Here is a 288358-nt window from a genome sequence, read left to right as displayed (position 1 = left end):
AACCTGTACAAAAACGAGACAGCAGTTATCCGTGGACGGTCAAAACAAGAAGAGGTGCAGATATGGAAAGGCATCGGACAAGGTTGTGCACTATCCCCTGTTATCTTTATCCTATACATTGAAGAGGCTCTGAAAAAAGTAAGGGAAAATTCACAGACAGGTGTAGTAATTCATGGCCAACGAATAGATATGGTAAGATATGCTTATGATATAGCTGACCTAGCTGAAAGTGAAGAAGATCTTGTAGTCGTACTGAATAGAATGGATAAGGTATGGGGGGAAGAATATAATATGAGAATTAATAAAGTAAAAACAAAAATAATGGCATGCTACCACAAAGATCAAGTGAAAGTCCAAGTTCATGTAGGCAATGAACTGCTCGAACAAGTTGATAAGTTTACTTATCTGGGCAGTAATATTACCAGTGATGGAAGGAGCAAGGCAGAAGTGAGAAGTAGAATTGCTCAAGCAAAGGCTGCTTTTAACAAGAAGAAAAACATCTTAACATCTAAGACCATCAGCCTTGAAATCAGGAAAAGATTTTTGAAATCATATGTGTGGAGTGTGGCATGCTATGGTTGTGAAACATGGACTCTCGGGACAGAGGAAGACCAGAAGCTAAATTCTTCTGAAATGTGGTGCTATAGATGCATGCTCAAAGTAAAATGTATCGACAAGGTCACAAACGAAGTGGTTCTGGAAAGAGCAGGTGAGAAGAGAAGCTTCTGGAGTTTCATTGTTAAAAGAAGAGTGCAGTTTACAGGCCATCTATTAAGACATAAAGGACTCCTGAACACAATCATAGAGGGATATGTCAAGGGAAAAAGACCCAGAGAAAGACCACGGCTGAGGTACATGGATCAAATCGTGAAAGATGTGGGATGTAATACCTATAAAGAAATGAAGAGAAAAGCTGAAAGACACACTGAATGGAGACAAGCTGCTATTGTAGCTGTTGCAAACCAATCCTTGGATTTACCACTACAGAAAAAGAAGTAAATAAGTGAATGAAATTTTTTACTCCACATCTTTATGCCTCCGAGCTATTGCTTGTTAACTCATTAACAGCCAAGCTATTTTTCTTCAGCCTACATATATTTTTGAGTTGTGTGTGACATAGATACCAAATTATTATTCATCAACCTTTTTTTTCATAGAGACTGGGAAAATTAATGTAAAATAAAAAGGAAATAAAATAACAATGAAGTAAATGCTATATTTTAATCAATCCCCAAATGGCATCATGGGAATTAATGTGTTCATGTTGATATGCATTCATGGAATATAACAATCTGAACTATACATTTTTTGTGCCAAATTTTGATTCAAATTACCTGACATAGTTAGCCCACTTTGTAACTTTTTACAAAATATTCAACTTTGCACTTAATTTGTTCAGTGGTACATAAATGAAACCTGATATTTGAGGAACTTGTAATGTTAGTGTATTATATGCCAAGTTTCAGGTTCGTCTTGCATTTAGCCCTTGAGATATAAAAAGCCAATCTTTGACATTTTTCCAGGCAGTTTTGCTTAAAATTTAATGGGTGAATATCGCTCATAAAATTCTAATTTTTATTATTCTTAAGGGAACACACAAAGTTGTACAGGATGGCCAAATACGAGGGTGTTCCCAAAAGTAAGGTCTCCTATTCTTTTTTATAAGTACATAGACCTGTTTGTTTCTACAATGGCTTACATCAGTTTACAGCTTGAACATTTAGCTATTTTTCGACGTAATCACCATTTCTGTCGATGCATTTTTATAGACGCTGTGGCAGTTTTTGTACACCCATGTCATACAAGCTCGCCGCCATGCTGTTCAGAAAGCTATGAACCTCTTCTTTCACCTTGTTGTTGGAGCTGAATCGCTTTCTGGCCAAATGTTCTTTTAACCTAGGGAGCAATTGACAGTCACTGGGTGCCAGGTCAGGACTGTAGGGTGGGTGGGTGATTATGTTCCACTGAAACTGTTGCGGGAGAGCAACGGTTTGCCGAGTGATGTGTGGGCGAGTGTTGTCATGGAGAATGTGTACGCCCTTGCTCAACATTCCTCTTCTCTGCTTCTGAATTGCCCATTTGAGTTTCTTCAGAGTCTCACAGTACCTGTCAGCATTAATTGTGGTCCCAGCGATTCAGCTCCAACGACAAGGTGAAAGAAGAGATTCATAACTTTCTAAACAGCATGGCGGTGAGCTGGTGTGATATGGGCATGCAAAACTGCCACAGCATCTACAAAAATGCATTGACAGAAATGTTGATTATGTCAAAAAATTGCTAAATGTTCAAGCTGTAAACAAATGTAAACCATTGTAGAAATAAACATGTCTATGTACTTATAAAAAAATAGGAGACCTTACTTTAGGGATTACCCTCGTATCATTTCTTTCAAAGAATTATTGCCTGAGGTATGACAGTTCGAAGTGGGCAGAAATTCACCCTCACTTTGCGCAAAGTATCGCATGGAGTCAAACAAATGACTGTATTTCAGTGAGTATTGCTTCAACATATGTTAAACTTGATCAGTGTTCGTTAGGGACATATTCAGATGTTCACATAAAATTTCAACAAAATCTGACGTGGCTGAGCTGGAAAGCCTAGGTGAGTTAACATGGAATATGACCCCCATTTAAATTGAAGTATGCTGCGATCACAATTCTTTCCTTACATTATTTCATAATTTTTTCTAGGAGACATTTAAATTAAGCTAAGAACACTTTAAACACATTCTCTTCATTTAAATAATTAAATACTCTTTTACTTGTGGCATCAACAAGAATACAGGTCCTCTGTGAGATTTATTTCTTCTACAAAAGCTGTTAGTTATCTTAAAATTAGTAGAGCTGTTCAAACCTTTTAATTCAATTTGCTCTGAACAAGTTCACGTAAACAGATAATTTTGATGTTTACACATTATAAAAGCAGTTTTAGAATATTGAATCTGTGGTACTTCTGTTGTTAAGTCATTGACATTCCAGTGCATCAGGAGAGCATTTTTATCGTTGACCTTGTTTTGACATGCATCCCTTTTTTTTTTTTTAAACCATTGCTTTACACCCCTGTCAGAATGTATCAATTTCCCTTATTTTTATGATTCTATGCATGTCTATAAGCTTACTACTGAAGTTCATTGAACCTAAGCTAATGAGGTGTAGATCATCTTTTCTCGGACATTTATACATTATACATACATACATACATACATTAATCCATTGTCCCAAAGATCATGAATACAACATTTCGTAATGATGTGGAATGTGTCACTTTAACATAAGTTGTCTTTACTCAAAATAATTAATTTTTTACTTTTTTTTCTTTTTTTCCCACAGTTACTACTTCATATCTAAAAATTTGTCTATTGAGTATAACTTGAAAACTTGTTTGGGTCAGTGAGTATTGCTGCTAGCCAGTCACACTGTACCGTAATTACATTATTTACACTGTTTAAGTATCACTTGCCGACTTTCCGTGAATGCTGCCACTAATGACAAGGCATTATAGTGTACTTGGTGCATAGCCCACTGAAGGCCGTAATAGTTATGCTGGAATCCTAATTTTCTTTGTTTTATGAAAATGGAAAGTGACTTGGAAATGAGATAAAACTCATCCGAAAATATGACAAAATAAAATATGGCAAAATCTACAGTATGGGAAATTTAGCCTCCTCCAGTATGAATTCAGCATCCTGTAAAGAAGAAACTGCTGTCAGCAGTATGCTAAAATGTGTACTGGTGTTAAGCAATACAATAGAAATTGTGGGTCAGAACACCTTCCCTCCTGTCAAAATTTTCAATTTCCACATCAGTGACCCATTATTATGGAAAATATAACCAAATTTTGAAATAAAATGAAATTATAATACTTCTGACACATTCCATTCTAGTTTCATTTTCATGTAGAAGTTTATGTATAAGATTTGGTATATGAATTGCATAGTATTATAAAAGTTATACTGTAAAAATTACCAGTTGTGTGTAATTTTATGTTGTAGTGGGAAACTCGAGAAAGCAACTTAAAGGGAACTGTTCCTGTTTATTTTTTTATATAGAAACAAATTTCATTTCTTTTTTTAAATTGGTTTTACCATTTTATTAGCCAGATCATCTGTGACTTACCCTCTTTTTATATTTGGAAGATTGAAAAATAATTAGGTAGGAAAGTGTCAGTTTGTGCCGCAGTAGTATCACATCGTTCTGTTATCTTTTTGGCTAATGGGTTATTCTCTACTGTGCCCTTTTTTATGTCAAAGTTGGGGTATTACTCCATATTGCCAGAGTGTGTTAATTTATTTATTGTATTTTCTTTGTAATTGCTATTTATGTGTGGTTGATGTGCCATAGTTCTTAAGAGGTTTTGTGTAGCATTTATCAAACATCCTTCATGTCTGTAAGCCAATTATTAAGTTTCAGTGATCAACCACATTTTCATTGGACTACATAATCACTGACATACTTTACTAACTTGCTTGCGGTTTAATCTTTATCGGAATAATCTAGTCTCTGAGAAATAGTGACACTCAAAGCAAAATATGTTGTTATATTATGAGAAGGAAAGTTACTACTCACCATATAGCGGGGATGCTGATTCGCAGATAGGCACAGCAAAAAGACTCTCAGACTCTCACAATTATAGCTTTCTGCCGTTAAGACCTTCGTCAACAATGCACAAACACACACACACACACACACACACACACACACACACACACATATGTGCAAATGCAAATGCAAGTCACACACATGACTGCAGTCTCAGGCAACTGCATGCGTGCATGTGCATGTGCGTGCGTGCGTGTCCGTGTGCGTGTGTGCGTGTGTGTGTGTGTGTGTGTGTGTGTGTGTGTGTGTGTGTGGTCGGTGGTAAGCGATACGAAAGGTGGTGTAAAGAGCAAACCACTGAATAGTAGATAACTGGAAATGAGTGATTTGGAGTGATGAATTGTGATGTACCCTTTGGAAATCTGATGGAAGGGTTTGGGTTTGCAGAATGAAGTTGCCTGCTATCATATGCAGTACCAATATATTATTACCTTTAAGTTTAATTCTGATGTGTCTGGTGGATTAGATAACTAACTGTTGTTAATTGCTTTACTACTCCTACATTAAAAGGAAATAATCAACTGAAGTGGGTAATTATGAAGTTAACTAATATGCAACTTCCTTGGAATTAAATTATTTGGTAACTGGGAAGATTCTCACTAAAGTTCAGTTGAGTTAAAATCGTTTGTTATTATCTATTCAGAGAAAATACAGATTCCCTTCGAGGTCTTGAATGCTCTCGATCGGAGTCCTTTTGTATGTCGTTGAAAATTCAGTAGTCCCTGCAGAGAATTCTAAGACAGTAATTAGTGGTGCTCGACAATCTCATTGTGGAGGAGCAGATGCATATCGCCGCTGGTCACCTGGCAATATTTAGGACTTTTGTCTGAAGCGGGATTACTGGAGAATGGGATACAACCTGTTGGCTTTGACCGATGACATCAGAAGTTACCAGAGATGATGTATTGCACAGATTTAACAGCAAAGACGAATGTTGAGAAACAAATGAATGCAGGCCAGAGAAAGCATATGGTAGACATATACCACGTACATTCATATTTCGAACAGTGTTAAGTATATCACTTATTTGAGTCGTAGTATCCTATTCTCCATGTTACCTGTATAGCAGTAGTGCAAAAAAGAAAGAAAAAGGAAAGGGACAGAAGTAAAGTTAGCATGGAATACCTATATAGGTCAACGGAAGTACGGAATACAATTTTTACAGGTGTTGCTTCTTTCGCCTTTGCTACTTATAGCATCCTATTCTTCAGCTGATACTATTACTAACAAAGGCGAAAAGACCGACATAAGTAAAATTTGTATCCCATACTTCATTTGGCCTATATAGGTCAACTGAAGAATAGGATACTAATGCTAGCGAAGACGAAAAAATCTATGTACATAACATTGGCATCACGTACCGTAGTTGATCTATGAAAGGATGAAAGGGGGCGAGGAGAACGACATATGTAAAAATATTTACATCTCATACTTCAGTTGACGTATGTAGGTCAACTGAAGTATGGAATACAAATTTTTTATTTGCCTTTGATACCAACAGCTTCGATTGAAAATTATCGTAGCAGTACTAGTGATGGTGAACAAACCTGCAAGAGGAAAATTTGTATCCCGTACTTCAGGTGACCTATGTAGGGCAACTCAAGAATATGATAGTAGTATTAGCAAAGGCGAAAAACTCTAGGTAACTACGAAATACACATGTAGAATTCTTATCCTGTACTTTAGTTGACCTATATAGGTCAACTAAAGAATAGGACACTAGTGCTAGCGAAGGTGAAAAATAGCACTGTGTATAAGATTTATATGCCGTACTTCAGATGACATATATAGGTCAACTCAAGAACAGGATACTACCTCTGTAGTTCAACTGAGGCACAGGATGCCAATGTTAAATATGTCACTTTTTTTGTCTTTGCTAGTACTAGCGTCCTATTCTTTAGTTGACCTATATTTTTGATCATCAGTCTTTTTTCCTTTGATAGTACTACTGTTGACTGAAAAACATCGCGTTAATACTAGTGCTATTGACAACTGTAAAATTTGTATTCTATCAATGAACCCTACTTCAAATCTTCCATAGTCATAGGAATAGATAAATCCATACCCACAAACAAAAGTCACAAAGTAAAAATTGTCCAGAATGAGAAGCAATTCTTCCAAAATATCTCAAACTCACTAACAATGAAAATAAGTACAGAATGAATTGGAACAAACAAATGATTTAAATTAATACAAGTGACATAAATTGTACACAATGTGTAGCCCTGCCTTGTACAAACACATTCATTTGTTTCAATTTACAATGATGACGCGTCACCACAGAGGATAATCGATTTATTATCTGTGGCCTGAATATAAAAACATTAATATGTATGAGTAAACTGTTATATCACTGGTCAATTCCAACCAGTCGTGTTCCATTCTTCAGTTGACCCTCCGAAGCTTCGGAAACTGATCCAGTGCAATCAGCTATCATTTGGTTTGATGATGTGTAGGAGGACTACAGTGGATTACTTCAATCATCAGTAGAAACACCTCCTGATGTATCCTAAGACCATGATGCAGATTCACTAGCCAACATCATGAACCGGATGTCTGAAGGTTCTACAGAAGCCTTGCACATGTGTTCACTCTTGGAAATGCACCGTTTATAAAGTGAAGCTTATTTAAATATATTTTCAACACAGTATTATATATTTAAGGAAAATTACAGCCTCTTCCCTTCAGTACTTTTAGCACAGTCATCACAATAACAAAGTAAAATAAAATTGCCTTTAAAGGCAGATAACAATGAATTACAATTCTGTCCAAGATGTTAAAGTAAATAAATCAGAACTGTGTGTTTCTTGTCCTCTTCCATGGTGGTGCATGGTTTTGTGTTGTGCAAAATTCTTTGCACTTAAGAGTTTCTCTTTCACACTTTTACTCTTTGATGTTTTGTTGCTATGTATCATCTTTTTGGATATGAAAGGGAGATGATCACTTTTCCTAAAAGTGTTGTGTTTTTGCTATAAAAATATGTCCCAAGTTCAACACAACAGTTTATGGGTCCAGGATTGAATGATTCATGTTGTGAAAATTACAGTATTCATCTGCTACCTTATTTTTCATTTTACTAGGATATTCATGAGACTGCAAGATTTCTGGAATGACAGTCACAACACTTCATTTGAATGATGACAGTAGGCATACAAATATTTGCAAGTTGTCAAGTGGAGATCAGTAGGAAACATGAAAATGGCATTTCTTACTTTGTTTAAAGAAACATTCTCTTTATTCAATTACAGATGGTACACATCAGTGTCTGTCAGTAGTGGAAGGAGAGAAATGACCCGACATGTGTTGGCAGTGGCAATGAGGCTGCGTGGGCAACTTGTATCATTGGAACGGCACTTGAAGAGGAACCTGCTACTCATGTACAAAAGGAGACTGATGTAAAAGAACTCTGGGACACCCTTACATCAGTATATGAATGGTCTTCCTCTCAGCAGATGTATATGTTGTTTGATTGTTTCTTTGAATCATGAGATGCTAATTATGAACTGACCTGAACTGAACTGAACAACATTAATCCAAATACAACTTCGCGCCTTTCATATTTTCGAAACATTAGGACCCGAATACCAGTTTTACAGGTTTACCTAGTTTCATGTTCCTGAACCTGAACAGACGACAAAGCTTCGTACTGAGAAATTGTGTTCTATTGAGAATTTGCTAGCTACATAGGCAGCTGGTGCTTTCTACATAAAATCAAAATCCAGTGAACAACAATAAAAACTGAAGAAATTTACAACAGAGTGGAATAATCAAAGAAGAAAGAAAGTTCTACATGTCTGTGTGGCAAGAAAGAGCTTGCAAACTGCCAAAAGCGCATGGCTGCAGAAGAAGTAAAAACAACCACTAGCAACAATAATAATTAGAGTTTTAGTTTAAAAGTGAGCAGCAAACCAAATACATTTCTAGCTACCAGCTTGTTGTTTCATGTTAATTATGATGGTGCAGATTCTTGGATTTTGGACTCTGGCACGATACATCATATTTCACCAAATGATTGACAGTTCTTCATGTTCGAAAAGCTTGCGATTCCACAATGTGTGCAGACAGCTGGCAATGAAGATACTTTTGCACATGGGATTGGCAGTATTCATATTGAAATATTCATAAAGAAAAGGTGGACACCTGCTTTGCTTGAAAATGTCTGGTTATGTACCTGATGTCAGACACCAGTTTTTCTCTGGCCATCAAGCCAAACAATGTGGATATAATGTGACTTGTGACAGCAAAGCAGTTATCATTCAGTGACAAAGTGAAATAGTCACAACAAGAAAACTATTTGGTTCAGTATATATTTTAACATGCGAGTTTGTCCTCCGGATTCACAATTGATGATTAACTTAGCAATTTCAGAATAGGTACTACAGTTTTGGCATGAGAGACTCGATCATCAAAATAAACCTCATGTACAAGACGTGCTTTATCACTTTGGTACATCAGTTAAATGTGCTAATACTACATCGTTTTGTAATGGATGTATTCTTGACAAATCTCACTGCAAACTATTTAGCCATCACAGAGATCGTCCACAACTGTCGATGAATTGCTCAAAGTGATTGTTAGTTTCCTATTTTTCCAGTATTCCCACATTTTCTCCCATGAAATCTCTTCATTTCTTCTGTCCATGTTGTTCCCGATTTTTTATTTCTTCAGCTTTGAAAGCCTTCCAAATTAAAACAGTTTCTTTCTGCTATTTCTGATTCTTTGATGTTGTTTCTTTCTAGAACTTTCCTTACTTCTGTAATCCATACTGTTGTCAATTTCTTCTTCCAGAAATATAGGAGTATTTGTTTTATTTGTCTATTTTGATCCATTCAGTAGAGGTGTCTGAAAAAGGTTAATCTTCGTTTGGCCATTACTTCAGATATTTTCTTTATATTTTTGTGGATCTCCTCATTACTTCTTATTTTCCAACCATCTGCAGTTTTTATTGCACCCATTATTTCTCTAATAATCCTTCTTTCTAGTACCTCTAGTGTGTCCTCCTTATAGTTCATCGTTAGACATTCAGATCCATCTAAACATTCTGTTCATACCACTGTGGTGTAGTGTTTTAGTTTTGTTTTTCTTTATATACATTTCTTGTTGTAAATATTTTTGGTCAAACCATATGCTCTTCTATTTTATTAATTCTTACATCTATTGCAGATGAATGGTTTTTATTACTATGTGATTTTCAAAGATGATTATTTCCATTTCATTCGATTGTATTTCATGCAAAATAAATCTGAAGTGGCTGACAATTTGAAAACATTTTTGAAGGATTGTGGTTCTGCTGGACATAAGGTAAAAGTGTTTCAGTCTGATGGTGGAGTAGAGTTTAATTGTAACATGGTAGCTGCAGTGCTACAGGACCATGGTGTTGAGTTTGACCTTACATGTGCAGATGTTCCTGAGCAAAATGATGTTGCTGGACAAGCAGATCGACATATTGTTGAATTAGCTGACTCAGTGTTAATATCCAAGTTACCTAAATCATATTGGGCTCGTGCATGTGACACTGCCATTTTTCTACTCAGTCATACTGGGAAGTCAGACATTGAAGGTAAAACACTTTTTGGACTGTGGACTGGCAAAATATTTGACAGTTTCATGTATAAAGTTAATCTACTGTTAATCAAATTGAGACTAGTATCCAGGAATATTTGAATGAGCTACCAAAAGTAATGTCCAGTTCGCGAAATATGCCCCCAGCAAAATTTAGTGACTACGAATTAGGATACCAGTCTCAAGAAGCAAATGCATTAGTTTTCCTGGCAAAAACAATGCATGAAGAACTTGCATCAACAAACTTCAATGAAGCTATGGTAAGTAGTAATTCCAATAAATGATTTAACAGATGAAAGAAGAAATGAAGGCATTTGAAGAAAAAGATGCCTTGGACTTTATAGAACTGCCTAAAGATAAAAAAGCGTTATTGCTAATCAGTGGGTACTCCATTTTAAATATATACCTGACAGATCGATTGATCGATACCGTGCTTGCTTGGTTGTGCTGCCTTTGATTATGATGAAACATTTAGTCCACTTGCTCATTCTAATGCTATTCGTGCTGTAATGCGATTGCAGCAGAAGAAAACCTGAAAGTTGCTCAATTCGACATTAGAACTGCATTTTTTATAGTGTCTTTGGTACAGAAATATACATGACTCAACCAGAAGGTCTTGATGACGGGTCAAGTCGTGCACGCCGCCTCAAGAAATGATTGTATGGCCTTAGGCAATCACCTCGTTGCTGTAATAACAAGTTTCATTCATTCATGAAAAAATTGTTTTATTGCCTATACTGCAGATTCTTGCTTATACATTTGACAAAGAGAAACAGAAAAATTGGTGATTGCTATTTATGTCGATGATGAATCGCAGGAACAGTTAAAAGCACAGTCAGTTCACTTGTAGCTATGTTAAAGTAAGAATTAAAAATAACAGTGGGATCTTTAGACTCATTTTTAGGCATGCAACTAGACTGTGGCTTGTCTATTTCACAGCAAGCATAGACAGAGAAGATTCTACATCATTGTAACATGTCTGATGCGAAACCACGGATAACTTCCTGTGATAATAAACAGTTAGACAATGAATATAGCAATATTCTTGACAGCAATGTTCCTATTGTTTGGCTGTGGGATCAGTAATGTACCTGGCATGTTCTACTCATCTAGATCTCACTTATGCTGTTTCAAAAGTTGCATGATCTATGGCTAAACCCACTTCTTTTGATTGGAATGCTGTAAATGAATTTTCAGACATTTTCATGGTACTTCCGAATTGGGTCTCTTCTGTACTTCATCTTGCAGTAAACGATGTGCCTATGCTGTTGCTGAGTTTGCTGGCAACACTAAAACAAGACGATCAACAAATTGTTTGTTTCAGTGACCAGTGATATGGCTGTATCGTGATGACCTCAACTCCAGAAATCATTTACACTATCCACCACTGAAGTGGAGTTCGTTGCTGCAAGTAAGGGAGCCAAGGAATTAGTACGACTTATCAGACTGCTGTTGGAGACAGTGGAAAAACAAACATGCCCATATTTTTCATTGACAATGCGAGTCCCATTAAATTACTGAGAAATCCAGAGTTCCGCAAATGCTCTAAGCACATCAAAGTACGATATTATTTTATGCGGGAACTTTATAAAATTGGGGACATCACTGAGGAATATGTATGATCTGAAAATCAGCTTGATGACATGTTTATAAAGCCTTTAAAATCAAATAAATTTAGAGCAATGTGTATCAAGATAGAACTTCGTAACTATTGTGTTTTGACAGCTTATTTTTTATGTAAAGGTTGTTCTGTGCACCACAATTTGATTTAGGGACAGTGTTAAAGTAAGTGTAAATCAGAACTGTGTGTTTCCTGTCCTCTCATATGGTGGTGCTTGGTGTTGTGTCATGTGAAATTCTTTGCTGCTAAGAGTTTCTTTTTCACGCCTTTACTCTATGAAGTTTTGTTGCTGTGTGTCATCTTTTTAGATATGAAAGAGAGAAGATCTCTTTACCTAAAAGTGCTGTGCTTTTGCTGTAAAAATATATCCTAGGTTCAGCACCAGATTTGCACAAGTGTATTATTGATCACATACTGTAACAGTGTGTGTCCTCTACCTAAGCTTTTTGCTTTAGATTTAGCTCTCCAAGAAGCAACTACAGTCCAAAGGGTGAACGCATTTCTCTCGCAGGTGGAGTGCGGTACATAGCTGTATTTCAGAATTTTATTGGTAATACATTAGAGTGTTCATTGAACCCACTAGTTGAGTGTGTACGTAAACAGATATTAAATAAAACATTGAGTGCTAGTGTAGCCTCGGGAGCCAAAACTAATAGTTAAATACAGAGAAGGTTTTGTTAGAGTATGGTGTGTTTTTTATGGTTAGGTTGTGGCCCCCTTATTGAGCTTAAGAAAATGCTAAATTTGTAAGAATATGAACACATTTTACACCATTGTGTACTACACACTGTAAAGATTATGATTGCTTGTATCAGTGTATTGTTGTTGTTGTGGTCTTCAGTCCTGAGACTGGTTTGATGCAGCTCTCCATGCTATTCTATCCTGTGCAAGCTTCTTCATTTCCCAGTACCTACTGCAACCTACATCCTTCTGAATCTGCTTAGTGTATTCATCTCTTGGTCTCCCCCTACGATTTTTACCCTCCACGCTGCCCTCCAATACTAAATTGGTGATCCCTTGATGCCTCAGAACATGTCCTACCAACCGATCCCTTCTTCTGGTCAAGTTGTGCCACAAACTCCTCTTCTCCCCAATCCTATTCAGTACCTCCTCATTAGTTATGTGATCTACCCATCTAATCTTCAGCATTCTTCTGTAGCACCACATTTCGAAGCTTCTATTCTCTTCTTGTCCAAACTATTTACCGTCCATGTTTCACTTCCATACATGGCTACACTCCATTCAAATACTTTCAGAAATGACTTCCTCACACTTAAATCTATACTCGATGTTAACAAATTTCTCTTCTTCAGAAACGCTTTCCTTGCCATTGCCAGTCTACATTTTATATCCTCTCTACTTCAACCATCATCAGTTATTTTGCTCCCCAAATAGCAAAACTCCTTTACTACTTTAAGTGTCTCATTTCCTAATCTAATACCCTCAACATCACCCGACTTAATTCGACTACATTCCATTATCCTCGTTTTGCCTTTGTTGATGTTCATCTTATATCCTCCCTTGAAGACACTATCCATTCCGTTCAACTGCTCTTCCAAGTCCTTTGCTGTCTCTGACAGAATTACAATGTCATCGGCGAACCTCAAAGTTTTTTATTTCTTCTCCATGGATTTTAATACCTACTCCGAATTTTTCTTTTGTTTCCTTTACTGCTTGCTCAATATACAGATTGAACAACATCGGGGAGAGGCTACAACCCTGTCTTACTCCCTTCCCAACCACTGCTTCCCTTTCATGTCCCTCGACTCTTATAACTGCCATCTGGTTTCTGTACAAATTGTAAATAGCCTTTCGCTCCCTGTATTTTACCCCTGCCACCTGTAGAATTTGAAAGAGAGTATTCCAGTCAACATTGTCAAAAGCTTTCTCTAAGTCTACAAATGCTAGAAACGTAGGTTTGCCTTTCCTTAATCTTTCCTCTAAGATAAGTCGTAAGGTCAGTATTGCCTCACGTGTTCCAGTATTTCTACGGAATCCAAACTGATCTTCCCCGAGGTCGGCTTCTACTAGTTTTTCCATTCGTCTGTAAAGAATTCGTGTTAGTATTTTGCAGCTGTGGCTTATTAAACTGATTGTTCGGTAATTCTCACATCTGTCAACACCTGCTTTCTTTGGGATTGGAATTATTATATTCTTCTTGAAGTCTGAGGGTATTTCGCCTGTTTCATACATTTTGCTCACCAGATGGTAGAGTTTTGTCAGGACTGGCTCTCCCTAGGCTGTCAGTAGTTCTAATGGAATGTTGTCTACTTCGGGGGCCTTGTTTCGACTCAGGTCTTTCAGTGCTCTGTCAAACTCTTCACGCAGTATCGTATCTCTCATTTCATCTACATCCTTTTCCATTTCCATAATATTGTCCTCAAGTACATCGCCCTTGTATAGACCCTCTATATACTCCTTCCACCTTTCTGCTTTCCATTCTTTGCTTAGAACTGGGTTTCCATCAGAGCTCTTGATGTTCATACAAGTGGTTCTCTTATCTCCAAAGGTCTCTTTCATTTTCCTGTAGGCAGTATCTATCTTACCCCTAGTGAGATAAGCCTCTACATCCTTACATTTGTCCTCTAGCCATCCCTGCTTAGCCATTTTGCACTTCCTGTCGATCTCATTTTTGAGACATTTGTATTCCTTTTTGCCTGCTTCATTTACTGCATTTTTATATTTTCTCCTTTCATCAATTAAATTCAATATTTCTTCTGTTACCCAAGGATTTCTACTAGCCCTCGTCTTTTTACCTACTTGATCCTCTGCTGCCTTCACTACTTCATCCCTCAAAGCTACCCATTCTTCTTCTACTGTATTTCTTTCCCCCATTCCTGTCAATTGTTCCCTTATGCTCTCCCTGAAACTCTGTACAACCCCTGGTTTATTCAGTTTATCCAGGTCCCATCTCCTTAAATTCCCACCTTTTTGCAGTTTCTTCAGTTTTAATCTACAGGTCATAACCAATAGATTGTGGTCAGAGTCCGCATCTGCCCCTGGATAGTGTACCCTGGATAGTGTACCCTGTCATAACATCTTTGGTATGAGTTAGGTCGTTGACTTGTCTTCAGACCCCAGCATCCAGCAGATGTCCACAGAATTTCAGTATCCCTATAGCGCAGCCAAATTGGAAAGATATAGACGAGCTGGAAATATTTTCATCAATGTTAGGCATCCCAAATAACAGTTATACGAGTTTGCGATGGTTTCCGGCTTGTGCTAAACTTTTGAGAGCCGAAAAACAACTAAATTTTTTGACTTTTTTCAGTTTGTCACCTATAACTCGAAAGCGATGCAGCCTATAGAAAATTTTTGCGAAGACCAAAGTGAAAGAGCATAAAACTTCATGTACTGTGGCCTACTTAAAGTTAAAATCAGTTTAGCCACAATCGATCATCAAATATCAACATTCCTTACCAACATCATGGAAAAGTGAGTTACGCTCAGATTCCAGTGCCTGTAACTCAAAAACGAGTATTCCAAATGAAAAATACTATGTACCAGAGTTAAAGAGCATTAAATTACGTGTAAAAAAAGTTTGTAAATTTTAAAACTTGCTCACCCCTGTGCATAGATAACAATAAAATCTGGAAAGTATTGGCAGGGCTAAAATCCTGCTAAGACATTTTTGCAAAGTCCAATTACTTTTGAACCCCAAATCATCCACATTCATCTAAATATTCAAATTTATAGGCAATTTATTTAGGTACATACCTACCTAACTAGATAGCTGTATGTATTAATATGAATTAATTATCATGCCAGTTTAAAATGGTAATAAACTGATTTAAAAATGTAACATGTCAAATGACAGGCTTAATTGATCAAAATATATTTAAATTACAATGTAAAACTGATGAGAGATAACTTTTCACTAACAGTCTTTATATGACCCAGTTATTGTTTTGTATTTTCATTTACTCACAGTTTATTCCTTTTTTTATGTTTTTCTGCATTTCAGGGGAGATGGTCCAGGGGAGGAAACATCATCCAATTCTTTGTCTTCTTCTGGCATGAGATGTAGATCAATCTCTTCTTCAAAGATGTCAATCTCATCATCAATTTTCAACGAATCAAGGAAGATATACTTATCTGTTAGACAATTAAGGCTGAAAAGCCCCTTACAATTGTTGCATATAGCCGAGCAATTTATGAACACTTTCGTGCAGGAACAAGTTGCTTGAAATACCTTCTTGCATATACAGGATATTGTGTTCAGCAGTTCCTGGAGTTGGTGGGTGGTTGCAGTAGGGTGCTCCATCCTTATTTCAGTGGATCCAGGTGATTGTTCCTCCAGATCTGAACCTGCAAGTGGACACTGAGGGAGTGCTGGTGAGCAATGGCTGCAGTGGGAGGCAAACATGTTAAATTGAAGATACTATTTTTCGTTATAACTCTCTGGAATGGTTGGAGATGAATTTAATTCAAAAGTTTGTAGCTGTGACCTGTGTACAGACACACAGTGAAATTCACTCTTGCCTCAGCTACCGTATCAGGAGTGGTGTTGGGTTCCATGAAGTCTAATGTGATTTATTGGAGACTCACGTTCATTTTAAAACTGTTTATAAATTTTAGTTTGCCATATCAAAACAATGTAGAGGTCGTGTCACAGTCACTGAAGGTGTGTAGAAATAACATGTTTCTTGCCTTCTTCAGAGAGCTTAGAACAGTTGGGCGTGTAGATGGATGTGCCTTGCTTGCGTTTCAAAGGTTTCATAAAAAAGATATTGGTGACAGTCCTTCCTGTTCTCTACTACCAGCTATGTGGTCAGTTGGTAGGACCAACAAATAGGTATCTTCACCAACAATGAAGACCTTGCCTCCCTTTCTTGACTTTTCTACGGCTATGCCAACAATCAAGGAGTCTGCATCCTCAATGGCCTGCTTGACCTGATCCCTTCACCTCGTAATTTTTCTGTCAACATTGAGATAGACATTTCTTATTAAGTTCATTTAATAATAAACTTTCTTTTGACACAGTTGGTGACATTGTTTCATCAAGTAAAACAGAAGCAGATGACATAAAATGTGCTCTTTGAGCACATTCAGCAGATTTTATGCTTTTCTCAGATCCCTCCTCAGGGTACTAATGGGCATGATGGACTCTCCTTGGGAGAATGGATCACGAGAATCAAACCCTTTACTGAATTTTTTCCACATCAGGGTTGTCCTGTTTCATCGGAGAATTTGTGGTATCACTGTGTTGATCGGATGAGGTAAACAATACACCACAGAAGTCCTCAATTTGGTGTGTAATGTCCACTGCTGTTGGCATTCCAGCAATCCATTTAGCCAGAGTTCCATCTGTAACCCCCTGCCCTCATGACAAGCCCCTAGAGGTGGATATAGCCCTCATGAGAACTTGTTGAGTGTTCATGTCTGACCATATGTTCTGACCAGTGTTTTTGGGTTTGCCTGCTGGTAAAATAACCGTTATTCACAAATTGCTCATATTTGGTCGGAGTGAGTTTTTTATTAAGTTCCTGCATATCCTGCAAGTATATTTTTCTCGCTTTGGCATATTTAAAGTGGTCACTTGCATGAAAATAGGGTATTGTGTTCTTTGCGATTGATGGGTGCAACTCCTAATCCCCACATCTCTCATCCTCAATGAATTGTGTGAGTATTGAAACCAAATGAAAATATTGCACCTAGTCTAGCTGTTGGGCTTCCTCCCTCCAAGTTTTGTAACTGTGCTTGAAATTTCCGCATCACTTCTTCCACATTGTGCTTGAAATTTCCACATCACTTATTCCACAATGGGATCTTTCATTTCAAATTCACCATTCCCAAAGATGTCAAGAAGAGATGATAGTGCTGTTTGCTCCATCTGTGATAGCTCCTGTGTTGATAGAATAATTTCACGCAGAGCAAGTTGAGCCAAAAGTGCTTACAGCTGTTGAATGGTAGTACCAGACATCATGGTTTTTGTCAATACTAGTGTGAAACAAACAATGTATATATCTTGAAAACCACTCCCATCCATTATAAACCCCGTGGCAGCCATGAAGGAAATGGAAGCCATCAATTCACATGGTTACACAGCTCAGCTCACAATGTAGTCCACAGGAAGCAAGAATTTTTCTTGCTTTTATATAGAGTGGATGATTGAAGGTGACAAACAGATTTTTTGATGTTGTTCCTTACATTTTTAACAGCTGTTTTGAGGGCTATATAGATGGTGTCAACATCTGGAGGGGTGGGGGGGGACTTCGATAAATGGAAGCCACAACATGCGTGAGGGCTGGTTACGTGTTATTGTTCAAATGGTTCAAATGGCTCTGAGCGCTATGGGACTTAACTTCTGAGGTCATCAGTCCCCTAGAACTTAGAGCTACTTAAACCTAACTAACCTAAGGACATTACACACACACCCATGCCCAAGGCAGGGTTCGAACCTGCAACCGTAGCGGTCGCGTGGTTCCAGACTGAAGCGCCTAGAACTGCTCGGACACTCCGACCGGCTGTTATTGTCTTCCTAAACCCATTCCATTCAGATAAGTTGATAGCATTCTTACATTTCCTGTAGATCCACAGCAGATCTGTTGACCTCGTCAGTAAACCTTTCTCAGCTTCACTAGTAGTTATAGCTTCAAAGATTATTGTGGTTAAACCTTCTTCACTAGGTTTGTCGAAGCGCTCCAGTGGAATACTGCCGGACTCTCTCAAGGATGTCACTTTCGGTAATGACTTAATCTTGTCAGTAGGCCTAGAGGCTTTTGGGATCAGGTATTTTTTGGGGGTAAAACACTGAATACTCCATGTTGCATGAAAAGTGTCATTGCCATCAATTGTATCCATTTTTATGCCTGCATTGTCAGAATAAATTGTGTTACTGGGTTTTTCATTATGATTTCAAGAGGCTGCTGAAAAGCTGAAATTTCAAATTTCGTCACTTCACCTTATGAACTGCTGAAACCCATGGCTGAAACGACATTCAAAGAATTTGGGATCTTGTCATTCACACTTCTTGAAAACATGTCAGGAGAAGGAAATTTATCCAATGAATTCACTTTCCACGTGAGGACCTCACATTTCAAAGCATATTGTGGATTGCTGGAATTCATTGTTTCTGGGTACCACAAATATATTGCTTTACATATTTCAGCCAACGTAGCAAGGGTATATTTCTTTCTGGGAGCAACTGGTTCATGTGTTTGCAGAATGTCTTCCAGTATAAAGTGACTCAATTCCTCATTTTCTTCCATCCATTTGACGATGAAGTTTATACAGTCAATCATTTCAGCACTTTCCAGCTGGCCACAATGTCTTGAAAAAGATGCAAAGAGAAGGAAATGCATGTGACAGTAACTGTGGTACCTACTTTCTGCGGCTTCTTAAAATCTGTTCCAGTGCCAAGCCTCCATAAAATGCCCTCACCCCATTCATCTGCAATAGCTGAAGCAGCCATTCTTATATTTTTTGTGGTGTCCGAAGTTCATTAGGAGGCGCACACTATATCGCCTGTGTTTATTTAACTTCCATTGTTGGGCCTTTAAGGATACAGAGGCATCTGTCTCACAATAAATACATAGTTAATTGAAATTCAGCTTGTTCACTTTGCCTCTTGATGCACATTCTAGAATCTTTTACTTCTCTTTCAGCCTTGAGAACACTTGACTTCTTGTGTAGACATCTTTTGACAATTGTCATGAACAACAGATGTTTGACACTCTAACCAAGTATGATGGCCATCTTTTCTCCCATAAAGGTCTTCAGTGCCTGAAACCACTGAAAATATAAATGAAGTAAGTATTTGTGTTAGTGATGTTGAGAAACAGCTGAAATTGTTAAAACTGAACAAAGCTCCAGGCCCCAATCGAATCCCTGTCAGATTCTATACTGAATTTATGGCTGAGTTAGCCTGTCTTCTCACTCTAAGCTATTGTAGATCCCTCAAATAAAAAACTATGCCCAGTTGTTGTAAAAAGGCATAGGTCACACGCACCTACAAGAAGGGTAGTAGAAGCAATCCAAAAAACTACCGTCCAATATTCTTGATATCAATCTGTTGTAGAATCTTAGAACACATTCTGAAGTCAAACATAATGAGGAATTTTGAACAGAATGACCTCCTCATTGTGAACCAGCATGGTTTTCGAAAATCTCGATCATGTGAAACTCAACTCTCACTTTTCTCACGTGTCATATTGAAAGCATTGGACCAGGGCAACCAAGTAGGCGCAGTGCTTCTTGATTTCCAAAATGCATTTGGCCCAGTATCACACCTATGCTCATTGCCGAAAGCACGATCATATGGGGTATCAAGTGAAATTTGTGACTGGATTCTGGACTTTTAGGTAGGGAAGACACAGCATGTTATCTTGGATGGAGAGTCATCATCAGATGTAGAAATAACTTCGGATGTGTCCCAGATGAGTGTGCTGAGAACCTTGCTGTTCGTGTTGTATATTAATGACCTTGCAGATAATATTAATACTAAAATCAGGATTTTTGCAAATGATACTTTTATCTATAATGAAGTACTACCTGAGAGAAGCTGCATCAATATTCAGTCAGCTCTTGATAAGTTTTCAACATGGTGCAGAGATCGGCAGCTTGCTCTGAATGTTCAGAAATGTAAAATTTTGCTCTTCAAAAAATGAAAAAAATGTAGTATCCTATGACTATAATATCAATGAGTCGCTGTTGGAATTGGCCAACTCATACAAATACCTGGGTGTAACACTTTGTCGGGATGTGAAATGGAATGATCACACAGGTTCAGTCATGGGTAAAGCAGGTAGTAGACTTGGTTTTGTTGGTAGAATACTGGATAAGTGCAATCACTCTACAAAGGAGATTACTTACAAATCACTCGTGCAATCCACCCTAGAATATTGCTCAAGGGTGTGTGACCCATACTACATAGGACTAACGGGATATTGAACATATACAGAGAAGGGCAGAACGAATGATCACAGGTTTGTTTAATCCATGGGAGAATGCACAGAGATACCGAAGAAACTGAACTGGCTGAAGCTAGAGGGAAACTATCCCAAGAAAGTCTACTAACAAATTTTCAAGAATCGGGTTTAAATGATTGCTCTAGGGATATAATACAACCCCCAACAACACAGGGTTCATGAGATGATAATGATCAGTTTGTGGGATGCCCAACTGCGTTGTCATCAGCGCCCATACAAAGTCCCAATTTTTACACAGTCCAATTTTTTCACAGTCCAATCTGGCCACTGTCACAAATGATGATGATGATGATGATGATGATGACAACACAAACACCCAGACCCTGGGCCAGAGATCGTTAGAGTAAAATTAGAATAATTACTGCACTTATAGACGCATTGAAACAGTCATTCTTTCCACGCTCCATATGTAAATCGAACAGGAAGAAACCCTAATAACTGGTACAGTGCACCTCAAGGTGGTTTGCAGTTGTAGAGTATACCCTTATCTTCATTATTTTCAACAGCATCACTGCATATAAAAACAAGTAGTGCCCGCCATATCAAGGCAATTTGCCTACAAATCATGTGTTTCACAACTCATACACATTGTTGTAGAACTCCACAAATGGCAAAAGAGATTAACTTAACAAGAACAACTTCACTAATTGGGATTGGCAGATGGCCAGTCATTTGACTCTCCTGTTCCAGAATGGGATTTCTGAAAGCAACAAAGGGGGACTAAGTAATAAGTATTGGTAGATACTTCTCATATGATTACCATAAACATTCTGTGCAAATCAATTTATGTCAGATGCATGTAGAAAATTTCAGAGTGAACCTGATCAGTATTGCAATTGACATTTAAAGCCAAGGAGAAAATTCCTGATCTTTCAGGAATTGGAGCACCTTATCAGGTGAAGCAGGCAAAAAGGAATACAAACGTCTCAAAAATGAGATCGACAGGAAGTGCAAAATGGCTAAGCAGGGATCGCTAGAGGACAAATGTAAGGATGTAGAGGCTTATTTCACTAGGGGTAAGATAGATATTGCCTACAGAAAAATTAAAGAAACCTATGGAGAAAAGAGAACCACTTGTATTAATATCAAGAGCTCAGATGGAAACCCAATTCTAAGGAGTATATAGAAGGCCTATACAAGGGCGATGTACTTGAGGACAATATTATGGAAATGGAAGAGGATGTAGATGAAGATGAAATGGGAGATATGATACTGCGTGAAGAGTTTGACAGAGCACTGAAAGATCTGAGTCGAAACAAGGCCCCTGGAGTAGACAACATTCCATTAGAACTACTGACAGCCTTGGGAGAGCCAGTCCTGACAAAAGTCTACCATCTGGTGAGCAAAATGTATGAGACAGGCGAAATACCCTCAGACTTCAATAAGAATATAATAATTCCAATCCCAAAGAAAGCAGGTGTTGACAGGTGTGAAAATTACCAAACTACCAGTTTAATAAGTCACAGCTGCAAAATACTAACGTGGATTCTTTACAGACGAATGGAAAAACTAGTAGAAGCCGACCTTGGGGAAGATCAGTTTGGATTCCATAGAAATATTGAAACATGTGAGGCAATACTGACCCTATGACTTATCTTAGAAGCTAGATTAAGGAAAGGCAAACCTACGTTTCTAGCATTTGTAGACTTAGAGAAAGCTTGTGCCAATGTTGACTGGAATACTCTGTTTCAAATTCTGAAGGTGGCAGGGATAAAATACAGGGAGCGAAAGGCTATTTACAATTTGTACAGAAACCAGATGGCAGTTGTAAGAGTCGAGGGACATGTAAGGGAAGCAGTGGTTGGGAAGGGATTGAGACAGGGTTGTAGCCTCTCCCCGATGTTATTCAATCTGTATTTTGAGCAAGCAGTGAAGGAAACAAAAGAAAAATTCAGAGTAGGTATTAAAATCCATGGAGAAGAAATAAAAAACTTTGAGGTTCGCTGATGACATTGTAATTCTGTCAGAGACAGCAAAGGACATGGAAGAGCAGTTGAACAGAATGGACAGTGTCTTGAAAGGAGGATATAAGATGAACATCAACAGAAGCAAAACGATGATAATGGAATGTAGTCGAATTAAGTCGGTTGATGCTGAGGGAATTAGATTAGGAAATGAGACACTTAAATTAGTAAAGGGGTTTTGCTATTTGGGGAGCAAAATAACTGATGATGGTCGAAGTAGACAGGATATAAAATGTAGACTGGCAATGGCAAGGAAAGCGTCTCTGAAGAAGAGAAATTTGTTAACATCGAGTACAGATTTAAGTGTCAGGAAGTCGTTTCTGAAAGTATTTGTTTGGAGTGTAGCCATGTATGGAAGTGAAACATGGACGATAAATAGTTTGGACAAGAAGAGAATAGAAGCTTTCGAAATGTGCTACAGAAGAATGCTGAAGATTAGATGGATAGATCAGGTAACTAATGAGGAGGTATTGAATACGACTGGGGAGAAGAGGAGTTTGTGGTACAACGTGACGAGGAGAAGGGATCGGTTGGTAGGACATGTTCTGAGACATCGAGGGATCACCAATTCAGTATTGGAGGGCAGTGTGGGGGGGGTAAAAATCGTAGAGGGAGACCAAGAGATGAATACACTAAGCAGATTCAGAAGGATGTAGGCTGCAGTAGGTACTGGGAGAAGCTTGCACAGGATAGAGTAGCATGGAGAGCTGCATCAAACCAGTCTCTGGACTGAAGACCACAACAACAACAACCATTCACATAAATAAAAGAATTGTAGGTCTACATGTCATATAATGATGTGAGGTCACTGTGAAATATTGTTTGTCATTTTTCTAAAATCTATTGGTAGACTTTTTCTCCCCACCAATTTCAGGGATGTGAAATGACAAAAAAAGAATTTTAAATATCTACTTTGTAGTAGAATTAAGCTGGCTGATGGCTCTCGCTGTTTTAATTTCTGGTAATCTTAACTGAAAAGTGTTTTCCCTCTGCATACTACATTTATCGGACTGTATATTAATGTGGTAGCAAACGTATTTGATTCTGCTGTTCTACCCACACCCAGTTCTGATAACTTAGCAAAATAAATTTAATGTAATTGATACACAATTTCAAATGACTGCAAAATGGTGTAAAGTGTCTCACCTTAAAGGAATTTTTGTGCCAGTTCTGAAACTTGCCTTAGATTTTACAAATCTGTTATGTTTCTGAGGTTGTGGAGAATTTAGTATTATGTGTAATATTTTAGTAGTATTAATTCAGCTTTTGTGTTTGGGCTATAGTTGGATGTGTAAAACGTGGCCTTTGATCGTCCATCATCAGTGGAATGAACTTTTGAAAATAATCGTTTAATATTGCTCCACTGCAGAACTTTATCCAGCAACATTGTGCCTCTAACTAGTGTGTGTAAATTAATGAGAAACAACTGCTATGAGATGAACACGGTTCATTTCGTGTTGCTTACTCGTATTTTACATTAGTATACTCTGCCATAGCTACCAAGCTATGTGGTGGAAGCCGTGGTAAAATACGGTGTCAGTTTCAGGGCGAAGTTGGATCAAATTCCCTCCTGGCCATCCAGATTTTGGTTCCCTGTTGTGTCCATGAGACATTTAAGCATATGGTTCCTTCAGAAAGTCCATGGGTGTCTCCTGACACATCCTTGACCTGCTCGATTTTGTACTCTGTCCCTTATGATCTCGTTTTTTATGATCTTTTGTATTGCTCTTTTATTTTCCAGTGTCTCCCCTGTTTTACTATTCATCTTCATTTGTGGTTGCAGTTCCAGTGGAGCCACCATAAATCATGTTGTGAAGAAACAGGAAACTGGAATGATGGGAATCGTATTTAGTTGTGTACCAGACTATAAAACTTGTTCCTCTAATTTGTTCTCAATATTTTGTTTTCATATTCTTTGTGTCAGAATATAGTTTTAAAGCCGACCACTGTTTCACATTAGTGCACCAAAAACACTGTTACACTGTGTCTTATGATGTCAACAGATTCAAGACTGCACGACTTCTGGGAAAGCATGCGACTTTACATACTGGTATCAAGCCTCATCAATGTGACGTGTGTGGAAAACAATTTCGGGAACGTGGAGCACTGAGGGAGCATAACCGGATACATACTGGTGCTATGCCATATACGTGTGAGTTCTGTGGAAAGAACTTCCGTTTCAAGGGTATTCTCACTGTAAGTTTGAGCTAATTTTTATACATACAAACTTTCGAAAAGGAAAATTATTTACTAAAATCTGCCACAATAACTGTAATGTGGACTAACAGGCAGTAAGAGAAACTACATTAAAAAAATCCTGGAAATATTGTGTAATTAAAATTTAAAAAAGAAATGCTAATCTTCTGACATATTTGATTAAATTTTTTATATTCTGGAAGAGAGACAGTGAAGAGCAGGAAACTACAGTATCTCAAAAAGAAGTAAGAAAGGGAAATATGACATTTGTTCAGAGAGTATCTGGGAAAGGAAACCCATTGTTGTTGTGGTCTGCAGACCGAAGACTGGTTTGATGCAGCTCTCCATGCTACTCTATCCTGTGCAAGCTTCGTCATCTCCCAGTACCTACTGCAGCCTACATCCTTCCGAATCTGCTTAGTGTATTCATCTCTTGGTCTCCCTCTAAGATTTTTACCCCCCACACTTCCCTCCAATACTAAATTGGTGATCACTTGATGTTTCAAAATATGTCCTATCAACCAATCCCTTCTTTTTGTCAAGTTGTACTACAGATTTCTTGTATTCCCAATTGAATGTAGTACTTTCTCGTTAGTTATGTGATTGGCCCATCTAATCTTCAGCATTCTTCTGTATCCCTACATTTCAAAAGCTACTGTTCTCTTTTTATGTAAACTGTTTATTGTCCTTGTTTCCCTTCCATACATATGTTTTTGGACAGGGTCCGCTTTTAACCCAACCATGTTTCACTGCAGTTACAGCATCTTCAGTGGGCTCTTTCTTCTTCTTCGCGGATGGATCACTTAGGACCACGCGTAATCAACATTTGTTGGCCTTCCTTTTTGCCCAGTATTCCTTCATGAACAACAAATGGGCTAGCTTTCGTTGCGTAGACCATGTATGTCGGTTAGTTTTTCTCTCTTCTTCCTCAAAACCCCATGTGTTTGTGATTTTTCTGATTTCATTTCTATCGTGTACATTTGGAGACCCTAATTCTCTCAGGTCTTTTTCCATCTGTTTGTACCAGTTTGGTCTTATAGTTTTGTTCTTTAAAAATGTATGGATTTTGTACGTTAACCTGTTTGAGTCCATTCTTTCTAAGTGCCCCATGAACAGGATTCTTCTCATGCGCATTGTGTCTGTTATTTTGGAGATATTTTTATATATTTCTACATTGGGTTTTGGATAATGTACCCCATCTTTAGTTCTTGGTCCTAGGATTTTCCTCATTATCATACGTTCTTTCACTTCTAATTCCTCTTTTAGTGTTCTGTGTTGAAGGTTTAGTGTCTCAGATGCGTAGAGAGCTTCGGGTCTAATTACTGTTGTATAGTGTCGTATTTTGCAGTTCCACGAGAAACTCTTTTTGTTGTAAGTGTTTTTTGTTAACTGAAATGCCATCTCCATTTTCTGGACTCTTGATCTGACAGATTTCTTTTCATTACAATTTTCTGCAATCCATTCACCTAAATATTTAAATTCTTTTACTCGAGAGATGTAGTTATTACCAATTTTGAGATCAGAAGGTGCATCTTTGATGTCAGTCATAAATTTTGTTTTTTCAAATGAAATTTGTAATCCTATTTTAGCTGCCTGTTCTTGTAATAATTCTAGCTGTTTCTGTGCATCGGTAATGTCTTGTGCGATCAGTGCCATGTCATCAGCAAATGCTAAACAGTCTAATTCTATGCCCTTTCCCCCTGCGGGTTCGGGGGTAAGAATAGGCCCGCGGTATTCCTGCCTGTCGTAAGAGGCGACTAAAAGGAGTCTCAAACGTTTCGGCCTTCTGTGATGGTCCCCTCTTGGGTTTGACCTCCCCCCCTTTTTTTTTTTTTTTTTTTTTTTTTTTTTTTTTTTTTTTTTTTTTTTTTCCTTCCAAATTTCCGTCGTCTGTGCGTGCCATTTGGGGAAGGACACCTTACGTGGTGTTTTTGTATTGGTCCATCATGCTCCACCATCTTGCATGTTACCTATTGTCGTGTGGGGGGGGACTACGCCCAACATCTTCTGGGTGGTCTCCTTCTCGCCTTGTGCGCACTCTTCTTCTTAGCGCCTACGACAACTGTGGACCCTTTAAACACCTAAAATCCAGCACGGTAGCCAGTCCGTTGTGGTGGGGTCGTCATGTACCCTCTTGGTGGTAGCCCCCTGACCACGCAGGGATCGCACTACAGATGCCTGAGTTGTTTCCTCCCCATGCATGCCAAGGAGTATGTGCCCATCTTGTCTGGGGCACAGGGACTCCGGGCAACGGGATATCGGCCAGGTACCCGTTGCTTTGGCTGGGTGGCGCCCTTGGGGAGAGCCCTCGTTCGGAGTAGGTGGCATCTGGGCGGATGTGGCGCAATGAAGCGCAATAAATCACATCAAGCTGGTGGTCGCACGGCCACCAGCGTCTCTAAGCAAGGTAGAGTCAACTTCGATGCTGCGCAGTATGACCCTCAGACGTTCCCCTCGTTGGCTGCGCCATGGGAGGGACGCCGATCTAGTGCCAAGCGGGAGCCTTACGTACCGCAATACCTTGTCTGCAGCAGGACTGATGGTGACTCCTTTCTTCCGACGAAGCCTATGTTTTTTGTGGAACACCTGGAGGATAAGTTTGGGGAAGTGGCGGGGTTGTCAAAAATGAGGAATGGGTCCATCCTCCTCAAGACGTCCTCCCCAGCCCAGTCACGAGCGTTGCTCTTGTGTGATAAGCTGGGTGACGTCCCTGTTACCGTCACTCCCCACAGTAGCTTAAATATGGTCCAGGGGATTATTTACCATCGTGACCTCTTGTTGCAATCCGATGACGAGCTGAGAGCCGACTTGGAACGACGTGGTGTGCATTTTGTCCGTCGCGTCCATCGAGGACCCAAGACAAACAGGGTGGCCACCGGTGCCTTTATCTTGGCCTTTGAGGGTGATGTCTTGCCCGAGAAGGTCAAGGTGATGGTTTACCGTTGCGACGTCAAGCCATACGTGCCTCCCCCGATGCGGTGCTTCCAGTGCTGGAAGTTTGGGCATATGTCCTCCCGTTGCCCATCCAGCGCTACATGTCGAGATTGCGGACGCCCCTCTCATCCTGATTCTCCATGTGCACCTCCGCCTGTATGTGTTAACTGTGGGGAGCACCACTCTCCATGCTCGCCGGATTGCCCCGTTCTTCATAAGGAGCGGAAGATCATGGAATTTAAGACCCTGGACCAGCTTACTTATCGCGAGGCTAAACAGAAATATGAAAGGTTGTATCCTGCTTCCCTTCGAACATCTTATGCTGCAGCCACGTTATCGTCGCCCGCACGAGCGACGGTTGTCGCTTCATCTGTGCCGCCTTCAGTGGGCCCTCGGGGCCATGTATCTCTGTCTGCCCCCCTCGTGCCTGGGGGCAAGCCTTCCTCTCTTGCCCCCTTAGCAGTTGGGGGCAAACCCTCTTCTGTCGCTCCCCCCAAGCTTACTTCGGGAGTGACATCTGCTCCACAACCGGGAGGCTCGATTCCTCCCCCTCCTTCTCCGGCGGCGTTGCCTCCGCCAGTTCCTCTCTCGCGGAAGGGGTCCCTCGGGGCTGTCCCTTCCTCCGTTTCTTCTCCTTCCCAGCCAGATGTCAGCCAGTGGCTGAAGGTTCCGCCACCTGCTGGTCGTAGGGCTTCTGCGTCGTCGTCAGCCTCCGACGCTCCTTCAGAGAAGCTCTCCCAGCCCTCTCACCCTAAGGGCAGACGCGAGAAGAAGGAACGGAATGTGTCCAAGAAGAAGGACGTTCCGGCGGTTTCAGCACCGCCTGCTGTACATAGTCCTGGCTCCGGGGATGAGGTGGAGATCCTCGCCTCTGCCGCGGATCTCGCCCTCACGGAACCCTTGGGGGCCTCTCCTATGGACTCAGCTGACTCTCCCCTAGTGGCGGCGGTTGGCTCTGAAGCGCTGTCTGCTTCTTAGTCGCCTTCACGCCCTCCCAGTCCCTTCCTGCTTCCATTTTCCAATGGAACTGCGGCGGTTATTTCCGCCACCTGCCAGAGCTCCGGATGCTTCTGAGTGATTCCCCTGTTCTCTGCATTGCTCTGCAGGAAACTTGGTTTCCTGCACTGCGGACCCCCGCCCTTCGCGGTTATCGGGGATACTATAAGAACCGTGCTGCCTGTCAACGAGCGTCAGGTGGGGTTTGCCTCTTTGTTCACCACTCTGTCTGTAGCTCGCCAGTACCCCTTCAGACGCCTTTAGAGGCAGTTGCTGCCAGGGTTGAGCTCTCGCCGGCTATTACTGTTTGCTCTGTTTACATTCCTCCGGATGGGGAGCTCCCCCGCCATGTCTTGGCTGCGCTGCTGGCTCAACTCCCACCACCATTGCTGCTTCTGGGCGATTTGAATGCCCACAATCCTCTATGGGGTGGGACTGTCTCCGATGATCGCGGTCGGACTGTGGAGCATGTGTTGGCTCAGCTCGACCTTAGCCTCTTGAACACCGGTGCTCCCACGCATTTCAGTGTGGCCCATGGCTCGTTCTCGGCCATCGATCTCTCTATTTGCAGCCCTGGACTTGTCCAATCCCTCCACTGGAGGGTGCATCCTGACCTGTGTGGCAGTGACCATTTTCCGATCTATTTGTCACTGCCACAGTGTCATTCTTCTGGGCGCTTGCCCCGCTGGGCTCTCCACAGGGCTGACTGGCCAGCTTTTACTTCCGCTGTAACCATTGCGTCTCCCCCACAGGGTGACATTGACGAGGTGGTCCGTGTTTTCACCACGTCCATCATTTCGGCGGCCGAGGCTGCCATCCCCCGTTCCTCTGGCCTCCCTCGGCGGAAGGCTGTCCCCTGGTGGTCGCCGGAGATTGCTGAGGCTATTCGCGACCGTAGGCGGGCTCTCCAGCGTCATAGGCGGCACCCGTCTCTGGAGACCCTCATCGCCTTTAAGAGGCTCCGTGCCTTCGCCCGTCGTCTTATTGCACGGCGTAAGCAGGAGTGCTGGGAGAGGTACGTCTCCTCCCTGGGCTCCCGTGTCTCGTCCTCGCACGTGTGGTCCCGGATCCGGCGGATTTATGGCTCCCAGACCCCTATGGGTGTCCCTGGGCTCTCCTTGGACGGCGCTGTCTGCACGGACGCTGCCGCCATTGCTGAACGGCTAGCCGCGCACTTTGCTCAGAGCTCTGCGACTGCATCCTATCCCCCCGCCTTTCGCTCTCTAAAGGAGCGAGCCGAGCGGACGCCGTTCTCATTCCACACGTGTCGTTCTGAAACATACAATGCTCCTTTCAGCGAGAGGGAATTCCTCGCCGCCCTCGCCGATTGCCCTGATACAGCACCAGGCCCAGACAGCATCCACGCGCAGATGCTGAAGCATCTCTCCAGGGACTGCCAGAGACACATTCTCGCGATATTTAATCGCATTTGGAGCGAAGGCGTGTTACCGTCGCAATGGCGGGAGGGCGTTATTGTCCCCATCTTGAAACCCGGTGCGGACCCACTGGCGGTGGACAGCTATCGTCCCATTACCCTCACCAACGTTTTGTGCAAATTGCTCGAACGTATGGTGGGGCGGCGTTTGTGTTGGGTCCTTGAGTCGCGCGGTCTCCTCGCTCGATCCCAGGGTGGCTTCCGTCGGGGCCGGTCTGCAGTGGACAATTTGGTGCGGCTGGAATCTGCTGTCCGTACGGCTTTTGCCCGACGTCAGCATCTTGTTGCTGTATTTTTCGATCTGCGGAAGGCGTATGACACCACATGGAGGCATCACATCCTCGCCACGTTGTATGAGTGGGGTCTTCGTGGTCGGCTCCCGGCTTTTATTCAAACCTTTCTATTGCACCGCTCTTTCCGGGTGCAAGTCGGTGCCGTCTCTAGTTCTTCTTATACACAGGAAAATGGGGTCCCACAGGGCTCGGTGTTGAGTGTGTCCTTATTCCTAGTGGCCATTAATGGTCTGGCTGCAGCAGTGGGGTCGTCGGTGTCTCCTTCTTTGTATGCCGACGACTTCTGCATCTCATTTAGCTCCACGACTACGGGAGTCGCCGAACGCAGGTTGCAAGTCACCGTTCGCAAGGCAGCATCATGGGCTCTGGCTCATGGTTTTCAGTTCTCTGCTGCCAAGACTCGGGTTATGCACTTCTGCAGGCGTCGGACGGTCCACCCTCATCCTGACCTTTACCTTGACGGCCACCTGCTTGAAGTGGTGGACACTTGCCGCTTCTTGGGACTCGTGTTTGATGCCCGGCTCACATGGGTTCCTCATGTTACTCGGCTGAAGCAAAAATGCTGGCGGCACCTCAACGCCCTCCGCTGCCTTAGCCACACGTCTTGGGGTGCGGATCGCTGCACGCTGCTGCGATTGTACAGAGCCCTTGTGCAGTCTCGGCTTGATTATGGGAGCCTGGCTTATGGGTCTGCATCACCCTCAGTGTTGCAGTTGTTAGACCCCATACACCACTGTGGGGTCCGGCTTGCAACTGGCGCTTTTCGAACGAGCCCCGTGGATAGTCTACTGGTGGAGGCCGGGGTTCCACCGCTGCGGATTCGCCGTCATCGTCTGCTCGCCGACTATGCTGTCCACGTACATTGCTCGCCAGGCCATCCCAATCGTCGCTTGCTTTTCCCTGCCATGGTCCTCCATCTGCCCGAACGGCGACCTAGGTCTGGGCTTTCCGTCGCTGTCCGCGTTCAGTCCCTGCTGTCGGAATTGGGTTCATTCCCTCTTCCGCCTCCCTTCCGGGTCCGTGCACCTACGCCTCCCTGGTGTTTGTCCCGGCCGTCCGTCCGTCTGGACTTGGCACAGGGACCCAAGGACTCGGTTCCGCCTGTGGCCCTCCGTCGCCGTTTTCTTGCGCTCCTCGCCTCATTTCCGGGCTGTGAGCCTGTCTACACTGATGGTTCCCTGGTTGATGGTCGCACTGCCTACGCTTTTGCTCACGCTGCCCATGTTGAACAGCGCTCCTTGCCAGCTGGCTGTAGTGTTTTTACTGCAGAGCTGGTGGCCATCTTGCGCGCTCTTGAGCATATGCGTTCCTGCTCAGGTGCGTCCATCGTCATCTGCAGTGACTCCCTGAGCAGCCTCCAGGCCATCGACCGCTGCTATCCCTCTTCTCCTCTGGTGTCCTCTATTCGGGAGTCTGTTTCCACCATTACCCACTCTGGTCGTTTGGTGGTTTTTGTTTGGACGCCAGGTCACGTTGGCATCCCAGGGAACGAACGTGTTGACAGGCTGGCCAAAGGGGCGATAGACGCCCCAGCTTTGGAGATCGGCCTTACGGCTCGCGACCAGCAGCTGGTGTTGCGCCGTAAGGTGCTTGGGATGTGGGCAGCTGAGTGGCGTGGCATGACAGCCCCGAATAAACTGCGGGCTGTCAAGGAGACGACCGCTGTGTGGCGTTCCTCCCTGCGGGCTTCTCGCAGGGACTCAGTGGTCCTGTGTCGGCTGCGCATCGGCCATACATACCTGACGCACGGCCATCTGTTGCGTCAGGAGGATCCCCCCCTGTGTCAGTGTGGGTCCCGGCTGACGGTCGGCCACATTTTGCTGGAGTGTCCTCGACAGCGCACACTCCGGCATTCTTTTAATCTCCCGGGCACTTTGGCTCTGGTTTTATCCGATGATGCCTCCATGGCTGATGACGTTTTAAATTTTATCCGTGGTAGTCCATTTTATGGTTCGATTTAGGGAGGTCCTGCACCTTTCCCTTTCTGTGTCTTTTGTCCTTGTGTCTGTTGCTGTTCTGGTGTGCCGTGAGATGGTTGACTCTTTCCCATTTTTGATCTCGTGGTCAGTCAACCAGTCTCCGGCCATCTTCCTTTCTTCTGTTTCTTTCTGTCTGGTGTTCCTCTGTCCTGTTCTTGTCTGTAGTGTTTGTTGCTGCATTTGTGTTCTTTTAGCGCCTGGGGGGACGTCTCCTCCCCCTTTGGTTTTTACCTGCTCTGTTGCTTTTCGGCTTGCCTGATTTTGGAATGGGGGACTGATGACCTTCGCTGTTTAGTCCCCCTTAAACATCCCAACAACCACCACCTCTATGCCCTTATGTCTTGGTCCCAGTCTGTGTGCTGGTGCACCTGCTTTTTTCCATTCTCTAACAACTTTTTCAAGAGCACAATTGAAGAGCACTGGGGACAGTACATCCCCTTGTCGTACTCCTGTGTCTATTTCAAAGTCTGTGCTCAATTCTCCCATAAATTTTATGGCTGTTAAAGATAATAAATGTTCTTTACTTTTTGTATACATGTAAATATTAGTTTTTAAATCTTAATTATAGATATTTGAAACAATACATAAAATTATGAATTCATACCTTTTTACCACATGGTATGGTTTTCCGTATTATGTTTCTACAGTGACTGTTTTGTTTCACAGTTAGTCATCTGCAGAGGACAAACTGTGTATACAAACATTAAAGAACATTCTCTATCTTTAACAGCCATGAAATAAAAGCCCACTGAAGATGCTGCAACTGCAGTGAAACATGTTTGGGTTAAAAAACAAAATAGTGTTTTGCTAAAGGCACACCCTATCCAAAAACATATGTATTGTGAAAGCAAACATGGGAGAAAAGAGCTTCAACCCCAGGATGATTATTCCCTTCCATACACAGCTACAATCCAGACACCTCTCTACTTTGATCATCATCAGTTATTTTGCTGCCCAAATAGCAAAACTCATATACTACTTCAAGTGTCTTGTTTCTTAATTTAATACCGTTAGCATCACCTAGTTTAATTCGACTACATTCGAATTATTCTTGTTTTGCTTCTGTTGATGTTCATCTTATATCCTTCTTTCAAGACACTTTCCATTCCATTCAACTGCTCTTCCAAGTCCTTTACTGTCTCCAACAGAATTACAGTTTCACTGGCAAACCTCAAAGTTTCTATTTATTCTCCATGAACTTTAATTACTACTCCATTTTTTTTTTCCTTTACTGCTGATCAACATACAGATTGAATAACATCGGGGATAGGCTACCACCCAGTCTCACTCACTTCTCAACCACTGACCCAGAATCTTCGACTCTTATAACTACCATCTGGTTTCTGTACAAGTTGTAAAAAGCGTTTCACTCCTGTATTTTACCCCTGCTACCTACATAATTTCAAAGAGAGTATTCCAGTCAACATTGTCAAAAGCTTTCTCTAAGTCCACAAATGCTATAAATGTAAGCTTGTCTTTCCTTAAACTGCTTTATGATGTAAGTGATAGGGTTAGTATTCCTTTCCATGTTTCTACATTTCTCCAGAATCCAAACTGACCTTCCCCGAGATCTGCTTCTACATGTTTTGCAGTCTCCAGTAAAGAATTCGTGTTAGTATTTTTCAACCATGACCTATTAAACTGATTGCTCAGTAATTTTCACACCTGTGAGCAACTGCTTTCTTTGGATTTGGATGTACTACATTTTTCTTGAAGTCTGAGTGTATTTCACTCTCATACACATTGCACCTGTAGGATAGAAAGACTCAATGTAATGTGACCTTAAGAGAGACTCTCTCCAACTGCACATTAGAGAAATTATTTGCAATATCAGCTTCAAAAATCTCCATCCTTATCAACCTTTAATTTGGGTGTAAAACAATGGAAAGTCCAGGATGGAATAACAACACTATGGAAAGGCAACAATACAAAAGGGATAGATTGCTACTCACCACATAGAGGAGGTTTTGAGTCACAGACAGGCACAATGAAAAAGATTCCTAGAATGTTAAGATTTTGGACAAAATACTATTTATGAAATAGAAAATGTACACACAATCACCGGCCGAAGTGGCCGAGCGGTTCTAGGCGCTACTGTCTGGAATCGCGTGACTGCTACGGTCGTAGGTTCAAATCCTGCCTTGGGCATGGATGTGTGTGATGTCCTTAGGTTAGTTAGGTTTAAGTAGTTCTAAGTTCTAGGGGACTGATGACCGCAGCAGTTAAGTCCCATAGTGCTCAGAGCCATTTGAACCATTCACACAATCATGCCTCACACACACACACACACACACACACACACACACACACACACACTGTCACTGTCTCTGTCTCTGTATGCTGGGACCTGATTGCGGCTGCATCTGATGTGAGCAGCAATCTTCTTGAGTAGGTGATGGGTGAGAGGAAGAGGCGTTGGTCAGGAAGGGGAAGGGATAGTACGGTATGGGTGGTGGATGGTGCTGCATGTGGGAGTGTACAGGGATGTGTTGGGGACATGATAGGGCTGCTAGGTGCAGTGGTGGGAAGCTGTGCTAGAGGAAAGGAGGGTGGGCAGGAGGAGGAGGTGAGAAGTAGAGAAGGATAAAAAATGGTAGTTGTGTCGGTAGGATAGAAGGCATGTGTGTTGCTAGAATGGGAGCAGGGAAGGTGACAGGTTGATGGAGGACAGGGCTAGTGAAGGTGGAAGACCGGGGTAGTGACGGGAACAAAGGGAGAGCTCCCATCTGCGCAGCTCAGAAAAGTTAGTGTTGACAGCACTTGCTACTGTGTTAAGATTATATGTTCCCTTTCTTGTAGTGTCACATGGGTCTACTATTATATATACTCTCTCATTAATTCCACCACGAAGTCTATTATCTTACACACTGTAATTGTTTGGTTTGCTTTTTATGTAAATCTGTTTCTTGGCAAAATATGTGTTACCTTATGTAAATGATGCCTGGTCCAAATCTCAGCTGGTCTTTAATATTGCACCATACTTTCACCTATGACTTGGTACATTCATCTGGGGTTGTTCCAGATGCACAAAATGTGCTGTATCCACCTAACACAATTTAAGCAATACTAAAATGAACAAAGCAAAAAGGAGGTGATCTGTACCAATAATGATGTCCGCTCATTTTTCTGTTTCTCTTTGTTGTGTCCACCACAAAATTCTCTGTGATACCTGGCCAATCAAAGTGCATACCAAGAACTACAGCAAGACATTTTAGATCTGGGGATGATCCTAGATAGAGAGAGCCAAGGTATGGCATTAGACTAAAATAAAAGATCTTGAAAGAAATAGTACATGTCAAAAGCTGCACAGCAGCAGCTAAAATGAAATCAGCTTTCTTTGAAGTAAGTGAACATTTAGAAATACAGTGTAATCCATTAAGGTGCGGTTTTTAGAAAATATTGAAATAAGGGAACTCATATGTTTGGAAATGAATGTGTAGGATTTGGGTAACGAACACAGTGTTGGTGATGTGTAATGACTGTCGGCATTACCGATTCACATACACAATATTTAGTTATATGCATTATACGGACAGGCACAACTTAAAACACTTGGCATCTCAGAACACTCTGTCCGAGGTCCAGAGACACTGTTTTTGCAGTGATATTCTTGGGGATGGAAGGCAGTAGAGCTTGTGTCCCCACAGGACTCCTCCCCCAATGGCCTGGAGTGCTGAAGTTGTATTGCGGTGTAGTCTTTTAAGTTGTGTTGCGGTGTGGTCTGCCTGTTTATGACATCGGTACTGGCCGAGTGGGTGGTAGCGGAGGTGCCATCGTTAGGTTGTCCACTGGTGATTGTACGTGAGCCTGTCGTGGGGATGTAGGTTGATCCTGTGTCCGGTTTTCCACGTTGTGGTCTGGGGCTGACACATGTAGGATGCCGTCCCTGGATAGTGTAGATAAGAGTGCAGCTGTATCGACTGACTGTAGTATCAGTGTGGAGCGGTACAATGATTGCGACACCGTGCTGTTGCTGACCTGTCGATTTTCGTATGTGGCAGATACCACAATCGTCGTGTCATTTAGAGACACTGACATCTTCTGGAAGGTAGTGTTTGACATCGACTTTGACGGAAAAGGGGGTTGCGTTGTGGCGTGAGATCGAAGGGACTTCCCCAACATCTCTGCCCAAGTCCACACTGTCTTCCATCTATCAACAGACACAGTAGTGGGTTTGCCAGCTATCACGATTTTGAATGTGTCAGGTCCTGCTCTTAGTACTTTATATGGTCCACTGTATGCTGGGTACAGCTCTGGCTCGATGACATCTGTGCGTAGCATTACGTGAGTGCAAGTCTGTAGGTTTTTTTTTTTTTCCACGAGTACAGTGGTTGTTGTGTGATTTGAAGGCAGTGGGACTCTGATGCTGCATGTCCATTCTCTGACCTGTCATACAAGGTCTGGGAGGTCCTCATTGCCTTCGTCCATTGTCTGTGTGACAAATTCCACCAGGACACTAATTGGTTCACTGTAGACGATCAACACTAGCAAGGCATCGAGGTCATCTTTGTGGGCCGTTCTGATACCCAGCAGCACCCAGGATAGCATCTCTGACCATTCGTTATTGTGGCACACTAGTGCTGTTTACAGCATACGGTGCCACCACTCCACTAGGCCATTTGACTGTGGATGGTAGGTAGGCTGTGGTACGAAATCGGTGGCAGCCACAGAGGCAGTACAGTTCTGTAAACATTGTCGATTCGAATTGTCTGCCCTGATCGGTTGTTAACGGTCAGGGCCGCCAAATCCCGCTATCCGTTGGCTGATAAATGATCTCACTACTGTCTCTGCTGATATGTCCCTCAGCGGAGCAGCCTCCACCCCCTGAGTCATTCGGTTGATGACCAATAGGATATAACTAAATCTGTTTGATTCAGGTAGTGGCTCTACTAAATCTGTATGAGCGTGCCAAAAATGGCCCTTCGGGACAGGGAAGTTCCCTAACACCCGTGGTTGTGTCATCCTGTCTTCGCGCTCTGGCAAGGAATGCACACTTGTGTCCAAGTGGCACAATCCCTCTTCGTATTCGACCATATGTAACGCTCCGAAAGTAATTTCATTGTGGGGTTCACTCCAGGGTGAGCTAAGTTATGGAGCAAGTTGAATGTTGTTCAGCAATAGTTGCCAGGGACAAAAGTTCATTGCCTCCCAGTTGACACGTCGCATCAAACTAGTTGGTTTCAGGCACTGGGCATTGTCGTAGTTGTAATCTGTGCGTCCACAAGATTATCAAAATCCAGTTAATTGGTCATGGCCACTAGGTGGGACAGGTAGTCCACAACCATATTGTCCACTCCGAGCACGTGGTGAACGTCTGTTGTGAACTGTGAGATGTGGTCCAAGTGCCTAAAACTGGTGGTGTGGCAGTGGCAGACGGGTTAATGCTTGATGGTATAGTAAGTGGTCTCCCTTCGATATCATCGCAGGAGTCGCACACTACTTTGTACGTGGCCAGTAGTTTGTGGTCAAAGGTTGACCACCTCCTTTGACAGTATGTCAGTTTCCTTAAGAGAAAACGGAGAGGTTGTGCCATCCCTGGCACTTTCTGCTGTAATACAGCACCTATCGCTCGGTCGCTTGCATCTGATGTAATGATAAGATGAGCATCCCGTTAAGGCCGTGCAAGTGTGATGGTGTGGGCTAGTTGAGCTTTAGTGTTGTCGAATGCAGTTTGCATCTCAGCTGTCCGTGTTAGCTTCCTCTTCACCGATGTATTTCTCCTCCGTAGAGCTTCTGTGATGGGAAGTAAGAGTTTCAGCTGCCTGGAGTAGGTGTTGTCAGTAGACAATTTACGTAGTTCTTGGTAATTTGTGAGAGGGGAACAGTTAGTAATCTACTCAATTTTGCCCTGTGTGGGCCGTATGCCTGTTGGGTTGACTGGAAGGCTGATGAACATGATGCAAGGCTGTCACAGGTGGTATTTTTCAGTATTAATTTCCACCCCGTGTTGTGACAGCTTGTCGTATACTCCATGCAGGTGTCGTACATGTTCCTCTGTGGATTTTGAGAATATAATTAAATCTTATAAATAGCAGTAACCGCGTGGCACATTGAAAAACGTCAAGGAATCTTTGCCATGTTTGTGCATCGTTTTTCAACCCAAACAGCTTGAATAAGAATTTATGTGAACTGAATGGAGAGATAATGGCTGTTTTGTGAATCTCCTCCATAGGTATGTGGGAGTACGTACTTTTACAGTCCACTACACTAAAGATGGTTGCCCCTGCCAACTCGTGTGTGAAATCTCGGATATTCAAGACAAGGTAGCTATCTATAATTGTTCTGGCGTTGAGGTACCAGTAGTCGCCACAGAGGCACCATGAACCATCTTTCTTTGGCCGCATAGTGATAGCTGATCCCCGTGCACTGTTGGAAGGTCTGATTAAAGCATCCTAGAGAAGTTCTTCAATGGCTGCCATGGCAGCCTTGAGTTTGTGGGGGTTAGGCGGTGGTGGTGTTGGCATACGGGAGGTGGTATTAATTCTGTGGACGGTGCCGTCCATAACTATGCTAACTGTTTTGATTGGTAGGGATGGTCCAGGAGACAGAATCCTGTTGTCTAATCTGTCCACAGAGGTGGTATCCTTGTCGGTGAGTGATCAGCTCGCGAGAGCAGAAACATTGTCACTGTTCATCCTGCTTGTGAGAGCTGCATCACCAAGTATAATAGACACCGTAACAACCTGTGTATCCATGCTAGTGGTTGTGCAGCTATCCTGCGGCTGTCGGGTGCATCAGGCCATCTGTAGTCGCTGCCAGATTCATTGCAGTTGGCTGTCCAGTTCGTGATGGCAGCTGCATAGCTGCTAGTTCTCTGTACGTGTTTTGTTGTTCTCTTTGTAGATGTTCGTGTAGGCCATATTTCTTTTGTCAAGTTCATTGTACAGTGTTGCACATTGTAATGCAAGATCCGCTGCGTTCTCCAAGTCTAGCAGTGGAGGGGAAGGGTCTATGAAGGAAGGCAGACTGTCACTGCAGACGTCCCCTGTAGGGTGTTGTCCATCACCTTGTAATAACAGAGCCCTTCTGAGGTCTGGGATGAGACGTTAATGACAGAGGAAGTCCACTCCGAGCAACAGTTCCACTGTTTCAGCCCCAAAGAAAGTCCGTGGGCACGGTGTGTGGTCGTGTAACTAGAGTGTCGCGGAGGTTGTCCCCATTACCAGTGTTATTGCGTCATTTGCCGTTCGGAGTTGTACGGTTGAGGGCTCTTAATCTCGTGTTTTGGGAAGTGGGGGTAGTGTGCTGATGTCCGCGCCCATATCGACCGGCAGATACTGATGTAGCCGGCAGTTGTAAACAAACAGTTGCATGCCATCTGCTCGTGTGTGTGGCGTGTTATGTGCTTTGATATTGCCAGTAGAAAGGCAACTTGCTGTGGGGAGGCAGGCTGGTGCGCGCCTGTCCACCGGTGTAGTTTGGGTAGCCACACGGCTGTCGGCAGTGGTGTGCATTGGCACTGAACTGCATGTGAAACCAATATAGTCGCTTGTCGTTTTATTTTGGCTGTGCTGTGTTGTGGCTGACCAGCCATCAGCTGTCTCCCTTTTTTGTTGATTTCCTGCAGGAACAGAGTCTGTGCACCGTGATTGTTGCTGCGCTGCAGCGGTCGTGGCCTGAAGTTAGCTGAGGGTCCAGTTACGGGGGGGGTGGGGGGGTGGGGGGGGGGGTGGGGGGGGGGGGGGGTGTTCACCGTGCAGTAGTTCAAAATCACTATGAACTGGCATTATCTCTCCCTGAGACCACCAAATACACTGATCTACTTGTTTGTTTGTTGTCACTGATAGTTCGGCATTTGTTATGCCACTGTGGTTGGTAACCTGTCAATGCCTGACATCTCAATAATGATACTCACTCGGTTCATAGGGAGACGTGTGAGTAGCATTAGTACTACTTGAATGTAAGAGGGTTGGAACTTAAATCGTAGCAATTATTTATTCACAACCGATACATATTTGCACCTGTTACTGTCCTTCAGAGTAGTCACCAGCGTTGTGTAGAACTCATTGCCAGCAATGTGGAAGGCGTAGTATACCGTTAGCAGAGCCTGTTCTGTTGATGGTGAGGATGGAGCGGTCTACTGCCTGTTGAATCTCTGGAACAGTTCTGAAGCGAATGACACGAAGTGGTTCATTCATCTTTGAAATCAAATCCAAGTCAGAACGTTGGTTGGGGTTAAAGGGACCAGACTGCTACGGTCATCGGTCAAAGTCAGAAGGACTTAAGTCCGGGGAGTATGGTGGATGGTTACAGTACTTACCAGTCCCATCGACCGAACAGAGCAGCTACAGCTTGCGCTGTATTCACCCACGCATTGTCGTGCAAAATGATGGGTGGGTTGCACAGAAAGTGTCGCCACTTCTTTTGCAAAGCTGGTCACCGATGATGCTCCAACAACGAACAGTAATACTGTGCATCGATGGTCTGCCATGAAGGAACGTAATGCGTTAGCATAACACTGTCACAGTTGTACACGAGAATCACCGTAACTTTCACCATACTGGGGCTCTGACACCCTTTTGACTTTTGCGGCAACCCACAATTACGCCATTTGTCGGATTGGCGATTCAGTTTTGACTCATACAATGTGGCACGTCTCATCCAGTGTTACGATATGGCATAAGAAAGCCCCTCCTTGGTGCTCATAGTGCTCCAAGTAGCATTGTAACACATCCATTTCTGCATTTCCATCAGTTCATGCGGAACCCATCATGATGCAATTTTTCGCATGCCCAGGGGTTCCTTCAGGTAATGTGACAACAGTGTGCACTTCTTCTTCAGAGATACTAGGACGACCTGCCCGATGCATGTCTGCCACAGTTTGCCGACCTTCGTTGAAGGCTTTTACCCAATGTGCCAAGGTTCTGCATGGCAGTGCTGATTCCCCACACACCTCTTGAGGATCTTGATGACACTGTCATGCAGTACGACCTCTGGCACATTCAATTTTGCTCCAACACCATTGTGTCCGTTTTGAAAACATAGTGTCAGACCACTCGCTCACAAGTGACTGTGTTTCCCTCGTTTGTGCGCATGCTCGTGACATGGGATGGGCGAGTCCATTTGCTCAGAGGTTAGGTAGATATGTCAACAATGTGTGCTATCAGCGACAATATTAGATACCTTTGCATAGTGTCTCCACAGCAGTGTTGCCACTATTTAAGTTCCAACCTACGTATATCAACTGGAACACTGCACTCAAAAATGCTGGGAGTGGAAGGGTAGCGCCATTCTTCACTACCACCGATTGTCATTGTCCCTTCGTTATATAGTCTGACGAGGTTAGTGTCCACATAAGCACTTGTAGCACTATTTTCAGTGTTCGTTAAAGGCACTGTAGTTAATGGAAGTTCAATATTGTAGTCCTTATGTGTGCGATGATGTGACAATGGTTGCATTGTTGTGCGGGTATTAAACACAGAAGTATTGCAATTTCCATCTTGTAACGCTGAAAGTCGTTAGATAAACACCCACAACACTTGCTGTTATTGACTACAGCTGGCTAACTGTCAGTGTATATAGGATCCACGTCAGCAAAGTGTTGGATTCTCATGTTGGGTGGAGGTGGAGCAATGTGTCACATGAAAATGTCGCGGCACAGTCGTCAAAAAACTTGGGGTCGCCAATGTTGGATTTGGGTAATAAACATGATGTTCATGATGTGTAATGACTGTCAACATTACTGATTCACACACACAATATTTATTTATACACCTTGTACAGACAGATTCAACTTAAACACTTGGCATCTCAGAACACACTGTCCAAGGTCCAGAGATACTGTTTTCACAGCTATATTCTTGGGGACAGAGGTCCATAGAGCTTGTGTCCCCACAAATATATTACTGTGAAAATACCATGTTATCTCCAAATCAAGAATTTTGATGTTAATACATTTATAATTGCAAAATATTGTGCTTTGACAGTGAGGAACGAAATGTAATGAAATGCTATTTACCTTCAAAGTTAAAAGGATAGTAATGCTACCACTAAACATCTGCAAGAATAAGAGAAATATTAGTGGCATCACACTCACATTTGCATCTGTGGACATTAAAGTTTTGTGAAACATTTTAACCCAATCAGTATGAGAGACTTGTGTCTGTCTGAATTTTTGTCTCTTGAAAGCTACACTCGAATTCTAAGTTTTTCTGCAAATTACTGACAGAGCATACTTGTTTCTTATATCAAATTTAAACTCATTTATTTCTGCATCTAAGGATGCCTCAGAACATTTTTGCTTCATTTATGTTTAAGGCCTCATGCTGAAAAGAAATTTCATATCCATTTTTTAACATTTTATCAACAAACATTCTATATACGTGTCATAAAATTAGAAAGTATAGGCAAATTGTAACTGCATTGTCATATTACCAGAACATTCCATAAATTGTAATAATATCATAATTACTGAAATGGATTTTTTTGAAAGTTTCTGATTTTTTGAAACTTTCTGTGGAGTATTTTTGCAACATTGGGAAGTCGAATGAATTCCATCATCATATTTTGCATATTGTTAAATGTTAGTCACATAGCTTGTTTATAATATGTATGTTAAAGCATGTCAACATGCTACATTTCTCATTCTAGCAAGCATTGTATTATACTCTTTATTTAAATATACTTAAAAGAAACATTGTGTATTCAGATGGCATCCTGTAGCTGTTCAAGTGTGAAACTAGTGAAGTTTATGCCAGAAATTTCCACACCATATTAACAGAAACATTTATAGATTCCATGATTTTATGCTAAACATTATTTATGTTATATGTAATACTCAGACGGGAGTCAGACTGTGGAGCAAAGATTCCAAAGAATGGCTTGCACTAGAACAGCATGAGTGTCACTTTGTGGCATCTTTTGATAATTGCATAATTTAGTCATTTTATTCCAAAAGAAAAAGTAATTACTCAGATGCAATAGCTGTTAGAACAGAAATAGGAAGCACATTTAATAGTGTGAAAGTCCAGGAAGAAGGACTTGCTGTGGTGGATGCATCTATACTATTATTATTATTATTATTATTTATTATAGATATCTGTAAGTATAACCTGCTTATGTCTATATCCAAATAAGCTTTTATCCACTAGGCAATTACTGTGTGGATATCCATGGACATGTCCATCTGTGCAGAACTCTAGCTCTAGTGCAACTAAAACTGTTATTTGGCACTCGATATTTGGAACTTAATTGCTTTAAACAGAGCATTCAACACCACACACAAACTGTCTACCATTATAAGTGTGCAACACCAAAGTGCCATTTCAAGTGCAGTGTTCAGTAGTGGGTTGTGTACATGTAGTAAACTATCAGGCACTGGTGGCAGTCTGTTTCACTGTCACCGGCCACAACAGGCAAAAGCACGTACTACCTTTGCAGGCAGTCAAAAGAATAGCAGACATGGAAACCAACTAAAATCAGATATAAATTTCCAGTGTGCATCTAAGGAGAAATAATAATTCTAAAAAAGACAGGACACGACAGTGACGATATGACAGCAACAATATTACTGTAAGGTAAAAACACCTAACAATGTATTATAACTTTTCCGGTCGTAGTTACAGGCCATTATATTAAGACCATTGCTTACTTATGTATTTACAGATCACCTGATGATGGCAATATGCCAAAATGGGCTCATTGTGAATGTTTTATAAAAACAATTACAGAGCAGGGTAGGTAGCTGATATTCGTAATGATATGGATTCTGTTTGGGTATCTCGAGATCAGCATAATCTGTGTCAGTTGCCCACAGGCTGAATTGTGAGTGCCAGAACCTTCTGTGATAACAGTATTCTTATTTTGCTCTTAATTCTGCTCCTTATCTTTTCAAAGATTAGTAAAAATGCTGTCAATCCACACTGGTAAATGTATGTATAATGGGAACTGCCATGTGTAATTTTTATTCTCATGATACATTGGTATAAATATTTGCTACCCAGTAGCTTATGATGGACTGAGAAATATATAATAGATTGAGCAGTTCTATTCATTACTATTCCAAAAGAGTACATGCTGACATTTATTTCATTGATGTGCTGGAAAAAAGTATATTGTCACTTAAAGGATTTACATAAATGAAACCACGTTTGGTACACACTTTGTGAATCTTAATTGCATGCAGGTGCACAGGCGGCAGCACACGGGGGAGAGGCCATACAGCTGTCAAGAGTGCAGGCGAGAGTTCACAAATTGGGCAAACTACAATAAGCACATGAAGAGGCGTCACCGGAACAGTGATGACCCTAATGCCATAAATACCAACAGAAGCACTACTCGTACTTACCAGGTGAGTAATATCAATGGGTAATGGAATGTAGTGGAATTAAATTAGGTGATGCTGGGGGAGCAAAATTAGGAAACAAGACACTTAAGAGTAGTAGACGAGTTTTGCTATTTGGGCAGCAAACTAACTGATGATGGCTGAGGTAGAGAGGATATAAAATGTAGACTGACAATTGCTAGAAAAGTATTTCTGAAGAACAGAAATTTGTTAACATTGAATATAGATTTAAGTGTTAGGAAGTCTTTTCTTAAGGTATTTGTGTGGAGTGTAGCCATGTAAGGAAATGAAACATGGATGATAAACAGCTTAGAAGAGAAGACAGTAATAGCTTTGGAATGTAGTGCTACAGAAGAATGCTGAGGATTATATGGGTAGATCACGTAACTAACGAGGAAGAACTGGGAACAACTGGGGAGAACAGAAGTTTGTGGCACAACCTGACTGGAAGTATGGGTCAGTTGACACGACATGTTGTGAGACATCAATGGACCACCAGTTTAGTACTGGAGGGAAGAGAGAGAGAGAGAGAGAGAGAGAGAGAGAGAGTGTGTGTGTGTGTGTGTGTGTGTGTGTGTGTGTTTGGGGGGGGGGAGGTAAAAATTGTAGAGTGAGACAAAGAGATGAATACAATGAGCAGATTCAGAAGGATGTAGGTTGCAGAAGTTATTTGGAGATAAAGAGGCTTTCACAGGATAGAGTAGCCTGGAAAGCTCCATCAAACTAGTCTTTGGACTGAAGACAACTCATTCGAGTGTAGACATATTTTTATTTCCTATACATTTGGAGAACTTCTTATTTGACTGCAAACCACTGTCAAGTGCATGCCATAGTGCCAGCTGTTATGGCTCCTTCACATTACCACCCACGTATGGATCATGGAAAGACTGATAACAGCACACTGTAATTAGCCTAATCATGTCCTGGCAATCCCTATTGGAGTGACACGAAGTGAGTGTAGGAGGCTGTAGTATATTCCTACTCAGCACTTAGAACTGATTCTTAAACTTTCTGAATAGGATTTCTCAAGATAGTTTGCATCTATCTTCAAGCATATTCCATTCCAGTTTCTTCAGTATTTCTGTGACATTCTCCAATGACTCAAATAAACCTGTGACCATTTGTGCTGCCCTTCTCTGTACATGTTCAATATTTCCAGTTAGTCCTAACTGGTACAGATCCCACACACTTGAGCAATATTCTAGAATGGGACACAATAAAGCAATCTTCTTTCTTGACTTATTGCATTTCCATTTTATTCTACCAATGAACTGCAGTGTGCCACCTGCTATGACTGACCAATGTGATTGTTCCATTTCATATCCCTAGAGATTGCTACACTGAGGTACTTGTATGTGTTGACTTATTGCAATTGTAACTTATTGATGTTGTAGCCATAGGACATTACTTTTTTTCATTTTGTAAAGTGTTCATTTTCACATTTCACAAGAATGATACTTTCTAAATCCGTGTTGACTATGTGTCAATAGACCATTCTCTTCAAGGTAATTTGAACACAACATATGTCCTAAAATTAGTGGCATGGGTCTGTAATTTAGTGAATTATTCCTACTACCTTTCTTGAATATTGGTGTGATCTATGCAATTTTCCAGTTTTTGGGTACAGATCTTTCGTTGAGCGAGCATTTGTTAATGATTGTCAAATATGGAGTTATTGCATCAACTTTCTCTGAAAGGAACATAATTGGTATACAGTCCAGACCAGAAGACTTGCTTTTATTATGTGATTTAAGTTGCTTCACTACTCTGAGGATATCGACTTCTAAGTTATTCATGTTGGCAGTTGTTCTTGTTTCAAGATGTGGAATATTTACTTCATCTTCTTTGGTGAAGGAATTTCGAAAGGCTTTGCTTAGTAACTCTGCTTATTAGCATTGTAGCCAATATTATTTCCATTGCTATTGTGCAGAGAAGGCATTGACTGTGTCTTGCCACTAGCAAACTTTACATACGACCAGAATCTCTTCAAATTTTCTGCCAAGTTTCGAGATAAAGTTTCGTTGTAGAAACTATTATAAGCATCTTGCATTGTTGTCTGCACTAAATTTTGAGCTTCTGTAAAAGATCACCAGTCTTGGAGATTTTGTGTTATTTGAATTTGACATGCTTTTTTTTTGTGCTCTCTGCAGCAGTGTTCTGACCCATTTTGTATATCAAGGGGAATCAGCTCCCCCGTTTGTTAATTTATTTGGTATAAATCTCTGAATTGCTATCAACACCATATCTGGTCTACATTTACATTGTTAATTTGGAAGAGTGGAGATTGTGTCGGGAAGGCGTCAAGTGAATTTTGTCTTCTTTTTTAATTAGGTATATGTTTCATTTATTTTTGGAGGAGTTGGGGTGTTACAATATTCAGTCTCACTATGACAGCCCTGTTTTCACTAATCCCTGTATCCATTTTGATGCTCATTATTATCTCAGGATTATTTGTTGCTAAGAGATCAAGTGTGTTTTCACAACCATTTACTTTTCGCATGGGTTCATGAACGAACTGCTTGAAATAACTTTCAGAGAATGGATTGAGCACAAGTTTGGATGATATTTTATGCATAACCCTGGGTTTAAACATGTATTTTTGCAAACATATCAAGTTTAAATTAAGGTCACCACAAACTATATTTGTCTGAGTCGGATATGTGCTTGAAATTGATCTCAAATTTTCATTGAACCTTTCAGCAGGTGTATCATATGAGTTGGGAGATAAGTAAAAGGACCCAATTATTATTATATTGTGGTTGCCAAGGATGACTTCTGCCCATAATAACTCACACGAACAGTCTGCTTCAATTTCATTACAAAATAAACTACTTGTCACAGCGACAAACACTCCACCACCATGTTTAGTGTATCCTTTCCACAAAAATTTTGGCTCAACCCATCTCCGGCTTTAGCCAGCTTTCAGTGCCTATAACAATTCAAGCATCAGTGTTTTCTATTAGCACTTGGAGCTCTGGTACTTTCCCAACACAGCAATTTACAACTATTTTACCAATGGTTCCTGTATCTAAATTGTTCCTATGTTTGACCTGCACCCTTTGTGACTGAAGCCCTTTTTGTGTTTCCCCAAGTCCTCTAACCTATAAAACCATCCAGTCCACACCTCACAGCCTCTGCTACACTTGTAGCTGCCTGCAGCATGTAGTGGACTCCTGACATACTCAGCGGAACCCCTAACCCAGGCACCCTATGGCCATAAGCCCATAATGAATACCTCAGGCAAATAAATAGATCAACAACATGAGAATGTGCTCCATAATAAACGTTCTTATGTAATAAAGATAGTTCTAACCCTCAAAATTACCTTTCCACTCAACATTACCAAAACACACAATTCATACACTTTTTCATTTATACATCAAGGTAACACAGGATTTTCCAATTAATCAGATTGTTGTTTGCTTTTTTGAAATTCTGACCAATAAAATGGCAGACAATTTTATATCCTCTCAAAATGGAGAATCCAGGATGGAATGTAACAATATTAGAGAAAGAAAGTTTCTACTCACCATATAGTGGAGATGCTGAGTCACGATAGGCAAAACAAAATGATTCACACACTTATAGCTTCATGCCCTTAAGGCTTTTGTCAGTGATAAACACACATACACACAAGCACACAGACACTCATGCAAATGCACACACATCTGCAATCTCAGGCAACTGTGATTTCAGTGGTGAGTAGCAACTTTCCTTCTCTAGTATTGTTACATATCCACAAGTATATTGGACAGTACCCTTGTGTATCACTTCTGTTATCTTGCTTGTAGGTGGGTGTGACATCTGCTTTCTTCCAGCTACTGGGCACTGTTCTGTGTTCAAGGAACCTATGGTAGAGTATGGTTTAAATGGAGACTAACTCATCAGCAAATTTGGTATCGATTCTGTTAGGGGCTCCATTTGGCCCTGGAGCTTTGTTCAATTTTAGTGATTTCAGCTGTTTCTCAGCACCACAGTCGCTACTGTCTATATCACTCATCTTTGCACTGGTGTGAGAATTAAATTTGGGGCAGTATCCCTGGATTTTCCTTTGTCGAAGGACATTGAAAATGGAGTTAAGCATATCTGCTTTCACTTCGCTACCATCTGTTTCAGTTTCTGTCTTGTGCATGAGTGTTGGACACTAACTTTGGTAACACAGTCTTTACATATGACCAGAATTTCATTGTGTTTGTTGAGAGATCTTTTGATAATACTCTGCTACATTTGTCATTGAAAGCTTCACACATTGCTCTCTTGACAGTCAAATATGTTTTGTTCAGCATCTCTCTGGCTATAGCCATGTGCTTTGTTCTACTCCTATTGCATATTATGCAATACTCTACACTACTTTTAGAAGTTCCTTTACAGTGACTGTTTACTTTGTAGGGCCCTTCCCATCATGAACTGTTCTGCTAGGTACATATCAGTCAAGTCTGTAGTCAATTATTCTTTTAAACCTGATTCATATTTCTTCTACGTGCTCCTTTCTAGAGCTAAAAGTTTTTATTTCTTTATTGAGATACCACACTATTGCTTCTTTATCTAATTTCCTGAACATGTAAATCTTTCTATTTATTATAGTAGCCCATTGTACTTTGGTAACCAGAGTTCATGTTAACTGATAGCAGTCCCAAATATCCTTTAAAAGGGTAAGGTCAATTTGTTGCTGTTAGAACCAATATATTTCTGTCATGAGTAGGTTTCCGAACTATCAGTCTTATTTTTGATAAGGATAGAAGCCAAGGAATATGCTGACATCATAAGTAACTTTTCTGATGGTGATTTTCCAGAACCATTTTCTTTACTTATTCCACACTGTTGCCAGTAATTGATGTAGTAGGGCATCTAGCACAATCATCGTCATCAGTTAAAGTAAACATTCTTGAGCTCTCAAAAACATATATAACCTTATTTATTTATTTATTTATTTATTTTTTTTTTACTGTCAACAGTAAACTACATACTCTAAATGGCTGAAAATGCAAAGATACTTGAGGAACATGTGTACCAGCAAGATAAAAAAAATTGAAAATCATTTCTATGAAGCCCTCAAAATTTAAATAAAATCCCATTATTTGGTTATCACACGTCATATGTAAATGTAGATGTGCTTACACCAACTCAACTACATGTAGTTCTCAGGGAAGGCATTTAGTAATATTTCATAGAACATCTTGTCACACCCACCATGTACTAAATAGTAATTTTCCCAATTGTAGGATGATTAGTCTCATCTAATGATGACAGTCAGTTTCACTTGGAGTAAATGACTTTCTTTTGCCTCAGAAAACAATATTCACTTTACTTCTCATTATAATAGACAGCAAAACTTCGGTGCAACACTGTTGTAAGGAGAGTAGCCTTTGAAAAGTTTCCCTAATTTTTCCAGGTAGCATCTCTCTGACATTACACATAAATTGTATGTCCATGTTCCTTCACTCCACTGGAGACTTCAATAGTCACCACGAACTTTGAAAACACACTCTGAATGATGAAAATGGGAGCATGCTTGCAGAATGCGTCAAAGAGAATAATCTCCATCTAGTGTTTGATGCCAAAGATCAAGGCACTTTCAGGTCAGCTGCTTGGGACAAGGATTCAAATCCTGACTTATGCTTTATTAGCTACAACGAAACTGGCTTTCCCATCAACGCCACAAGGAGAGTGATAGATGTCTTTCCTCACAGCCAACACAGACCTGTAATAATACAAATTGGCTGCACGGTTCCTGTCATATGATCAACTCCACATGCTTGATGGAATTTCCAGAAAGCTGACTGGATGAAGTTTTCAACGGAACTGGATAAGACCATTCGATGGATACCTCCATCACATAATAACTGTCAACGCTTCATTGGTGCAATAACAGCAACAGCTAAAAATGTGTGCCAAGAGGATACTGAAAAGGATATGTTCCAGGATGGAACGATGAAAGTGGAACACTGTATCAATACTTCCAGCGAAGTGGGGACCCAGAGGTAGCTACGGAACTATTGTCCAGCTTGGACATGTCTCGGAGGCAGAAATGGGCAGAAATAGTCGAAAATATGGACTTTACCCACTCGAGCAGGAAAGCATGGAGTCTTCTGAGAAAACTGGGAGGAAGTGCACCAGCACGCAGAAAAAATTCCGAAGTAACACTAGACCAAATTGCTTCCCACATCATTACTACCTCAAGAGTACTTCCTGACAAGAAACATACAAGACATATTAGACGACAGCTCTGTGACCTGGAAAAGAAGGCATCTCCCTCATCTGAGTATACCCATCCCTTCACAGTTTCAGACATTGACTCTGGACTGAAAGACCTCAAACCTCTTAAGGCGCTGAATTTGATGGTATCCATCCAGAATTCCTGATCCATATTGGAGGAAAAGCTAAGAAATGGCTGGCAGAATTCTTCACTGACATCCTGCTAACTGGTCAACTTCCATTGGAGTTTAAAAAGGCGAATATAATATCTGTTCTGAAACCTGGCAAATCCAGCAACAAGGTAGAAAGCTATCGCCCCATTGCGCTACTTAGCTGCTGCTACAAGCTTTTTGAAAGATTAGTATATAACAGAATAAGTAGCGCTATCCTAGAGAACGTTCCAGTTGATCAGGCAGGCTTAAGACCAGGGCGTAGCTGCTGCGACCAAGTATTGTGTCTCACATCCTTCATAGAATCAGGATACCAAATGAAGCAGAAAACATCTTTGGCATTTGTTAATCTAACTGCAGCCTTCGACACTGTGTGGAGGGAAGGCCTTATCTACAAATTTCTCCGCATCATACCCTGCGGAACAATGGCTCGAATGATTAACAGCAAGCTAAGTGATCAGAAGTTCCAGGTAATCACTGGAAGCAACATAAGTAAAGAGAGGAAGCTGAACAACGGATTGCCTCAGGATAAGTTCTCTCACCCTCACTGTTCAACCTATATCTATCTGGTCTACCTGACACTTCGTCCAGAAAATACTGCTATGCCGATGACCTGGCTCTAGCCGTAAAACACCAGGAAATGAAGACAACAGAAGAGATTCTAGCTAATGACCTGTCTGCATTAGATAATTACTTCAAAATCTGGAGACTCCAACCCAGTGTGAGTAAAACAGAAGTGTGTTGCTTCCATCTAAATAACCGGTTGGCGAATGTAAAACTGGAAGTAAGTTGCAGAGGCAGAATTCTTCGTCATAATTGGAACCCAAAATATCTTGGTGTCATCCTGGATTGTACACTATGCTACAAACACCACACTCTTAACTCAGCTCAAAAATTGAGAACTCAAAACAACATCCTCCATAGGCTATGCAGAACTACCTGGGGATCTTCAGCAACCACCCTGCAATCTTCATCTCTGGGCTTGGTGTACTCAAGTGCTGAGTATTGTGCGCCTGTTTGGACGAACAGTCCTCATACAAGGCTTGTTGATACCCAGCTGAATACGACAATATGCATAATATCTGGCGCAATCAGTACTACTCCAGTTTATTGGCTTCCACTGTTAACTGGTATAATGCCTCCTGATCTACGCAGATGTACTGCCCTTATGAGAGAATTCCACAAGATCTCCAGGAATTCTAACCTACCTGTGCATAGCGACCTGCCACTTTTAAATCGTAAGAGACTGAAATCATGCCATCCAACTCTGTGCGATGCTGCTGACATGGTTGCTAAGGATTTCAAACCTCTTGAAGAATGGAAAGGTCGGTGGGAAGCAATGGCAGATGTGCACCTGCATAACATCTTCTCAGATGCTAAACTTCAAAGTGGATTTGACCTACCACGCAAGACCTAGAATACTCTCAACAGAATCCATACCGGCCATGGCCAATGCAAGGATGCTCTCTTTAAGTGGAAGAAGCTGCCTGATCCAGCCTGTGACTGCGGGGCTCCACACCAGACTGTTCACCACATTGTCAGTGAATGCAGGATTCGAGCCTATCACGGTGCCAAAGAGGACTTCCTGCTAGAAACTCCAGATGGAGTGCGCTGGATTGAAGGACTGGGTATTCAGTTGTAAAGACAAACTTAAGTTTCTTGTGTGTCAATATGTACATAATAGAGGGAAACATTCCACATGGGAAAAATATATCTAAAAACAAAGATGATGTAACTTACCAAACGAAAGCGTTGGTATGTTGATAGAGACACAAACAAACACAAACACACACACAAAATTCAAGCTTTTGCAACCCACGGTTGCTTCATCAGGAAAGAGGGAAGGAGAGGGAAAAACGAGTGGATGTGGGTTTTAAGGGAAAGGGTGAGGAGTCATTCCAATCCCGGGAGCGGAAAGACTTACCTTAGGGGGAAAAAAGGACAGGTATACACTCGCGAGCGCGCGCGCGCGCGCGCACACACACACACACACACACACACACACACACACACACACACACACACACATATCCATCCGCACATATACAGACACAGACATGGGATGACACCGTGTATTTGGATAACATATTTTTCTACCAAGCAATGGTATGAGAACAACGAGGAGAAGTTAACAAGTTGGGAAATACTGCAGGCGGATCTGCGCAAGTTTTTTGGCGACACGAAACGACAGAAGTGCAAGGCTGAAGATAAATTAAAGTGCAGGGCACAGCGTCCAGGAGATACTACAGCATCCTACATTCAAGACAACTTGGAGCTGTGTAAAATAGTGAATCCTAGAATGGAGGAGGAAGATACGGTTGCACATCTCATGAAGGGTGTTGCTGACAAGGGAACCTCCCCATCGCACCCCCCTCAGATTTAGTTATAAGTTGGCACAGTGGATAGGCCTTGAAAAACTGAACACAGATCAATCGAGAAAACAGGAAGAAGTTGTGTGGAACTATGAAAAAAAAAAAGCAAAATATACAAACTGAGTAGTCTATGTGTAAGATAGGCGTTATCAAGGACAGTTTGAGTACAGGAGCGCCGTGGTCTCGTGGTTAGCGTGAGCAGCTGAGGAACAGGAGGTCCTTGGTTCAAGCCTTCCCTCGGGTGAAGATTTTTATTATTTATTTTAAGACAATTATCAAAGTTCAGGCACTCACACATAATCAACTTCGCTCTCCAAAATTCCAGGACATGTTCAGATTTGCTTGGACATATGCAGGATTTGACGGTCTACACACGGAAAAATTTGAAAACATATGTTTTCACAGAGCACGGGGAAAACTGCGCGGCTGTGAAACTGTTGCATTCATTTGTTGCAGTTTATGTGACAAACTCTTATGTTTTCATCACTTTTTTGGGAGTGATTATCACATCCACAAGAAAACCTAAATCGAACGAGGTAGAAGAATCTTTTTACCCATTCGCCAAGTGTACAAGTTAGGTGGGTCGACAACATATTCCTGTCATGTGACATACATGCCGTCACCAGTGTCGTATAGAATATATCAGACGTGTTTTCCTGTGGAGGAATCGGTTGACCTATGACCTTGCGATCAAATGTTTTCGGTTCCCATTGCAGAGGCACGTTCTTTCATCTACTAATCGCACGGTTTTGCGGTGCGGTCGCAAAACACAGACACTAAACTTATTACAGTGAACAGAGACGTCAATGAACGAACGGACAGATCATAACTTTGCTAAAATAAAGAAAGTAAACTTTTCACTCGAGGGAAGACTTGAACCAAGGACCTCTCGTTCTGCAGCTACTGACGCTAACCACGGGACTACGGCGCTGCTGAGCTCGTTTTCTCCTTGATGTTGCCTATCTTGTGCATGGACTACTCAGTTTGTATATTTTACTTATTTTTTTCATAGTTCCACAAAACTTCTTCCTGTTTTCTCGATCGATCTGTGTTCAGTTTTTCAAGGCCTATCCACTGTGCCAACTTATAACTAAATCTGAGGGGGGTGCGATGGGGAGGTTCCCTTGTGAGGACGTGTATCAAGCCCTACTCCTGAAGGAGGTTTCGACTGCAGACGACTGCATAAAATGGTGCCAGTATATCGAGACAATGCATAAAAAAACAATTACACGCAAGATGTTTGAACAGCTTCCAAATGTCTTATTGATGTCTGTGATGGAGGAAGCAACTGATTTCACAAGTGTTCTTCGTGAGATAGTGAGAGAGGAAGTTCAGAAGGCACTCGGATTGCACGGAGAGCAAAACACCGAGACGCTTCAAGAGGTCATAAGGGAGGAAGTGGAATAGATATTGACCCCAATCTCACGTCCTTCATTTCCCTTTAAGATGGTGAAAAAGTCGAGATCCAGGCTGAGTTACATTCCTACAATGCTGCATGAGGAACCTGTTTGGGCACCAAAGAAGACTGATGTCTGGAGGACCCAGGATAACCAACCATTATGTTTCCACTGTGGATGGCCAGGACATGTGATGCACTTTAGTCAAGAAAGGTGGCAGATATTTGATGATGCCCATTCCAGAACACAGCAGACCGATCTTAGCCGATGCCAATTCCGGGACGACGAAGATGAACAAGAAGATGTGGGTGCAGGACGACGTAGGTCACCACCGCCGCAAACTAGCCGCTGGAGAGGACGCTCCCCAACATGCCGATCAAGGTCTCCATTGCCGTTTAAACCTTCAGCCGATCACCCACCCGCCACAACCTGGAAAACTAAAGGGTGTGACCTTCCACGGAGGAGAGGCCACCGAAGAGAAAAATCCTCTGCCGTCAATCACTACAAAAATGACAGGGAACTACGTCAATACCTCATGGATGGCCGACCAGCTCTTGTGGACTCTGGAGCATCATATTCAGTCATTTCGGAGAATTACTGTCGCCAGTTGCAGAAAACCGTATTCATCGACAACAAAACATCTCTGCTGAAGGTGGCTTATGGGAAATATGTAAAACCTACAGGAAGATGTACCATTCATGTGGGTATAACTGGCCATACACAGCCCTTAGAATTCATCATCTTACAAGAGTGGAGTCATGACATCATTCTCGGATGTGACTTTTTGAAAGCTTCTCGGGCAATTATAGATTGTGGTCGCTCGAAGATTATGCTAGACAAGATGAGATACTGTGGACAGGAAGATGCGCATCCAAGTGTGTGGAGACTATGTGTGCTGGATGAAGTGATCATTCCTGCACTCAGTGCTAGAAAGGTAGCTGTCATGTGTCATACCATGCATCAATCCACGGATCTTGTAGTGGAATGTAAGAGAAACGTACCACTGAAGAATAACTTGGTCATCCCAGCCTCTGTCGTCTCGTTTAAGAACGGATTCGGTGAATTCTGGATAGTTAACTGTCGCTGAGAACCGCAGATTCTTTCAAGATGCATGTGCGTAACAAATGCTGAGCTGTTAATTGAAGAACATCTGAGTGTCATAGAAACCTCCCATGCCGAGTCTGTGGGTGAAATTAGTGCTACGACTGTGAGACAAGATCTTCTAGCTCGACTATCACCAGATCTCACTAAGGAACAACAGAGGATGCAACTTGCCATTCTTCAAGAGTTCTCTGAATGCTTTAATCCACACGTGAAGAGCAAATTAGACAAATTGATGGTGAAGCACTGGAAACCATCAACCAATAAGCCAGAGAACATACCGTGTGTCAGCAATGGAACGTCAAATAATTTGCGATGGGGTAGAGAAAATGATGCAGAATGACATCATTCAGCCTTCGCAGAGCCCAGGGTCATCACCAGTGGTCCTTGTCAGGAGGAAGGATAGTAGTTGGCACTTTTGTGTCGACTACAGGAAGCTTAATAAGTTAACTAAAAAGGATGATTACCCTCTTCTACGAATTGACGATAGACCATATTGTCTGAAGGGGGATAAGTTTTTCTCAGTCATGGACATGTACTCGGGATACTGGCAAATCGAAGTAGATGAGGCTGATTGTGAGAAAACTGCATTCATCACCCCTGAGGGCCTGTATGCGTTTAAGGTAATGCTGTTTGGTTTTTGTAATGCACCAGTAACTTTTGAACAGATGATGAATACTCTTCTATGTCACCTGAAGTGGACCATGTGTGTTTGTTATGTAGATGACATTATAGTGTTCTCAGACATATTTGATGAACATATAAAAAGACTGAGGGCCGTTCTTAAGTGTCTCCAACAAGGCAGACTGTCTCTTTGGAGCAAAAGAAATCAAAATACTTGGGCACCTTGTGTCAAATGAATGTGTGTGGCCAGACCCAGAAAAGATGAGATCTGTAATGGAATTTCCTGTTCGTAAAAGTATTAGAAATTTGAGAAGTTTCCTCAGATTATGTTCTTATTACCGTCGTTTTATCAAAGACCTGTGTGTCAAAGCCAGGCCACACCAAGAGTTGTTAAAAGCTGATGCTAAATTTATCTGGGGTGCTCAACAAGATTCTTTTGATGTGCTGTGAAATGCTCTGACGACTGACTCTGTACTTGGTCTGTATGATGAGAGAGCACCTACAGAAGTACACACAGATGCCAGTGGGTATGGGATTGGTGCTGTTCTGGTGCAAATTTTGCATGGAAAAGAGAAGGTTATAGCCTGTGCTTCTAGGACACTTACAAAAGCCAAGAGATACTACTCAACTACAGAAAGAGAATGTCTTGCTGTGATCTGGGCCATGTGCAGATTTCGACAGTATCTCTATGGAAGACCATTCACAGTTTTTACAGACCATCATTCACTTTGTTGGCTGACAGATCTTAAGGATCCAACAGGACGACTCGGCAGGTGGGCACTACGTCTTCAAGAGTATGAAATTACCATAGTGTACAATAGTGGAAGAAAACACGAAGATGCCGACTGTCTCTCAAGAAACCCTGTGCAAGACCGTCAAGACTTTGATGAAGATAGTGACTGTCTCGCTGCACTCTAGGCTCTTTCTGCTGAGTAGAAGGAGGATGCCGTATGCTTGCCTTAAATCGGTCAGAGGATGTGAAAGGACAATTCAAGGTAGTTAATGGATTGAAAATCTTTGATCCGTTTGGAAAGAGGTGACTACCAGTGATTCCTAAACACATGCGTTTAGATGTTCTACAGAAATTCCATGACATACCTGAGGCCGGACCTTTAGAATTTATTAAGACCTACAATAGAATCCGCAAAAGATTTTTCTGGCCAGGTTTATTTAGGAGTGTCCGTCACTATGTGTCGCACTCTAGAGAGTGCCAGAGGAGAAAGGCAGTTCCTCAGATACCAAATGGCTGACTCATACCAATTCCACCAGCCAAAACACGTTTCCAGCGTGTTGGGATAGACCTCCTTGGACAATTTCCAACGTCTAATAGTGGCAATAGATGGATTATTGTTTGCACTGATTATCTGACATGCTTCGCCATTACAAAAGCCATGAAAACAGCCAAAGCATCTGAGGTAGCCAAATTCATCGTGGAAGACATTGTATTAAAACACAGTGCCCCAAGGTCATTAATTACGGATCGAGGGAAAGTTTTTCAACTGAAATTTCTTTGGGTTTTGTGGAAGGTCTTTTGACAATATTCTGCTGTATTTGTGACTGAAGGCTTTCCATATTGTTCTCTTGACGGCCAAACAAATTTCTTGCAGCATCTCTCTGTTGCAGCCTTATGCTTTGTTTTATTGTAGCCTTAAGTTTTCTATTATCTATCTAGTTTTATACCTACTCAGCAATAGTTTCTATTTCCGTAGAAGATTCCTGACAGTGACTGTATACCATGGAGAGTCCCACCCATCATTAACTATTATACTGGGTACGTATCTGTTCAGTGCATTGTCAACTACTCTTTTAAACATGAGAAATAGTTCGCTGCATGCTCCTGCCCTGAGCTAAAAGTTTCAAGTTCCTCATTGAGACATGACACTATTGCCTCTTTATCTAGTGAACTGAACCTGTTTCATCCTACATATTTCCATCATGGGTGGCGTTTCAAACTGGCCCATTCTAGGAAGTTTTCACAGAAAGCATTTAGTAATGCTTCATATGCTGCCTTGTCACAAACTCCACTATCCGATCTGAAATTGCACAAATTGATTGTTGGATGATTAAAAGTCCCCTCAGATGATTACAGTACACTCAGTGAACTTACATACAAGCAAACTAAGGTTTTCTACAAAGTTTTCAGTTAGCAGGAGGTGAGTCTGTTTGACAGAAGAAGGACCCAATTATAATTTTATGCCCACCATTGGTACTGAGTATTGCCCAAATAACCTCACATGCATATATAATTTTTATCTTGGTTGATTTGTTCCTTGTTTTACAAATACATCACCTCCATTTTCCATTAGCTTATCCTTTAAGTACGCACTTAACATTTTCCTCCAAACTCTCACTGCTGTCCAATTCAGGTTTTGACCAGCTTTCTGTACCTGTGCCATATTTATGTGAGCTCCACTGTTTTTAGGAGAGCTTCAAACTCTGTTGCATTTGCTTCAGCAACTGGGATCTTGTACTGATACTTACGAGTTTCCCGCAGCTATCGTTACTGGACTGGATGGACAGTCAGCTAATCTAGAAAACTCTTGTGTACACCCCACACATAGTGTAGCTAAGAATCAGGAAAAAAATCCATTCTGGGCCAATGCAGCAGGTCGTGAGCCTCATTGAAACCCCACAAGTGAGGTTGGTTGGGTTGTTTTGGGGGAAGAGACCAAACTCCGAGGACATCGGTCTCATCGGTTTAGGGAAGGATGGGGAAGGACGCCGGCTGTGCCCTTTCAAAGGAACCATCCTGGCATTTGCCTGGAGCAATTTAGGGAAATCATGGAAATCCTAAGTCAGGATGGCCAGGCGCGGGGTTGAGCTGTTGTCCTCTCGGATGTGAGTCCAGTAGAGTGAGGTTGGTATTCTCAACCATCTCGGCTAGTCACTGGAATGATGTGAGTATGACCTCAGAGCATAGATGACTGGCATTGTTTGTTCCAACACATGCCACAATCTGCAGGTGCGGTAACTAGAGCTCCTCCTGTTTTTAAAAAACTGTTATGAGACCACTTACTAAGTGAAACCACCAACAGGAAGTAGTTGCAGAAGTTTCAAGGACTGTGTGCCGAAATGTGCTGAGTTCTTCCTTGCTTCAAACAGTTGTGCTTATGTGTACAGTTATTGTAGAAAACTCTACTGATCCAGATATAAATTTGTTCCTTTATTTTCAGGTATCTTTGATGCCATTTGACATTGTTCCTTGCAAAACACAATATCTTTTTATGGAGTTTTGATAACTGGGAACACAGTTAGCTACAAAGTCTTCTGTGGCAGAGTCCTCAGATAAAAAAGTTATCAGTAAACTTGCTAGGTAAAATTCACATAAAATTCCAAGCTTTTGATGACTACATCTGTCATCATCATCATCATCATCATCATCATCATCATGGGCTCTTTCTATGTGGAACTGGGGATGTTCCAACTTTTATGCCCTAAGGACAGTATGAGATTGTTCGTGATGACGTCACAGAAATGACACATACTGGTGCCGCCTATCCAGCACCATCGTTCACATCAGGCAAGCAGTAAGCCACGAGAAGTCTTCCTCTGTGCTCTTTCTTTATAGAGAGCATGCTCGACCTTTGCTATAATCCTAAGCCTATCTCATGTGGTTCTTCCTGAGGAAAATGCCACACTGCTTTTTACACACTGTTTATAATCTTGGCAGCTGGTAGTGTTTGTGAAGCTGGAACAAAATTCAGTCCCGTACTCAGCACTGAGATGGTGCCTTTGTCAAATTTATTTTTAGAAAAGTTGATTACTGTGTTGTAAATACCATTCACGGATAAGGCTCTCAAGGTTATCAGACTATTTTGCTGTTTTCTTGCTCAAGTTACCCAGTTGATTTTAGTGACATCCAAGTGTCCATTATTAGCAGAGTGGAAAGACAATCTATGAAATCATTTGAGGAAGATGAAGAATTAGTTATCTTACAGGCTGACACCTCCCCATTGAACCATGGACCTTGCCTTTGTTGCCTTTGGTGGGGAGGCTTGCGTGCCTCAGCGATACAGATAGCCGTACCGTAGGTGCAACCACGGCGGAGGGCTATCTGTTGAGAGGGCAGACAAACCTGTAGTTCCTGAAGAGGGGCAGCATCCTTTTCAGTAATTGCAGGGGCAACAGTCTGGATGGTTAATTGATCTGGCCTTGTAACATTAACCAAAACGGTCTTGCTGTGCTGGTATTGCGAACAGCTGAAAGCAAGGGGAAACTACAGCTGTAATTTTTTCAGAGGGCAAGCAGCTTTACTGTATGGTTTAATGATAGTGGTGTCCTCTTGGGTAAAATATTCTGGAGGTTAAGATAGTCCCCCATTCTACTACTCAGGAGGACATCGTTATCAGGAGAAACAAAACTGGCATTCCATGGGTCAGAGCTTGGAATCTCAGATCCCTTAATAGGGTAGTTAGGTTAGAAAATTTAAAAAGCAAAATGGATATGTTAAAGTTAGATATAGTAGTAATTAGCGAAGTTCAATGAGAGGAGGAATAAGACTTCCGGTCAGGTGAATACAGGGTTATAAATACAAAATCAAATAGGGGTAATGCAGGAGTAGGTTTAATAATGAATAAAAGAAATAAGAATGCAGGTACGCTACTACAAACAGTGTAGTGAATGGATTATTGTAGCTAAGATTGACACGAAGCCCACACCTACCACCGAGCAAGGTGGCGCAGTGGTTAGACACTGGACTCGCATTCGGGAGGACGACGGTTCAATCCCGCGTCCGGCCGTCCTGATTTAGGTTTTCCGTGATTTCCCTAAATCGCTCCAGGCAAATGCCGGGATGGTTCCTTTCAAAGGGCACGGCCAGCATCCATCCCTAATCAGATGAGACCGATGACCTCGCTGTCTGGCCTTCTTCCCGAAACGACCCAATCCCACACCTACTACAGTAGTACAAGTTCGTATGCCAACTAGCTCTGTAGATGACAAAGAGATAGAGGAAATGTATGATGAGATTAAAGAAATTATTCAGATAGTGAAGGGAGATGAAAATTTAATAGTCGTGGATGACTGGAATTCGATAGTAGGAAGAGGAAGAGAAGGAAAAGTAGTAGGTGAATATGAATTGGGGGTATGGAATGAAAACGGAAGCCGCCTGGTAGAATTTTGCACAGAGCATAACTTAATCATAGCTTATACTTGGTTTAAGAATCATGAAAGAAGGTGGTATACATGAAAGAGGTCTGGAGACACTGGATGGTTTCAGATAGATTATAAATGGTAAGACAGAGACTTAGTTCAGTGGCCCGGTGTAATGTTAAGCTCTCTCTATACAGCTTAAGCGTTTTCATTGACTTACATGTTGAAGAATGCTGGTTCTGCTTTCTTGCAGCGCTGATGTCTTCTGCTAGCACCTGACACTTCTCAGAAGATTTCACTGCTAGGAACGGGAAATTTTCACTCTCTCGCTCTCTTTCTTCTTATTTAAAAAAATACGCTCCTCTTGGAATATCATTCAATGCACCAAAACATATTTATTTCCACTTTGTACAAAAAAACAACTAAACTATATTACATAAGCCCACACATTACCGACCGGGCACCCAGAATCAGTTAATTACACATTTTTGAACATAATTAATACATAAGCTTTTATCGTGGCTGACTATCCACGTCCAGTCCACGTAGTCTCAACAGCAGTTCAACATCTAATAAACAGTCACTGTTTCGAGTCTCTCCCTTTGTTTTTTATCAATACAATGCTACATTACTATTTGTAGCCAGCCACAGAGCTTCTGGGGTGTATTTGCTTATTCTTGGCAGTTTGCACTGAACACTGGCCAGCACTGACGAATTATCTCCCTTCCAGTTTCGCTTGCACAAACAATAAATGGGTGCAGTATCCCATGATCATCGTTACACCCTGCTTTAAAATAACACGTGTTCGAAACAGCTGGAACACAAGTGTCTCCAGACATTTTTAAAATTCTGGGGGCACTACATATCCCTCACCTTAGCTCAAACACTTGTTATTTTGCACACAACATATATTTTAATAATTTTTTTTCTTAACACTTATCTTGTTACTTTGTACTACATAAAAACATTAGGTACAAAAACTCTCTTCCATCTCCGGTATTTCATTAAGCTGTTGGTAATATCTTTCATAGACATAGTAGTATGATAAACTAATAGTACAACAAGTATTAGCTGTTTCCAATAGCTTTATCTACTCTTGCTTCCAGGATTGAGCTAAAATAAATCCCTCCCCTTAGCCAGTTTCGAAGTTCAGGCGTTATTCTGAGTAGAGTCTTTACTTTTTTTTTTTTTTTTTTTTTTTTTTTTTAAAAAAAAAAAGAAGCTGTTGCAATGATAACCACCGGTTTTTCGGGTCAGAAAAAAATTAGTTGTACTGGGGTTTTCTTCTTCCTCATCCTTGGGTAGGTATGCCCCTCCCATTTATACTAAAGTATGGTACAGGTCAATCCCCTTTTTGGTGCCCCTGCCCGCACAGTATAGGTCAGCCTCCTCTGGGTGTGCCTACCTGCCTCTCTTTCTCTCATTTCATCTATATTGGATGCGCCCTCCCTATCTTCTCTAACAATGATTCCTAGTCTTGCCTCTTTCATACTCCTCTGCACACTGTTTTATTTAAAATTTCCTGGTAAAATTTCTATCCACTTCTCCTTTCCTCCTCCTGAGTCCTTCAGCCTACCTGCTTAAATTCTTCATTTGTTCATTGCTTACAGCTCACTTATATAGCCTTAATAACTAAATATGTTTCGTCCATGGTTGTAACTTTATTTCTTTTCATTGGGCTATTTGGTCTGCACAATCCTATTATTCATCAGAAATTTATTTGACTCGATACCTCTGGCTTAATATCTGTTTCTTTTTATCGTCATTCATATTACTTTGTACTACTATAGCTGTGATCACAGGTGGATATACACTTCGTCCCCCCTTGTTCCTTTAGCTTATAGCTTATTTGACTTGATACTTCTGGCTTAATATCTATTTCTTTTTATGCCCATTCATATTACCTTGTACTACTATAGCTATGAACACAGGTGGATGTACACTTTGTCCCCCCTTGTTCCTTCAGCTTAAGCTTACTATACCATTTCACTTGAGATGTGCAACCATCGTTACTTAGCACATGTGCTTGAGCCCTTCCTGAGCACTACTTCCCCCCTTATCTGTGACAGTTGTTACATCTCCCTGTGTATTACCTGTCTGTGTCTTTGTATTTAATTGTTTGAGTGTGGAAGTGTGATCGTGCGTCCTGATTCTTCGGCCCACTAAGGTTCCTAGTTGAAGATTTATAGAAATCACGGAAAAGGGAAGGACTTCAGCGATAGAAGTATATGAATGTGGACAGAGGGAAAGATAGATTGGTACTCTTTCAGAGAAGTAAGAAAGGAAATAAAAGAATTGGTTGCTAATATGGAAGAAAGAAAGAAGACAGCCCCAAAGACAGGAAACCCTTCCCACCCCCCTTCCCCAAGATCCCCACTTCGCCGGTACTTAAGCGAGAAACCAGAGGAGGTATGATGTTTGGTGTCTCCTGCAGAACAGACATTCTCGCCGTCGCCTTTGAAGTCCCTGAAGAAAAGATCATAGCAACTCCAATGGAACAGCAAATGATGAAGAACCAGTCACACTTGTTTGCGAGGGTTGTATGAAGGGTGTGGTGTGTAGGTCGTGTCTGTGCCTATGCTTGGTGATCAATAGCGTTTTGCTCCTGCCACGTAAAACACTTAATTAGAGGTTTTCCTATAAATGGCTTACCAATGGCTTCTACAGGCGTCATTCCTGTAGACAAATGCAGTAGTTCGTTTAGAATAAGCTCAAAATCTTTAATTCTTTCTGCCCATGAGGTATGAATGTCGTGGCAGTAAGAGCGGCACAACCTACCAATCTCTCTCATTACTCTTTCACAAGGGTTCGAAGATGGATTATAGTTGGATATTAAAATGTGTCGTATATTTTCCCAGGCTAAAAATTCCTTAACTTCATGGCTAGTAAACTGAGGTCCATTATCAGAAAGAAAACACCTCGGTTTACTTGTAGCTATAAAATATTCTTGCAAACACTTGTTTTTCCCCCTAAGGTAAGTCTTTCCGCTCCCGGGATTGGAATGACTCCTTACCCTCTCCCTTAAAACCCACATCCTTTCGTCTTTCCCTCTCCTTCCCTCTTTCCTGATGAGGCAACAGTTTGTTGCGAAAGCTTGAATTTTGTGTGTATGTTTGTGTTTGTTTGTGTGTCTGTCGACCTGCCAGCACTTTCATTTGGTAAGTCACATCATCTTTGTTTTTAGATATATTCTATAAGTACTAATATATAAGCCCCGCCTCCCTTCCCTTTGGGTATGGGTCCAAAATAATTGATAGCTGTGAGGTCATGTAATGCTTTAGGAATAATCGGATACGTCTTATGCTTTACATGGGTATTATTCTCCTTAGCTTTCTGACAGATTTCACACATTTTGATAGTAGCAGTTACCTTACGTCCTAATCGCTTAAAATAATAAAACTTATTCATGTGAGCTATACACTTTTTCACTCCAAAGTGGCCACATCCACTATGAAGGTACTGTCAGGGTGTATACGACCCGGGACAACCGGGAAATCCGGAAAAAACCTGGGAATTTTTTCATCCGGGAGAAAACCGGGAAAAACCCAGGAACTTTTCGGAATTCCGGAACTTTTCGGAATTCCGGAAATTTTTCATTGATTTAGCTTTCAGTTAAATTTTTGTAATTTTGATTGCAGAGTTGATTCTCTAGCAAAGAATGTTGTTGTATCCTGCCACTGGAGAATGATACTGCAGCAATAAAATATAAACGAGAGGGAAAAAAATAAAACTTTAGTGGCAAAGGAAATGTGCAATTTGCAACAACAAAACACTGTGCATGCACAAGCGTCTGCAAATAGCAAAAATATGTCAAACGCCGTAGGGCGCAGACTGTAATTCTTCATAACAATAAACTGCTTGCTATGAGCATGACGTCACAACTGTTCACATTAGGTTCGTTTGGCCAGTTGCCAGCGGTCTGTTGCGCATGCGCATTTAACTCGCGTATAAGCAGTTCCTTCTCCCTTCTTCCCGCTACTTGAAGTTTGGCTGTTAGCTGTATCGGTAGTAGCAGCAAGCAGCCAGATGCAAACGAGAAAAATTTTTCTCGCGCGCCCTAGCTGCCAGATTCGCGCTTGCACAGAGTTGTCTGAGTTGTAGTGGGGAGGGGGTTAGTCTTCACGTGACCCGTGTTTACGTTAAGTGATTTCGCTGCTTCTCTTTGTGTACAGCTCCCACGTCGAATGAAAACAAAACAGATTTCTGTGGCCGGGAGCTATCAATTGAATTAAAACACATTCACATAATTACAGAGAACAAAAATATATTATTAATTTCAGTTTTCCGATTTTATTTTATTTCCAAGTTAGTAGCAGTCAAGCATTAATCCCCTTGCAGAACAGTGAAGTTATTTTTGCAAGTTTGCTAAAGAAATTTGGCTTTATTAATCTTTCTGCTGAGACAGTAATTTTATTTGAAACGAAGTGTTTCATTCTACAGTATTGGCTCGCTGAATTTCAAGTGCACATTATCATTGTCTGCCATGTATGGCATTATGCCATAATAAAGAACCAAAAATGAGATCGTAGAGTACTGGTACTCCATGAAAATTTACATCCCAAAAACCACACTGAAAAGCTTAATATCAGATAGGACCTACTTCATTGTGAATCTGGAAAAAGCCAATTTGCGCTTCAAGCCGAATTATGCATTTCAGTATGGTTTACGAAACTCCGATGCTCTTTGGAGTATCCACTGATGCCCTGTTTCTTTTATGGTGTAATGTAAGCTCTCTTAGTGCTTTATACACACGAACATGCGGGCTTCCTACACCACTGTAGTTGCACACGCACAATAATGCCTGTTTTCTGGCGCTCTCTGGCAACTGGTAAATCGAACCTATTTCTAACAGTCTCGGGATAGTATTGCGAACGGTGTTTAGAAAAGCGTTACTTTCAAAGTAATTTTTTTTTTTTTTACGCAAGATGAATTATGTTACGTGTGCGAAAGTGGGATGGATTTCTAAATTACAGAGCATTCGAAACTGAACTTTTTGAGGACCAGCCACTTACAAGAAATTTTGAGCAGAGACATTTATGTCATAATTTTAAATTTACTGGCACATTTGTGTGATGTGTCTTAAAGTATAACACACGCGAAAAAGACCAATATTATTTGTGAAAGCTTAGCTTTTCATGTAGATATACGGTACTGTGTATAGTAATGTAAACCGTTAACTTTTCCTCTTGTGTGTTCGCATGTAACCAGTGATCTTGCTATTGGCTGACTATAACACGTGTCCTATGCTCTGAATAGCTGCTGTCATCGGCTGGCGAGATCTCATGTAGAGGTGGGCCAAACGGTTATTCTGGAGTAACCGTTATCACAGTTCCAGTTATTCTTTGATAACCGTTATCGTTAACGGTTATTAATAACTGCCAAGTTATTTTTCGCTAGCGAATACCGATAACTCCGACAGTTAAATAACGACATGGAATCCATCAGTTTAGTTATCAGTATAACTGCGAGTAGTGTGAAATAGCAGGAATGTCGTATGAATCGTGTCATAACCTCAGCTTATTAACTCCGGGTACATTTTAGTTGATGTTAGAACGATTATTAGTGTTTCAGATTATATGTTTGTAGGTTATCGGTCGCTATTAGAAATATTATCCTCGCAGCTGCGACAGAAAGTACGCGGAACTTCGCCAAAGCACTGTTTAAGTAAAATGTTAACAACGTGCGTTTTTAAGTATGAAGTAATATGTAAACTGAGTACTGTAGGTTAAATTCGAAGCTTAATTTCTTGTGCTGCTCACATAATAGAATAAAGTGTACAGCCTTGTAATACAACAAAAAATATACGTAATGTGACAGATTCGTTTACTCCTGTGCTGTAAAAGCTAGTCCTATTGGGGAAAGTGTGAGTACGCTAATCCAAGTTTTATGTCAGATTTGCAAACTGCTCGATTTCTCCAGCGATAGCATGTTTATAACATATGAAGACATGCAGATCGAAAAGGTTGACAGTGTTACATTTCTGGGACTACAACTCGATAATAAATTCAGTTGGGAAGGGCATACCACATTTTTTCATTCTATTATTTCATAAGGGAACATATTCTGTGGTAACTCATCAAACGTAGCAAAAGTTTTTCGCATGTAAAAGCGTGTAATAAAAATCGTTTGTGGTATCAATTCAAGAACATCATGTAGGAACCTGTTCAAGGAACTTTGTATTCTAACCACTGCTTCCTAGTATATTTATTCCTTAATGAAATTTGTTACAAGTATTTCCAACCAATAGCTTAATACATAATATCAGTACTAGAAATGGGAACAGCAATCTACATAATGACCTAAAATTACTTACCTTGGTCCAAAAGGGATCCAATATTCAGGAACATGCATTTTCAATAAGCTGCCAGCAAGTCAGCAACCATTAAAAACTTGGTTTCAGATAAGGCACGGTTTACAGTGTGTTTGAATGACTATTTGATACATAAGTGCCTGATTCCACCCATCATCAATATGCCGGAAATGTCTATTTTAAGTGTGTCCATGACGTCACTACATACACATGGCAACAAACACGAAGATACATATAAATAATACAATAACATTTCCCACCAAAATACAATCAAACCAATGGGACAACTGCGGGAAGTTGGGGGTTTTAGGGTGAGGACAAGCTAGTAAAAAAAACACACCATGATCCCAAAACACAAAATGAAGAACAAAAAGAAAAAAAAATACAGCATTCTGCTACACCAACAAAAATATGCAGGAATCGGACACTTCCCTTGAACAATATAGGTCAACTATAGGTGACCATACCAAAACACCAATACCCACAACTAAAAGTACGAAAATTGGAATCAGACATTTCCCTTGACCTACATAGGTCAACCTCAGATGACGATACTAAAACATCAACACACACAATTATGAAAATGGGAATCGGTCATTATCCAGTGACCTATATAGGTCCACCACAGCTACTGATGCCAAAAAACCAACACCTACAACTGCGAAAAATAAAACCACAATCCCAAAAGTCCACAAATCAATCATCCCTACATAAATTAAATCACATTCAATACTTCATAAATACACAAAACATCACAGCTAGAAAAAAAAAAAATTAATTACCACCAGCTAATTCCGGCATTGCAACCTAGATCGACAGCTCCCCCCCCCCCCCCCCCCCCCCCACACACACACACAAACCAACTCATAAACACCGTGCCGTAATGACATTCACACACCACAACACCTTTACGTCGAAGCAGACGGGTGGAATCAGACGCTTCCAGTGACCCCTCCTTCTACTCTGTAGATGAATATCGTAACAGAGACTGATAGGCCAGCTTAGGTAAAAATTCTGCTATATTTCAGTTTTGACAGCACTTGGTTGCAACAGTCAAGATCGGGTATTCTGTGTACGATAAATTTATTAAAAGTACGTAACTGTGTTTTATTCTGTCAGTGTACCAATTCTGTAAATATTAGCAGTTACTGTGATATATTCACGTATTTTGACAATCTCATGACAAATGATGAGGATAATAATTATTATATTCCACTGTATTATGTTATACTTTCTGACATGTTATTTGTCATTCGTGATGGCCAGCGGCTATTTCCGTAGCAGTACGAAAATATTTGTTCGCTCCAGTTACTATCCTCTCTGGAGATATCACCTGGAACTACGACCTGTAACTGGAGTCACCGAGTCAGGAACGTCTAGACACACAGTTATTCCGTTACCAGCTTCCTGGTTATCTGTGGTGGTAGCCCGATAACTACCAGAGAACTAGAACTACGAGCCAATAACGATAACTGCCAGAGGAGAATACCGGCTCTGACAGTTATTTCCATAGTCGCTCGAATTCCTTAGTAACTTTCCTTGTACTACCCGTCCAAGCTAAATTAACACGTAAGGCGGTGGCTTAAGGGAACGACCGTACTTGTTAATGCCTGTACTGCAGCTCCTATCAGCCACGACTCGGACATTAACTTTATTTAATTGTTTATGCTAAAAGTAACGAAGGCCCACGAAATAGTACACAGTTCTTATCAACAGATGGCGCGCAGTCTCACAGTTATTCCCATGGTCTATAGAACGCCTCCAAATGCGCAGTACGATCTTCGGTCAACAGATGGCGCGAGGCACTGTTGACACGAAACAGTTATTGAAATAACTGCCAGAATCAGAGGAACGGTTATCGCAGTAACCGTTACTTCTCAGTAACCGGTTATTTCTATCAGTTACGTTATTTTTTGCCGCCTCTAATCTCATGGCTTGAGATATGACTCGCTTACAAAAGGACATCGCAACATCGGTTTCAACGTTTCGGAAACTAACGCACTGTGTTTGGTGCAATTCGAATTTATACTTTCGTAATACAAAAATATGCGGTGTATATGTTGCTGCAAATCAAAGGTCTTTCCAAAACTTCTGTGCTTTTTTTATTAAAAGTCTCTCCAAAACTTCTCTGCCCCCCCTTTTTTTCCGGGAAGTTCTACGCGATTGTATAAAATGTTAACCATTCCAAGGATTGATAAGTTTTACAGTTCCGAGGGAAAATCTACGGAAAACCTACTGACACTTAGCACAGAAAAAGTGTATTTTCGGGTGGGAAGAAGCATGTTTTTTAAGCGGTATATCCGGGAGAAATCCGGGATTTTTTTTCCTTGTCCCCGTATACACCCTGACTGTATTAATTTAGACTCTGCTGTTTGTGGTATACAGAGCTGCCAATAGCTTGACTCTTTGCTGTTTCTCCAGAACAAGTTGTGATTTGTTACCTCCCACTGTTCCCTTTTGTTTACCGGTAATGACTCTCTTCTATACATGTCATAGGTCTCTGTAAAATAAGGGTCATGTTTAATATTTTCCGTTATCGTTTGGGCTAACTCGTGTACTTCCCTGGTTAGATATTCTGTTGTTATAAAATTGATCACGAAAGCTACCCCAGGTCCTTCTGTACGTTGTCTTTCATGTTTTGATGTAGTTGTGGCAAAGCATCCGGTACTATATTCTCTGATCCTCTTATATATTGTATTTTAATATCATATTCTGTTAAAAACAACATCGACCTCATTAGTCCACTGTGTAATAATCTACTACTCATTAGGAATGAAAAAGCCTGGTGGTCAGTATAAATGTAGATTTCCGAACCCCATATCAAAGTTTGGAACTTTTGTATACTCCACACTATCGCTAGCAATTCTTTCTCGGTAGCAGTATAATTTCGTTCATGCTTTTTTAAGCTTCGACTAATAAATGCTCTAGATCTATGATCATAGGTTTCTATCCCACATTCCTCTTGTAATAATTCTGCTGCAATACCGTAATCTTATGCATCATTTGCTATCTTAAAAGGTTCATTCATTATGGGATGTTGTAAGATAGGCGCATTTACTAAAGATTGTTTTAGTTTGTCAAAGGCTTCTTGGGTCCCTTGGTCCCAGTTTCGTGATATACCTTAAGTAATAATCTTAATAGTCTGGGGTCGTTCATTTCTTGGCTTTGCACATTGTGTCAATAATAACCTGCCATTCCCAGAAACCCTTTTAGTTGTTTAACGTTTCGAGGAGATGGACAGTTTTTAATAGCCTCGATTCTCTCGGGGTCCGGTTTAATGCCTTTTTCTCCCACGATGTGTCCTAAAAACTTTAATTCCTGCCTCGCAAAGTGAAATTTACCGTATTTACTCGAATCTAAGCCGCACTTTTTTTCCGGTAATCCAAAAAACCGCCTGCGGCTTAGAATCGAGTGCAAAGCAAGCGGGAGTTCTGAAAAATGGTGGTGGGTGCCGCAACAATTAACTTCTGCCGTCGAATATATGTAGCACTACACAGGCATGCTTTGTAGGCACAAAGATAAATACTGGCACCAAAACCTCTGCTCAGTTAATAAATTTAAAAAAAAAGGGTAAAAGACGAGTTTTTTTCTCTGCCTCGAGTTTCGACCACTGCATTTTCATCCATTATCCAACGAAGTAAATACAAATTCCGTATTGTTCATCTTCGAATGTAGCAACATTTCAATGTACTACGAAAATCCGACTGGCAAGACCGTTTGGAATGTTTGTCAATATGCCCAACTCTATATACTGAATTTTTTCCTACCTGTGAGAAGAGATGGTTGCTAATAGAAACTTTTATGAATTGTGAATCACATGCAGTATTCTCTTCACCATAAGAATAATACGAGTATAAACATTTTGCCATGTATTGTTTCGTGTTTGCTGCTATCTTATTTAAATATACATATCATGTCATGTTTATATTCGTATTATTCTTATGCCTAATAGTGATGCAGTCAGAAATGAAGCACAGCAATTGACTAGATTTTTAAATCTACGATGACTCTAATTTCTGTGCAGAATGTAATGTACTAAAGAGGCGCCTGCAAAGATTTTCAAACGGAGAAAAATTTTCGCTAAACTCTCGTTCAGAACATCTTCTATCATACGTAGTCTATTATTTGGTTCTTGTCAAAGAAAGCAGCAGTGTAAGTAACATCAAATAGCAGTCTCTTGCCATTGTTTCACTAACGAGACGATTCCTCTCTCCTTTTTTAAAAAAATTGTAAGCGGCGGTAGCGCGCTCAAAAGCAAGCCATGCCATGAGCGGTGACAGGCCGTAAACACGCACTATCAGAATGCGACAAACAATGCATGACACAGTACAGTAATGCATTTTCAGCTTAGAGTGACGTAAACCCCTATAACAAAGAAAACGGCGCTTATCAGATCAAAGAAAAATAAGCAATCAATTCAAACCAGACGAAGCGCGTGAAAAAGGAAGGGTACCCGTATAAATACGGACGGAGCACCTGACGCATAGCAATGGCTACCTGGTAAAGCTTAACTGTTAAGCTTACGACTCGAACCAAACTACTGTAGCTGTAGCATCATTCATTCGACTTAAATTGTGTCTCATATTACAATGGACCAACGTTGTTTCGATTTGGAGATGCGGCCTAAAACTTTTCGCTCAAATTTCAGGTGCGGCTTAGATTCGGGAAAATTTTTTTTCCTTGATTCGAGTCTCATTTTTCAGGTGCGGCTTAGATTCGAGCGCAGCTTAGATTCGAGTAAATACGGTACTTAACTTTAAGGTGATACCCTTTTCCTTAAATCGCTCCAAAGTTTTTTTTCAGTGTCCTACAATGTTCTTCCCAAGTAGGTGAAATAATTAAGATGTCATCCACATAAATAACTAGTTCTTTCAATAACTCTTATCCAATAGCCTTATCAAGTGCTCTTATAAATACTGATACTGATATATTTAGTCCAGAATGTTGTACATTAAAGTGGTAAGATTTTCCGTTGAACAAAAAATCTGTATACTTTTTTGAATCGGGATGTAACCGGATTTCCCAGTACCCAGTCATTGGATCAACGGAGCTAAAATACTGTGCATCCTTAAATTTAGTTAATAATTCATCTATATTAACCAGACGATCTCTTTCGGTTTCAATATGACGGTTGAGAGTGCGTGCATCTAGCACCAATCTCACTCCACCTGTAGCGTTTTTCACTACTACTAAGGGATTATTATAGACACTCATACTCCTTTCTATTATATCTTGGTCAATCATTTAATTAATCTCCTCCCTAACCACTTCTTTAAGACTTTTAAGTGTAGGGTATGGTTTGCAAAAAAACGGAGGTTCGTCCTTAATCTTAAATTTGCAAACATAATCGCTAACGATACCCGGATTCTCTGAAAATACTGAATGGTATTTAGACAAAATTCTCACTAAATCCATTTGCTGTTCAGTATTTAACAATTCAGATTCACTTACCTTTTTGTGAAAATCATCTTGTGGATATACAGTATTAGTTAACTCTACCTCTTGAGACAACTGAGCTGATGCAGTTAATTGTCATCTTTGGCGTTCAGACGTTTGTTTATACACATCGCTGTCCATCACAAACTTAATGCAATGTTTATTCTCGGGTTCCCCCACATAAATACAGTTCTTGTCGAAATTTAGTGTAACATTAAAATGGGTTGACCAGTCTAAACCAAACAATACGTCTCTATTTATGTCTTCCACTACTAGAAGAGGTTGTTGAAACGTCATATCATTTATGCGGCAGTGTGCCAAGGTTTCGTGTTTAACAACCTTACTATTCTTTCCAGTTATACCAACTATGTATACCCCAGTTACTGGTAAAACAGGAAAATTGCTTTCAGTTTTTAATGTATTTAAGTATTCCTTAGAAATAAGTGATACTTCAGTACCAGAATTGATGAATATGTCTACTTTGTGGTTTTATATCTCTCCTGTTATAATAGGTTGTGGTGGCGTAGTTATTTTGTTTGTTTCCTCCAGTAGTAGCCACTCCTTGGTAGGTACTTTATGCATAAAGGAAACCTGTAGCCTCTTATTTAGGCCTTTCAATGTATTTCGACGATCTGGGCCCTGGCCCTGGGTCCAGATCGCTCCACATTTTCTTCATGGGTAGCAACCATGGGACGATTTCGAAACGTTGTAACTGCGTTACCCCTGTTCCACAGCTGTTGCTGGGCACGAATTCCTGTGTAGTTACCGGACCGAGGTTGGACGTTAATGGTCCTCGTGAGCAACCCCCTCTGTTTACATTCCTGCTAGGTTGGTGGACTGATTCATATTATTCCTCCAAAAATTCGGATTTTCTAATGCATGCAAGTTCTCGTTTCTGTCTTTATTGATTGCACCAAGTGCATCTACAAAGGAGAACAGTTCCTCCACTGTTTTCCACCCACTGCATAGAATATCTTTTCTAGCATAAGTAGGTAGACGTCTTATTAAAACTCTAACTAATCCCTCTTCTTCCATTGGTCGATCTAAATATTTCGCCCACGTCAAATCCCAGTCAAAATACTTGCGCATTGTACCCCAGGCATTACTATAGTATTTAGGATCCCACAAATCTGAGATTGACTTCTCTTGTGCACTAGAGACCAATATTTTTCCTTAAACTATCTCTGAAAATCTTCCCAGATGTGAAGTTTTCGATATTTACTGTGCCCCATTCTGAAGCTTCACTCTCCAAATAACCTACCGCAAACTCTGTTTTCTTAGCATCCTCCCAACTTTTAGGTATGGCTTGGTTAAACCGTTTTAAGAAATGGGTTGGGTGTACCTCCCCGTCTGGTTTGAATTTAGGAAACTGCCTCGACAAGCCTGAATTTGATCCCCATTGCGAATCAGTTACCATGTCCTTATTTAATATAATATTTAGGGGAATCTGTGCCTTTCTCTAGTTGCTCCTGCATAAGCTTGAATTATTTCCTCAACATTTCTGTCTTTCTTGGTGTTATCTAAATCGGAAGTTACCATAGGCGAAGAGATATCAACACTTAGTTTCTCTTCAACCTTTCATCGTATTAATTCTTCTACTTGTTCTTCTAAGCCATTCAAATTTTATGAGCTCTGCAGTCATTAACTTTTCTTTGAAGTTCTGTTCTACGGTTTCCACCCGTGATTTGACCCCTGAAATTTGCGCCTGTACTAGGGGGAGCAACTTATCTTGTTTCTGGACATTGGTTTTTTAGCATAGTTAATTCTCGTTCGACCACATCAAATGTAACATTACATACATTTTTCAAACAGTCGTATTTTTCGTTAAATTGTGTTTCCAAATTACTACATTTACAGTCTACATTGTATTCTAATTCTACATTTACAGTCTACATTGTATTCTAATTTTTGAACTAACCCCTTTAGATGAGCTTCATTTCTTTGTTCTAAATCCTTAAATAAAATATTTGTCTGTTCACTCAGGCAGTTGGACAATTCTTTTTTCCATTCTTGCATCTGATTACTTAGGATATTGAATTGAGCATCTAGTTTTGTGTTTTGCAAATCTAATTTAGAGTTTAATTCTGCCTTCAGTTCGTCCTGTTTTGTATTCTCTGATTCAAACTGCACTTTGATAAACCTCATTAATTTGCCTAAATCTGGCCCCTGTTTTTCAATTCCCATAGCCCCAGCAGACTCTATGGATTGATGTTATTTTTCCACTGTGTTTTGTTTTGCCTTTAATCTAGTACACTCGCTTATTCCCACAACACCCCACACTTCACAAACAATCAAAGGTCAGTAGTAGCTCACCCGGCATCGGTGGAAGGCGGCGTAGGCACCAGTGTATGGCGGCGTCAGTGTTGATGGATGGCGGCATCAGTTTTTGTGGATGGCTGCATCGGCGTTGGTGTGATGTGACATCGGCGTTGATGTACGGTGGCGCTGGCGTTGGTGTGATGCGACGTCGGCGTTTGTAGACGGCAGCGGCGGTGATTTGAGACTAACTGCAGCGTTGTGCGATTTTCTTGATTCCCTTAATCATTTACCCTTTATCAACATGATATTTGTGAATAAGTATCATGGAATCGCTCTTCAGCCTCACTGTTATCAGTTGCTGTGGCAACTCCCAACTGTTTTCATGGACTTACTTGTTGAAGAATGCTGGTTCTGCTTTCTTGCAGCGCCGGTGTCTTCTGCTAGCACCAGACGTTTCTCCAAAGATTTCACTGCTAGGAAGGGGAAATTTTCACTCTCTCGCTCTCTTTCTTCTTATTTAAAAAATATGCTCCTCTTGGAATATCATTCAATGCACCAAAACATATTTATTTCCACTTTGTACAAAAAAACAACTAAACTATATGACATAAGCCCACACATTACCGGGCACCCAGAATCAGTTAATTACACATTTTTGAACAAAATTAATACATAAGCTTTTATCGTGGCTGACTATCCACATCCAGTCCACGTACTCTCAACAGCAGTTCAACATCTAATAAACAGTCACTATTTCGAGTCTCTCCATTTGTTTTTTAACAATATAATGCTACATTACTATTTGTAGCCGGCCACAGAGCTTCCGGGCCGTATTTGCTTATTCTTGGCAGTTTGCACTGAACACTGGCCAGCACCGACGAATTATCTCCCTTCCAGTTTCGCCTGCACAAACAATAAATGGGTGCAGTATCCCATGCTCATCCTTACGCCCTGCTTTAAAATCGTGTGTTCGAAACGGCTGGAATACAAGTGTCTCCAGACTTTCGTAAAATTCTAGGGGCACTATATTAGGAACCAGGTTTTGATTTGTAATACATATCCAAGGGCAGATGTGGACTCTGATCACAATCTATTGGCTATGAACTGTAGACTAAAACTGAAGAAACTTGAAAAAGGTGTGAATTTAAGGAGATGGGACCTGGATAAATTGAAAGAACCAGAGGTTATAGAGTTTCAGAGAGAGCATTAAGGAACGATTGACAAGAACAGGGGAAGGAAATACAGTAGAAGAAGAATGGGTAGCTTTGAGAGATGAAATACTGAAGACAGCACAGGATCAAGTAGGTAAAAAGACAAGGGCTAGTATAAATCCTTGGATAACAGAAGAAATATTGAATTTAATTGATGAAAGGAGAAGCAGTAAATGAAGCAGGCAAAAAGGAATACAAATGTCTCAAAAATGCGATCAACAGGAAGTGCAAAATGGCTAAGCAGGAATGGTTAGAGGACAAATGTAAGGATGTAGAGGCATATGTCACTAGGGGTAAGATAGATACTGCCTTCAGGAAAATTAAAGAGACCTTTGGAGAAAAGAGAACCACTTGCACGAATATCAAGACCTCAGATGGAAACCCAGTTCTAAGCAAAGAAGGGAAAGCAGAAAGGTGGAAGGAGTATATAGAGGGTCTATACAAGGGCAATGTACTTGAGGACAATGTTATGGAAATGGAAGAGAATGTAGATGAAGATGAAATGGGAGATAGGATACTGCTTGAAGAGTTTGACAGAGCACTGAAAGACCTAAGTCGAAACAAGGCCCTAGCAGTAGATAACATTCCATTAGAACTACTGATAGCCTTGGGAATGCCATCCCTGACAAAACTCTACCATCTAGTGAGCAAGATTTATCAGACAGGTGAAATACCCTGAGACTTCAAGAAGAATATAGTAGTTCCAATCCCAAAGAAAGCAGGTGTTGACAGATGTGAAAATTATCGAGCTATCAGTTTAATAAGTTACAGCTGCAAAATACTAACACGATTTCTTTACAGACGAATGGAAAAACTGGCAGAAGGCAACCTCGGGGAAGATTAGTTTGGATTCCATAGAAATGTTGAACACGTGAGATAATACTGACCCTATGACTTATCTTAGAAGATAGATTAAGGAAAGACAAACCTACTTTTCTAGCATTTGTAGAATTAGAGAAAACTTTTGACAATATTGATTGAAATACTCTCTTTCAAATTATGAAGGTGGCAGGGGTGAAATATAGGAAATGAAAGGCTATTTACAATTTGTACAGAAACCAGATGGCAGTTATAAGAGTCGAGGGGCATGAAAGGGAAGCAGCGGTTGGGAAGGGAGTGAGACAGGGTTGTAGCCTATCTCTGATGTTATTCAATCTGTATAATGAGCAAGCAGTAAAGGAAACAAAAGAAAAATTTGGAGTAGGAATTAAAATCCATGGAGAAAAAATATAAACTTCAAGGTTTGCCAAAGACATTGTAATTTGTCAGAGACAGCAAAGGACCTGGAAGAGCAGTTGAACGGAATGGACAGTGTCTTGAAAGGAGGATATAAGATGAACATCAAGAAAAGCAAAATGAGGATAATAGAATGTAATCGAATTAAAAGTTGAATTAAATCGTGTGATGCTGACGAATTAGATTGGGAAATGAGATACTTAAAGTAGTAGATGAGTTTCTCTATTTGGAGGGCAAAATAACTGATGATGGTTGTTACAGAGAGCATATAAAATGTAGACTGGCAATGGCAAGGAAAGTGTTTCTGAAGAAGAGAAAAATGTTAACATCGAGTATAGATTTAAATGTCAAGAAGTCGTTTATGAAAGTATTTGTGTGGAGTGTAGCCATGTATGGAAGTGAAACATGGACGATAAATAGTTTGGACAAGAAGAGAATAGAAGCTTTCAAAGTGTGGTGCTACAGAAGAATGCTGAAGATTATATGGGTAGATCACATAACTAATGAGGAGGTACTGAATGGAATTGGGAAGAAGAATGGATTGTTTGGTAGGACATGTTCTGGGGCATCAAGGGATCACCAGTTTAGTATTGGAGGGCAAAAAATTGTAGAGGGGGACCAAGAGGTGAATACACTAAGCAGATTCAGAAGGATGTAGGTTGCAGTAGGTTCTGGGAGATGGAGAAGCTTGCCACAGGATAGAGTAGCATGGAGAGCTGCACCAAACCAGTCTCTGGACTGAAGACCACCACCACCACCACCACCACCAACAACAACAACAACAACAACAACACTGGCTGACAAGGGGAATGATATGGTCATCGTCAGTGTAACTGATTATCCTAGCTAACTGAGTCTATTGCAGGAAACTGCAGACACAAGATTCTTAAATGAGATGCCACATTGTCAGTGAGCTGGAAGACAGGGAAGCTGTTAACGAACTCTCGCCTCTCTGACGAACTTGTGAAGAATTTGAGGCCAAGTGCTCCTAGGGCACCCAGGTTGTGTATGATCTGCCTAAAATACACAAATATGGTGTACCACTCAGTTGTGGGTGGTGTCAGCTTTCGTACATACACTGTGACAAAGTATTTATCTAAGTTAATAGCACCAATTGTCGGCTACTGCAGTACCACATTAAAAATCTATGAGGTCCTGTTTATGAAAGTACCAATAAAAGAAACATTAAGACTTTTGGCTTCTCACCTGAAATCTTAAAATTATCCCAGTGCAACCTGAGGACCACATATTTTTATGTAGTGGAAGTTACAGGTATTATGCAATGACCAATGGAACAACCGTGGGTTGACCACTGTTTCCTCCTCTGTCCATCCTGCTTCTTCAGATGTGGTATCAATGTGTTTTTAATCTGACCACATGGCATTGAGGCGCTGCAGTAGTTCATTGACCATATCCACATCTGCATACATACTCCACAAGCCACTTTGTGGTGCATGGCAGTGGGTACCCTGTTACCAGTACTAGTCATTTTCTTTTGTGTCCCACTTCAAATAGAACAAGAGAAATTACTGTCTCTATGCTTCCATACAAGCCCTGATCCCTCTAATTGTATCTGTGTTCCTCATACAAACTGTATGTTGCCAGCAGTGGAGTTGTTCTGCAGTCAGCCTCGAATGACAGTTCTCTAAATTTTCTCAATATTGCGGCTAGGGGGAAAAAAAATGCCTTCCCTTCAAAGTGTCTCCATAATACTTGCATGCTGTTTGAACCTACCAGTAACAAATATGACAAATATAGCAGCCCACCTCTAAATGGCCTTGATGTCTTCCTTTAATCCCACCTGGTGTGATCCCGAACACTCGAACAATACTCAACAATGACTCACACTTCTGTCCTAATGTGGTCTTAATTGAGGATGAACCACACTTTCCAAAAATTTTCCCAATAAATTGAAGTCAACCATTTGCCTTCCCTGCTGAAATGATCATATGGCATTGATGGCTGGGAGTCCCCACCTGTGGCAGTTCGGCCGCCGAGTTGCAAGTCCTTTCAGTTGATGCCACACTGGGTGACTTGCATGTCGATGATGATGATGATGATGATGATGATGATAATGATAACACACACCCAGTCCATGAGCAGAGAGAATCTCTGACCTGGCAGGGAATTTAACTCTGTCCCACTGCACAGCAATCAGAAGCGCTGACCATTCAGATAGAGAGACGAGCGCATTCCCTACTGCTATCCTTACATGCTCATTCCATTTTATATTGCTCTACAATGTTATGCCTAGATAGTTAATTGATGTGACTGTGTCAAGCAGCACACTACCAATGCTGTATTCAAATGTTATGGGTTTGATTTTCTTACTCATCTCTATTAACTTTCATTGTTCTGCATTTCGAGCTAGCTGCCATTTATCACATCAGCTACAAATTTTATCTAAGTCATTTTGTATCCTCCTATAATCACTCAACGACTACACTTTCCCGTACACCACAGCATCATCAGCACAAATTGCTGCTCACCCTGTTGGCCATATCATTTATGTATATAGGAAGTAACAGCTGTCCTATCACACTTTCCTGGGGCACTCCTGAAAATACCCTTGTCTCTGATGAACACTCACTGTTAAGGACAACATACTGAGTTCTGGTACTTAAGAAGTCTTTGAACCTCTCACATATCTGGGAACCTATTCTGTATTCCCATACCTTTGGTAACAGTCACCAGTGTGGCACCATGTCAGTTACTTTAGGAAAATATAGGAATATGGAATCCATCTGTTCCCTTCATCCATAGAAACCGTGCTGATTTATGGGCAGAAGCTCACCCTTCTAAAAGATATTTATTATATTCGAGCAGAGAATATATTCAAGGATTCAGCAGCAAGATGTTCAGGATATTGGTTTGTGAGTTTGTGGGCCTGTTCTTTTACTCTTCCCATATACAGAAGTCACTTGGGACTTTGTGTTGGGCAAGAGATTCATCATAAATGCAAGCTACATAAGGGGCCAATGCTGTAGAGTACTCTTCGTAAAACTGAGTTGGGATTCCATGCAGACCTGATGACTCTTTCAATAGTTCCTCTATGTCAGGGCTGCTCAGAACTATGTCATCCATAGGGGACGCTGTGCGCCTGTCAAATTACGGTATGTTTGTACAATTCTCCTGCACGAAAGATTTCTTAACTTTATACTGTCATCATTTGCACTTTCTCTTTTGAACCAATAGTGCAACAGCCTTTGTTTCATCATTTTTTGAATTTCGCTGTTAAACCAAATTAGGTCTTTTCCATCCTTAATCCACATACTTATCCAGAGTATGATTTACAGGCCACTTGCCCATAATTCCTTGGCAACCATTGTAGTGGAACTAAATGAGATCAATTCATCATTGTCTGTCTGCACTTTCTAACAGATATACTGCCCTAGCCTTCTTGATAGGTTTATTAACTGTAGTAACCAAAGTCACCATGATGACATGGTCACTAACCCATGTCTCTACACTGATGCCGTCGATTAAGTCGGGCCATTGTGTAGCTACAACCTCTAAAATACTTTCATTGCGTGTGGGCTGTCGAGCTAATTGCTCGAGGCAGTTTGTAGAGAAGATGTGCATTGAAACATAGGTTTTATAAGAGGGTTAAATGTGAAGGAATGACGGCCATGTGACCAAACGTAAGATTTATCACAGAAATAGAGGACAGAAAGTTACCTTCTGAGATGTGTCGGTCGAACAGAAAGTAGATGGATGACTCGGCCTTTCTGTATATTGAGAACCAATGCTTACAGACCTGTATTGCAATGGGTGTAGTTTTCACTATACAGCTCAGAAGAGTGCAATGTTGAACATCCCAACACACAGAGCCAGGACTACATCAGACAAGGTGCACCTTGTCTCCAAGATAAATCATCTGATGACAGTTTTCTGAAGGAGCATCTTCTCAGTTTGCGATATTAGGGCAAGGTCGTCAAGAAAACCGAGGTGCGATGCTGTTCAACAAAGCCGGGAGGACCGACATGTAGCACAGCTTCCGTTCTGCTGTTCGACAACTAGTAAGATGAGGAGAGTCCTAAATAGGCGAGGCATCGGATCGGTATATCGGACACCCAGAAAAATTGAGGAAATGTTGCGACCTATTAAAGACGAGCTCAGGATTTGTAAAAATTAAGTGTTTGTTCTAATGCCTACCTGCTATTAATCTACCTTCCTGTGATATCGTTAGGTAAGGTAACAGTTTCTTCCGAAGAAGGCACCCCTAGTTGGCATTGAAAACTAGTTAAAGAATTTTAAATTCTATTAGCAACATTTTAAATTCTATTAGCAACCGGTTGGCTGGAAATTTGTGACATTGATAAACTCAGCCTTAGAGTACCAGGGATGTTTGGCAGCAGTTACAAGGGGTAGTCTTCCAGACTGTTGCCAATAACTGTGATGAACATCACTGTCACCTGAAGTAAAGGAATTTTGAAAAATCAGTAGTGGGTAAGTACTGTCTGATAAATAAACATAAGAATATGTTCGAACATACGAAAATCCTGCTCAAGCTTGTGATAAAAACTTAAATAAAAACATCAGCTGTGCACTTATCAATGCATTGAAGCTTGCACGTGATAAAAAAAAAAAAAAGAGTACAGAGGAAGAATTTTTGTAGTTTACCACTCTGTGCACTCTGTGTGAATGGTGGCACTGCAAGTAATTGTGTACAGAGAGCACAAACATAATCTGTGGGTGAAGAGGGCACCACGTCAGTTGGCAATATTTCTGTGATGTCATCATGGTATAATGCAGCTGACAAATCAGATGCCATCATTTGGACATGTAGGTGGGAGCCTCTTCAGACACAAACAATACTATAAGAAGAACAGAAATAATGCTAAGGAAAGTACACCAGGAACACTGGGATAGGTTTATTTCTAATATTGAACACGATATCCACGGAAGACGACAAATGGCATATAAGGTTTTAAAAACCTTAAATGCCACATAAAGAGAGAAGAGACAACAGCGAATTGTGGTACGATCGTACAGCACGAGAAAGTGAAATTGAAAACTAGATGAGGAAGGATTAGATGAAATACAGTGTGACGAATTAACGTCTGCACTAACGTCACTTAAGAATAGAAAAGGAACAGGAAAAGATGGCATTAATGCTGAATTATTAAAATATGGAGGAATGACGCTATACCGACAACTGCTACGTCTCTTCAATGGAGAAGAGTATTCCCGAAGACTGGAAAACAGCTAGAGTGATATCAGTTTTTAAAAAAGGAGATAAAAGCCTATGCAGTAATTATAGAAGAATAAGTTTACTGGACTCGGCATATGAGGTGTGTGCTAAGATTTTAAATACGAGACTAAAAACATAGCAGAAGCAGTACTGCATGAGGAACAAATGGGTTTTTAGGAAAGGGCGCTCCACAATAGGTGCAGTTTTTACTATACAGCAAATAATAGAAAAACGGAGACAGTATAATAAAGCGACACACGTTGCTTTTATTGACTTTAAAAAAGCTTTTGACAGTGTCAATAGACAGAAACTTTGGGAAATAGAGACAAATCGTGGATATCCGAAGCATGTAGTAATTGCGATAAAAAGTTTATATCGAGACACAAATATCACTCTAGATCTCAATGGTAAAACAACTAATGAGGTACCGACTAACGAAGGAGTACGACAAGGCTGTTGCATCTCTCCAACTTTGTTCGACGTCTACATTAATGAAATAATACATATATGGAAATCAGAATATCAGAAAGGCATCTACTTAGACCGGAACATTCTTTTAAATAATTTACTATATGCTGATGATGCAGTGGTCCTAGCACATAAGGAAGATGACCTTCATAAAGGAATCTACTTGCTAAAACAAATAAGTGCAAAATTTAACATGGAAATTTCAAAACAAAAAACTAAGACAATGCCCTTCATGGGGAAAGAACCAATTAGAACCAAAATATTAATAGATCAGAAGATTTTAGAGCAAGTAAACCATTTCAGTTTCCTCAGGTGTGAAATGACATGTGGCTACAGCAGAGCTATTGAAATTAAGCTTAGTAAATTCAGTCGAGTATGTGGAACAATCGACAGGAACCTAAAAAACAAACTGGGAAAGACACTCAAATTAAATTTTACGAAACTGTTGCAGTTCCCACACTGCTCTGTGGAAGTGAGACGTGGGTGATTACCAAGAAGCAAAGAAATCGGTTTCAGGCACAAGAAATGAAATTCTTTAGAGCTGTTAAAGGTTGCACAAGTGAAGACAGGCTAAGAAATCAAGGTATTAGAGAAGAACTGCAAATCATTAGCCTCAATGATAAAATTCGAGATTACAGAAGAAAATGGAACGAACATCTACAAAGAATGGAGAGTGAGAGACTTCCCTTAAAGGTAAGAAATTATATGTGCCATGGGAGAAGAGACAGAGGAAGACCGTGACAGAGATGAGTACTGTAACAGGCAGTTCCTGCCTAATACCTGAAGAGATGTTGAGATGATGACACAGCCCCTGACAATGATGGTGGAGGCAGTCATCAGAAGCTTACGATTTTATGTAAATTTGACATTGCCAAGGTTACTGAACACTTTTTGTCCAGGTTCTCTGTTGTACTGAAAATGTTGTGGTTAAGGTAAATTAGTATTCCATCGTTTAAAGGAAACAACTTTAAAAATGAAATTACAGTCAAATAACCACCGAAAAAATTCTGTTAACCTCAGGGTCACATGCGCTGACATAAAGAAAAAGTAAATGAGGCCTCATTTCTGAACTATGGGTTCCTTCATCTGGTGAAGCCAAGGAAATAAAGCTATAGCTTGTTGCTTCCCATCATATGCTGTCTATTATGTTTGCCTTGGTGCAGAGTTTTGTGTGCCTTTTTAAAATATGAAATAGGTTTTAGAAAATTTTATTCTCATCTTCCGACATAAGGTAAAATGTGTGGAATATTTAAGTCAAAGACACTATGAACTTAAAAAGTCGAAGGTACTTACACGAATATCCAATGTTTGATACAAATAAAATAATTTTTTTCCTTAATTTACAGGCTCCCACAAACACAATACATAGCAGTATTATGGCACCAGACAGTATGAAGATGTTACCACAGCAAAGTGGTAGTGTGATGACGTCGACAGCTGTCGTTTCTGCCGTGCCACCACCTGCGTCAGTATCTTCTCTTGGTGGTCCGTACAATTTGAGCAGTAATCACACGAATAGTGGTATTGGTGACAGTAGTAGTAATAGTGGTTTAGGACCAACTGGAATGCCAGTAGTACAGGGAGGTGTACTGTACCAGAACCATCCTAATATTGGCACAGGCGTTGCCAAAATGTCTGTTGGAAGTATGTATGGATCACATACTAATACAAACAAAGTGGCGGTGTCAAACGTGTTTCACAATACTGGCAATAGTGATATGAATCACATTGCTGCGAAGATGCCCACAATTGGTAACATGTATCACCATCAGCAGGACGGTAGCCAGGATGCAGTCGATAGAACTTCTACACAGACAAATCTTATGAATTCGTATCATGTTCACTCATATGTGCCAGCTGCATTACCATTAAGCAACATGGGGTATTATATACCGCCTATACACCACACAGATCCTAGCATGGATATGCTGCACAACAGGATGACAACCAACCAGTAAACTTTGAGGTAAGTGTGAAGTATTGTTAATACTTATTTCTGAATTTCATTTTAAATCAGAATAAAGTTTATGTGTAATACATAGACAAAATACAGGTTGTTACAGAGTGATATTTTTAAAATTTGGGAGACTGTAGAGAATGAAATTTGGAACATCTTGATATAAGAAACATATAGTGGGAAATGTGAAATAAAGTTTCTACAGCCACCACTACCTCCTTAAAAATCCAGGCACATCCTATACGAGAAGTTATCGGGTGAGATTCTCGGTGAACACTTAGGCTGGAAATCGTGGAGCTCATTTTATTGGATCACACATCTCACTGGATCAATTGAATTGTGCATAGTATTTGAACTTTCTGGAGAATGCCTTGCCTGACGGTATTCCAGCGCAGTTTGATCATCGAGCCAGGGCTGGTCTCGGGCAGAGAGTAACCAGAAGAGGATTCTCAGTCCCTTGGTCTGTGCACTCACCTGATCTCATCCCTCTTGACTTTTTTTCTGGGCTTTTGTAAAGCCCTTTGTGTACTCATCACCAGTAGGAACACTACCTGAGGTCGTTGAGTATGTCTTTACAGCATTTGATACCATCAGAGGTGAGCACAGAATCCTGCAAAGAGTCAGACAATACATTGTTCCCTGTAGCACATTACGTAACGTAATGAATCCACGGAATCAGTTTACAGTGTTTGATTGTACTTTACTGTCAGTAAACCTTTTTCAGGCTATAATGTTTGAATGTTTCATTTAGCTTACTGAATGCGTACAAAGTGATGTAGAAAATTTATTTCACATTTCCAGCTATAGGTTCCCTACTGCGAAATGTTATGAATTTCATTATCTACAATCTCCCAAATTTCTAAAATGTCATTTTGTACCAGTCTGTATACCTGAAATGAAATTTGCACAGGAAAATACACATTTACCAAACAGATTTAATTTCATTTTCATTTAATGTCTCGAATGGAAATTAATTGTAACACTATAGTAAAATCAATAAAAATGGAACATTTTTGTATATCACTTCTTGCTGGGCGAAAGATGTTTTTATTGTTATATGTGTTTTTGGGTGTTAAGGTAAGTATAAATTTATTAGCGCTTTGTAGAGCAAAACATATTAAGCAGACATTCAAAACTTAGAGTAATAGACCGGAACTTACGTAACAACACATGTAAGTCACCAAATATAAGAATACAGTCAGGCATAGATTCTTTACTAGTGTGCTTCTGGGTGTTCAGCAAAGTTTTTGTTTCCATTTTATTCACGCTATGTCACCCATTGACACAGTCGTCTTTAGGTGCTGCGAGTTGTGCTACTGTGTGTACTGGCTGCCTGGATTCCAACCAGACTGTGTCGATCTCGCACCACTATTTATAGCTGAAATCGACTCCCGATGCCCACTGACCGAACAGTTCCCTGCAGTGGAAGCATACAGTGTGTGGCCAGGCAGTGGGGGGTCAAAAGTGAGATAGAAGGCAGCATTCCTAGGGGAGTAAACTCTACAAAAATCCACGCCCTTCAGCACGGGGGTTAGGTGGGGGGCCAATAACCCCACACTCTAGAAATGTCATATTATGGAGCGACAACAACAGTCTCAGATAATAGATAGGGACATAACAGAACATGACTTCAGCAAAGTCTTACAGAATGGAGTTTAATTTACCGAGTGACTTTAACATGTCACATACAAGATGTGTGGAATATTTTCTTATTTTATTCACGCTATGTCACCCATACTTATTACTTCTCATTTGTGAGGGAGTTATTTGTGAATTATTTGTCATTAGATTAAGCATTAAATTAAAGCTTTTTCTCCAGTTCTACCTGCTTTCTTATCATCAGAATCCTTTTCACTGTCTCAACAGAACTTACCCTGGCTGGCTGGCTGGTACTCACCTATAAATGAAGATGACCTTGCTAAGTCACTTCAATATTATTATGCACTTGAAAATGTGCCCTGCAGGTTTACATATTTTTTTCTCCTTGATAATATCAAACCTCTGCCCGTATAACATTTATAACTGTAAAGTAATCCTGCTGTAGCACACAGTCATTAATTTTTGCCAACTTGTTTGGAAACTATTTTTTATATATCCTCATCATATTAGTAGTAAAGTTAATTTACTGTTTTTTCACTCGGTCACTGTCTGTTCCAACCATTGTGGAAGACCAAGTATTTTTGTATGAAATTAAAGCTAGGGCATACGTAACATACACAGTATTGTCAACAGAAACTAGTCAGTTATCTTACTGGCTGATGAATGTCACTGATGCTACCCGTGCAGTAGCAGTACACATCCCCCCCCCCCTCCCCCCCCACCCCGCCGGCCTCCCGTTTTCCCCCTGCCATAACTCTTCCTTCCTTCTTCTAATCACATCATAATTCCATTCTGTAGTTTTGTATTCTTCAAGATCAATGCAGTGAGTGCTATTGCGTTTCCACCAAAGACTGTACCATTCTGTTATCTAAGAAATAATGAAAAACTTCTAAGTATAATCTTTAAGTGAGCCTCTGAATATATGGACTTGATTTCATGCTCAGTTTCATTTTATAGGTGGCGATGGAACTGCAGTTACAGATGAGACTGGAATGGATTCCTTCAGCACTGTGAAATGGCTGATGTTACTAGAGCTTTGTGTATATCATGAACCTTTAATGTTTTGTTCAAGCGAACAATAAGGTGGTCTGTCATATTTAGTGTGTCTTTTAACATTAAGACACGTTTATTATATTTCCTAAGTGAAATCTCCTAAAAAGCTTTACTATGGTAATAGGAAAGTAATACTTGTGTATATTACACAGTTTATGGTTGTTGTTGCATAGTGCCATACATTTTTATAGATTTACAATACCTGCCAGTCAGAAAGTTTTTACTTAACATATATAATGCTTTTTCTCACATAATTTTTAATATGAGCTGTTGGTGCATCATTGTGTGTCTTCACTACAATGTATGAAATATTAAGACAGTGAAGTTGTAAATATTTTATTTGACCAGAAATAATTTTATATTTATGAATTTTTTTCTCTTCATCTATTTTTCTCACTAAAGTATTTTTAATGTGGCTGCCACATGACACGTTTTTAAAACCGATACTTTTATTTTAATTGAGATAACTCTGTGAAACTTTGTCTAACAATAGTACAAAAAAAAGATTTGTTGCAGTTGCAACTGAACTACAATGTAAGTTTTTTCACTCACTTTACATTTTTTTGTGCCAGAGAAAATAAGATAGTGCTAAGTATTAGATGTTGCATCAGATATTATGTTCCTATTGTACAAAGAGATTTTTTTTAAGGATAATATTTTATAAAGAGGGAAGTACATGGACTAGGATAAGGACAAATACATGTACACCTTGCATGATGGAAAAGGTAGCTTGTGCTATACCGATTGTACAGAACATTTATCATAGTTTAGAAGAGGCAGTTCACTTCTGTTCCCAACATAAATGCATCAGATTTTATTTTATTTTAGAATTAATTCCAAGAAAGAGATTACTGATATTAGTGTCACAGGAGGTCTACAAGGCAACTGAAATAATTTTAAAAGAGATAGGCTGAGATAATGAACAACAATAATGCATAATCATAACTCCAGCTCAGAAGAGTAGAGAATAATCTATCTGCCCCTTTGCAGTGATAATGTTCTGTTGCCTTGAAGCAGCAAGCACTTATTAATATTCACCACATTCTCAGATTTCGAAACAATCATCATGTTAATGCTGGAATTTTACATATTTTGTTCAGTATGTTATATCAGTTTTTCATCACTTCACCCTTTGTATGAGCAGCGATCTTATTGCAAATTTGATTTCAGGGGTGTCTTTAAAGGAGGTGCTGCCATAATTTAAGCAATGCATAATGTGAAATATATGAAAGACTGTTTTTGTCGTTTAAGTAAGACATTTTTTCTGAAAAATTATATTGTAAATAACACAGCGTGAATTATTAATTGTTTTCTAACTTACCATTATTTGATATAAACTATTATTAAAAACAGATTTTTTATGCCTTAAGTGCTTGATTTTTAAATCACGACAGAATTTTTACTTGATTATAGGCATCTCTGATTGATTATGGTAAAGTGATTGTAGGCACTGTTTCCTTGGTGCATTTTTTATGTATGTCAGAAACATTTAACAACAAAATTGTGAGAGACATCTGGAAGAAGTGACGGTGGGAATTGATTATTGTAATTAGGAGTCATCTAAAATCTGATGATTTTTCTTGCTGCAAGAAATGTTAGATTTTCAACATTTAGAGGCATTAACCATCAAAAAACCAAGGCACTCAAGAAATAACCAGTATAGCCACAGGTGCAGGCACAACACAACATAGTAAATTTATCTCCACTCTATGAATTAATAAGGGGTATTGTCACATTCTTAAGCAATTTCAATGTTCTAGTTTCTACAACATTATAACAAAATATTTTGTAGTTTTTTTGTTTAATTTAAGGTGATTTATAAATACACTTATTTTGGGAAACCAAACCTAGTAAGTCCTGCAAATATTGAATTCCACCACCTGGTTGGGCTTTAATTAAAAAAGTCAGTATAGAATTTTTACAAAATCCAGTTAAGGTACTTTTGAACCTAGTGATTCATAACCTATGCAGGTTTTAATGGCCTAATGATATTTCTCATTATAACTGATGTAAATTTGAAAACACTGGTTTAGAATTGACATAGGTTTCTAAATTTTTGTGATTATCTTGTGCTCTTTCCCCCTTATTGTTATGCTGTAACATTGAACACCATTAGAGTCATGGTGAAAAATTTTCAGACTTTCAGCACAGTACAATATTGAAATGTCACAATGTTTTGCACCTCACCTTCTGGCTTTTAATTACTGGCCACTTTACTTGGATACCAACCAGTTGTTTACTGAACCCTCTCAATTAAAAAGCTTGAAACTGTAGTAACAAAATTTTAGGGTGCTTTTCTTTTTATGGCCCCACATAATTTCAGAGAGTAGTTGTTGTTTCGTATGTGTACAGTGATTTTCTCTCTTCCCCCTCCCCCCCCCCTCTCTCTCTCTCTCTCGCTTCACCCCCCCCCCCCCCCAAATTTGGAAACTCTTGGGTAACACATAGTGGCTATCGCAGTTTTTCATTTTTAAAATGTAGAGGTACATTTGCATCACAACAATTTTACCATTTATCTATCTGTCCCTTCCCCCTGCCTCTTAATGGCCACATTGCAGATGTTGGGCGGTCAGATTCTTCCATTGTAATTTGTTTTTAGTCATTTACAGTTTTGTACCATCTTTCTCTCCTTGCTCATAGCTGTGGTCGATGTAACTTTCCGTTCAATACCATTTTCTGTGTTCTTTCAACGGAAAACACATCCAATCTGAAGGCAGAAAACTGCTGTCATAGAGGCCAAAAGTGTTAAAAAATATCTGTGTCTTCTCACTTACTTATGGCAAATTTTACTTTTTATCTATATGGCAGCGGGTAGATGTTAGACTTTCATAAAATCTTTCGTGACACATTTATTGCAGTTTGTGTTATTGGTGCACTAAGTGTATTAGTTTTCTATCTAAATGTGACTTTTTTTACCATTAGTTGCTTTTACTGATGGAGACAATGTTGTTTATTGTCAAAATCTTGCACTTTTATGGAGATTGGGCGTGACAAAACATATCGAAAATATTTAACTCCAAATTCTTGTAAAAAGTAAATAAAAAAGATAGGTTGTGAAGTAATTGTTACCATGTTGTAGCACATGCAATTTACAGGCATGATTCAGTGTTGTTGATTCTCTTACACATTCTGTTCTGGATGATTGCTTGGTACACTATTTGTGTTCACTGTGACACTTCCTCTTCCACTCTCATACTCAGAAGACTTTTTTGTGTAAAGGAAGCACAAACAATCTCATTTGTTTTATTAGTTTCATGTCAGTTACAGCCGTTTGTGTTAACATTTTATATGATTTACTACATACACCTGTTGCCCCCATCCCCCTTCATTCACATTATTAAGGCACAGATAATTTGCTGCTACGTCAATGCAGAAAAATTTTGCCATACTTTCTGCTGTATACACTTTTCTAATGTTTCAAATAATAGAATGAATGAGCCACTGGTTTGCACTGTTTTAAATTTCTTTCGTAGTGATTGACTGTCTTCAGCGTTATTGATGGTTACAACCCTATTTAGAATATTATGATGGCTTCAGTATTTACCAGCAATAAAGGAACTATGGGACCAATGACATCTGCTTCTTCAAGAAATTTTTAACAGAAACTCAGTTTTTTTTTCACTTTTTTACATTTCCTAAGAGAGACATCTCTTCTATCTTCTTCACAGATTCTTTTTCTTGTTGTCTTTATAGTGTTGAATCTGGTTACATGCTTTACCTTCTGTGTTGTCTGATAACAATACATGTTTGATCAAGAGATTTATTCATGTAGTGTTTAGTTTCCTATGATTGGTTGTGATTGTATATAGTTTCCTTTCTCTTCATTGATACCTTTATATTTTAGGCACTATAGTGTGAGATTTTCTTTTCTAGTTAATGGATTTCACATATATTTGTTGTTATTGATACCTTCATTATAACAAACTTTAATTGTAGCAAAATTGTGTGTTCACTGTTTGCTTCAAGGGCTAATCTAATGTCAAGTAATAATCAATGACAAGCTGTGTGAATGTAGGAGAGAAGCTTTAGGATTGCGAAGATTAACTTATAATTATCCTTTGCATGGTATCTGGAGTAACTGCAGTAATGTATTGACTTAAATAATTAAGGATGTCCTGAGATTCTTTTGTAATAACAAACTGTAGTTACTCAAATGAGCAGTGGAAATTTCACAGACAGTTTACTATTTGCACAGGCGAAAAAATTCATTCTCGCAATCAGGTAACAAATATTTTGCGTGTTCTCATTGTTGGAATATATCACTTTCATTTGCGCATCTCTACTGCTGCCACTAGCACCGAAGCGAAGGAGGTTGCACATTAAATTCTAGGTGTGGCATTGTTGCAATTTTGCTTGTCGGAAACTCCATTCCTTTTAATAGGTCGTATTTCTGGCAATTTCCAGATGATTTGAGTCCTAGATCTTTCCTGTATTCTGTCAGTGCAGGGTTCAGAGATGGAAAGAAACACACGGATCCCTCTCAACATGAATATTTGTTTCCTGCCTCTCTTTTCTAACTTTCCCTGGCCTGTATCACTCTTTCCTTCCCGATAAAGGAACTACCAGTTTCAAAAGCTAGGAGACTTGTTTTTGTGCATCTGTTGAACGAACTGAGACATCAGTGATAACTTCTTATAGTATGACAGCTAGAGCTTTATGTAGTTTAATTATTTCGTGACGACATTATCTTCAGAATAGAAAGTGAAGATGATGGTAAGAATTTTTGTGGATTGGACCACTTGCTGCATAATTAGGCAGGCTGGTTGGCTATGCAAGTTAGTGTTCAGTTCTTTAAAAATATGCTTTGAGTGATGTTTGCTTTTGAATGGCAGTCAAAGATGGAAGTGAAGAGAGAATTTTATGATTTAATTATTTGAAAAACTACAATTTTTTGTCGTCTTTAACATTGCACATGTGGATTACATTCAGTTTTGGTTCATTGTTAAAAGTATTGATGTGGGGCGCAGAATGGAATGTAACTAATACTGATTTACTTACTCATGGGGTCGTTTGCAAGTCTGGTTTTGTGATTTATGTGAGAGAGTCATTTCCATTGACATCCGTCCATGTTTGTTTTCCCTTGAAGACTGCGAGTGATTCAGTGCCCTGCAGCTGTACTGTGGCTGCTGTGCAGGGTTTGCCACCTACTGCCCCCTAGCCAACAGGATCTGTCATGTCTGTAGTGGCTTAGGAATGGACAGATTGGAGAAGAACTGACTGTCGAGAGGATAACCGACACGAGAGAGAAATAAGGAAAGAGATCGTGAGCAAAAGACTGACAAAATAGGTGTCGAGATGCAGTCCGAACAGAAGAAGGAACCTGGGTAGGCCCAATTTGAGAAAGCCTCGACTATAAACTTTGAACATAGAACAGGCAGTTAGCCTAATCCCTGGTGATAATGATGTGAGAGAGTTTTTTTATGCTGTTGTTCCTTTTAATACGTATTCGATTGTGAAGACTGTATTGTTAATTCTAGGAAAAATGGCATAGCATATGATTTCATCTGAGGGATAGAACACAGATGTGAAAAGTTTGACTGATATGGATGGGCTTTCATTATGTGTGTTTTGTAGAATAGTATTCATCCCCTCCCAGGATTTTTGCTTCCTTTGAATGTGTCTGCATAAATCATGGTTTTAGGATTGTAACATAATGAAATTACTTTGTTTTGTAATTAATATGTGATGTACAGAAAGAAAGAAAACGCTTCTACACATATCTGAATGAAAATTCATCCTCATTGGCAGCTTTAGTTTCACATATCAGAGTTCTTAAGTTTTGAGGTACCGGCAAAGAACAGGAATTATATTTTAATTCGTGGATCTTTGCATAGGACATTAATGAAATTAGCTCTCGTGATTGAACTGATTATAAGTATTTTATGTAAGAAAAATAACTGAAATTACATTTTTTCTGTTTCTGAGATCTACAATGCTTACCATGCAGTTTATTAAGAGACAAATATTGCTTTAACAACAATGTAATTGTTATATTTTAGTACCAGGTTAATACAAAAATTAATTATGAGCATACAGTTTTTTAAACATACTCCAATTGTAAACACATTCCCAAATAACCTCACAGTTCTGAGAACACTGTTAGATAGCAGATGTTTTTGTAATCTTGTGACTTTTTGTATTTTATCACTGTTTGCATGAAAAGTTTTAGTGATAATGCTTCCATTAGAATTACATAGTTATAGAATTTACTAACACAGATATCATAAAAACAATAAGAAAATAGGAGTAAAATTCAGTTAAAAATGTAAGATTTCTTATGTATAATGTGCAACATGATCTGCATGTACAATAAACTGCATATTGTTCTTTTGATAAATGCATAAGTGAGAATATAAGTAAACCTGTTTCTTTTGTCTCAAAAATAATTTGGCTTTGACTGTGAAATACTTAAAAGATGAGATACCTTGTTAAAATCCATTGGTACTATGTTTTACACATAGGTGTACCCCTTCTGTATTCTGGTATTTTTTGTTTGTTATGTGATTTATAATGTATCTTATAATATGAGCACAACCAATTACTATAAAGAAAATATTATGTAGAATGGTTATGACAACTGGTTAGTTCTGTTCCTGATTAAGTGCTGTTTCCATGTAATAATAGACGGAAAGTTCTAGTGGATTGTAAATACTATAGGAGTAAAGGAGACAACTCATCAGAAAGCAATGAGTTACGTGTGTGTGTGTGTGTGTGTGTGTGTGTGTGTGTGTGTGTGTGTGTGTGTGCGCGCGCGCGCGCGCTCTAGCTTGAAAAAGGATTCATACCAAAAGCTAGTGAGATTTTGTGTGTGTCTGTCAGTGACCCAACTGTTCTGCTTTTTTCTTCTTTCCGAGTGTATGGTAACAGAAGTCAGTTTAATACAAATGATGCTACTCTATATACTTGTCCACTGCCCTCTCTGTCTGTAAAACAAATTCATTTGGTTAAGCAAATGATTGAAGTTATGAGGCTACTTCTGTCTGTTAAATTTGATTATACAATTCTTTGTAAACAGCTTTAATATCTTGATGAATTACATTTAGTAAAGTGGTTTCTTCTGCATCTAACATCGTCTATGATGTGGGCACCAGTGGTTATTGTGTAGTGAGGGAAACTTCTGAAAATGAATTTTGAACAGTCATACTACCAACATTTAGTGAGAGCAGTTCCTTCACTTTCTAATCACTTTCCATGGCAGAATGATAAAATTTATTTTCAGCTTAGTTGTCATATTTTGTTAGCTCCCATTCAGATACATGACTATCTTTAATCCTGTCACTCACTTTGTGATGTTCCTAGAAGTTTCTTCAGAACACCTGCTTCGCATCTTCAAGTGACCGTTGGGGGAAGTGCACATCAGTACACATTGTTGTTTTCTGTAGCTTCCCTAATAATTTTGAGTCAAATGCTGGGATGCTTCCTTTGAACTGGATGGAGTCAATTTTCTTCATTGTTATCATCCTGTGGCATATTAAAACCTAATCTTAATCTTCTTCCTTCTAGCATCCACATACATTAGCTAAGCCATTTACTCAGTCCCAGAAATACTTAGGTTGTTTCTTTCTTGAAAAATGAGCAATGGTCAGAGAAACACACAACACCAGAATGAGCAATGGTCAGAGAAACACACAACACAACTTTCTGACTTCTCATAACAATTTTTTTCTCTTAATGTCATTTTTGTTTCTCATGTAATGCAAAATTGAGCTGATGTGACAGAAAATGTAGAAACACAGATTAACTGAATTGAGGAGTGGAAAACAATAAAACTTTAAAATCCCATTTTTGAGATAAACTCAAAACCATGTTTTGGGTGAACAGAGAAGTTGTAATGAATGACTTCCTCTAGAAGACTTCGCCAAGCAAGTTTCATTAAGTGTATGCTGAGAAGCTGTACAGCCAAAAACAAAATCTGGAATTGTGCTGTTTTTCCAGTCAATATTCATCAAACATAAAAAAGGTTTTGTAAATAAAACTGACTTTTCCTGCTGCTAGTTACTTTATTCATCCCATACGCGTAACTAGCAGCAGCAGGAAACGGCAGTTTTATTTACAAAACAAGTATTTACATGCTTGCTGTGGAGGATGGCCACACAAACAAACTTGTTATTAAAAAGTTTGCTCTTTTTAATAAGAATGCCATTATTACAGATTTTTTAGCCGTCGGTGTGACTGAGTGGTTCTAGGCGCTTCAGTCTGGAACTGCGCAACTGCTACGGTCACAGGTTCGAATCCTGCCTCGGGCATGGATGCGTGTGATGTCCTTAGATTAGTTAGGTTTAAGTAGTTATAAGTTCTAGGGGACTGATGACCTCAGATATTAAGTCCCATAGTGCTCAGAGCCATTTGAACAGATTTTTTACATACTATGTTGGCCTAGAACTGTAATGATTACATGATTCCTGCTGATCTTAATTGATCATTGGTCTTCTTTACAATGGTTGGTAATGGTTTCTTGTAGGCTGGTTGGTTTTGAAAAGTTGGAGTGACATGAGGCTTGAGTAGTTTAAAAGTGTTTGTATGTAGTCCTCAACAAGATAACTAGCAGAAATATAAACTGGTGCAGAACTGCCATAGAGTAACTGGTTATTGGTTAAAACTGAGAAGGTTTCATTATTTCTTTGTACAATTGAGTTGCAGGTTTTTTTGTAATAGCTTGGCAACCTGCTTTTGAAGTCCGTTACTTCTGTATACTTGATTACTGATACTGTAAATGTCTTTGATTTGTGACTGCTCGCAATCACAAGCTGATAACCTTCTGGTAGATAAATTCGATCATGTCATTTTATGATTCGTTTGACATTTCCAAAGGCTCTGTTGCATGATGAGGAGGATGTCCATGAACAGGGAAATACTGAAAAATTGTACGAAAACACTTTGTAAGAGAAATCTCAAAATTGTATGATTACGATTTTGCCCCAGACATCTGTCCTGTAAAAAAATAATAACAATAAAAAATCCAATAACAATAAAAAATCCCTCTATCTCAGGAGGCATTCTTTTATGTAGTTGTAAATAAAGCTACAAATTTCATTTGGACCTTTCAAAGCTTGGCCTTTGTAGTGTTTTGGGATATTTGTAAAAATTCCAACATACCATTGGAAAGCCATCAACAAGAGATGCTCATGAGTAAATTGAATAAAGATAAATTTAGTGGGAAAGGGAAACTGTGTTTCTTCTTTTCTCATATGCAGTGAATGTGGAGCAGTGGCGGAGCTGGCAAGTAGGGACCAGTAAAAATCGTATTACAACCACTGGTTGTCTGGGAACCATTTGTGCCATGGTGCAGCAAGTGCCTGAATCCAAGGGCCGTGGAGTAAACGATGTACCAACAAGGGTATAATGAACAACTGAAGAGCGCTATTTGATTTTCTGGTTTTTCTCTCAGGTCCTACAGTACACATGTACGGACGTTTGAATGTACTCGAGAGAGTGGTATTACCATAGCAATTGTTAGTTGTGTTGTGAAAACTAATTGTGAAAATGTTGAACAAAATTTTCCCCTGTTTGTGAGAAGTGTGGCTATTTATTTTGTAGCACAATATAGAGAATTTGCTGAAGCATTCCAGGGATCTTCACCGCAGTTGGATTGACAGGGATGTGGCACGGAATGATCTGGACCACCAAAAAACTACTCTGGGAAGAGAGGATAAAGGTTATACTACATTCATCTGCAAGTGTATTTGGGTAGGCAAAATATTGCCCTGTTATATCGGCCAGATATGCAACTTTCTGCTAGCGCTGTATAAGACCCACAAAAAATCCTAAAAAATAAACAACAGCAGAAAAAGATGGAAAAATACACCCCACCTTCATGATATGTGTAGAAATGTCCAGTACCACTTTTCAAGTCATAAATCTCAAATCCATAGAGACAGAAGTGTCAGTGGTAAAACGTTTCATGAATAGGTATCACTGAGACTGCCATATTCTGAATGTAATAAAAAACTGTAACATTGCCAGTTTCTTATTCCTAGCAAAAAGCTTTAATTTAATTTGGCATAAGACTTATCAGCTCTTCATTATTGTACCATCATTTCTGTTCCAGCATTTTGCTTCACATTATAAATGAGACTTTGATCTGTTAGTTTCTTACTGAGGTGTTCATTTAAACCACTAATATCAACTTTTGGCCTCCCAAGCCTCAAAGCAAAATTTTCTTTGAAAGCCAAGTAGAATTCATACATAACTTTCTCTCTTACTTCTGCATATTTCTTCATGGGAGTGTGATACATAATCTTCAAATTTATAGAGGTGTCAATATAGTATACATCTTTGGAACTGCAATGAGAAACCTTTGTGGAGAATGACACCATGTGACATTTTATTTTAGCAATTATCTGAGGTGACAATACATATGACCTTTGCTATGCTAGCTGTGCAGATTCTTTAGGATACTGTCCAGAAATCAGTTTACTGATTTATTCATGAACATGGGAATTTGTTGTTGAATGTATATTGAAAAAAGATGTTTTACAAATGGATAGTCTCTCTTAACCATTTTGTATAAAATATGAAAACATCTTTTTGCTTGGTTTTGCCTTTCAGACGACATCTAGCTACTTCGCAACATTCCATTAGGCCAATCAAATGTGTATCGTGCTGGGCTTTAGAACCTCCTTCATACATATTACTCAAAATGGATTCCTTTTCTGCTTGACTTAAATTGAACATGCATTTCTTTTTGCTACTACACAGAAAGGAAAGATATAGCTATATCATTGTTAATTTTCTTTGTTAACATCTTATGTCAGTGATGCACTGTTCTCCATGAAGATAAGCTTGTTTTCTTCCATGCTTCACAACACCTGTTATGTTTGAATGTATATTCATCTCTTTCTTTATCTGCACTGCCATCGGAACATCACTACTGGACATTCTGTAGGTATTTCATTATTACACAGGTATATGTCTTGAGAGTAACTACTGTTGGTTCTTTCAACTGAACAAACAACATTGATAATCCTTATTGCAGGTTCACAGATAACGTCTGTGCGTGTCAAGCTCTTGCAACAAGAAGGAGAACATATGATACTGGTTGGAAGAATGTTACAACTCCTGGAGTTTTATTGTTCTTCCATCCAATTACATAACAGGTAGCTTCATAAATGCGCACACAGTGTGGTAGTTTTACTTCTCTTCAACTCATCAGAAAGGCACATGTTTAAATATGATTTTGGCTACCTCAATTAAAAACCGACAATATTGGAGTTGTACTGTTTTTCCTCTCACCAATTCAACTGTAGTCTACATAAGTATTCTTTTACATTAGTATTTAGCTCCCACAGAGGGAACAACCAGCTCAAAAAGATAAGAGTGCTTTTTTTCAAAGCTACTCATATTGTGTGACTTTTCTTGCCATGTTTTAAACCTCAATACCGAAATCATTATTAGGAGTGAGTGATTTGAAGACAAGCAAAATAAAGCATTTGTTTATCCCATTACTTATACTGTGGTCTTAATATAAATGGTTGTATTTTAACAATACCAGAGAAGGAAAGTTGCTACTCACCATATAGTGGAGATGCTGAGTCGCGATAGGCACAATAAAAAGATTCACACAGTCATAGCTTTCGGCCATTAAGGCCTTTGTCAGCAGCAGTCACACACACACACACACACACACACACACACACACACACACACACACAGACGAAACTTGCTCACACGTCTGCAGTCTCAGAGAGCTGAAACTGCACTACTGCGAGCAGCAGCACCAGTGCGTGATGGGAGTGGCGACTGGGTGGGGGTAACAAGGAAGCTGGGTTTGGGAGGGGGAGAGAGAGTATCGTGAGAGTGGCGGACAGTGAAGTGTTGCATTTTAGATGGAGGGCAGGAGAGAAGGTGTGGAGGGGGGGGAGTGTGTGTGTGCGCGCGCGTGTGTGTGTGTGTGTGTGTGTGTGTGTGTGTGTGTGTGTGTCTACTGCTGACAAAGGCCTTAATGGCCGAAAGCTATGATTGTGTGAATTTTTTTATTGTGCCTATCGCGACTCGGCATCTCTGTTATATGGTGAGTAGCAACTTTCCTTCTCTGGTATTGTTACATTCCATCCTAGATTTTCCATTGTTTGATTGTTGTATTTTAATGTACTTTGATTTTCAGAGAACAATTAAACTTTTCTGCAATTATTTCAGCTTTTGTTTATGAATACTCTGCTGTTTCTTCTATCGTAATGGTTTTCTTCCATCTATTCACTGTCTCTCAACTAATTTTGTGAATTTTATGCACAGCATCACGTGTCAAATTTTTGATTTCTTGCTCCGCCAATATGCAGTAAATTCTGCTGGTTTGAACACTTGTGGCTGAAGAATTTTTCAGAATCAGAATTTTGACAGTGGTGTGAGGTTCCTCGTGAACAGGATGTAACTAACACCCTATGTCAGAATCCCCCTTATGTCCACAGTGTCTTGTGGAGTGAGGGCACACACAATGCTATTAATGGTAATCCGTCCCAGGAAAGGGGGTAGGAGGAGAGGGTTGGAGATGATGGTAAGCTTGGCTTTCTAATTGGTACTATTTGAGAGGAGTAAACTGTATTGATATCCATTTGCTTCTCTCTTGTCACTGTTAACAAAGGAAACAATGCACGTACACACTTATGCAAATATGCAAAGTAAATGTGGAAAAATAAAACTTTTCAATTTAGGTAGTTTGGCACGAGGCGCAGTACATTCAGCAATGCCATACATCACTTGCGTCTTAGTCATAGATTTCAACCAGCTTGGGCAATCTGAAAACAATATGAAGTACTGTAATAAATGTTATTACCTATATCTTCTGTATGGGAAATGGTTGCACATATTTAAATGTTTGGCAGTACAAAGAAAATATTTATTTAAATAACAGTATTACAAAAAGGATAGATTGCTACTCACCACATAGAGGAGATGTTGAGCTGCAGCAGACAACCACAACGAAAAGACTGCTACCTATTTAAGCTTTTGACCAAAAGGTCTTCTTCTGAAATAGAAAAGACACACTATTCACACAAACACGACGACTGTCTCCGCGGCCAGACTGCGAACAGCAACTGCGCCTATGGGGGAGCTGCAGTCTGGAGTAGGTGGTGGAGGTAAAGAGGAGGTGTGGAACTGTGGCGAGGTGGGGGGGGGGGGGGGGGAGGAGCTAGGGGGATGGGAGAGAAATAAATAAGGTGAAAGCGAGGAGTGAGAGTGTTGTCAGAATAGAAGACTGCTGTATGTAGTCCTGGAGTGGGAGTAGAGATGGTGATGGAGGTGAATGTTGAATATATTGCAGGGAGGCTTCCCAACTGCCCAGTGCAGAAAAGATGGTATCGGTAGGAATGATCCGTACGGCGCTCACTATGAAGCAGTCATTGAAGTGAAGCGTGTTGTGTTGGGCAGCACGTTCTGCAGCTGGATGGTCCAGCTGCCTCTCAGCCTCAGTTTATCAGTGGTCAGTCATGCAGACGGACTGCTTTCTAGTTATTTTTCTTATATTGTGTCTCAGGCACAACACATTGATTTCATTGTACACACTGTGCACGAAAAATCATTTGTCACTTTATTTCGTCAGTTCCTTGTCAGTGTACTTTTCAGTACGAATTGTGTTCATCTACACATTTGCCTCGTAATCAGGGCTGGTTTAAGGCCCTAGCAACAAAATCCACCGCTTATAGTGCCACAACTGTAAGACTTCTATACAGATTAGATTAGATTAATTATTCCTTCCGTAGACCCATAAAAGAGGGAATCCCCCTGGGTGTGGAACATGTCAGATAAACACATTACAAAAATGTAATTAGAAAAACTTGAGTGTCATTAATTTTAATGATCCTCAGTCAATAAACAGTAAATTATGTACATGAATTAAATTTAAACTTCTAATATTTACAGGTTTAATACTTACATCTGCTTTCATTAAATCCATCATTCAGACATTTGCCAGTTTCTTGGCTATTACAACTAAGTATTGTCAAAAATTAAAGTATAATAAATTTTCATTAAAATGGTCTACTGCACTTGTTGAGAAACTCATGGATGGAATAGAAGGAGTTGGCCACCAAAAATTCTTTTAAATTATGTTTAAATTGTGCCTCGTCTGAAACTAAACTCTTAATGGTTGCTGGTAACTTATTGAAAATATGCACTGCTGAATACTGAACTCCTTTCTGGGCAAGGGTAAGTGATTTTAAATTTTTATGTATATTGTTCTTATTCCTAGTATTGATAATGTATACTAAGCAGTTAGTTGGAAAAAGAGATGTATTATTTACAACAAACTTCATTAAGGAATAAATATACTGAATGTGTGTCAGTAATTGCTACTTGAGGCACCAAGCTGAGGGGCGAAGTGGAAGAGGGGAGGAGGTGTTGGATAATAAGTCACTTGTATGAAAAAATATTCTCAAACTGCTCCTGACTCTCACCTTATGATTTTGCCCAAGCCAGTCCTTTGACAGTACTGAACTAAGTTACTAATACACAATGTGGTATGTCCCACAGGCCCTCAAGACTTCTGCACAAAATTTATAGCTCGCTTTCTATAAAAGTGTTTGATCTAAAATTTACTATCCAATGTTCAGTGTATGAAACAAGTGTTGTATTGCTGTATGGTAGGAGATTCTGAATAAATGCAAAAATCTATACATTTTGTGTCTTTACCATATTGTTTGTTTTTTATCATTTTTCTTGCTTTCCAGTAGAAAGACAAATTTAACTGTGTCCTCGCAAACCAAACAATTCAGGCAAACTTTGTTTTATCTTTTTATCTTTCTGTAGTGACTATCTTTAATAATAAATAGTTCAAATGAATCAATTTAAATACATTTGTAACAGATTATTTGATAGCATATCCAAGATTTGAGTCTCTTAATATCACGTAACTTTGAAAATTTTGTCCTTTGTCATGGATTGTTTTATACTTATCATTTGCTTCCAGTATTGATGAAATTTGCCTGCTAACTGATGTTGAATTTCAGTCCAATGTTAATTACAAAATATGATGAAGTACAGGAAATGTTTGTCTCATAGCGAAACAGTGAAGAATGAAAGTGAAATAATTCAGTGATGTCTGTATATATTGGCATTACTGGCAAAAGCGTGTTGACAGAGAAAAGAGAATGTTGGTTTAATTTCACAAGTGTGCAAGGTGGGGGACTGGAGATTATTGGGCTATGCTGAATTCTATTCACATATTAGCGTAGCCCCCTTTGGATCAAGGCTGACTGTTTTTGGTCAGATCTAGTGTGTTGCTGATAGCTTGCTATGTAAGAGATAAACAAATGACAGTATAGCAGAGCACGTACCATAGTTGTCAACTGCTCTCAAATCGTTAACCACTTAAGTGGCAGAACCTTTTTTGTTAAATTATATGAAACTCCAATAGTTTATTTTGTCCACCATAACTTTTGTTCATCTGTCTGATGACAGCAGGTATCTCTAATTTTAAAGGCCTTGAATATGTTCTCCCAACCAATAAAATATCTGCGTCTTCCTGGGAACAGTATGGTAAATGTATGTTAAAAGCTTCTTGTAGCGGGCCATTCTCTTCATATGATTATATCACTGGAACTGCTTCGCTTTTTAAGGGTGTGCAGCAGGCTACCTTCCAATTGTAGCTGTTGTGCGATGTCTGTAATGAAGAATTAAAGGTGACAGCTCACCATATACTTAGTCGAGGTGTTGACGGGCACATAAACCGATTTAAGGACATTGCTGAGCTTTTGGGCAAATCGTTCTTCACAGCTTGCAGGATTTAGATAAATCCATAATATTACAGGAATTCAGCCATAACTTGACTTTGTCTGTTATTATTATTTTGACTGTAAACTGTTCAGCCTCCTTTGGAGTGAGTCGGACAGACTGACAGTAAAGCACATCCTCTCCACTTTATATACCTGCAGAGAAAATCAAACAACAGAAAATTCAGGATGGAATAATAATGGTATTACAAGAAGGACAGATCGCTACTCACCATATAGGGGAGAAGTTGAGTCGCAGACAAGCACAAAAGGCAGACTACTAGGCAGATGAAGACCTTCTGGCAGAAAGCTTACATGTGTAGTAGTCTTATATACCTGTAGAGTGAGATGAGTACGTACAAGTACATTATGAATCGTGGTCGTAGAAATACCACCCAGATGGCAGAGATAAGTGTTGCTCTGAAACTTCTGTGAAGGATATTGTGTCACAAATTGTGGTCAATAGGGGAACAGTACTGTTGTCTGCGAGAGTTAACTGCTGACAGTGCTGGATTCAACATTTTGCCAAGTTGAAACCAGCCTCAGAATTATTAAATTATCAATGAAATGTATTTACATATATTACCTGAAATCTGGTTCCCAGAAGAATGAAACAGACGTTAAAATACAGATGTTCTCGAATTCTGTAGCGCGGCTTGTCTGTATACAGTTTGCTGATTAACTCCAAATTGTTTACAGCCGAAATCTCAGCAACAGGCAAAGTACAGATACAGCTGAATTCCTGTGATTTTATGGGTAAGTTAATAAGCAGTGAGGAAGCAAAAATTCAAAAAATTGGTACACCTGCAGAGCTGCACTGTCCCGGCCGACTGCACCATGCCGGCACTGCAGCTTGTCTGTGGAGGTGGTCTGTCAGGTTGAGTGAGTGATGAGAGAGGGTCTGGGAAGCCGGCAAGTGCACGTTACGGGAATGTGCGACAGGGAGCTCTGTGCTGTGGCGGAGATGGACGCAGAACATAGTGAGAGGGAGACTCTGGAGAGCAGAAAGTGAGTGCAAGTGCCAACTATTTCACCTGACATGATTCCTCATGCTACTAGAGCTGCAGTGCACAGTCTAGTCAATTGGGAAATATCACAGGGCAGAGGATATGTGTGAGAGCCAGAACATTCTCGATACCGCTTACATGCCTGTTGAGGACTCGGCGTCTTGACTGTACGGCGAGTTGTTTATTCTCTCTCCTTTTGTTCCACCAAAGATTTTCTGTTTCATTGTTATTGGATGTCCTTGTTCCATATTTTATCTGTTCTATTCTTTTCATGGCACAGGCAAAGGAATTTAATTTCCATTATCCACACAGAAATAGTGTTTGATTCAGTGATTATTGTTGTTTTCTGTCATTATAGAATCTTGTAGCTCTTGAAAATGTTACATTGCAAGGTATATTATGTACTGTATGGTGAAATCTAGATGTAATTTTAGTGTTCTGCTACACAACTCTTTATGTACGACATTCTCAGAGACAATATTTTTGCAAGAGTATAGGAAACTATTCCAGTTATGTACTTTCATCTTCTATCCTCAGGGGAACTGTTAAGAGTGTTTCTGCCGAACACCAAACTAATCGTTTTACTTGCAGACATATCAAACAGAGTATAGATGACAGTGAATGACATCAAAGTCATTCTATGATAAGCTATTTGCAGAGACTACATAATTAGATATGTCATACAGGAAAGACATTCTGGAATTTGAGTGTCTCCTAAAAGTAATCTCATTTTGCTTGGGTTTTTATCAATTTCTTTGGAAACGGACTTGGACTACAATTGTCTAACATGAGATTGCAGTTTTTACAAAAGATTTCATCACATTCTCCACATTAAGTCATAAGCACAAGTTGTTTTGTGGCTTTTGATCCATCTATAAGCAATTCTTACTCCCTCCTCCAATTTTTTTCTCCTTCCTTATCTCAGCATAGTTCTTAATAGTCAGTCATCATCTCATGGAAGACCACTTCTGCCATGTGCACTCCATGCACATGTACATTTTTCCATCACATTTCCTCTTCCTTCACTTATCACTTCTAGCATGATTTTCTTATCCAAAGTATTCAGGAAGATAAATTAATTTCACTATTAAGTACTTCGTTATCGATCACATTTTTGTTTCAAAGCAAAACTTGCTCTCTGCAGTAAAGGAAGCAGAATGAAACATTACCACAAACCAAAGTTGCATAGATGACTGGAATTCAAACCTTGACAGATTATTGCACAAGACTGTGAGTATAATTCTTGGTGCAGTTTGTAACACCTGTTGGGCTTTTCAAATTCTACAGAAGCTCCTCACCATCGTAACAATGTGTATTCCATCAGGATCAGTACAACAGGAAATGGTATAGATAAGCCCAAGAGTTGTTTCCAGTGAGAAAAGCAGTGGAATTTGTGATGAACTATATATTTTTCATGAAGATGTATGTGTGTTATATAGCATACAGGCAGCGACTAGTCAGGAAGAAACCTTGCCTGACATGCTACGGGATGGGCCGACGTGGCAGTAATGCAGGGATATGTTTGTTACTGTATGAGATCTTCTCGTCAGATCTATTTTGCAACTCTGGTGGTAACAATATTTGAGGTAGAGATGCAACTATCAACAATATCAGCTGTCTCATCAATGAGTCTTCTGTTATAATTTTATAAGCCAATGTGTAATGTAGCTTAATAGTCTTTTGATATTCTTAAGCCCTATAGTGCTCCTTTCATAGTTTCATCAATTTAGTATTTGAGGGACCATGTTTTTTTCTCTGATAAAAAGTAAATAACTGATTAAATTAGGAAAAGTCAAGACCACTGTAATTTTTAGTGTCTCTGACCCTTATGCAAGTGGGTTTGTAATTGGCATAATCAGTTCTGAATCCCCAGTATGAAAGACTGAGACAGTGATACAAAGTGAGTATATTTGATGTCCTTCATCAATCCTGTTTGATTAGGTTCCCAATTGTGCAGCAATTCTTCCTAAGGAAACATACAGGCTTATTGTAGGCAGCCTTTGTAGTACATTTCTTGCATCTCCTAAGTGTTCTGCCAGTAAAATATAGTCTTTGATTTGCCTTCCCCAATTGTTTGTGTGTGACAGTTCCAATATATGTTAAAAGGTCCCGAGTTCGAGTCTCAGCCCGGCACATGGTTTTAATCTGCCAGGGAGTTTCATATCAGTGCACACTCCACTGCAGAGTGAAAATTTCATTCTGGCCAATATATGTTGTTTGTAATTTCAATCCCTAGATATCAAGTTGAATTGTCAACGTTTAAATTTTTGTTATATTTTGTCATGTGAACAAATTTTAACAGAATTCTCTTTGTAGTTAAGTAAAGGATTACACAGTTTTTATTATTATGGTCAATTCCCTCATTTTGCACGATAAAGACATATTTCCTAAACCATTTTGCAGTTTGCTTTGATTTTTATTGACTTTACTAGGCTGTAAATGACATTATTTCCAAACAATCTAAAAGGGCTGCTTACATTGTCTCCTAATTCGTTTATATTGATTAAAAGTAGCATAGGACCTATAATATTCCCTTGGGGAACCTCTGATATCACTAAGGTTTCACTATATGACTTTATATCAGTTCAGATACATTGAGTAATTCTGCAATTAAATGGCTACATTGTTTCTATATTTTGTTATTGAAGATTATTTTGAATGTTTGTGTGAAAAAGAAAAGATAGATCACAAGTTGACTGAAGACAATAATATATTCTTTGTGCAGCTGCAGAACCTTCTTGATCTCAACAGCCAAGTCATATTCCTCGTGATCTTTTCTCGGAAGGACCACCACCAAGTTGAAAACCAAACATGATGATAACAAAAGGAATGAATCCACTACCCCAGGTACCAGTCGCAAGGCTTGCTTTACCTGGTCATCGGATTCCGGAGGAGCAGGAGCATCGTGTTATGCCTAAGGCTGAGAACCAGACGACGTCCAAATTACTACACACAAAACAAAGACACTTCGTCAATACACTTAATACTAATACTCTCTTCAAACTGGGCAAGATCAAACAACTTACAGATGTTCTGCAAAAGTTCCATATCAAAATCCTTGCAATCCAGGAAACACGATTTACGGATGAAAACCATTTTGACACAGACAAGTACAGGATCTACAAAGGAAAACCAGCAGTTAAAACTAATGATGAAGGACTTAAACAGTTTGGTACAGCATTATTAGTCCACAAATCTATCAGCGACTCTGTCATTGACTTCCAGTCTGCCTCGGAATGTATATCAAAGCTCTCCGTCACATCAACCAACAAAGCATATACCTTGATTAGCGCACACGCACCCACAAATAACTGTAACAAGAAGAACCCCCAGAAAGTGGATGACTTCTGGAATGACCTTGAAGAGACGACAAACAAAATTGCCAAACACTGTGTAATAATCTTGTTAGGCAACTTTAACGCACAATTAGGCAAAGAGAAAAAATACAGGAAAATCACCGGAATCTATACAACTCACAAGAGAACTAACAAGAATGGGGAAAGATTGATAAGCTTTTGTGAAAATTTTGGCCTCATAATTATGTCAACACAATTCAAAAAACCCAACAAGAAACTGTATACTTGGAAGTCGCCCAACACAATGTTGAGTGAATTCCAGATAGACCATGTGGCCATCTCCAAGAGTAACACAGCAGAAATTCTGAATGTGAAAACGAGAAGAGGATTTTTGAATCAGACCACCATCTTCTACAGATAAAGACCAGATTACAACCCAATAGAAAAAATCCAAAACTAAAGAAAGTGCTGAGACCAGCCCCCGAATTATAAAACTCAACAAGCGAAACATCTTACAGGAAATTAGTCAGACAAACACCACAAACTGGACAGAACTTGTGGACGTCCTCAAATCTGCGATGAGATTGGATCAACCCCCGAGAAGAAGAAAACGCAGGTGGTGGAATATAATATGTGACCAAGCAATAGGAGAAAGGACCAATGCCTGGAAAAACTTCCAATAGTCACAAAACATCAGAAAAATGGCAACAGTTTCTAGTAATCTGAAAACAAGCATCGAAAACTATTTGGAGGGAAAAAAGAAATTATGACAAACGGCGACTAGATCAGATAGAACAAAACTTTAAGAAGAACAACACCAGGAATTTTTATAATACATTTAAAGAACATATTGCAGGATACCAGCCACCCAATCTTCGCTTCAAGAAACGGGATGGTTCTCTAGAAACTAACACGGAGAATAACTGCCAAATCCTCGCAGACTATTTCAACAAACTTCTCAACTGTGAAAGACCTACAAAGGATATTCACTACCAGATGTCTACACAAAATCCCGACGCTAAACCACCAACCATTAACAAAATAGTAGAAATTATCAAGTCACTGAAAAACAATAGAGCCCCAGGAGAAGATGGAATTATTGCAGAACTATGGAAACTAAATGATGAACGATTAACAGGAAAAATCCACAAAATCATATTAAACATTTGAGAAACAGAACAGATCCCTTCTGAATGACAATGGCCACTCATCCATCCACTCCACAAAAAAGGGGACAAAACTGAACCAAATAATTACAGGGGTATCTCACTCGTGCCGGTCATATATAAAATCCTATCAAAAGTTCTCATGAATAGATTAGAAGAACAAGCTGACCCACAAATAGGAGAATACCAGGCTGGTTTTCGCAAGGGGCGATCATGCATAGAACAGATCTGGAATCCGAAAATGATTCTCCAGATGAGAAATACCCGAAACACAGTGGTCACTTTTGTAGATTTTAAAAAGGCCTACGACTCAATGGACAGAGTAGCGCTCTGCAACACGCTGGAAGAATTCAACATTGACAGAAAGACAAGAGCAACCATTCGGCAAACATTAACTGACACAGTCTCCAAGGTTAAATTTATGGGGGATATCTCTGAACCATTTGAAATCCAAACTGGAGTGTGACAGGGTGACGGACTTTCACCATTACTCTTTAATATCATTCTTGAAAAAATTATCAGGACATGGGAAAACGAAGTCAAAGGAATCGCAATTGGCATTAGAAAAGATAATAGATCCGGTGTGAAGTGTTTAGCTTTTGCAGATGACCTTGCAATCCTCACAAATAATAGAAAAGAAGCTACTAACGCCATAGAGAAGTTACACAAAATTGCACAAAGAACTGGCCTGCAAATCTTGTATGAGAAAACCCAGTACATAGAAAGAGTGCCACAAGACAAACTGCCTATTGTGACAACCCATGGGAAAATCGTACAAGTACCACATTTTAAGTACCTGGGAGAAATTATCCAGCCATCAGGGATCAACCTAAAGGCCAACGAGGAAAGAATAAAAAAAACTACAGACAGCATCTAAACTCACATGGAACTATTATGACAAAAAGTGCATATCCATTAACGCAAAATTGAGGCACTACAACACTGTCGTACTTCCAGAGGCACTGTATGCATCTGAAACAACACGAATAGGTGGGCAAACTAAAATCAAAGAAATAGAGAAACAAGAAAGGAAAATTTTTGGCCCGATACAAGAGCAAGGAATCTGGAACAAGAGACCAACATCAGAATTATATAAATACACAGACAAGATTACAGTTACAATAAGGAAAAGAAAAATGCAGTTCTACAGACATATCCACAGGATGAATGAAAACAGAATTTCAAAGTGAATTCTTAAAGTCATCAACTCAGGCAGGGGAAAAACAAAATGGATAAAAGAAGTTGAATTTGACACCCCAACACAGAAGAGACCAGGATGCAAACGGACAGCGGAGCGAAAGAAACAACACAGTGAACACATGAAGAAAATTTGGGCTCAGAAAAAACATAAACAATCATCATAAAGGAATTCAAGTTCAAACGCTCTCTTTAAATGGGAATAATCGAAAATAATAATAAATAATATATTCTTGGTAGTAATTGTCCACACTATCCTTTTCTTCAAATCTTTTTAGTGGAGTTTTGAGTGGAAACCTTTACCAAAGATGTATGAAGTGATAATGCTCTCACAGAAAGAGACCATTTATTATGAAAAGTACTGAAGGGACTAATGTATAACCTGTAGAACTGTAAAAGCAACATCAGAGTACCTCACTCTTTAAAAGTTACTCAGAAATATGGGTACTGTAGGCCTACTCTATATTTCACTTAACACTGTGAATGCATTAAAGTATATCTTTTGTTCTCTTAATCTATTTGAAACCTAGAGATTCAAGTACTATTCAGTCCAAATAGCTTCTGTCCTGTAAATTATGAAAATTGATTTCTTATAAATGTATCTTTTTATTTGGCAAAACAACTTACTTAGTGATAAGACTACATAAAATATTTTTGAAATCCTCACTTGAAATCCTCAATATCTACAGAGATTGTAAACAGTATTTCACTACAAATGTTTTGGGCAACATGAACCTAGTTAACTGTAAGAAATGTGTTATATGAAATTGAACAGACTGCAATATAGAAGGAACTAATTCAGTTATGTTACGGGTAGTAGCTACAGAGTGTGATTTTAAAAACTGTGGTTGCTAATACTTTGTAGGATCTTGAAGTAATGGTGTAAAAGACAATTTGACCATCATAAGATGTGTAAGTTGCGATTGTTGAATATTTTTGTCAGTTATATGTGCATTACTGTAAATCAAAAAGAGAGATTACACAATTTTAAAAAAAAGAAAGAAAAGCTTTTGCACCAACTTTCCTTACCTGTGTTACTGCTCTTCTTTATACCTAATTACTGTTTTTTGAGTGGAAAATTTTTTTTTACACTGTTATACTGTCATTTGACAACAAAAGTATGTGTAGAGTAACCTTTGGTGAATGAATTATGCCACCACTAAATGGTTGATCTGAGATGACATATGTAAACTTCTTAACACAAAAAGAGGCTGGGGCTACAGTTTAAATTGCTGAACACATTGTGCAGTAGCCGATTGCATTACGCATTGTGCAGTACTGCTCATAAAAGTAAAGGACACTTGTAAGTGTATTTGAGAGAGTTTCACCTTACTGACACTTGCTGTGAAGCATGTACCTCTAAAAATGAACAAGAAATCTCCATGTCATTCGTAGAATTTCGGATGTGGAAAGGTACTTGAATTTGTGAGGTGCAGTCAACAGTCAGAAATACCTGAATATTGCACCACTAAATATGTAAAGTGGCCACTCTACTGGATGGTTAAATTTCCCTGGTTTTTCCAGGACTTTTCAATAGTTTTATTATAGTTTTTCAAATATTCTTTTTAGGACTGGAAACTAAATGTTGAGCTTGCTTTAAATATTCGATATTTTTATTGCACCCCTTCCTTTTTTTAAGAAAAATGCTAGTTTAAATGGTAATGCATAAATGAAAATATCTAACATACTTGGGCACATTAACATTTCCATATACTACCAAATGGCAAAGTGAATTGCAAAACACTAGATACAGCACAACAATATTCCAGATATGAAGCACATGCATTTTATATCGACCCCTAAAATAAAATAAAATTAACTGATTTGAGCATCACAAACTGTGATAAAGATTGAAAATAACACATTTACTTGTTGCATGCAAACTGTCAGGTAATGAACACTACCTTTCCCAATGCCCAATGGATTTCAAATCAACAACCTCCTTCCTAGTTGCCATGACCCACTATATTGTCACCCACAATTACTTCTCCTCTGAAGGCATTACCTAAAAACAAATCTGGGGTATAGTGCCCACATGGCTTCATACTATGTCAACTTATTCATGGGTCATCTAGAGGAATCCTTCCTAAACACCCAAAATCCTAAACCCTTCATCTGGTTCAGATTCATTGACAACATCTTTGCGAACTGGATCAAGGGAGAGGTTCCTTCAGAATCTCAACAAATTCTCACCCATTCACTTCTCCTGGTCCTACTCAAACCTACAAGCCACCTTCCTAGATGTTGACATCCACCTCAAAGATGGCTGCATCAGTACCTCTGTCCATATCAAATCTAATGACCACCAGCAATACCTCCACTTTGAGAGCTGTCATCCATTCCATACCAAGAAGTCCGGTATATACAGCCTAGCCACCCACAGTCATCACATCTGTAGTGATGCGTGACCTCTCTCAAAATATACCGAGGGTCTCACTGAGGCCACTACAGACTGCAATTATCCTTCCAACCTTGTATAAAAACAAATCTCCCATGTCTTATCTTTCCAGTCACCCATTACTTCCCAGAGTCTCACTGTCCGGCCACAGAGGAGCATTCCCCTCATAATTCAGTACCACTCAGGACTGGAGCAACTGAATCACATTGTCCACCAGGGTTTCGATTACCTCTCGTTGTGCCTTGAAATGAGAAATGTCCTACCCACTACCCTGTCCACCCCTCCCACAGTGATATTCCGCCGTCCACCGAACCTACACAATATACTTGTCCGTCCCTACACAACTCCTGCTTCCCACCCCTTACCTCATGGCTCATACCCCTGTAACAGATCTAGCTGCAAGACCTCCCACCACCAACTACTCCCGTCCGGTCACAAACATCACTTATCCCATCAAAGGCAGGGCTACCGGTGAAACCAGTCACGATCTACAAGCTAAGCTGCAACCACCATGCTGCATTCTATGTAGGCATGACAACCGACAAACTGTCTGTCTTGTCTGTCTGCACAAATGGACAACGACAAACTGTGGCCGAGAAACAAGTGGACCACCTTGTTGCTGAGCATGCTGCCCAACAGGACGTTCTTCATTTCAATGACTGCTTCACAGCCTGTGCCATACAGATCCTTCCCATCAACACCAGCTTTTCTGAATTGCACAAGTGGGAACCTCACTGCAATATATCTTATGTTCCCTTTACCCTCGTGTCCTCACCCATCTAGCCTCTTCCCTGTTCCCTTTTCAGCACTACACAGCCCTCTATCCCACCAACACACCCAGTCTTTTATTTCTCTCATTTTCCCCAACCCCTCCCCTCCCCACCCCCCTCATTACCGCACGACTGCACCTGGCTGCCCTACTCTCTCTCCACCTTGCCCTTGCACGCTCTCCAGCAGTACTTCACTGTCCTCCACTCTAGCATCCCTCCCCTCCCCTGCCCCAGACCCTCCTTACACCCACTGAGTTACCTCTCGCATCATGCACTGCTACTACTGCTTGTAATCACTTTCTGTCAGTCTTTTTGAGATGCCTATCTGTAACTCAGCTTCTCCACTGCATTGTGAGTAGCAACCTACCCTTTTCATAGTATTGTTATATTCCATTCCAGATTTTATATTGTTTAATGTGTTAGATACTTTATGTTAAGCATGTAAGTGAAATTTAGAAAAGGTCTGTTCGAAGTTGACACATGCTCTTACCACCAAATATTCGTCGGTATCCTCTGGGTAATTTGTGGTCCATTATAAGTGAAAGCTAGTTTTTCACACATCTTAACATTTATGGTGTCATATTTCCTGAACTTTATGTCCTACAGTGCTTTACTATATATGGACACTGCCTCAAAATGTGCTGCAAAGATAATTCGTACAAAAGAAGTAATAAATTAATATGTCATGCCCAATGCTAAAGTTTTACTGCAAGAACAGCGAAGATGTAGTAAGCAATAAACCTTTTTCCTTTCATCATTTTGTGTGGTGTGTCAGTGAAAAAGTTTTGTGAAGGTCTGAAATTATGTTCAAGTTTGTCGCAAGTCACTAAGTACTCTCGCATTCTCAAATACGGGCCGTATATAATCTGCGTATTTTGGCGGTGAGTTACACTGTCTCGAGACAGATAAACAGTTTCTAACTGTAGTATTTGTCTCGCTGTGTTAAACTCTGACAGAAGGTTATACCTCTTTTGTGAGAAGACCGTGAAAGCATTCCAAATTTTTAAATTTTCTTGATAACTGTATGAAATACTGAAATTCAAATTTGTGTTGCTCCTGAAAGTAGTTAGATAGACAGCCTGCAACTGGAATGGGTGCCACAAACTGGGTTAGCCATTTGTTAATATAGTGTAGACTCCGTCAGGACAGACACAAACATAAAACATTTTCATTTGCACAAAACAGTTTAGTTTATTCAGAACTGGTTTTGACAGAAAACTGTTGTTCACAAGTGATAAGTTCATAATATCTGCAAAATAGAAATGATATCTGAAGTACTGGCTTTGGTGTGTAGCATGTGATGTGGTAATGTCACCTGATAATATATATTGTTGTAAATAAACAGAAGTTGTAAAACCAGTGCTGTTGCATACACATTTTTAAATTGCGCCCAGAAATAATATATATTACCAATAAACATTACTGGTATTATATGACACCAGTCTGTTCTGATGTCAGAGAACTACAGATGAGGCATCAAATTCTATATCTTAGGTATTTATTTATTTTGTGTATTTAGCATTTGATGCTCTTAGGCAAACAGTAGTACTTTAGCAATTATTTAAAAAAATATAAACTACCAGTTACACAGAGATTACTGCAGAGTAGGTGTAAAACAAAGTGTAGGGCAACACACAGAGAGATGCCAAACAAAATGCGTTTGGCTGTCAAGAGAGCAATGTGTGATGCCTTCAGTGACTACCGTAGTAGAATACTGTCAAATGGTGTTTCATAAAATCCAAAAAAATTCTGGTCATATGTAAAGGCTGTTCGTGGCAGCAAAGTTAGTGCCCAGTCCCTAGCAAATGCAAACTTCGGTTTCAAATGTTCCTTTACAAAGAAAAACCCAGGAGAATTGCCCCAATTTACTCGTCGTACCACTGCAAAGATAAATGAAGTAATATTAGTGTCGTTGTTGAGAAACAGCTGAAATTGTTAAAATTGAACAAAGCTCCAGGGCCCAATGAACTCCCTGTCAGATTCTATACTGAATTTCTGGCTGAGTTAGCCCCTTTTCTCACTCTAAGCTATTGTAGATCCCTCAAATAAAAAACTGTGCCCAGTTCTTGGAAAAAGGCACAGATCACATCCACCTACAAGAAGGGTAGTAGAAGTGATCCACATAACTACCGTTCAATATTCTGGACATCGATTTGTTGTAGAATCTTAGAACACATTCTGAGTTCAAACATAATGAGATATCTTGAACAGAATGACCTCCTCAATGCCAACCATCAAGGTTTTCGAAAACATTGATCATGTGAAACTCAACTCGCACTTTTCTCACGTTTCATATTGAAAGCTTTGGACCAAGGCAACCATGTAGATGCAGTGTTTCTTGATTTCCGAAAAGCATTTGACTATGCTTATTGCCGAAAGCACGATCATATGGGGTATCAAGTGAAATTTGTGACTGGATTCAGGACTTTTAGTTAGGGAGGACACAGCATGTTATCTTGATGGAGAGTCATCACCCGATGCAGAAGTAACTTCGGATGTGCCCCAGGGAATTGTGTTGCAGATAATATTAATACTAAATTGCGCTTTTTGCAAATGATGCTGTTATCTGTAATGAAGTACTACCTGAGAGAAGCTGCATAAATATTCAGTCAGATCTTGAAAAGATTTCAGATTGGCAACTTGCTCTAAATGTCCAGAAATGTAAAATTTTGCACTTCACAAAATGAAGAAATGTAATATCCTATGACTGTAATATCAATGAGTCACTGTTGGAATCGGGCAACTCATACAAATACCTGGATGTAACCCTTTTTTAGGGATATGAAATTGAACGATCACACAGGTAGAGTCATGGGTAAAGCATGTAATAGACTTGGTTTTATTGGTAGAATACTGGGGAAGTGCAATCACTCTACAGAAAAGATTGCTTACAAATCACTCGTGCAACCCATTCTAGAATATTGCTCAAGTGTGTGAGAACTGTACCACATAGGACTAACAGGGGATATCGAACGTATACAGAGAAGTGCAGAACGAATGGCTGCAGATTTGTTTAATCCATGGGAGAGTGTCACAGAGATACTGAAAGAACTGAAATGGCAGACTCTTGAAGACAGACGTAAACTATGCTGAGAAAATCTATAAACAAAGTTTCAAGAACCGGGTTTAAATGGCCACTCTAGGGATATACTACAACTTCCTACGTATCACTCTCACAGGGATCATGAAGATAAGATTAGAATAATTACTGTTTGCACAGAGGCATCAGACAGTCAATCTTCTCTGCTCCATACATGAATGGAACAGGAAGAAACCCTAATAACTGGTACAATGGGACATATCCTCTCCCATGCACCTGATGGTGGTTTGCAACTTCCCAAAATGCCTTGAGCTACATGACTGTGTCAAATCCATTCCTATGCCTCTGCCACTATTTAGTAACCTCACTCTACACTAATACCCTCCGTCCACACAATCTCTCAGCTCTAGGGCACTATTTTTCTCAATATGCATGACAGTGTCCCTAAAACCTTATTCAGTGTCTCATCCTAGCAGACTTCATCCTTACCCATAATTATCATTTGAGGTCCAGACCATAAAGAAGTCAGGGAGTCACTAGGAGAACCAGGATGGACCCACCCTATGCCTTTTTTTTTTTTTTTTTTTTTTTTTTTTTTTTTTTTTTTTTTTTTTTTTTTGTGGGCTACATGGTAAGGGCACTCCTTAACATCCAGGGTCAGTACAAATTTGATCAATGATGTGTTTGTCATTCTGTCTCTCAATGAAGAAGAATTTCTCCATTTCCTGAAACTCAAATTAACCTAATCTTTGTCCAGGCCCTAAGCCACTTTATCCTTCTTGAAGTTGACTTACATCTCACTGAAGGTCACATCCAAACCTCAGTACATAAAAACAAACCAATATGTAGCAATACCTCTATTTTAACAGTTGCCACCCTTCCAGACAAACATTCCCTTCTCTACAGCTTAAGCATCCATGGCATGGCAAACAATGTGTTCCATGGTCAATCCCTCAACACCTGTACAAATGTTATCTACAAGGCTTTCTTCTCCCACAACTACCCCACACATCTTGTCCACAAGCTGTCTTTTCCTCTTGCTCTCTAGTGAATACAGTTCCCACTCCCCCCCCCCTCCCCCCCCCCCCCAAAAAAAGGATCTACTTTCCACTCAGCCCCCCCCCCTCCCCCAATCGAGGTTATAATCTTCTCAAGTGAAGCCCTAAAATGAGATCACCCTTCCCTGATATTAACAACATTTTCAGAGAACAGCAATCTTATTGTGAAGCAGTCTTGATCACAGGCTTTGCTAACTTCTGACCAGTTACAGTGACTCGAGCATCCACAGCAGGTCAGGAGCCATTGCTGTCATCCAGATGGTGCAAACTATGATGATGGCCAATAATTAAAAGGCTGAAACGAGTCAGAAGTTAACATCAGCAGCAATCAAGACTACTTTTAAATAATTTCTTCCCTGATATAATTCCCATACCACCCAGTGTGTCCTCCCATTGCTCTCCTAACCCCCATAACATCGTTGTCAGCCATTGTGACAGTCTAGGACCATTATCTTTACCCCAAGGTTCCCTACCCAGCAATTGTTCCCACTGTAAAACCTGCTCTATGAACCACCTCCTATCACTTACTCCTGCTCTGTCACTGATAAATTCTACATTAAAAGCAGAGTATCGTGCGTGTTACCTACAAACTACATATTTACTGCAAGGCATCTTACATAAAATGACCTCCCCTAAATGGCTGAGTGCACAGACACAGAACGACTGTCCACCTAGTAGATACGCAGTACCCAGTTGCCGAGCATGCTCTACTGCATGATTCAAGGGACCCCGACTGCTTGCTTCACTGCACTGACCATTAGTATCCTGCTGCCCAGCACTGGATCACCTGAACTTCAGCTATGGGAATTGATTTTCAACTATTCTTACATCCCAACACTCTCCTGGACTTATTTTAACAAACCTTAACATTATTTTACTTCTTTATATATTTAATACATGTTTCATTGGTAGTGTTTCTTTATTTATTCATTTTTTACCATATTTCTGTCCTTTTTTATTCTTTCCCTTTCTTCTCCTTCCACCTTTTCTTTTCTATTTTTTCCTGTTATTTCTTTTTCGTCATTTTATTACTTTTTTATCTTCATCTGCTCTTCTGTTTCTCTCTTTGGATTTTTTACCATCTCCATCTCTGCCTTCGTTTTAGTTCTTTATTGCAGTATTTGTTCCACATCTCACTTCTCTCTTGTCTTCTCCCTCAGTCCTTCTACCAGCTGTGGACTGTGATTACCATTGTAATCTCCTTCTTTCTCTTATGTCCCCCCCCATTCAGTCTTTTGTCTCTTTTTATTCTCACAACAAGTGGACACTTGTCAAGATTGAGCTTGAGTGACCTGTCTCTCTTTACCCATCTGTGAACCCTCCTTGGTGAACGAACTAATGGTTCCAAAATAGTTTTTTGTCGCCATCAGAACTTTCACTTCTGAAGAGAAGTCCTGGCTCAAACATTCTCTTTTCTTGTAATTCTATAGTCTTGTCAAGGGTATTCTCTTTTCAGTTCGATAAAATACATCCGTTTTCATTTGAAGGTCCTTTATAGAAGTCAAACTGGTAGCAAAAACTGGAATGTTATTTATCCACACAACTGCTCCTTTGGCTCATTCTCCATCAAGCTTTTCCATGTCTTCCTGCATCTTCTACCCTCTTCGCTCTCTTCCCTGTTACAAAGATTGGAATTGTGCTCTGACAGGTTAGGACCCTGGCTAGTCAAGATTTTCATCCAGAATGGAGATGACGATTAACCATTTCGGTAAATTTCTAGTTTCCCCTTAACTGAACTTAGGTGATGCAAAGATACAACTAAGATAATGGAAACAAAATAAAATATTTTTATAGCTTGTGCTATATTCTGATAGTAAATATTAGTGTACTTGCAGAAGAAAACTTGACTTACATAGTCTCAGTCTTATAACAGAAGAGTAAAATAACTCAATACATAATACAAAGTGAATTATTTTATATTTAAATACTACATAAAAATTCATTTGCACAGAGCATCTGATATATTGAAACGTTACACAGGGCAAACATGTGAAATTCAAATGTTTGTGATTTAACATCAACATTTAATAAAATTCATAATTTTAACGCTGTCAGTCTATATGATAAGATCTGAGTTACAGCTATATTAAACGTATTTCGGCATATTGGCATAACAAGTAGTGTGAAATGATATGAGATGTGTCTGGAAAGAAAATACGTTTTGGAATAAACTCATAACAATATTCTTTCAAACCAAAATTTATCTTTACAAGAAATATCATTTCTTAAACTATTTTTCCACATAGTTGCCACCATTGTTCATACATCTTCCATAGTGAGAAACCAACTTTTTCCTGCCCTCTTCATAGAACGATGCCACCAATGAAGACAGCCACTGCTGAACACCATTTTTTGCATCGCAACTGCTGTCAAAGTGCCTTACTCCAAAAACCATGCTTCAACAAGTGGTAATCATAAGGTGTGAAACTGGGGCAATTCAAAACAAAAGGCATGGAATGTTCAGTCAAGGCATTGTATTGCTTCACGACATCATCGCTGTTCTGTTTGCTTACTCATCATGTCAGTGGGGAGCAGTTCAATCACTTGCTATACAGCCCTATTTTTCACCTTCCGAGACAACTACTTGTTCCTTAACCCAAAGCACGATTTTGGAGGAAGGCTCTTTAACAGTGATGATTACACAAAAAACAGTGGCTGTCTTTGCTGGCATCATTTCTCTACAAAGAAGGTGTAAAAAAAAGTTGGCTTCCCACTATGATGAATGTCTGAACAATGGCAGCAAATACATAGAAAAATAGTTTAATTATTTCTCTTTCTCGTAAAAAGAAATTTTGATTTGAAGAAATGTTTTTATGAGTGCTTCTCTAAGTCTCGTACAAACCAAATGTAAGAGTGTAGAAATGACTACAAAGCAAAAACTATTATGTAGGCACAAGCTAGCTGTATTTCTCTGTGAAGAATTCAGAAATCATCATCACTGTGTATATCTGCTTGCTTTGTCCGTGAGTCAACTCCGAGGCCAAGAACTTCATCCTCTTCCTCATCAGTTCCCAGAAGCTCTGATCCATCACCATCAAGTAGGAGATCTGAATCTGAATCTAGGCTATCATCATCATCGTCGTCATCTTCGGCAGGGCCATTCATACTACCAAAGACACGACGTGCAGATGCTTTGCGCATTACTAAAAAGAAAATGCTGATGGTAAGAGTGATTTACAATTACAAATATAAATTTTTTATTGCTGACTATACACAGATATTGGCACACTGTGTCTTTACTAAATACAATTACAAACCAATGCACACATGCTTCCAGGCATATACACACAAAAATGTACCCACCTCTTGAGGCTGTCTGAATTCTGACTCTGCTTGTTTTCCCAAGAGGTTTAGTACTAAGGTCCTGCTCCTCTCTGACTTCCCCAACCAATAAATCACATGGCTCATCTAGCAGTTTTTCTTCTTGTTTCATTTTTTCTATTAGTCTTTTTGTTGCTTCCTGTAAAACAAGAATGGCATACAGTTGAACCTACTGCAAACACTAATCTCCAAATTTTTCAAGACCAGCATTGCAGTAGCGTCTTGTGCTCATTTAGCAAGAGTTGTTATAAAAAATTCAAAACACGATGAGTACCATCAGAAATGTTCCTATTTATAGAAGAGCATGAATACAATTGACTGAATTGTGAAAGAGAGAAAATTCAAGAGAAGGTCTGTGGGTGAACTGGTGGCACAAGAAAATGGAAGAAAATGACTACTATCCTGAACAAGAACATCATATTTTGAAAATAAAGTTCAGACTGACTATAATAAGGACTGTACTAAATAGCTCAGAAAAAGCAAGTCTAGTTGTTACAGAAGAATGGAGAAGGTGGCTGAAGGACAGGAGTGATGAACTGATGGAGGATGTTAAGGGCAATAATAAAATACTAAGTGGGATGATGCAAAAGCGATAAGGAACATTGCAAGTACCTACCTGAAATAATGGATATCTCATCACAGATAACAATAAGATTAAAGAAACTTGGAAGCCTTACTTAGATCATTAGTTAAATGTAAATGACATGCAGCACACATAAGAAGGAAATACTGTATCACATCAGTTTGACTGTGAAAATGGGTCAGACATTGGAATGGTGTAGAACACACTTGGAAATACATCAAAAGTGGAAAATTGGTTGTTACTGATAATACAACTGAAGAAATGGTCAAAGCCTTTGGAACTGACATAAAAGAGTGAATCTTCAGACTCTTTTGTAATCTCATCTTCAGCCAGCTGGAAAGTGAGGCAACAGCCACGAAACGCTACAGGCAACTGATGGAACAGGTTGAAATCGAGGTGAAACGGCTACAAGTGACGCATAATTTCAAATATTTTGGCAATGCTGTTTCTGATACTGGTTCTGTAGATGAGGAAATCACTCTCAGAATTCAAGCAGGTAGTAAATTCTATCAAAAAGATCTAATATGGAACAAGAAAATGCCACTACAATGTAAGAGAGTTTAGTATCTGCAGAGGTGGGACACCACCACTAAAAACACTCTTAGCACACAATAAGAGGAAATAAAAATTCACTGTGTGTGTCACTCCACAGGGAAGCAGAAAGTCCGAAACCACACAGAGATGTGCATGGGGCTAAATACAAAACATGGCAGGCACAAGTGGCTGGCAACTGAGCACCCGGAAATAGCATACAGCAAGAGCCACGAAGTGAGGTTCACATTTGTTGAACTCAAAGAGTCACCTGCAAGTAAACACTTCTGTCAGAGGGTTTGTCCATATGACCACTGTGTGTGCCTTCTGTGACAGTAGTTCGCACTAGTCCACTATCCTACCTGAGCCAGCTGATCCACCTCCATCGCGATGTCCTCTGGTGGGGATAATAAATCCTCTCCCCAGAAAAGACTGTATGAGGAAACTCGAAACTTTTAAATTCCAAGAACAATAACCAGCAGCTCCTTTGCCACCTGTGAGTGATTACAATGAGCCGTGGAAAGCATGTCTGATGCAAAAGTGGTGGGTCGTTCAGTGCCATCTGATTTTCCGATACGACAGAACCACACTAAAGCTATACTGGGACATGTCACAGGCCGGAGTTAAAGGTTTACTCAGCATAAAAGAAGTCGGACAGTGAACAGAGCACAAACACTGCCTGAGGGGCTTAAAAGCCTGTCAACAAACCACAGACCAGACAAAGTTAACACCCTTATGGTAAAGTCAATTAAGACAATGGCAGGTGCTCACAGCCTCAGAAATAAACTTGGCATTATACAAAAACTTGTCAAAAAAGGATGGAGCTCCTTCATATTCTAGGGCACTGGAAAGTCGATGGTGGCTTTGATGTGTTTGTCCCTAGAGAGAAATGACATGTCAATTTTCATAAAAGAATATATCTCATGATCCTTCAGAATCATAAAAGATGCTCATGAGATTTGAAAAAAGTTGCTTTTATTACCAGTTTAAGTCTCGAAAATCACGGTTTGCGACACGTGCAGTTTTGGTGAAAGACACGGATCCATCACATCTATAAAACGGGACAGCAAGTTAACATCTGCACCTGCTGTGATGCCAATTTTTCCTTGACTTTGTGGTTTGGAGGTGTTCTGCAGACACAGAGAAAAGGCTTGTCATGATAACTGTGTAAGCAGTGTGACAAGCAAAAGTCTAATTAACTATCAGTTGAATCTTGTCCAAACTAAGATGATGTAAAGATCAGTCAGTCTTAATAACATATTTTGAGGACTGTAAAAGTAATTGTGAATGAAAGTAATGAATTACTGTATTAAGAAAAGTTAATTCAGGAGTTCAAGTGGTATTCCTCTGAGTTAGTGTAATAGTCTGCAAGAAAACCTGCACTTTGTTTCAGCACCCAAACAACACAAGGGTAGACGAAGTCCATAAACTGTTACTGGAACACAGTTATTTGGCTCTGCCTTGTGGATCCGAATGAGTAAATCATCTAAATAGGTAACTACAAGAAATTTTATTAGTACGTCATCATTGAGGCCAAGATGGTGATAGATCATATTTTCCACAAATCACACTTCCCTGACCATGTTTAACTTTGTTTGGCATACATACTAGGATGTGAATTAGAGGTGCTGAAGGAAGGGAGAGAGAATCTGAACAAGAAGATTTTGAGAAAAATTTTTGGAAAAGAAAATGCAAAAATATGCCATTACTGTGGAGTGGAAACCATTGGAGTATACATGTAGTGTAGTTGTACAAAACAGTTATCAAATAAATTGAGAACAAACAAGTTTAAATTTTAATGAAGGGATCAACAACTGTAAATACACCCATACTAAAGCACAACTGGGCATGGCAAAAGAAGAAAATCTGTTGGATGACACAGAAGATTTCCTGTTTGGGATCAGAGGACTACGGGTGTGATGATACAGCACCCAGAGCTCATCACAAAGGTGGCTCACCCTCCAATGGCATTGGGAGATCCAGCCACGAACACACCATCTTCACTGACTCACTGACATCAACTTTGTTATGCATCCGCATCGCAGCGAGGCGAGCTACTCAGCTGTACTCGTCCCAAAACTGGGTTTCCTTTTATCACTGCATGGTTAGACAAACAAAGTTCACTGGCGTTGTGTAGTGGTGTCAAAGCAAAGTGACACTATTTAAGTTCTATTGAGAGAGAGAGAGGGAGAGGGGGGAGGGGGGGGGAGTGAGATATTAAAGGCAGTTTACCAGAAATTTAAAGAAAACAATTAGAAGCATTACCTAGTAATATTAAAGCCACCAAAGAAGAGCTGACTAACAGTAATCTTGTGTTAAAGACAGAGTTATCTATTGGTATTAAAACCCAAGGGGAAGGTTTGTCTAGTGGTATTAAAACCCAAGGGGAAGAGTTGCCTAATGGTATTAACACCCAAAGGGTGTTTACAAACAACCATAACATCTCTTATTCAAGGAGTTGAAAATGGAGATAATCAAATAATCTGACTTAGTCAGGAATGAGTTCCAAGAGCAGTTTAAAGAGTTAACTGACAAAAAGAATCAAAACATTTCTGCTTTGCTCCAAGAGTTTATGTAGACATTTATTTTATTTTCCCATTGTTAAAACATAGTAATGGATATAAGGGAGCAGTAATAATGGAGCATACATTGACTAGTTTGGAGAAGTAGCTACAAGAACTAGTGGAACAGAGAGCCCAGGACAGGATTGACACTCTTAATGATATACCCAACTCTGTTGGAGTACTATAGAAAATCAAACAAGTTTTAAAAGCTGTGGAATGGATTAGGAAAAACTAACATAACACTTAACAAAATTGTATTTTGGTAGATTTGTTCGAGGAACTACATTTAGGAAATGGGCTGAATTTGCTTAAACAGTTTCCAAAATTTAAGCTACAAGGGTGGTTTGAAAAGTTGTCGGAATCACCACGAGAAGTCAGCGCTAGCGCAAGGAGTCGTTCATGTGCTATTTATTGGACTGTTGCCTGTAAACCCGTGCCACGTCAGTGTTCCTGGAAGAGAGCTGTGGCGGTGACATTTCTGCATAGTAATTTGCGAAGATGGAAAAAAGTGAGATTCTTCGAGCAGTGATCAAGTACTTCATAAAGAAAGGTATGAAAGAAATGGGCATTCATGCCGATTTCCAGAATACACTGGGGGACTGTGCTCCTTCATACTCAACTGTTGCCAAGTGGACAAATGAATTTAAATATGGTCGGGAGAGCTTAGATGATGATCCGTGCAGTGGTCGGCCAAGAGGTGTCACTACTTCAGAAATCATTGCAAAAGTGCACAAAATGGTCACGGAGGATTGTCGATTGAAAGTGTGTGAAACTGCTCATGCTTGCAGGATGTCATCTGAAAGGATATATTACATTTTAACTGAAGAATTAGAAATGAAAAAATTATCCGCAAAATGGGTGATGCGCCTCTTGACGCTGTATCAAAAATGCTTGAGAATGGACATATTGGTACAATGTTGGCCCGTTTTAGGAGAAATGAACAAGATTTCTTGCGCCGGTTTGTGATCACAGATGAAACTTGGGGGCACTACTATACCCCAGACACAAAATGACAGTCAAAGCAGTGAAAACGTGCTGATTCTCCACCCCCCCAAAGAAAGCAAAGACAATTCCTTCAGCTGGAAAGGTCATGGAATCAGTGTTCTGGGATGTGATGGGGATTCTATTTTTAGATTATCTCCAAACTGAGCAAACAATTACTGGGGAATACTACGCTAACCTCCTGGACAAATTGCTACAAAAGATATGAAAAAAAAGGCCAGGTTTAGCAAGGAAGAAAGTCACCTTCCATCAAGACAATGCGCGCCCACACTCATGTGCCACCGCCATGACAAAATTACACAAACTAAGGTATGAACCGTTGCCATGCCTGCCTTATTCACATGATACGGATCCATTAGACTTCCATCTCTTCCCAAAACTGAAAATTTTTCTTGGTACATGAAGATTCGCTTCAAACAAAGAATTGGTAGCCAGAGTCGACAACTATTTTGAGGCCTGGAGGAAACTCATTTGCAAGATGAGATCAAGGCACTGGAACATCATTGGACCAAGTGCATTAGTCTACAAGGAGACTACATTGAAAAATAAAAAAAGTTCCAGTGATAGAAGCACTTTTTTCCTATTGTGTTCCGAGAACTTTTCAAACCACCCTCGCTCCGAGAACTTTTCAAACCACCCTCGTAGGTGGGGAAGTGCATCTGACTTACTTTTTGTGGGTGTTCTCTAAAAATCCCGAAAGATAGATTTGGCACTGTTATCTGGCAGGCGACATGGCAGAATGGGGAACAGCTCATTCTGCAGCTTTCAAACTGTGGGATGATTTCCAAGACAAATTTTTAAAAAAAGTACTGGTCATCAAATACACAAGGGAAATTGTTGTTGGAATTATTAGATCCTAAATAGTAAGCCATGAGGTAGTTACAGGAAATATACTGAGTCGCATTTGACTAGGACACAGTCCTTGGAATGCCCATGAGAGGAAACACATATAGTAAGTATTAGTAGAAGACTTCATTATTAAGCAAGAAAGTTCAGGTATTATCGAGGATGAATGAATATTAACAATATTGTCACTTAGAAGATGGTGTAATTAGATGAATTACGAACACTAACATCACTTAACGAAGGTTTATTCAGCACTTGCACATAGAAGAGCATGGAGTGAACTGCCTTCGGCCAGAACACATACAGTACATATACAGCTACAGAATATTCCAGTACAATGATTCTTGACATTCGTGGATACTGATAAAATGTACTCGAACCGAATATAGAAATTAAAATTGTACAGTCCAGATGAGCTTTGAACTCATGACCCTCCATGCAACACTTTAGTATCATAACCACTACACCACAGTGCTACTTCAGCTGCTTCTGCCACATTGCTCCCTCCTTAAGAGAACAGCGTCTCGGTGTTACGTCCTCCTAGTCTGGGAACGAGTCATCGGTCCAGCATACTCAGACTATCGTTGACTGATGCTCGTCCTGGTGGTGATCTTCTCAGAAATTCTTTTGCCACTACGCTCTTCGTCATCTTTCCATTTGTTGCCTGTCACTGGAGCTTTTTGATCCTTGTAGGGCTTCATTCGTTGGATGTGGACTGTATCTCTGAACTTCCATCATCTTGTGCCAGAGTCAAAATCTTCAGCTTCATAAGTAACATCAGACAGCTGTCTTACAACCTGGTAAGGTCCAAAGTAGCGACTGAGGAGCTTCTCAGAGAGAGACCAACCTTCTGAACAGGAGTGAAGATCCAGATGAGGTCCGCAGGCTGGTAGACAATAGGGCGGTGGCTCGCGTCATACCTTCGGCGATTGTTTTCTTCAGCCTGCAGCATGCCCAGTCGAGCTAAATGCTGAGCTTTCTCAGCTCTGGTTAACACCTGGCCAATGTAGTAGTCGTCGTCCACGTCATCAGGATGAAATGGAAACACAGTGTCCATTGTCGTAGCCACCTCATGCCTATGCACCAGGAAAAATGGCATAAATCCTGTGGTGTCTTTTTTGGCAGTGTTGTAGGCAAATGTCACGAAAGGTAGCACCTCATCCCAGTTGCTATGCTCAACACTGATGAACATTGATAGCATGTCAGCCAAGATCTTATTAAGGCGTTCAGTAAGCCCGTTAGTTTGCAGATGGTAGGCAGTGATCGTGTGATGAGTAATGTTGCACCGACTGTTTATCTTTGTCACAAGATTCGATTACAAAACTTTCCATCAATCCATAATTAACAACCGTGTTTTAATACAATGTCTTCCACGATGAATTTGGCTACCTCAGATGCTTCAGCTGTTTTCGCGGTTTTTGTAAAGGCATAGCGTGTCAGATAAACAGTGCAAACAATAATCCATCTATTGCCATTAGCAGATATTTGAAATCGTATGAGGAGGTCTATCCCAACACGCTGGAAAGATGTTTTGGCTGGTGGAATTGGTATGAGTCAGCCCGGTGGTATCTGAGGAACTGCCTTTCTCCTCTGGCACTCTCTAGAGTGCGACACATAGTGACGGACACTCCTAAATAAACCCGGCCAGAAAAATCTTTTGCAGATTCTATCGTAGGTCTTAATAAATCCTAAAGGTCCAGCCTCAGGTATGTCATGGAATTTCTGTAGAACATCTAAACGCATGTGTTTAGGAATCACTGGTAGTCACCTCTTTCCAAACGGATCAAAGTTTTTCTTGCAAAGTAATCCATTAACTACCTCGAATTGTCCTTTCACATCCTCTGACCGATTTAAGGCAAGCATATGGCATCCTTCTTCTACTCAGCAGAGAGATCCTGGAGTGCAACGAGACAGTCACTATCTTCATCAAAGGTCTTGCACAGGATTTCTTGAGAGACAGTCGGCATCTTCGTGTTTTCTTCCACTTTTGTACACTATGGTAATGTCATACTCTTGAAGACGTAGTGCCCACCTGGCGAGTCGTCCTGTTGGATCCTTAAGATCTGTCAGCCAACAAAGTGAATGATGGTCTGTAAAAACTGTGAATGGTCTTCCATAGAGATACTGTCGAAATCTGCACATGGCCCAGATCACAGCAAGACATTCTCTTTCTGTAGTTGAGTAGTTTCTCTCGGCTTGTGTAAGTGTCCTACTCATTATACAGACCAAGTGCAGGGTCAGTCGTCAGAGCTTTATGCAGCACATTGAAAGGATCTTGTTGAGCACCACCCCAGATAAATTTAGTATCAGATTTTAACAACTCTTGGTGTGGCCTGGCTTTGACACAAAAGTCTTTGATAAAACGACGGTAATAAGAACATAATCCGAGGAAGCTTCTCACATCTCTAATACATTTACAAATAGGAAATTCCATTATAGATCTCACCTTTTCAGGATCTGGCCGCACCCCACCATTTGACACAAGGTGTCCAAGTGTTTTGATATCTTTTGCTCCAAAGAGACACTTTCTTGGATTAAGTTTCAGTCTGCCTTGTTGGAGACACTTAAGAATGGACCACAGTCTTTTTATATGTTCATCAAATGTCTCTGAGAACACTATAATGTCATGTAAATAACAAAGACACATTTCAGGTTCCTTAGAAGATTATCCATCATTCGTTCAAAAGTTACTGGTGCATTACACAAACCAAACAGCATTATCTTAAACTCATACAGGCCCTCAGGGGTTATGAATGCAGTTTTCTCACGATCAGCCTCATCTACTTCAATTTGCCAATATCCCGAGTACATGTCCATGGTTGACAAAAACTTAGCCCCCTTCAGAAAATCTAGTGTATCGTCAATTCGTGGAAGAGGGTAGACGTCCTCTTTAGTTACCTTATTCAGCTTCCTGTAATCAACATAAAAAGTGCCAACTGCCATCCTTCTGATGAGGACCACTGGTGACGGCCATTGGCTCTGCGAAGGCTGAATGATGTCATTCTTCATCATTTTCTCTACCTCATCGCGAATTATTCGGTGTTCCATTGCTGGCACATGATATGCTCTCTGGCTTACTGGTTGATGTTCTCCAGTGCTAATCCAGCGCTTCACCATCGATTTGTCTAATTTGCTCTTCACCTGTGGATTGAAGCATTCAGAGAACTCTTGAAGAATGGCAAGTATCTTCTTCTGTTGTTCCTTCGTAAGATCTGGTGACAGTCGAGCTAGAAGATCTTGTCTTCGCCCACAGACTCAGCATGGGAGGTTTCTATTAATGGCTCAGCGTTTGCTATGCACATGCGTCTTGGAAGAATCTGCGGTTCTCGGTGACAGTTAATTATCCGCTATTGACCGAATCCATTCTTAAACAAGATGACAGAGGCTGGGATGACCAAGTTATTCTTCAGTGGTATGTTTCTCTTACATTCCACTACAAGATCCGTGGATTGATGCATGGTATGACACATGACAGCTACCTTTCTAGCACTGACTGCAGGAATGATCACTTCATCCAGCACACATCGTCTCCACACACTCGGATGCTCATCTTCCTGTCCACAGTATCTCATCTAATCTAGCATAATCTTCGAGCGACCACAATCTATAATTGCCTGAGAACCTTTCTGAAAAGTCCCATCCGAGAATGACGTCATGACTACACTCTTGTAAGACGATGAATTCCAAGGGCTGTGTATGGCCACTTACACCCACACAAATCGTACATCTTCCTGTAGGTTTTACATATTTCCCGTTAGCCACCTTTAGCAGAGATGTTTTGTTGTCGACGAATATGGTTTTCTGCAACTGGCGACAGTAACTCACTGAAATGACTGAATATGATGCTCCAGAGTCCACAAGATCTTGGGCTGGTCGGCCATTCATGAGGATATTGAATTAGTTTCCTATCATTTTTTTTAGTGATTGACGGCAGAGGATTTTTCTCTTCAGCGGCCTCACTTCCAAGGAAAGTCGCACCCTTTAGTTTTCCAGGTTGCAGCAGCAAGTTGATCGGCTGCAGGTTCTAAACGGCGATGGAGAGACTGATCGGCGTGTTAGGGAGCGTCCTCTCCAGCAGCTAGCTTGCAGCGATGGTGACCTACGTCGTCCTGCACCCACATCTTCTTGTTCATCTTCGTCGTCCCGGAGTTGGCGTCGGCTAAGATCGGTCTGCTGTCTTCTGGTGCAGGCGTCATCAAATATCCGCCACCTTTCTCGACAATAGCGCTCCACATGTCCCGGTCGTCCGCAGTGGGAACATACTGGTTGGTTATCAGGGGTCCTCCAGACGTCAGTCTTCCTTGGTGCACAAACAGTTTCCTCATGCGGCATTGTAGCAACGTAACTTTGTCTGGGTTTCAACTTTTTCACCGTTTTAAAGGACGAGAGATAGGGTTCAATGTCTGTTCCACTTCCTCCCTTATGACCTCTTGAAGCGTCTTGGCTTTTTGCTCGCCGTGCAGTCCAAGTGTCTTCTCTCACTATCTGACGAAGAACACGTGAAATCAGTTGCTTCCTCCATCACAGACATCGATACGACGTTTGCAAGCTGTTCAAACTTCTTGCGTGTAGTTCGTTTTTGATGCATTGTCTCGATATACTGGCACCATTTTATGAAGTCGTCTGCTGTCGGAACCTCTTTTATGAGTAGGACTTGATACATGTCCTCAACAACACTCTTCATGAGATGTGCAACCGTATCTTCCTCGTTCATTCGAGGATCCACTATTTTACACAGCTCCAAGACGTACTGAATGTAGGATGCTGTAGTTTCTCCTGGACGCTGTGGCCTGCACTCCAATTTATCTTCAGCCTTGCACTTCTGTCGTTGTGGGGCGCCGAAATACTTGTGCAGTTCCATCTGGAACACTTCCCTGTCTGAGAACTGCTCCTCATTGTTCTCATACCATTGTTTGGCAGTGCCCTCCAAGTAGAAAAAAACGTTAGCCAAACACACGGTGTCATCCTATTTGTTAAATCTGGCCATACGCTCATATACCTTCAGCCACTTGTTTGGATCTTGGCCATCGTCACCACAGAACCCGGAAGGATGTCTCATGTGGTGGCACACAGTTGCTGGCATCGTAACGTCCTCTTCTTCTGTCTCCGATAGATTGCAGTATGTTGAATATGGCTCTAAGTCGGGTTTCTCGCCACGTAATCGGCAGCTCTGTCGTGGCCTGATGGGAGCCACTGTGTCGTCGATTCAGTGCGCTATGACAAGTTCCAATACCCAGCGTCTCCACCACAATAATGGCATGTACAAGAAGGTGTAATTAGATGAATGACGTACACTAACTTCACTTAACGAAGGTTTATTCAGCACTTGCACACAGAAGAGTGCGGAGCGAACTGCCTCCGGCCAGAACACATACAATACATATACAGCTACAGACTATTCCAGTACAATCATTCTGAACATTTGTGGATACTTCTAGAATGTACTAAAACTGAATACAGAAATTAAAATTGTATAGTCCAGGTGAGTTTTGAACTCACGACCCTCCACGCAACAGTTAAGTATCATAACCAGTACACCACAGTGCTACTCAGCTTCTGTGACAATACATAAACTTACAGTCAAGAGTTAGACATACTAAACAAAGAAGAAGGAGACTACACACATGGGGAGGGAGGGGGGGGGGGGGGGGGGAGAAGTCACATGAATGACAGCAACAAAGGATAGTCATTATGCAAATACGTCTACAAAAAAAATGTAACGCTGTTTCTGTCACGTGAATAAAATGAATCAAAATAAAGGTAACCAGGTGGGAAATATGAAGAAAAAATATACAGTCACAAATATTTGTACCTAATACGGTTAGTACTATAGATAAAACTGTATGTTCCAATGTTTCTTTTCAAAATGAAAGACCCTCAAATGAAGCTTATGCAATAATTGTGGTGGGAGACATGGAATGTCCTGGGGAAGAGGCCAGGATCAATGAGATTACAATGCAGCAATAGATCCATATGCAAAAAACCTAATCTCTTTCATGCATGCTCTCCTAACACGAGAGTGGCTTTTAGAAGAAGACAAAACATTAGGGGAAGATCAAACTACACCTATAACAGCAGGAGACGTATGGGAAAATAAAAGTAAATATCTACATAAACTCTTGGAGCGTGGCTAGGGCCTCCTGTCGGGTGGACCATTCGCCTGGTGCAAGTCTTTTGAGTTGATGCCACTTCGGTGACTTGCGCATCCATGGGGATGAAAGGATGATAATAAGGACAACACAACCCCCAGTCCCTGAGCAGAGACCCAGCCGGGAATTGAACCCGGGCTGTTAGGTATGACATTCCATCTTGCTGACCACTCAGCTACCAGGGGCGGACAAGAGGAGGAGTGAGATCACCCTTACACATAAGTCTGTGCAAACTTTATTAGTAGTGACAGTTACCTGAGCAATTAAAGTACTCAGTAGTAAAGTCACTTTATAAAAAGAAAGAAAGGAATAATGTAGATAATTTTAGACCTATTTCTATGCCATCAGTGTTTGCAAAAGTTACTGAAAAGGCTGTGTATGTAAGGATAATTGATCATTTTACATCACACAATTTGCTATCAAATGTACAGTTTCGCTTTAGAAGTCGTTTAACAACTAAAAATGTTATATACTCTTTTCTCTGTGAGGTACTGGATGGGTTAAACAGAAGGTTTCGAACGCTTGGCATATGTTTTGATTTGACTAAGGCATTTGATTGTGTTGATCAGAAAATATTGCTCCAGAAGTTGGACCATTACGGAATACGGGGAGTAGCTCACAGTTGGTTCATGATGTTGATAATGGCTGTGATGTGAGGTCTGAGTGGGGGGTATTGTCAAGTGGGGGGGGGGGGGGGGGCAAGGATCAGTGTTGGGGCCGCTCCTGTTCCTTATTTATATAAATGATATGCCCTCTAGTATTACGAGTAACTCCAAAATATTTCTATTTGCTGATGACACTTGGTAGTAAAGGATGTTGTGTGCACACTGGCTCGGTTTCAAATGGTGCAGTACATGACCTAAGTTCATGGCTTGTAGAAAATTAACTAATCACAGTAGAAAATTAACTAATCACAGTAAGATTCAGTTTTTACAGTTTCTAACACACAGTTTAACAAAACCTGACACTTTAATTTCACAGAACGGGCATATGATTAGTGAAACTGAACAGTTTAAATTTCTAGGTGTTCAGATAGGTAGTAAGCTGTAATGGAAAGCCCACGTTCAGGATCGTGTTCAAAGGCTTAATACTGCCATTTTTACTATTTCGATCGGTATCTGAAGTGAGTGATCGTTTAACACAAAAATTAGTCTACTTTGCTTATTTTCATTCGCATATGTTGTATGTTATTATATTTTGATGTAACTTTTCCCATTCTAATAGGATATTTTTGGCTCAGAAACAGGCAGTTCGGGCAATAAGTGGTGTAAGTTCACGAACCTCTTGTTGACCCCTGTTCACGAGTCTGGGTATTTCGACATTGGCCTCTCAATATATATATTCCTTACTGTCATTTCTTGTTAACAGTATCAGCTTATTCCCATGAATAAGCAGTTTTCACTTGGTTAACACTCAGCAGAAATCAAACCTCCATTTGGATCAGACTTCCTTCTTGTGCAGAAAGGTGTGCAGTACAGTGCTGCATCCATTTTCAATAAGCTACCAACGAGTTCAAAAATGTTAGCAGTAATCCATGTGCTTTCAAATCTAAACTGAAGAGTTTACTCATGGGTCACTCTTTCTATTCTGTCGAGGAGTACCTTGAAAAATTAAGCTGATTCTTGTTGTATTGTTAATTGTGTTTACTTAAACTTATGGACTGACTTTTTTCAGGTTCATAAACATTTACTTTTATCTGTTTTTACTTTTATGTTGTGATTTCATGTACTGACACGTTCCATGACCTTGGAGATTTGCTCCTCAATTTGGTCCTATGGAACTTGATGTGTAAATAAAAAACAGAAATAAATTTAAAAATATTACTGTATACAGATTGGTTATAAACATATAAAGTCGTTTTGAACTTTAACATAAACAGTTGTGTTGGATGAGTGATTTTATTTATGTAGTATGATTTAAGACAAATTACTTAACAGACAAGCAAAATGAACAGTTGGGTCAAAAACATTTATTTGCTACTACACAAGCAGTGACCAGAGACGAATCTTTAGTAGATTTGGGTGAAACTGATGAAAAAATACATCTCTAAGCTTAAGAATCAAGTCTATTAACCTGAGGGGAAAAAAAACTATATTTACACAAGACCTTATTAAAATATGGCCAGGTATTTTCAAATAAACCAGGAGTAGTTGGAGAATATTTTTGCCAGTTTAAGATAAAAGATGAGACACCTTTCTTCTTTAAACCAATCCAGTACCTTCGAGCAAAGGGTAAGCAATAGAACAAGAAATTAGTAAAATAGTTGAAAATAAGATTGTCAAACTGTATATAACAATCCTCGATTAATATTACAAAAATCTAATGGGGGATTGTGCTTGGTATTAGATGCACACACTCAGCAAACACACACACACACACACACACACACACACACACACACACAGAGAGAGAGAGAGAGAGAGAGAGAGAGAGAGAGAGAGAGAGAGAGAGAGAGAGACCAAATTGTGCTGACAAATTGTAGGCTAATTTCGAACAAACAAGGTACTTCAGTTCAATTGACTTAACTGCCGGATATTAGCAGGTAAGACTGCATGAAAATTTGAGGCAGTGCACTGCATTTCTGTCTGAAGGAAAGTCATACAACTTTAGATTTTCACCTTTTGGGTTAAACATTCCTGTAGCAACGTTTACATGTGCACTGGATGCAGTTTTCAGTAATGAACTACTAACGGAATTAATCATATATGTAGATGATATTTTAATAGTTTCTAAGACCTGGGAAGAACATTGTACATCGTTAACCAAAACCTTAGAAAATTTTGCAAAAAGGGTATTGTATCAAAGCATCAAAATTGCAGTTTGGTAGAGAAGAAATAAAATTCTTAATGCATGTAGGAATACATGGAATAAAATCAGATCCAAAATGAATAAGTGCAATGAACCTAGAAATGTGAAGAAATTACATTCTTTTTTAGGACTGGTGGGATTTTATCAACGTTATATTAAAGGGCAGCCTATGAATGATCTCAGACTGAGCTGTCCTCATTACATAAAGGAATGAATGAAATAAAAAGAACAGAAAGACCTAAAGTTATTTTAGCCACACATTTTTTAGCTGTACATTATGCCAATAATGAGGTAAGAAAGTTAGCTTTCAGAATAAAGCAGGATGCCCAGACAGATGAGTATTTTGGCGAGAAGCTTCAGTTATGTGAGTGGGCACTGTGTCTACAAGACAAAAATATCTGTGGACCGTAAGAGAAGATACTTTGTTCTTGAGGTTAAACAAAACGTGATTTCATTCAAAACTATGTAGTCCACAAACCGTAGAAGACTTAATACGGTTAACATATAGAGGGTACATATATTTTGGTATTTGTAAATGTATTAAGCATATGAATAAATTCTATTATTTTAAAAATCTAAGCATAAAGGTAATACACATATTAACAACCTGTGGAGTCGATCAAAAAGTTAAAGAGGACAACAGTAGCTTATCATATAACCTGTGTCCAATAACACGATTTTTTTTTTTTTTTAAATAATGGAATGCAAGGTACACCACAAATATAAATCTTAAACCCTACATCATGTTCGCAATGTCATGTAAACAGTTGGAAGAAAAAGGGAAAGGAAGCCATTCCTTAAATGATCAACTGCATAATGCCATGCTCGCAATCTACACTGTGCATTTGCCAGTAAATTGCGAGACTCAAGCCACCACATCAGCCGGACACGAACCGTACATTCCATCACCGTGCAAATGCAGCTGGTAAGACAGATGGAGCGGTAGTTAGAAGGAAGGTTTTTGTCCTTACTGGGCTTAGGTACGGGTACGATGGTGGTTTCACGCCAGCATCCAGGAAATGTTCCGTCTGCCCAGACGTGGTCGTACGTGTTAAGCAGAAAGTGCTTGCCCGCAAGAGAAAGGTGTTGCAACATCTGAATGTGGATGGTGTCTGGCCCTGGGGTGGAGGATCAGGATGAACCGAAAGCACGATCTAGCTCTCTCATAGTAAAGGCGGCAGTGTAGCACTCACGATTCGGAGAAGAGAAGGGTACTGCACGAGCCTCCTCCACTCATTTCCGACGGATGAACACAGGGTGATAGTGGGAAGATTCGAAATCTCCGCAAAATGGTGGCCCGAGGTGTTGGAGATAGCAATAGGGTCCAGGATGACATCGTCTGCTACTGTCAGGCCAGTAATTGGGGAATTGATCTCGGTCCCAGAGAGCTGTCAGAGATTGGCCCACATGACAGGGGAAGGGATGGAACTGTTCAAAGAACTAGTGAATCAAATCCAGCTAGCTCTTTTGCTATCCCGAAGTAGGTGACGACACTTTGCACGCATCTGTTTATAATAAATGCAGTTGGCCATTGAAGGATGATGGAGAAAAACCCAGAGAGCACATCACCATATGCAAATTGCATCACGGCATTCCTCAGTCCACCAACAGACTGGGACATGACACGGCAAAGATGAAGTGCGGAGAATGGAATGCTCTGCAGCAGTAAGGATAACGTTTGTGAGATATTCCACCTGGTCATCACAACTGGGAAAATCTTGTCCTTCGAAGGTCACCAGAGAGGAGTAAAGCTGCCAGTCAGCCTTAGTAAAGAAAGAACGGACCACTCAAGACAATGGGAAAGCTGGGCAGTGCAGAATGATAGGTCCAAATGAGAATAGGTGTGCGAGGAGTTGGAAACGAAAGTGGGTGCTCCAGTGTTAAGGCAGAAGAGGTTACGTTGGTTAAGGTGGTCAGCCAAGAGGGCACCTCTCTGACAGGTCCTGGGAGAACCCCAAAGGGAATGATGTGCATTAAAGTCACCAAGGAGCAAAAATGGTGGAGGTAACTGCCCAATAAGCTGAAGGCAGTCTGTCCTGGTGACATCGAATGATGGAGCTACGTAAATGTTACAGAAGTCAGGTGGGGAAGAAAAAGGCGAACTCCAACAGCTTGAAGATGGGTAGTTAGGGAGATGGGTTGACTACGAATGTCATCCCGTATGAGCAGCACGATGTCCCCACGAGATGGAATGCCGACCTCAGAGGAAAGGTCAAAACGAATCGGTCGTCAGGACGCAATTTCGTTTCCTGAAGGCAGAGTACAAGAAGATGCTGCAATGCTAAAAGCAGCCATAAATCCTCTTTGTGGGACCGAAGGCCACGAATGTTCCATTGGAGGAGAGTCATGATGAGAAAGAGATGTAGGAGTGTCACTTCAGCCGGTGAAGAGCCACTACTACAGGGCACAGAAGCAGGAGGATCCTGCTCCATGGGCTCCACAGAAGCACTCGCTCGTTCGTGCGGTCGGTCTGTAGAGTCCAGCGCTGAAAAACAGCTGGTGGTGCGCCAGTGCCACGGTGGCCGGCTGGACTAAGGTATCACATAGAGACACCATTGAAGAGGATCTTTGAGTTGGCGAAGGAGAAGACCTTATGCCTTTGGTGGACTTCCTCGAGCCTTTCTCGTTAGAGGAAGACTTGGGTGTTGATTGGCTGGAGGGATGGGGGTTGGCAATGCTACCTTGATACTGTACTATTTCACAACCTCAGAGCTGAGTTGGATGTTGCATGTCTGTGTGGCCACGTCTTTCGTCGAGCGAGGGGTAATAAGAACAGAACTGTAGGTGCCAGGTCCGAGAATGCAGGGTTTGCGACTAGCCAGTAACTTGTGAGCGACTGGGTAAGTCACTTTTTTCTTTACCCAGATCTCTTGGACAGCCCACTTATCAAGATATATGTGGGACAATGTGCTAGTGTGTAGCCAAAAAAGCAACAGTTTGGTGAGTCATCTGAATTGCAGCTGTAATGGTAGTGAAATAATGCTAAGACTATGGTTATCTCTGATGGTAGTGCGCACGAGAATAGGCAGAATTTCCGTCTGTTTTAAAATGTGAATATCGAGAAAATGTTGAGTCTTTAACCAAAAAAGGGAAGTTTTGGGAGATATCACATTTGTGGCCATTATACACAGACATTCCTTACTTAATTGAAGAGTATCAATCTGTACATGTTATGAACATATAAAATGTCTAACACAAAACAACATTATTGGACTAGGTAGCATTCAAGAATTAACAGAGCGGACCTATTCCCATGGAATTTGGTCCATGAGGAAAAAAATATTGGAATGCAATTTAGAATTAAAGACCCACTCAGATGCCACATTCTAAGGCCAATTAAATGATTATCTGTTTGATTTAATTCGTAATGATTTCATAATGCATCTTAACAAAGGCAATCTATTATTAGGAATGATGAACAAACTGTATGAACTAGAAGCATTTCTGCCTTTGATTGTGGTACCATATACAATCATTAAGCCGGCTCCAGGGAGGTAGGGTCCCCTTCCCTATTCCTCCACTGGGGACACTGTTTGGCACATCAACGTCGTGGGGTGGGCATCCTACACTTCAGTAGGTCGGAGTGATAGGATGGCTGAGTTCAGTCAGGGACCCAATCCCATGCGGTATAACACGGAACCCGTGCCCAGGGTTACAGGTGAAGACCTTAATGGCAGTGATGGTGGAGAAGAAAGACCCCAGAACAGCGTAGCTGGCAGATGAGGCAACCCTCCTTTCTGGGGATTAAATGAGAAGGGAACCACTGCATTGTGGTGAAGGAGATACTCCAAAGGCTAAGGGAGACAACCCCAACAGAAAATCCTTTCTTGCATTAGGCCTAACAAGCCAGTAAGAAAGTCTTCATATATTGCTTTCAAAACACAGACGAGGCTCAGAATGAACCACTCAGGATTTGACTTCACTGCTTCTTCAAGTACTGGTGCAAATGATGAAACAAGAAGATGAAACCAAATGGACTAAAAAATAACCTAAATATTGGCACCCTTAATATATTAACCCTCGATGGATTAATGGAAGAAATGACAAATGTACTAACAGAGAGAAAGTTAGATATTTTGGGATTAAGCAAAATGAAGTGGAAGGGAAAAGCTGAGAAGAATTTGAGATGAGGAGGAAAACTGTACTGGAGTGGGAATAACAGGTTTGGAAGAAATGGTGTGGCAGTGATGGTAAATAAGAATGTAAAAAGCTATATTGAAAGTGAGAGATATTTATCAGACAGTATCATAATCTTAAGCCTGAGATTCCAAAAAGAAACACTAAAAGTTATCCAGATTTATGCACCTCAAGTGGGATGTAACGAAGAAGAGAAGGTGGACTTTGAAAATGAGTTAGAGAACCATATAGAGAGTACTAATATAGTGGTGGGAGATTTTAATGCACAGGTAGGCAAAGACAGAAAGGGATTTGAGCAAGTGTTGGGATGTTTTGGGTATGGAGGCAGAAATGAAGAAGGGGGAAGACTCCTGGAGTTGTGCCAGAGGAATGGAATGAAAATAGCAAACAGATGGTTTATGAAGAGAGAAAGTCATGTCATCGCCAGATACAGTTGGGATGGAAGAAACAAGAGTGTAATTGATTATATTCTAGTAGACAGGGAATGGGGAGAGAAAGTAACAAATGTGAAGGTAATTCCAAATGTGAGTGCAAATGGAGACCATAGATTACTGGTGGGACAATGGAAAATGAATCAGTGTGTGAAAAATATAAAACAGAAGAAAGTGATGAGGATATGGGATTGGAAACTGAAGGAGAGTGAAAGTGCTGAGAAGTATAGAGAATTAATCACACAAAAATTTTCAAAAGAAGTTTACTGTGATGTAGAAAAAGGATGGAGTTTATTCAAAGACACTTTAGTCGAAGCAGCACAAAAAGTATACGGTAGAACATCTGGAAAGGAAAAAGTAAGATAGACAAGTTGGTGGGATGATACCACAATCCAAGCAGTTAGAAGAAAAAAAGTGGAGCATGGAGAAAGTGGTGGAAAACTAAAAATGATAAGGACTATAAAAGATATATAGAGGAAAAGAAGAAGTGCAAAGAAATAGTGGAAACAGCAAAGAAAAAGGCATGTTGAGAGTTTACAAAAAAACTTGAAAAAGATGTGAAGAGCAATAAGAAAATGTTCTATAAAATGATGAAAAATAAAAGGCAGGCTTCTGAAGTACCAGTAAAGATGGAAACAGAGTATGGTACCATGATTGAAGATCCAGGAAATATAAAAGATCTCTGGAAAGAACATTTTAAGAAGCTGTTAAACACCGAGGCGCAGGTACATCAGGAAATAACAAATAATGGAGAAATTGAGAGAATTTGGGAAGCAGAATTATGACAAATTACACGAGAAAAAATGGAAAAAGCTGTGAAGAAGATGAATGGGGGGAAAGCCCCAGGACCTGATGAAGTATCAGTGGACATGATAAGAGCGGCAGGTCCAGTGGGAATGCAGTGGCTGCATAGAGTACTACCAAGTGTGTGGAGAAATAGTACAATACCTGACGATCGGAGAACAAGAGACATTGTTCCCATCTTCAAGAAAGGCAATAAAAGACTTTGTAAAAATTACAGAGGAATAACCCTTATGAGCCATACAGCCAAGATTTTTGAAAGAATTTTACTAAATCGAATAAGTGAAAAGACAGAAAAGGAGCATTGGTATAGGAAAGGAAGAAGCACGATCGACCTGATATTTTCTATCTGTCAACTGATGGAAAAAAAGTTGGGAGTATAACAAAAGGGTGATAATGGTTTTTATAGACATAGAAAAGGCATATGACTTAGTTAACAGGGAAAGACTCTGGGAAGAAATGAAGAAGATAGATATAGAAGATGGATACAGTAATGTAATAAAGACAACGTACAGAGGACACAATTGTAGAATTAGAACACCATTGGGGAACTCTGAATTCTTCGAAATAAGACAAGGGCTTAAGCAAGAAAGTATTCTATTTCCTGCACTTTTTAATGTTTTGATAGAGGGTATTAATAGGCTGGTAAAGATACTGTAAAAGAAAAAGACAAGAAGATGATTTTTGCAGATGATATGGTAATATGGGGCGACAAAGAGGTAGATGTACATTTACAACCTGATGTGTGGAAGGAATTAATGAAAAGGTACGGATTAAAAATATATAAAGATAAGAGTGACGTAATGGTATTTGGAAGAGACAAAGGGATTAACGAAAACGCTACTTTGAATGGAGAACCCCTCAAAGTGGTAGACAGTTTCACTTATTTAGGGAATGAACCATCTAGTGAGGGAAGAATAACCAAAGGAAGTTTCAGAAAAAGCAAAACTCCTTATGTGTAAGAGCTATTGCTTCCCTATTGTCACCAATGGAGGAGAAACATGGACAATGACAGAAAGGGACTGGAGCAGACTGCAAGCAGGGGAAATGAAATTTCTCAGAGCAGTTAAGGGAACAACAAGAATGGACAGAGTAAGGAATGTAGATATTAGAAAGGACCTTAAACAAGAAAGTATGAGAGAAGAAATTGAAAAAAAAAAGAGTTTAAGATGGTACGGGTATGTTACACATCCCAAAATTATGGAAGAACTAAAGATGGATGGAAAAAGAGCTGGAGGGCGCCCAAGAACATGGTGGAAGATGGGAGTGGAATATCTGTGGAAAGGAGAGGTGTGACCTGGCTGCAAGTGGAGGAAGAAAAGTGGTGGGAGGATCGATCCAAATGGCACCCAGACCCGGCAGTAGCTGGAGCAGGATCCAGATACAGATAGAAGTATTTCTGAAGAACACAAGTTCTGCAAAAGTTAAATGCTTAAATGAACACTTGCTTAAAAGTGAAAATATTAACGTGATAAACTAACTTTCAAGTTACAATTTAGCAGCAAGGTTTTGTAGAAAAAACAGTTTTGAAGGATCGTACATTCTAGTAGAAGAATCACTAAGCTTTGAAGTCAGGCTGACTTCTTTGAAGTCAGGCAGACTTTTAATTGCTTGAATGAGGAACTATTATTTGAAAGCTGCTGCATTGACCTTTTGGAATACGGCATATTAATTATTAGTATATATCATATCCCTTACTACTCAGCTACATGTTCATTTTTACACAAATTTGAAACCTCTCTATATAGATTGCAAGTAGAAAAGTTATGTAAAATTGTCATAATTTGTGCTGACTTCAACATAAATGTATGGCCGTTTCTCTGAAGGACGTGTTATCTGCCAATGACTTAACATTAAACTTCAGTGAGTACACTAGAATAACAGCATTTTCTGCAACATGTGTAGATAATATAGTGAGTAGCATCAACTATGGTGCTACAGAAAAGTTTATCTTAGAATGAGGTATATCTGACCATTGAGCCCTTTTTACCTCATTGCCAAATTTACATAAAACTGTAACAGTGAAATGACTCAGGAACTGCAGCCAACACAATGTGAATACATTTGTCTCAAGACTAAATGAAACATACTGGTCTTTCAGCAAGCAATACTCAATAAGCACAAACTACAATGCTTTTGCATCAGAATTCATGATTGTTTTCTATGAATGCTTCCCCTTCATAACAGCACATGACAAAAACTGTAAAAAATAACTCTTGGATAACTGAAGGCATCAGGATCTCTAGTATTAGAAAGAGGAAACTGCACATGCAAGGAAAGAACAACTATGATGCAGAGTTTGTCAGCTATGTAAACACATACAAAAGAATATTTGGTAGAGTAGTTAAACAGGCAAAACAAATGGCAAACAGTAAATACATATCAGATTCCACAAATAAATCAAAATCTGTATGGCAAATTGTCTGGAGTGAAATAGGTGTAGAAAAAACAAAAATTTTAAATCATAAATTAGAAGTAGATGGGGAAAGATTACAAACTCCAGACATATTTGCGAAGAATTCAACAGGTATTTCATAAATTCTAACAAAATTGAAAATCTCCCTCCTCCACACATAAATTTAATATGCAGAACAAATCAGTAGAATTCAAATTCACTAATATGTCCTGCTATGAGGTGGCTAACATTATAAAATCCTCCAAAAATCTGAAATCTGTGGGCTGGGATGAAGTCCCAACAAAAATAATAAAGGCAGGATGTGATAATATTGCACCCCAACTCTGTCCCATAATAAATCAATCGTTTGATGAGGGCTGCTTCCCGTATAGATTGACGTATGTCACAAAAAGGGCAGACAAGAGGAGATAGGAAATTTTCATCCAGTATCAATACTACCAATTATTTCTAAAATATTTGAGCGAGTAGTGTGTAACCAACTAGAAAAATATAACAAAACACACAACATTATTCTTAATAATCAGTATGGATTCAGAAAGCGCTGAAGCACTGTGCATGCTGTTAATGAACTAATCACTAAAATAAGCAAATGCCTCGACAACAAGGAGAGCATATCCGGTATCTTACTGTGACCTCAGTGACGCATTTGATGTGGTAAATGATAAGCAGCTGCACCTCAAATTAGCTTCTTATGGCTTCCATAAAAAAATCTTTACATTGGTTCAAGTCGTATCTCAAAAATAGGAAACAGAGGGTAGTTATACAACATAAGGGCAAAAAGCGTGCTCTAGTTGGAAGGATATACAAGCAGGTGTACCTCAGGGGTCCATATTAGGTCCATTACTACTTCTATATTATATAAATGACATGCCAGGTAATGTAACTTCAGATACGATTCTGTATGCATATGACTCAACGGCAGCAGTCTGCTGCAAAAACACTGAAGAATTAGCACAGAAAACACAACAGACTATTCAAGAACTAGAAAATTGGATAAGTAATAATGCTATGAAACTAAACCTAACAAAAACACAAATTTTACACTTCAGGACCAAACAAACTGCTGAATATGTAACACAGTTAAGAAGGCAGAGAACTGATAACTGCAGAATATGTTAAATTTCTGGAAGTGACCATAAACCAAAACTTGTCCAGGACTGATCATGTGGATTGCTTATTGAAGCAGTTAATTAGTTTTGTATACGCAATGAGGGTTCTAAATAAAGTAACTGACTTAGCTGTTAGGAAAATTGTGTATCGTGCATACATCAGTTGTAATATATGGCATAATTTTTGGGGAGTCACTATTATTATTATTATTATTATTATTATTATTATTCTATTGGACACCGCCTCAGAGTGTTCAAGCTACAGCAAAAAAATTATCAGAGCTATGACTGGAGCAAACAATAGACAATCATGCAAACCTTTATTTGCAAGCCTTGACTTACTGACAATTCCTTCCATATTTATATATGAAACACTTCTCTTTGAGTTAAAAAACCCACATATCTTTGAGGGAAATTCATTTACACATGCTTATGAAACGAGGCACAAACAAAATTACTTGTTACCTTGCCACAGACTAACATTATTTGAAAATACTCCATATTACATGGCTTTGAATCCGTTCAAAGGACTGCAAGCTAGAATCCACTGGAGCAAACATTAAAATATTTAAAAAGCAAATGCTACTACTGTGCGGATGATTTTATAAACTAGGAAGACAAGTAGGAGATATTACATTTGTTTTGTTTTCCTGTTTCTTCTACATTATGTTCTATGTGTATGCTTATGTTCTCGTTTAGTGGAGGAATATGTTCTTTTTATATGTGTCTATACTTATAAACTATGTATCATGTGAACTAAGTATCTAAATATCTAGATGTATACATATATACTACTTTTATGAAAGAATGTGATCTCTGAAGTATGTCCATATTTATAAACTAGAGAAACGAACATGAAAAATACTTTAAAAGGATGATTTTAAACCACTGTGGAAATTTTAAGAGAAAGGAAGAAATCTAATACGAATTATCTTTTTATGTTGTAATGTGCTTCTGGGAGCATCCATATGCTTTATTTTAATGTATCTTGTTTTAAGGTATAGAATTATTCACTGACAAGTCACCAATGTTTCAATCAAATGATTGCTGACATGCCAACTTTCAAAAGTGAAAAATCAGGAGAATTTTAGCGGTGTACTATAGTGAATTACAACACATCTCTGACGATTAAAGTTGCAATAATTCAATAACTGTAACAATTCAATTACATTTGCTTTATTATTTACATGTAAATACTAAATAATGGACATACCTGAGCCTTCGGACTGTATAATTTATCATTCAGCATGCTGAACAATATGAATGATGAGCTCTGCAGGTTTCTTTGGATTCACACACATTCAAATGAAGCGCTCTCAAGAGAACTACAGTTTGAAATTACGATCCGGAGAAACAAATTAACATATATTAGATTTCTGTTTTGACATTAGCACAGTTTTTGCATGAATAAATCACTGTTAAATGATCACACATTTTCATTTCATAATGCAACCCATATTTGCATGGCACCTTATATCCGTAAGACATCTTTCCCAAATTGGCATCAATTTTATACAGGATGTACATGTTAGGCTTAGCAAATAATCTGAATAGTTTATCAGTCTGAATTTGTCTGATTACGGTAGTTACTTATTGGGCACACCCGTAACTGACTTAGCATTCTTCAAAAACTCTGAACTAAATTTCTGCTCAAAGCTCTTGCCTTTTTGAACTGATTTTAAAATCAAAAATTTCTCCAAAGACGTTTCTGAAAGCATGGACCTGAACTGAGTTTTGGTCTTTGTAACTGTGCTAAAAATTCTCTCACATTCTGCATTACTGTGTGGAATTGACAAAATAGCCAGCATCACCTTTGAAAGTTTATCATATTGAAGAACCCAATCAGCCGATTTCTTCTGACCTACCAACGCCCACTGAACATCAATTCTCTCTGCTGCCAAGATGGTTTCTTCCAGCTGAAAGTTACAGAACTGAGAGAGAAGAATATCAACATCTGTATCTAAGTGTTCACTTTTGCTAGTCAGAATATCAGGACATTTGTTTATGAAAAATCTAAGGCTGGAAAACGATGCTTTGCCAATTATAGAAATATTTGCAACTTCTGCATGCATTAAAACTTCATCTTTGAATGGAAATTTGTGTATCATGTAACCACATGACGATAAGAAACATTTTCTTACAGACTTAAAGTATAGACTTTTCCTCATGCTTCAAATTAGTCACCAAAGCAAATGTAGAATTCCCTATCATCAGATCACAATCATCCTATTGATTTGCTGGAGTGTGATAATCTACATCAATAAGAGAGCTGGAGGTTTTAATAATGAGTGGTCTCACAAATCTTGCCATAACATTCTTCAATAGTTCCTCCAAAATTGACCTCAATAAGTGGATATGTGGGGCACTTGACTGAAGAGAAACATTCGGGCTCTCAAAGACAGGCATAAAACTTGAAAGGAAAAGGCATAAAGATTTATGTAAATTTGATGACGGAAACATGAACAGTCGTTCCTCACATGATAAAGCATGGTCCACAGTGTCAATGGTTTTCTGTAAAACTGATGATTGCGTTTTTCTTTTAAGTGAGGAGTGTGGTGAAATCTTATCACAGTGCTTGGACTTGTGATATGAAGTAGACACATCTACATTTTGAGTATGTTTTGGAATTTTATAATTCTTCAAAGTTTCCACTTCAGAATCCTTACTTACAATTTCACTCTTGAACAAACTAACCAAAGGGTCCCACTGCTCCCAAATTCTATCCAAACATCTCTTCAACGATAACCATCGTATAGGCACATGTCATGTAAAGTTTGAAACTTTCAAAATTTTTCTTTCCTCTTTGCATTCCTTTCCAAATCATAAAATATGTCAATAATATTTTCTTCAATGTTTAAAGGCAAACATGCTGCCCCCTTCTCAGCAGCAAGATTAATTAGGTGACAAGAACAGCCTACAATGATTAAGTTAGCAATTTCTTGCTTCAAACATCCTGCCACACACTTCTTTAGCCCTACCATTACAGGAGCATTATCGGCGCCAAAAGCCAGACAGTTTTTTAATGGAATACGGAATTCCCGTAAAGTTGAAAGTAGAAGATCAGCAATATTAGCTCTAGTGGCATCCCCTTTTAAATTAGGCACAGAGAGTAGGCAATGTTGAATTTCACGGAGTTCAGGGCTGAAGAACGATACAATAATAGGATATAATTTAAAGTCCGTTTCATGACTACCATCGGTAGCAATAGCAAATGGATTCCACTGCAAGTGCGTAATAACTTTTGCTTTTTCTTCCACGCACATTTCCGTAAGGATAGCGGTTGTTTTTGTTCTGGCGCACCCATATCATTTCGCAATTTCAGAATTGGGAAACATTTTGCGAAACAAAGGCCCAGCGTGGTCGGCACAGTTTCTAGGCAAGTTATGCTCTACAATGAATGTGGTAAATAAAGCCTCGGCATTCGTCACAGAATCCACATTTTGTGGTTTACACGAGAAGTTAAGTTTCTGGTTCCGTTCTACACAATTGACATTCTACTGGTGTTTTTTTAGTTTGCACATGTTTAAGAATGTCACATTTCCCGCCATGAGCTACTGAAAAGTCACATCTACATACACTACAAAATGCGTAAGTTTGCCCCTTCCTTGATTCACCTAAACACGGAAACTCTTCCTTATACACGTTTCTGAACACTGCATCATATTTATTCGCCATTCTGCACGAAAAATAATCAACAGCTCCAAGATACGCAGCCAACAATTATTACCGAGTAATCAAAATATCCATGGGTGTACTGCCGGTCTACAGTGTCCAACGGGCACAATATTTCGGCGATCATACATGTCGCCATCAAGAGTAAATCGAGCAAACATATAGTTGTGACGACCACGGCGGACAGAGCCATCACACTGATGTCGTCTCAGACGCCGTCGCAATCTGTTCCACCACGCAACTGTGGCGTGGGGCGCGGGTGGTGGAGGGAGCGCGCCGCGGGTGGAGGGTATTTAAATTGGCCGCCGCCGCGACCGAATCCAGTTCCCCCTGAGCATCCATAGCGTATGGATCTCTGTGCCGGCACATTCACAGGAGCTCAGTCCTGACGGACTGAGCTCCTGTGAATGTGCCGGCACAGAGATCCATACGCTATGGATGCTCAGGGGGAACTGGATTCGGTCGCGGCGGCGGCCAATTTAAATACCCTCCACCCGCGGCGCGCTCCCTCCACCACCCGCGCCCCACGCCACAGTTGCGTGGTGGAACAGATTGCGACGGCGTCTGAGACGACATCAGTGTGATGGCTCTGTCCGCCGTGGTCGTCACAACTATATGTTTGCTCGATTTACTCTTGATTAACCCAATCGCTGGTTCCCAAGCCTTACTAAGATTATAGCCACAGTCACGGTTTATGAGGTCGTCATTGGTGTGAATTTTGATGGCCTCTCTAACAACGCTGTCCCAGTATCTCGACGTCTGTACCAGAATCCTTGTGCGATCGTACCCCATAGCATGATTTTCTGACAAACAATGTTCAGCGACCGCCGACTTGCTCAGATACATCAGTCGAGTGTGCCTCTGGTGTTCACGGCATCGATCCTCGACGGTACGCATCATCTGGCCAATATACGACTTGCCACATTGACACGGAATCTGGTACACGCCAGCCTTCCTCAAACCGAGGTCATCTTTGGCGCTCCCCACCAGTGCACGAGTTTTATTCGGAGGACAAAACACCGTTCCGACCCGGTGTTTCTTCAAAATGCGGGTGATTTTCCCCGAGAGTGCGCCTGTATGTGGAATAAACGCAGTGCCTACCTCCTCGCTCGTGATTTCATCCATCTCCACAGGTTGTGCTGTAGTGGTTGGGCGGAGAGCACATTGAATCTGCCACTTTGAGTACCCATTTTTTTGAAATACAGTTCTCAGATGTTCCAATTCCTGGGGTAGACTCTCTGCGTCAGAGATAGTGCACGCCCTATGAACTAGAGTTTTAAGTACCCCATTCCTCTGTGAAGGGTGGTGGCAGCTGTCTGCGTGCAAATACAGATCAGTGTGCGTTGTCTTCCGATACAGCCCATGACCTAGGGTGCCGACAGCCCTTCTCTTGACCAAGACGTCAAGGAAAGGTAGTTTACCCTCCATTTCAGTCTCCATAGTGAATTTGATGTTGGGGTGTATGGAGTTTAGATGTGTAAGGAAGTCAAGGAGTTTATCCATACCATGTGGCCAGATGACGAATGTGTCATCCATGTAACGGAAAAAGCAAGTAGGTTTCCATTCGTATGACGAGAGGGCTTCCTCCTCGAAGTTCTCCATGTACAAATTCGCTACCACCGGTTAGAGTGGGCTATCCATGGTGACTCCCTCCGTTTGTTCGTAGTATTCTCCATTAAAAAGAAAATTTGTGGAAGTCAAGACATGCCTAAAAAGTTTAGTGGTCTTCTCGTCAACCTTTTGATTAATCAATTCTAGTGACTCTCGCAGGGGTACCCTCGTAAACAAGGAAACGACATCAAAACTCACCATGATACCTGACTCATCCAACCTGAAGCTATCAAGGCATTTAACAAAATTCACGGAATTATGGATATGATGAGGGCATTTACCCACATAAGGACTTAATATTCCTGTCAGGTATTTGGCCAACAAATATGTAGGTGCCCTGATGTTGCTGACAATGGGGTGTAATGGTACCCCCTCTTTGTGAACCTTCGGGAGTCCATGGTAAATCTGCGACATTGAGAAGCGACCTCGTCTTCTTGTCCATTTCTTTGTAGGGTCAACGCTGATCTTCCGGTAGGAATCGTCATTTAGCAGGCTCTGCATCTTATCAGTGTAGTCCTTATGGGAGACAACAACTGTAGCATTGCCTTTGTCAGCCGGTAAGACAACAATTTCAGAGTGCTCCCTCAGATCACGAATGGCCGCCCTCTCTTTACGGGTGATATTTGACTTCATCGGCTTGGATTTCGTCAATGCACGACAAGTTTCACGACGTATTTCCTCAGCTGATTCACGCGGAAGTCGAGCTGCAACGTGTTCAACAGCACTAACAATTTCTGCGACCGGAGTGAACTTGGGGGTGGGAGTGAAGTTGAGACCTTTCAGCAAAACCGAGACCGCATCATCACTCAACACCATGCCACTCAGATTGATGACAGCCTTGCACGGAACCTGCAGAGATGGTTTGTCAAGGAGACGTGAGAACTTAGCTGTTTGACGTCCCGTTGCCTTCTTATGGGCGGAATCAGCTGCAACCCAGGTGACACCATCAATCCAATCCCAGGAAAAAGAAGTGAAATTACTAGCCAGCTGCAATTTTGTTTGAGTAATTCCTGTGAGATAAACTCAAGGCTCCGGCGGGTGCACTCTCTCACGTACCAATGTGAGGCTGGCTCGTTTCTTGATTCTCTTAGCTGCTGCAGAATCAATGTGATGTGAAACCTTAGCAAAATTTGGAACAACATTACCGAGTACACAAATCGCGTAACAGAACTGACAACACAATGATCCTATGTTCTAGACAATGGTCTTGTAGCAGTGATGCCAACCCTCGCACACCATTTCCCCCTATATAGCACTTCAAATTCCCCTAAATAATTTATCACACCGTCAGGTAAGCAAGCGGGGTAGTGGGGCGGTAAAAGGGAGTCAAGAATGAAATTGTCGAGCAGAGGGTCGGGCAGGGGAGGATAGTAACCCTAAATATTTTTCCCCCTGAAACATTTATCTCTCTAACTTCCCCCTAGGCAGCTTAATTCCCCCTAAACGTAGGGGGAATCCCCTAACTTGGCAACACTGCCTTTTAGAAACAACAATGCTAATCACTTCGCTTGGAACAACTATCGCTACTCCTTGTCCACGATAACTTTACGACTGCACTGGTGCTACCAGAAGCAGAGGAAATTGGCACTTGTTGAAAGATATTCATTTGTCTCCAAACGCTGCGAACGATAAGTTCCTTACTTCCTTGTAGATACAAAGCGCGAGCTACGCCTACTGCTGCTCCCGACAGCCACCCCGTCAATCTACCAATTTAACATAGACAAGTAGCAGCCATACCTTGTCATCCACCAATATATCAAAGGCGCAGGATTTTCAAATAGTAAGGAAAGTATTGAAACTGCTCTGAAAATTGGCAGATCGGTCTTCACTGTCAGGAGATCGGGAGGAAGAAGGAAAAATCGGAAGTCTCCCGCTTAAATCGGGAGAGTTGGCACGTCTGTGATTGTATATAACATGTCACTTGACAATAAAGGTTCTATTCTACTCTATTCTATTCTATAATAAACAGGTTGAAGCAAAATTTGCGCACTCAGGCTTTGCAGCCAGCGATAAAAAAATCTCTCTCACAATATTTCATCCGGCAAGTATATCCGGCAGAAACGATGTTAAAGAGTGGCAATCTGGCAACACTGTCACCATATGTATGGTAACTAGCTCTGTCTGCACACATTAGTAGTGTCGTACAGTTGGTGCTGTAGATAAAGTTTTGGGTTGGCATGCAAGAAGTCAATGGTTCGATCCTGGGTTGAGGCATATGTTTTTTACTTGGTAAATGTAGTCCAGATGGTACAGTATCTGGCATCTTAATTGTCAAAAGTGATTGCAGCAGGTCCTCTAGAAAACATTTACACTTACATACTACAATTGTAGAAATGGAAGATTGGTCAGCTTTGAAAGAAGCCCTTTCCACGTTGTGGGTGTGAATTTATTCACACCACTTCATCTAGTAGACACGAAACCTGTTTTCTTTGTACCCTCCTCTGATGGTCCCACAGATTAGTACCAACTATTATTCTTGCCTCTTCCAGGTCTATTACATTTCATTAGGGCCTTACTTTACCAGTAGGACTAGCAACGCGCTTTGCAAATAATGTCCAAACTCGGTTACTATTTGTTTGTGTTCTCACCATGATCCAACTAATTATGCTTTTCAACATCGAGTCTGGTAACTGCATGCTGTTTTAGTATGTATCTAAGTGCATTTTTATTATTATTATTATTATTATATCAATGGGATTGTGGAAACATCACATCTACTGCTGTTAGGGAAAGAGCGTAATTCAAAACTGAATATTTCACAATTGGCGGTGTGGGAATGAATCGTGCAGAACAATATCTGTCAGAGGGTAATGCACATTAGGTGGAACAGCACACAGACAGGAACTAGTTATGAGCATAGTAGCATGCCCATGATGGACTCCAAGTACATGCGTACATGTATCAAATTTTCTCATTGTAAAGCCAGTGTGGCAGATGTATGCATATGCAAACGATGAATATGTGGATATGCTTCTGGTCCTTGGTGTATCTGATAAATGGGCTGTGTTGCCACTCGTGAATATGCTACTAGGTATCCATGTCAATGTCATCCAGATTAAAATGTGTTTTGTCGTCTGAAGCAGCGCCTTCAGAAGTCAGGTTCTCTCCTTCCACCACCACGTGACAGAGGTCGTCCACGGACTCGCAGTACTCTAGCTACTGAGGAAGTTATTCTGGAGGTCATACACCGAGAACCTCAGTGAAGTACACGTAGCATACAAAGGCAGCTGCGTGTCTCACAATTCACGGTTGTTACGTGTTGCACGAGCATGGGCTGCACCCCTATCATTATGCTTTCACGCAACACCTGCATCCTGCAAATCACCATTAGCAGATGCAATTCTGTGAATGGTTCTAACAACAACAGAAATCCAACAATGACTTCGTGAACACCGTAATATGGTCAGATGAAGCAGCATTCTCTCACGAGGATGTCTTCTTATGCACAATGCATACTTACCATTGGTGTGATGCCAATCAACGCGTCACCTGTGATTGTAGATATCAAGTTCACTTTGGGCCGGAATATTGGGCGACAGATGTTATGGCCCCTACATGTTGTCTGACTGGTTGACTGCATGAAGGTATCATGCATTCCTCTCAAACTATCTGCGTGACGTGCTGGAAGACGTTCAACTACATGTTCAGCAGAGGATACGGTTCCAACATGATGGTGCTCCTCCACACTCTGGAATTAATGTGGGACAGTATTCGGGCAGAAATAGCTCGGACGTGGAGGTCCAGTTTTATAGCCACCACATTCACCTGACCTAAATGCCCTGGATTTCTTCCTGTGGGGACACCTGAAGGAGCACGTATACTCTACTCCACCAACGAATGTGGAAGAATTGGTAGTGCGCGTTCACGCTGCTCTTGTTACTGAGTACGCAGTTTTGCTGCTAAGGGTCCAGAGCTGTACGATCCGGCAGACTGTGCAATGTTTGGACATGCACGGAGGTTGCTTTGAGCATCTATTGTTCTGAGAACAACGTATTCTATTGTGAAGGTCACGTGGTCATTAATATGGACATTATTATTTTCACCGGTTGCTAATGTGTGACATGTGAGCGCTCGTATTACTTGTAGTATAAATGACAAGTAGATGTGTTATTGTTCTGTGCTATCATCCTCAGCTTGTTGAAATTGATATTATTTTTGTAATTATTCTGTCCTATGACAGGTCATTTGTTTCAACTGTCTACTTCTTATTTGTCTAACCACATACTTGTTACGTTCGCCGCACGGAGTGGCCACATGGTTTGAGGCGGCACGTCACCGATTTCGTGGCCCCTCCTGCCAGATCTCGAGTCCTCCCTCGGGCATGGATGTGTGTGTTGTCCTTAGCATAAAGTTAGTTTAAGTCAGTTTAAGTAGTGTGTAAGTCTAGGGACCGATGACCTCAGCAGTTTGGTTCCTTAGGAATTCACACACATTTGAACATTTTTGTTATGTTCAGTGTTACAAAATGTTGTAAATTTAGGATACACGTGACCTAAGAAGTGGTGTATATTACAGTACGAAATGTCAGAATGAAATTAGCAAAAAAAAAAATGCGCCTCAAACAAGGATCGAACCATTGACTTCCTGCATGCTAACCCAAAACTCTATCCACTCCACCAACCGTACAGCATGAATAATATGTGCTGCCAGAGGTAGTTACCAGACATGGAGTTACAGTGTTGCCAGATTGCCATTCTCTAACGTCCTTTTTCTGCCAGATGTACTCGCCGGATGAAATTTTGTGACAGATATTTTTTTTATCGCTGGCATGTGAGGAGTCACACTGTGAAGCCCGAGTGTGCGAATTTCACTTCCCCCTGCATATTAATCTGAAGTTGTAGAAATAATGAGTGAAGTGTAGAGATAGAACAGAAACGAATGGGTTAAGAAATTTACAGCACAGTACCGAGAGAAGGGGACCATAGGTATGTTGGTGGGAGGATTATAAGTTTATAAAAACACCAAAGGAAGTGTAGGTGAAAGTGCGTTCCCAGAGGGGCTTGAGGCCATCAGTTTACAGGAATCAAAGGGAACTTAAAACTCCAAAGAGAAATTTCTTCATATAAATGAACATGAGAAAGGGTAGAATACTTTGATTATTATTGGTTTTTGGGATGCATTGTACCTCATAGAATTAATGTGTTGGAGAGGAAAGAGAAGGTTGGTTTCGTTTGGTTTGGTTTTGTTTTGCTTTGCTTTAGGGTACAAAAAATGACTGGGTTCATACACGTCCGACTCCGAACTATAGAACACGAAGACAGAAAGGAGTTAAAAAACGACTATATGTCAGTCCCAATTGACATAATAGAAGACAGCTAAAAACAGGCACGTGGAAAAAGGGCTAATATAGACACAATACATAAATGGAGGTCCAAAACCAAACATTTAATGGCTTTCATCATATTGCTTTGGCAGATAAAAAGTGAACCGCAGTCGACAGCCCATGTGTCATTTGCTAAAACAACCGATAACTCACATGGCAAACCCAAGCGGGAACATAAATGGTTAAAAAATGGGCATTCCATCAGGATGAGGCAGACAGTTAAAACTTGGGCGAGATGTGTACAAAGTGGTAAGGTAGCGCCACTTATCAAATGACGATGGCTAAAAAGGCAGTACCCAATACGCAGCCTACTTAAAATGACCTCATCCCAGTGGGTGGGCCGAGAGGAGGTTGCCCAAGCCACTGGGAGAGGCTTAATAAGGTGGACCTAATGCCTGTGAAGGGAGGACCATTGGCAGTGCCTACGGGACACCACCTCCTGACAGACGGAAACACAGAGATCGTCGGAGGGATATAGGAACTCACGGGCTGAAGCATAAATATAATTATATCATTTAGAAGAAAGAGACATCACATACACAGTGAATGTAAAGTCAAAAAGTGGAATAACCTTCTTAACTTGTCTTCATATCTGTACTCAGGGTATAGCAACAATAATATAGTTACCTGCAGACTGATAAAAGGGGAAACAGTACTCAATAACTCTTAACAAAAATAAAGTAAGCTAAGCAGAGGGCTCCACAAATTTCATGATTATGTTATGCATTACACATGGTACAAAATGAAACAAATTCAATGAAATGAGAATTTAAAACTAACATAGACTAAACAGATAGGGAGCATATATAATTAAGAACAAGATAACAAAAGATATGTATTATTAAAGAAATTGCACCAAATTTTTTCTTTTGAAAGAGTAGTGGGTATGCACTACAGAATATTCAAACTAAAGGAGGTCATTATCTTTGTGAGGAAATGAAGAATTCCTAGATTTAACTGAAAGGAAGACAGTGTGAGGTACATTGTAAAACAGATTTAAATGAAAAATACTTAAACAGGTGTTCTGCAGAAAATTCACCCAGAAATAAAAAGGGGTGAAAGAATGTTTTAATATATAATAATAAGCAGGAGAGCCACACACTTGCACACATTTGTGGACATGAATGAAAATTATATGCATGGAATTAGAGAGAATTTTATGGATAAACATTAGTTTTAATTAATAATTAATGAATTGCCAGCTGTTTTTGGTAAGTTAAGCTGGAAAACTTTCATGACATCTTTCATCTCAGTTGGATGATACAAGATGTGACATGTCAAATTTGATGAAAAGACGCTCGTGAGATTTGAAGAAAGATTATTTTCCTGGCAGCTGAGTTTTGGACATCACACTGTGAGACGAATGGCTTGTGATATGTGCAGGTTTTACAGGTTGCGATGAAAGACATGAGTGTATCACGTCTACAGGGCAGTATGGCAAGTTAGCGTCTCAATCTGTTGGTGGAGCTGCTTGAAGTCATGGCTTGGAGATGTTTTGCAGCCACAGAGAAAAAGGTTTTCACAACAACAATGAAAAGAATGTGACAACCAAAAATCTGCAGAGGATTGGAAAACAGTATACTGCTTGACATTTTATTTTATTTTAGTATATAAGCTTATTTTGGCTTTATTGCCAATTCTCTGCATAATGTCCTACTGTGACATAATATATGCTGGAGGTCCCATAATGAAGAAGGCAAAAATCTAATGAACTGCTAGCTGAATCTTGTTTGAAGATGTAAACATCAGCAAATTTTAATAACATATTTTGAAGACTGTGAAAAAATTGCACTTTTCCAGCTTGCAACACAGGCCTTTCGCCAGAAGGCACCAGAAAACCAATGGTAGCATTACGTAAATGCTCCTCTCATGTAGAGCCCATAACCCAGATGTCAACAAGGGGATTTCCTGAATCAACTGTTTTGAATATCATTGATAAATTCCTGGCATAGTCAAGTTCCCAAAAGGTAAGCGATTAAACTGGTACAATCCAAAGGGGACATAGAGTGCCGAGAAAGTCTGAGAAGCTGCATCTGATGGGAATTTAAGGTATGTATCGCACAAGTCAATGTGTGAAAAATGCAGGCTCCCCGATGAATTTGCCAAAACTCCTCTGGCCAAGGAATTGGATATGAATCCGTGTCACAAACTGCAAGTTGACTGCCTGTTTGAAATCACCACCAAGGTACAGGACTTCTGAATCACCACTAAAGGGTTGGCCCACAGACTCAACAAAATAGGAGTAATGAGACCCAGATCCTGACATCACTGTAAGTCACTTGACTTGAGTGTGCATAGAGAAGGGAAGGGGTGACAAAATTAGGCACTGAAGGTTTGAGAGAGATGTGTGCCTTGAAATCTTCGGCCTGGCCCAAGGAATTCTCAAAGATCTGGTTGTATGACCACAATAAGGAATCCAGATCTTCTTCAATTATCTGGAAGCCAAAAACAGAAAAAGTGTCTAACACAAAGATATTTTGTGCCAATGTGTTACTGCCCACATTCTTATAACAAGCAGAGAAGAAAAATTTTGCCCCTCCCCCATAGTATCCCCTCTCCCCTCCCCTGAAGGAATAAACTGTTTACTATAAGAAACAACTTGAACTGACAGCTGTTATAAAGCTGGGCAGCCCACAAGTCATACATATCTACATTAATGAAGCTGAACAGCGTTCCCCTGTCTACTTGAAATTCAGCTGGTTGTCCATCCACTAGCAATGTAAGCAAAATACAGAAGGGTGATACATGAAAGAGGGTCACTTCGCAGACTGCCCCAGAGTCCAGTGATGACCAACCTACAACTTGCCAACTGTCACAAATGGTGGCCAAATGTTCACAAGGAGAGCAATGTCGAGAACTCTAAAAATGCCACGGTCAGGAATTATGATGGCACGATCGACTCAAACTTACCGAGTTCGACACAGGTGAAAAGTCAGCTCCGTGATGTCACTGTACCGGAATCGTCAACTGCATCAGCAAACGATGATTCTGTGGGAGGGAAGGCTACCTGGGGAACACAGTGGGGCACCAGGAGCTGTTTACCATGCACAAGTAATAGCGCCACCTGCCAATTATGAAAAAGGGGGCTATTGCCACCACCGTAAGCTTGTGAAGTGCCACAACCAAGGCAATATAGGCTAAAAAAGGTTGGACAAGGTCAATACCACAGTTTGGACTTAAGGATCAGATGTTAATCAGACAACCACATCCAAAATTAGCGAATCTGCATATGAGTTAGCACATTTGGGACACTCAAAACAACACACTACTGCATAAGCTGCTAACAAATTTCGCCACGCCCAGGGAAGGGCTTCAAATCTTGCCCAACTCCATGTAACCCACCATTTCTGGACAATAATAAGACAGTTCTGTCAATTAGACTGACAATACAGTGCAGCAAGAACTGGTGCAGATAATTATCTCATCTTTCTGCAGGCTCAACAAAACCAGCAAACACCCTCAGTTGCGGGGAAGAGAATTTCACAGCGAGTGCACAGCCCATCACCTGCATGCTTGTTTAGCAATGCCTGTACCTGCTCGTGCTGCTTCTGCTGCTGCTCCTTCTCACCCTGGTGTGTGTATGATCTACTTTTCCGTTTTAACCTATCCCTCTTTCCTACACAAGCTAGGAACTAATGGTTGTGAAAGTTAGGGTAGTTTCTTGTATTTTTATTAAGAATTTCACCTCCTAAATGTAATTAGTTTCTGCTAGCAATTCCATCTTCTAATTTTGCAATTTCCCTCTTTTCATTCATTCATGTACATAGCACGGGACAAATGATTGCTTAAACACCTTGTCTGTGCTGTAGTTCATCAAATTTCATCCTCACAATGCCCACAGGAATAAGATATATAAAATATTTCTAGATTCATCATTTAAAGTTGGTTATATAACTTTCAAAGTATGTTTTCATGGGATAGTTTGCATTTGTCTTCAAGCATCTGCCAGTTCAGTTCTTTCAGGACCTTCATGATACTCTCCCATGGGTTGAACAAACCTGTGACCATTGCTGCCCTTCTCTGTATGCATTCAATATTACCTGTTAGTTCTATCTGGTATGCGTTCTACATAATTGAGCAATTTCTACAATATTCTAGGATGGATTGCATAAATGTTTAGTATGCAGACACCTTTGTAGACTGGCTGAGATTCCCTAGTATTCTACCAATGAACCGCAGTCTGACAGAGACTATGTCATGATTCCATTTCAGGTCCCTACAAAGTGTTACACCCAGGTATTTGTGTGAATGGACTAATTCCAACTGTGATTCACTGATATTACAGTCACAGGAAACTACCTATCTTTCTTGCCCCCCCTCCCCTCACCCCATTTCCTGAAGTGCCCAATTTTGCTTTTCTGAATATTTAATTCTTTGCACCACTTTGACACCTTATCAAAATCTGACTGAATATTTGTGCAGCTGCTTTCAGAAGCTCCTTTATTACAGATAACTGCACTGTCTGTGAAAACTCTCAGGTAGCTATTACTATTGTCCACAAGGTCATTAACTTTTACAGCATTAATATCGAGGGCTGCAACTACACTTTCCACGGACGCACCCCTAAAGTTACTTCTACACGTGTCGATAGCTGTCCTTCTGATATATCTTAATGTATCCTCCCTGCCAAGAAATCTTGATCCATTCATAAATTTCACTTGATACCCCATACGATTAGAATTTTGATAATAAGTGTAGATATGGCACTGAGTCAAATGATTTATGGAAATCAAGGAATACTGCAAACACACGACTACCATGACCTGTGTCTTTCACTATGTCATTGAAAAAATTGCAAGTGGGCTTCATGTGATGTATGTTTCGGAATATGTTCTAGCTGGCATCGAGGAAGTCACTAAACAGGGGCATTGCTAAGAGTTTTGCCACCCTAGGAGACAACTGAAAAATGATGCCTCCCCCTTCCCTCAACCACCACCAGCACAACAATGAAAATCTCTAATTATACTTTTCATCATTAAACTAAGATGACAAGATATCCTCATTTTCTGAGGAAAGTCCTCAATTTTCATGCTTTGTGCTCAATTCAGTTAGAACTGAATGAAGACAACAAACATCCCCAGTTTCTTATTTTTTGTGCTCAATTTTTAAACAAGACAGATAATGTGTTTAAGAAAAGACAATGTAGTTCTTTTCACATGCTGAGAGTCTGAGATACTCAGAGACAGACTTACAGACAGACACCAACTCATTTTTATATCTGAATATGATGAACTGGATTTACCTTTTACTCCTTTTACACATGTTGAAAGAGAAGTACAAAACCTAACTTGTGAATATGTGATCGATTATCCACAGGAAACAACAGTAGAATTAAAAACATCGATAGAACCACTCAATACAACTGGCACTTGACAAATGATCTGCAGAGACACAGACAAATTGAGGGACTGAGGGGGGTATGATATCAGGTCGCAACATAATCGCAAGCCAGTGCACATGTCCCACTCCAGCACTTGACAGAGATGACTTGATTCACATTCGTTTTTGTTTCGTACTCAGTAGCAGCTGCTTTAGTTTTGAAGTAGATAGAAACAATATGTTTACTTTTGTCAAAGTAAGTGAAGACTGATTAAGTAACTGTTCCATATGTTTTTGAAAACTATTCAGTGTTGCAATTTTTCCTTTTTTTTTGCTTATTTGCTCAATGGTTTTGCTATCTGATCTGGTTTTTTTTTTTTTTTTTTTTTTTTTTTTTTTTTTTTTTTTTTTTTTTTTTTAAAAAAAGCTCCTAAAATTTTGCCACCTTGTTTTGCCTAATGGTAAAAATGGCCATGCATTCTGTTTGACATACCTCATTATGTTTAACGTCAGAATATACTCTAAGATTCTACAAGAAATGGATGTCAAGGATACTGAACAGTAGTTCTGTGGATAACTTCATCTGCCCTTTCTTCCAACTGCTGGGCACACTTTTTTGTTCAAGGGATCTATGGTAGGATTTAACTAATTCACAAATGCGGTATAGAATCTGATCAGGATTCCATTTGTTCAGTTTTAACAACACCTGTTTCTCAATGCCCCTAATAGTAATAACTATTTCACACATCTTTTCAGTAAGAGAATTAAATTGAGGCAATAATCCTGGGTTTTCCTTTCTAAAGTGGTTAGTTGAGCATTTTAGTTTTTTGCTTTGTTACATCTATAAACTAACTTCACAAGTCACTGTATGATGTATGGTGGAGTGTACCTCATACCACTACTAGTAATTTCCTTTCCTGTTCCACTTGCAAAGAGAGCAAGGGAAGACTGATGGTCAATATGCCTCCATATGAGCCTTAATTTACCTGATGTCATCTTCATGATTCTTCCACAAAGTGTATATTGGCGGCAGTAGAATCATTTTGCAGTCAGCTTCAAATGACAGTTCCCTAAATTTTCTCAACAGTCTTCCACAAAAAGAATGTCATCTTCCCTCCAGTGATTCCCATTTGCATTCATGACGCACATCAGTAACATTCACCTGATGATCGAACTTACCGGTAACAAATTTAGCAGCACACTACTGAGTTCCAGCGATGTCTCCCTTTAATTGACCTGGTGGTGGGGATACCAAACAGTCAAGCAGTAATCAAAAATGGGTCGCACTAGGTTCTAGATGTGGTCTCCTTTACTGATGAACCACACCTTCCAAAAATTCACCCAATAAACCAAAGTCGACCACTCACCTTTGCTGCTACCATCCTTATGTGCTCGTTCCATTTCATATTGTTGTTGTTGTGGTCTTCAGTCCTGAGACTGGTTTGATGCAGCTCTCCATGCTACTCTATCCTGTGCAAGCTTTTTCATCTCCCAGTACCTACTGCAACCTACATCCTTCTGAATCTGCTTAGTGTATTCATCTCTTGGTCTCCCTCTACGATTTTTACCCTCCACGCTGCCCTCCAATACTAAATTGGTGATCCCTTGATGCCTCAGAACATGTCCTACCAACCGATCCCTTCTTCTGGTCAAGTTGTGCCACAAACTTCTCTTCTCCTCAATCCTATTCAATACTTCCTCATTAGTTATGTGATCTACCCATCTAATCTTCAGCATTCTTCTGTAGCACCACATTTCGAAAGCTTCTATTCTCTTCTTGTCCAAACTATTTATCGTCCATGTTTCACTTCCATACATGGCTACACTCCATACGAATACTTTCAGAAATGACTTCCTGACACTTAAATCAATACTGGATGTTAACAAATTTCTCTTCTTCAGAAACGCTTTCCTTGCCATAGCCAGCCTACATTTTATATCCTCTCTACTTCGACCATCATCAGTTATTTTGCTCCCCAAATAGCAAAACTCCTTTACTACTTTAAGTGTCTCATTTCCTAATCTAATTCCCTCAGCATCACCCGACTTAATTAGACTACATTCCATTATCCTTGTTTTGCTTTTGTTGATGTTCATCTTATATCCTCCTTTCAAGACACTGTCCATTCCATTCAACTGCTCTTCCAAGTCCTTTGCTGTCTCTGACAGAATTACAATGTCATCGGCGAACCTCAAAGTTTTTATTTCTTCTCCATGAATTTTAATACCTACTCCGAATTTTTCTTTTGTTTCCTTTACTGCTTGCTCAATATACAGATTGAACAACATCGGGGAGAGGCTACAACCCTGTCTTACTCCCTTCCCAACCACTGCTTCCCTTTCATGTCCCTCGACTCTTATAACTGCCATCTGGTTTCTGTACAAATTGTAAATAGCCTTTCGCTCCCTGTATTTTACCCCTGCCACCTTTAGAATTTGAAAGAGAGTATTCCAGTCAACATTGTCAAAAGCTTTCTCTAAGTCTACAAATGCTAGAAACGTAGGTTTGCCTTTCCTTAATCTTTCTTCTAATATAAGTCGTAAGGTCAGTATTCCAGTGTTTCTACGGAATCCAAACTGATCTTCCCCGAGGTTGGCTTCTACTAGTTTTTCCATTCGTCTGTAAAGAATTCGTGTTAGTATTTTGCAGCTGTGACTTATTAAGCTGATAGTTCGGTAATTTTCACATCTGTCAACACCTGCTTTCTTTGGGATTGGAATTATTATATTCTTCTTGAAGTCTGAGGGTATTTCGCCTGTTTCATACATCTTGCTCACCAGATGGTAGAGTTTTGTCAGGACTGGCTCTCCCACGGCCGTCAGTAGTTCCAATGGAATATTGTCTACTCCGGGGGCCTTGTTTCGACTCAGGTCTTTCAGTGCTCTGTCAAACTCTTCACGCAGTATCATATCTCCCATTTCATCTTCATCTACATCCTCTTCCATTTCCATAATATTGTCCTCAAGTACATCGCCCTTGTATAGACCCTCTATATACTCCTTCCATCTTTCTGCTTTCCCTTCTTTGCTTAGAACTGGGTTTCCATCTGAGCTCTTGATATTCATACAAGTCGTTCTCTTATCTCCAAAGGTCTCTTTAATTTTCCTGTAGGCGGTATCTATCTTACCCCTAGTGAGATAGGCCTCTATATTATGCCTAGATATTCAATTAAAGTGACTGAATTGTATTTGAACATCACGGGATTGTTTGTCCTCCTCATCCACACCAACTTGCATTTTCAACATTCAGGAGCTAGCTGCCTTTCATCACAACAACTAGAAATAGTCACCTTGTACCCTCCTACTGTCTCTCAACAACAACACCTTCCCTTATACCACAGCATCATCACCAAACAGCTACAGATTGTTGCTCACCCTGTCCATCAATTTCAGTTCTTGTCTCATCTGTGAGACACTAACTTCAGTACCACTAACAGCCTTTACATACTATCGGTATTTCTTTAGGTTTTGTGAAATATCTTTTGACAATATTCTGCTATGACAGTCTTTGTAGAATTCGTGAATTGCTCTGTTGACAGCCAAATGCATTTAATTCAGCATCTCTCCATCTGTAGCCCTGTGCTTTGTTTTGCACCTATCTCTTCAGTGCATGGATAACTATTCCTTTCAACTTGTGCCATAGTTTCTCTACATGCTCCAGTCCTGATCTGAAAGTTTCAGGTTCCTCACAGAAATACAATACTACTATTCTTCATATGGTTTACTAATATATCTTTCTCTGTAGTTTGGTAATCATTTCTGCTAGAACTGCCTCATAGGTCACTGATAGCAGTTTTTGATGTGTACATCATAAAAGGAGGTAAGGTCTCTTTGTTGCCATTAGATACAACACATTTCCATCACGAGTGGCATTCCAAACCATCTGTTCTCGGTGGTTTTCAGGGGAGGCATATAGTAATATTTCACAGGATATCTTTTCATGCCTACCACTAACAAAACTGTAATCATCCCAATTGATTATTGGATGGTTAACGTCTCCTTCAATAAATGCACTGTGATTGGCAATTTCTGCACTAGTGAACTGAGGCTTTCAATCACATCAAGAGTTGAGTCTGGTGGTCGATAGAAAAATCTCTCTATAATTTTATGCCCGCTAGTGATACTCAGTCTTGCCCAAACAATCTTGGATGCTGCTTCAATTTCTGTCTCAGTAGATTTGAGTTACTTGTCTTCTATGACGGGTACACTATCTCTTTTTCCCATTTGCCTATTGTTAAATATATACTTAAATTTTCCCCGAAAATCTCAATGCTGTCATCTTTAATTTTAATCAGATTTCTGTTCACTGCTTTTTACAAATGCTTCAAGCTCAAGCACTTTGTTGTGAATACTTGATCAGTTAACTGCTAGGATTTTAATACTTTAACCTGTGTGGGACAGTTCTTTGGATATTACACTGATCCTTCTGGGCCTCATTATGTGGACTGGATGGATAATCACGAAATCGTTTCGTGCACACTACACACAGTCAGCTACCTGAGTAGCAGCCTCTGCTGTGCAGTAAACACCTAACCCACCTAGGGGGACCCTCAAGTTCTCAACCCAATGTTGCAAGTCCAGGAAGTCGCAGCCTAGTTCATCGTGGATCATTATCGGCCTCTGATTCAAGCCTTCCAGTTGACTCGGAATCAAGAGGGTCTCAGTTCTGGGAACAATGCTGCAAATTTTGAGCTTTGTTTGAACTCTGTGAGCAAGGCTTGTATTCTCAACCTCCTCTGGTAGCTGCTGGAATGATCCAAATATGACCTTTGATCCCAGACAACAGGCACAGTTTGCTCCAAAGTGTGCCAAATCTTGCAGTTGGTTGCATCCTGACCTCTCAATGGCTGCCAGAATAGTCTCTTCAACAAGCTGAATGAGGCTGCCAGTCACATGCACTCAGTGCCTGAGTGCACATGGAATTCCTTTCCATCCACTGCTGCCATTTCTCTAAGGGGGGGGGGGGGGGGGGATCTCATTATTCACCATATGTCTGAACTGCTGATGATTAATAGACAACTACCCTTTGGTTTTTGCCTCCCCTTGACATGAGACGCAGCATGTTTCCCAACAGATAAAGTGAGACACAGTGGCTCAGTTTCAGATTCAGTGGAAGAGAGCACATTTAACTTGTTGGTTTGGGGGGGATGGGTGTAACATCCACAGCTGACAGCTACTGCTGTATATGTATGACTATCTGTCAAACTTTCAGTTTAAGGCATGAGAGTCATATGTGCAGAGTGTATTGTATAGCTTCCTAATTTAGTATTATAAATTAAATTAGTTTTATAATATGACTGTATGAATGTTATATGTATTATCATATATTTATTATTTTAGCTTTATCTTCCTGTACCCATTACTTAATACCTAAACTGACTTGTGTTATCTAAGGCACAAAACGCTATTGTAGGTATGTGGACCAATAACACTACAATACAGAACAATATTTGCTGAAGCCTTGGTCATCTGCAGGTCATGTAAGACTGATACATTCAAAACTATGTACCTCAGTACAAAAGGCATCATACAACAAAAATAATATGTACCAGAAACCTCATTAAAAACTTCACCAACATTAAAATGCAGTAAATTATGATGTCTCCATATACACTGTTATGAGAATATAACCATCTTTATATTGTAATTGAACTTATGGACGAAGCTCATTGTATAAGAAAATACTGAACGGCTAATAAAGATTACTATTCTTATTATTCTTAAAACTTTCAATGCCACCAATACTCTCAATAGCTTCTCAGCGAACAATAGCCATGTTAAGCTACCCCACACTATGGCTAAATTTATAATCCTTTATAAGGAAAAATTCAAAATACTAAGACTGCTACGGTCGCAGGTTCGAATCCTGCCTCGGGCATGGATGTGTGTGATGTCCTTAGGTTAGTTAGGTTTAAGTAGTTCTGAGTTCTAGGGGACTGATGACCTAAGATGTTAAGTCCCATGGTGCTCAGAGCCATTTTTTCAAAATACTAAATGGAAAAACACAAGGACCATCCAGGACAGCATGGGAAGCAATGCCTTTCACCTTATTTTATTTTTCTCCTGGGCCCTAGTACTGATTTTAGTATTATCAATCATTGTGTAAACAGTAGCATGTGAACGCCGAACGCGCTCGAAATGACCCATCTCTCTGAGTCGTTCAAAATAGTTGCCTGTGTAGCAACCCAATCAAGACCGGCAGCACAACTGAAGACAGCCATGGTTATATGCTAAGTGATCAAAAGTGTCCAAACATCTGGCTGAAAATGACTTACAAGTTTGTGGCGCCCTTCATCAGTAATGCTGGAATTCAGTATGGTGTTGTTCCACCCTTAGCTTTGATGATAGCTTCCACTCTCGCAGGCATACGTTCAATCAGGTGCTGGAAGGTTTCTTGGGAAATGGCAGCCCGTTCTTCACGGAGTGCTACAATGAGGAGAGGTATCGATGTCGGTCAGTGAGGTCTGGCACAAAGTCGGCGAACCAAAACATCCCAAAGGTTTTCTACAGGACTCTGTGCAGGCCAATCCATTACAGGGATATTATTGTCATGTAACCACTCCACCACAGGCTGCGCATTATGAATAGATGCTCGATCATGTTAAAAGATGCAGTCGCCCTCCCTGAATTGCTCTTCAACAGTGGGATGCAAGAAGGTGCTTAAAACATCAACATAGGCCTGTGCTTTGATAGTGCCACGCAAAACAACAAGGGGTGCAAGCCCCTCCATGAAAAACACAATCACCCCATAACATCACCGCCTCTGAATTTTACTGTTGGCACTACACACACTGGCAGATGACATTCACCGGGCATCCCACACCCTGTCATTGTGTACCACGATTCATCACTCTGTACAATGTTTGTCACCTGTTCAACTGTCCAATGTTTACACTCCTTACACCAAGCGAAGTGCCGTTTGGCATTTACTGGTACGATGTGTGGATTACGAGCAGCCACTTGACCACGAATCCGAGTTTTCTCACCTTCTGCCTAACTGTCATAGTACCTGCAGTGGATCCTGATGCAGTTTGGAATTCCTGTGAGGTGGTCTGGATAGATGTCTGCATATTACACATTGTGACCCTCTTCAACTGTCGGCTATCTCTACGAGTCAACAGAAGAGGTCGGCCTGTACGCTTTTGTGCTGTACGTGTCCCTTCACATTTCTGCTTCACTATCACATCAGAAACAGTGGACCTAGGGATGTTTAGGAGTGTGAAACTCTTACATACAGACATATGTCATAAGTGACATCCAATCACCTGACCACATTCAAAGTCTGTGAGTTCCACAGAGCAGCCCATTCTGCTCTTCCACTATGTCTAATGGCTACTGCGGTCGCTGATAAGGAGTACCTGGCAGCAGGTGGCAGCACACTGCACCTAATATGAAAAAAATATGTTTTTGGGGGTGTCAGGATACTTTTGATCACATAGTGTATATACTCGGTATTATTAAAACTGCAAACTTATCAGCAGCGGAAACTGTATGCCCTGAAATCTGACCACAAGTATGCAAACTACACTACTATATGGCCCAGAGTTGCACATGCACAAATCGTGGGCTGCGACACATAAATGCACAGGGGTGCCTCACACAGAGGGCATCCCAGGGTGCTCCTGAGAGCTACAATGCCAAGAATCACTTCTCTGTCTTGGTCATCTGCAGCTCATGTACGACCTGATAAATTCAAAACTAAAGAATGTCTGGCTGCTGAGGCCAGACTGCCTGGACAGTGGTAATGTGTGAGAAAGTTGTGCTTGTGTCAATAAGTGTCTGTTTTCTACTTCGGAAGAAAGCCCTCTTGGCCAAAAGCCTAAATGTACAGCAGTCTTCTGATTGTGCCTGTCTGCAACCCAATGTCTCCTTTATATGGTGAGTAGCAGTTTACCCTTTTCACAATATTGTTGTTATTCCATCCTGGACTTTACTTAGTTCTCATAGCACACAGACAAACCTGATTCTGGGATAAAATTGGTGTACTCATTTCAACATTAAGGAACCTGCGGCAGATAAACAACAACTAAAGTATTTAGCTCAAGTGCAGAAACAGCAACTCTTCCAAAGCACCATATTTTCTGCTAATTTTATTACTTTAATCTCAATCTTAGAATGCACAAATAGTCTGCCGTAGCTCAATGACACAGAACTGGACATACGAGGTGTGACAATAAAGTAATGAGACTGATTTTCTTTGCAAGATGTGGCAACCCTGCAGGGTTGCATAGGCACAATATCTTTGACCTCGGTCTATAAGCTGCATCTAGTCCAAGCAGCACATCGATGCAACAGCTCAGTCGTGAGTTGTGCAGTAATAAGTTAACACGTGTTTGTGTCTCTCGTCACGGAAATGGAACCGCATAATATTGTACAATGGCATGCCATTTCTTTTTGCATTAAACTAGGTGAAAATGCGATGACAACTTACGGTAAACTTCAGAAGGCTTTTGGAGAGGAGGTTATGTCACGAGCTCAAGTTTTTCGTCGGTATAAAATGTTTAGTGAAGGCACAACAAATGTTGAAGACGAAGACCGCAGTGGACGACCATCAACCTCACGGACGGATGTCAACTTGGCCAGGGCGTGTGAACTCGTACGATCTGATTGAAGATTATCCGTGAAAATGATTGCAGAAGAACTGAACATAAATTGAGAAACGGTTTGTTTAATAATAACTAAAGATATTGGTATGAGAAAGATTTGTGCAAAAATGGTCCCCAAAAATCTCACACCACAACAGCAAGAAACCCGGAAAAATGTGGCAGCCGATCTGTTATTGCAAATGGAAATCAACCCAGAATTGCTGAGCCATGTTATCACTGGTGATGAAAGTTGGTTTTTTCAGTACGATCCAGAGACAAAATACCAAAGTTCGCAATGGTGCCCAAAGGGATCATCCAGACCAAAAAAAGCTCACATGTCAAAGTCAAAAGTGAAATTCATGCTTGTGTGTGTCTTTGATTCGTAGGGAATTGTTCATAAAGAGTGGGTGCCTCCACGACAAACAGTTAACCAATATTACTACAAAGAAATTTCAGAAAGACTTCGTAAAAGAGTTCAGTCAGGAGGGTGAATTCTAGTGACATGAATGGTGACAAGTTCATAAATTCCTTTAACAATTTTTCTTAATATGCTATGAACAGAACATTGGATGTTGCCAGTGTATGTAGCTCTTCAACAGACACATTTTTTATCTACACATTTGTACCTGTTGCTCTTCCATGCGTTCCTGTTCTGCAAGCTCAGCATCTTCTTGTTGCTGTTCCAAATAGGCTAAGCTGCGAAACCGTACCACATAGTCTGTATAGAGGTCGCGCAGCACTGCCTCTAAGTGTTCAAACTCCTCCATGAAAGCAGGTCTGTAGTGAACAGAACAATAATGTTGGTAACAGTCGGATAAGAAAAGAACAAACATGGTAGCAAGCAATGTAAGTAGCTGATCAATGTCACTCCATAGAGGAAATCTTGTCATTCACAAGAGGAATGATCACGCAGGAGACATTAAATCAATCCACAAGATATGAGAGGTACACTTATCAGCCACTGCTGACAATTATCACAGAGAAATAGACTTCTCCCGCATATCCTACTTAGCCACCGGCATTATACGATTCTTTTCAGTATAAAGGTTATTATCCTCCACAAGTCAGTGTCTTGCCAGTATGGTACTCCACAGTTACATAAAATTGTCAGAACAGCGGAGAAACAGTGCACAAAATACAAGCAGCCTACAAGACTGAGACAACCTAATAAATAGGCCACTGTGAATCACAGCCTGTTGCTAAAGACACATCACAGACTATGATGGTGATGACAAAGCCATTGCATTTCTAGGATTCAACAATCAATAAATCATGGTAACCCTTCTCTATCAAAAATCAGGATACAGTTTTTACATCTCTCTAGACCATATTCCCTAAAGAAGAGAAGAGCCAGCCTTCACAAAACAATGATTAATGTGAAATTAACATTGCAGAGTGAAGGTCCAGAAATAAGATGGCCTGGGGAACTTGCAGGGGCTGGACACAACAACATCAAATAAAATGTGATGTAATAAAGCAAATTTGGTCTGTAACATCTGATCATTTGCTGCAACACGTAAAAGGAATAAGGAAATCTAAAACTTTTTGGTAATTGCCTATGGCATAGAGCAGGAAATTGGAGATTTCCATGTACTGAATAATAATTAAAAAATGTATTTTACCAGCCACCTTTTCTATAACTTACCTGAATACATAGTTTCTGGGATTGCTAATCCTCTTTGTCAATCTAACAAACAACTGGCACGGTGAGTAAGCATCAGCATAGAGCACTAAACATACACTCCTGGAAATGGAAAAAAGAACACATTGACACCGGTGTGTCAGACCCACCATACTTGCTCCGGACACTGCGAGAGGGCTGTACAAGCAATGATCACACTCACGGCACAGCGGACACACCAGGAACCGCGGTGTTGGCCGTCGAATGGCACTAGCTGCGCAGCATTTGTGCACCACCGCCGTCAGTGTCAGCCAGTTTGCCGTGGCATACGGAGCTCCATCGCAGTCTTTAACACTGGTAGCATGTCGTGACAGCGTGGACGTGAACCGTATGTGCAGTTGACGGACTTTGAGCGAGGGCGTATAGTGGGCATGCGGGAGGCCGGGTGGACGTACTGCCGAATTGCTCAACACGTGGGGCGTGAGGTCTCCACAGTACATCGATGTTGTCGCCAGTGGTCGGCGGAAGGTGCACGTGCCCGTCGACCTGGGACCGGACCGCAGCGACGCACGGATGCACGCCAAGACCGTAGGATCCTACGCAGTGTCGTAGGGGACCGCACCGCCACTTCCCAGCAAAGTAGGGACACTGTTGCTCCTGGGGTATCGGCGAGGACCATTCGCAACCGTCTCCATGAAGCTGGGCTACGGTCCCGCACACCGTTAGGCCGTCTTCTGCTCACGCCCCAACATCGTGCAGCCCGCCTCCAGTGGTGTCGTGACAGGCGTGAATGGAGGGACGAATGGAGACGTGTCGTCTTCAGCGATGAGAGTCGCTTCTGCCTTGGTGCCAATGATGGTCGTATGCGTGTTTGGCGCCGTGCAGGTGAGCGCCACAATCAGGACTGCATACGACTGAGGCACACAGGGCCAACACCCGGCATCATGGTGTGGGGAGCGATCTCCTACACTGGCCGTACACCACTGGTGATCATCGAGGGGACACTGAATAGTGCACGGTACATCCAAACCGTCATCGAACCCATCGTTCTACCATTCCTAGACCGGCAAGGGAACTTGCTGTTCCAACAGGACAATGCACGTCCGCATGTATCCTGTGCCACCCAACGTGCTCTAGAAGGTGTAAGTCAAATACCCTGGCCAGCAAGATCTCCGGATCTGTCCCCCATTGAGCATGTTTGGGTCTGGATGAAGCGTCGTCTCACGCGGTCTGCACGTCCAGCACGAACGCAGGTCCAACTGAGGCGCCAGGTGGAAATGGCATGGCTAGCCGTTCCACAGGACTACATCCAGCATCTCTACGATCGTCTCCATGGGAGAATAGCAGCCTGCATTGCTGCGAAAGGTGGATATACACTGTACTAGTGCTGACATTGTGCATGCTCTGTTGCCTGTGTCTATGTGCCTGTGGTTCTGTCAGTGTGATCATGTGATGTATCTGACCCCAGGAATGTGTCAATAATGTTTCCCCTTCCTGGGACAATGAATTCACGGTGTTCTTATTTCAATTTCCAGGAGTGTATAATTCATAAGAAGGTATTTTAGTTAATACATAATAATTAGGAACCCTCAAAAAGAGACTAAGCATCAGCATAGAGCACTAACATAAATTCATAAGAAGGTAATTCAGTTAATACATAATAATTAGTAACCCTCAAAAGTTATTATGATCCATAATTGCCTGCAGTTGTCAACTCCTTTGTTTATTTTTAGTGCTGTTGTACAATTTCAGTTTAAGGCAATTTAAATTACACTAAAAGCAAATTATGACATGGTGTATATGTGGAGAAGGAAAAAAAATTCCCAGATTTTTCACAAATTTCCTGATTAAAAATATGTTTTTCCCTGGGTGAAATTACTTATTCTTCCAGGTTAAAGTACACTTTCTCCGCATCAAGTGACAGTATTCTTTCCCTCAGAACTGTGAAACTTATCAGCCCTTCGAATGGTAAAGGTTCACCGGCACAGACCTTCCCGGCACTATAGGAAATCAAAGCCAACAAAAAAATAATACATTTTGGAAAGATATTTGATGTGCAGCAATATATACACTGCATATTTTCGTATTACAAAAGTACAGGGTGTTTATAAATGAATATTGGGGTGTTAATGCTTTATAATATTTATTACATTAAACTTACAGATATAAATGATATGTCAAATGAAAGAGCAGCTCAAACAATTGTGTTTGGCACCAGTGCGCATGTGCAGTGTGCAATGTTTCCGCTGCAATCCACTAAATAGCGGTAGTGGTGAAGATGGCGACTAGTGAACAGAAAGCATTTTGTGTTTTGCAGTTTGCAGAGACCAAATCTGTAGTTACTGTGCAATGTGCATTCCAGCTGAAGTTCAATTGTGAGCCTCCAAGTGATAATAACATTCGTAGATGGTATCATCAATTTCAAGATACCAGCTGTCTTTGTAAAGGGAAGAGCACAGGACAACCAAGAGTTAGTGAAGAGACTGTTGAGCGAGTGAGAGAGTCGTTCACTGATAGCCGAAATAAATTAGTCCGGAAGGCTAGTCATGAATTACAGGTTCCGTGTCGACTGTTTGGAAAGTTTTAAGAAAACGCAGACAATTATGTCTTTACCATTTACAGTTATTACAGGCTCTAAAGCCAGCAGACCTGTATTACATGCCAACTTCGCAAACAAAATGTTATTTAATGATGATGAAGATTTTTCTGGATCATGTAGTCTTCAGTGATGAATCGACTTTTCACATTAGTGGACATGTTAACACTCACAATGTGCACATCTGGGAGTCATAAAATCCTCACGAGGTGGTACAAATGCAGTGAGATTCCCTAAAGTGACTGTTTTTTGTGCCGTATCCCAGTGGAAAGTTTATGGGCCTTTCTTTTTTAGTGAACCTTCTGTAACTGGCACTTCTTACCTTGGTACATTAGGCAATGGCTCTTCCCTCAGTTGGAAGAAGATGAGCCAGAGAACTTCATTTTCCAGCAAGATGGTGCAACACCTCACTGGCATAGCGAAGTACACGATTGGTTGAACTTCACTGTACCCAAGCATTAGATAGGCCGTAAGGGGCCCAATGACAGGGCTTGCTTTGCATGGCCTCCACATTCAATCGACCTTCGTGCAATTTTTTCCTTTGGGGCTTCATTAAGGATTGTGCGTACATGCCTCCACTACCAGCAGACCTGCCTGAATTAAGAAACCAGATTGAAGCAGCTGTTGCTACAATCACTGAAGACACACTGATCAACGTTAGGGAAGAACTCAGCTATAGACTTAATGTATGCCGTGTGACAAATAGTGCTCACATTGAACTTTTATAAGGTTCTTGGGAAAACTGTTTGAGCTGCTCTCTCATTTGACATATTATTTATAACTGTAAGCTTAATAAAATAAATATTATAAAGCATTAAAACTCCGATATTCATTTATAAACACCCTGTATAAATACGAATTCCACCAAACACAGCACGTTAGTTTCCAAAGCACTGAAATCAAGACTGTGATGTGTTTCTGTAACCAATTGTAGCTCATGTTACATTATCTCACCAGCCAATGACAGCAGATGTTCAGAGCATAAGACACTTGATGTAGTCAGCCAATAGTAATATCACAGATATGTAGCGGGACTTTGAATTTTGCCGCGCTACACTCGTTCCCTCAGATAAAAAATATCCCGTCACAGCGGTATGGGTGCTCGACGGCAGAGAAAATACTAAAATTGTAACTCTTTTTTTTGTTTTCTATTCGTGGCACGTAATACAGGTGTGCTGGCTTTAGAGCCTGTAATTGTCTCTTGATAGCCAAAGCTTAAGGCAGACGTGATCTGATGCTGTCGTAAAAAACTTATTAGCCAGTCTTGATCTGATTTTAATGTGTAGACATATTGTGGAAGTTGTTAAGAAATTCGGAGGATGGAAGTAGCAAAGTAAATTAAATTGCATACAGTATCAAGATGATTTTAATTGGTATAAAGTAGTGATTCCTGGACAATTGCAAGATTTCGGAGCAGACTTTTCACGCAGAATTGAAGGAGATTTTTGAAGACCTGGATGCCGCACGAAAGAAGACATGTTAACCTGGTAAAGAATGAACTCTAAGCTACGCCATTTCCCCCTGTCAGTTACATTTTGTTGTTCTCTGTTCTTTTTCAAAAATTTTTGTAGTGGAAATTGGTTTAACTTTTGCTCAAAAACGCCACAAGGACCACCCCAACAATAGCTTTTCCGAATAACGAAGTCCGATAGCTTTTCTGTAATACAAAGTCCAATTTGCTTTTCATTCTTTCCCTTTTTCACGGTCTCTCTTCTCCATTTATTTTTTTATTAACCACTACAGATAAGTAGCACAAACACATAAATAGGAAAAGTTCACAGTTTAAATTAATATACATATAGTATAGCTACAAGAAAAGTTATGGTTTCATGCACAATATTGGTCTTTTTTAGCATATGTCACCCCTTGAAGACCTATCAAACACAAAAGTGCTGGTAAAGTTTGAAATAAGCATCAATGGCTGGTCTTCTGGGCCCAAAATTTTTCTATGTTGCTGGTCCTCAAAGTGTTATGGTTTGAATGAGAGTCAAAGACTCTATGATCTAAGAAATTCATTGCACCGCCTCATGCGTAACATAATTCATCTTGTGCAAAAGGAAATTTACTTTGAAAGCAATGCTTCTTAAACCATTCACAAATTTTCCCGTGACCTGTTAGAAAGAGGTTCATTTGAGCAGTTGCCAGAGAGTGCCAGAAGACAGGCGCATGAGCATGTGCAGCTATGATGATGTAAAAAACGCACACTTGGTGTTTACTCTGCTCGTACACCTTTCATCGCATTTCTGTTTGGAATTTCGTAAGTAGATGGACATCACACGACCATGGGTAGCAGTGTTATGAAGCATTTCCAATCAAGTTTACATCCACATAGCACTGCAAAAAGCTAAAAAAAATTTGTTTGTATACACCTGAAATAAGAACAATAAGGTTCTCATGACTTTATCAAACTGTATAAAAACTAACAAGATTACTAGTGAAACCTAGAAACTGTATAACTGGTAGTTTATATTCTACTCCAGAAGTGTCATTGTATTGTATTTGGCAACTCGATCAAATCATTTCAGCCATTTCATTGGGCTCACCAGCATCAATGGAAAACACTGATTGCTGCCTCTGCTGAGGAAAGGCGTGCGTGGACTTTGGAAGAAATGATGAAGTACAAGAGCAGGTGCGGTTGTCGATCCATCGGCGGCCCACTGAATTCTATGAAACAGGAATTCATCACCTCGTCTCCCAGTGGGATAAATTCTTAGCACGTGTAGTGATTAGTTTTGAATGGAACCATCCTATGGCCCTGTTGTGGCAGGTATTTGGTTTTCATTTGACTGTCCCTCATAGAAGTACTCCTATCCCAAAACAGTTAGCATTGGTGTGAAGTTCTGCCTAGGCATTCTTGTCATACAATACTAGAAGTGGAGAAGATGTTAACACATATTTAAGGACAAGGAAAAATATTTCCTGTGCCTCATTCTGGGAAAATTGACCTGTCCGCAGTTGTTCTTGTAAGGGATGTGCCTGGGTACAGAAGTCCTTTATGTATCGCCATAGTATGAGGAAATTTTTCACGTCATGAATTATCTGAGGAGTCGAAAAATCTGTGACTGCTCTTATTTTGTGTCCTCTTATGCTCTTATTTTCTCTTGATCAGGACTGACTTCATCACTATTTACTAGATGCCTCAAGGTTCTTATTTCTTGGGTGATGAAGAGGCACCTCTTTGGCTTCAGGTGGAGACCTGCAGTCTAAACACACTTCAACTCGGTTATCATGTTGCTTAGATGTTCTTCAAATGTATTTGTGGGGAAAAAACGCTTATATCATCCAGACAGCAAAGTAAAATGTGTCAAAGCAGGTTGTCCATCATATGTTCAAAGATGGATAAAGCTTTACATAGTCTAGATGATGTAATTTTGAGATCATAGTGGCCATCAGGAGTTATGAAACCCATCTTTCTCTGGTCAGCAGATCAACCTCGATTTGGTAGTAGCCTGTTTTCATGTCCATTGTAGAAAAATACTTTGCTCCTTTCAAGCAGTCCGAGGTGTCGTCAGTGCTTGGCAGTGGATGAACATATTTTTTATTTTTTTATTTTATTCATTCATTGGTAGTCAATGCAGAAATGGCATGTATTCTCCTTATTCTGCACAAGGACTACAGACTAGGACCAAAGACTCTCTGAAGGTTCGATGATGTCAACTTGCAGCATCCTCCCAGAGTATCTGTCATTCAGCTGGAGACTCTGTATCAATGCTGGCTAGTTGGTAGATGGTCCCCAGTGTTTGTATTTGTCTTATCATGAGCCACTTGGCTCTGAAAATGGAGAGCAGAATGGCTACTACTTGGTGACATTGTTCCTGGCTCCAGTTATTCTGCATTGACAGTTCAGTAGTAGCTTCCTTCCCTGCATTGTCTGGAGTGGTAGTTGAGCACAATTATTTGTTGATGACACTAAGCTACTGTCAATGCTCATCACAGTGAAGAGGATGTAACATAACAACCAAAATGTGAGGTTCCACCAATGCCGCCATATAGAGGGGCAGTGGCAAGATCTAGTTCCAGAGTTCTGTAAGTTGCCTCGCATGAGGACTTCTGAAACTGTGGGTCAGTTTTCCCAGGAAAGAGAGCAATGTCATGAGTTCTGGTGCCACCAGTGTGGCGTAGTGGCTAGTGTAACTGGCTGGTGTGCTGTAGGTTGCTTGTTCAAACCTGACCACTAGCCATTATATGTTATTTTTCATTTCTGGTAGATTTTTGAAATATCTTATATTTATAATATTTGTATCTCTGGAATATTCTGTGTCTGTATAAATAACTTCATTCTCCGTCTGGGAGACCAGTTATCTTGTGAATGTACCTTGGTTGTCTTAATAATTGTGCCTTCACTGCAAAGTGTGTTACTTCACTGATCCAGCTTTCGGATTTGGACTTGGAGGTTACAACTCAGTGTTGTTTGGTGGAGATGCTGGGTACTTCAAAACTTTTATACCACAGTGGATCCAGTTAGCCAAAGTAAAAGCCCTTGACTACTTGGGCAGGAGCCAGAATTCATACATTCAGGGCACCAATTGATTCCAAGCCAGTAGTAAGTCAGCTGCACATCAAGTTAGAACAGGTCCGAGGTATCCCTGCCTGTCGTACGAGGCGACTTGAACGAGTCTCACACTTTTCGGCCCTGTAAGTTCAGGTCCCATTTTATGGTTTGACCTGCCACTTACCAAATTCTACAGAAATGTGGGCCACATAGGGAAGGACGCCTTATGTGGTGCACGAGTTATCCCAAGTGCCCTTTGATTCGATCTCCTGAACCTCTTGTCACGGATTTGCGTCTCCATCTGCAATTCAACTATTTGGGTGAGGACACTTTCCGGGGTATCGAGACAAATAAATAATAACACCTACGCTGTCCTTCTGATTTTCCTTTATTTTGTCGCTACAGCATTGAAACTGGTAGCGACAAAATAAAATAAAATAAAATCGTAAGGATGGCTGTTGGCGTTTTTATTTATTTGACACGATAATAAATGGCCATTGTCCCAGAGACCTCCTGCTTAAAGGATGGACATACAAAAGCTTTCCGGGGTATGTCATCTTCTTCCATTGTCTCCTGTGCTCTTTTTCCCATGACAGTATTGGATTTCTCTGCACCCATTATCCAGGGTGATTCATTGTGCGCCTCCTCCCACTTGTATCAACTGCAGAGAGCAGCACTCCTCTTGCTCATCAGACTGCACAGTACTCCAAAAGGAGCAGAAAGTAATTAAAGTACAAGACCCTGGACCAGTTGACTTACCAAGAGGCTAAACTTAAATCTGAACAATTACAACCCATTCGGTTGACGTCCACATACGTTGCAGCTACATTACCATCGCCATCTCGAGTAACAGTCATACTACACTCTGTGCCATGAACAGTGGACCATCCGGGCCTCCAGAATACATCCGCCCCTTGGTGGTAGGGAGCAAAATCTCCTTCCTTTGCTCCCAAAGCACCAACTTCGGGAGCGCCCCCCCCGCCCCACCACCACCACATGCAGGGGATATCTGTCCCCTTCCCCCAGCTGGAGAAACAACAGCCTCCTCCAGCTCCTCTCGTGCGGATGGGGTCCCTTGGGGCCCTCTCTCCCAAGGTCTCTACTAATGCCACAGCGGACACTCACCAGTGACTAAAGGAGCCAAAAGTTGCTGGACAAAAAGCTTCACTGTCTTCCTCTGTGCCTGAAGCTACTCCGGTGAAGTCCTCCCAGCAAGCTCCTAAAGAGAAGTGAGAGGGCAAACAAACAGGTTTGCCCCCGGAGAAAGTCAGTACCTTGGTGGTCGCCGGAAGTCACTGAGGCCATTAAAGAGCATCGGCAAGCTCTACAGCAACCTACGCAGCATCCTTCCCTAGCTTTTAAACAGCTCCATGCCCACATTCACCAGCTTATGAAAAGATTGAAACAGAAGGGTTGGGAGAGGTACATCTCGGCCATTGGGTGCCATATGTCACCTTCCCAAGTCTGGACGAAGATCAGATATGTTTCCGAGTACCAGATCCCGACAGGTGCTACTGGCATTAACATCAATGGTGTGTTATCTAAGCGCAATTGCTGAGCACTACACTCGAGCCTCTGCGTCACAGTGGATGGAAAGGAAAGCCTTCTCATTCACTGAACATCACAGTGAATCAGGTAATGCTCCATTTACAGAGTGGGAGCTCCTCAGCATCCTTGCACGTTGCCCCAACACAGTTCCTGGGCCAGATCAGATCCACAGTCAGATGATCAAACATCTCTTGTCCGACTGCAAGTGATATCTCCTCATCATCTTCAACTGGGGCTGGTGCGATGGTGTCTTTTCATTGCAATGGTGGGAGAGCGCCATTATTCCAGTGCTCAAAACCCAGTAAAAACACGCTTTATGTGGATAGCTATCAGCCCATCAGCCTCACCAACATATTGTTGAAAGCTGTTAGAACATATGGTAAGTCAGTGGTCGTGTTGGGTCCTGGAGTCACTTGGCCAACTGGCTCCATTCCAGGGTGGTTTCCGCCATGGTTCCTCTACCACTGATAATCTAGTTTCCCTTGAGTCTGCATCTTAACAGCCTTTACCAGATGCCAACACCTGGTTGCCATCTTTTTTGATTAACAAAACGCTTACGACATGGCGACATCATATCCTTACCACATTACGAGTGTGGTCTCCGGGGCTCGCTCCTGATATTTATACAAAATTTTCTATCGTTCCATACTTCCCATGTCCAAGTTGGTCCTCCCATAGTACCCCCATATGCAGGAGAATGGGGTCCCACAGGACTGCACTGCACCACCGTCATCAGACAGATGCCAAGTGGAGAGGACCTCGTAGCGCAGCTGCCAACCACCAGCAGCCGTAACTCGTATGCTACCCCCTCCAGCCGGCCACGTGCCAGTCGGCCGCTACCAGCGCTCCACCGCCAGTCGCCCGGCGTAGCCGCCCAGCGGCAACCGGGCGAGTGCCAAAGGGCTGAGCCTGCTCCCCTCCGACACAAAGCTGCGCAACCTGTCGCAGACTGCCGCGAAAGAGCTTTGGCTCACAGCTCCCAATAGCCTCCGGTTACCCAACACCCCCAACATGATTAGCACGTTCTTTCAGGGACTCTGAGGCAGTATGAGGGCTCCTTCACAGGATCACACCTGCGTGCTGCAGGCATTTCCTCTTCCGCACCTCCTTTAGGTGTCGCACTTGCACTAGCAGCGCATGTTAGAACATAGGGAACTCCCACTTCCATAGGGAACAGCATACACTTTCCTCACATTTCGAGAAAAGCAGAATTGTCGCCCCCCCTCCATACCTAATAAATCATCCGTGAGAGATGGCGGATGCTGCTAGCACTTCTCCTGTCGTTACCTGCAGCAAGACTGCAACACAAGAGGTGCGAGGATTAACTGCACCCACCGAAACTCGTGCCCTGACCACTACCGAAGCCAAGGGAGCGGCTGGCGACGGTCGGCAGCTTGGTGCGAAAGTGCAAAAGCAGCTCAAGTCACACCAGCTAATCACTGAACTTTTCGGGGTGGACGTCTCACCCACAAAAACAGCAACTCTAAACATCACATTACATTCCCCTGTAACTGGACAGACATGCACCATTGTCCCACCGATGCCACAGCCTCGAGAGATCGAGGCAGCGGCGGCGGAAGTGGACCCAGAAAACCAGTACACAGAGCCCTGTCAGGTGGAGGGCCCTAGACACAAACCAAAGAAAACAAGCCAGACAAGCGAGCAACCAAACTTGCTAGGCAACCGAAAGGTGCTGTTGCCTACACCAACTAGCACATCTCTGGCTAACAACAACAACACAAAATTAAGCACAAACATGGCTGTGGTGAATAACGACAAAGCACACGAAGCCACAGCTGTGCCCACACAACACAAGACTGGTTTCCCTCCAATTGTTATACAAAACTATGGGAACCTTAGTGCCTTTAACACTGCATTTGTGAAAGGCACATTAACAGCACATTACACGCAAAGTACTCTGGGGATAGGGCCTCACTGTACGTTGCCACAGACAATGAATACAAAGATCTTTTGACCTTCCTCAAAGGTAGGAAGATCGAACACTACAGGTACAGAATGCTGGATGAGAGAACCCGGCAATACGTGATCAAGGGAGTGGATCCTAGTACCCCTAACGAGACAGTAGAGGCGGTGCTCTGTTATCTGGGATTCAAGAGTAAAAATGCCTCCCGGATGACGGGGTTCTGCACACGTGCACCACTACCATATTATAAGGTTGAGTTGGCCAACACGGCTGATTCCCATGCCATCTTGCAGATAAAGAGGTTTCTGTGGATGGACGTATGTGTGGAACACTATGAACCACCCATGGTCCCCCAACAATGTAACAACTGCCAGCAATTCGGCCACTCGGCCCTTCGTTGTTGCCTGGCAACTCATTGCCGCGGATGTGCTGGCAATCACAAATCCGACACATGCACACAAACACAGCCAAACCAAAACCGTTGTGCCAACTGCAATGGGCCCCATGTGGCCAATTTCAGGCAGTGCAGTATATACAAACAGGCACTGAAGTGTAAGCAAGACAAGCACAGGGCACAGCACAACATCCCATGTCCAAGGCCAGCACCGAACCCAGTTAGGAACAGCGTAACGTTTGCCACAGTTGTACGCCCTGGCGGAACGGCACAGGCCCCAAAACCTCAGCACCCTTCACATGCACGCAAAACAACCGCTGCAACAGCTACACAACAGACACAGACAACACCAGAAAACCAACAAGCATCGTTGCCAACACTTATGCCCCCAAACAACACAACCCCACTGCTGGAAGTTGCATGCTGCGAAGAAACGCACACTATACAGGAAAACGCACCTACACAAGAACCCCCAGGATACCTCATAGAAGGGAGTTTCAACACTGACGTGCAGGGAAAACAATCAACACAACACGGTATACACGCGGGAGTACCCCAGGGGAGCATCCTAGGGCCCCTACTGTTTAACCTCTACATAAACGATCTCCCAACCACATACAACACAACAATGGCAATCTACGTGGATGACACAGCCATCCTCGTGCAAGATTGGAAACCATCAAACATTACATCACGATTACAGACCGCACTTAGAGTGGCTGAGCCTCAGTTAGAGAAATGGCATGTTAGAGTAAACGTCGACAAATGTGAAGCCATTCTGTTCACTAGAAGACCAAAGCAACTGCGCAAACACCGATACTGCAGACCAATAACTCTACATGCATACCCAATGCGGTTCCGCGAGAAAGTTAAATACCTCGGTGTCTGGCTCGACCGGAAATTACTCTGGGGGTACCACATACAACACATGACCAACAGAGCAAGCGCGAGGCTCAAACAGCTCTACCCTATGTGCAACAGGTGTAGCACACTGAACAGAAGGGTGTCGAGGTCCATGTACATGACACTTATTCGACCCCTGATGACGTACGCAGCCTCTGTCTGGGGATACACTGCGCCCACACGCCTGCACCATCTGCAGATCATACAAAACAAAGTACTCAAAATCATAAGTAATGCTCCACGATACACATGCATTGCGGATCTTCACCAGGAATACCGACATGAGACTCTCACAGAGGTAATCCACAAACTCATGACAAGACTATACAGAAAGTCCAGACATTCACAGAACCCATTCATTCTGAATCTGGAGAACGACGACCACAACCATAGATGGAAACATAAAAGACCAAAACACATACTTGCAAGGACCTAACATCTATGGCCAAGTACACGCAAACACAGCAGTACAGGTGAGCCCCTGTTAATCAGCCACCATTACTGGATATCCAGTCGGAACACACTTGCCGAATAACTGGCACCACGCAGGGAAGCCATACTGTACACTACATGCAGACAACCTACACATACACCCCACACAGTGAGATGATCTATGGCCGATCTCCCACTAATATATAATGATCCCAATTGTTCCAGGAATGCAGCAGCTGCAGCAAACCGGGATACATCGCCATCGCCTGCCACAGTAATGATGCACGATACCCACACTAACAAACCCAACCTTGCATGAACTATCGCAGCTAGTAAGGCACTATTGCTCTTACTACCCATCCGACTGTCGCACAGGTTTTCTTCCCATGGCACGAGCCTTGGCACTTTTTACCCTCTGCTCTTCAAATTGCTACCCTCATTAGCATTTCGTCCACTATCACCTGATGGACCGTGTTAATGCGTAGTCTTACCCAGACGCATGGATAACATCACAGCCCAGCATCATGTGATTCACCTATTAGATAACTAACATGTTGACAGAGGTGACAGTAGAACTTTTGGTTTGGTCACCATGTTGGTGAGGGCGTGGAGGTGGCCCACCTCTATTTTCCCACACGGCTCTGTACTGAGTGCATCTATATTTTTAGTGGCCATTAATTGTCTAGCAGCAGCTGTCAGGCCGTCAGTCTCACCTTCTGTATGCAGACGACTTCTGCATTTCGTACTGCTCCTCCAGTACTGGTGGTGCCGAGTGGCGCCTACAGGGAGCCATCCATAAGGTGCAGTCATTGGCTCTAGCCCATGGTTTTCAGTTTTCAGCCACAAAGTCATGTGTCATGCACTTCTGTCGGCGCTGTACTGTTCATCCGGAACCAGTATTTACCTTCATGACACTCACTCACTGTAATGGAGACATACCGATTCTTAGGACTCTTTTTTGATGCCCTGTTGACGTGGCTTCCTCATCTTTATCAGCTGCAGTGGAAGTGATGTCAGCACCTCAATGCCCTCCACTGGGGTGCAGATCGCTCTACGCTGCTGCAGCTCTACGGAGCCCTTGTTCAATCCCGCCTTGACTATGGGAGTCTGGTTTACGGTTCGGCAGCACCCTCTGCATTGTGTTTACTTGACCCAGAGCACCAGTATGAGATTCGACTGGCAACAGGAGTTTTACAATGAGTCCAGTGACCAGCGTCCTGGTGGAGGCCGGAGTCCCTCCATTGGAGGTTAGGCGCACACAACTGCTCACCGGTTATGTTGCACACATTCGTAGTTCTTCTGAGCATCCGAATTATCGTCTACTTTTCCCGTCCATGGCAGTTCATATCCTGCATCGGAGGCCCAGGTCAGAGCTTACGTCTGCGGTTCGCGTCCGATCTGTTCTGTCTGAAGTGGAGTCCTTGCCTTTACCACCTATACTCGAGGTCCATTCATGTACACCTCCGTGTCCGCCACTCGTGGTCTCGCGGTAGCGTTCTCGCTTCCCGAGCACGGGGTCCCGGGTTCGATTCCCGGCGGGGTCAGGGATTTTCACCTGCCTCGAGATGACTGGGTGTTTGTGTTGTCTTCATCATTTCATCATCATCATCCAGGAAAGTGGCGACATTGGACTGAGCACAGATTGGGTAATTGTACGGGCGCTGATAACCACGCAGTTGAGCGCCCCACAAACCAAACATCATCATCATCATCATCATCATGTACACCTCCGTGTTGTACACCAATGCCGAAGCTTCACCTGGACCTTTCACATGGTTGTAAGGACTCAGTTAACACTGCGGCTCTCCGCTGTCACTTTATCTCAATTCTTGACATGTACCGGGACCAGGAAGTGATTTACACTGCCGGCTCGACGGCTGATGGTCACGTTGGCTTCGCGTTCATGGACGACTTATTGAACAGCACTCCTTGACAAATGGCTGCAGTGTTTTCACTGCAGAGCTGGCAGCCATTTCTTGTGCTTATGGCCTGGCGAGTCGTTTCTTCTCTGTACCGACTCCTTGAGCAGCCTACAAGCTATCGACCAGTGTTATCCCCACCATCCTTTGGTAGTGACCGTCTGGGAGTCCATCTATGCTCTGGAACAGTCCAGTCATTCCATGGTGTTTGTGTGGACCCCTGACCACGTTGGAATCCCAGGAAATGAACTTGCCAACAGGCTGGCCAAACAGGCTACACAGAAACTGCTTCTGGAGATCAGTATCCCTGTAACTGACCTGTGATCATTATTACGCTGTAAGGTTTTTCAGCTTTTGGAGATGGAATGGCATAATTTCAGTACACACAACAAACTGTGTGCCCTTAAGAAGACTACGAATGTGTGGAAGACATCCATGCAGGCCTCTCACATGGACTCTGTGGTTCTCTGCTCACTCCGCATTGGCCATACGTAGCTAACACATGGCTACCTCCTCTAGCACGAGGACCCATCTCAGTGTCACTGTGGTTCACATATGACTGTCGTCCACATCTTGCTGGACTGCCCACTTTTAGCCACTCTGCGGCAGACTTTTAACCTTCCCAGCATCCTACCTTCAGTGTTGGGTGACAGTGCCTCAACAGCAGATTTAGTTTTATGTTTTATTCATGAGATTTTTTTTTTTATCATACCATCTAAGGGTGAGCATTTAGCCTTCTCTCTGAGGTCACCACACTCCCTCCATTTTAATTCTGTCGCACTTTCTTTGTATTTGTTTATCTTGGTGGTTGTCTTTTCCCTGCATGTGTTCATCTCACCTTGTCATTTTGGGGTGAACATTTTAATGTGTTGCAAAGTGGTGGACTCATCCTCTTTTATTATTGTTATCAGCCAGCCAAGACCATATGCTCTATGGTTTTAATACCTTCTTCTACTTTTCCTTGTGGTGTATATTTACCCTGTTTTTTGTTCATTCCATTCATTTTCTTTTTAGGTGTGGTGTTTTTTTTTTTTGTTTTTTTTTTCATCAGGAAAAAGGGACTGATGACCCTGTAATTTGGTCCCCTTATACCCCTAAGCAACCAACCAATCCAATTCTCTGCTACAAAAATGTGAGTCACACGTTTCTGTCATTGTAGCATGGTCCAGAATATTCAAAACTTTTTTCAGAAGAATGCTGAAGATTAGGAAGTATTGAATAGGATTGGGGAGAAGAGAAGTTTGTGGCACAACTTGACTAGAAGAAGGGACCGGTTGGTAGGATATGTTCTGAGGCATCAAGGGATCAACAATTTAGTATTGGAGGGCAGTGTGTAGGGTAAAAATTGTAGAGGGAGACCAAGAGATTAATAATACACTAAGCAGATTCAGAAGGATGTAGGTTGCAGTAAGTACTGGGAGATGAAGAAGCTTGCACAGGATAGAGTAGCATGGAGAGCTGCATCAAACCAGTCTCAGGACTGAAGACCACAACAACAACAACAACAACAACAACAACCTAGTGGGGACTCCCCTTTGATAAGAAGTTTGACTGGTATAAGGAGGATGGCCTATTACGTTTTTAGCCTTCTCAATTTTACTGTTATGAATATCCCAGCTCTACTCTGTAACCGGCCTCATCCTTAATCCGGTTAGCAGTAGGCTGGATGAGGGTGGACTTCCCTCTTTGCAGATGAGCCCTGGGAGGACCTTTGTCTGTTCTCACCTATGTACTGGACCGCTCCATATACTTTGACTTCTCTTTAAATTATCTTTCTGGTTTGGCATCAATATTGCTTACAGGACTTCAATTTTACCACTTCCATATACTAGTTTGGTGCATACATTTGTAGTGTTTTTATTTATTTTTTTTTATTTTGCATGTTGGTATTATGGTTGCTATGGATTTATTTACCAACTGTCATTTTTTATTTGTAGTTCACTGTTGCTACTTGTGTTTACATATTGTCATTTTGTCATTTGGAGACTGAGTGGAGCTCTGGATGCTCTAAATAGGAGAGCCAAGTGGAGAAATCGTAACATTTCCAACATATTCCTCTGTTTGTATTCAACAGCAGAGTGACAGCAGTGGGGGCAGCCAGAAACATTTGTGTCGTATGTGAAGGTAATGCCATCAGACAGAATACAGCAAGAAAATGGTTTTCTGATTTAAAGAGGATACTTTTGACATTAGTGACTCTCCATGTTCAGAAACACCTTTGAGGATTGATAAAGATCATTTAAACGCATTAATCCACAATGATCCACATCAGCCGTACCCGAGAACCGGCACATGTGATGAACTGTGATCATTCCACAATTGTGCAATATTTGCAATCAACAGCGAAGGTTCAAAAATCGGGTGTACGGGTACAGCGTGCTCTAAGCCAAATTCACAAAAACTGGCAGATGGCCACGTGTGCATCTCTGCTCGCTCATCACCAACTGACTCGTGAACAACACTGACTATTCCTATCTCGTATCGTTACTGGTGATGACAGATGGTGTCTTTCTACATCTACATCGTACTCTGCAAGCTACCTAATGGTGTGTGGCAGAGTACTTTTGTACCACTAACTGAGTCCTCCAACCCTGTTCCATTCACGAATAGTGCACGGGAAGAATGACCGTGAGTGTACAGATGGAGGTATGACTGCATGGTTAAAATGGACAGATAATGAAGAGTTTAACTTATCTGCTTACAAAGAAAGGTATGTATATGATGTGGACCACAGTCAAAGGAAACAGGAGGTAAAGAAGCTGTGCTTGGTACAGTGCTGAGTGGATAAGGTGCTAAAATTATAAAACACATCTTTACAGATAGAATTAAAAATTCTAAATAATTTTAGCATATGAAGGCATCTCTGCAGGGGACACAGTAACCACTGTAACTGGTATACAGGCAGAGCTCCCACAGGTCACATATTAGTCAACTTGTCGACTACTGGTGAGGCATGAGCGTCAACAGATAATCATTGGGGTAACACATCAAGGTGTAAGGCACAGATCGGCACCAGTTCAACACAAATTACTGACAACAGTGTCGAGTGATGCTTTAAACATCAAACATGTTACCACTGAGGCGAAGAATGTGTGGGGATGCTCGTACCTGATGGAAACTAGCCAATGTGCCAGTTTTACCTGTACCACTACACCATTTCTTTTTCCCTTTGCTGCAAACACAGGCTTTCTTCTGATCTCATGGAGAACAACTATGTACCATATAATACCAAGCTGTTTGTTTACAGGTCATAAAGTGGAGCATCCTGTGCTGTAACACAGTTCACAAAAGCTTCATGAAGCTGTGGTGAAAGGTGACATCGTAACTGGTATCCTGTTGAATCTAAAAGGCTTTTGATAATGTTGACCACAGAATATTATTACATAAATGAGAGATATTAGGAACTATAGGTGTGGCAAATAAGCGGTTTGAGACTTACATGGGAAAGAGATTGTACTGAGTTGAAATTTCGTGTACTGCAAGATAAACTGTAATTTCATGTCCTGGTACAAGACTCAAAACAGGTTAATATAATTGTACCTCAGGGGAAAGTATCAGGCTCAATCCTTTTTGTAATCTATATTAATGATTTCCCACAGTGTGCTACAAATAGAGAGAAAATACTGCATGCCAAAGACAGCACTGTACTCATTTACAGAAAAAATTACCACATAGTTCACAAAGAAAGTCAATGATGCTCTCAAAGCATAGTTTTAGACCATGAAGTTCTTGTCATTGGACAAAAGAGTAAAACGAAATGTAATGAAGACAAACTGTAAGAACTTCTGACTGAATAAAAACACACCGATCCTACACTAGTAATGCCAAATCAGAGGAAGAAGCTCAATATGTAGGCCACGGACGGATCGGTACCCGAGCACAGAACCGGAGTGCATCACCATCTGTATCACTAAGTGACCAGCCCACGGCACTGTAATCCAGCCAGACTGCAGGTTGGAGGGGCAGCAAAAATTGGTTTTCAATATTTCGCATAATTACTGACCAAATTTAAAATGTTGTCATAATATGCTAAATTAGGAGGTATAATGTAGTGTTAAAGGTTTAACACAGTAAGACAATTATTACTGTTAGAAACTATATATACATCTCGCGGTAGTTTAACTCACGCCACACAAATACCTGGACTATATTTGTCCAGTATGTGAGAATGAGAGCACTAGGTGACTTGCAAAAAATACTTTACATGTAACATTAAACTGTTGCAAAGCTTTTGCTCACTGAGAACCTCCAAAATGATGAAAGGAAAAAAAGTTTTATTGATTATTACATTTCCAGTGTTCATGCAGTGAAACTTCACCAACAGCTCATGACATTTTAATTTATTACTTCTTTTCTACTAACTTTATTTGTAACATATTTTGCAAACAGTATCAACAAATACCACTGAATGAACCAGCACAGTCATATTTTTGTATGACACATAGTCCAGGAGATTTCACGTCATAAAAACTGCGATGCATTGAAACTAGTTTGTGGTTAAAACGGAGTCCAAATTCCCCAGATTATACTCGTCAAGTGTTACATAATAAGAGTGCATAGTGGTGTTCAACAAACTTTAAATATAATTTAAAATCTTTTCTAAAGTTTATTTTGATAACACGCTTATCATCAAATATCTAACACATTATCTCATTTGTACAGTAATTAGAAGTCTGAAGCTGTTTTATACATGGGTGTTCAATTCTTTAAAGCATCATCAGGGATTTACTGGTTTATATCTAAACAGTGGAAACAAGTCTAAAACACACAACAGTGTGTTATATCATGGACTAAAACTAGACAACAGCCTGTCTCAAGAAATTGGAGATGTAAATGATCTCAGCACCTTTAGTAAAAAGCCTAAAAAGCCATTTATTATCACCATCTCCCAGCCTATGCTTTCCCCTCACATTCATCGTGCACTGCACAGCACCAGTGCCGGTACCCAGGCATCACGTGCCTAGCCTGTGCACCTGCCACATTCCCAGCTGCCTCCCTCCGAGTTGCTAGCTACCCGTCCACAAACCCTCCTTCTGCTTCCTACCCCACTGTCCCTCCACCCACCACACCAGACACAACATCCAGCCCCATCCATTAGCAACACTGCAATACCAGCAGTGTGTGTCCTGCTGACACACTGTAGGTCCTCAGTTTTGTGTGTGTGTGTGTGTGTGTGTGTGTGTGTGTTGCAATGACAACAATGGAAATTTGTGCTGTACCAGGACTCGAACCCAGATTTCCCACTTATCAAGAGCAATCACCTTACTGTTAGGCTATCTGTGCACGACTCATGGCCGGACCCAAACTTCCATTATGTTTTCAACCACTTGTCTACAACCTGTACGAATACGTGCACGGCCAACGGAAAATTGCTTCATAATTTGGAATACCACAAGCACTGCAATATCGTACGTATCTCCTGAAACCAGGCCAGCAACTTTCGTGTAAAATGTCTGAAGGAACATTACGTCGTAATTTGGAATATCACAGGCACTACAATATCGTACTTCTACTATCTGGTGACTGGTTTCCTTTATTTATAAATTATTTACTTTATGCCAAAACTTCCTTGCTACGATAGTATAAAATATTATGTGACAGAACTAGTTATGCTATATGACTATTTATGAGATCTACAAAAATTTAAGAAGTTACTGTAACTTGGACACACAACACAACCGAGAATGTTTGTACAACTTTATCAGACTGTGGCACATATGCCAATCACCACAGTGCACACCGAACACAATGCAAATGTGTGCACACAATAATAACATTATAACCGAGTGCGAGTGTAGTGCGGCACGGTTTAAATACGCGCTCGCACGTGGTGGGCTCTTTCAGAGGTTCACAGTATTAACTCTTTCGCGGCACATTCTCGCAGATGACGAAACACTGCTAACGTGTCAGCTTTCGAGTTTGTGCGCATTACCTCATTCCTCTTCCCTCGGGGAACAGCTCGGATTCGTGAGACGTCCACGGTGTCTCCCTTCGCGAGGCTCTGACCGAGACAGGGTGCCGATCCCGGAGCGTACGGTCAGAAGTACTCGGGGTGCAGGCAGCATCGCAGTCCACCTTCTCGTGTCGACCCGTAAAGTAGGGTGGGTGATGCAGGCACGAGCTCCACGTCCACATTAGGTCCCGGGTCTAGTGGTGCCGGTGCCCCTGTAATCGGAGGTGGAGGAGACGGCTCCGGTGCGCACAGCAGCTACATTGGTACCGGTAGCGGTACTGGAGAAGGTGTGACAGGTTCGTATACCGACGGTGGGGGACCCCTCGTACGTCATGGCAGACACACAGCCTTACCAGGTGATCCGTGAGCGACGCCAACTGGCTCGGTGTCCCAGCCAGGTTCGTCCAGTTGTCCACGAGCAGGCGCAACTAGTCATAATGGTGTGCACAGAGACTTTCCTCCGTACGGACATCGTAGGAATGGCAGCCACGAAATCGGGAGATGACGGTGGGTACCCATTTTGTGTGATGATCAAACCTGCTTGCCCAGACAGCCACCCCAGGCCAGAAGTGGGACAATGATGGCATGAGTTGGTGTCCCTGGCTGGACCACCAGAGACGCAGGAGCTTTCAGGGTCAATGCCTGTGAAGCCGTGTGGCAGGGCCGTTGTTACCTGAACAGCAGGAATCGATAGGAAGACAGAAATTGATTCGAGGCAATTTTGTATGGGAACAGAGTCGTGCATTTTGAATGTTCTAGCTAACCTTTTGGCCTCACTGTTGGACTGCAGGTGGACGGGTAGGGCAAAAATGTGGCGAATCACACACATGTTGCAGGAGGCGGCAACACAAATTGAGGGCCGATATCAGAGGCTAATGATACCAAAAGTCCTTCAAAGGAAAAAAATTTGGACAGGGCTGCCACGGTGGCAGAGGCTGACATTGATGGGCAACAAACAACAGATTGAAACCGAGAATACGCATCAATTACTGCTATCCAGTATGCAGGAAGGAAAGGGTCGGCAAAATCTGTGTAGAGACAGTCCCGGGCCTGCAAAGGCTGTGGCCACAGAGACAATGTTGCCTGCGAGGCAGCTTGCTGCAATGTGCACTGAGAACAGGCCGTAGCCAAACGAGTGATGTTGCTGTCCAAACCAGGCCAAAAAACGTGGCAGCCAGCTAACACCTCGGTGTGTGACATGACCCTACCCCCCACCCCAGTCAACAGCATGCAGAAATTGCAGGATCTCCAATTAGAGAGCTGAGAGAACCGTTCAGCGAGCAGTTGAATAGTCCGTATCGAAGTGTAGAACACCGTCGACAACAGAGAAATTATGTCAAAACACGTGATATTTAAGGAGGGCATTGTATGCCCGTGATGGAGGCGCCTCAGGCCAGCCGTGTTGTATGCAATGTGCCACTTTCCATAACATTGGACCAGTAGCGCTACCCAGTGCGACCCCAGTGCTGGAGATTTGAAAACCATTGACAGTTTGTAGAGGGCATTCATCCACGTGGAAACACAATCACTCCTCCTGATCAAAAACTGGGTCAGGACTGGCCGGAAGACAGGAGAGCACTTCAGCATTCACATGTTTAGATATGGAGCAGAAGTGAACCTCATAGCTGCACTGAAAGAGGAACAGTGTCCGACACTGAAGGTGATGCGCTGCTCTGTCTAGCAATGACGCTGAGGGGTTAAACGGTGAAACTAATGGCTTGTGACCCGTGATGAGATTGAATTTTACATTATACAGGAAATCGTGCAACTTCTTTAAGGTATAAACAATGGCAAGGGCTTCTTTTTCTATTTATGAATATTTAGTCTGGGGTGAATTAAGCATCTTCAATGCACACGCAATAGGCTCCTCGAAGCCATCAGAATATTTATGAGCTAACACTGCCCCCTGCGCATGCTGGGATGCATCTGTTGCTAAAACTAAATGTTGACCCAGCTGGTAGGTTACAAGCAAAGGTGCAGATTGTAACGTGGACTTCACTTTGCTAAATACCATTTCACATGCCTGTGACCAGTGAGAAGACGTCCCCTTATGCAGCAAGGCACATAATTGTTGTGCAACCGATAAAGCTTCCAGCAGAAACTGATGATAAGAAGCAATCCTACCTGAAAAGACAGCCAGGCATATACGTTGTGAGTTGCTCGAGAAACAATTGAAAAATCGCTGGAGCACTGGCCGTGTGAAATGGTAACCGCAAGTATTGATACAAGCCAAAAGGCATGTTAATGACCGAGAGCCATTGAGAGCCAGAATCAACAGGAAGCTGCAAATATGCATCAGAGAATACAATCTCGAAAAAATACTGACCACTAGTGAGCTTAGCAAAACGTTTGTCTGGGCATGGCAAGGGATATGTGTCAGTGATACACTGAGCATTGACAGAAACACTGATATCATCACAAAGCCATAACCGTTCCGATGGCTTCTTGACAATGACAAAGGTGTAGCCCATTTGCTGGATGCAATCGGTTGGATGACACCAGAGGCCGTGAGGCGGTCGAGCTCTGCCCTGACTCGGTCAACAAGTGCCGTCGGCACTGGGTGAGCCCAAAAGAAAAGGGACCTGGCCGTAGGTTTCATGGCAATGTTGGCTTTGAAATTATTGGCACAACCCAAGCCTGCAGAAAATAGAGTGGAAAATTCAGTGTATAAAGAGTGAAGTTGTGTATAAGGCACCTGATCAGAGACGAGATAAACGTCATCAGAAATAGCAAATCCAAAAAGGTTAAAGGTGTCAAAATGAAACAGATTTTTGGTACATGAACTGGTCACCACCATGAAAGTCAGCAGGTGAACCACAGATTTATATGTACTGGGACCGAGAAACCACCTAATATCAGAATGCTTCGCTTATTCCAAGTGACTAATGTATGTGACACTGGTGCTAAAGGGGGGAAAACGCAGGTCTATGTACATTTGCAAGCTGACAATGACACAGCTGTATCCATGTCAACTTGCATGTGCAAAACCTTCTGATGAATCAGGACATCAATAAAAATCTTATTGGTTGTAACGGAAATTGCCAATACATAATTAACATCCAAATCAGCATCTGTTGGAATTTTGCATTACAAACAGGAGCTATGTGACCCATCTTATTGTGTGGGGGCTAGTTGGCAAAGGAGTTGATACACGCAGAGCAATAACTGAGACAAAAACAAAGCATGGCATAAGGTAACATCAGTCAATAAAAATGCGTGAAAATGCTACCACAACAGTTTTTGTAGACTTCCCATTCTTCGACTCTCATCACAAGCCAGAAATACGGCAGGCAGCATAGACTGAAACAGAACTGGACTAGTCAGAAAAGAGGCAAGTGTTTGCAATTCCTGGGTTACAGTGTGTTGCACTGGTGACTGAGATGCTGTAATGCCATAGTAAGAACCCCCAACTGATCAACCTACCAGTGTACAAACTCATCAGTAGCATCATCAGACATAGTAGATGCAATGGATACCCAACCAAAGACTAAAAACTGAGCAGAGAACAATCTAACACTCGTTGTCACTTGTGTTGTAAGTTGGACACATAACAAAACCAGGAATGTTAATAAACTTTATTAGACTGTGGCATATATGGCAATTACCATAACATACAATGAACACAATAAGACAACGCAAATGTATGCAAGTAATATTAACATAATAACTGAGTGTGATCGTAGCACGCGAGGATTTAAATAGGCACTCGCCCATGGCAGCCTCTGTCAGAAGTTCACAGTATTGCTCTTCCGCAGTGCACTGTCATGGATGACAACACACTGCTAATGTGCACAGCTTTCAAGTGTGTGCAGATTACTTCAGAAGTCATTTTGTCAATCACTGACAACATTCATAAATAGTACATTGTACCACAGAGGAACAAATCAAGAAATTAATAAATTAATGAATCTGTCTATACATTTGTGCTTCTCATACAAATTTCCCATTTCCCCTAGCATGGAAAAAAAACTATCTGAGAGACATTTATATAGTATCACTCTCACCTCACTTTCCTCAGAGTTTGCAATCGTTTACTGTTTCTGTCCAGTTCAATCCGTTTCTTTTCAATTTTGGAGTCAAGACTTGCCTCACCTGTTGAAACGTTTTCTATGAGCTGTTTTATATTGTTTATGTCTGATTTTAACGTTTCAACAGCTTTCTTCATAGCCTCTTCAAGTTCCCCAATTTCCATCTGCTTTGCTATGCAACTATTGCGCGCTTCCTGTGAAGAACACACAAAATACTATCCAGAGAGAGAGAGAGAGAAATTACTTATCAAATAATTTATCCAGAAAGTTATAGCTTAGTTTGGAAGATATACATAGATGACCGCCACACAGTAATTTTAGTGGTCTATAGATAAAATGAGCACCACAGATAATAAAATTACAAATGTGCAACAGCAGCTAAATAAAAAAATAAATTATTTATTTCTGGATGTGGAAATTGGTTAGTTTCCACAGGCTGGAATTTTATAGTGAAATAATTGGTTTTGTAACAAAGAAACTTTAAATATGAGTGGTATCTTAACAAAGAAATCAGATGCTTACTTACTCTCATCTCAACTTCTTTTCCCAGTAAGTCATAAAGAGCCGCTCCTTTAGCAGTTATCTCTGAAGCTAGTGATCTAACTTTTTTTATTTCATTTGCCTAAAACATCAACAAGATCTTTACTTCGGTATTAAATGAAACATACACATATTTAACTGAAATAATTTCAAATTATTCTTAAAATTTATATTATAGGAGAATTGCAGTTAAATGGTCATACAATGATGGAAACAATAAATGAAAGTAGTTATGTACATTCAGGTTTCCGAGAAAGGAATTTGTTTAACTGTAGGTAAAAGTAATTCAGGACAATGTAAAATACTGATCCTCTGTCAAATTGTAACGTTTGACGCAAAATATCCACATAAAAGTCTATCTGAAGGATGAACGAATCGGAATGAAATTTAATTTGTTTAAGTAAACATCATAACTGTTGTCAGAGTTATATATTCTCTGATGACTTCCCACTTTTCCAGAGTAGGCTGGCAATGCTCGGGGCTTCCATATTTCGTACTTCCTTTCGCTAAGTTACTGAGCTGCTGTCCTATCTTGAAGACATGTATTATCCGTATGCAAATGTAATATCAAACCACACTCTCCTCTATGATAGCTTGTTTTGTTGTTTTCTTTCGTAGGTATGATTCATCAGTAAGAATATATATGGATACATGTCACTTGCCTGGAGTGGTATGTAACACCACAGCATTAACCCTGGCTAACTATTTTACGAATAGTTGTTACCATACATCGTCCGACTAGCCTACAGGAGAGGACTGGGTTACCCACTATAGACATTTTCTCAGTAGATCCATTAGAATGCAAGTATCCTCATTGATAAGAGATGGTGAGATACCTGTATCTAACTGAAATTGCACTTCTGCATTCTGACAGGGAGGTCAATATTAATATATGCACCCCTATGCTTATTGCATACCAGTATGTATTGGTGGCATACATACAAAATAGCTGAAATGGTTTGGTTCTTCTGCTATAGAGGTTCGTAAATGTTTTCAACAAATGGATTCAGAAATGCTAAGTTTCTAACTATGCTATGTTTAGTCATAGTAGTCCCAAAATTTAGGAGAGGAAGGCTACAAGAAACGTTAAGTAACAAGGATGGTGCTTATATAATGTGTTTGTGCGTTGGAAGAGTGAGAGCAAGGAAGGTGGTGTACTGGTTATAGCAGTGAATTTATAAAGTTGGTAGAGCACTTTCCCGTGAAAGGCAGAGGTCCTGAGTTCGAGTCTTGGCCCAGCACACAGTTTTGAGCTGCCAGAAAGTTTCAATTTATATTCAGTTTGAGTTAGGTTCCAATTCCCTTCTGGTCATCCAGATTTAGGTTTGCTGCGGTGATTATAATTGATTGCGGGGGATGTGAGGGGAATGCCTTCCTTCCGTGTTAGTCCAGCCCAAACTTGTGTTCTCACTTCATCATCAATGGGATCTCCTTTCATTTTGCAAGAATGAAATTGTGTGGACTGTACACTATCAAGTTCACCTGAAGGATTTGATGCTCCCATCACCAGAAGCCAGTGAGATGCCTTTCTTGTATAATTTCACTTAAGCTGCTGTGAAAATGCAGCCTGTGTTTGGTATTATGAATTTCAGATCTTCCTAGTGAATTAACACTCCCTATATTAATTAAATTATAAACAGCCAACCAGTTGCAATGGATAAAGAATTCTTTACCTAGGTTTCGACGTATATAAATTTGTCTTCTTCAGAAGGTGGCCTAAGGACAATGAACATCATAGCTTACATTAGAAAAGTATGAAACTTAAGCCAAGAATAAATTTTAACACAAATTAGAGAGCTCTTGCATTACAGAAATATGATAATGACGACTGGTACTTACAATTTTACATTAGTAAGGATTAATGTACCATCGCCGTTTTTACAAATGTCAGCATAGATCCATTTGTCAAAAATGAAATATAGCCCTAGAATTAGGGTTTGTCACGTAAATATAAAATAGTACATGGATCTTGCAGAGCTCACAACCAACTGAGTGTAATCGACGAGTGTAGTTACTCTGAAACCAGGGCAGCTGGCACTCCTGGCAAGAAACATGTGCCAATTGGCGTACAAAGGCAACGTGTAAATTATCATTATTAATAACGTCCTTAGATAAAGTAACAATAAAAAAGGAAGGCAATTAACACTCCCGTTATAACAGTATGGGAGCATTGGTACAAATAATATAGTTATACATCAAAAAAGCAGGTGGCGCTTACGCCGAGAAAATTACGCCCAGTGGCACATACAGCCAAAATATAAAAATTACATAACTATATTAGTGAAGCCCACAAACGGTATATATGTCAGAACTTTAAAATTGACAATAACGGCTCTTGTCAAGAAAGAATTACGAACACTGGTACACAATACTGTTAATACACATTCGCAGGGAAACCAAAATTTTAGAGCTAGACAAAATCACATTAGGGCCGATGTAGTAGGAAACATACATCGTGAGAAAACCACCATTACATAAGGGGTAGTGAGCTTAAAGCATTGAAGGTGCATCATAGCTTCCTAAGGAAATAAACTACTAAGGTTACCAGCATTAATGTTATACCATAAACAGTACAGGTTTAAAGCCTTCGAAAAATTGTCTACAAGCAAGGTTCCACTGGTCGTTCAGTATATTACCGTCCTTGAGCTCAAGATGTTTGAAAATTTGTAACTCTTCCCACAGATCTAATCTACACCCTTTGACTTCTCTGTGTAGGATAACAGTGTCTTCTAAAAGTTTAGGCGTATGACTAGCTATCAGGAAGTGTTCAGCAAAAGTAGAGCTGTGTATATTCGCTCCTTTTTTACCTAAGAGGTGTTCTTTATATATTGTTTTCTTGTTGTTTTATTACGTGGAACCGTTGCTGTTGTGCAGCTATGTTTAAAATATTGAAGTTCCTGCCTGCCGAGGTATCAAAAGCTGCAACCAGGTACATGGACATCAAATTAAAAATTGTGAAAGTAGGTATGGCTATTGACTTTAATCAACAGTGCCTAGATAAAGACATTACCCCTGATTATGTGAAGGCGTACTTAAACTTGAAACAGTGTAACAAAGTGCCTTCTGTTAAAAAGAAATTGGTATGTTTAGTCATTTCTGATAGCACAGTAAATTTGTACAAGAAAAAATATGATCTTAATAGTGAAGCTTACTGTATACACCTATTTTTAACAAAAGCCTTTAAAGATCTTTTTAATTTCCAAATTGACCACCTGTGGAATAGTATTAATGAATGGCTCTTTAATCGTAAAGAAGAAATTAAGGCCAGACATGAAAGAAAGTTGTTGAAGTTTAGTAATAGGGGCAAAAGTAAAAATGTTAATATAGCAGACAATAGTGTCAAACATCAGTTTTACGAAAGAATACTGAATAAAACCAATATTACTTTTACACAGGCTGAAAATGACTTGTTATGTAAAGGCCTTAAATATAATTTGCCTGCTCAACTTGATAAAGATCCAGTTATCTGTTATCTTATTGTAGATCTTAAAATTGGTTTGGAATCCCTGAAATTAGAGAAAACAGAGCAAGTCGAATGTGCCTACGAATGTAATAACGCAATAGAAAAAGAAATTAAACTACTTCCTAATGATCAGTCGGGCGAATATAGTATAGTAAAAAGCATTAATCGTAAACTGAGAGAACACGATGCCTTAGTCACTAAGAGTGACAAAGGGAACACTGCTGTCGTGGCTCATAAAAATGAATATATTTAAAAGACTGTAAAGTTTTTTGAGGAAAATGACATCACTGAGGTTACCGTAGATCAAACCACGGAATTGCAAAAAGAAATCCAGCGTACTTTAGCTAGTTCTGTCAGCTTGTTCAATAATTTCCAAAAGAAAGGGATATGAACCCGAAACCACCTGTGCTCAGAAGTCAGTTTAAACTGCACAAACAAAATCACCCGATTCGCTCTGTAGTGAATGGAATAGGTAGTCCACATCACACACTTGCTAGGCGCCTCCATTTTAAAATTAAAGATGCTTTCATATTTGAAAATAATTTTTCAGTTAAAAACAGCAAGGAATTGATCAAAAATATTCAAACTGTAAGATGTACACCTGACACTAGACTGGTTTCCTTCGACATTGTCAGTCTTTATACAAATGTCCCTGTTGATGTAACCATAGCCCTTGTAAAAAAGAATCTACTAAAACATAAAAAACTAAGTGAAATTCAGATTGCAGAACTGATTAGTTTGCTTAAAGTTGTTTTGAAATACAATTATTTCACGTTCAATGGGAAAATGTATGTGCAACCAGATGGTTTAGCAATGGGTAGTCCCCTCGCTGGTATTTTGGCAGATGTTTTCATCAACGCTCTGGAAATAACGTTCTTCAATTCAAGTTCAGAATTACGCCACAAAATCCATTATTATGCACGTTATGTTGACGACATTATCATTGCTTTTGACGGTACTGATCATGAGTTAGAGCTTCTCTCCAATACTTTCAATGGTCTACATGAAAAGATTTCCTTCACAAAAGAACTTCAGAATGAAAAAGGTGAATTTAACTTTCTTGATTTAACAATTTCTATACAGAATAGTTCCTTCAATTTCAACATCTTCCGTAAGGAAACGTATTCAGATAATGTCATCCCTGCTGACTCAACTCATCCAAAAGCTCATAAACTGGCATTTTTTCATTCTGCCGTTCACCGTATGGTAACTACTCCTTTATCACCTGCCGATCAACAAAAAGAATTGAATGTCATCAAAGCGATTGCTGTTATTAATGGGTACAATCAGAATATGATTGATTACTTGTTCAGTAAGAAAACTTCCCAAAACTGTTCAACTTTGAGCATCAACCTCCCCACTGATAGCAAAGAAGCTAAAAAATTTATTTCTATTCCTGTCTTGGGTAATATACCATATAGGATAAAACGTCTTCTAATGAAAAAATATAACTGTAACGTCTCCTTCTCTACAGATAACAATTTAAAGAGAAATCTTGTACATTCAGTAGAGATTGCCGGCGACTGGTTTTCCAATTCAAGGGTTTACAAACTAACCTGTAATAACTGTCCTTCATATTATATTGGTCAAACAGGCAGAGCTGTGAAAACAAGATATAAAGAACACCTATTAGGTAAAAAAGGAGCGAATATACACAGCTCTACTTTTGCTGAACACCTCCTGATAGCTAGTCATACGCCTAAACCTTTAGAAGACACTGTTATCCTACACAGAGAAGTCAAAGGGTGTAGATTAGATCTGTGGGAAGAGTTACAAATTTTCAAACATCTTGAGCTCAAGGACAGTAATATACTGAACGACCAGTTTAACCTTGCTTGTAGACAATTTTTTGAAGGCTTTAAACCTGTACTGTTTATGGTATAACATTAATGCTGGTAACCTTAGTAGTCTATTTCCTCAGGAAGCTATGATGCACCTTCAATGCTTTAAGCTCAGTGCCCCTTATGTAATGGTGGTTTTCTCACGATGTATGTTTGCTACTACATCGGCCCTAATGTGATTTTGCCTAGCTCTAAAATTTTGGTTTCCCTGCGAATGTGTATTAACAGTATTGTGTACCAGTGTTCGTAATTCTTTCTTGACAAGAGCCATTATTGTCAATTTTAAAGTTCTGACATATATACCGTTTGTGGGCTTCACTAATATAGTTATGTAATTTTTATATTTTGGCTGTATGTCCCACTGGGTGTAATTTTCTCGGCGTAAGCGCCACCTGCTTTTTTGATGTATAACTACATTATTTGTACCAATGCTCCCATACTGTTATAACGGGAGTGTTAATTGCCTTCCTTTTTTATTGTTACTTTATCTAAGGACGTTATTAATAATGATAATTTACACGTTGCCTTTGTACGCCAATTGGCACATGTTTCTCGCCAGGAGTGCCACCTGCCCTGGTTTCAGAGTAACTATGCTCGCCGATTACACTCAGTTGGTTGTGAGCTCCGCAAGATCCATGTACTATTTTATATTTACGTGACAAACCCTAATTCTAGGGCTACTTTTCATTTTTGTCAAATGGATCTATGCTGACATTTGTAAAAACGGCGATGGTACATTAATCATTACTAATGTAAAATTGTAAGTACTAGTTGTTATCATATTTCTGTAATGCAAGGGCTCTCTAATTTGTGTTAAAATTTATTCTTGGCTTAAATTTCACACTTTTCTAATGTAAGCTATGATGTTCATTGTCCTTAGGCCACCTTCTGAAGAAGACAAATTTATATTCATCGAAACCTAGGTAAAGAATTCTTTATCCATTGCAACTGGTCGGCTGTTTATAATTTTATTATGTGGAACCGTTGCTGTTGTGCAGCTATGTTTAAAATATTGAACTCACTATATTATGTTTTGAAACTTCCGGCAAATCCATGGATGATATGTAATAAAGCATGTAGGGATAGATCATTACTCACAAAATATAAGCAGCAAACAGACACGGTAGTAATCACGTAATCATTTTTAACAACTAGATGTAAATGTAAATAACTGTCTGTAATTTGTTCTCACTTGGCTCAGGTTCTTACTTTCTCCCCCAAGCCCTCCATTTTGTTTAAAATCAGTAAATAAAGAAAAATGTCACTGTAAAATTTTCTAGTCACTCAATTTCATCTGTGTCAGCCTCAATTGACACCATGCACGGAATTAACATGTTTGACACTTGTAAAAGTATCAAAGAATTTTTTTCAGTTTGCCAGCAAACATTCTAGCGCACATTATATATGACAGGAACATCATAAAGCTCTAGCTAATTATGAGGGTTAAAAACAGTCAATACTGTTTACAATTGCTAAACAACCTGTGGAAAGTGACATAAAGTGACAAAAGAATTTATTTAATTAATTATTTGGTTATTGTCTCATACCAGGGCAGCTGATCTCCAGTAGTCAGAAGTTATAACACATTATAACGTTTCTGTCTTCATTCCACAGTACTGAGTGGGCTAGCAGTTAAATCGACTGACATACAGGCCTTTTCTGCATCAGTCATCAGGAAGTAAAACACATTCTGGAGCAGGGGCCAGGCTCTAGACATAACAATGGAAGCAGGCCTTCACACAGAAAATGTAGTAGCACTCACATGGCCAATATATACTTATCAGAGGTTACTAGAGAAAGAACAAGAGCAAACTGGAGCAGGAATGGGTAAAACCTAATGTAGTTGGTGATATTTTTTGGGAAAAAGTTGATATTCCTTTAGATTCCGGTAACAAAATATCATTAATATCACAGTAATTGCAATCAGCAGTGAGAAAAAAGTTCTCTTGTTCTAAACGCTGATAACAAGAGCATATGTTGCTTGGATCACTGGTAATAAAGGAAAACAAATTAAAAGAAGAAACGCGACTATCTGCTACAATCAGTACATAATTAGAACCTAATATATCAAAGAAAATAATCATGTATTTAAAAACAAAGATGATGTGACTTACCATACAAAAGCGCTGGCAGGTCGATAGAAACACAAACAGACACATACATACACACAAAGTTCAAGCTTTCGCAACAAACTGTTGCCTCATCAGGAAAGAGGGAAGGAGAGGGAAAGACAAAAGGAAGTGGGTTTTAAGGGAGAGGGTAAGGAGTCATTCCAATCCCGGTAAGGTAAGTCTTTCCGCTCCCGTGGCAGATGGAATATCAGCATTTCTGCAAGATGAGTAAGTGGAATGTGTGCTTTTGTATACGCTCAACTGTTCAGACAATGTACATGAGGAGTACAATGGTGACAATAGATGCTTAACAAGTGAAAGTGATATTGTAACATGTGTATAGCCAAGTAGTTCAATTTGTATGTTGGACAGAGAACTAAAATCATGTCTCCGGCGTCATGTAGTAAAGGACAATCATTGTCCAAGGAACAGGTACTAAGCATAATTATGTACATGGAAGATCATCCGCAGCATAGTAAAAAAATTAAAAAAAAAATAAAAAATAAAAAATAAAACAAAATTATGAACAGATTTCGGATAGGTCCACTGCAATATGACCATGTAATGCATAAAAAAACCTATGGATATTCAATGGAGGACTAGGCACACTTGTCACAAAAACTGGCATTTGTACATTTCAAGAATGCTCGATACAATTTACAGAATGTGCATGATAGTAAACTACTACGTTACGCACATCAAATTGCATTTGATGTAGATTACAGTGATTTCAAGAGAAGCAGAAGATGGTTTCATAGCTTTAATCAGTGAAACAGAATTGGAAGACATATGGTACCGAAATTTCAAACAAAGCATAACTTGACAATGCACAGCAAACTGTGGAATTTGCCGAAAATTTGTATATGAGATAAACAAACTAATCCTACCATTCAGTAAGGAATTTGTTGTCAACTCTGACCAATCAGGATTTGGTGAGGAAATGCATATGAAAGGAACAATGGAAATTAGACGTGCCAAGAGAGTTGTATCATGATCAACTAACAACAATGCCGTAACGCATTCATATACAGTTATGCTGACTGTTAATCTAGATGGCAAATTGACTGGAAGGCTATTTACCATGCTGCAAGAAGTTGGAGGTGCTCTCCCCTCTATGATTCTTTCCCATGTGTGTGATCTTGCAAGGGCAGCAAGGAATATTTATGTCACAGTAAGTAAGAGGGGGTACATAGGTATTAGAGAACTACAACTATGGTATGAGCATTGCTTCTAGCCAATATCTGGTCAAAGTAACTTCTTTTTGTTTCATTCCTAGTCTACATATAAACTCCATACTCATTTAGAATAAACTATTCTTCTTGCAAATGTATGACACTGCAATTCATACCACCTGGAACCACTGGACAAATTCAGCCTCCGGATGCCTGTTTTATCCATTCCTACAAAACATACTTTTGCACTATCTGCAGCTATGCCTTAAAGGATAGTTAGTTTTATGATAACAGCAAAAATAATCAATTACTGATAATTTACCTGGATAGATAAAAAATCTACTCACGCTGAGGCAGCATGAAACACACATAAAAGACAGTCGTAATTGGCAAGCTTTCGGAGCCAGTGGCTCCTCCTTCAGGCAGAAGGGTTGAAGAGGAAGGAAGAGGGGGCTGAAGGAAAAGGACTGGAAAGGCCTAGGAAAAGGGGTAGATTTTGGGAAGTCACGCAAAACTGCGGGCCATGGGAGACATACCGCATGGGGTGAGAAGGAAAGAAAAGGTAGAAGACAGGGTAATGTGCTGACAGATATTACTGTTTAAATGTCATGCATGAGTTCATAAGAGTGAAAAGCTAAGTACATTGTATGTAATAGAGGTGAGAGGGGGCACTGAAAAATAGGCAGGTAAGGCAATGAAAGACATAGAAAATTAAATGGAGTGAACTACTATTTGCTTCACTCCGTGCTAGTTTTCTACATCTTTCATGTCTTACCCATCTATTTTTCCCGTCCTCTCTCACTTCTGTTATGTACAAAGCACTTAGCTTTTCACTATTATTAACTCATGCATGATGTTTAAGCAGTAACCTCCATCTGCATACTACTATGTCCTCCACTTTTCAGCTCAGATTTTCAAATCTCACCCGATGCAGTCTCCAACAATCAGTCTGTCCTTCTCATCGCGTGAAAATGAAAGATGTATGAAAGACGGAGTGAAGAAAGGAGTAGTTATTAGTAGTTATTCTGAATAAATGCTGAGATGGAAGGAATTAATGTAAATTAAGGCCAGGCAGGTGTCGAGAACCAAGAAAAAGTTTCACTGCTAGTTCCCACCTGTGAAGCTCTGAGAAACTGGTGTCTGGAGGAAGAATCCAATGGCGCATGTGGTGAAACAGGCACTGATGTCATGACTGTCATGTTGTACAGCATGCTCTGCAACAGGATATTGTGTGTTGCCTATGCCCATTCATCCTGACGGATGACTGAGTGATAGTCATGCCGATGTAAAAGGCCAAACAGTGCTTACATAAAAGCTGGTATATGACATGTGCCATTTCACATTTGATAGTATATGTTTTGCCAGTTACAGGGCTGGAACAGCAGGTGGTAGGAGGGTTCGTAGGGAATGTCTTGAGCAGGTATGGTCACAGGGGTAGGAGTAGATGGCTGCAGAAGGAGCATACAATCTAACAAGGATATTATGGAGATTGGGAGGATGACAGAAAGCTATTCTAGGCATGGTGGGCAAAATCTCAGAATGAATCTCATTTCAGGGCATGATTTAAGGAAGTCGTGGCCTTGTTGATGTAGCTGATTGATACATTCAAGACCAGGATAATACTGTGTGAAAAGTGATGTGCTCCGAAGTTGTTTTGTGGAGACATCAGCAGTACCAGGATTGGATGTGATGGCCAGGGGAAACCTGCTCTTGAACTAGGCTGTTGGAATAATTACACCCAGTGAAGGCCGAAGTGAGAGTGGTGGTGTATTGCCGTAAAAAGTCTGCACCCAAACAAACATGTTTGCCTTGAATGCCAAGGCTGTATGGGAGGCAACGTTTGACACGGAAAGGATGGCAACTGTCAAAATTTTATGTCCTGTTGTTTGTTAGTAGGTTTGATCTCGACGGAAGTGTGTAGCTGGCCTTTGGTGAGGATGAGATCGACATCAAGGAAAGTGGCATAGGATTCAGAGTAGGACCATGTGATATTAATTTTGGAGAAGGTATTTAGAGATTCCAGGAATTTTAACAGGTCCCCCTTAGTGTGAATCCATACGGCACAGATGTCATCAATGTCTAAAACAAACCAGAGGCCTTATGGATCCCAGGAAAGACCCCTCCAAGCAACCCATGAAAAGGTTGGCACAGAGCAAGAGATTTCTGTTTACCATGGCTGTACCCCTGATCTATTTGTATGTCTGTCCCTCAAATGTGCAGTAATTGTTGGTAAGTATAAAATTGATTAAGGTGAGCAAGAAGGATGTATAGGCTTGGAATCTGTGGGCTTTGACTGAAGAAATGTTCACGAGCTGACAGACCATGTACGTGAGGGATGCTGGTATAGTGAGAGATGGCATCAGTGTTGACAAGTAAGGTGTGTGGTGGGAGTGGGACAGGCACAGATTTCAGATGATCTAGGAAATGGTTGGAATTTTTAATATAGGAGGGAAGTCTTTAAAACTGTCTTTCCTTCTTCAGTCTCGACATTCCTGATCTTTTACTTCCTATCTTACTTTCCTCTTTTGGGTACCGATTCCATCATTTCCTCTTTCCACATTCAGACATTCTTTTTTTTGTTACAGTTTCAATTTCTAATTTTTGGATTTCTCTAGGATTATACATTCACTATAACAAAGGCCTCCTAACAAGTACATGTCATCACTGTCCTATAAAATTATTTTGTTTTGAACATTGTAGAGGAAGTGGTGAACACATGTATTTTTGTTTTATTGTGCACTGCAGTATGATTCCTTTTTTGGTAGTTAGCTATGTCACATTGATGAGTAGAAGGCAACAGACTGAAAACCTAACTTGGCTGCCCCTGTTGAACAAGGGGAGGGAGGAGGACTAATCGCTTCCTCACCACTGTGGCAGCACCGTCGTGTTTACACCAGAGAAACAGAGAGGGGGAAGCAGTCTGGCGTACACACCAGTATTCTTACGAGTGGAGCACTGCCAGCCTGTTACGCGCCGTGCATTTACTCACAACTAATTTTGCAGAAGACAAGATCTAATTTGGAAATTTGAATCCAATGTTCGATTCTGCGGTTACATGTTAAGCCTGAAGCAATTTTGCTAAGCCCTTCAATGGCAGTTTCTGAGTGTTTTATTCTTCCAGCATTATGGAACACAATGGTTGAACACTACTACAGTCAAACATGTCCAACACCTACAATAGGTAGAAGTGTTCTGAATGGGTAAATACGCTGCGAGTAATTACAAGGGATAAAGACATTGCTAATAAGCCTGGCATAAGTTGGGTTTTGACGTATTTTGGAAATTTTTGCTATCCGTTTCTGAGTGATAGTCGGACGTTTTGGTTTTTGAGCCATGAAACACCTGTCTCCACCTGCATGAACACCAATTTAACTCTAGCCGGCACTTTTGTTTGACAATACTACATGCACATTATCACTTTACCAACATTTATTTACTGCATAATGCGTGTGAATCCATGTTTCATCTTAGTAAACTACTGGTCGCTTTGATTCTGATGAAAACCTGAGAAAGTATAGTCTTTTAGCAACAATACCCTTCTCATCCGCACAAAACAAAAAGTTAATTTTGACACCTTTTAAAAATGAAAATCCATAGACAGAATATTGCTTCTAAGGGTTTCCTTGCTAGCTTTGAAGCTCATTTCTGTTTTAGGTTAAGTAGTGTGTAAGCTTAGGGACTGATGACTTTAGCAATTAAGTTCCATAAGATTTCACATACATTTGAACATTTTTGTAAATTCACAAGGCTTATTAAAATTACCAAGATTTCTTCAATCAGGTTTGACTCCATTTTTGAGCTCGTGTCCAGCGACTGTTTTGTACAAATCTGTAGTGAATGTCACCAATCAGTCGCAATTTTCCAGCTCTACATAGATTTCGGGCACAAATTCTCAATGCTTTGAGTTATGTTTACACCTATACCGTTATGCTCAACATAACTGTCAACATGACGGTTTAGATGTAAGCACATATTAAAAGCCTTGAGACTGGCCTAGGTAGATCTGAAAAGTAAAAACAAAAATTGTGATTGATTACTGACATCTCATACAGTTTTGTTTAAATAAAATTCCACAAACGTTTTGTAAAAAAAATGGGGGCGGGCGGCAATTTAGCAGCCCGCACGGGGCGGCACTTGGGCTTGCACCGGCCCTGCTTACTACGTAATTTCAGCTTAAGAGAAGTAATTTAATCATGAAAATTGCTGGCAAAAATAATGCAGATGAGTACTTAGAAGATGTATATGTGATATACCTAGAAATTGGAGATAAGATAAAGAAGCATTTTAAACAGGATGCTGTGCTCTAATACGTAGTATAGTAGGCACTAGGGTAGGTGTACAAAGGAAGGAGGACCTACATCTGTGTCGATGTACAGGGAGGATTTCCTACATATAGGGGCATAATCTCTGTACAGGAGTAGTACCGACAGGAGAAGGGAACATATGTGTTTGAGGAAAGAAGTATGAAAGATAAGTTCTATAGAAGCAGAATATTCAATATTTTGAGACTTACTCCAATGTTGTGCAGAAAGAAACTTGCCTGTTATGTAAAAGATTGAGAAATATAATGGAGTAGACAAATGTTAAAAGTGTCTGAATTTATAAAATAAAGATAATAAACTCATCAGGTTTTCCCAGCGATCTAATGACTTCTTGGGTTGTTGGGTGTTCTGCCGGATACCAGCATCGTACTTCCACAATATTTCGGTAACATAGCTCATAACCGTCATCAGGTGCGACCTGAGACTGCTTCTCGAGTGGACCTAGTCCAATATTTATGTATATGGACTTCCCCTCCACCAAAAGTTGCAGGCGTTTCTTCTGCAGTCTGCGCCCACTCGCTGCAATCTTCTGCAACTTTGTGGTTCTGTTTTTGGTCCGCTGTGATTCTGGGTGCTCTCTCTGTGCTCCGCATCCACCAGACCCGCTCCTGGGTGTTCCACCTTCGGTCTGCTGCATTTGGAATTCTGTCTGAGGTACCAGGCATTCCCTCTGCAGTACGCTGCCACTCACTGCGATCTGCTGGAGTGTTGCCATTCTGTTTTCAGTCCGCAGCGGTTCTGGATGTTTGCTCTGCGATCTGCACCTGTCATACCCATTTCTGGACATTTCATTTTTGGTCTTCTGCATCTGGCACTCTGTCTGGTAATTGTTTTCCATATCCATGTCTTCCGTTCCTCTATTTGTGGAGTGCTGCAGTTGTCCCCATTGCTCCTTTAACAGTTCCAGAGCAGGATCCCGGCTCTACTTAGCGGGTACCCCACATTGCGGTTCATGAGATTGTCAGTCACTTTTATCTCAATCAGTTTCCTTATAACACTATGGTGTCTGTGCTAGAATCTTAATTTCCTCATAATTCATGGCATGCTCTAGTTCTAGACAGTGTTCAGCAATGGCTGACTTCGTCACCTGTCTTAATCGAGTGTGCCTCCGATGTTCTTTGCACCTGATATCCACTGTTCTTGTCATCTGACCAATGTAGCACATGCCACATTGACAAGGTATAATATAAATCCTTGGTTTTGGTAACCCCAAGTCATCTTTAACACTCCTCACCAGTCCAAAGATCTTGTTCACCATAGAACTGGAGAAGAACGACCAGCTGCCATTTCTGGATGTACTAGTCAAAAGGAAAGCAGATGGATCAACTGGTGACAGCGTGTATCGAAAACCCACACTCACACTGATTTATATCTGCAGGCCAGCAGCTGTCACCACCTTGTGCAGAAGAATTGGGTACTTAAGTCATTGGTCCACAGAGCATGTGCCTTGTCAGACCAAGAGAGTCTACTGACAGAAACATGGTATCTTAAAACTGTGTTCTGCAAAAATGGATACACATCCAAACAAATTGAGAGGGCACTCCAACCAGCCACTACACCACAGATTCCAGAAGCAGAGCAAGATGAAGCAAAGAAGGTGGCATATCTGCCCTATGCTGGTTCTATTTCTGCCAGAATCAGTAGGATCCTATGCAAACACAATATCAAACAGGTTTTCTCTCCATCTAGCAAGATTAGGGGAGTCGTCGGGAGTGTTAAATATGACCTGGGGTGACCAAAACCGAGGACCTTGTGAACGTGTATGTCCTACATTGGCCAGACAGCAAGAACAGTAGATATCAGGTGCAAAGAACATCAGAGGCACACCCGATTAAGACAAGTGACACAAGTCAGTCATTGCCGAACACTGTCTAGAACTATATCATGCCACGAATTATGAGGAAACTAAGATTCTAGCACAGACACCACAGTGTTATAAGGGAATCGACTGACATAAGAGTCACTGACAGTCTCACAAACCGTGAAATGGGGTACCAGCTAGGTAGAGCCTGAGATCCTGCACTGTAATTGTTAAAGGAGTAACGGGGACAGCTGCAGCACTCGACGAATAGAAGAACGGAAGGCACGGATACGGAAAAGAATTACCACACAGAGTGGCAGGTGCAGCGGTCTGAAGATGGAACGTCCTGGAGTGGGTCTAATGGGCATGGACTGCAGAGGGAACATTCAGAACCACAGCAAACTGGAAACAAAACAGCAGTGTTCCAGAAGATCACAAAGAGAGGGTGCAGACCACAGAGGGAATGCCTAGAACTGCTGGTGGAGGGGGAAGGTCACAGACATAAATACTGGACCAGGTCCAGTCTCAGGTCGCACCTGATGAAGGAGTTTACTTGCACTTTTAACATCTTGTCATCAAACACAGTTCAGTTTGGGCTACCATCACTTGAGAAATACTATTCACATACATGTTCACGTCTGATGAAAGAGACTGAGAGTTGCGCGCGCGCGCACACACACACACACACACACACACACACACACACACACACACACACACACACACACAGAGAGAGAGAGAGAGAGAGAGAGAGAGATGCAGTATGTCCCTTTCTGTTGGTTGCACGTCATCCAACACTTGGGAAATGTGGGCCACTCGTGTCATACAGACGACAGTGTCATGACAGAGGAGGAGCACACGGACACTGTTGTAATGCTGACTGCACGTTTGCAGCTCACGACACTGTCTGCCTCCCTGTGTGCTAACCGATGATGGTGAATGGAAACAGTGGCAGCTAATTCACACCGTGCTTCTATCTGATTTCCTGTTGTGCAAGATACTTCAAAAGACAGAGAAATCTTCAGAGCATCTGTGAGATAAGAATTTTCACACTGCGAAGCACATTCACAAGCTTCCTTATCGGCACCCGGGCGTACTACAGCAATTCGAGCCACTGAATCGGTATACGAGCCCCTTTGGGCCTCAGTAAGAAACTGGCAGCAACGGCTAAACCCACAAAGTTCTGTTGCCCGAGCTCTGTACAACTGTTGTGGCCGCTTCTGACAATACAGTAGAACTCGACACGAGCAGCAATAACACGAGCACCCTCACAATGATAATTATTGAGAATTTGACACATTTCATCAAAAGAGGGACTGTCAGGGTCGCGAAGAGGAGATAGCTGACATATAAGGTGTTAAACACGAGGAGAAATTCGTGACAAAAACGTAGCCTTACACAAACTGAGATTGGCGACCCTGAAAGCTTGGAAATGTTGCTGAAGGCATTTTTCGTACGTGTCTCATTCTTCGGCAGAATCGTCATACGGAGGAAATGTTAGGGGTTCTGTCAATGACAGTAGAACTTGATACACGGAGCCTGCTGTTGGTCAGTGAGAGCTCGGTTTTGTTTAACAATGGATTGAAGAACTCCTTCCACTGACAGACACGTTGGTTGTACATCGAAGCAAAGAAAGAAAACCTGTGGAGTAGAATCCCACCTTCATCACCGAGTAAACACTAACCTAGTTTTATTCTGCATCCACACCGACACATCCACAAAAACAGTGAACGACATATAGAACAGTATAAAGTCTCGTAACTACAGAACACATTAAGGACCTGGTGCACTGGACTTATATGGGGCTGTCATGCACAAAGCACAGTGTGTGTCTGGGTTGTGAGACTACATCTCTAGGCTGGTTCTGTAAAGGCATTTGTATTGCACACTGATGATTACAAGCACTCACACTACAGGATTACGACAGTTACAAAACAAATTGCTTTTGTGAAACAACGTTTTGAAGCTTAGAAAGACATGAACTGAGCTACCAATAGTTAACAAAATGTCTCTCACTAACCTTTGCCACGATGTCACATACAGTACTTCGATCACTTTCATCATCGTCATCTACATTTTTCATATTGAAACGTAGAGCACCATACAAAACTGATGTAGCTTTGAGGAGCTCCCGTACAGCGTATCCATCAGCTTGGTAAAGATTTTTGGTGTTTAACTTTATATTGACTTTTGAAGCCTGTAAAACAAAACATCCAAAAAGGTTGTAAAAGTTAATTACAAAAAAAGTTAAAGAATGAAACCAAATTCATGTGTAACATCCCAAGGTCTATTGACTTTCGCACCCTCGAGTCATTAAAACAGAAATAACAACACCAAGATATCATTGCCACAAAATCAGATAAAGGCAACGGTATTGTACTTTTGAACAAATGTGATTATGTTGATAAAGTTAATGATTTCCTGAATACCACAGGTTTCCAAGTCCCTCCTAAAGACCCTACTAAATTATTCAAAGAGGATGTTAAATATGCAATCAATTCATGCAAAAGCGTATTCTCTGAGTTTGAAGCAAAACTATTAACTAATATGAACCCAGTGCCTCCCTAGAATGTAAAGGCTTCCTAAACTGCATAACTAGATGTTCCTATTCATCCAGCTGTATCATCATTCACTGCTCCACCTTACAAACTAGCTAGTAAGCTAGTAAACTGGGTGTCCTAATTAAGGGCAAGACTACATTCAAACCAAAGCATGGTATTTCAAACTCTGCGGACCTAGTAAATAAGTTAAAAGGTATATCTGTCTCACACAGTGATAAATTAGTATCCTTTGATGTCTGCAGTTTGTTTTCCAACATACCAGTGATAGAATGCATTGATAATGCGACAGAGCTGATGCACAAGTCTAATGTCAGTCCTGTGGAACTGAATGGCTTGAGACTGGCCACTCAGACATGCTTGGCACTAAACTATTTCCATTTCCAAGGGACTCTTTATAAACAATTAGATGGCTTAGCTATGGGTTCTCCTCTTAGTCCACTGTTAGCTGAAATATTTATGGACCATTCTGAACAAAATTTTCTAAAAACAGAACCTTTGAGTGCCAATATCAAATACTGGGTTAGATACGTAGATGAAGTCCTGGGTATGTGGACTGGTACTACAAGACAACTCAATGCATTTTTGAAAAACCTAAACAGTCAACATAAAAATATTCAGTTCATAATGGAGATTGGCAACAAATCCATAGGCCGTGCAGTTCTAAGCGCTGCAGTCTGGAACCGAGCTACTGCTACAGTCGCAGGTTCGAATCCTGCCTCGGGCATGGATGTGTGTGATGTCCTTAGGTTAGTTAGGTTTTATTAGTTCTAAGTTCTAGGTGACTGATGACCTCAGAAGTTAAGTCGCATAGTGCTCAGAGCCATTTGAACCATTTTTTGAACAAATCCATAAACTTCTTATATCTCACCACTGACATCCCATTACTTCAAAATTTATAGACAAACTACAACTACAGACACAGTAATGCCTTCTTGCTCACAACACCCCCATAGCTCACAAACATGCAGCTTTCCACTCAATAGTACACTGTCTCATATCCATCCCCATGTCCAGAAATGATTTGAAAGCAGAGTTAGATACAATGAAATTTATTGCCACAGCCAATGACTGTAGTCCGGTTCTTATTGACAACATCTTGCACAGGAAACAAAAACAGAAAATTATACCCCTCCTCTATGCCCCACCTGCTTCCCCATCCACTGTCTGCAAGAAATGGCGTACACTACCATTTCTAGGTGAGGTATCACAGATTGTTGCTAAAGCACTGAAAGCCTGCAAGTATAGGCTTTCTTCTATGTTAAGAACACAACAGCCCAGTGTGTTTTTAATAGCAAAGATAAGATTCAGTTATTAGCCAACAGTGGGGTATACAAAATCACCTGTTCTTATTATGACAAACTGTACATCAGTCACTCAGGCAGAGACATAGCAACTAGACTGGCTGAACATGAACGCAGCAAGAGATTGCAGAATTCCGACTCCGCATTTGCTGAGCATGTACCAAGTGAGCCAGTGCCCCATGTACTTCACTTAGCAAACAGAGGCCATACACTCAACCTGCTGGAAGCCCTTAAAATTAACAAGCATCTTGCTCACAGTCCAGATCTAATCCTAGATGAACAGACACAGCTCAACACTTCCCCTCTCCTACAGTTTATTTAATCAACTCTGTTGTTCATTACTTCCCACACTGTCTGTTCCTACATATTCCCATTTTCCTGCATTCATTAAGTGATTTTTTTTTATCAAAGTTGTCTATGTATTCCATATAGACTGTAGTTTCAATAGTTAAGGCTTTCTTTTAACTGGTACTTGTATTACTGTCCATGTTTAACACCTTTTGTAGTTGTCTCATCAAATATTGTTCATATTTTACTTTGTTCATTTATTTAATGCAAACTGTTACATAGCCACTGTTTTGAATGTAATGTTAATGTTAGAATGCAGTACCACCACACTCTCAAAGATTGCATTTACTGTATGTTCCTTCAAACACCTCCATTTTCCTGCATTTATTTATTTCTGTTTATCTTGTTGATATTTCTTAAGTTCCTTATGTATTCTGTAGTTACATTGATAATTGTTTTTTCTTTTAATTGGTTTGTGTATCACTCTCCATGTTTTATACCTCCTGATGTAGCCTTGTCAAGTACTAATTTTATTTTATTTTATTAGTTTTGTTTATTGATAGAACCTGTTATGTAGGCATGCTGTTCCGATTTTGTGTTAAAGTTTTTCCTGTCTACTCCATTTTTATTTATTTACTGTTCGATTTTTTAGTTTTTCATTGCATTGCCACCACACTGTCAAAGATGTTACTTACTGTATGTTTCTGCTTCAGTCTAGGTGTGTTACTTCTCTTCCAATGTTGTTTGCAAACATTGTAACTTCTTTGGTAACAATACTAAGTAAATGTCTGAAGAAGGTCTTGTAAGCCAAAAACCGAGACACAATAAAAGTAATATTATAGAACAAAAGCAAACTGGTGCTTTTCAATTATTAAAAGTTAAGAAATTTTACTTTAAAACTCACCATAAACTGAGCAGCTAATCGTATCAGTTTAACCCTTTCTGTGTCAGTATTATACTCCAATGGTACATCTGCTTCTGGATCAAATCTTTTAACAAGCCATATTAAAATTTCAGCTACAAGTGGGAAATTGGGATTCCGAAAATTTTCTGTAGATATAAGCCTTGTGTATCCTAGAGCTCTCATCATTTCTGCAAAATCTAAAAACAAAAATGTAAAAGAAGCAATTTATTGAACTTATCTGGTTAAAGCAAAATAAAACAACATACATTGTAACAGAAAATCTGGGATAGAATGAAAACAACACGAATTACTAAAAATTCCTTCTTCAGGTTTAGCGCAAAATACACACATTCATATATGCACATATCAGACACACATGACCCAGTCAGCTCCAGGTGGTGCCAAGGTCTGACTGCAGTGAATAGTGGTATCAGCTCAGTGGATAGAGGGAGTATAGATGGGGCACAGATGGGAGAAGGAAGGATAGGTTGAGGGGGAGGGGTTGTAGAAAGCATTGAGAGGGACTGGACTGGATCAGGAAAGGGAATAAATGCAGGTGGAAGACAGGGATTATCAAAGGTGAAGAGAACTGGAACTATCAAAGGCCAAGGCCAGGGAGGCTATGAAAACAAAAGACGCGCTGCAGGAAGGGTTCTGGTGTGGCTCAGAAGAATCCAGATGGCGTGAGGTGAAGCACATTGTGTTGTGTAGCATGCTCACTCAGCAACTGGTTGGTCCAGCTGTCTCTTGGCCACAATTTGACAGTGGCCATTCTCGTGGACAGACAGCTTGTTAGTGCTGACGCCCGCATAAAACAAAACACAGAAGTTACAGTAAGTTGGTAAATCACATGGCTGCTTTCACAGGTGGCCCTATCTTTGATTGGGTAAGAACTGGAATATGAGGTAGTGGGAAAACATATGGGATACATCGTGCACCTGAGTCTTTTACAGGGAAACGGGCCATGCGGCAAGGGCTAGTGACCAGGGGTGGAATAGGGATGGACAAGTACCTATATTGTGTAGGGCAGAATTCTATTGTGGGAGTGATGGAGGGAATAGTAGGGAGGATATTTCTCAGTTCAGTGCTCGACGAGAGGTAGCTGAAACCCTGGCAGAGAACACAATTCAGTTGCTCTGAAAGGAAGGACAGAAGATTACAGTTTAATGTCCTATCGACTGCACAGTCATTAGAACCAGAACGCAAGTTCAGAATACAAAAGGATGGGGAAGGAAATCGGCCATGCGCTTTCTACAGCAATCAATTTAGGGAAACTGTGGAGAACCTAAGCAAGGATGACCAGATGGAGACTTGAACCACTGCCCTCCTAATTGCATTTAGTATGCCAACCACTGCACCACTTCAATCAGTCCTGTGTGGTACTGAGTCATGGGTGGGGCACTTCTTTGTGGTCTATTAGTGGTATGTGAGGAGTGGTATGAAACTAAGAAGAAAAGGCACAGGAGAATCTGTCTTTGGACAAAGTGAGCCTCTACAAGACCCTAGGCGTATTTGGAAAGGGACTGCTCATCAATGCAGATGTGGCAACCACAAGTGGCTAGTCTGAATGGAAGAGACTTCTCGGTATAAAATAGGTGACAGCTGTAAAAATGAAGGTATTGTTGCAGGTTAGGAGATTTGGTCGTGCCATCCCTGAGGTAATGATCAACACTGAATAGGGTTGCTCATGGGTTGAGGAGGACCGTGTGAAGTGAACTGGGGAGAAGGTCTTAGAGATTCTGGAGGAATGTGGGTAAAGTGTCCTCATCTCTGGACCAGATCATGAAAATGTCGTCAATGAATCTGAAATGGGGTTAGGGATTTTGGGTGCCTCGGGGGGATTCTTCTCGATGTCTGATAAAAATGTTGACATACGATGGTGCCATTTGCTTGCCCCTGACCATACTGTGAACTGATTAGCAGGTGATGTTTCAAAGGAGAAGTAAATGTGAGTGAGGATATAGTCAAGTCACAGTGACCAGGGTGGAGTCAGTTGTGCATTTGGAAAGTTTATGTTCATCAGCAGCACGGCCATAGACACTGGAGTTGTTAGTGTAGAGGTAGGTGGCATTGGCAGTGACATGAAGGACACCAAGTGGTAAAGGGGCAGAAACTGTGGAGAGTTGGTTGAGAAAATAGTTAGTGTCTTTTATACAGGGAGGTAAGTTACTGGTAATAGGCTGAAGGTGCTTGTCCACAAGGGCCCAGATTCTCTCTGTGGGGGAGCAGTATCTGCCAACATTGTTGTGTCCTGTGTGGTTGGCTTTATGTATTTTAGGAAGCATTAGTAATCTCCACCCTATTTCTTCAAAGAACCCAACTCCCATATATAGAACAGCTCCAAACATCTGATTACTTTGCTAAATGCAGCAACAGTATCCCACATTTAAAAGCTAGCTTCTTATAGCTCTCTTTGTTTATGATGTTATACCTCATGAACTATATAGAATGATACAATTTTGCAGGTGCAATTAGTGGTTATGCCTGATGCTGAAGTTAAACTACATGAACAATGATAATGTAGTAAGTGATAAAATTTTTTACTTTCATTATTTTGTGGGTGGCAGTCAACAAGAAAAAGTTTCAAAAATGTTTGGAATTAAGTCTAAAGTTTATTGGAAGTTGCAAAGTGCTCTCATTCTCAAACACTGGACGAATACCGTCTGGGTAATTTGCGCATATCGGTCCGTGCTGCCTCAAGAGATATACACAGGGTCTAAGTTTAGTACTTACATTGTTAAATCCTTAACATAAGATTATAACTCTTAATGAGATGTTTGTTTCATCCATTTAGAATTATAAATGTTTTTCAGCATTTAGTAATATAAATGCAGGAGGTAGGTGTGAGAGGAGTGTTGAGGATGAGGATGGACAGACCCGCAGACTTGAGATGGGACTGGAGATCGTGCTGCAGTTCTGGAATGGATCCGCAGTGGTGTGATTGGTGGTAGCCACTTCTGACAGCTCATGTAGCCCCTCAGCCAGGTAATCCCAGTGGTTCACACCCACAGCAGTGGAATCTTTGTTGGCAGGTAGAATTATAAGGTTCAGAGCAGATTTTAGTTGGTGGACTGCAGTTCCTTTTGTGAATGTGAGACTGGTTTCCACATAGAGGAATTTGGGGCATGGTAGAGAAGCAGAGTCTGAGGTTACAAAATTCTGTAAAACGATCACAGGATGATTCAGGGAGAAATTGGAGTGGATGACAGTTATATGAACTAAACTGAGTAAGGCACTGTTCAATACTGATTTTGAGTCGAGTCTGATTCTTTCGGAAGGTGTCGAGAAAGTGTTTGCACTGTACAGTCTCTTGAGAAAGTGAGAAGCTCACTAACAGTCCCGGTGAAGTCAAATTTGGAGTGGCACAAAAGGTGATACTTAGCAAAGGATTGATATTTCTGTGGGACTGAGGTGTCCAGAGAACAAGTTCATAACTGTGTTGCAAGTCTGCATGAAAGAGCACTACTAAACTGCGGTCAAGAGCCATCTGGACTATCCCATTGTTAAGTACAGCACATAACAACATGGTGTGCTCCATTTCAATGACTGCTTCACAGCCCACACCATTTAGATTTTTCTCACTCGCACTGGCTTTCTTAAACTGTGCAGATGGGACCTCTCCCTGCAATATATCCTTCATTCCTCTGACCCCCACCCAACCCCCCCGCCCCAGCCTCGATAGTCCCCCATTTCCATCTGTGTTATACCCTTTCCTGCATCACTCTAGCTTCACACAGGACTTCTATTCCACTTAGCACACATGCTATGTCTCTCCTCTACTCTTCCTTCCCCTGCTCCCTCCCTCCCCTCCCCATCCCCCCTCCTCCAAGCATGGCCCTTACACACTCTCATAGGTAGTAATCCTTCCCCATGCCACCTCTGTAGCCCCAGTACCCACCAGAGCCAAGATCACTACTCACTGAGAGTGCCGCCGCGCAATTACACGCATCCTCTACATGCGGCGCTGTCTGCCTGCCATGCAGCAGCCGCGCCACCTAAGCGGCCAGCGGCCACTAGATTTGGACTCAGTGCTCATTTGAATGTTATCGTGTTCACATGTCTTGCTTGGTCAACTTGCTCAGAGACTTGCATGTGTTGTGTCGTTTTGAAATATATGTGTTCAACTTGAAGTTATAACAATTGGGCCAAGTTGAACACATATACTTCAAAACGACACAACACATGCAAGTCACTGAGCAAGTTGACCAAGCAAGACATGTGAACACAATAACATTCAAATGAGCAGTGAGTCCAAGTCTAGTGGCTGCTGGCTGGCTGGCCTCTTAGGTGGTGCAGCTGCTGCATGGCTGGCAGACAGCGCCACATGTAGAGGACGCACATAACTGTGCGGCGGCGCTTTGAATGATCGGCGAGTCACAACACTGAGGTCAAGCCTAAGTGCCCTGAGACAACAGTGTGCACATACGTGTCAACTGTCTGTATATAAATGGCAGTGATTGTGCTTTTCTAAATCTGATGAAGGATTTTGTCCAATACTTCAGTCTACCTTTAAATACGCCTGCCTGCAGTTTGCTGGACACCTCTTCTAAACGGTGAGTACTAACCTATTCAAAATCGTATTATAAAGCAGTGTACAGTGGACATAATTATGACTGCAACAAAAATAAAATTGAGGTGGGAAGAGATGCTGTAGATGAAAAATAACTGCAGTATGATGCTCTATGTAATGAAGCCACACTAGAAAAATATTTTATGTTACAGACTGATTTCACTGTAGATACAAACAATTCCATTGTTAGCTGCCCACAGAGAAGATATGCTTTGATGTGCTCCACAATTTATGTTGCCTTTGTGATCTATACTGATGCTACAGTGTTCATCTTTGGCATGCTGCTGTAAAAGGTGTCACAAACCAGATAAATACAAAAGCCATGTTTTTTGCACGTGTATTTTCTAATATTTATATATACAATCCAACTTCCAGTATTTCTTTCGTGTCTGAGTTAAGTCATTTGTATCATACTGATTCGAAAGCCTATGTCGAAATATGACATGTAAACTTTAAATGTCCTTTTCATGACCACTTTCTCAAAATTCTTGCAAAAGTCCTGATATATTGCATACTTTTGAACGTCAAGTGCTGCAGAAAATGTATTTTACACTATAGAATCAGTTGCAATCTACGTTTGTACTATATATAGTTTTGGCAATAATTTACTGACTCAAATATATTCACAACAAATTTCTGTGTACTATACGCATACAGAAATGAACGAACATCTGATATTTTCCAAAAGTTATGAATATTGTGCATAATATATTTCACAGTAAATCATCATTTGTTATTTATAACTAACATATCTTGTTACATTTAGTTTTCCCTTTCAACAGGAGTGTACACTGTCTGCATTTATCATAAAAAATTAATGCTATTTTTAACTTTGTTGGTGACCATAATCTCTGAAAAGTTTCAGGAAATTAATAATTTATATCCCAGGTTTTTCTGCTGCCTGAACAAAAATCTCGTTTTGTGTATTGATTACTTCAGATATACAGAAATTAAAAGAAAATCAGCAGTGTATTTGTTTACAATTCTATAAAACACAACACCAGCTACAATTCAGCCCCACTGCAAGTGACGTTCTTGTCAATAGGATAAGTTTGTCAATGTTCATAAACAGCTGGAAATCACCCTGACTGCTGTCAAGCAATCAGAAGCTTCTACAAATCAGTCAGGAGGGTTTCTGAGAGTTGTGTACCAGAGATATCGAAGGTACCTCGAGTACTATCCTTTTCTGTGGATCCTGTCTCCCTTACAGGAAGTACGTACTCATCCATTTGAGTGTTAATAGTGGCCCACACAGGGGAGACAGGGACTAGAAAAAAACTTAGGATTACAATGATCCCCTTAACTGACAAGTTCAATGTGATGAGATTACGGTTTGATGGTGCTAAATAGCGAGTTCAATGATGCCCTGAAACATGTTTGAGGTGCTGTCTTCCACTGAAACTGGGCCAGTGAAACTCACTTCACTTATTGGTAAACCTACTGAGTCCTGGGTCAACAGGGGGCAAATGCAAAGGGCAGAGGCAGCAGTTCTAACATATGGCTAATAATGGTATCCCTTAAGGAAATGGTGGCAAGAGATAGGACAGTGCACCATGGTGTGTATCTTTGGGGGCTTCATTCGACAAGCTGAAAGGGCTGTTTTGGCAGCCATTGAGGGAAAATGGAGCAACTAACTGCAGATTGTGGCACACAATGGAACAAACAAGACTTAATGTTTGGGGTCTGACGTCATGTATGGATCACTTCAACGATTGGCAGAGAAGATTGAGACGACCAGTCTCGGTCGAGGAGTTTCAGTGAAGCTTACAATTTGCAACATTGTTCCCAAAACTGATTGTGATTTCCTTTACTTATTCTGTAGTGTTGAGAACTGTAGGGTTCCCCTGAGTGGATAAGGTGTGCACTGAAGGGATTTTAGGTTAGGCAACTCTTCATCCAGATAGCTGCAAGAGTCCTGAAAGTATCAATGTAAGATCCAGAGAAATGCCCCTTATAGGCAAGAGCATTAATATCCTAGTGATTAACTGCAAAAACCATTCACAACAAACAGCCAGAACATTAACTGTTCCTAAAAAGCAGTCTTAATCTCATTAAGATTCATCAAATTTCATATTACTGAGTTTCGGACAAATAAGAAAGACCTTCCAGCTTCAGAAGTAGACAGTAATGGCCAAACATGAGATGAAATATTTTGTGTATAATCCCTGGAGAATAATTTATACTGGCATTAACATGTGGGTGCAATTCCATGTCAAGTCATCTGGGCCATCACACCTACCATCTCACATTTAGATGAAACTTGCCTTGTTTGTTCTTCCTAACAGGGATGAGAAAACATGCCCAATTTTAAAATTTTATCTCTCTCTACTTCTATTTTATAGTGCTTCAAATTTGGAATTATTGTTGTTTTTGACATTGTGAAAGCTTATACACTCCACAGTAACAGAAATGTACAGAAAAGTGAAGTGTACTGACCTCTCAACACTTCTACAACAAACACACAAGCATGTAGTTTTTCCTCCATATTTAAGAACACAATGAATTCAACAGACACTGTCTTCTGTAACCGGCAAAACAAATAACCAAACTTGTAACTATTTTCTAACAGGGAAATAAGTTCATGACTTAACACAAGTACTTGTAATACCGGTCTCGGCTGAGGAGACAACAAAAGCAAATCTTTTACAGGCAAGATTTCATTCTTTACTACTTTGACTATAATGTTTAACTCCTCGCTCTCCTTGAGCAGAGCACGTTGGAACAGACTAACGCTTAAGTTATGGTCTGTACGAGTTCACAGTTTCCACAGTCTTGCCAAGTGAGCCTGACACGAGCAGGTTCCAAGTTTCCTTCGTGTCGAAGGTGGTGTCCACTCGGCAGCACGGGACTACTTCTCTTGGCTGGCTGCGTCGTGACTGCCATGATGACCATGCATGGTGGCTGCATGTGACATTGGTGAATGCAGCAAAAGGTTCATGGTATGAGCAACCTCTCTTGCTGATTTTCACAGCCTCTGCACAACCTACTGCAAAAGCTGGAATCGGAACATCATGTAGTCGCAGGGGCTGAGCTGGTAACCAATCCGATGGCGGTGTGTTGCCACATGGCATCGGCGCTTTTGCAACATGTCAAAAGATAACTCACTGGTCAAACTGGTAAAACCATCAGGAAAGTAAAAAGTGTATACTTACTTATTTTATAGTGTAAAAAAAGCTTCATTATTACATTGAATACAAAATAAAGGGAAAGGAATAACACCTAATATTTTTTGGCAAAATAATCCGTAAGAATAGGCAATAACTTGGGAAAATAAAATAAATGACATTTCTGTTCCTTTGTTAGTTTTAGTTCTGTAGAAAATGATATGTTTTTAATTTTTTCACTGAGTATCTAAAATAAGTACAGTGGAATGTCAGGTCTTAAATGGCTACACAGGATAATTGAAATGGCCTGGGAGTCGGGACAGGTTCCATCAGACTGGACAAAAGCAGTAACCACACCAATCTTTAAACATGGAAACAGAAAAGATTGTAACAACTACAGAGGTATCTCTTTAATCAGCGTTGTGGGTAAAATCTTCTCAGGTATTGTTGAAAGGAAAGTGCGAGTATTAGTTGAGGAGCAATTGGATGAAAATCAGTGTGGGTTTAGGCCTCTTAGAGGTTGTCAGGACCAGATCTTTAGCTTACGACAAATAATGGAGAAGTGTTATGAGTGGAACAGGGAATTGTATCTATGCGTTATAGATCTAGAAAAGGCATATGACCGGGTTCCTAGGAGGAAGTTATTGTCTGTTCTACGAGATTATGGAATAGGAGGCAAACTTTTGCAAGCAATTAAAGGTCTTTACATGGATAGTCAGGCAGCAGTTAGAGTTGACAGTAAACCTGAGTTCATGGTTCAGAGTAGTTTCAGGGGTAAGACAAGGCTGCAACCTGTCTCCACTGTTGTTCATATTATTTATGGATCATATGTTGAAAACAATAGACTGGCTGGGTGAGATTAAGATATGTGAACACAAAATAAGCAGTCTTGCATATGCGGATGACTTAGTTGTGATGGCAGATTCGATTGAAAGTTTGCAGAGTAATATTTCAGAGCTAGATCAGAAATGTAAGAACTATGGTATGAAGATTAGCATCTCCAAAACGAAAGTAATGTCAGTGGGAAAGAAATATAAACGGATTGAGTGCCAAATAGGAGGAACAAAGTTAGAACAGGTGGACGGTTTCAAGTACTTAGGATGCATATTCTCACAGGATGGCAACATAGTGAAAGAACTGGAAGCGAGGTGTAGCAAGGCTAATGCAGTGAGCGCTCAGCTACGATCTACTCTCTTCTGCAAGAAGGAAGTCAGTACCAAGACTAAGTTATCTGTGCACCGTTCAATCTTTTGACCAACTTTGTTGTATGGGAGCGAAAGCTGGGTAGATTCAGGTTACCTTATCAATAAGGTTGAGGTTACGGATATGAAAGTAGCTAGGATGATTGCAGGTACTAGTAGATGGGAACAATGGCAGGAGGGTGTCCACAATGAGGAAATCAAAGAAAAACTGGGAATGAACTCTATAGATGTAGCAGTCAGGGTGAACAGGCTTAGATGGTGGGGTCATGTTACACGCATGGGAGAAGCAAGGTTACCCAAGAGACTCATGGGTTCAGCAGTAGAGGGTAGGAGGAGTCGGGGCAGACCAAGGAGAAGGTACCTGGATTCGGTTAAGAATGATTTTGAAGTAATAGGTTTAACATCAGAAGAGGCACCAATGTTAGCACTGAATAGGGGATCATGGAGGAATTTTATAAGGGGGGCTATGTTCCAGACTGAACGCTGAAAGGCATAATCAGTCTTAAATGATGATGATGATGATGAGTATCTAAAATAAGCCATTGAAATTTCAAGGGTCCTGGATAAAATACTTTTGACCACACCGCAATTTTCAGCGATTAAGCTAACATTCACAAGTCAATGCAACACTATTGACAGTAGACATAATTTACAGCAGTATCTTTTTCTTTTTTTATTAACAGAGCACATACACTCATCCAAAAATTGATTCGTTCTTAAATTTATTCAACAAAAACCACCATATGAGAAACGGGAACAGGGCAAATATCCTCTCATTAGGGCCAATGGAATGATGGCGAAGGCCCTGAAGGATGTCTAAACTGTATGGCAACATCATTTTCTGTTTTATTTAGTTCAGTAATTATCCAAAGTACTACAAATTGTAATATTTGGAAGCTCCATTTTTTTGATGAGATACGGTCTAGTTGGCTGATAACATAAGGCACAACTTACACTTACAAACAATAGTTGGTTGCTATTCCAGCTTTCAGCAAAATATTTGAAATACTTTTGACGTTGTGAAATGCTCAGCATGACAAGCACAGAATGTTTTTAGATAAAAATTGTTTCGTAGCAGAACCGGCCTATCAATAGGGAAGAAACTGAAACCTGAAATAATTGGTAAACTTTTACCAAAGTTATGAGTGATGAGTGATTTATCAGCTATAAAAGATGTGGGAAACAAACAAAAAAAAAAAAAGCATTCTGAAAGAAAACAGTTGCTTCTAGACAATTACATGAAATGTATTCAAATTTTGAAAGTGAATATTCAGAACGTCAAGTATGTTTTTCTACACTGTGTTCACTTTGCTCCAAGTCGTGTGTTTTCGCAAATACTAATGGTACATCTACATCTACATGGATACTCTGCAAATCACATTTAAGTGCCTGGCAGAGGGTTCATCGAACCAGCTACACAATTCTCTATTATTCCAATCTCGTATAGCGCATGGAAAGAACAAAAACCTATATCTTTCCGTATGAGTTCTGACTTCCTTATTTTATCGTGGTGATCATTTCTCCCTATGTAGGCCAATGTCAACAAAATATTTTCACATTTGGAGGAGAAAGTTGCTGATTAGAATTTCATGAGAAGGTTCTGTCACATTGAAAAATCCCCTTCTTTTAATGATGTCCGGCCCAAATTCTGTAACATTTCAGTGACACTCTCTCCCATGTTTCACGATAATATACAATGTGCTGCCCTTCTTTGAACTTTTTCGATGTCCTATCTGGTAAGAACCCCACATCATGCAGCTGTATTCTAAAAGAGGACAGACAAGCATAGTGTAAGCAGTCTCCTTAGTAGATCTGTTACATTTTCCAAGTGTCCTGCCAATAAAATGCAGTCTTTGGTTAGCCTTCCCCACAACATTTTGTGTGTGTTCCTTCCAATTTAAGTTGTTCATAATTGTAATTCCTAGGTATTTAGTTGAATTTACAGCCTTCATATTTTACTGATTTACCATGTAACAGAAGTTTAATGAATTCCTTTTAGCACTCATGTGGATGATCTCACACTTTTCATTATTTAGGGCCAACTGCCAATTTTCACACAATTCAGATATCTTTTCTGAATTGTTTCGCAATTTGTTTTGATTTTCTGAGGACTTTATTAGTCAATAAACGACAGCATCATCTGCAAACAACCGAAGATGGCTGCTCAGATTGTCTCCCAAATCGTTTATATAAGTAAGGAACAGCAAAGGGCCTATAACACTACCTTGGGGAACACCAGAAATCACTTCTGTTTTACTCGGTGATTTTCCGTCAATTACTACATATTGTGACCTCTCTGACAGGAAATCACAAATCCAGTCACATAACTGAGATGATATTCCATAAGAACGTAATTTCACTACAAGCAACTTGTGTGGTACCGTGTCAAAAGCCTTTTGGTGGTGTGACCTGTGCAACTTTCCAGGCTTTGGGTATCAATCTTTAGTCAAGCGAACGGTTGTACATGATTGTTAAGTAATGAGCTAATGCATCAGCATACTCTGAAAGGAACCTAATTGGTATACAGTCTGGACAGAAGACTCGCTTTTATTAAGTGATTAAGGTTGTATACATAGAAGAATCCTGCAGATACTAGTAGGTATCAGATAGATTATATAATGGTAAGACAGAGATTTAGGAATCAGGTTTTAAATTGTAAGACATTTCCAGGGGCAGATGTGGACTCTGATCACAATCTATTGGTTATGAACTGTAGATTAAAACTGAAGAAACTGCAAAAAGATGGGAATTTAAGGAGATAGGATCTGGATAAACTGAAAGAACCAGAGGTTGTAAAGAGTTTCAGGGAGAGCTAAGGGAGCAATTGACAGGAATGGGAGAAAGAAATACAGTTGAAGAAGAATTGGTAGCTCTGAGGGATGAAATAGTGAAGGCAGCAGAGGATCAAGTGGGTAAAAAGACGAGGGCTAGTAGAAATCCTTAGGTAACAGATGAAATATTGAATTTAATTGATGAAAGGAGAAAGTATAAAAATGCAGTAAATGAAACAGGCAAAAAGGAATACAAACGTCTCAAAACTGAGATCAACAGGAAGTGAAAAATGGCTAAGCAGGGATGGCTAGAGAACAAATGTAAGGATGTAGGGGCTTATCTCACTAGCGGTAAGATAGATATTGCCTTCAGGAAAATTAAAGAGACCTTTGGAGAAAACAGAGCCACTTGTATGAACATCAAGAGCTCAGATGGAAACCCAGTTCTAAGCAAAGAAAGGAAAGCAGAAAGGTGGAAGGAGTATATACAGGGTCTATACAAGGGCGATGTACTTGAGGACAATATTATAGAAATGGAAGAGGATGTAGATGAAGATGTATTGGGAGATATAATACTGCGTGAAGAGTTTGACAGAGCTCTGAAAGACCTGAGTCGAAACAAGGCACCGGGAGTAGACAACATTCCATTAGAACTACTGACGGCCTTGGGAGAGCCAGTCCTGACAAAACTCTACCATCTGGTGAGCAAGATGTACGAGACAGGCGAAATACCCTCAGACTTCAAGAAGAATATAATAATTCCAATCCCAAAGAAAGCAGGCATTGACAGATGTGAAAATTACCAAACTATCAGTTTAATAAGTCACGGCTGCAAATTACTATCTCGAATTCTTTACAGACGAATGGAAAAACTGGTAGAAGCCGACCTCGGGGAAGATCAGTTTGGATTCCGTAGAAATATGGGAACACGGGAGGCAATACTGATTCTACGACTTACCTTAGAAGCTAGATTAAGAAAAGGCAAATCTACGTTTCTAGCATTTGTAGACTTAGAGAAAGCTTTTGACAATGTTGACTGGAATACTCTCTTTCACATTCTAAAGGTGGCAGGGGTAAAATACAGGCAGCGAAAGGCTATTTACAATTTGTACAGAAACCAGATGGCAGTTATAAGAGTCAAGGGACATGAAAGGGAAGCAGTGGTTGGGATGGGAGTGAGACAGGGTTATAGCCTCTCCCCAATGTTATTCAATCTGTATATTGAGCAAGCAGTAAAGGAAACAAAAGAAATATTCGGAGTAGGTATTAAAATCCATGGAGAAGAAATAAAAACTTTGAGGTTCACCAATGACATTGTAATTCTGTCAGAGACAGCAAAGGACTTGGAAGAGCAGTTGAACGGAATGGACAGTGTCTTGAAAGGAGGATATAAGATGAACATCAACAAATGCAGAACGAGGATAATGGAATGTAGTTGAATTAAGTTGGGTGATGCTGAGGGAATTAAATCAGAAAATGAGACACTTAAAGTAGTAAAGCAGTTTAGGTATTTGGGGAGCAAAATAACTGATGATGGTCGAAGTAGAGAGGATATAAAATGTAGACTAGAAATGGCAAGGAAAGTGTTTCTGAAGAAGAGAAATTTGTTAACATCGAGTATAGATTTAAGTGCCAGGAAGTTGTTTCTGAAAGTATTTGTATGGAGTGTAGCCATGTATGGAAGTGAAACATGGATGATAAATAGTTTGGACAAGAAGAGAATAGAAGCTTTCGAAATGTGGTGCTACAGAAGAATGCTGAAGATTAGATGGGTAGATCACATAACTAATGAGGAGGTATTGAATAGAATTAGGGAGAAGAGGGGTTTGTGGCATAACTTGACAAGAAGAAGGGACCGGTTGGTACGGCATGTTCTGAGGCATCAGGGGATCACAAATTTAGCATTGGAGGGCAGTGTGGAGGGTAAAAATCATAGAGGGAGACCAAGAGATGAATACACTAAGCAGATTCAGAAGGATGTAGGTTGCAGTAAGTACTGGGATATGAAGAAGCTTGCACAGGATAGAGTAGCATGGAGAGCTGTATCAAACCAGCCTCAGGACTGAAGACCACAACAACAACAACAGTTGCTCCACTACTCCGAGGATATTTACTTCTATGTTACTCATGTTTGCAGCTGTTCTCGATTCGAATTCTGGAATATTTACTTCATCTTCTTTTGTGAAGGCATTTCGGAAGGCTGTGTTTAGTAACTCTGCTTTGGCAGCACTCTCTTCAATAGTATCTCCATTGCTATTGCACAGAGAAGGAATTGTTTGTTTCTTGCCACTAACATACTTTACATATGACGAGAATCTCTTGGATTTTCTGCCAGGTTTTGAGACAAAGTTTCGTTATGGAAACTGTTACAAACATCTCGCATTGAAGTCTGTGCTAAGTTTCGAGCTTCTGCAAAAGATCACCAATCTTGGGGATTTTGCGTCTGTTTAAATTTGGCATGTTTGTTTCTTTTTTTCTGCAACAGTGTTCTGACTTGTTTTGTGTACCAAGGAGCATCAACTCCGTCGTTTGTTAATTTATTTGGTATAAATCTCTCAGTTGCTGCCGAAACTATTTCTTTCAATTCAAGCCACATCTTGTTTACACTTATATTATTAATTTGGAAGGACTGGAGATAGTCTCTCAGGGAGGCGTCAAGTGAATTTTTATCTGCTTTTTTGAATAGGTATATTTTTCATTTATTTTTGGAGGATTTGGGTGTCACAATATTCAATCTCGCTGTGACAACCCTGTGTTCTCATTATTAACTCGGGATTATTTGTTGTTAAAAGGTCAAGTGTGTTTTCACAACCATTTACTATTCGCGTGGGCTCATGAACAAACTGCTCAAAATAATTTTCAAAGAATGCATTTAGCACAATTTCACATGATGTTTTACACACGCCTCAGTATTTCAGGGTGTATACATGGACAACGAAAAGAAAATCCCGGATTTTCCAGTTAAAAATACACTTTCTCCCGGATGAAAATACATTTTTTCCATGTTTGGTAGCAGTATACTTTTCCTTGAAACTGTAAAACTTATCAATCCTTTAAATGGTTGTGGTTTTATACACTGGCGTAGAATTTCCCAGCACTTTAGAAAACGAAACTCGGGGGAAAAAAACACGTTTTAGAAAGACGTATGATGTGCAGCAACATGTACACTGCATATTTTCGTATTACTAAAATATAAATTCGAATTCCACCACACACCACAATGTTACTTTCCGAAGGATTGAAATCGAGACTGCGATGCGCTTTTGTAAGCCAGTTGTAGCTCATGTCAAGCGATCTTGCCAGCCGATGACAGTGGATATTCAGATCATAGGACACGTGATGTAGTCAGCCAACAGCAACATCACTGTAAAGTAGCGAGACACACAAATAGAAAAAGGTAATGGTTTAAATTAATATACATATATACATAGTGCTGCTACAAGAAAAGAAAAGTTTTTACGTATAATATTGGTCACTAAGATTAATAAGCTGCAAGAGAAGCCAGGCTTTAACACATAATGATCATTTTTGCGTGTGTTACACTTTAAAGATACATCACAAAAATGTGCCAGTAAATTTTTTAACGACGACATAAATGTCTGATCTTCTGGGCTCGAAAATATTCTAAATGGTCACCCTCAAATATTTGATTTTTGAATGAGAGTCAAATGCTCTGTGATTTAAGAAATTCATCAGACATTCGCACGTACAGAGTTCATCTTGCATAAAAGGAAATTTACTTTGAAAGTAACGTACGTGTAAAACATTAAAAGATCTTACATTATGTCATAAAAGAAACAATACATTAGAGGACACTCCAAAAGCATGGGAATTTTGTGAACTATACTAAAATGCATCATTTGGCTTAAAGTGCACATTTGTATGTCCAGATTCAGATGTAAATTTTCTTGGAGTACCTGTACTGTATTATCTCATGTTTGGTTTTAATGCCATACGTTCTAGAAGATGAAAACGTGAACCTGAAATGCAGCGAACAGTTGAAACTAGCCAATAGTGTGGAATTAAACACTTAGTTTCAAATAAATTGACTGCCTCAGCAGAAAAGATTAGTGAAAGTCAAATTTCTTTAAGAAACCGACAAAAAAAAACTTCATTGTTCTGTGAGGTGATTAAGGCCTGACTGTCAGAAAGGTGGAAACAAAATAAAATCTGAAACTAATTACATATTTGAGCCTTCTGTAATTATGTGAATGTTTTGTTTTAATTTGAAGTGAGAGCAATAAACGAAGAGGAAACAGCAAAATCACTAAACGTAAACACGGGTCATGTGGAGACTTACCACCTCCCACTACAACTCAGACTGCTCTGTAGTGGTTCAAATCATACTTGGAAAACAGAGCTCAACGGGTTGAGATATCACAAGTTTCAAACAAATCCCTTGTAAAACATCTGTCTGACCCAGAACATGTGAATATAGGCGTCCCACATGGAAGTGTATTAGGCCCAATATTGTTTCTTATATACATTAATGACTTCCCACAAAGTATCAGACATGGAGAAAAAATACTTATTGCTGATGACAGCAACATAGTAATAACAGGTGAAAATCCAACACAACTGTCAGAAAGAGCAAACGAGGCTCTCAATGATGTCCACAACTGGTCATTTGAAAATAAGGTAACCCTAAATGTAAAGAAAACTAACTATATTAACTTCCAATTGACCAAAAAACACAATGCCACTAGAATAAAAGTTAGTAATAATGAATTAGAATGTGTAACAAGTACCAAATTCTTAGGGATGAATGTAGACAGCCAACTGAAATGGACAAACCATGTCAACATTTTGGCAAAGAAATTATCCACAGCATGCTATGCTCTTAGAATCATTGCACTGGTATGCAATAATACCTGTCTTAAATTAACATATTATGGATATCCACACTCAGTCCTCAGCTATGGGATCATGTTTAGGGGAACAAGTGCCAGTAACATACAAACTGTGTTCAAAGTACAAAAAAGAACCATAAGGATAATAACAAACAGCAACAACAAGGCCCGCTGTCTAGAATTATTTAGAAAGCTAGGCATTCTAACTGTTTCTTGTGAGTATATCTTTCAGAACATAATGTTCATTAAGAAAAATCTCAACATGTATAACACAAACAGCCTAATACATGACCATGAAACAAGATCTTGTCACCACCTCCATCTAGATAGAAAGAACAAGGCAAAGACGCAAAAAAGTATTTTTTATAATGGGATGAAACTGTAAACAAATTACCACAGGAAATTAAAGAAATAAATGAGTCCCTCACTTTCAGAAAAAAAAGCTTAAAACCTTCTTAGTAAGTAAAAGTTGCTATACTGTAAAAGAATATTTAACATAGATGTAGATTATTGGCAACATATGACATTATCACCAAAATATGATGTTATTATAAATGTGTGTTTGACTAGTTATAAAAACTACGCAAAATATGAGAAATCTGTTTCATTGTAAATGTAAATGTGTGTTCATGTATTATAAACTGACGACATCCATACAATATATATTGTTCCATGGATTAATAAATAAATGAATAAATAAAATAAAAAAACAGATCCGCATCTAGGATATTAGATAGTGGCGCTCACCCCTCTCTTGAGCATTTGAAGTAGGACGCCAAAAATTTAAAAATCGACTTTTAAAAAATATCTTCATTTTGTAGCACACATCTTTCTGAAGAGTCTGATACATAAAACACATATATTTGAGGGAACGTAAGACATGTTATTTGGTCTTAAGTGTGGCAAATTGCAGTGCCACACCTCTCCACACAGCATTCTTCCATCACACGTCTCTTGTATTTCGCTCTGTGGAATTCAAACATGTAATATTTTGTAATGGAATGGGTGCCATCAAACTATATTCGTGCCAGTGGAAATTAAAATGTCCTGTGGTGCCTCTCCTGCTCCCAGTCGGCCGGTTTGACATCCTGCTCCTCTTTATTGACATCGTGCTCCACTTTTTAAAAAAATCTCGGAATTAATACTGGTTGGGATTATTTGTAACCGGCAGAACAAGAACTCTTCAGAAAATTTGCAGTCTTTACTGCCTATTAGATAATAACTTGCTGATTTGTGTGACATAAAATTAAATATAGGATACATAAAACAAGTAAAGACAAGCAGGAGACAGTACACGTTTCTTCTATCGGTAAGCCCTAGCTTCTTTTCTCTCTAATCTTGCCATAGCTTTATATGGCATACTTTCCTTTCTGGGAAAGAATCTACTACCTCATCAAAGTTCGTCAATGTTTTGCTACATGAAAAAACGAAATGTCGTTGTCTAATACTAGAAAAGCTGTTTATACAAATTGTACCAAAGACTGGTGTGGTTTCTTGATCTGATTATATGTATTTTGTCACTGCTATATAAAACGAAATAGGCCTGCCCAATATTGCAGCAGTTGTTACACACACCAAATAAACGAGACTGTTTTGGCACAAGTGGTCATTTTTATAACACGACGGAATATAATTCACGAAGTCTATTAGGCCTACTACAAGCAAAATGTTTTGTGTTAGGAAATAGTTTCACATTTCATTCATACTCTCCAGCTTCTGAAGCATGAGATCAAAAAGTAGTAGTACTAAATTTTTAAATAAATTTCGAATCGTCATATTCTCCCGTACTTTGTGTGAGTCCCCATTTCTTCTCATTCCCTCTTATCACTAATTCTGTACTTATTCCTGCCAGTGTCAAAACTTATTCTCTGGTTAATTTCATCACCGGTTTAGTTATCCAGTTGGGCGTTATTCCTGTTAGTCGTTTTTTCCACTCTGGTAGTCTGAATCTATGGAATTCGCTAGTAGTTATAACAACGTTGATCATTTGCAAACCCAGTCAACCACATAAACAGCGACTGGCACTCATCCGTTCAGCTTTGTTCTGCTCAGCTCGTATTTGTCTGCAGGAAAGTTAATTTTTAGATGCAGTGGGGATTTCCCTGGCAGAGACATCACGAACACTATGCACGCATTCAACAATCAACTTACGATTCTTTCAAAATCATATGAGAAATCGATAGACCAGCTGGGTGCTAGGGGCTTTGTGAAACAAGGTCTTTTTCCTCAATAATATGAATTTGGCACTCCCCCCCCCCCCCCCCCCCCTCCTGAAACTATCGCCTGGGGCAGACAACCCGGTTTGACCCCGCCCCCTAGTTCCGGGCCTGTTGCGCATACGTGAATCTGGCAGCTTAGGCGCACCAGTAAAATTTTTCTGGATAGCATCTGGCTGATTGCTGCTATTGCTTATACAGCTAACTGCCACACTTCCGTAGCCAGAAGCACGAGAAGGTCCTACTCATACAAGACTCAACTGCACATGCAGATAAGCTCGCTCACAACCACTCAAACGAATCTAATGTAAAGTTGTGATGTCACGCCCATTGGAGGCAATTTGTTGTTATGAAACATTGCATAGTCTTCCTAAGGCCTTTGACACATTTTGCTGTTGGCAGACGCTTGTAAGAGCACTGTGTTTTGCTGTTGTACATGGTGAATTTCCTTTGCAACTTAAATTTTATTTTCGTTTCTTTTTCTCTCAATCATTATTTTATTGCTGCAGTATTATTCTGCAGTAACGAGATACAGTCATATTCTTTGTTAGAGTATTGGTTCTTACCAGTCAAAGTTACAAAAATTTAACTGAAAACTAAAATGATGAAAAATTCCCGGAATTCTAAAAAATTCCCAGGTTTTTCCTGGTTTTCTCCTGGATGAAAAAATTCCCGGGTTTCTCCCGGATCTCCCGATTGTCCCGGGTCGCATACACCCTGTATTTTGACATGTACTTTTGCCACCATATCAAGGATAACCTCCCCTCATGAACCATAGACCTTGCCGTTGGTGGGGAGGCTTGCGTGCCTCAGCGATACAGATAGCCGTACCGTAGGTGCAACCACAACGGAGGGGTATCTGTTTAGAGGCCAGACAAACGTATGTTTCCTGAAGAGGGGCAGCAGCCTTTCCAGTAGTTGCAGGGGCAACAGTCTGGATGATTGACTGATCTGCCCTTGTAACACTAACTGAAACGGCCTTGCTGTGCTGGTACTGCGAACGGCTGAAAGCAAGGAGAAACTACGGCCATAATTTTTCCCAAGGGCATGCAGCTTTACTGTATGGATAAATGGTGATGACGTCCTCTTGGATAAAATATTCCGGAGGTAAAATAGTCCCACATTCGGATCTCCAGGCGGGGACTATTCAAGATAACGTCATTATCAGGAGAAAGAAAACTGGCGTTCTACGAATCGGAGCGAGGACAGGTAGGTTAGAAAATTTAAAAAGGGAAATGGATAGGTTAAAGTTACATGTAGTGGGAAATAGCAAAGTTCGGTGGCTGGAGGAACAAGACTTTTGGTCAAGTGAATACATGGTTATAAATACAAAATCAAATAGGGGTAATGCAGGAGTAGGTGTAATGAATAAAAAAATAGGAGTTCGGGTAAGCTACTACAAGTAACATAGTGAACACATTATTGTGGCCAAGATAGACACCAACCCCACGCCTACGACAGTAGTACAAGTCTATATGCCAGCTAGCTCTACAGATGACGAAGAAATTGAAGAAATGTATGATGACATAAAAGAAATTATTCAGATAGTGAAGGGGAATGAAAATTTAATAGTCATGGGTGACTGGAATTCGACTATAGGAAAAGGAAGAGAAGGAAATGTTGTAGGTGAATATGGATTGGGAGTAAGAAATGAAAGAGGAAGCCGCCTGGTAGAATTTTGCACAGAGCACAACTTAATCATAGCTAAGACTTGGTTCAAGAATCATAAAAGAAGGTTGTATACATGGAAGAAGCCTGGAGATACTGACAGGTTTCAGATAGATTACATAATGGTAAGACAGAGATTTAGGAACCAGATTTTAAATTGTAAGACATTTCCAGGGGCACATGTGGACTCTGACCACAATCTATTGGTTATGAACTGTAGATTAAAACTGAAGAAACTGCAGAAAGGTGGGAATTTAAGGAGATGGGATCTGGATAAACTGACTAAACCAGAGGTTGTACAGAGTTTCAGAGAGAGCATAAGGGAACAATTGACAAGAATGGGGGAAAGAAATACAGTAGAAGAAGAATGGGTAGCTTTGAGGGACGAAGTAGTGAAGGCAGCAGAGGATCAAGAAGGTATAAAGACAAGGGCTAGTAGAAATGCTTGGGTGACAGAAGAATTATTGAATTTAATTTATTAAAGGAGAAAATATAAAATGCAGTTTATGAAGCAGGCAAAAAGGAATACAAACGTCTCAAAAATGAGATCGACAGGAAGTGCAAAATGGCTAAGAAGGCATGGTTAGAGGACAAATGTAAGAATGTAAAGGGTTATCTCACTAGGGGTAAGATAGATACTGACCACCTACAGGAAAATTAAAAAGACCTTTGGAGAAAAGAGAACCACTTGTATGAATATCAAGAGCTCAGATGGAAACCCAGTTCTAAGCAAAGAAGGGAAAGCAGAAAGGTGGACGGAGTATATAGAGGATCTATACAAGGGCGATGTACTTAAGGACACTATTATGGAAATGGAAGAGGATGTAGATGAAGATGAAATGGGAGATACGATACAGCGTGAAGAGTTTGACAGAGCTCTGAAAGACCTGAGTCGAAACAAGGCACTGGGAGTAGACAACATTCCATTTGAACTACTGACAGCCTTGGAAGAGCCTGTCCTGACAAAACTCTACCATCTGGTGAGCAAAATGTATGCGACAGGCGTAATACCCTCAGACTTCAAGAAGAATATAATAATTCCAATCCCAAAGAAAGCAGGTGTTGACAGATGTGAAAATTAACAACTATCAGTTTAATAAGTCACGGCTGCAAAATACTATTGCGAATTCTTTACAGACGAATAGAAAAATTGGTAGAAGCCGACCTCGGGGAAGATCAGTTTGGATTCCGTAGAAATATGGGAACACGGGAGGCAATACTGACTCTACGACATATCTTAGAACCTAGATTAAGAAAAGTCAAATCTACGTTTCTAGCATTTATAGACTTAGAGAAAGCTTTTGACAATGTTGACTGGAATACTCTCTTTCAAATTCTGAAGGTGGCAGGGGTAAAATACAGGGAGCAAAAGGCTATTTACAATTTGTACAGAAACCAGATGGCAGTTATAAGAGTCAAGGGACATGAAAGGGAAGCAGTGGTTGGGAAGGGAGTGAGACAGGGTTTTAGCCTCTCCCCAATGTTATTCAATCTGTATATTGAGCAAGCAGTAAAGGAAACAAAAGAAAAATTCGGAGTAGGTATTAAAATCCATGGAGAAGAAATAAAAACTTTGAGGTTCACCAATGACATTGTAATTCTGTCAGAGACAGCAAAGGACCTGGAAGAGCAGTTGAACAGAATGGACAGTGTCTTGAAAGGAGGGTATAAGATGAACACCAACAAAAGCAAAACGAGGATAATGGAATGTAGTCGAATTAACTCGGGTGATGCTGAGGGAATTAGATTAGGAAATGAGACACTTAAAGTAGTAAAGGAGTTTTGCTATTTGGGGAGCAAAATAACTGATGATGGTCGAAGTAGAGAGGACATAAAATGTAGACTGGCAATGGCAAGGAAAGCGTTTCTGAAGAAGAGAAATTTAACATTGAGTATAGATTTAAGTGTCAGGAAGTCGTTTCTGAAAGTATTTGTATGGTGTGTAGCCACGTATGGAAGTGAAACATGGATGATAAATAGTTTGGACAAGAAGAGAATAGGAGCTTTCGAAATGTGGTGCTACAGAAGAATGTTGAAGATTAAATAGGTAGGTCACATTACTAATGTGGAGGTATTGAATAGGATTGGGGAGACGAGGAGTTTGTGGCACAACTTGACTAGAAGAAGGGACCGGTTGGTAGGATATGTTCTGAGGCATCAAGGGATCAACAATTTAGTATTGGAGGGCAGCGTGTAGGGTAAAAATTGTAGAGGGAGACCAAGAGATTAATACACTAAGCAGATTCAGAAGGATGTAGGCTGCAGTACGTACTGGGAGTTTAAGAACCTTGCACAGGATAGAGTAGCATGGAGAGCTGCATCAAACCAGTCTCAGGACTGAAGAGCACAACAACAACAACATCGAGGGTAAATTAAAGTCACCACCAACTATAATCATACGAGTCAGGTACATGTTTGAAATCAAACTCATGTTTTCTTTGAACCCTTCAACAACTGTATCATCTGAATTGGGAGGTCAGTAAAAGGATCCAATTATTATTTTATTCTGGTTGCCAACAATGACCTCTGCCCATACTAACTCACAGGAACTATTTACTTCAATTTTGCAACAAGATAAACTACTTCTAACAGCAACATGCCACCGCCAACCACGTCCAGCCTATCCTTTTGGAATAATATGAGGTTCTTTGCAAAAATTTCGGGTGATCTTATATCTGGCTTTAGCCAGCTTCCAGTGCCTGTAACGATTTGAGCATCAGTGCTTTCTATTGGCGCTGGAGCTCTGGTACTTTTCCAAAACAGCTTCAACAATTTACAACTGTTATACTGACGGTTCCTGTACTACGTTCTACCTGTGTTCGGCCTGCACCCTTTGTGACTGGAGCCCTTCTTGTGTTTTCCCGAGACACTCTAATATAAAAAACCGTCCAGTCCATGCCACACAGCCACTGCTACCTGTGTAGCCACCTCCTGCATATAGTGGACACCTGACCTATTCAGCGGAACCCAAAACCCAGCCACTCTTTGGCGCAAGTCGAGGAATCTGCAGCTTACACGATTGCAGAACCATCTGAGCCTCTGATTCAGACCCTCCACTCAGCTCTGTACCAGAGGTCCAGAAATGGTCCCGTCAACTATGCTGCAAATGGTCAGCTCTGCTTTCATTTTGCAAGCAAGACTGACAACCTTTACCACTTCTGTTAGCCACTTGAAACCAGAGAGAATCTCTTCTGATCAAAAGTAACAAATGACTCCCCTCGGTATGCACATGGAGTGCACATTGGTTTTCTTTCCATTGTTGGCATCCATATCCCTAAGGTACCCCATAACGCGACAAACCTTGGGGCTCCCAACTATCAATATTCCCACCCTCTGTGATTGTCTGAATCTTGCAGGCTGAGAGGTTTCCTCTGAAACAGGACAGGCGACAGCATCTGGCTCAATGACAATGTCAGCCACAGATAAACTGGGGAGGCCTTACATGCAGCTGCCTGGGAAGCCTTTCGACGCCTGCTACAACCCGGGGCAACCTCCCACTTGACCACAGGTCAACGTCAGTGTGAGCAGTAACTGGGCTGGACGCCGGTCAGGAACAATCGGAGGACTCGAATGTGCTGGACGTCCGTCGGATCCCCAAGGCCGGCCCACAACAGTGTTGCCCATCCACATCCACTGCAGCCTCAAGCTGTGTAACCGAAGCCATCACAGCCTGAAGCCGAGAGCGAAGTGTCACCAACTCGGCTTGCATCCACACACAACAATTGCAGTCCCTGTCGATACTAAAGGCCGTGGAAAACTAAACTATGCAGATAAACGGACTATCGGCACGTGCTGCGCAACTCTACTGTAGACCCTGACCAAAACGCGGGAACTGTGTGTAATAACACACAGATATTCAAAAACCTAACTACCGAAGCACGCAGGTGAAACTAAATAATTTGCCCCTTATTAGGAACTTGTAATATGTCACAAAATTGGTTTACTAACTGATGCAAACAAAAATGCAAGAACTGTGGCTATTGGATATTAAATTAACATGCAGAAACTCAAGAAACTAGACTATTAAAGCCCAGAGGTGATATAAAATACGCGCCTGGTTAGGAACTTGTAAAAGCCACAACATAAGTTACTTCCCTGTTGTTGCTTGAGTCTTGGCCTGCTACTGCTGCCTGACTGGTACCCACTCAGTACATTGTTCATCAGAACATACAGAAAAACACAATACCACTTGAAGAAAGTTATGAAGATCCCAAAAAAATGATAGTGTGTGAAAACACTACTTCTGCACACATGCTACGGCACTGTAATGAATAACCCCCAGAAGAAACACTATTATGTTATCTAAAAAAAAAGAAAAGATATATCTGATAGCTGTAATGAAGTGAAACCCCTGATTTTCATCAATAGGGTCACTCGATAGAACAATAATATTTACACGTACTGCAAAAAGTGCTGATTTTATTGTGGGTCTTTTACATAAATGCGGAAAACTTGTTCTAAATTCTTACACTGACAAGTCTCAAAAAAATATTATAAAATACTTAAAGAATCATTTGACAGGAACATTACCAATGTATCAATAGACTTAAGTGAAAATTACTCTTTTACTACCCAGGATGAAGCCCAATGATACCATTGGACATCTAACTTTTGCATTGTACATCTGATTATCATTAATCTAAACAATGCTAGAGGTGCAAATCTAGTTAATGTTTGTTACATATGATGAGATGAAACCTGAAGCCTGTGTGGTCCACAAAATGCAAGCAAGTCAATTAATACATCAAAGAAACACAGTCAAATGCTAAAAATCTTCATTATTTTAGTGACAACTCTGCAGGACAACAAAAAAAATTAATTTTATAAACCTGTAGCTTCATCAAATGTTTTTAATATCAGTGCCGACTAGTCATTCTCTGCAACAAGCCACAAAAAACTGAGTGAGACAGCATACCAGTTAAAAGAATTCACAAAAATAAATTTTATGAAGTTTTCAAGTCAAGTGCTGCCTGCACCAGATTTGTTTCAGTATTTTTCTGATGAGTCAGAGTCAGACACATTCTAACCATGCTGTACACTTACACAAGTTCACACACTTCCTGGAACCAAAAGTTTCCATAACTTCAAGGCATTAGATTGTTTAGGGAACTTGGAAGCAAGGAAGAGCAGCAGTGATGCAGAGCCCACATTCAAATATATTCATTCACTCATCACGTTCTGCAGAGCCCACCATGAAACAGAACCTTGTTGTCATAGAAGATTATTATAAATATTTGGGGCGATTTCACAAATTCACTGTAGTTACATTAGTTGACATATTGTCACAAACTCAATACTCACACAGAAAAACACAAAAAGTTTTGAGCTGTTGCTGCCGCACTTCAAATTTCAGCCACAAGAGTGCAGCAGTGAGCAGTTAGGCAAGGTGGGGACGGGCACCGAAAAAGCATATGTTTTGCTCAAAATGCATTCACCGTAACATTCTGCCGTAACAGTGCAAAGACACTTCAGAAAGACGTCCGACAAATATTCACCGACTGCCAACTCTATTTGGCGGTGGTACGCACAGTTTAAAGCTCAAGGATGGCTCTGCAGGGGGAAATCAAAGGATCCGCCAGAGGTGGGTGAAGAAACAGTTGACCACATGTGGGAAGTTTTGCACATAGCTTACAGAAGTAGGCAAACGGAGCATGCAGAGAGCTGAACATATCACAACTGACCATTTGGAAGATCTTATGGAAATGACTAGTGCTGAAGCCTTAACACTTGCAATTGCTCTAAGCCCCGACTCCCAATAACAAACTCAGACACTTTGAATTTTCGGCACACCTCAAACAGCTTATGGAAGAGGAAGAGTTTTGTGAGACACTCATCTTCAATGATGCAATTTTTTTCTGTGAATGGCACAGTGAACAGGAACAGTGTGTGAATCTGGTGGACAGATAATACTCACGCTACAACGCACGCACATTCGACATTCACCAAAAGTTAATGGCTTCTGTGCAGTCTCGCAGCTTGAAGTTTATGGTCCTTTTTTCTTCTGCAGAAAGACTATTACAGAACACGTATATCTCGACATGTCAGAAAACTGGCTCATATCAATCTGGAGACCGACAGTGTGGACTTCAACTACCGACAGAATGTTTCACCACTGCACTTCTATCATGATGTTTGTGAATTCTTAAACAAGAAATTGAGAAACTGATGGATCAGTCATATTGGGGCTGACAATCAGCAAGTCACTTCATGGCCTCCCCACTCTCCCAATCTAACCTCATGCAATTTAATGTGAGGGGTTATGTGAAAGATTCAATGTTTATCCCTCCTCTACCAACAAATGTACCAGAATTGTGAGCTCAAATCAACAGTGGTTTTGAACAGACTGATACAGACACGCTGCTCCGAACATGGGAAAAACCTGATTACCCACTTGGTGTCTGCAGAATCAGTAGGGGCACATATGGTGCACTTAAAAAAACTTTTTGAGTTTTTCTATTTATGTGAAAAGCCCTGAGACAATATATAAAATGATATAGCCACACAAATCTATGAAATCCTTCAAATCACTTATAATTGCCTTGTACTTTTGTTTAAGCTTTGGTGCACTAAATCAGAGAATCTCATTTAATTGTTCTTTTTATTTTCTGCAATTTGAAAGGAGTAAAACTATAGTGAAGTCAGTAAAGAGTAAGAAAGTTTTGTTGGCAGATAGTTCTTACACTAGCGATGTAGGTCAACTTTTGCAGGATGAACCAGGATCAGAGTACCAGGTCACCAGTTTTTTGTTAGATTTTAAAGTCCGGCCTGGGTATGTGGCACAGGGTTTAGAATCATTTTATCAGACTTGACCTTGGAAGACGCTGTGGTGACAGAGGGTGGGCCAGGCTACGTTATTGACAGAGATCCTGAGTAAAATATCAAATGTGAGATGGTCAAGACTGCATCAGCAACTAGACCCAGACCTATTGATTCTGTCAGCAGAGGGATTTATATTAGGCATGGCCTTTACCTCAGCAGGAAAGGGAAGGGTAAACTGGCTAGGCTAATAATAGAAAATTTAAGGGGAGGAGCCACTACACGAGTGCTAAAATACCAGTGGTTACAGGTGTCAACGCAGCACCTATTTTGGGATAGGAAGTACATGACAGAAACCAAGTTTTAAGAAAGATTACGACTGAAACTAACCTTCAGTTTGAGAAAGAAATTAAACAACATAATTCTGGCATATTGCATCAGTACAAACAGCTGTTGGTTAAAAATTTACAGCATCCACCAGAAATTTCATTTCCACCCAACTTCATCTCACTCAATGTGAAATGTTAGCTATCTTTTATCGTATCAAAATTTTTGAGGACAAAGAAGTAACATTATGAATTATTTAGCACCGAAGGCAAATGGTTGATATCGGTTTGTCAGGAGAATTTAAGGAAAGTGTGGCTCATCTACAAAACTTCAAAAGAAAGCATAGCAAAACCAACACTAAACTGTACAGCACCTCTAAACAGAGGTTAAACAGATTGTAACACAAAAACTAGAGGAAACTACCAGATCATTTTATCTCAGATCATACAGGTAGTGTCAACTGGTGGTCATGAATTTCTCTGGAAAAAATATATATATTAGGCCTCTATATCATGAGTGTTAAGAAATGAAGTATTGTCGTCTTATCCTAATTTTTGTAAATGGTGTGGGCCTTTGAACAATGTATATTTTGTAAATAACTCTTAAAACAGTACAGAACAAAAAATATAACTATTAAACCATAAGTACTGGAGACCCGGATGTTTTGCATTACAGCTCCCTCGTAGTGTGCTGAAACATAGTTGACACCCGCACACAAATGGGCTTCCCTTAACTTACAAATTTAAGATAACAATATAAAATGTAAATCCATGATCCCACTTAAAAAAATTTTTTCTCATTTGGAAAATCACATAAAGCTATCTTTTCTATCATATTACCACATACTACTGATGTAATTACAGAATAAACAGTATCTTCTCCACTCCAGCTATGTGTATTACATAAATATTTGTTACTAAAATTGTAAAAAATTGCATTTTTACGAGTTATTTAATTGAAAACCCTATTCAAAAACTTTTGAGAATAACAAAAAACATTGTTTTGTTACTATGTTAGTAGTTAGTGGAAACACAGTGGGCAATAGTTTTCTGTGTAACATGTTAAAAATTTTTCATCATTCTGCATATTTCGCATCACTGAATTTCTAGTGTAAAATATGCACATTGGCAACACTGTTCCCAGTGCTCTTCTGTTTATCACAAAAGAGTGAGAACTTGCACATTAACCATTCTGTGTCGAGTTTTGCATTTGGTTTGAACTTTTTGTTAGATACAACGTCAGTAAGGAAATATGGTAGTGAAAGAGTGAGGTGTGTGGACTATCAAAAAAGACACAAGAAGGTGTTTAAGAAAAGTGAAAAACACTTCACAGTTGTTGGAAATCTGTATTCAAGTAATGGTATAAGTATCAGATACATTGCGCAGGAACTGATACAAGAAAAACTTTAGTGGCAACCCACTTGAACAATCACAATCACTTGAATGTGAAACTGAAGAAGACAGTGCAGATGTATGTTGATGCGTTGAATGTTAGTATTTCTGCTATAGCCCCTACTATATCACCCCTTAAATATCCTGGAAAGGTAAGAAGCACATGAAAAAAACAGATTGTTAAAAGAAAAATGGAAGAAACTGAAACAAGTTTAACACATGCAACATCTTCAAAACTTTGTGAAGTGTACAATGTCTAGCACTTCGTGCAGAACCTGAAAATAGGGATATGTGCACAAAATGTGATGTGTGGTTTCAAAACCTAAATATTGCTGTCTCAGCAGCAGTAATCAAAAGTATCTGGACACCCCCAAAAACATACATTTTTCATATTAGTTGCATTGCGCTGCCACCTACTGCCAGGTATTCCTTATCAGCAGCCCTCAGTTGTCATTAGGCGTATGAGAGAGCAAAATGGGGAGCTCCAAGAACTCACGAACTTCAAATTTGGTCAAGTGATTGGGTGCCATTTGCGTCATACATCTGTACGAGAGATTTCCACACTCCTAAACATCCCTAGGTCCACTGTTTCTGATGTGATAGTGAAATGGAAATGTGAAGGGGCACGTACAGCACAAAAGTGTACTGTCCGACCTCGACTGTTGACTGATAGAGAAAGCCGACAGTTGAAGAGGGTCATAATGTTTAATAGGCAGACATCTATCCAGACCGTCATAAAGGAAGTCCAAACTGCATCAGGACCCACTGCAAGTACAATGACAGTTAGGCGGGAGGTGAGAAAACTTGGATTTCATGGTCGAGCGGCTGCTCACAAGCCACACATCACGGCAGTAAATGCCAAACGACACTTGCTCAGTGTAAGGAGCATAAACATTAGATGACTGAACAGTGGAAAAAATATTGTGTGGAGTGAAGAATTACGGTACACAATGAGGCAATTCGATAGCAGGGTGTGGGTATGGTGAATGCCTGGTGGACGTCATCTGCCAGCGTGTGTAGTGTCAACAGTAAAATTCGGAGGTGGTGGTGTTTTGGTGTGGTCGTGTTTTTCATGGAGGTGGTTTGCACCCCTTGCTGTTTTGCACGACACTATCACAGCACAAGCCTACATTGATGTTTTAAGCACCTCCTTACTTCCCACTGTCGAAGAGCAAGTCGGGGATGGTGACTGCATCTTTCAACACGATCAAGCACCTGTTCATAATGCACGGCCTGTGGCAGAGTGGTTACAAGAACACTTTTAGGATGTTTTGGAATGCCAACTTTTGTGCCAGGCCTTACTGACCGGCATCGATACCTCTCCTCGGTGCAGTGCTCTGTGAAGAATGGGCTGCCATTCCCCAAAAAACCTTCCAGCACCAGACTGAACGTATGCCTGCAAGAGTGGAAGCTTTCATCTAGACTAAGGGTGGGCCAACACCATACTGAATTTCAGCATAACCGATGGAGGGCGCCACAAACTTGTAAGTCATTTTCATCCAATTGTCCAGATATTTTTGATCACATAGTGTATATTGAGATGGTACAGTTACTGACACTGATACCAGGTGGCTACTCTAAGTAGCAGATACACAAATATGTACCCACTTCCTCACATTATTCGATTTCAAAAGCTCGTAAAATAAAGAGTGAGAAAGGTATTTGGGCATTGCCAGATCTTTACTGTGGGCAACCATTGCAGGATGATACGCTTATTGTTGCTCCAGAATATTACCTCAGTGGTGACAAGGATTGCAGCAGGCAAAGACCTAACTAGTCTCATGTTACCTCTGACAGTGAAAATGGTTAAAAAGGTAAAAGGTAAAAAGATATATGACAAGATCAATGTAAGAAGCACATCTCCCAATGAAAAGAGAGAACCCGAGTTCAATAAATGGTCTCACAAAGTTATACTCCTTATGACCAGAATTGGTAAAATAAGAGCAAATGAAGGAAGTATGCCCATGTATTTACTGCACTAATTTGAAACTTGTTTGTTTAGCCATAAGCAGTGTCACAGGAAAGAAGTACAAGAGATGGACCTGATGCTTTTGTGTATGTGTCAAGAGCCGCAAGATAAATGTTGGTTGCAGGAGTGTGCAATGTGTCCTGGTGCTGAACTGATGACTGCTGAAGCATTACACCATCAGGATACTGACAATGACATAACCTACGCATTGTCAGAGGGTTGGTGAAGAAGACAGTAGAGCCAGAGAAGTTTGTTACAGAGGTTAGGCATTGGGTCATGAAAGGAATAGCTCACCACCATATCTGGAGGATTCAGAGATAGGCCACAGCACAAGTAAAATCAGCCACATCCCAGAATACAGACACATTAGTTCTTCATTTTGACATTGCTGAGAAGTGGTCTGTTGCTTTGCAGAATGAAATTCAAAGTTACCACTGGCACACATAACAGGTATCAATATTCACACGTGTTGCTCACTTCCTTGGAATATCACACTGTTTTGCTATTGTCAGTGATGATCTCATCCATGACAGTGCACATGCACGCTATGCTGTCAGCGCGATGATTGATGACGTAGTATCTAGAGGCCGTGCATTTCCTAAACGTGTGTATGTGACTGCTGGTGCGACATCTCATTTTAAAATCTGCTTTCAGCTTTCTGGGCTTGGTAAACACTGTAGTACAGGGATTAAGACAAAAGAATGGATATTTTCAGCAACAGGTCATGGAAACAATGCAAGTGATAGGGTAGGAAGTCTCTGTAAACATCTTGCAACAAGATTTAATCTCCAGCATGAAGCTGTTGATCCTATAAGAGATGCTACTGGATTTGTACACACCATATCAACATTAGTAACAAACATGAAACTCTTAATTCTAAATGGAAGTACATTAAGGGAATTCCATTTAAAAAAAAGAGAGAAGAGTGGTCAGCCACGAAGCCTGTGGTACGAATTCATTCAAGTCACTAAGGGGTCGCATACCGGAGTGGCAGATACATTGCGAGAATGGTTCTCCATGAAATGCATCCTGTTACTGTGTGTGAAATGCAGAGACCACATTATAAATTAAAAGACTTTGTAGTGAGCCACTTCATTACTTGTGTGTATGACAACCAGTGGTGGGTGGGACAGATAGTTTCTCACGAGTTACAAGATATAACCATCTCCTTTGTGACACCTCACGGTCCTGCTAATGCTTTCAAATGGCTATCGTTAAAAGTTCAGTGTACAGTTCCCATTTCCAAATGCTGCTCTTGTTGGATCATCCTTGTCCAGGTGCAAATTCAGTTCAGCTATACAAGTTCAATGAGAAGCAGATGAAAAAAACAAATGAACTCTTTTCAACAGTTCACTGTTACACTGTAGGCAATTTTAATTCGTGGAAAGTCACGAAGAAGGAAAATCATGACAGGAGACAATAATATAAGGGGTGTTCAAAAAGAAATGAGCCGGAGGCATAATTACAGAAACCATTACCTTTATGTCAGAAATATTGACCCTGGCTGTTAAGACACTTGTTCCACTGACACAAGGCAGTGAATGGCTGCCTCATAAATCTCCCGAGGCTGTGATGTTAACCATTTCCACACGTACAGATGGACATCGTCGTCCAATATGAATCATTTGTCCTTATGCTGACATTCGGCCCCCTTCTGATTCACTTCCTGCAGCAAGGGACAACAGTGAATGCCCAGTGTTACTAGTAAACCTTGACCAGCCTTCACCAAGTGATCAAATCAAAATGACCAGGCAATCTCACCCATGGGGTCATTCCACTATATGAAATGCAAAGCCTTATATGGCCAACACAGTCACAATGCTCCTGCAGAAATTCAAATGGGAGGTTCTCGGCCACCCTTCATACAGTCTGGACCTCTCTCCCTGTGATTACGCCGTTTTTGGTCCCTTAAAAAGGCTCTGAGGGGCAAACGATTCATCTCGGACAAGGATGTCCAGCTCTACGTGCGGAACTGGTTATCATCGGAGCCCCGGGAATTTTATGAGACAGTCATTCACCGCCTTGTGACACAGTGGAATAAGTATCTCAGCAACCAGGGTCAACACTTCTAATATGCAGGTACTGGTTTCTGTAATTATGCCTCCAGCTCATTTCTTTTTGAACGCCCTTTATAGTTTGTGAATAATATCATAAAAATAAAAATGGGAATAAATATTCTATACCTAGGAATAAATATTCTATACCTGTAAATATTCTATACCTCATTTTTGTCATAAAATGCGTTCAAACAAAATTATGAATTGTTTTCCCACTCACTTATAATGTTGAAAAGTAGTTATTTTGATTCAGAAATAACAGTTTTGCAAAACATTTACTTAAAATCAACAATCAATTTAAATATTTAAGTGTCCATGATTTTTTGGCCTTGACAGTAGAGCTAGGTCTACCTAAAAATTTCACACATTTTGTACAGATGAGTATTGTCCACACTGGCTGTACTTTACTTACATACAGTGACCGACTAATGTACGATGAAATTTTTAGAACATTTAGATGGGAGATTTGGAGAAAATAATTTCTAAATAACCAAAAAATTTCAGATTCTTTATCTTTAAGCACAAATATTTTGACAGTTTAAGAATTTCATGCATTAAGGTCTTAGCTGACAGTTAGCAGTCCTTCCAATTTACCGTTTCTCATGACAGTTAACATCCTGTGACTATTCACAAATTATGTTTCGAAATTCACAAAAAGTTACAAACTTTCAGAGAAGCTCAGAAGTATGTATTAAACATATCTCATAGTATTGGGAACAAAATATTTATTGAAAATAAATTCAGATCTCTATCACTTTTAGTTTCTTTATTACAATTTTTCAATTTTCCCTTTCTTTACAACATTTTCACAAATACTCTCATTTAGAGAGATCTGTAACATTTTAACAAATCGTCAGAAACTCAAAAAATTGTAGTTTTGGTGAGGTATGGTGTGGAACTCCAACATATATTTTTTCAGCAAACTTTGAAATAGTGATGTGGCACACACCAACTCTTGGCCTGTATGATCTGAGATGAAATTACCCTACCATATCTGCAGCAAAAGGCTGAAAATGATATACACAGACCCTAGAAATGCAGGAAGCTTATTTTAAAACACACTGGCACTTAGCATAAAGGAACAGACAATTTCAAAAGAAAATTAAAGGAACATCGCACCTCTGGATGTTGGTACAATGTGAAGCAACCCTTGCAGGCAGATTCATCGCACAAAAGTAAATTTAAAATGAGGAAGGGTGTACAAGGGGAAAACTTCTTCATGAGGAAACCTAATTCCTGAGAAACAAAGAAAGGAAGATAAGGTGTAGTGCTGAAAAAACATAAGAATAGAATGTACAAACCACGTGAAAAACTGTGTTTCTAATGCTGTGTATTAATACAACTGTGATTTAAAAAAGTAGCTTCTCACTTTGTACAAATGTATTACAATTTTTTCTACAGTAGGCATGTAATAGACACATATTTGTTTACTGTCTTTATATCTGCAAGATTGGGTGTTATTTGATGTGGTTATTAGTGCTTATCATCATTACTACTAAAAACATTGTTTTCTATGTTAATGATAAACATGTAAGCAATTTTATTTATTCTGTGTAAACAAAATATACTTGTGACATTTTTAGCTAGAAACACATGCTGTGCTGCCATGAGGAAACAGTTATATTTTTAATCTGTTGCTCTCTTTTAATCATGAGTTTGTTACAAAGGTACAGAAACTAACTTGCAATTTATTGCATAGCAAGATTTCGTAACCTGCACACTGAGGATCTGAAGATAGCAGTTATTACTTTCAAAACTAGGAATCCAGGGTACCTATATGTGATCAAGGCAATAAAAACTTCACACTGTAGTTTTCTTTACATTGACCTCTGTATAAAACTTGCAACATGACGTGTATGACATTATTACAAAATATGATCTATAGCCAAGAGAAATGATTAATGAGATGCCATCTAGCTGCCGCTATGTCATTTATTTAAGTCCACAACCAGTTTGGCTTTCACATACATACGATTTTCAAATGGATATTGTGCTGTTGTGAAACAACATATTAATGAACATGGAGAAATTAGTAAAAATAAACTAAACTAAGTATGTTTAGTTCACTTTTCAAAAAAAAGCTTCCAATGAGTTTGAAACAAATTTTGCAATAGTGGGTGACGCCTGTTTTTGCTCACTGCAATGAGACACTGATTTTAATGTGAAAGCCACTCAAAAACTTAGTGCTGATCAGTTCATTATGGGGAGATGCACTTTGTTAATTATTAGGAGACCAGACTGCAGAGAGAGACATAATTACGATAATAATGAAAATGAAATGAAGGTAGGCATGATGAAAAGTCAAGTGGATGGGCCTAGTTAGTTCTCTGCAGTATTCTGAAAGACAGGAAAAGAGCAGCAGGTAGCTAAAGGTTTTACATAGAAAAGTTGGGCTTCCTGACATTTCAGCACAATAAACCACAATAAAGGCAAAACACTCTCCTGGTTGTTTCACTTTTAGTATGGTTTACTGTGGTATGGGTAATTCCTGTGTCAGTTCAATGCAGCTCTCAACCTGACCCACACAGATTTCTTTCAAATTTGGTACGACCAATGAGCCAGATACGAGATGGAAAACTATCAGTTTGTACAGATATATGGCAATTGTGAAGAAAGTTATAGAAATGCGAAGTTTGGAAACTGTGTCAAATTTGTAAGCATCTATCTCAACATAAATGACTATAATTCTGGTTCTAATCCGTATAAAGCAATGAAACTTGTGTCATCAAATAGCTAGTGAGTAGAGCTTACTGATATGCAATACTACAGGTTTCCTGAAAATTTTAATGTGTAAGGTCACTGACCTTGTGTAGCTCATAGCACCCCACCTTCAATTTTTTTTTTTTTCCAATATGTCACTACAGACATGGTAAATAACAAGATGGCACATCAAAGGCAGTTAGCAGTCACTATTATTCTGACCAATTGTTGTTAACAGTTACTCAGGGAAACTTTTATTTCAACCAATCATCATCAGCTTAGTTACAAATTGCAGTGTAGAATTTCTGTGGTATTTAGTTGTAGATTATTATGACAGGGTTTCAAGTCAAAACGGTCTAGTTGCAATTCATTTAAAAAAGGTCACACACGAACACAGAAGAATTTGATGAATGTTCAAGAGTGGATGGTAAAGAAGTGTTGTAATGTATTGCTAGGTGAAAAAATTTGCGGCAAATGTAGAAAGCAAATATCACAAACCCCATCAATCCCTGCAGGTGTTGCCTCAGTTGTTTCCAGAGAAAATTTAAGTGAAGATCAAATAGCATCAGATCTGGCACTTGATTGTTTAAACACTAGCCTTCAGTATCTAAGTGAAGAAAACGAGGCTTCAAAGTGAAAGAAAGCACCCAAAGCAAAAACTGAAAAACGTGGCCTCAGTGTTGGAGCGCACTTATGGGGCACAACTGGAAAAAGATGAGTGTGAACGAAAAGGAGAATGAGAAATCAAATCCCAGCTGAAAGATAAGTTTCACAATTCATGTATGTGTGACAAAATACAAATTTTGACAGTACTTTAAAAAAACTGGAATATAAGGAAAACCATGAAAGTATTTTCCACTTCAGATTACATGGTTCGAAGAGCAAAATAGTTAGTAACAATACACGGTATGTTAGCGACACCGTATCCAAAGCCACGTAAGACACAGCGTGAGAAAAATGTTCAGTGTGTACATGATTTTTTACTGTGATCATAATGTAAGCTGTAAATTGCTGCGGAGAAAACACTATGTGGAATTAGAGTACATAAGCAGAAGCAGCTAGGGTTGCACAATCTTACAGAATTATATACACGTTTCAAAGATAAAACCCAGATGCAAATACTGGATTGTAAATATTAAACAATGGAAAATTGGATTCTAAATGTCTTGTGAGTTGTGGCCAAAGCACTGTGTTCTTGCCAAAGCCAGTGGGACCCATGCTGTTTGTCAGTGTGTTACACACCAGAATTTTAAATTAATGGTTAAAGGGTGTAATTTGAAAGAACTAACAATGTATGAAGAGCATAAATTACCATCTTACAAACACTGTGTAGCATTTGTTACATGCAATCCTGCACTTCCAGCATGTTTCTTAGGAGCATATCCCTACTGTCCAAGTGTAAAAAGACTGACTGACTGTTTGTTTTGCTTTGATGAAATTACTTATAAGTGGTGGTTAAGAACAGGCAGGATAACTCTAGAGACTGTTATAAATCAAGACAATTTCACTGAGATGTTTGCATCAAGTTTACAACAGGTCCTAGCACACTCATATATCACCCAGCAACAGGCACAGTTCTTTAAAATCACTAAAGACAAACTCCAAGTTCTTTAGGGAACACAAAAGAGCCAGGGATTGCTATGGTGAATGGAATGCTGTTAACAGACATATATGTTGTCCGTATGTATGACAGTCATTGGCAGGTTGCATATATGTTGCAAACTTATGAATAAACAAATGGAGTAGGCCCTACAGGCTAGCTTCTTGCATCCACATGGACTATGTCCATCATTTGTGTTTCCTGCCAAACCTGACACTTGCATTATCACAATACTGGGTCCAGCAAAACCAACTGGAAAGATGTCCCCCTCATTACATCTGAAGAAAATTAACAATACATTTGGGGACTTATTACAGTGCATTTTACCTTTTCACCCAAGCTACACTCTAAATGATTCATAATACCATTGTTGTTGTGGTCTTCAGTCCTGAGACTGGTTTGAGGCAGCTCTCCATGCTACTCTATCCTGTGCAAGCTTCTTCGTCTCCCAGTACCTACTGCAACCTACATCCTTCTGATTCTGTTTAGCACATTCATCTCTTGGTCTCCCTCTACGATTTTTACCCTCCACGGTGCCCTCCAATACTAAATTGGTGATCCCTTGATGTCTCAGAGCATGTCCTACCAACCGATCCCTTCTTCTAGTTAAGTTGTGCCACAAACTTCTCTTCTCCCCAATCCTATTCAATACTTCCTCATTAGTTATATGATCTACCCATGTTATCTTCAGCATTCTTCTGTAGCACCACATTTCGAAAGCTTCTATTCTCTTCTTGTCCAAACTAGTTATCGTCCATGTTTCACTTCCACACATGGCTACGCTCCATACAAATTCAGAAACGACTCCCTGAAACTTAATCAATATTCGATGTTAACAAATTTCCCTTCTTCAGAAACGCTTTCCTTGCCATTGCCAGTCTACATTTTATGTCCTCTCTACTTCGACCATCATCAGTTATTTTGCTCCCCAAATACCAAAACTCCTTTACTACTTTAAGTGTCTCATTTCCTAATCTAATTCCCTCAGCATCACCCGAGTTAATTCGACTACATTCCATTATCCTCGTTTTGCTTTTCTTGATGTTCATCTTATACCCTCCTTTCATGACACTGTCCATCCCGTTCAACTGCTCTTCCAAGTCCTTTGCTGTCTCTGACAGAATTACAATGTCATCGGAGAACCTCAAAGTTTTTATTTCTTCTCCATGGCTTTTAATACCTACTCTGAATTTTTCTTTTGTTTCCTTCACTGCTTGCTCAATATACGGATTGAATAACATTGGGGATAGGCTACAACCCTGTCTCACTCCCTTCCCAACCACTGCTTCCCTTTCATGTCCCTCAATTCTTGTAACTGCCATCTGGTTTCTGTACAAATTGTAAATAGCCTTTCCCTCCCTGTATTTTACCCCTGCCACCTTCAGAATGTAAAAGAGAGTATTCCAGTCAACATTGTCAAAAGCTTTCTCTAAGTCTACAAATGCTAGAAATGTAGGTTTGCTTTCCTTAATCTATTTTCTAAGATAAGTCGTAGGGTCAGTATTGCCTCACATGCTCCAATATTTCCGCGGAATTGAAACTGATCTTCCCCGAGGTTGGCTTCTACCAGTTTTTCCATTCGTCTGTAAAGAATTCGTGTTAGTATTTTGCTGCCGTGACTTATTAAACTGATTGTTCGGTTATTTTCACATCTGTCAGCACCTGCTTTCTTTGGGATTGCTTGCTGCATTTTTGTATTTTCTCCTTTCATCCATTAAATTCAGTATCTCCTTCGTTGCCCAAGGTTTTCTGCTAGCCCTCATCTGTTTACCTACTTGATCCTCTGCTGCCTTCACTATTTCATTCTCAAAGCTACCCATTCTTCTTCTACTATATTTCTTTCCCCCATTCCTGTCAATTGTTCCCTTATGCGAATTCTTTACAGACAAATGGAGAAACTAGTAGAAGCCGACCTCGGGGGAGGTCAGTTTGGATTCTGTAGAAATGTTGGATGAGGCTATACTGACACTACGACTTATCTTAGAAGAGAGATTAAGGAAAGGCAAACCTACGTTTCTAGCATTTGTAGACTTAGAGAAAGCTTTTGACAATGTTGACTGGAATACTCTTTTTCAATTTCTGACGGTGGCAGGGGTAAAATGCAGGGAGCGAAAGGCTATTTACAATTTGTACAGAAACCAGAAGGGAAGCAGTGGTTGGGAAGGGAATGAGACAGGGTTGTAGCCTCTCCCCGATGTTGTTCAATCTGTATATTGAGCAAGCAATAAAGGAAACAAAAGAAAAATTTGGAGTAGGTACTAAAAACCATGGAGAAGAAATAAAAACTTTGAGGTTCTCCGATGACATTGTAATTCTGTCAAAGACAGAAAAGTACTTGGAAGAGCAGTTGAACGGAATGGACAGAGTCTTGAAAGGAGGATATAAGATGAACATCAACAAATGCAGAATGAGGATAATGGAATGTAGTCGAATTAAGTAGGGTGATGCTGGGGGAATTGGATTAGGAAATGAGACACTTAAAGTAGTAAAGGAGTTTTGGTATTTGGGGAGCAAAATAACTGATGATGGTCGAAGTAGGGAGGACATAAAATGTAGACTGGCAATGGCAAGGAAAGCGTTTCTGAAGAAGAGAAATTTGTTAACATCGAGTATAGATTTAAGTGTCACGATGTCGTTTCTGAAAGTATTTGTATGGAGTGTAGCCATGTATGGAAGTGAAAGGTGGACGATAAATAGTTTAGACAAGAAGAGAATAGAAGCTTTCAAAATGTGGTGCTACAGAAGAATGCTGAAGATAACATGGGTAGATCACATAACTAATGTGGAGGTATTGAATAGAATTGGGGAGAAGAGGAGTTTGTGGCACAACTTGACTAGAAGAAGGGCTGGTAGGACATGTTCTGAGGCATCGAGGGATCACCAATTTAGGACTGGAGGGCAGCGTGAAGGGTAAAAATCGTAGAGAGAGACCAATAGATGAATACAGTAAGCAGATTCAGAAATATGTAGGCTGCAGTATGTACTGGGAGATGAAGAAGCTTGCACAGGATAGAGTAGCATGGAGAGCTGCATCAAACCACTCCCAGGACTGAAGACCACAACAACAACATTTGGATCATTGGATGCATCAAGTCTGAAAGAAATCTGAGCTAGTTAGGTTGAAAATGTCACTTTTCTGCATTGAATCGACATGGAATTACCCGTGTACCATCGCAGGAAGTGCGTCTTTCGTAGAAAAATCCGTCACTGAGGCACACTACTGGCTAATGGATGGCAAATGACACAAAAAAACATACGGCATACTCTACAAATTATTACTTACAAGCGCCATAATAATCGGAGGATTGCGACTGTTTTCTATTTGGTGCTGTACCTTACTGCATATTTGTTAGTTGATACTTGGTTTTAAGAAAATTTCCTTTTGATGTTTAGCTATTGTTGTTTACCTCGAGAACTGGTTATGTATTTTTATGGCCTGTACTACTTTGTGCGTACGATGTTTGGTAACGGTTTAGCTTTGTAAACTAATTCTTTTTAACTCTTAGAAACTTGCCTGGGTGTTTCTGTATTGCGGTTTACCTGATTCCCACATTTTGTTTAACAATCTACAAACTTAAATGTAGCAAGTATCAACATCAGTTTACGCAGATGAATAATACTATTGATTTTATTTCATGTCCTGATCGTCTTGAATTTTGTGAAGCGTTGAAGGTTTTTGCGCAGTTGCTATCATCGGTAAGAAATACATTTATTATGTACCTACTCAGCCACATTACAATATACGTCAGAGTTCAGATCTGCCTTTTTGTGTGCTCACTACCAGTAACAGTCGTCTCTGCGAACTTACTCCTTAGGTCTCTGTAAGACATGGTGGCAGCTTCAAATATAAATCAGCACTGTCAAGTCAACCGTCCAAAACACAGGAACGCAGAGCTTTTGTGTGTGTTTATTTATTTGTTTGTTTCTCGTTGCCCCGGGCAACGCACAAGCACAAGGCAACATGCAGCGCTGCCAACACAGAAAAAAATTTCTGTTAAACTACAGTGTAATTCAAATTAAATGCTTATTGTTGTTATCTATCTTCCTAAAAATAAAATTCAATGCACTTTTAACTTACAAAGACATTTTTTGTCATCGTTATTGCCTATTATTATGATTACTATTACTTCTACTTCTAAAAGAAAGCTTACTAAGTTTAGATTCTACTCACCACATTAATGTAGTTCCAGCCACAGTGTTTCATTCTCTTCCTCATCCTGCCGCAACATTTTATTTTCCTCCTTATTCTGCAATAGGATGTCTTGCGTGTCCACCACACTGCCGAAGTACTGGGTCCGGCTGGAGAAATGTCTGTGGTGTATGCTATGATTCTGCCGGATTTGTCGTAGGAAGTTCTCCGGCAGATTGTAATCGTGACAGCACTTCCGAACACGATTCAAACTAGCTCTTATTGTAACAATGGCGTTCACCATAATAGATGTTAGGCTGTTCCGGAGAGACGTTTGTATAAAATTTAGTAAACCAAGGGCCTATTTCTTTTCACTGGACAATAGTGTGTTTCGACCATTGAAAATCAATATTATATTGGTTACTGTGCTGTCCCACAAGCCCATTTCCTTAGCATACAGTCTGACAAGTACATTTCCTTAGCCAGTGATACTATTGGTGCTTTTATCACTGGCATGCAATCTCGTGGAGCAATTAAGAATACGTTTTGCAACACTTATGCAAATTTGGGGGAAACGGCATCGCAGCTCAGAAGCAAGGGAAACAATAAAATGTTCACATCTTTTCCTTGTGGCATTCTCAAACTCAAATGAAATTCTGTTGGAAGTAATCTTATCTTGCAGTAAGACTTCGACTTCATGACGTAAGTATACTCTCGGCGATTTATATTAGCGAACATCTAGATTAGATTAATACTAGTTCCATGGATCATGAATACGATATTTCGTAATGATGTGGAACGAGTCAAATCTTCCAGTACATGACATAATTAAGTTAATTTAACAACATAAGTAAGTCAATATAACAACTTTTTTATTTTTTTTAATTTTTTTATAATTTTTGTTTAGTTTTTTTCTTTTTTTCTTAATTTATATCTAAAAATTCCTCTATGGAGTAGAAGGACTTGTCATTCAGAAATTCTTTTAATTTCTTCTTAAATACTTGTTGGTTATCTGTCAGACTTTTGACACTATTTGGTAAGTGACCAAAGACTTTAGTGGCAGTATAATTCACCCCTTTCTGTGCCAAAGTTAGATTTAATCTTGAATAGTGAAGATCATCCTTTCTCCTAGTATTGTAGTTATGGACATTGCTATTACTTTTGAACTGGGTTTGGTTGTTAATAACAAATTTCATAAGAGAGTATATATACTGAGAAGCTACTGTGAATATCCCTAGATCCTTAAATAAATGTCTGCAGGATGATCTTGGGTGGACTCCAGCTATTATTCTGATTACACACTTTTGTGCAATAAATACTTTATTCCTCAGTGATGAATTACCCCAAAATATGATGCCATATGCAAGCAATGAGTGAAAATAGGCGTTGTAAGCTAGTTTACTAAGATGTTTATCACCAAAATTTGCAAAGACCCTTATTGCATAAGTAGCTGAACTCAAACGTTTCACCAGATCATCAATGTGTTTCTTCCAATTTAATCTCTCATCAATGGACACATCTAAAAATTTTGAATATTCTACCTTAGCTATATGCTTTTGATTAAGGTCTATATTTATTAATGGCATCATACCATTTACTGTATGGAACTGTATGTACTGTGTCTTATCAAAATTCAGTGAGAGTCCATTTACAAGGAACCACTTAGTAATTTTCTGAAAGATATTATTGACAATTTCATCAGTTAATTCTTGTTTGTCAGGTGTGATTACTATACTTGCATCATCAGCAATCTGCTGGTTGAAGTTCATCTCCACCCCGTGGTACAATAATTCTCCATACAAGCCCACTGATTAGTAAAATAACATAATTTAGGAGCCATTATTGGTCTACAGAATTTGACTGAAATGTCTTTTTTACCAGTTGACATCCTTCCAAACGAAGTTTCGGGAAAGTAACCAGCTAGCAAGAAGACACCACCCACACCTCAGAACAAGGAGGATTTTTTGCAGCTAACAATACTAGATGTAAAAAAGAGGTAAGTGGTCAAGCAAGACACAATATAGTCCCCGCTTCATATTTTAAATTGTTCCATCAGAATGTTCAGTCTCTTTCCAATAAACTGAGTGAAATAGAAATCTTGTTAAATGATATGAGTGATATTTCTGTTTTATGCTTTACTGAGCACTGGCTAAATAAAGACATGATAGGACTAGCACACCTACTACAATTTAAATTATCTGTCACATTTTGTAGAGAAGTATTCAGGCATGGTGGTAGCTGCATATATGTTCGAGGAGATACAGACTTCACTAACATAACCAAATTTGACAGCTTATCTAAAGAAAGAGACATAGAACTCTCAATAGTAGAACTGCCAACTAGAAATTCTGTAATCATCTGTGTATATAGGTCACCACATGGCGATAAAAAAGTTTTTTATAACCATATGGAAGAGCTGTTAGAGGATTTCAACACCCTTAAAAAAATATTATCATATGTGGAGATTTCAATTTTGATTTCTCCATACCCAGTAAATTTAAAGGTGAAATCAAAGACTTACTGAAGTCCTTTAACCTAAAACCAATTATAACTAACCCAACTTGTATAACCACTACTTCTGCAGCAACCATAGATGAGGTGTTTGTAAATACAGATAAATATTAAGGAAGTTTAATAATGAAAACATAGATTACTTTTGTTCTCTCTTGAGAAGAGAAATCTGGGCTGATGTTTACAGTGCAAACAACACATATGACGAGTTTGATAAATTTATGGTCACATACAAACATTTTTTTGAAATAGACTTTCCTAAACAAACGTCACTTATACATTCTGTGCACAATCATTACAAATGGACTGGAACAGGAATAAAAATATCGTGCCAGAATAAAAGTCACTTATATGAATACTCAAAGCAAACCACAAATACTGTATTTATCAACTACTTTAAACAATATAAACAAATAGTTAGACAAGTTATAACAAAAGCAAAGAAAATTGAAAACGACAAACAAATAAAAATTCCAGGAATAAGACTAAAGCAACCTGGAGTATTATAAAAAGAGAAACAGGTACTACATCATTAGCCCACAAAAATATAGAACTTCGTGAAAACAACAATAAAATGATCAACCCCACAGTAGTGGCTAATAAATTTAACAACTACTTTTCTAATGTAGCACACCACCTGATTACCAAACGTTACAACTCACAACCCAGCAATACACTCCAGTCAGATACAAAAATTCTTACAAGAACCCTATTCATGTCCCCAACAACACCTGAGGAATTATCTGTCATTATAAAAAGGTTACCCAATAAGTGTTCAGTAGGTACTGATGAAATACCAGATATTATCATCAAAGCAAGTGTAACATCTATCATAGAACCATTCATGGATATTTTCAATTCATCATTCGTGAGTGGTATATTCCCAAAAAATCTGAAAATGGCAAAAGTGACACCACTGTACAAGAAAGGGGACAAACATGAAGCTGCAAACTATAGACCTGTATCAGTATTGTCAGGCTTTTGTAAAATTCTTGAAAAACTATTTCTTAGAAGCCTGACAGCCTATCTAAATAAATAAAACATAATGTGTGATGCGTGACACGGATTCAGAACTGGCAGATGAACACAGTCAACTATTTATACCTTCTTAAATGAAATTCTAACTGCAGCAGATAATAAGCAACATGTGTCTGGCATATTTCTTGACCTTAGTAAAGCCTTCGATGTAATTGATCATAATGCTCTGTTGCAGAAGCTAGGTAATTATGGAATATGAGGCCTGCCAAACAAGTGGATACATTCCTGCCTTCATGACCGTCAACAGATCACTCAAATAAAATACAAAGATATAAAAACGCAAAAAATTTGTAATTTTTACAGTAATGCACAAAATATTACATATGGAGTTCCTCAAGGGTCAGTCCTTGGGCCAATTCTTTTCATTCTTTATGTTCATGATTTGTCAGAAAAAATAACTAAAGGGACAACAGTACTTTTTGCAGATGACACAAATATCCAAATCAAATAATGTGATGAGGAAAGCCTACAAAGAACAGCTACAGGTATAATACAAAATTTGACACAATGGTTCAGAACAAACAAGCTAATAATAAATAGTGAAAAAACAGTGACAGTCAATTTCCACAATTCACAGAACCTACATCCTGCAAGACCGACTTTTAAAATTGATGGAAAAACTGTCTCATCTCTGAAAAACACAAAATTTTTAGGTATTCATATTCAGCAAAACCTAAAATGGGAGACACATCTTAATCATGTACATAAAAAGTTTAACACACTTACATATGCAATAAGAATCCTCACACAAGATACAAGCCATGCGTCGGTGATCACAATGTACCACTGCAGTATTCAGTCACTGCTAATGTACGGCATTATCTTTTGGGGGAACTCCATAGGTACAAACAAACCATTTAGGCTACAGAACAAAAACATGCAAAGTACAGAGACTCCTGTAGACCAATATTTAAAAATCTCAATATACTGCCTCTTCTTTGGTTATATATGTATGAAATATTAAATTTCACAAAAGGAAGTATTTTAAAAGATGAAAATATCTTCAGGTATAACTGTGATTACCACCCTCATGATACTAGGCAGAAGCATTATTTGCATGTCAATACAGTAAGTACAAACATTTCTAAGAGAGAAGTGTATCATACTGGAATAATGCTGTACAATCAGATGCCATCCTATTTGAAACAGATGCAAAATTTACAAAAGTTTAAAGTGAAACTGAAAGAGTACTTGCTTGACCACTGCTTCTATTGTGTTTCCGAGTTTTTAGAGTACCAGGAAAGTACAGTGTAACTGCTCAAATATTCTTAACCAATCTATCATTTTATTTTATTATATTAATTTTGTCATCACTATTCAATATGTATTGAATAATTTTTAATTATTTATCTTTTCAAAATAACAATGTGTATGATGTTGTATATACTGTACCAACCTGACTTGTCCTACATCGTTTGTGCAAAATATGTACCTAAACACGATTTACAGGACCGATAAAGAAATACAAATACGAAATACAAATACATCACTGTATACTATATAAAGAAGTTTGGTAGTACAGCAAGCCCTGTGAAAGGACATAGCCTATCAAGTGATTAGTATTTTTTTATTATAGATGCTATTTCAAATATGTAATCCAATGAATTTTCATGGCCAAATGCAGACACAGTGTATATCATTGATTGTGATGAAAACGAACAAAATGCTGTCTCTGAATTTTTGTAGGTTATTCATCACTTATTTCTATCACGCTATCTCTTGCTTGTTCTTTGCAGACAGGCAGTTTTCTCTCGCCTGTCTAGGCCATTTGTAATTTTCGTTAATAATAAGTATATTGACATGAAATTGTGTGCATGTGTTTATTTCAAAGAATAATATTGACCATTTTTACAGCTGACAAACCAGGTGCTGAATTTTTTGTAAGTACTAACAACGTTTTCAGGAATAATGGTTTAGCGACGAGCAATTAGCAACCATTTTTTTTTAACAGATCGCTATTAACGGTAGCAAACTGTAAATTCTTTGTCTTAGCACGATCAAACTTACCCACCTATAATAATAATTATTCATGTAGTCGTGATTCAGAAATTGGAGCCTGTTAGTCTATTCCAGGCAGCAGACCATGATTCTACGTAACTTAGTCTCAAAGTCGCAATAGTAAACAATGTTTGTTTTTTTTTGCCCATATAATTCTTCCTCTCGGTCTGACAGTGAGAGTTTATTGGTGACACCATAAGCAGGACTTCGGTTTTGAGCTGTATACGCTGCAATAATTTTTTTTTATTTTCTGTTACATGCAATGTGCACTCATGTTCACAAAAATAAGAACACCTTGAACAACTAGAGATAAGACGTTCATATTCACAGAACATGTACATTAGTATGTTCTGCAGAAATGATTAGTGTTGTATCCTAGCCAGTAATCCCATCCTCGTCGCCAGTTTTGTGGCGGCGTTCGTAGCGACAAACACCGCCACACTTTTAGTAGCGGGCCGACCGGTCCGCTGGAACAGTGAACAGAAAGATGAAAACCCAAACACTCGGATTGAATGAAAGTCGGTACTTATCTTTATTACGAAGATACAGAAGCACAGTGGTGAACACTGTCTCTACAGAAATCTGTCTAGTTCGAGTCGGAGCGGCTAGGTCAGCGTCGGCTGACGACAAACAACAACTCTGCTGCGATGAACACACAACTGACTACCAAGTACACAATTCGGAGGCGAGTATACAACTGAGCGGCGAATACAGAACTGTCCTAGCGCTCGCGACTCCAGCGCTTAAGAAGCCAGAAGCCAGCGGTGGCGCGCGCAGACTTGCGGCGATTTCCTGTCTCGCTGGCGCTGCTTATGCGGACGGCGTCCGTACTTTGATGCTGCCAACCTTTTGGCAGCGGGCTCGGTTGGCATTACTGGCTAGGATACAACAATTAGCATTTCAGTCACCTTGGTTCAGCATGTGCCCTGTTGCCCACTAGGCACAGCATCCGCCATGGGCCCTGATAACTTGTTACATGCGTGATGGCTTTGACGTATCAGGTGCAAATGGCATCCTGTGGTATAGCCATCCAAGCTGCATTCACTAGGTTCCGAAGTTCTTTTGTCGTGGTTGGCACTGGGTCACAGCACTGCACCTGTCGTTTCACCATATCCCACACATTTTCAATTGGCGGCCAGGACAAAAGGCTGACACCCTGTGACACCAAGAAGGCACCTGTTGGTGCAGCAACGTGTGGTCATGCTGAAAAATGGCATCTGTGCTGTTGTGCAGAAAGTGTATGGCTACGGGTTGCAGTATGTCATTCACATAGTCACACTAGTCGCAGTGCCCTGGACGGGACACGCACCAACAGTTATTTGTGGTTGTACCTGATAGCACCTCAGACATAAGGCCTTGAGTTGGCGTTGTTTGTCTTATGCGAATGCAGTCACTGTGATGTCACCCCCCCTGTCTGCAGTGAACCAAAATGCAGTCATCATTTTCAAACAAAGAGTAACTGTATTCATCCGAAAACACTATCTGATGCCATTCCGGTTCCTAATGATGGCATTCCATTCACCATTGTTGTCTAGCACATTTCTGCACATTCGTCAAAGGTAGGCATTGAAGAGGACGATGCACGCATAACCCATGCCATAATAAACTTCCCCCAGAAAAATGGCAGGAAGTTCAAATTCCAACAGGATACTGCATCACACCACCTAAGAAAATGGCAGGAAGATAGGTCACTTGGGCTACCTAAGTCATCTGAAGGGCACCTCATCCTAGGAACTGGCACCAAGTTTCAATTTTGGCAGGAAGATAGATCAATTGGTGTATCTCTACTAACCTAAGAAAATGGCGGGAAAGAAAGGTCACCTCCACTAACCTAAGTCAACCGACCGCCACCTCCTCCTAGGGATTTACAGGAGAAGTATTCGACCTGTGCTGGACATAAGTCATTTTGCATGCACTATTTATTTAAACAATATGATGCAGAAAACCCCTATAGTGTGTTCACTACAAAGACCAGACTCCAACTGACTTAGTACACAGTACTGCTACCAGAGGGTGCTGTCATCCAAGATGGCAGTCATGATGTCAGCTGATCACATGAGTACCGTTATCTAAGATGGCAGGAAACTGTGTGCGCCACGAGGTCCAAGTGGTCTAGTACACAGTACCATCACCCGAGAGCGCTATCATCCTTCTCATCTGTTCGACCACTTTCTCTCTCCTATGGTTCTAATGGTACTCGTGCGACGTGAGTAGCCCATGCGCACATTGTGGTGGCACAGCGTATAGCCCACATGCACATACTGATGTCACATTTATATCTAAAAAAGCGCCAAGTCGTCCTCTGGGCCGCAATGCTGACGTCATTCCCCTCTCTACCTGCAGTGCAGCAAAGACCTATTTCCAGAGTGACTCACTCTCACAGACACTATGAAAAACTGTTCAACCGTTCGCGACATATGTGTGTGACGCGCATACTGATGTCACAGATCATGCAAGAGAATTCCAGTCCACCGCTCGCGATTCTAACGGTACTCATGAGATGCACGTAGCCAGTGTGTGCATAGTGACATCACAGCATCTAGCCAGCATGCGTATACTGACATCACAGATCGTGCAATAGAAATTGCTCGCGATTCTCTCAGAACACGTGCAATGTGTAGCTGATGCATCGCGCATCTAACAAAGTTCTCAAGTCACATCACTATGTAAAAATAAGAACATCTTTTCTGCTGTACACCATTCCTAAATACTAAAAAAATTCGCCATTTTATCATCTCAACACTTTCTAAATGATTTGTTTCAGTGTTTCGAAGCTAAACTAAATCTAACCAACACCAGTCTTAATACCAGCAACCTAGCATTACACATATATAGCATTCATGTTTGAAAAAATCACCAAGCTCACATACTTTGAGCAAGATGCAATAAATCCTTGTTCAAGAATGTATCTAATTGCATCCTCCTCAGATGAGATCGTAATATACACATAATAACTTCAGATTCGAAGGTTGAATTCAGTATCATCCAGTGTGCATTCCAAATAGCATCTTCACTCATAGTATGAATTCTTTCGCTGTAAATCGATAAATTGATGTGGATATGATTTAAACTTACCCACTACAAGTCTTATATTAGGGACGATCCTGCAGTTTGGCTTCTCACTGAGCTTGAAAAACTTTCATGGGAAGTTGTTAAGCTCTACAGCACCAACAGTCCCCTGACCAAATCAAAGAAAGATGATGAACTGTATGAAAAGGCGGTTAATTGTCATATTTGTGGGCTACTGTTAGACAGAAAAGCGGAAACTCCCCATAGAGATCATTGCCATCTTATAGGAAAGTTCCACGGTGCAGCTCATAACGCATTCAATTTGAAGTATAAGTTACCACGGCACATTCCATGTCTTTTTTCATAATTTGAGCGAGTATGACGCTAATTTCTAGTTGAGCACTTGGCTGATTTCGGTATGAAGAATGATCAGGTCAGTGTCCTGCCAGGCTGTCCAACATACCTTCAATTACCAGTACTCTCACAGGTGATGCCGTAACTACAGCAGATTATTAGGTTGCAGTGAATGTCTGACAGCAGTTCAACATCCCCAATTTGGATTAATATGCAAGACTATACATGGACACAGACGTGCATTTGCTTGCAGATGTTTTCGAAAAATTCTGGAGTGTATGTATGGCCACATACTCTCTGGACCTCACCTTTTATTACACGGCACGTGGGTTGTCCTGGGATGCTACGCTCAAAAAAACGGGGTGCAGCGTTGACCTTTTGACTGATGCAGCAATGCTTCTATTTTTTTAGCGCAGGATCCGTGGGGGACTTTGTCAGTGCATCCACAGGCATGCCAAGGAAAATAACCCATAGATGGGTGTCAGGTTTAACGCATCCCTTGATTCGAGTTACATTATGTACTTAGGTGTGAATAACTTGTACGGGCATGTCATGATGCAGCCACTGCCGGTTGATCTATTTTGATGGGTGCTAAAGACGAATTGAAGGGATTAGGAGGAAAAATAATGGGTCTTGCGGCTGATTCTGATGTAGGATATGTGCTTGAGAAAGACATCACATATCCTAATAATTTGCATGGAGAGACAAGCGACTTGCTGTTATGTCCAGAGCAACAAATTCCGCAAGCAAGCACCATCCCTAAACTGTTGGCTACTGTTGGAGATAAGCAGAGGTGTATTATTCATTATCGTAATCTCCAGCAGTGCCTCGGCTTATGGATGAAGCTTGTTAGAGTCACCCGGGCTATCTCCTTCAAGAAATCCCCCTGGTTGGAGGAGTATATTGAACTAAATACCGAAAAGATGGTGGTCGCGAGTTATGACTTCGAAAAAGATTTTTCTAAATTAATGAAAAACTCCATTTTTGGGGAAACTATGCAGAATGTAAGAAATGAACGCGATATTTTGATTAGAACCCCATGGGAAGGACGCTATGGGGTGAGAAAGTGTATCGCCAGGCCAAATTTTAATCGTGCCACCATCTTCAATGAAAACTTTGTTGCTGTGGAGATGTCGAAAACTGTAGTAGAGTTTATGAAGCCTATCTATTTGGGGATGTGCATAATGGATATCTCCAAATTCTACATGTACCGTTTCCACCACGAGTTTGCGAGACCTCATTTCGTAGAACCAAAGTTGCTTTACATGGATACAGACAACTTTATCTACTGGATCAAGAACTATGATCCATATGAAGTAATTAGATGCCATTGTAAAGAATTCGACACATCTTCTTATGATACCAATAATCATTACTTTATTGTTCCTAAGAACAAGAAGGTTATCGGTTTCATGAAAGATGGGGTACCGATTGTAGAGTTTGTGGGAATGAGGTCCAAAATGCATGCATATCGTACAGTAGATGGGGGCACCCAGGGGCGGGCAAAGGGTGTTAGACATGCAGTATCTCGTGCCCTCATGGTCGAAGACTATTTGCAGTGCCTGTATGGTTGCAGTGTTCAAAGCGCTCCTCCACACATCATTCGACAAACTAGTGTTGGAACGTGAGGACACAAACACAAAGTGTACATTGTACTGCAGTCTACTGTTGGATTGTCTCCTCATGACGATTAAAGAGTCATTTATGAGGATGGGGTGGAAACCCTACCATACTCACACTATTTACTTGAAGCGAAAGAAGCTGTGCAGGACTCTGATTGAGAGATAGAGAGAGAATGAGTGTGTGAATGAGGTAGGGTGGGTTTATGTATAAAATAGTATGGCTCTTTTATCGTAGTGTAATTATTGGTGGTGCATGTGTGATGTGTGGTGTGAGTGTGTGTGTGTATGTGGGATTGTAAAAATATGTATGAATGTGTGGGCATATGTGTGTGAGTGTAAAATATGTATGAAGGTGTAAATACATCTAGTTTTGTATATATATATATATATATGTATATATAAGCACTTTATTTATATATAAGCACAATGTGCTGGAAAAAAAATTATTTGGACTTTATTTATATGTAAGCACAATGTTCTGAAAAAAATATTATTGTTTCTCTCCAATTATTCGTGTGTGTGTGTGTGTGTGTGTGTGTGTGTGTGTGTGTGTGTGTGTGTGTGTGTGTGTAAATAGAGTAGTGTTTAAGTTTCACCTACTGCTAGCCATCCAGTCAAAGTAGCTTGAATTCCATCCATATAATTTCTTTTTCTTAGTACAGCTGTTTGGGTTGGACGCTTTAGAGACCCAATTAATTGTTATTATTAAAGTATTTCAGCTGTCTGTGGTGGAAAATGTCTAGAGCCATCCAGTTAAAAAAAAATTTAGAGCTGCTCAGTTAAGTTGGGGCCATCCAATTAAATGTTGTTATTAAAATATTTGAATGATATATATATATATTGAAAGGTGGCTACACTGTGCCACTGCGCCAGAGAGTGCGCCAAAGAGTACTATTAAGCCGCCTCCACAGTGCGTGTTAAGAGCTCATGGCAGTCAGTGCTTGTTATGAGATTGTAGAAGACAGTGCGTGTTAAGAGTTCGTGGCAGTCAGTGCTTGTTGTGACATCGTAGAGGGCAGTATGTGTTAAGAGTTCGTACCGAGATGTGCTAGTGGGCACTGCTTGTCGTGAAATCGGAGGGATATGTTGTAGTAAAGAGTGTTGTTCCATGTTGTATGCAGTGATTTGATGGGAGAGATAGCAGATGTTATTGTGTGCATTTCGTCAAAATATATGAAGGTAAAACATACAATGTCTTTTTATTATTAGTGTATCTGAAATAATGTGTCACTACAGGTTCAGTCAACAAAGCATCTGGCTTGTGTTCTTATATTAGAGTGAATTCTGGTTTTCTTGAGTAATTATAGTTTTTCTAAATTTCTTTTGTCACGTCAGTATAATTGGTATCAAAATTCTTGTCTTGTTGGAAAAGAACCGTGCCAGATGTGGACGTTGAGTCACACTCCCACATACAGAACAGTTACTCTTGTGCTCATTGGTTTCGTAGATTTTTATAGTTGCTGGGGACTTAATTAATTAACTGTGTTTACGAAAATTTTCTTACATTGTTCTTTGCAGTCAGATTGCGTAACAATACTAGTCAGGGCCAACCGATTACGAGACACTGCGTAATCGGACATACTGCAACAAAAAAAAAATATTTTCAATCATATAAATTTAATTAAGCCCCCATGCACGTGGCGACCGCTGCTTCGGATCGTCCCTTGGATTCTTCTGATTGTGAAAATTGTAGACTGTAGTATTGTTGTAGTAATTTTGAGTTTAGTGATTGTAGTCTGTATTGAGTGTGTAGATTTGGTAATTGGCATTCTTCTAATGGTATTTTTCAAAATTTAATTTTTATTGCCTTGTATACGCGTTTGACAATTTTGTGCAATTATTTCAATTGTTCGATTGATCGTGTTTGAGGGAGACATTGCATGTGAATGGTATTGTTGAGATAAGAGTCACGGTGTGTGATTTTCGTACAGTGACGAATCTTTCGTATATTTTGTAAATGATTACGCGATCAATGAAAAAGGCAAAAATGATGAATAGTGAGAATGACGAAATTGTTCACATGGCGAACTCGCCAACAGAGGAAAACAGTATGGTGGATAATGAGGTGGAAAACAATGTGATAAGTCGGGAAAATAGTCCGGAACCATTTCAAAATTTTTCTCAATCAGAAAATTCACAGAATACGAGATCAACGATAGAAGATTTTGAAGTAGTATCGAACACAGATAGCCCTACAGCTATGACGAAGGAAACTGGTTTTGCGGGAAATGTTAGGCGCGAAAAGAATTGCGAACCGGTTACTATGGAGCAGTTGATGAGTGCAATATTAAATTTGGGATCACAAATAGAAAGATTTGGAACTGAGATGGAAGCAATGACAACATGGTTACGCTCACAAAGAGGGACAGCTTTCAAAAATACGAATGATGAATCAAAGAAAGAAATTAGAGAAGAAGTACAACCGATTTTAGATTCTCACAATAATAGCGTAATTTCAACAGAAGTCAGACAAGAGGAACAGGACAGAGAACAGGAAGAAAAAGATCGCGTGATAGTACAGAAATTTTCAGAGTTAAATTTACAACGTGCAAACGATAAGAAAGAAATATTTGAAAGAATCGAGGAATCCGTACCAAACGACAGAATAAATAATCTAACACGACAATATGAACAGTTATCTACCAAATGTGTCAATACTGAAACCCGAGTCGCGACATTTACAGAAGACGTAAATAAAGTGAAAGAACAATTAAGTGACTCATCGGAAAGAGTTGAGGAGATCTCAGATAAATTGACAAGTGTTAGTTTAGCAGAAGGGTTTGAAGAAAATAATTTGTTTCATTTACGGGATGCAACAAGAGAGCGCCAGGCGCGCGAATTTTACAATAATCGACATTCGGACTGGGACAGACGCGGTAGGTCTTTGTCGCCACGAGGCGAAAACTTTGATTATAAACGCTTTTTGACTGTTCGGAAATTTAAGATCTTCCGTAATTCTAAGAATGAGATACATCCATGTGCATGGTCAGGTCAATTTGCGTACACACTTCCGCCAGATGTGCCACAAAGTCACAAACTGGAAATTATGTGCAGTTATTAATGTCCTCAGGGGATTCACTACTCTAAGTGAATATGTGCGGTAGCGAGCATAGGGCCCCGAGCTGTAGTGGTGCTATTTCTCTTTTAGTTTTCTGTACCGCTGCCTACTCTTTTACTATTCTTTGCATCTGTCAAAACAACTCTTCGACTATCAATCTATCTAGAGATTAAGTAAACAACAACCGGATTTGACTAATGTACCCAAAAGTGACTTCGAAAATTACTGTTTGAACTTATTAAGGTCCTCAGGGGATTCACTACTCTAAGTGAATATGTGCGGTAGCGAGCATAGGGCCCCGAGCTGTAGTGGTGCTATTTCTCTTTTAGTTTTCTGTACCGCTGCCTACTCTTTTACTATTCTTTGCATCTGTCAAACCAACTCTTCGACTATCAATCTATCTAGTGAGTAAGTAAACAATAACCGGATTTGACTATTTACCTAAATGAGATTTCGAAAAGTACTGTTTGAACTTATTAATGTCCTCAGGGGATTCACTACTCTTAAGTGAATATGTGCCGTAGCGAGCATAGGGCCCCGAGCTGTAGTGGTGCTATTTCTCTTTTAGTTTTCTGGACCGCTACCTACTCTTTTACTATTCTTTGCATCTGTCAAACGAACTCTTCGACTATCAATCTATCTAGACAGTAGATAAACAATAACCGGATTTGACTATTTACCTAAATGAGATTTCGAAAATTACTGTTTGGACTTATTAAAGTCCTCAGGGGATTCACTACTCTAAGTGAATATGTGCCGTAGCGAGCATAGGGCCCCGAGCTGTAGTGGTGCTATTTCCCTTTTAGTCTTCTGTACCGCTGCCTACTCTTTTACTATTCTTTGCATCTGTCAAACCAACTCTTCGACTATCAATCTGTCTAGTGAGTAAGTAAACAATAACCGGATTTGACTAATTGTACCTAAAAGTGATTTCGTAAATTACCATTTGGACTTATTGTACCTTCAGCAGCATTCATTCGTCGTCTAAATGAAATTTTACCTGTTTATATTCGTGACAATATTGTTTCATATGTTGACGATATTCTTATTGCTAAACATTCTTGGAGTGAGCATAACAAAATTTTGGATTCATTGTTACGTATCTTTGCAAGAGTTGGTATTACAGTGAACTTGAAAAAATCTGAATTTGGTCGTTCTCAGGTGAAATTTCTCGGTCACATTATTTCTACAGAAGGTATTCTTCCTGATCCAGAGAAATTAGATGCTATTCGTAATTATGCTGTTCCTACTACAAAACGTGATGTTCGTAGTTTTCTTGCTGTCTGTACTTTTCTTAGACGCTTTGTTAGTTTGGACGATTTGGCCACACCTCGTTTTTGCGATCTATTTGGAAAGTTCTTTTTACACGAAAATCGGTCGACAGCTCTGTTTGGTTAGTTTGTATTCCTGATGAGTGGGTCAATAAATTGATTTGGTATACGCATTTCAGTTATGCGCACTTTGGTCCCAGAAAATGCTTTCATAAATTACGAGAAAATTGTTACTTCAGTAATATGGAAAAACGTATTCGGTCTGTTCTTGCCAAATGCAAATTATGTCAAATGGCTAAGCCTCCAACGATTTCTCACAGAGCACCGTTGTTTCCTGTCATTCCAGCGAAATTAAAGGAAATGGCTGCAGTCGATTTGTTTGGTCCAGTGGTTCGATCTACTAATGGTTTTGCGTACATTTTCGTAGCAGTGGAACTGACATCAAAATATGTGTGTTTTACACCTTTACGCAAAGCAACAGCTCGTTCAGTATCTAATGCTTTCATCAAATATTTTCTTAAAGAAGTCGGTCACGTTGATAAGGTTATATCAGATAATGGATCACAGTTTCGCTCTAAAATTTGGCTTCGTACTCTACGGCGTCGTAAAATTAAACCAATTTTCATTTCACTTTTTCACCCTCAATCTAACGCTTCAGAGAGATGGATGAAGGAAATCAATAAATTGTGCCGTCTTTATTGTCATCAGAATCACAGAACTTGGGATCAGTATCTTCATATTTTTCAAAATATTCTGAATGAACTTCCTAATGACTCAACTTCTTTACCGCCTCTATTGATATTAAAAAATAAAGTACCAACAAATCGCATTTCTGAAATCGTTCCTTTTCCGCCTTCACGGAAACTACGGCATTCTGAAGTTGTTAACCTGGCTCTACGAAATATTGCGTCTGCGGCTGCTAGAAGAGAGAAATCAGCTAAGCGTCCTGGTCGTTCAAAAATCTTGTCGGTTGGTCAAAAGGTATTAATTAAGTCCCACCGTTTGTCTCATAAAGGAAAAGGCTTATGTCGCAAATTTTTTCTGCTTTATAACGGTCCATACAGAATTCGCAAAATTATGCATGATAACACTGTTGAAGTAGAAACTCTTAAATCTCGACGCTCTAAAGGAATACATCATATATCAAACGTTAAAATTTTTGTGGAATGACATACTTGTGAGAAACTAACAGCTACATGTAAACACGCGGAGAGTACAAGGATACCGCGCTGTGTTTTGGCGGCGGCACATACTCAAAGCAACAGTGAAGTCTGCGCGCCGCACGAGGCAGTCGTTGACCGCAAACAATAGCTCCCTACGTCACGCGTCTACAGCTGATCGAGCGCTCAGTGCGAATGCACTGACAGCCGTAAACAAATACACAGTCTAATTTCTCCGACTAAATTCTGTATAAGCTACAAGGACTTGTTGAATTGTGTTATTAACATTCAGTATTTTGCAGGATACGGTTGTATAAAATATTTAAGAACTTCAGGTAAATTCTGTGTGTCTCCGACGTTAAGAGGACTTGCTATCGAGAAATTTTCAGGAAAAATGTCATTTCGAAGAAGAATCTAATTAACTAAAAAAAAAGGTAACTGTTAATTGAGTTCATTTTTCAGGTAACATATTTCCACTTAGGTACGTACTTTAGACGTAATTTGCTGCTCGCGATTACGTGATTCATACTTTGTGCTAAATTTCATGTTCTATGAATTTACGTGTGAAGCGACGTGCTTGTATACATTTACTGATTTTGACAATTATTGATTAATGAACTGGGTTGTGACTTGTATATATTATGCATCGCTTGGCTGCTATGCTTTTTCACTGACTGATTTTGACAAGTATTGATTAATGAACTGGGTTGTGACTTGTATATATTATGCATCGCTTGGCTGCACTGCCTTTTCACTGATGTCATTTTTTTAATTATGCGCCTGCTGTGCTTATTTATTTAAATTATAATTGTCACCTGATTTATTGTGCTGATGTGTTTAGGTATGTAAGTTATACTTTGTCATTTATCTGCTTGCGTCTTCATGTTTACTTATTAAGATTACATATGAACATTTATTTGCTTTTGCTGATATGATGCTAATGACATGCTTACTGCTTTACGTATGGATTATAATTGTAACCTGATTAATTGTGCTGACTGTGATTATGTATGTAAGTTATACTTTTTGGATTTATCTGCTTGCGCATCCATGTTTACTTGCTAAGATGACATATGAACATTTATTTGCTCAGGCTGATATGATGCTAATGACTTGTTTATTACGTAAGATATATGTTTGCTGCTTTTTGCATGGATTACATATTTACACATTTCTGTTTTGTTGCCATAACTACTCTTTAATTTGGTATATAGAAATGCTGATATACTGTGTATGAACATAGAGTTTAGGTCACATTACTGTATTAATTATAGATTGTTCGCTTGGCAGAGCCTCGTTGTAGGAATTGTGCTGCATCCACTTGTTGACATTCTGTTCTTTACTGGTCTATTTACTCGCTATTGCTTGTTTTGCTTACGCTCAGTGCCTTATATTTTTAAGATAAGAAAATTCACTGCTATAATTCGACGAACGACATTAGTACAAGAAAGTCATTGAAGTCACATGAGCTGAGGTTTTATGGAAGCTGTATAAATTTATGCAAATAGGAAGGAGGCTAACGACATGACAGACCGAAACTAGGTTTAGACCATTAACAATTATTAGACTGCATTTTTCGTAAGCAATTGAAATAGGAAGTGACACTTGACACAAAAAATACTCCACATGTTTGCTTCTGCTATGATTCTTGAAGTGGTGTACACACTGTGAAATATTATGATCATTCACACTCCGTAATCGTACTTAATTACTAAGAGTTATTCGAACTAAGTCTGTTAGAGGTCAGGTATGCATTTCTTTTATTTAATGATGGACAAGGAACCAAAATGTATCTTATAATTTATAATGAGTAGAAAATTTGGGTCAGATGGATTACACAGAGGTTGTGTGTGGACACTGTGTCTTCGGATTGTATGGGATGCTGAATTGAAGTTGCATTAGGATTTTATCTGTACTTGTTCGAGGAGACTGACTAGAGGAAAGAGTTGTGTTGGAAGTGAGATGATATTGGCAATAAGGTTCACATTTATCGACGTATTATTGAGGTATAGAGATTATATGAAGTTGATGAGAGGTAAGGTAAATGATATTGATGATAAGACGTATTGAAGAGGTATTATTGAGGTATTATTGAGATTAAGTTGATGATTATTGGAGTTTTGGTGTATAAGAGGTAAAGTAAGTGAGGAGCATATTTTTTTTGTTGGTCTTATGGAACAAGGAGGATGAAGATACCAGACTAGAACACTAAAATAGAAGGAAGATAGTCTATACACACACTTTGTTAAATAACTAAGCAGTATATACTTTTTTTTTGGAGAGAGGAAGTAATTGCATATCTTGGCTCACTGACAGTTGTTCAACAACAGTACATTTTGATCTGGCTTGGCAAACATTGGTCTTGACATGATGACTATGACGTTGACCAACTATTATTGACTATTATACATTGCTGCCAGTACTACTTGATACACATGATGAACATCAGATTTTGACAGAATTACATTTACACAATTAACACTATTCAATTACACAGTAGTACTTAATGTGGATGAGAGATGAGTGAGTGTGTTTTGTGTGTTTTCCTTTCCTAATCCTAACCACCTATCTCCTAAATATTATTTTATTTGTTTGTAGTGGCTTGCACTGACACCCATAAATATTATAGGTTTATTGGTATTTGTGTATTGTAATAGTTAATAGGACAATTATCTGACATCATTTGTGTGTTTGTTATGATTTGTATGTTACTGTAAAAGCATTTGTATGTGTATTCCAACTATTGTTCATGCCTGAACTGTCTGATTAGTGAAGATAAATATTCTGAACTGTTACCTGCACTTTTCAACATGATGTGTGACATTAGGACATGTTTAATTTGTGCTCATAAACTCTGATGGACAGTGTGATCAGTGCTAGTGAGTTTGATCGAACTGCTTCTGCAGAGAGATGTGACTTTTTGCTGTCTGCACCTACTCAATATTGCTGGGTGCAACTGATGAACTGTTTCTACTGAAATGAAGTCACTTGTTGCTGTTTGCACCTGCTCAACATTGCTGGGTGCAACTGATGAACTGTTTTTACTGAAATGATGTCACTTGTTGGTGTCTGCACCTACTCAACATTGCTGGGTGCAACTGATGGACTGCTTCTACTGAAATGAAGTCACTTGTTGGTGTCTGCACCTGCTCTCAACATTGCTGGGTGCAACTGATGAACTGTTTTTACTGAAATGAAGTCACTTGTTGCTGTCTGCACCTACTCAATATTACTGGGTGCAACTGATGAACTGCTTCTACTGAAATGATGTCACTTGTTGGTGTCTGCACCTGCTCAACATTGCTGGGTGCAACTGATGGACTACTCCTACTGAAATGATGTCACTTGTTGGTGTCTGCACCTGCTCTCAACATTGCTGGGTGCAACAGATGAACTGTTTTTACTGAAATGGTGTCACTTGTTGCTGTCTGCACCTACTCAACATTGCTGGGTGCAACTGATGAACTGTTTTTACTGAAATGAAGTCACTGGTTGCTGTTGGCACCAACTCAACATTGCTGGGTGCCATTGATGGACTGCTTCTACTGAAATAGTGTCACTTGTTGCTGTCTGCACCTACTCAACATTGCTGGGTGCCTCTGATGGACTGCTTCTACTGAACTAATGTGACTTGTTGCTGTGTGTACCTCTGCAACTTTACTGGGTGCCACAGATGGAACTGCTTCTGCTGAAATGATGTCACTTGTTGGTGTCTGCACCTACTCAACATTGCTGGGTGCAACTGATGAACTGTTTCTACTGAAATGAAGTCACTTGTTGCTGTTTGCACCTACTCAACATTGCTGGGTGCTTCTGATGAACTGCTTCTACTGAACTAATGTTACTTGTTGCTGGGTGTACCTGCTAAACTTTACTGGGTGCAACTGATGGACTGCTTCTACTGAAAAGATGTCACCTGTTAGTGTCTTTTTTGTATAAACTAATCATTGAAAGCATTTTATGTGAACATTTGTATAAACTGATTTTTTGTATATTGTGTAAACTATTATGTAAAGCCACATGCATGAAAAGAAGTTGTATTGCTTACTGTATTTCATATATTAGGTTAGTAAAAGGTCAGTGCAAAGCCAAAATTTTTAACTAGTTATGTGATGTTTAGGTATTAATATTATCTTTTATTTTTGTTTGTATTTTTCTGGACGAATTTGGTGGTATTTTCACCACCAATGCTGGCAAAAATACCATCAAATTCTGGCCTGTGGAGGAAGGGCATATGAAAGGTGGCTACACTGTGCCACTGCGCCAGAGAGTGCGCCAAAGAGTACTATTAAGCCGCCTCCACAGTGCGTGTTAAGAGCTCATGGCAGTCAGTGCTTGTTATGAGATTGTAGAAGACAGTGCGTGTTAAGAGTTCGTGGCAGTCAGTGCTTGTTGTGACATCGTAGAGGGCAGTATGTGTTAAGAGTTCGTACCGAGATGTGCTAGTGGGCACTGCTTGTCGTGAAATCGGAGGGATATGTTGTAGTAAAGAGTGTTGTTCCATGTTGTATGCAGTGATTTGATGGGAGAGATAGCAGATGTTATTGTGTGCATTTCGTCAAAATATATGAAGGTAAAACATACAATGTCTTTTTATTATTAGTGTATCTGAAATAATGTGTCACTACAGGTTCAGTCAACAAAGCATCTGGCTTGTGTTCTTATATTAGAGTGAATTCTGGTTTTCTTGAGTAATTATAGTTTTTCTAAATTTCTTTTGTCACGTCAGTATAATTGGTATCAAAATTCTTGTCTTGTTGGAAAAGAACCGTGCCAGATGTGGACGTTGAGTCACACTCCCACATACAGAACAGTTACTCTTGTGCTCATTGGTTTCGTAGATTTTTATAGTTGCTGGGGACTTAATTAATTAACTGTGTTTACGAAAATTTTCTTACATTGTTCTTTGCAGTCAGATTGCGTAACAATACTAGTCAGGGCCAACCGATTACGAGACACTGCGTAATCGGACATACTGCAACAAAAAAAAAATATTTTCAATCATATAAATTTAATTAAGCCCCCATGCAATATATATATATATATATATATATATATATATATATATATATATATATATATATATATATATTGTCTCCTTAAGTTGGAGTCACTCAGTTAATTAATTAGTTCACCTAAAATGTCAACTTCAAAAAAAAAATATTTAGAGCCATCTAGTTAAGTAGGAGAACGCTAATTCACAGAGGAGCTCGGTTCAATATAGTCTGTTTGGATGGAATTTCATTAGAAATAGTATTTAGCGTGTAAGTTAGTCAATACCTCTGCTCTAGTTTTAAGTACGGCTCTATAAGGACATTCACTTCAAGGAATATCCAACACATGTTGGATTCTAGTAATAAGTTAAAAGTATCTCTGCATTGAACTGAAATGTATCTCAAGACCTATATATATATTGGACATCACTAATTAAATTGTAAACTCAAAAACTGAATTGAATTGAATAAAGGAAAAGAATTCGTTACCCTACATCACTGATGTTATTTAAAAAAGAACCTAATCATTATTTTTTTGCTAAAACGTATCTGTGAACATTCTGCAGTCACATCTGCACTGCGCTCGCACGTCTGCAAGATGTAGCGCCTTCAACACACACATTTCCAGAGAATTCGCTGCAGGCGATGGGAGAGAAATGTGAAAGCGTACCTATTAATAGTACAGGTAGCGCTACCCCCTCGGTGGCAGTGCGCAAGACTGTGGTAAGTGGGTCAGACAGCTCCAGTGGAATGCAGCTATAGATGGAGGAAGGTATAGTATCATGGTTAAACTTACATGCTAGTGACGTAGGTCTCAAAAAAAAGTATACAAGCATTGTTAGGAAAAAAATCAGTTATTCCTCATCCAACTTAAAAGTAACTTTACATTTTCAAAAGCAGATACAGCAACACTTTTTTGATACATGTTCTTGAGTCGATGTAGAGAAGGACACCTGTAGAATTCCAGGTCTTGAATAGCAGCAAACTTAAAGATTCGATGCACCCATGAGATCTCCTTTCGCGGTTTCAGGCCAACTGATTTAAGAAACTCGTAGCTTGCACGTGTTATGACTTTGCTATTCGGTAGCGAAGTGGCATGCTGTGGATTGCGTGCACTTGTTTTATACTGTACGCCCATCCTGCTTTAGATGTAATTGTACAATGATTTCCTCAGCGGGAAAGTCAACAAGTTGATTATTCTGGTCCACATTACGCAGCTCCAAATAGTCCAATGTCTGAGCTGTCACTGGAAGGTGTATTGCACTGGCAGGGGTCTCAACAATCTTATGCCCCATAGCAACTGAGGGGAAGAATCCGAAAATAGTGTGAATCAGACTGTCATTGAGATAGGAGTTCGTTGCAATGTTACAATCGACACGGATGTCCACAATCTGATCTGACTTGTAAAATTTACGTGGATTCTTTTTTAAAACCTGCCTTTTTGTGAAACCCAGCAGGCGTCCTACTGAATCATTTTGGTTAAAGTCAATCGTTACATTTACACTGCTTATTTCAGATTTAAGTGTATTGATGTTTGCGCGTAGTTCAATACCTTTTCCAGACTATTTTAAGACTTCATTTAAATCATTGATATCGTATGCACCCGGTTTTATTTCCACAATATCTTTATCACCATTTATATACAGATGCAGTTTATAGTTAGTCTCAGCGATAGCCGGCCGGTGTGACTGAGCGGTTGTAGGCGCTTCAGTCTAGAACCGCGCGACCACTACGGTCGCAGGTTCGAATCCTGCTTCGGGCATGGATGTGTGTGATGTCCTTCGGTTAGTTAGGTTTAAGTAGTTTTAAGTTCTAGGGGACTGATGACCTCAGATGTTAAGTCCCATAGTGCTCAGAGCTATTTGAACCATCTCAGCGATATTTGGACTGCTGTTGTACGCCTCCAGTCCAATCAATGCGATAATCCATTCACCAACGCTCAAATCAATAGGCGGGAAGTAATTTGCACGCAGTACGGATGATCTTTCTTTTAACGTCAAAGTGTACGACTTTGCATCTGAACCTCAACTGATGAATGAATGTTTAAACCTCCTCCTTATAAAGCATTCTTCTTCTTCTTCTTTGTGAACGTCAAGAGAAACATGATGCATAGATGTCCACAGAGGTCCTGATAGCGTCGATAATTGTAGAGCTCACGTTTTCTGTGAGTGAAGTATTGTTGTAATTCTTCTGGCGGTTGCAGGTCACCAAATGAGTCGAAATAGTAGACGGTATTCGCATTTTTCATAACATATGATACCCAGTGGGTGCTGGGGCCTACAGCAACATCTAAATTCACAATGCCACATTCACCAGTTTTCACATAGTCTTCGGTAATGTATCCCGCATAAACACACCACGGAATCTTGGTGTCCTTCATTTATCTCCAACAAACTTAAGAAGATCTCTATTTGTGAGTGGTCGATCTGGTAAGACCGCTAATGGTTTTTTTAAATTTATGAATAGACCAAGCCCTTACCTGTACAGTTTCACGTATAGTCCTTTTTCATACCTCGCTTCAAATTCATCACTCCTAAACCCAACTAAATTTTTGCACACATGGTTTTATCAACTGCAAATGCTACGATGCGTTGACCTATAACAATATCCTTACTTCTCCGTATCGCCTTAGCCTTATCAGCTAAAATCCTATGTGCAATGTGACGACTTGATAGATTTTTATTTGCAGCGTTGCAATGTTGAGTTCCATAACCGCTTCGTTGAGCAGATTAACTTCCCAATCATCTTGCGCCAAGCGTTTCTGAAGCTTTGTCCTAGGTCCACAGTAGTTACACCCAGGGATGTGTAATTCCACTGGCAGTTTGTCTAGAATACCACCACCTCCTCTAATGCGTCTCCTAGCACGCATGTTACGCTACTGCGGTGGTTGTGGACTATGCACGCTCATTTGCCGGCATCAAGCCTGCTCTTTTGTGTAGCAGGAAAACCAAGCCATTTGACTAGTGCTTTATTTCCCCCACATCTTATGACTCTTTCCACAAGAAAAACATCCGGTTCTGAGCTTTTTTGCAACTCCTCGCTGTAGAAGCAGCCTGCAATTTCTACACTTTTACTATCCTTCAGTTTATAAGTTCTAGGATTCGTTCGTTGCATCTTTGAAACTCCTCGGTGTAGAAGCAGCCTGCAATTTCTACACTTTTACTATCCTTCAGTTTATAAGTTCTAGGATTCGTTCGTTGCATATTTGAAACTGTAAATATCTCAGTTGACCATTTCGGACGGTATGATTTTCAAATACCATCTTGTGTTTTGAGATACGCACCAAATCACCTACATTAAATTTCTGTTTGTGTGGAACCAAAATGTTAATGCGGTAGTACACCATATCCACGAGTCCATTATCACGAACATCGATTGGTCTAATTTTTATTGTGGTATGTTTGGTTCGATTATACTGAGCAATTATTTCTGGAAGGATATCTGTCCATTTTTATGAGCCGCGAAGTTTAAAATGCATCCACATTCGACCTTTTATTGTTCTGTTCAGACGCTCCACGATACTTGACTTCATGTGAGTGAATGTTGAGTAGTGATGTACCATACCGCTGCACACGGTCTTGAAATACCTGTTGTAGAACTCCCCACCGTGATCGGTTTGGAGGTTGTCTGGGCATCGATTCGTCCCTGTCTGTAGAAAATGCTCAAAAACATCAGCAACATTTCTACCCGTTTTTGTTTTGACAGGTAATGCCCAGGCAAATTTGGAGTATGTAACAATAACCATTAAAATATATTTGAATACATTATTCTCATGAGAATATTCCTTCATATCTACAATATCAGCTTGACACAAGTCATCCAACCCTTTACTCATAACATGCCTGCGAGGGTATGTTTTGCGTGGTGCTTTGTGCAGTTCTCAAACTACTGTCACCATACTTATTCAATGATACCCCTCTCTCTAAGCTCCGAGATTACTGAAACAACCTCATTCGAATGAGCTGTATTACCTGCAGCAACTGATGCCATGAGCAGCCGTAGTCGATCTATTAGCTCGTTGGGGTCGTCATAATACACTACTGGCCATTACAATTGCTACACCACCAACATGACGTGCTACAGACGCGAAATTTAATCGACAGGAAGAAGATGCTGTGATATGCAAATGACTAGCTTTTCAGAGCATTCACACAAGGCTGGCGCCGGTGGCGACACCTACAACGTGCTGACATGAGGAAAGTTTCCAACCGATTTCTCTTACACAGACAGCAGTTGACCGGCGCTGCCTGGTGAAACGTTGTTGTGATGCCTCGTATAAGGAGGAGAAACGCGTACCATCACGTTTCCGACTTTGATAAAAGTCGGATTGTAGCCTATCGCGATTGTGGTTATCGTATCGCGACATTGCTGCTCCATCCAATGACTGTTAGCAGAATATGGAATCGATGGGTTCAGGAGGGTAATACGGAACGCCGTGCTGAATCCCAACGGCCTCGTATCACTGGCAGTCGAGATGACAGGCATCTTATCCGCATGGCTGTAACGGCTCGTGCATACACGTCTCGATCCCTGAGTCAACAGATGGGGGCGTTTGGAAGACAACAACCATCTGCACGAACAGTTTGACGACGTTTGTAGCAGCATGGACTATCAGCTCGGAGACCATGACTGCGGTTACCCTTGACGCTGCATCACAGACAGGTGCGCCTGCAATGGTGTACTCAACGACGAACCTGGGTGCACGAATGAGAAAACGTCATTTTTTCGGATGAATCCAGGTTCTGTTTACAGCATCATGATGGTCGCACCGTGTTTGGCGACATCGCGGTTAACGCACATTGGAAGCGTGTATTCGTCATCGCCATACTGGCATACCACCTGGCGTGATGGTATGGGGTGCCATTGGTTACATGTCTCGGTCACCTCTTGTTCGCATTGACGGCACTTTGAACAGAGGACGTTACATTTCAGATGTGTTACGACCCGTGGCTCTACCCTTCATTTGATCCCAGCGAAACCCTTCATTTCAGCAGGATAACGCACTACCTCATGTTAAAGGTCCTGTATGGGCCTTTCTGAATACAGAAAATGTTCGACTGCTGCCCTGGCCAGCACATTCTCCAGATCTCTCACCAGTTGAAAATGGTGGCCGAGCAACCGGCTCGTCACAATACTCCAGTCACTACTCTTGATGAACTGTTGTATCGTGTTGAAGCTGCATGGGCAGCTGTACCTGTACACGCCATCCAAGCTCTGTTTGACTCAATGCCCAGGCGTATCAAGGCCGTTATTACGGCCAGAGGTGGTTGTCCTCGGTACTGATTTCTCAGAATCTATGCACCGAAATTGCGTGAAAATGTAATCACATGTCAGTTCTAGTGTAATATATTTGTCCAATGAATACCCATTTATCATCCGCATTTCTTCTTGGTGTAGCAATTTTAATGGCCAGTAGTGTATATGTACTGCGGGATTCGATTGTTCACTGCTTTATGCTCAATATCAGTACCATCACCACTGATGCCGTTGTTTTCGCCCTCAAGTATTGGTTTTATAATGGTTTTATATTTCTTGCTGCTCAGGCTTTTCGTGATCTTGTGTACATCAATCATGTGTATGTTTCACGGTATGTTTCCCTATCATTAACTGAATAATTTATAGGTTCCTTGGTAGGTCTTAGGAAAGTAAGATTCATTAAGTCGGGTGTTCTCTCAAAACGTGTATCACCAATCTGTATTGTGTCATCAGTTATAGGATTTGTACCCAACATGTACGGTCTTCCCTTGCTATCACTGAATGTTCTATCTATCTGACCGAAGGTGTGATGGATAATGAACTGTCGGAGAGATTCAGTAACTGGCTTCAAGGTCTCTCTTAGTGTTTGCTGTTGATCCAAATGCCCTAACCTCAGCAACCGTAATTTCTCACGAACTGCTATCCGTGCTTGAATCACTTTCTGCTTCATCGGCATCTCGGTGTGTACTAATCAGACATCTCCACAGCGTGAGGCTTTATACATCCAGTCATTTTCTTCTTTCTCTTACTATGTACCTGCTCCCTCTTCTCAACAACAAGGAACTCTGCATTTATTTTCCCCTCAATAGCCTCGACCTTTCCAGTTAAGATGGCTACTTTGTTACCGACTTCATTAAATAACTCAATTAACCCATTCACCTTTCTCAAAATAGTCCGGTAATATGTCTCTAGTTCCCTGCGCACACCTCCAACTTTATGCTCAATAGCCTGAATTTTCGCGTTCATGAACAGGTGAATGTTCTGTCTGTGTACACTCATTCTCTCGGGTTGAGAGCTAGGCATACGCGCGAATTTATCCATGGTGCGGTGTATACTGATGTACTAACCTTTCTTACCGTGCTATATAAGCAAAAACTCTCGGAAGTTTTCTTGTTTTATCAATAACGAGAAACCCATACTGTGAATGATTCCCGCAGTCAGCACATATCTTTACAAAATTATTGAACGACATGTCAGTTCAGACATGTGCCTGGTTTTAAATTCAGGTTGTGCTGTTTGAAGGCTATAATGAGGTTTGCAGTATCCCTAACCAACTGTTTGGGGATTCTGGAATATATTTGGCTTAGATAAAATACATCAGCACCCATATGACGACCGAAGCAGAAATATTTTCGAATTTGGTCTTGGTTTCCCACAGCAACATCGTCAAATGTGAAGGTAGTGTTTGGCTTTGCTTTTTCAGGTGGAGGGATATCACTGCTTTCACTAAATGTCGTGTATGTAACGCCATCTACACCGCGCAATATCTCCTGCAATAGCTGATACTTGGGTTGAAACAGTGTTTATGTGAATACACAAACATGTTCAAATCGGACTCCATCTACTTGTGTTAGCAGAGTCACGAGGAAATTAGTCTTCCCACAATTGGATGGACCTGCAATAGTTGCTCATATATTATCAGGAAGGAGAATTCCGTTCTTCTTCTTCTTCTTCAGATCTTCTCTTGCATCTTCACAGGACCAGTCACCCACGACAAAGTCCTTCTAATGAGGGTGCTTCACCCAGCCTGTCATGATACTAACTATGCCAGGTACCGACAGGTAGTTGACATATATAGAAAAATACACTTAAAAGCATAATAATAGTATGTGTAGCCACTATAGTTCCATCACTTAACCGACTGAGCTATATTGACTACACAGAGAAAACAGCTATATATTTTACCCATGAAGAGTAACTTGATCAATCGTCATCTCAATAAATCGTATAGCATTGAAAAAATTAGTAATTGTAATGAGAGAGGTATGAAATAAAACACAAACACCGATTGAGATTATATATACATAAATTATTTATTTATTTAAATATCCTACATAGGGTATAGTATTTCAGGAATATCGTTACAATCTGTATGTATCTTCTTCTTCGCACCTGTGCAGTATTTACCAAATAAAGCTTTTAGACATGCAATAAATTCAGCGTGTGTCTCACTCAGGCCAATAGATGCCTCACAGTACTCACGTTTTTCACACACACATTTAATCTGTTTCTCTTTAGGTTCAGAGTTCATGTGCAAACAAAGATGCTGCTTCAGATCTTTAACAAGTACACTATGCTCACGTAGGGAGTTTACAACATCATTGTATGCAGAGTCTATGCTAGGCAACTAATGGTTCAGTCTGTCCAGTGCAAGATGTAGGGCAGTATCCAGATCGTATAACGTATAACTGAGGCATGTCTTACATAAACACAGTTGTCACCCTACTTCACACATAATGCACAGTCATCATGCACTGTTGTAATAGAAAGTGTCACACCAGTAAGGTGAATGTCTGGGGGAGAACGAGTTGGGTAATACTCTGTAGTCATCTGCTGATTAATGTAGCGCTCTGCACAACATATTTCATCCCAGTCGAAGTCGGGAATTGGCATTTTAACACACTTGGATAAATTTTCAATCTCCATTCTCGCATGCAAGCCCCAGAGATGACGCGCTTCTGTAGCAATGTTCACACGTTTCGATCCACTGGAAGTTGAATTGTATGTGGTAGTGAAAAGCATAGGTGCACTCGACGCCTTCTTCTTATCCACAGTATCTGCACTCTGTGGTTGCGCTATCACAGGGACGCTCTGCTAGGATGGCTCATATGCTGGTGACCAGTACTGACCTCCATGTTGTTGTTTAACAGCGCCAGCGACCGCATTTGATGTGTCGGAGGAAGATTGTGTGTCGTCATCACACAAATCCATGAGTGAGACAGACAGCAGTAACTCCTTGTTCTGCTCCAGCAAGTGGGCTATGTGTGGTACCAGATCCTACATGGCCACTACTGATTCAGACGCACTGGAGGCTGTTGCTGCAGGTCTTGACAGGATGGCACGTGAGGTTGTTACAGGTCTGACCGAACATGACAGCAGAGCCTGGCATGTTGGTGCTCGATCCTGCTGGCTTGGACACATCAATGGCTATTGCTGAACAAAGACAAGGAAGAATTAGACATGGGCCAATATGAGGAAACAATGAATACTAATAATGCTAGCAACAGAGAGAGATGTGATACGAGATAGCCATGCAGGATTAGCCGAGCGGTCTAAGGTGCTGCAGTCATGGACTGTGAGGCTGATCCTGGTGGAGGTTCGAGTCCTCCCTTGGGCATGGGTGTGTGTGTTTGTCCTTAGGATAATTTAGGTTAAGTAGCATGTAAGTTTAGGGACTGATGACCTTAGCAGTTAAGTCCCATAAGATTTCACACATTTTTTGTGATATGGGATACTTACTTTTCCGTTTTCTCCTGTTCTGCAGGGCTGTGTTGGACTGCAACTGCTGTTGACGCGCCCGGCCGAAGTGTCCGTGCGGTTGTGGGTGCTGCAGTCTGGAACCGCGAGACCGCTACGGTCGCAGGTTCGAATCCTGCTACGGGCATGGATGTGTGTGATGTCCATAGGTTAGTTAGGTTTAACTAGTTCTAAGTTCTAGGGGACTAATGACCTCAGAAGTTGAGTCCCATAGTGCTCAGAGCCATTTGAACCATTTTGCTGTTGACGCTTCACAGTTCTTCTTCTTCTTCTTCTGCTGCTGTTGACTGACCGAGCAAGACTGCGGTCCCAGAGCTGCTGAGCCTCCCCTATACCCCCTCCAATGACGTCACCAGATACTGCCATCCTACTGGCTGAAATCTGACACATGACTGGGTTAAGGGCTCCTATTGGTTTCCACCATTTTCCCCCACCATCTTGGATTACATCACAGAATGGAGGATAGTGCTCTCTGGTGATGGTACTGTGTACTAGACCTCGTGGCGAACACACTGTTTCCCGCCATCTTGGATAATGGTACTCACGCGATCAGCTGATGTGATGACCGCCATCTTGGATGACTGCACCCAATGGTGACAGTACTGTGTACTAAGTCAGTTGGAGTCCGGACCTCGTGGTGAACACATTGTACTGCATTGTACTGCATCATACTGTTTAAATAAATAGTACATGCAAAATAATAAAAATGTCCAGCACAGATTAAATCCTTTTCCCGTGAATCCGTAGGAGGAGGCAGCAGTTGGCTGATGGGGTTAGTGGAGGTGACCGTTCTTTCCCACCATTTTCTTAGGTTAGTAGAGATACACAATTGATCTATCTTCCCATCAAAATTGAAACGTGGTGTCAGTTCCTAGGATGAGGTGGCCTTCGGATGACTTACATAGCCCAAGTGACCTAGCTTCCTGCCATTTTCTTAGGTTAGTAGAGATAACCACGGTGTGATGCATTATCCTGTTGGAATTTGAACTACCTGTCATTTTTCTGGGGAGAGGGTAGTGGAGGGGGGGTTAGGTTAGTGGAGGTAGCCCAATTGATCTATATTGTCGCCAAAATCCGCCATCTTGGTTGACGTCATGGCCGCCATCTTGGATGAAGCCATGCACTGTTGCCAAGTCTACATGCCGCCATCTCGAATGGTGTATCACCGCCATCTCAGATACATCTGGCAAGAATGGAGAGTGCACCAGAATTCAGGTTGCCCCAATACTTCCTGCACGTCTGGTCAAGTCACACCGATCCACTACCTTCGGTTTATACCGACAACGAGAGCCGCAGACACATTACACAGGTAGGTGGCGTTGCGCCGCGATAGCAATGTTGACCTCGAACGAGCCGGCCACAAGTTTTAAATGTTAAGCGTGACTGCAGAACATACTAATGTACATGTCCTGTGAATATGCACGTCCTATCCCTAGTCGTTCAAGATGTTCTGTTTTTTCTGAATATGATTGTACTATGACCATAAATCGATGAACCATTGATTGAATACACTGAGAGACACGACGAGAAAGAAAGGATAAAATGTACTAAACTATGTAAAAGAGAAGCATCTGAAATTAAGGAACTACGAATTTACTATCATAACCATTGTTGGCGTAGACAGCACCAGGTAATGAAACAGAATCACTCAACACTTTTAAATTCAGTGTCTCTGCTTCAGTAGAAATAAATTTCCTGCGCGCTGAGAATTGTTCCTTTGCGTTTCGTAAGATTTTTTGAGTTTTTTGTAATTAAAATTGCAGTCTGTAGAAATTTCGCAAGATGACATATCCGCATTGTAAACAACACACATCAACACACACCATTGACCAATGTGATCGCCTTTGTTGCCAGTAGCGAAGATACGTTTTGTCATTT

At 40.3% G+C, this 288358-nt stretch overlaps 2 protein-coding genes across 4 annotated transcripts in view; one reads left to right on the top strand and one right to left on the bottom strand.

Moving 5' to 3' along the window:
- LOC124776430 (zinc finger protein 879-like) overlaps window positions 1–90808 on the top strand; it is a 375801-nt gene extending 284993 nt beyond the window's left edge. The window contains exons 7-10 of the mRNA XM_047251425.1: window positions 24679–24871; window positions 44633–44797; window positions 85202–85821; window positions 88369–90808. Of these exons, the coding sequence (XP_047107381.1) occupies window positions 24679–24871; window positions 44633–44797; window positions 85202–85813 (970 nt within the window). The 3' untranslated portion in view covers window positions 85814–85821; window positions 88369–90808. The remainder of the gene's footprint in view (window positions 1–24678; window positions 24872–44632; window positions 44798–85201; window positions 85822–88368) is intronic.
- Window positions 90809–120062: 29254 nt separating this feature from the next.
- LOC124776952 (clusterin-associated protein 1) lies at window positions 120063–256539 on the bottom strand. Of its 3 annotated transcripts, none has more exons than XM_047252181.1 (8): window positions 256412–256539; window positions 215423–215619; window positions 212389–212565; window positions 195645–195740; window positions 195095–195312; window positions 169935–170085; window positions 121404–121560; window positions 120063–121243 (listed from the first exon to the last, which is right to left on the bottom strand). In XM_047252181.1, the coding sequence occupies exons 1-8, from the start codon at window positions 256431–256433 to the stop codon at window positions 121023–121025; spliced, it is 1239 nt and encodes a 412-aa protein (XP_047108137.1). In that variant the 5' UTR covers window positions 256434–256539; the 3' UTR covers window positions 120063–121022. The 3 variants fall into 3 exon arrangements, with proteins under 3 accessions (XP_047108137.1, XP_047108138.1, XP_047108140.1); XM_047252182.1 differs by having other exon boundaries at window positions 256324–256435; XM_047252184.1 differs by lacking the exon at window positions 256412–256539 and adding an exon at window positions 230286–230329.
- Window positions 256540–288358: the final 31819 nt, after the last annotated feature.

The sequence above is a fragment of the Schistocerca piceifrons genome, chromosome 2 (genome assembly GCF_021461385.2).
Source record: "Schistocerca piceifrons isolate TAMUIC-IGC-003096 chromosome 2, iqSchPice1.1, whole genome shotgun sequence".
Lineage (NCBI taxonomy): Eukaryota > Metazoa > Arthropoda > Insecta > Orthoptera > Acrididae > Schistocerca > Schistocerca piceifrons.
This window is presented reverse-complemented; position numbering and strand designations above follow the sequence as displayed.

Coding starts and splice junctions, on each gene's coding strand:
- LOC124776952 (XM_047252181.1), bottom strand. CDS start 256,433: ATGTCTTACAGAGACCTAAGGA. Junction 212,566..215,422: donor GATTAGCTGCTCAGTTTATG/GTGAGTTTTAAA, acceptor TTTGTTTTACAG/GCTTCAAAAGTCAATATAAA. Junction 195,313..195,644: donor GAAAAGAAGTTGAGATGAGA/GTAAGTAAGCAT, acceptor TGTTCTTCACAG/GAAGCGCGCAATAGTTGCAT.